General features: G+C 40.7%; 1 protein-coding gene across 1 annotated transcript; it reads right to left on the bottom strand.

The window, feature by feature from the left end:
* Positions 1-33465: 33465 nt before the first annotated feature.
* Positions 33466-179073, bottom strand: LOC136886639 (zinc finger protein 33B-like). The gene is made up of 4 exons (XM_068230867.1): positions 177859-179073; positions 144070-144251; positions 124872-124971; positions 33466-33621 (listed from the first exon to the last, which is right to left on the bottom strand). Exons 1-4 carry the CDS (start codon positions 179071-179073, stop codon positions 33466-33468), a joined length of 1653 nt encoding a protein of 550 aa, XP_068086968.1.
* Between the last annotated feature and the right edge of the window lie 88580 nt (positions 179074-267653).

Raw genomic sequence — 267653 nt, 5'->3', positions numbered from 1 at the left:
CCCACTCAAGGAGGACCATTACTCAGGATATATTCGAGGTGCCCAATACTACTCCTCTCTCAAGGAGGGCCATGACTCAGAATATGTCCGAGGTGCCCAATACTACTCCTGACTCAAGGAGGGCCATGACTCAGAATATGTCCGAGATGCCCAATACTACTCCCGACTCAAGGAGGGCCATGACTCAGAATATGTCCGAGATGCCCAATACTACTCCCGACTCAAGGAGGGCCGTGACTCAGAATATATCCGAGATGCTCAATACTACTCCCGACTCAAGGAGGGCCATGACTCAGATCATGGCCGAGGTGCCCAATACCACTCCCGACTCAAGGAGGGCTATGAATCAGAATATGTCCGAGGTGCCCAATACTACTCCCGACTCAAGGAGGGCCATGACTCAGAATATGTCCGAGATGCTCAATACTACTCCCGACTCAAGGAGGGCCATGACTCAGATCATGGCCGAGGTGCCCAATACTACTCCTCCCTCAAGGAGGGCCATGACTCAGAATATGTCCGAGGTGCCCAATACTACTCCTGACTCAAGGAGGGCCATGACTCAGAATATGTCCGAGATGCGCAATACTACTCCCGACTCAAGGAGGGCTATGAATCAGAATATGTCCGAGGTGATCAATACTACTCTTGACTCAAGGAGGGCCATGACTCAGAATATGTCCGAGGTGCCCAATACTACTCCCCACTCAAGGAGGACCATGACTCAGGATATATCCGAGGTGCCCAATACTACTCCTCTCTCAAGGAGGGCCATGACTCAGAATATGTCCGAGGTGCCCAATACTACTCTTGACTCAAGGAGGGCCATGACTCAGAATATGTCCGAGATGCCCAATACTACTCCCGACTCAAGGAGGGCCATGACTCAGAATATGTCCGAGATGCCCAATACTACTCCCGACTCAAGGAGGACCATGAATGAGAATATGTCCGAGGTGCCCAGTACTACTCCCGACACAAGGAGGACCATGACTCAGAATATGTCCGTGATGCTCAATACTACTCGCGACTCAAGGAGGGCCATGACTCAAAATATGTCCGTGATGCCCAATACTACTCCCGACTCAAGGAGGGCCATGACTCAGAATATGTCCGAGGTGCTCAACACCACTCCCGACTCAAGGAGGGCCATGACTCAGAATATGTCCGTGATGCTCAATACTACTCCCGACTCAAGGAGGACCATGAATCAAAATATGTCCGAGATGCCCAATACTACTCCCGACTCAAGGAGGACCATGAATCAGAATATGTCCGAGGTGCCCAATACTACTCCCGACTCAAGGAGGGCCATGACTCAGAATATGTCCGAGGTGCCCAGTACTACTCCCCACTCAAGGAGGACCATGACTCAGGATATATCCGAGGTGCCCAATACTACTCCTCTCTCAAGGAGGGCCATGACTCAGAATATGTCCGAGGTGCCCAATACTACTCTTGACTCAAGGAGGGCCATGACTCAGAATATGTCCGAGATGCTCAATACTACTCCCGACTCAAGGAGGACCATGACTCAGAATATGTCCGAGATGCTCAATCCTACTCCTCTCTCAAGGAGGGCCATGACTCAGAATATGTCCGAAGTGCCCAATACTACTCCCGACTCAAGGAGGGCCATGACTCAGAATATATCCGAGATGCTCAATACTACTCCCGACTCAAGGAGGGCCATGACTCAGAATATGTCCCAGATGCTCAATACTACTCCCGACTAAAGGAGGGCCATGACTCAGAATATGTCCGAGATGCTCAATACTACTCCTCTCTCAAGGAGGGCCATGACTCAGAATATGTCCGAACTGCCCAATACTACTCCCGACTCAAGGAGGGCCATGACTCAGAATATGTCCGAGATGCTCAATACTACTCCCGACTAAAGGAGGGCCATGACTCAGAATATGTCCGAGATGCTCAATACTACTCCTCTCTCAAGGAGGGCCATCACTCAGAATATGTCCGAGGTGCCCAATACTACTCCCGACTCAAGGAGGGCCATGACTCAGAATATGTCCGAGATGCCCAATACTACTCTTGACTCAAGGAGGGCCATGACTCAGAATATGTCCGAGGTGCCCAATACTACTCCCCACTCAAGGAGGACCATGACTCAGGATATATTCGAGGTGCCCAATACTACTCCTCTCTCAAGGAGGGCCATGACTCAGAATATGTCCGAGGTGCCCAATACTACTCTTGACTCAAGGAGGGCCATGACTCAGAATATGTCCCAGATGCCCAATACTAATCCCGACTCAAGGAGGGCCATGACTCAGAATATGTCCGAGATGCTCAATACTACTCCCGAATCAAGGAGGGCCATGACTCAGATCATGGCCGAGGTGCCCAATACTACTCCTCCCTCAAGGAGGGCCATGACTCAGAATATGTCCGAAGAGCCCAATACTACTCCCGACTCAAGGAGGACCATGACTCAGAATATGTCCGAGATGCTCAATACTACACCCGGCACAAGGAGGACCATGACTCAGAATATGTCCGAGATGCTCAATACTACTCCTGACTCAAGGAAGACCATGACTCACAATATGTCCGAGATGCTCAATACTACTCCCGAATAAAGGAGGGCCATGACTCAGATCATGGCCGAGGTGCCCAGTACTACTCCCAACTCAAGGAGGGCTATGAATCAGATTATGTCCGAGGTGCCCAATACAACTCCCGACTCAAGGAGGGCCATGACTCAGAATATGTCCGAGGTGCCCAATACAACTCCCGACTCAAGGAGGGCCATGACTCAGAATATGCCCGAGGTGCCCAGTACTACTCCCGACTCAAGGAGGGCTATGAATCAGAATATGTCCGAGGTGCCCAATACTAGTCCCGACTCAAGGAGGGACATGACTCAGAATATGTCCGAGGTGCCCAGTACTACTCCCAACTCAAGGAGGGCTATGAATCAGAATATGTCCGAGGTGCCCAATACTACTCTTGACTCCAGGAGGACCATGACTCAGAATATGTCCGAGGTGCCCAATACTACTCCTGACTCAAGGAGGGCCATGACTCAGAATATGTCCGAGATGCTCAATACTACTCCTGACTCAAGGAGGACCATGACTCAGAATATGTCCGAGATGCTCATTACTACTCCCGAATCAAGGAGGGCCATGACTCAGATCATGGCCGAGGTGCCCAATAATACTCCTCCCTCAAGGAGGGCCAGGACTCAGAATATGTCCGAAGTGCCCAATACTACTCCCGACTCAAGGAGGACCATGACTCCGAATATGTCCGAGATGCTCAATACTACTCCCGACTCAAGGAGGACCATGACTCAGAATATGTCCGAGATGCTCAATGCTACTCCTCTCTCAAGGAGGGCCATGACTCAGAATATGTCCGAACTGCCCAATACTACTCCCGACTCAAGGAAGACCAGGACTCAGAATATGTCCGAGATGCTCAATACCACTCCTCTCTCAATGAGGGCCATGACTCAGAATATGTCCGAAGTGCCCAATACTACTCCCGACTCAAGGAGGGCCATGACTCAGCATATATCCGAGATGCTCAATACTACTCCCGACTCAAGGAGGGCCATGACTCAGAATATGTCCCAGATGCTCAATACTACTCCCGACTAAAGGAGGGCCATGACTCAGAATATGTCCGATGTGCCCAATAATACTCCCGACTCAAGGAGGGCCATGACTCAGAATATGTCCGAAGTGCCCAATACTACTCCCGACTCAAGGAGGGCCATGACTCAGAATATGTCCGAGATGCCCAATACTAGTCCCGACTCAACGAGGGCCATGACTCAGAATATGTCCGAGGTGCCCAGTACTACTCCCGACTCAAGGAGGGCTATGAATCAGAATATGGCCGAGGTGCTCAATACTACTCTTGACTCAAGGAGGGCCATGACTCAGAATATGTCCGAGGTGCCCAATACTACTCCCCACTCAAGGAGGACCATTACTCAGGATATATTCGAGGTGCCCAATACTACTCCTCTCTCAAGGAGGGCCATGACTCAGAATATGTCCGAGGTGCCCAATACTACTCCTGACTCAAGGAGGGCCATGACTCAGAATATGTCCGAGATGCCCAATACTACTCCCGACTCAAGGAGGGCCATGACTCAGAATATGTCCGAGATGCCCAATACTACTCCCGACTCAAGGAGGGCCATGACTCAGAATATATCCGAGATGCTCAATACTACTCCCGACTCAAGGAGGGCCATGACTCAGATCATGGCCGAGGTGCCCAATACTACTCCCGACTCAAGGAGGGCTATGAATCAGAATATGTCCGAGGTGCCCAATACTACTCCCGACTCAAGGAGGGCCATGACTCAGAATATGTCCGAGATGCTCAATACTACTCCCGACTCAAGGAGGGCCATGACTCAGATCATGGCCGAGGTGCCCAATACTACTCCTCCCTCAAGGAGGGCCATGACTCAGAATATGTCCGAGGTGCCCAATACTACTCCCGGCACAAGGAGGACCAAGACTCAGAATATGTCCGAGATGCGCAATACTACTCCCGACTCAAGGAGGGCTATGAATCAGAATATGTCCGAGGTGATCAATACTACTCTTGACTCAAGGAGGGCCATGACTCAGAATATGTCCGAGGTGCCCAATACTACTCCCCACTCAAGGAGGACCATGACTCAGGATATATCCGAGGTGCCCAATACTACTCCTCTCTCAAGGAGGGCCATGACTCAGAATATGTCCGAGGTGCCCAATACTACTCTTGACTCAAGGAGGGCCATGACTCAGAATATGTCCGAGATGCCCAATACTACTCCCGACTCAAGGAGGGCCATGACTCAGAATATGTCCGAGATGCCCAATACTACTCCCGACTCAAGGAGGACCATGAATGAGAATATGTCCGAGGTGCCCAGTACTACTCCCGACACAAGGAGGACCATGACTCAGAATATGTCCGTGATGCTCAATACTACTCGCGACTCAAGGAGGGCCATGACTCAAAATATGTCCGTGATGCCCAATACTACTCCCGACTCAAGGAGGGCCATGACTCAGAATATGTCCGAGGTGCTCAACACCACTCCCGACTCAAGGAGGGCCATGACTCAGAATATGTCCGTGATGCTCAATACTACTCCCGACTCAAGGAGGACCATGAATCAAAATATGTCCGAGATGCCCAATACTACTCCCGACTCAAGGAGGACCATGAATCAGAATATGTCCGAGGTGCCCAATACTACTCCCGACTCAAGGAGGGCCATGACTCAGAATATGTCCGAGGTGCCCAGTACTACTCCCCACTCAAGGAGGACCATGACTCAGGATATATCCGAGGTGCCCAATACTACTCCTCTCTCAAGGAGGGCCATGACTCAGAATATGTCCGAGGTGCCCAATACTACTCTTGACTCAAGGAAGACCATGACTCAGAATATGTCCGAGGTGCCCAATACTAGTCCCGACTCAAGGAGGACCATGACTCAGAATATGTCCGAGGTGCCCAGTACTACTCCCCACTCAAGGAGGACCATGACTCAGGATATATCCGAGGTGCCCAATACTTCTCCTCTCTCAAGGAGGGCCATGACTCAGAATATGTCCGAGGTGCCCAATACTACTCTTGACTCAAGGAGGGCCATGACTCAGAATATGTCCGAGATGCTCAATACTACTCCCGACTCAAGGAGGACCATGACTCAGAATATGTCCGAGATGCTCAATCCTACTCCTCTCTCAAGGAGGGCCATGACTCAGAATATGTCCGAACTGCCCAATACTACTCTCGACTCAAGGAAGACCAGGACTCAGAATATGTCCGAGATGCTCAATACCACTCCTCTCTCAATGAGGGCCATGACTCAGAATATGTCCGAAGTGCCCAATACTACTCCCGACTCAAGGAGGGCCATGACTCAGAATATATCCGAGATGCTCAATACTACTCCCGACTCAAGGAGGGCCATGACTCAGAATATGTCCCAGATGCTCAATACTACTCCCGACTAAAGGAGGGCCATGACTCAGAATATGTCCGAGATGCTCAATACTACTCCTCTCTCAAGGAGGGCCATGACTCAGAATATGTCCGAACTGCCCAATACTACTCCTGACTCAAGGAGGGCTATGAATCAGAATATGTCCGAGGTGATCAATACTACTCCCGACTCAAGGAGGGGCATGACTCAGAATATGTCCGAGGTGCCCAATACTACTCCCGACTCAAGGAGGGCCATGACTCAGAATATGTCCGAGGTGCCCAATACTACTCCCGACTCAAGGAAGACCATGACTCAGAATATGTCCGAGGTGCCCAATACTAGTCCCGACTCAAGGAGGGCCATGACTCAGAATATGTCCGAGGTGCCCAATACTACTCCCGACTCAAGGAGGGCCATGACTCAGAATATGTCCGAGGTGCCCAATACTACTCCCGACTCAAGGAAGACCATGACTCAGAATATGTCCGAGGTGCCCAATACTACTCCCGACTCAAGGAGGGCCATGACTCAGAATATGTCCGAGGTGCCCAGTACTACTCCCGACCCAAGGAGGGCCATCACTCAGAATATGTCCGAGGTGCCCAGTACTACTCCCGACTCAAGGAAGACCATGACTCAGAATATGTCCGAGGTGCCCAATACTAGTCCCGACTCAAGGAGGGCCATGACTCAGAATATGTCCGAGGTGCCCAATACTACTCCCGACTCAAGGAGGGCCATGACTCAGAATATGTCCGAGGTGCCCAATACTACTCCCGACTCAAGGAAGACCATGACTCAGAATATGTCCGAGGTGCCCAATACTAGTCCCGACTCAAGGAGGGCCATGACTCAGAATATGTCCGAGGTGCCCAATACTACTCCCGACTCAAGGAGGGCCATGACTCAGAATATGTCCGAGGTGCCCAATACTACTCCCGACTCAAGGAAGACCATGACTCAGAATATGTCCGAGGTGCCCAATACTACTCCCGACTCAAGGAAGACCATGACTCAGAATATGTCCGAGGTGCCCAATACTAGTCCCGACTCAAGGAGGGCCATGACTCAGAATATGTCCGAGGTGCCCAGTACTACTCCCGACTCAAGGAGGGCCATCACTCAGAATATGTCCGAGGTGCCCAATACTACTCCCGACTCAAGGAGGGCCATGACTCAGAATATGTCCGAGATGCCCAATACTAGTCCCGACTCAACGAGGGCCATGACTCAGAATATGTCCGAGGTGCCCAGTACTACTCCCGACTCAAGGAGGGCTATGAATCAGAATATGTCCGAGGTGCTCAATACTACTCTTGACTCAAGGAGGGCCATGACTCAGAATATGTCCGAGGTGCCCAATACTACTCCCCACTCAAGGAGGACCATGACTCAGGATATATTCGAGATGCTCAATACCACTCCTCTCTCAATGAGGGCCATGACTCAGAATATGTCCGAGGTGCCCAATACTACTCCCCACTCAAGGAGGGCCATGACTCAGAATATGTCCGAACTGCCCAATACTACTCTCGACTCAAGGAAGACCAGGACTCAGAATATGTCCGAGATGCTCAATACTACTCCCGACTCAAGGAGGGCTATGAATCAGAATATGTCCGAGATGCCCAATACTACTCCCGACTCAAGGAGGGCCATGACTCAGAATATATCCGAGATGCTCAATACTACTCCCGACTCAAGGAGGGCCATGACTCAGATCATGGCCGAGGTGCCCAATACTACTCCCGACTCAAGGAGGGCTATGAATCAGAATATGTCCGAGGTGCCCAATACTACTCCCGACTCAAGGAGGGCCATGACTCAGAATATGTCCGAGATACTCAATACTACTCCCGACTCAAGGAGGGCCATGACTCAGATCATGGCCGAGGTGCCCAATACTACTCCTCCCTCAAGGAGGGCCATGACTCAGAATATGTCCGAGGTGCCCAATACTACTCCCGGCACAAGGAGGACCATGACTCAGAATATGTCCGAGATGCGCAATACTACTCCCGACTCAAGGAGGGCTATGAATCAGAATATGTCCGAGGTGATCAATACTACTCTTGACTCAAGGAGGGCCATGACTCAGAATATGTCCGAGGTGCCCAATACTACTCCCCACTCAAGGAGGACCATGACTCAGGATATATCCGAGGTGCCCAATACTACTCCTCTCTCAAGGAGGGCCATGACTCAGAATATGTCCGAGGTGCCCAATACTACTCTTGACTCAAGGAGGGCCATGACTCAGAATATGTCCGAGATGCCCAATACTACTCCCGACTCAAGGAGGGCCATGACTCAGAATATGTCCGAGATGCCCAATACTACTCCCGACTCAAGGAGGACCATGAATCAGAATATGTCCGAGGTGCCCAGTACTACTCCCGACACAAGGAGGACCATGACTCAGAATATGTCCGTGATGCTCAATACTACTCGCGACTCAAGGAGGGCCATGACTCAAAATATGTCCGTGATGCCCAATACTACTCCCGACTCAAGGAGGGCCATGACTCAGAATATGTCCGAGGTGCTCAACACCACTCCCGACTCAAGGAGGGCCATGACTCAGAATATGTCCGTGATGCTCAATACTACTCCCGACTCAAGGAGGACCATGAATCAAAATATGTCCGAGATGCCCAATACTACTCCCGACTCAAGGAGGGCCATGACTCAGAATATGTCCGAGGTGCCCAATACTACTCCCCACTCAAGGAGGACCATGACTCAGGATATATCCGAGGTGCCCAATACTACTCCTCTCTCAAGGAGGGCCATGACTCAGAATATGTCCGAGGTGCCCAATACTACTCTTGACTCAAGGAGGGCCATGACTCAGAATATGTCCGAGATGCTCAATACTACTCCCGACTCAAGGAGGACCATGACTCGGAATATGTCCGAGATGCTCAATACTACTCCTCTCTCAAGGAGGGCCATGACTCAGAATATGTCCGAACTGCCCAATACTACTCTCGACTCAAGGAAGACCAGGACTCAGAATATGTCCGAGATGCTCAATACCACTCCTCTCTCAATGAGGGCCATGACTCAGAATATGTCCGAAGTGCCCAATACCACTCCTCTCTCAATGAGGGCCATGACTCAGAATATGTCCGAAGTGCCCAATACTACTCCCGACTCAAGGAGGGCCATGACTCAGAATATGTCCGAGGTGCCCAATACTACTCCCGACTCAAGGAGGGCCATGACTCAGAATATGTCCGGGGTGCCCAATACTACTCCCGACTCAAGGAAGACCATGACTCAGAATATGTCCGAGGTGCCCAATACTAGTCCCGACTCAAGGAGGGCCATGACTCAGAATATGTCCGAGGTGCCCAGTACTACTCCCGACTCAAGGAGGGCCATCACTCAGAATATGTCCGAGGTGCCCAATACTACTCTTGACCCAAGGAGGGCCATGACTCAGAATATGTCCGAGGTGCCCAATACTACTCCCCACTCAAGGAGGACAATGACTCAGGATATATCCGAGGTGCCCAATACTACTGCTCTCTCAAGGTGGGCCATGACTCAGAATATGTCCGAGGTGCCCAATACTACTCTTGACTCAAGGAGGGCCATGACTCAGAATATGTCCGAGATGCCCAATACTACTCCCGACTCAAGGAGGGCCATGACTCAGAATATGTCCGAGATGCCCAATACTACTCCCGACTCAAGGAGGGCCATGACTCAGAATATATCCGAGATGCTCAATACTACTCCCGACTCAAGGAGGGCCATGCCTCAGAATATGTCCGAGGTGCCCAATACTACTCCCGGCACAAGGAGGACCATGACTCAGAATATGTCCGAGATGCGCAATACTACTTCCGACTCAAGGAGGGCTATGAATCAGATCATGGCCGAGGTGCCCAATACTACTCCTCCCTCAAGGAGGGCCATGCCTCAGAATATGTCCGAGGTGCCCAATACTACTCCCGGCACAAGGAGGACCATGACTCAGAATATGTCCGAGATGCGCAATACTACTTCCGACTCAAGGAGGGCTATGAATCAGATTATGTCCGAGGTGCTCAATACTACTCTTGACTCAAGGAGGGCCATGACTCAGAATATGTCCGAGGTGCCCAATACTACTCCCCACTCAAGGAGGACCATGACTCAGGATATATCCGAGGTGCCCAATACTACTCCTCTCTCAAGGAGGGCCATGACTCAGAATATGTCCGAGGTGCCCAATACTACTCTTGACTCAAGGAGGGCCATGACTCAGAATATGTCCGAGATGCCCAATACTACTCCCGACTCAAGGAGGGCCATGACTCAGAATATGTCCGAGATGCCCAATACTACTCCCGACTCAAGGAGGACCATGAATCAGAATATGTCCGAGGTGCCCAGTACTACTCCCGACACAAGGAGGACCATGACTCAGAATATGTCCGTGATGCTCAATACTACTCGCGACTCAAGGAGGGCCATGACTCAAAATATGTCCGTGATGCCCAATACTACTCCCGACTCAAGGAGGGCCATGACTCAGAATATGTCCGAGGTGCTCAACACCACTCCCGACTCAAGGAGGGCCATGACTCAGAATATGTCCGTGATGCTCAATACTACTCCCGACTCAAGGAGGACCATGAATCAAAATATGTCCGAGATGCCCAATACTACTCCCGACTCAAGGAGGGCCATGACTCAGAATATGTCCGAGGTGCCCAATACTACTCCCCACTCAAGGAGGACCATGACTCAGGATATATCCGAGGTGCCCAATACTACTCCTCTCTCAAGGAGGGCCATGACTCAGAATATGTCCGAGGTGCCCAATACTACTCTTGACTCAAGGAGGGCCATGACTCAGAATATGTCCGAGATGCTCAATACTACTCCCGACTCAAGGAGGACCATGACTCAGAATATGTCCGAGATGCTCAATACTACTCCTCTCTCAAGGAGGGCCATGACTCAGAATATGTCCGAACTGCCCAATACTACTCTCGACTCAAGGAAGACCAGGACTCAGAATATGTCCGAGATGCTCAATACCACTCCTCTCTCAATGAGGGCCATGACTCAGAATATGTCCGAGGTGCCCAATACTACTCTTGACTCAAGGAGGGCCATGACTCAGAATATGTCCGAGATGCTCAATACTACTCTCGACTCAAGGAGGGCCATGACTCAGAATATGTCCGAAGTGCCCAATACCACTCCTCTCTCAATGAGGGCCATGACTCAGAATATGTCCGAAGTGCCCAATACTACTCCCGACTCAAGGAGGGCCATGACTCAGAATATGTCCGAGGTGCCCAATACTACTCCCGACTCAAGGAGGGCCATGACTCAGAATATGTCCGAGGTGCCCAATACTACTCCCGACTCAAGGAAGACCATGACTCAGAATATGTCCGAGGTGCCCAATACTAGTCCCGACTCAAGGAGGGCCATGACTCAGAATATGTCCGAGGTGCCCAGTACTACTCCCGACTCAAGGAGGGCCATCACTCAGAATATGTCCGAGGTGCCCAATACTACTCTTGACCCAAGGAGGGCCATGACTCAGAATATGTCCGAGGTGCCCAATACTACTCCCCACTCAAGGAGGACAATGACTCAGGATATATCCGAGGTGCCCAATACTACTGCTCTCTCAAGGTGGGCCATGACTCAGAATATGTCCGAGGTGCCCAATACTACTCTTGACTCAAGGAGGGCCATGACTCAGAATATGTCCGAGATGCCCAATACTACTCCCGACTCAAGGAGGGCCATGACTCAGAATATGTCCGAGATGCCCAATACTACTCCCGACTCAAGGAGGGCCATGACTCAGAATATATCCGAGATGCTCAATACTACTCCCGACTCAAGGAGGGCCATGCCTCAGAATATGTCCGAGGTGCCCAATACTACTCCCGGCACAAGGAGGACCATGACTCAGAATATGTCCGAGATGCGCAATACTACTTCCGACTCAAGGAGGGCTATGAATCAGATCATGGCCGAGGTGCCCAATACTACTCCTCCCTCAAGGAGGGCCATGCCTCAGAATATGTCCGAGGTGCCCAATACTACTCCCGGCACAAGGAGGCCCATGACTCAGAATATGTCCGAGATGCGCAATACTACTTCCGACTCAAGGAGGGCTATGAATCAGATTATGTCCGAGGTGCTCAATACTACTCTTGACTCAAGGAGGGCCATGACTCAGAATATGTCCGAGGTGCCCAATACTACTCCCCACTCAAGGAGGACCATGACTCAGGATATATCCGAGGTGCCCAATACTACTCCTCTCTCAAGGAGGACCATGACTCAGGATATATCCGAGATGCCCAATACTACTCCCGACTCAAGGAGGACCATGAATCAGAATATGTCCGAGGTGCGCAGTACTACTCCCGACACAAGGAGGACCATGACTCAGAATATGTCCGTGATGCTGAATACTACTCGCGACTCAAGGAGGGCCATGACTCAAAATATGTCCGAGATGCCCAATACTACTCCCGACTCAATGAGGGCCATGACATGAATATGTCCGAGGTGCTCAACACCACTCCCGACTCAAGGAGGGCCATGACTCAGAATATGTCCGTGATGCTCAATACTACTCCCGACTCAAGGAGGACCATGACTCAAAATATGTCCGAGATGCCCAATACCACTCCCGACTCAAGGAGGACCATGAATCAGAATATGTCCGAGGTGCCCAATACTACGCCCGACTCAAGGAGGGCCATGACTCAGAATATGTCCGAGGTGCCCAATACTACTCCCCACTCAAGGAGGACCATGACTCAGGATATATCCGAGGTCTCCAATACTACTCCTCTCTCAAGGAGGGCCATGACTCAGAATATGTCCGAGGTGCCCAATACTACTCTTGACTCAAGGAGGGCCATGACTCAGAATATGTCCGAGGTGCCCAATACCACTCCCCACTCAAGGAGGACCATGACTCAGGATATATCCGAGGTGCCAAATACTACTCCTCTCTCAACGAGGGCCATCACTCAGAATATGTCCGAAGTGCCCAATACTACTCCCGACTCAAGGAGGGCCATCACTCAGAATATATCCGAGGTGCCCAATATTACTCCCCACTCAAGGAGGGCCATCACTCAGAATATGTCCGAGGTGCTCAATACTACTCCCGACTCAAGGAGGACCATGAATCAGAATATATCCGAGGTGCCCAATATTACTCCCGACACAAGGAGGGACATGACTCAGAATATGTCCGAGGTGCCCAATACTACTCCCGACTCAAGGAGGGCCATGAGTCCGAGGTGCCCAATATTACTCCCGACACAAGGAGGGCCATCACTCAGAATATGTCCGAGGTGCCCAATACTACTCCCCACTCAAGGAGGACCATGACTCAGGATATATCCGAGGTGCCAAATACTACTCCTCTCTCAACGAGGGCCATCACTCAGAATATGTCCGAAGTGCCCAATACTACTCCCGACTCAAGGAGGGCCATCACTCAGAATATATCCGAGGTGCCCAATATTACTCCCGACTCAAGGAGGGCCATCACTCAGAATATGTCCGAGGTGCTCAATACTACTCCCGACTCAAGGAGGACCATGAATCAGAATATATCCGAGGTGCCCAATATTACTCCCGACACAAGGAGGGACATGACTCAGAATATGTCCGAGGTGCCCAATACTACTCCCGACTCAAGGAGGGCCATGAGTCCGAGGTGCCCAATATTACTCCCGACACAAGGAGGGCCATCACTCAGAATATGTCCGAGGTGCCCAATATTACTCCCGACTCAAGGAGGGCATGACTCAGAATATGTCCGAGATGCTCAATACTACTCCTGACTCAAGGAGGACCATGACTCAGAATATGTCCGAGATGCTCAATACTACTCCCGACTCAAGGAGGACCATGACTCAGAATATGTCCGAGGTGCCCAATATTACTCACGACTCAAGGAGGGCCATGACTCAGAATATGTCCGAGGTGCCCAATACTACTCCCGACACAAGGAGGGCCATCACTCAGAATATGTCCGAGGGTGCCCAGTACTACTCCCGACTCAAGGAGTGCCATGACTCAGAATATGTCCGAGGTGCCCAATACTACTCCCGACTCAAGGAGGGCCATGAGTCCGAGGTGCCCAATATTACTCCCGACACAAGGAGGGCCATCACTCAGAATATGTCCGAGGTGCCCAATACTACTCCCAACTCAAGGAGGGCCATCAGTCAGAATATGTCCGAGGTGCCCAATATTACTCCCGACACAAGGAGGGCCATCACTCAGAATATGTCCGAGGTGCCCAATATTACTCCCGACTCAAGGAGGGCATGACTCAGAATATGTCCGAGATGCTCAATACTACTCCTGACTCAAGGAGGACCATGACTCAGAATATGTCCGAGATGCTCAATACTACTCCCGACTCAAGGAGGACCATGACTCAGAATATGTCCGAGGTGCCCAATATTACTCCCGACTCAAGGAGGGCCATGACTCAGAATATGTCCGAGGTGCCCAATACTACTCCCGACACAAGGAGGGCCATCACTCAGAATATGTCCGAGGGTGCCCAGTACTACTCCCGACTCAAGGAGGGCCATGACTCAGAATATGTCCGAGGTGCCCAATACTACTCCCGACTCAAGGAGGGCCATGAGTCCGAGGTGCCCAATATTACTCCCGACACAAGGAGGGCCATCACTCAGAATATGTCCGAGGTGCCCAATATTACTCCCAACACAAGGAGGACCATGACTCAGAATATGTCCGAGGTGCCCAATACTACTCCCGGCTCAAGGAGGGACATGACTCAGACAATGTCCGAGGTGCCCAATACTACTCCCGACTCAAGGAGGGCCATGAGTCCGAGGTGCCCAATATTACTCCCGACACAAGGAGGGCCATCACTCAGAATATGTCCGAGGTGCCCAATATTACTCCCGACTCAAGGAGGGCCATGACTCAGAATATGTCCGAGGTGCCCAATATTACTCCCGACACAAGGAGGGCCATCACTCAGAATATGTCCGAGGTGCCCAATATTACTCCCGACTCAAGGAGGGCCATCACTCAGAATATGTCCGAGGTGCCCAATACTACTCCCGACTCTCAGTACCACTTACTCGTCCCCTCAGTCGTTGCCCATCGTTCAAGTACTCGGACGTGACTGCAGTCACTCACACGACAACAGTACCCTGGGCTCATGGTTGGACACGAAAGAGGTTCAACAACGAAACAGCCGTCAAAAACGCCTTCGAAATGTTTCTCACCATGAGACGGTCGATCACGTGGGAAACGGGAGGGAATGCTCCTGCATCGCGTAGGGGAAGTGAATTGCATTTAATGATGCACATCCTAATTAATAAAAAATCCTCGTCATGGAGTTCTCGTTGTGAGAAGTGTTACTACCAACTAGCAGGTACAGGGTGTTTCTTGATCACCAACACACTCATGTCGAGAAGAGGACCCACATGTGGGACGATAAGTATTACAGGTAAAGCTCGTAGACAAACAGCCCGAGTGATTAAGAATGTGTCGCTTCCTGTTTAAATGTACTGCCTGTCGTAATATTTTATTATTCTCTTTATAACCCTTCTTTTCACACACACTACCAATCATCAGCAGCTGTCAGCTACTCCGATCTCTATTTATAGCTGACGTCCTGTTTTACCGATTTCTTACTAAACATATCCTTATTTTCTGCGAATCACTTGAAGTAATTCGTGAGGCAGGGCCCAGAAACATGCTTACAATATCCATATTTCAATTTGCACTACTAAAATGTACTTTTCGCTACTCGTTCAGATGGTCTCGAACACAATATTTTTATATATAACAAACGGTTTTGAACGATGACGACCGTACGCAAATGCTGTTTCATTTTCAGGATATATCGCTGTGAATTAGCTAGAAGGATACGCGTACCACCGTTATCACCTTGATTGATATTACTGAGCAGAGCCAGAGCGGGAATGTCTTTACTTTGACACGTGAAAATGTTGGAGGAGCCCTCACAGACTTTAAGAGTTCTAACAGGCAGCAAGCTACAACTTTTTAGATTGCCAGATTACCAGGTCTCATTTACATCAGAGCCAGAACTTCATATTCCTCCAAGATATTGATTTATCTCAGTCTCAAGTGCATAAACGCAGTCCCGTGCTTTGTCGCAGACTTTCTCATTTCTGATTGGTAGAATGTGTGGCCTTGTTCTTACCGTTTGCACTCATAGACGATGATCAATTCCGTTGGTGATAAAACAGCACTTGTCTGGTCATCACATCCTCCTGAGACACACAGCCGGATGGCCTTCCTGATGTGGGGAGAGGTGTTCTCTATTGTGTGAATTGAGAACTTTCTTGTTAGGACAAAACGGAAACCAGATTTTGAGAAGTACCGAATGCATCTCACAGTGGACACAGACCAAGTGTTCGTAAACCTCCGTTGAAAAACTACTTGGTGTGTTTTGTACTTGAGTTTTTCAAATTATTGATGTAAATAATGTAATCACATCTTCAGACCATCGCAATCAGACCTTGTAAATATATGGATCTTTTTGTTCAGCAAATGTCTACAAAGCGGAAAATCTCCGAGGACTGGAGGAAATCCTGAATAAAGACATTATATAAAGGAAAGGACAAGGCGACAACTGAATCGCATACTGAGGGATAGCTCTAGAGAATAATATCAGAAAGACTAACGAACTTCACTGACCATAAAATATAAGAGTACCATTTCAGATTAAGAAGGAAACGATCACCTTCACAGGCTATAAAATGTCTACAAGAAGACATCTGGGCGGCTTAAGACACCCTAAAGGCAAATACTGTACAGTCTTCACATTCGTCATGTTGGACAGGAACAGTATGGACCCCATGACAGAAGACAAGGCAACTGTAATACTCATAGGAAACTCCTACCACAAAGCAATGTAGCGATAAACGACGGGATAAGTATATCAAAAGAAATCCTTCAAACAAATGGAGTACTCCAAGGTGACCCAGTTAGTCCCCTCCTGTTTAACATTGCTACATCTGACGCAGAAAATCCATTGAAAATATGAAATCGGTGTCGCTCTATATGTATCCTCATGACATGGTCCTAGGTTCGTAGACCGATAATGACCTTAAAGAAGCCTTAAAAAACTGAACATTTGAGCTGAAAACAACAAATTCGTCATAAACCAGGTAAAAGTATACATATGGTTTTCCGAAGAGGGGCAGGTCACCGACCGAAGACAAGATGTTACTAGGAACAAGTACTTAGGACTAACTCTAGAGACATGAGGAACGTCATACAGGATCCACATCAGGGAAAGAGCGATAAGAGCTATGACTCTGTTCAGCGCTAAAATAGTACCAATTATCACGTACGACTAGGAACTGATCTGGGAATTTCTAGAGACAATAGAAAAAGTAAAAGCCCACTTCCTAAAATGAGCCCTCGGAATAGCAAGAAAGCGCCCTCAAGGCTTGCGTATGAACCTCCTTCAATGAGGACTTGAGATGTCACTTAATGCTGCCATCAACCAGCCAAGAAAATAATTATTGACCCTCCGACGAGACAAGCGGAAGAATGTAGAAGAGAATTTCTACTCTACAGATGCCATGATTGATAGAGGATGGACAAAAGGAAACCACGACGTGCGTTCTGCACTGACAAGACTGGCGATACGTGGATACCACCACAGAATATGCAAGAATGCGAAATACCATGAACCCAACAAGGACTCTTCGTGTAGTTTGTGTGATAAATGATACTCCTCCTGTTGCATGAATCGCAAGAGAACACTACTGAAGCAGTTTATACTTTCTGGTGCGCTTGAATTTTCATATTTTTTGTGATATTTGAAGCCATCTCCTTCCCGTTTCTTCTCAGTTATAATAAAAGGAAGTGCTCGAATTAGTTGTGAATCTCACTGTGCTCTCTTTTCAGCTTCCTTATTGCAGCTACTACAATTTCCGTTTCTCTTTGAGTCTGCGACTTGCACGTTTCGCATCACTTTATTCCCTGCAGCCACCAACAAGTACGGTCTGACACTATCACTCCACTGGGGGGTGATATTTGCACTGTGCCTTTGTGTGTTTCGTTCATCGCAATTTTGATTCTCATCGCTTCACTTTGGCTGACTTTTGGGTGGTTCACTGGTTTGTATTGACTTTAGATATGTTTGTGTCTGTTATAAAATGTGTACTACGGGTGAGAGATCGGGATGGGCATAGTTTCGTCAATCTCTGATGTTACTCAGTGGAACACAGCAGGGCACGTTACGATATCCAGGTGCTACCAGCACGCCGAGTGCTAGAGATCGGTGGCTGTGAGGATACCTTGGCCAGATCTTTCATGTATTAAATCCCTATATTGTTTGTCATTCACAACGATATTGAAATCATGAGAATGTTTCAACAGTTATAGACAGACGCTCATTTCCACGAAGTGATTGCCTCGTGTGATGATGTACATAGCTACAACGGCACTTCTGTTGCCTTACACAAAGTTACTGATGAAACGGGAATCATTGGCACCAGTTACACATTACAAGATCTCGAACTGTTAAGTGTTAAATACTATCTCTCAGTGAATGGATCATTTGCACTATGCAAACCATGTTATCTCCATAGTATGTATTAAAGACTATTAACATACATACATACATTATCATTATAGACTGTTATGCCTTTCAGCGTTCAGTACTTCTAGGAGTAACAACTATCTGTCTTTTGTTTCATTAACATGTGTGGTTCTTATTTCCAATTACTTTTCATACAGCACTAGTCGTTTATAATGTTGTGAGTTTCTGACAGCACGGCGCGATTCTTACTAAGTGGACATTTTAGGTCAACAGATGTATAACAAGGCAGTGCCACTACATCTTCAGATGACAGTGCTCCAGGCATAGTGGATTTGATCTTGTTTTGAGGAGCATCAGCATGTACTTCAACTTCTTCTCTGGCCTATTCAATCACTCGAACCACTGTGGTACGTTATAGCGACAAGACTTCATCGCCTCTGGGGCAGCTCGGTCAATATTTCATGTCGGCATTTGTTACTTATTAGTATTTTCAATTATTGGGTGGTGGTATGGTGGTATTTGTATTTTATGAGGAACTAAAATTGGGCAGCCATCCACTAATGGAGCAAAATAATGAAAAGGTCTGACACTTCGAGAGATGAAGTTGTCGGCTAAAGAAAGGGAAGGGGGAGATGAAAGTTTCCTCAGGTATCGAAAATGTAATATCGCCGTGGTCGGACAAGAACGAGAGTTAACCAAAGATAGATGAAAGTGAGGAGCCTGACAAAATTATGTGGAAGTAATGCCAGGACTCAGCTAACTTCCCCACGGTCACTAAGTAACGCTTCTAAATGAAGAACTCCTTGGGCGCATTTTGTTATCCTCTTACGATTGGCAGGGAATACCATGGATGTATTCTATGGTCCCTACCCACGGGGTCGTACGTATAGGGAAAATAAAACAACAATGTTGTCGCAACCTCAAAACACACGGATAAGAATTACGAAACTTGAAAATGTTGAAAATATACCGAAAGCGACGACTGTGTCTTATAAGGGACAGACTATTTATTAATAGAATTGTAAGAATAAGTACATCAAATCAGAATAGAAATACCGCGGTGCGTAATGATAGGGAATACAATTCAATATAGAAGAGCGGAACATAATGTGGGAATGCACGTAATAGTGTTCAGGTGCAGGAAGAAGTTGACTGGCAGCACACGGCGTATCGACATGAAGTACCTGCTTCGTAACATCAAAGTTATCGGATTGAAAACTGGAGCACGAGATAACATTCAAGACTTCTTTATAAATTTCCACAAAGTGCTTCAGCTGCCTGTGAAAGGCGTAGATAAAATTTACATCGCTCAAATTCGTGGATCTGTGAACATATTCCGATCTCATTTACACGGACCTGGTTGACTTCATGATAGCAATATGTAATACCAGTTTGACGAACCGCTCACGTGGTAAGTTGTTGCCATCAATAGAAATTATTTTTAGAATAAGATTACTGGTGGCTTAACAGTGCAGTCAAGTAGAACATCAGTGAATATTGTTTTAATAGGAATACCACTGGGAGACCATCCTCTATTAACACCAATCAGAAGCGGTCCGGCACTTCTAAAAATTGAAGGTACCGGAAAGATAGAGAAGCCCCACGACGGTCGTGATTATGAAAGACTCCCAAGGCCGTCGGTGTCGGACTAGAACAAGTGTTGACCCAGAGAGGTCGCACAAGAAAGATAAGAGAGAGGAGCCTGACAAGAATTTAGTGGGGAAAATGCCAGGCTCAGCTAGAGGAACCGTGGTCGTCAAACCACGGTCTCAAGTGAGAGTCAGTGGTTGACCTTTTAGTGTCCTCTTACGGCAAACAGGGGATAACGTGGATGCTCTTCTAACTCCCAAATCCACTGGGGGTCCTGAAGGCTGAGGTTCGAATCCCGCTCTATACTGGGTTGATATTTTCATCCAGAAATGCGCGTGTTGTCAGGAAGTCCATCTGGCCGCAAATCTGAGGCGAAAACCAAAATGAGCCTGGGGTGTTCCAGTGACCTCGGAAATAAATGGGATAATCTGAAGAAAGGTAAAGTGTTATGGATCGAGTGTACGACACTTGTGTCCTGTGTTTCAGGTGAGCCTGCTCTCAGCAGTTGGTGGTGGCCTGGTGCACCGGATAACAGAGCTGGTGATAAGTGCGCCGCTGCTAACAAGATAGGTCTGCTGTGGAACTACAATTGTGCAGAACGCCGGTCCTTCATCTGCGAGATCCCGCTGTGAACAGATCTCATGTACAGTGTTGATATATAATAAATATACTTGTAAATAAGTCGTGACGTTCTTTCTCCTGTTTCAACACTAACTACAGGGAAACTATTCAGAACAGCGAGGTCATCAGTCGTGTATGTTCTACCTTCCCTAAAAACAACAAGGTAATCAGACATCTAATATTCTACCTTTCTTTAAAACATCAAGGTCATCGGACATGTAATGTTCTACATTCCATCAAAAGTAACAAGGTTACCAGACATATAATGTTCTGCCTTCCTTTAAAAACAACAAGGTCATCAGACATGTAATGTTTTACCTTCCCTCAAAAACAACAAGGTCATCGGACATGTAATGATCTACATTCCCTCAAAAGTAACAAGGTCACCAGACATATAATGTTCTGCCTTCCTTTAAAAACAACAAGGTCATCAGACATGTAATGTTTTACCTTCCCTCAAAAACATCAAGGTCACCAGATATATAATGTTCTACCTTCCTTTAAAAACAGCAAGGTCATCAGACACGTAACGTTCAGCTTTCCTTTAAAACAACAAAGTTATGAGACATGTAATGGGTTACCTTCTTTTATAAAATGCAAGGCCATCTGGTATATGTAGTGGGCATTGAGGTTTCACGCCATTGTTGATAGAAGTGTGCAACTGTGGTTTTCTCTACTGTCTCTCGACTCGTTCGACACTTCACTCAGGGACCGTCATCATTCTGGAGCTCAAATGTAGAGCTGATAGTCTACGTACAGCGATGGAACGACTGCGAACAGAGCAGCATTCAGTAAAGATCTCCATGATTTTGAACTTAATACACGAACCGGAAAACGCATGAGGGACATGAAGTCCCCGCAATCCCCTCTGTTTTATGGTGAAAATACCACCAGGTACCGTTCTGAGACATTCCCAGGTAAAAATAAAACACGGCGACTAAGTGCTACTGCCGAGGAGCAGCCTCCTGAATTGTGATCCACGGCAGACCGTCACATACGTCAAGAAACTCGCTCATCGAAGGCCCGCAAAAGTCTTCCATTATCCATCCCTACAGGCAGCTTTCAGAGGCCATTTGTTGGGCATAATCTTTACCTGGCTAGGCAATTGGAATCCCAGTGCCCTTACGCCATATGCTGTTGATCAGTCACTCAAATGGTTATGGATTTTGTACGGCCCAGGAGACGCTTTGCTGCACCCCTCAAGTCCATCTCCATGAAGGGCGCCTGAGATGGTGTGCCACAACCTCGCGCTTCATGGCCAAAACTGAACATACCTGCCGAAAGTGACGGGAGATGGAGATGAGTAGGTGAATTGTGTACTCCGACGATACGCGGGAGTTCTGCCCACACTTGCGATGATGGAGTATGTGCCGTCACGGAAGACACATACTATACCTGCCATCTCGAATCCTTTAGGCCGCAGGTGTTTACTTGCTATATGTCTGGTCATCTGACTAATTGCGAGAGATGCCGGAGGAGGAAACACTTGTTTGTTCTGCCGCAGTCGCAATTCCCAGCGTGGTTTTCAACAGACCCGCAGTCACTTGGCGTTTGGAAAATTACGGCCAGTTTTCCCATGAGGTAGGCCGTGTTTCGGCACTTCGGACTGTCTTTGTTATCGCCATCCATTTGCTATGGTGATGTTATCTGAGTTTGCGTTACATTGAAGAGCTAGAGAAGGAACGCAACTGGAAAGTACTCCAGTGTAACTGCGGGGGATCCAAGAAGACTTACGTACTTCAGGTTTCAAGTCAAAAGTAGCACAACCTAAATTCAGCAAATTGCCTGCATTACTGAAATCTGCAGGACTCCCAAAGTGAGGGCTGGTGCTGTTCAATGATGAAAGAGATGAAATAATTCTACTTTTCTACTTAAAACGAAGTTAGAACTGTTGGTCTTGTCGTTCCGTTTTCCTGCCACTTACTGACTCAGTTGGTTCCATGGAGCCTTGAGGAACCTGAGGAAGCCTTTCCTTGACCTTCAGGTAGACAGTGGTCAGGCGGGAGAATTATATTTCCTTTTTGGGTTGATGTGGTTAGGCTTGAGTAAGCCGGTGCTGAGATTCACAGTTCCACTGACCGAACTCTCGCAATGTTCTCGTTAGAGGAATTTTGGACCGTCTTTGTGACATTGAACATTGCTAGGTTTAGGATGGTTCTCTATCAGTAAGCTAACAGACTTCCACTCTGCAGCTTTCGTACAGCCTCTTGAGCTTCTGTGAGGCAATGTACGTCTGACACTAAAAGGACACTCTTCAATTTTTATTGGTATAGCAATAGTCAAATTGCAGAATTAACGGCCTGGTTGGTTCACACCCCCTGTGGCTGGAAGCGATTGATAACAACCAAGTTAATCCTACCTTTCGTAAGAGACGACTAAAAGGAGCCCTAGAGGTTCTTGATTTGGGATCGCTGGTTGACGACCATTGCACACTTAGCTAAGTTCTAGCACTGCTTCAACTTACTATAGGAAGTCTCCTCCCTTTCGTCTGTCTTACCCGACCTTCCTTGGCCAATACTAGTTCTTTTCTGACCCCTTAGATATTTGGTATCGGGGCCTGCGGTGTCTTTCATTTTCAAGGCTTCGTGGCCCGTGTCTTTCTTTCGCTGATACCTTCTTTTTTCCACATTATCAATTTAACTTCTGTTTAGTGTTAATAGAGGGTGGTTAAATTAAAACCACCTCCACCACCACCACCACCACCACCACGACAACCACAACCACCACCACCACCACAACCACCACCACCACCACCACCACCACCACCACCACCACCCCATGAAGCACAGTTTCCACGCTTAGTACAGATGGTGGATTGTTGTGTGTCGTTATTGTAACAAAAGTAAAACCAACGTCTTCTACTTCAGCACTGACTTTCTGTCGGATTGTCACTGAAGAATTAGTGAACCTGAACGTACAGCCAAATGTTACTTTGCTCTTCTTAAAATGGTTCATCTTGAGCAGATGCCGAAGTAGACCTTTACGGTGGTTTTGGGGGAACTGTGATCAGAGACACATTTCGGACAGAGGTTTAACCAGCCCGAAAACTCGGTTCTGACGGATATTTCACTTTAACTTCTGCTTAACGTGTCCGAAGGCAGTGACTTCTATCTGAAGCATCATTGTTTTCGGAAGCAGTTTCTAATGTATTTACAGTCACGTCGTGGCTTTTCAGTTTCTGGAATGTCCGATTTTGTCCGAGTGTGCAGTTTTCAGCATTCCCAGCAAAGACGACACATCACATGACACAGGTGGTGATATTAGCACTACGCCCTGAACCATTAGTCTCTTGGAAACCGAGGATTTTATTACTCTCAGTGGAACACAGCTGTTTTCTAGCGGGATCGTCTATAATATTGTAGGTCTAGACCCGCCTCCTAGTTGAAGACAAGCAGATGATCTTGCTTTGCCGAGCAACAGGATCATCTTCCGGCCAAGAGCAAACAGCGACCCCAGAAACAACTGCGATATTCTGAAGAGAGGAAAATTGCATGGATCTACTGTGCGACTCATGGTGGCGGCCTGGTGAGCCGGATAACAGAGCAGCTCCTCAGGGCTGCGGTCTCGATCTTTAGAATTCATTTTCGTTTTTCACAAGATAATCTCTGACATCTGGGGTCTTTGTGTCGCTGTGATGAATTGTTACATATTTCTATTTAAATGGAAACAATTAATTTTTATGAATCCAACCTTATCTGCCGCAGTAACAGAGAATGTATAAACAGCAGACAGCTCCTAAATACTTTCAGAGTTGCTTTTTCGCTAAATAGCAAACGGTACTTTCTGCGAGATTCCTCTGCAAGCAACACATCTCCTCAGAACTAATAACAGCTCAGTTTGTAATGAAGTACACATGTCTTGAGCTTTCCGCCTATAAATTGTTTAAAACTGGTGTCACGTTTCTCTGTAGGAACATCAAAGTTTCGCTCTGTACGTCTCTCAATCACGGCCGCCCATCATCGGTCTCGTGACTGACTAAGATCAATGTTCTAGCGGTGAGGCGTTGAACACATGCTCGTAGGCCTGAGAGGAAGGCTGTTATGCTACCGTATTGAGGTGTGGTGTGTAAGGTGTCCGTGTATTGTACGACGTGTGGGCGATAGAGTGGTCCTTAAAACCCCTACTTACCAGTATTGACATTGAGACCTGCACTGTGGATAAGTAACATTGTCCGACCATCCATTCTAATCTTACATCGCAGACTTCGTGTTTGTATGTAAACATTGTCTGGTGATCCATCTTATCTACACATCACAGCCTGTACAATTACTATGTAAGGTTGGCTGGCATCCACCCACACAACCTGCACGGTTACTACGTGACATTTTCTGGCCATCCATCCCAACTTCATGTCACTGCCGGCACATTTGCTAGGTGAGAATTTTTGGTCATCCACCATACTCTACATTACAGGCGGTACAGTTTCTTTGTAACACTCTCTGGCCATCCATTCATACTTCACATCACAGCCTGAAATATCAATAAATGGCACTTTGTGGCATCCATCCGCACATTACAACAGAGCGTTCAAAGTAACCAGATAACTATTTATAGCCATCCAGCAGTTCTACTCGTCACAGCCTCATGTTTACTATGTAACATTTTCCGGCCATCAATCCATACTTCGTATCAAAGCCTGTATACTTAGTAGGTAACATTGACTGACCATCCACCATACTCCATATCAGAGCTTGTACAGTTCCTCTGTAAAACTTTCTGGCCATCCAAACATACTTCACATTTATGAGTCCGCACAGTTTCTAGGTAATATTGTCTGGCCGTCCATCCACATCTTAGCCTGCGCGTTTGCGAGGTAACAATGTGTGGCCGACCATTCAAACTTCATATCAGAGCTTGTACATTTCCTTGGTAGCATATTCCTGCCATCAAACCATACTTCACATCACAGCCCATGCAGTTTCTTGATAACATTGTGTGGCCGTCAACCAATACTTTACATCACAGATTTCATGTTTAGTATTTAATACTTTTCTGGCCATCCACTCAAACTTCAGATCAGAGCCTGCACAGTTACGGGCGATTAACCCATACTTCATATCACAGATTTAATGCTTGGTAGGTAACATCTTCTGCTCATCAATTCTCAGCCTGCACGTTTGTTAGGCAACGCTGTCCAGCCATCCATCCATACTTCATAACACAGCCTGTATTACACTAGGTAACATTTTCTGGCCATCTATCCGTAGTTTACCTCACAGCCTGTACTGTTAATATGTAACATTTCCTGACCTTCTATCCATAGTTCACATCGCAGCCTGCAAAGGTACTATGTAACATTGTCTGGCAAACCAACCATAATTCACATTATAGCCTTCGAGTTTGGTAGGTAATATTTTCTGGCCATCCATCGATACTCCACATCACAGCCTTCACGTTTGGTAGATAATATTTTCTGCCCATACTTCCATAACTAACATCACAGCCTGCACCGTTAGTAGACAACATTGTCTGGCCATCCATCCATACTTCACATCACTGCCTGTAGAGATTCTTGGTAACCTTTTCTGGCCAACCACCCATACTTCACATCACATCCAGCATGGTGGCTACATATTATTGTCTGGCCATCCCCTGTACTTCACATCACGTCCTTAATATTTGCTACGTAACATTTTCTGGCCATCCATTCATCGTAATACCACAGCGTGCACGGTTGTTTGGAAACATTGTCCGGTCATCCACCATACTTCACAACAAAGCCCGTACAATTTCTGGGTAACATTGTCTGGTCATGCATTCATACTTCACGACACAGCCTGCACAGTTACTACTGCATATTGTCTGACCATCCATCCATACCTTGCATCACAGCCTGCAAGTTTGCCATGTAATATTGGATGGTCATCCATCCACACTTCACATTACAGTCTGCGCTGTTCCTTGGTAAAATAGTCTGAGTATCCATCCATACTTCATATCACAGCTTTCATGTCTTGTAGGTAACAATTTCTGGCCATTCGTCCATCCTTCATACCATAGGTTCCACGGTTACCACGTTACATTCTTGGGCCATCAACGCATACTTCACATCACAACCTTCAATTTTGTAGGTAATACTTCCTGGCCATGCATCCATACCTTACATCACAGCCAGAATTGTTACTGGGTAAAATCATCTGGCCATCCAAACATACTTCACATCACAGCCTGCGCAGTTACTGATAACTATGTCTGTCCATCGACCCATAGTTAAAATAACATCCTTATTGTTTGCCAGGTGACATTTTGCGGCCCTCCATCCATACCTTACATCACAGTCTGCACGGTTACTAGGTAACAGTTTATGCCATCAATCCATACCCCACATCACAGCCTGCAAGTTTGCTAGGTAACATTGTCTTGCAATCCATCCGCACTTCACGTTACAGCCTGTACTGTTTCCTGGAAGCATTTCCCGGCCAGCCATCAATACTTCACATCACAGCCTGTACAGTTGCTAGAATTACGCATTTGTCGACTTATTTCTGATGATCTCCGGCCATAAGACTTTTATGTCCAAAGGAAGTACGAATATAATTTTTAAAGGTAAACAACTCCATCTTTAGCTAACACGATACATATGTTTATTATTATCATCTTTATTATTAATACTTGGAATTAACTCTCCTGTGGTCGCGCGAAGGAAAGTAACGTCAGTGGTCGCGCGGATCACAATGGTGATCCATACTTTCTTTGTGATATGAGGCTGTTCTGTGCTACTTATTCAATGAATATGATTGTGCATTGTGAAAAGAACTCTATTTTCTGTACAGTGTAATATTATTATGTGTGCATTTATAAGAGACACCTGAAATATTACTGGCATTGTGATTTGTCTCACTCACTCCCTCCATTACCTTCCTCAATGTCTGGTTCATAGATTTATTTTCTCACAGTCATCCAATTTGCTCCTATATACCAATAAACTCATGACACAGGAACTGAGATTAGACACCGTAATAAGAAACGAACAAAGTCAAAAGAAGTCACGCTAGTGGTCGCACTGATCACAGTTGTGATCCACAAGAATAAGTTGTTTTATAACGCAACAGCCATCAGTTAAGGGTTAGCAGACTCCTGCTTGTCAGAGAGGGGTCGAGGTGTGAGGAAGGTACACAGATGCTCAAGGTCAACAGTCATAACAACAAACAGTAGCGAAAAGAACTAAACGGCTGGATCACCATTGTGATTCACGCGACCACTGGAATGTTAGGTCTTGCAGCATTAATGAAATAATCATCAAATGAACACTATCAAGTCACTGCTACCCATAACCTTCGAACATTCATCTGAAATGAAATATGTTATTTGAATGATATAGCAAAATGCCTACATTCACGCTTAATACTTCATAAGTAATATTTTCTGGCCATCGATCCATGCCTTACGTCAGTGCACGCTCGTTTACCTACTAACTTTGTCTGGCATTCAATACATACTTCACATCACAGCCTGTACAGTTGCTTGAGTTACACAACAGGTTAACGTTATGAGCCCAAAATCAAAGTGAAGTGTAGGCGAACAATCGAACTCCTTGAAAACACAAGTTGGGCTCGTGGCCCGACGATCCACAGGCTAACTACTGAAGTGACTAGCTGGAGAAAATCTTTAGGTCACAGAATTTAAAGATTGAAAAGGTTACATAATTCTAATCACCTCAAAATCAACATGAGAGGGAAGTCGGGAGAGTAACTCATTCTCTATTCCCTAATAAAGTTTAAGTTATATACAGCTGTTAGAAATTACCTGTAGAAGTAGAACTTAACAATTTATGTTACATGGTTAAATTCGGAAACCTTCCCTTCGAGTTAGCTTTCACTTAATACGGATGGACTGTCATTACCTGTAGATGCTCGACGACTGGCGAGGTCCCGCCTCCTTTGTACACACACACACACACACACACACACACACACACTAGACCAGAGCGATTAGCAAGACAAAGTGGCTCGAAAAATGGGTACCTTATACACTCAAGAGGAAGGTTCCCGAAAACACTGGGGTAAAGCCCGACACCCCCCAATTCTTTTTGGATAATTTTCATAGGTACATGAAAATCCCTACTGGTTGAAATAAATATATAAATTTCCTATTGGTCAATATTGGAAGTCGGCGGTCAGAGACAGAAGTGTAGTAAACCATTGAACATAACAACACAAAACATAATCAACTCAGTTTAGGAAACCTAGGAAAAACAAATATCTTCAGAATTTTAGTAGTTCCTCTTTTAATAGAGACATCTATTGGGAGATGTCCAAATTTCTTGCACTAATTGTTGCCATCTTCAATTTAAGATGTCGTTCTACAATGCGCATGATTTAAATGAGCGGAGCAGGTGTACACACCGGTACTCAAATTTCATGATTTTTGTACAAAATATTGTAAATTGAACATTATTACACTTTGTGGACAAGGCGATATTATTCTTAAACTTCAATCATCGGCGAATCACCTAGAATTATACTTCAATGCTACCTTCAGAGCATTAATACACAGAGTGAATGTTGCAGCGAGAGGCCAATATCATTATCAGATCATCGGGGATTCAAAATAGCTTCTGAGGGGATATATGGCTAATTGTCAAACAGTGGCATTCGGAAAGGTCATGAATTCGAAACATGGGAGGTACTTACTTAGCTGCTCTGGTTAACCGTAAATTACAATGAAAACCGTGGACATAAATGGATATTTACAGCGGAAGTCCTTCCTGAAGGTGACCTACCATAGATTAAAATCTCATTATGATCGTATTTTTGTAAGTATTTGTTGTTTAATGTCAATTATTTATTATAGTCTAATATAAGGGACATTTATTTTTTCCAATTACCGCATCATATTATTCGGATTAATGGTTGAGGGTAACATTTGAAAGTTCTTCATAAGGAAATGTAGCCTAATTTTAAATATTAATGAGAATGACATCTAAAATAAACACTTCATAACTTTCACAAACAGCTGTAAAAACTGTATTTACCATTCTTGGTGTACTGAAATATATCTACACCAAGCGATGCGCAAACACAGCAAAATATGGACAGACGCGTACACGAGTAGCGTACAGCGCCAACAGATGAATTCTCAGGAGCAAAAGATAAACAGGTAACAAGAAATGTTCACTTATCATCAGTCGGAAAATACACAATACACTAGGGTCAACAGCAGCTCAATTGGCACTGGTTGTATGTGAGTCTTTTATGATATGCTGCTCCAACAATAATGATCATAATAATAAAGGAATACATAAAAAGCAACACAGGTGAAATTTCACTCCACCTACTAATTTCGGCTTGGTAAAGCACATTATAACTAATGCGCATGCCACATTTGAAGTAAGCGTATAAATAGGAACCGCTGAAGAAAAGAAACATCCTGCTGGTAAAATGTGGTGTGGGAAATTAAGAATTGTTGGTACTGAATTTGGCTTCATTTTAATTCCCACATCAAGAGCTTCGTTATGAAAACATTCCGGTGAGAAATGCTTCGAGCATAATGTTGAATGCTTGCCAGGCAAGAAATTCTCCCTTCTTAATGCAATTACCCATATTCTTCCTTGCCTCATTAGCTTGAAAACTGATATCAATTAAAGCACAATATTCATAATTACAGCACCCGGGAAACTGAAACTGTAACAAAAAAAAAAATTACACGTGATTTTTCGTATTGTACAGACACCTGACAACGACTTTATAAAGCATATAATCCTCTCACACCATCGTAGTTTGTCATTATATACGAAACCACAGATTAATTTAGGTAAATGTTAGCCTTCTGCTCCCATCGAATTGAGCCTCATTTGATCAAAATAAAACTTTATTGAATATAAAAATGTGAATTTTTTCATAAAGCGAAATTCAGTGCTCTTACAGCAGTATTTTGACGAAGACCGCCAAAGAATATCCTTAAGCCACTCAAGTTTCTTAAAATCACGTTCTGTTTGGGGCAATAAAACAATTATCTCGGCGAAAAACAGCTCACCAGTGCGCACTAGATAGCGTAGAAAGTAGGACAACCCACCCAGACGTGTGGGAATTTTCCGCTGGTTGCGAGACAAGGAACCACGGAGCAACGAAGAGAGAAGTTGGAAATACCTTCCTGAAACCCCTAAAAATGAAGTGAAATCGTCCAGACAGACAATCATCAAAATACCTCAGCCAATGAAAATTCGCCATTCTAAGTATTTCAGTGTTAGCGCTCTGTTTTATTAGTCACTATAGGCTATCAATCAGAAGTTACAGATAATTTTGTGGGAATAACACTCCGATTTATAAAGCGTAAATAGTGGAGGAAGAAAATTTATTAGATGTGTGGCCGACAGTTAATAGAGTGAAACACGGGACAATCAGTATTGCCGCCATTTCTCAACCACGTCACTCAGTCCGAAATATTCCAACCCAAGCCGTCAGAATTATTTCAAATTCAGTGATCAACTTTGCAACCACGATACAATAATGGAACCGCTATATTGGAATGTTCCAAGAAAATGTAAAGTTAATAACCCATGATGTAAAATTATAATTTATTATAATGCAATAATTGGTGACACTAATTGTCAGTAATAAACATTTAAATGGTGGTTATTAAACTATTGTAATGCACTTTACATCAATGATGATCGAGATAACAAGTAAGGCATTGTCAAATGTAAGATGAATTAGTAATGTGATAGTTAATTAATTAATTAATTTTATAAAAGTTTATCATCATTTAGAATGATAGTAAACTTCTGGAAATCTTCCAAGCTGGCGTTAGAACAAGATTTCAACACGTTTCCAGCTTGATAGTCTATGTTTATATTGTATTTCATCAGTCAGTAGAAGTAGGGGAGCTGTGGGCGTCAAAATCCACCTCGTCAGCATTATTTTTGCTGAGTCAGCACCGAGGTCATTGACCCTGAGGTCATTGACTCCGGTCACGTGACTATGACGTCATCACCACGTGCTATTGTTAGTAAACAAAGCCACGTGTTCTTGTTTGTAAACAAAGCCACGTGCTTCTTTGACAGCCACGTGCTATTTGATAGCTGTCTTCGACAACAACGCATCGCTAACCTCAGTGCTGCCATCTTAACGGGCCTAAACCTCAGTGCTGCCAACTTAACCTTACTAGCGCAAGATTTGAATCGGTAAACAAATCCACGTGCTTTTTTGACAGCTGTCATCCGCCATCTTGCATCGCTAATCTTTGAAATGTTAAACACCTAAGTGAGAACAAGCTATATACTTGGATGCCAGTGTCTTTAACGGAAACGTTCCTCGAGGTCACATACCTGGATGTTCTATGGTGCTGACTATCCACACTGTTCTCAGCTTGTAGTCCGGCTTCAACCACTTAATTCGACGATACTGTGCAAGTATATTGCTCTACTCAACTCCCAATTAGAGAGCGTCATATGGTCTGCAACCCTTAGTAACAAAGGAGGCAGAGAGCTGCTAATTTAATCACAAGGAAGGTAGTTCTGGGGCCAACACTAACTCATATTTAACAGTTTTATTACATTGAAACAATTTATTTACATTGGTACAAGCCTTAGCACAGAATACCATTCGCTTCCAGGCAACTACACAACACAGAGTTCTTTGTAACCGGCAGGATCCCTCACTGTTGTAACACTGAATCTCGTGAGAGGAGGAAGGGCTCCTTCTCACCTCCAAGGCGCAGGTAGGGATTGTACTACGGATAGAGGGAGACACACTAGATTACTGTTGTGTGTCCAAGTAACTTACTTATTCAATGAGCACTGCTCTAGGAAGCGTACCACCTCATGGCGCCTTCCCCCCTCCGTTTGGCAAGGGTCAGAGCTGTGCAACTATTAGTCTTAGCATTGAGACTAGTGGGGTCTAGTGTGTTGAGGAACTTCACTACTTCAAAGTGACCTCCACGTGCAGCCCAGTGTAATGGTGTGTAACCACCACTATTCTTAACATTGAGACTAGTGTGGTCTAGTGTGGTGAGGTACATCATTACTTCAAGGTGACCTTCACATGCAGCCACATGTAGTGGAGGGTAATCATCAATAGTCTTAACGCTGAGACTAGTGTGGTTTGGTGTGGTGAGATACCTCACTATATCGAGGTGACCCCACTGAGCAGCTTGTACACGAGTAATACCCAGCAACTCTCCAGTAATACCTGCCTCCTCCACCAGGTACATCACCACCTCCACGTGGCCCTCTATGGCTGACAAGGAAAGTGCAGGCACTCCTTGTCTGTGGGTACCAATGTTCACATCAATGTCACTCCTTCCAAAGGAGAGACAGTCCTCTAGACCTCGATTTTCTCCTTTCCTACCAGAGCCTCCACAACATGCAGCTGTCCCCTTCTGGAGCATGGTTCAAATCGGTACGCTTCGAGTCCACACAGGGATTTCTTGCAAGAAGGAAATTCACCACATTGATATATCCCTGATCAGCGGACCAATATAGAATTTGCTGAAGGATTTCGTGACCTGGTTCGTACTGGACGAGCAGTTCCCGCCACTGTGGACCTTCCTCTCTTTTCCGCCAATCCTCTCTCTCTGGAGAGGAAGTTTCTCTCTCATCTCGCACGCCAGCTCTCTCTTCTCAACAACCTTCTCTCCGTCCTTACATGCACTTTCCTTTTCCTCCTCTCTATTCTTATATACTCTCTCCAACTCCTCTTCTCTCTCCTTACGCGCTTTCTCCACATCCTTTGCTTTCTTCTCAAACGCCTCTTCTATCTGTTCTATCACCATCTCCTTTTCAGCACATCTTCCCATGAACTAGCGCTGTTCTCTGTCTCATTAGGGCTTCTCCCCAATTCTTCCACCACTCTAGTATCATCTTTCGGCTGCAACTCCCTCCTCTCCACATGTTCCGCCAGTAACCCATAGAGTGCCGCACACAGTCGCACCGAGTCTGGAACACACAATAACACCACAAATTAACAGATAGTCCTCCTTAGAGCCGGTTTACATGGGATCATGTTAATGAAAGTGGCCACCATGAGAATTACCTGAAAGGAAATTGATTAAGTTACGAAGTGCTGCAGACATGGCAACCCTATTATAATGTTCTAGAAACTTACTTCGTCAGCTGAGTGGCGCTGTAGTCAGGTTGCCAACAAAGAAAGAAAGAATAAATTGCACGCTAAAAGGATGATTTAAACATTGAATCTATTTGCAATGTAGAGCCCTCACCTGCCACACATTTTATATTGAACTACCTGTATTTCTCAATGTTTACGGTTGAATATTTACTTCTAGGATTGTTACGACCTGTCAAATATCTATGATGTGAATTTTTGGAGGTTTCTTTACAGTGAGAGAAATTGATATTCTAAACTTTTTAATTTTAGTTTTAAAGTTAATATATTTTAAATTAAAAATTATGTTATTCTGTGTTAGGTTTTTTTTGGGCAGCTCAGTTTGTCTACGGAATAGTTCATCCTTTCAAAGTAATAGCAACCCTCGATTCCCTATTCAATGAAAGTTAAACAACTATAATTAATGCCAGACTCAGATTGAGGTCCTCTAGCCGCTAATACCACGCTCGGAAGCTAAGAGCTCATAACACCCCTTCTTAGTTTTTTCTTAGAGCAGTATTCCATCACCCTCCTACCTATGTTACATCACTCCACAGAGAGTCGCAAGTTAGGAAGGGCATCCGGTTAGGAGGATAGAACCTCGAATTGGGTGAAATACATGAAAAAAAGCCCTAGCACAGCCTCCACCGAGTTAGTGCCATAAGAGCCCTTGTATACGCGTGCTTCTACTTACTTGTGTCAGGCCACTTACTTTCATCTATCCTATCCGACCTTCCTCGGTTAAATCTTGTTCTTTTCCAACCCCACGCTATTACGTTTACGAGGGCTAAGGAGTCTTTAATTTCCCCGCCTTTCGTAGCTCTTGTCCTTCTTTGTGTGATACCTTGCGCGGTCGCTCCACTCCCCAAGACCCAAGGTCGCTTTTCAGCGTTAAGCCTCAATGAATAAAGCACATTGTGTATTAAGCCCTACACCATCTCCCTAGTACCATGTCAAGTCCTAGGAGTTTAATGCGTGGCCAACGCGACGTTAGGCCTGCATGAGCATCGAACGTGAAGTGTAGGTAGGGATTTTATTCTGTATTCGGGAATTCTGATAATACGCGAAATCCTGCAGAGCTAAATTCCGGCACTACATTATTTTTACCTATTATATTGGGTATTCAATATAAAAATAAGTTAGGTCTTCCTGTGTGATTGTACCTAAGTTGTGAACATGTAGAAAAAATGAACTTTGTATTCCATGGGTCAGCAAACACATCCAAACTAGTCAACTTGCACGAGCAATTATTTTTTTGCTGATATGTGCATCCTAGGTTCAACGTTTCTAGAATTTCCAACATGCTTCCCAATATTACGTCCCCTATGAGTAAAACATTTGTATTACACCATATCCCTAGTCCTATGTGTAGCCATCAGCTCCCACAAATCTCAGGATCAAAGTCGAATCTCAAACTTGAGACTGTAACGCCCTTGTAAAGTTAAGCCTGGCGTCAAACGCATGGGTTAACCTAGCACATTTGACCATAATCACGTCAGCAATTAGGTCTCGAGATGTTAACGCGTGGGTGAGGCGGGTTGATGTACTGGTCATCCTCCTCAGTTGTATTCCCCGACCCCCATAGTCTGTAGCTCCAGGACACTGCCCTTGAGGCGGTAGAGGTATAATCCCTCGGTAAGTCCAATGGAAAAACCGACCCTGGAGGGTAAACAAATAAAGAAGCCGAAGAAGAAGAAGAAAGGTTTAGGGAATTGCCTCTATAAGGTTCTGTGTATGCCTATTTACCCCTGTGTCCTAGCAGAGCGCCCTCCTGAGTTAGTACTCCCTTTTAGTCACCCTTGCGACTGGCAATATACCATTGATGCAATTCTACCCCTCCATCTCACCTCATAAAAAACGGGGATCTGGGTGGAGTGACGTCATCATAGTAGCAAAAGCTGTAGTGACGTCACCGCGAACAAGCTTTGACCTGTAGCTGAAGACTCCAAGTTCTCTCAAGTCATAACACACTGTCGCATTCCTTTACAACGCCAGATAGGAAAAATACAACTTAGCTCGCAAAGTCATTCTTTTTTCTTCTGCTGACATATACACGTCTCCACATTTACTGTAGTCAGTACATCTTCATCGTACACATATTTCAATCAGGGTGAGGATATTTGAAATGCACTTAAGCTCTTTTAGTTTTTGAGTTTATGTCAACTCCACGTTCGAATCCTGAGGAGTGACATTTACTCTGCTCACCTAGGGTTGAAGTGCCCCCTACGAGCGTTAGCCAAGGAGGTTAGATAGACGACAGCTTAACACACAACATGCCTAGACTCAGATACAGATGCCCGCGATTTCGCCAATGCAGACACAACAACAGCACAGGTTGCTCGGCTCCTACCTAAGGCAAGGGTGCCCCTGGATGAGCTTTACTCTTATAGAACCCCACCATATCAGAATGAAGTGTCCTACAAGAGTTGACCCAGGAGGTTAGATAGACAACAGCTTACCACCCAACATGTCTAGACTCAACTAAATACCCCTAGTTCACCAATGCAGACACAACAACGGCACAGGTTGCTCGGCTCTTACTTAAGGCAAGGCTGCCCCTGGAGTAGCTTTACTCTTTTAGAACCCCACAACATCAGAATAAAGTTCCCTACAAGAGTTGGCCAAGGGGGGTTAGATACACAACAACTTAGAATACATCATGCCAAGACTCAGCTAAAGCTCCCAGTTCGCTAACCCATGCTCTCTCAAGACAGGCATCTCTTTTAGTAGCCTCTTTCGACAGTATTCCATAAGATAACGGCATCCTATTGTCTGAAGGTGTAAGAGGACGTAACACGTGTCTAGTATCATAATCTCCAGAAATCCCTTCTGCAGCTGTAGTGTTGTATCCAAGGGACGAGCTAAACCTTGGTATAAAAACTCCTACATTCAGCTCGAAATATATCACAGGCAATGTGCTTCAATGTGGTAGCAAACACTTGTACTGAATTGTGGATTTGTGACAATTAGACCTATATTCTACAGAGTCCTTGCGGTTACCCCGCTAAGTCTTAAACTTATTACCATATTATAAGTTCAATATTAATAGTTCATGGTGTAGGTTTCTGTAGTCACGTACTTCTACAGATGAGTGGTCCTGAGTTCGGGATACAAGTTGTTACAGAATAGGAGTGGCCACCTCAAGTATATTCTGAGTTGTAGCCCTCCCTGTTAAAAGCCACTGCAGTGAGCTCAGAGTTTGATCAACGGCATTCTGTGAGAAAGAATTCCCGAACCACACTATCTTTTCATCGGTCTGTTTTCACATCAACTTTGCTGCATGGGAGTGAAAGCTGGGTGGATGTGGGGGTACATTGTTTATGAGATATGAGTAACAGACCTGAGAGTAGTGAGAATGACTGCTGGTACAATGAGGTGGAAACAATGGCAGGAGGATATTCGGAATGAGGGTAGTTCAATCCCAATTCGTACAGTACAGCTGTTGATTTAATTTGGCTTTGGTGGTGGGGTCATGTTTGGCGAGTGGCGAAGAATAATGTACATTGCAATAGGACCAATACGGCGATAGTTAGACTCAGTTCTTAACGAGATAAAGATTAAAGCTATGAAAATAAATGAACCACAGAGAGTTGCAGACTGAACGCAAAATACGTGACAGTTGTAAATTAAGAAGTACTTATAAGACACACTTTGACAGTAATTTGTGTTTGTATAAAGCCTGTCCTTATTCCTCCTTCCAAGATGCGCAGAGATGAAATGACACCAGACGCCGCTAGCTGCAGGAGAAGATGGCCGATACACAGCTTGGTCACGTGTCAGAGCTTATCGCTTCTCTCAGAATACCTGATGTATTCAAACATGTGGAAAAAACAACTTCAGGAGAAAAGAATTAACAAGTAGATTTTGAGATAAAAGAAACAAGTCAGGGAATAGAGAGTGAGTAACTCTCATGTATTCCCTCTCAAGTTGACATTGAGGTGACCATGATTTTGTAACCGTTAGAATACACCTAGCATTTCTGTAACTTAAATGTTTTCTCCATGTAGTCACCTCTCTAACGTCGGGCCATAAGCCCAAATAGGGTTTTAAGAATTTCATGTAAATATCAAGTAGTGAATGTGTTCGCCTCCTTACCATTTCGATTTTCGGCCAGTAACTTTACCTTTTGTTTTTACCAAAGGTCAGGTAGGATGGGTACTTGTTACCCCTGTTACAGTTAACACCATTCACTTCTTTTTTAGGCAGTTAGACTGTTGAGCAGTTAGGACAGGGAGTACTGTTTCATTTTGTTAAATGTAGGTTGTGCCTGGATAGGCCAGGAACTTGTAAATTTCGAGAATAGTCCACAAAAAGGTGAATTTGTGGAACAAAAATCTCTTCCCCTGATGTAGAAATTGGAAGATCCGTCTCCTTGACAGTTGATTGAAAGGATCAGTAGCGCTGATTTAAAAATTGTAATTAGGGAGCTTCATGCTTATATTGTTAATTTATTGTTATCTAATTTTTCCAACATTGTACCCAAGATAACAAGCCAGATCTGTACCTGAATTGTTATTTGTTTAGCAAAGTGTAAAATTTAATATTTGAAAAGAAACAGTACAAGATAAAGAAATATAGCTCCAATGTTAAAGCAGCTGCCATCGTGTTGTGAGGTGATTGCCGTAATATTTCTGTACTTATCTACGACGAAACACTTCGAGGTACTGTCATGCGCCCCGGATTAACGAGGTGGATATCTGCCAACACTCCTGCGTGACGGTACAAGCTACAGGGATGAATGAACATCTGCCATCCACTCTGAATGTTCATAAGCGAAAAATTTGCATTTATATTTCAGAGAAGGTGCCTCTAGATTACCTTACATTTATACCGTAGGCCCAGTAGGCTTCGAAACACTGTGCCGGCGCAATCAACACATCAAGGCTTCACTGTTTCGAAACATTAAGATCACTTCGTGTGTCGTGTCGCGTGAACAGGAACCATCGATGCTTCGGAACAGCACAGCTTTGAAACAGTGACGGTGCTTTGTTCATCTCCTCGCCTCACTCCCCGTGACATTGCCCTGAAGATAAGCCGAGACCCTTTATATTCCGAATCGTGAGTCAAATGATTAAAGTAACAATGCACTCCAGAATGTAAGGTCTTTCACACGTAAACATTACATTATTGTTCTCAAAGCAGGGTCATATTATAAGAGAAAGTCGCAAATGTTTCTAAAATTAGTTTTAAAAACTTCAATTTGAAGTAAAATTTTAAACTGGAATAGACCAAGTCTGTTACTGTACACATAATACCGATCTTGGGCTCTTCTGAGATTTTATTACTCATTTTATAATTATTCAAGTTGGTCCACTTACTTAGACTACTTTTGCAACTAGATTATGTATACATAGAATAACTATTTTGAAATGTTTTTAAATTTCGTTAATCATTTTATAATTATTCACATTAGTTACTGTTTTAATGTGCATTTAGCGGAAAAATTGATTGCTTTTAGTACCATTGTAAGCGCGTAATGAGGAAGGAAACGCTGTATATTACCGGTCATACACTGACTGACAGTGACAATGCAACACCAAGGAAGAGTGGTTCGAAAGGGATGAAAGTTGGGGAAAAAACAGAGACGGCACGGATGAATAATTGATGTTTATTTCAAACCGATATGCAGGTTACACAATGCGCACGGCATCGACTCAGTAGGATGTAGGACCACCGCGAGCGGCGATGCACGCAGAAACACGTCGAGGTACAGAGTCAATAAGAGTGCGGATGGTGTCCTGAGGGATGGTTCTCCATTCTCTGTCAACCATTTGCCACAGTTGGTCGTCCGTACGAGGCTGGGGCAGAGTTTGCAAACGGCGCCCAATGAGATCCCACACGTGTTCGATTGGTGAGAGATCCGGAGAGTACGCTGGCCACGGAAGCATCTGTACACCTCGTAGAGCCTGTTGGGAGATGCGAGCAGTGTGTGGGCGGGCATTATCCTGCTGAAACAGAGCATTGGGCAGCCCCTGAAGGTACGGGAGTGCCACCGGCCGCAGCACATGCTGCACGTAGCGGTGGGCATTTAACGTGCCTTGAATACGCACTAGAGGTGACGTGGAATCATACGCAATAGCGCCCCAAACCATGATGCCGCGTTGTCTAGCGGTAGGGCGCTCCACAGTTACTGCCGGATTTGACATTTCTCCACGCCGACGCCACACTCGTCTGCGGTGACTATCACTGACAGAACAGAAGCGTGACTCATCGGAGAGCACGACGTTCCGCCATTCCCTCATCCAAGTCGCTCTAGCCCGGCACCATGCCAGGGGTGCACGTCTATGCTGTGGAGTCAATGGTAGTCTTCTGAGCGGACGCCGGGAGTGCAGGCCTCCTTCAACCAATCGACGGGAAATTGTTCTGGTCGATATTGGAACAGCCAGGGTGTCTTGCACATGCTGAAGAGTGGCGGTTGACGTGGCGTGCGGGGCTGCCACCGCTTGGCGGCCGATGCGCCGATCCTCGCGTGCTGACGTCACTCGGGCTGCGCCTGGACCCCTCGCACGTGCCACATGTCCCTGCGCCAACCATCTTCGCCACAGGCGCTGCACCGTGGACACATCCCTATGGGTATCGGCTGCGATTTGACGAAGCGATCAACCTGCCCTTCTCAGCCCGATCACCATACCCCTCGTAAAGTCGTCTGTCTGCTGGAAATGCCTCCGTTGACGGAGGCCTGGCATTCTTAGCTATACACGTGTCCTGTGGCACACGACAACACGTTCTACAATGACTGTAGGCTGAGAAATCACGGTACAAAGTGGGCCATTCGCCAACGCCGTGTCCCATTTATCGTTCGCTACGTACGCAGCACAGCGGCGCATTTCACATCATGAGCATACCTCAGTGACGTCAGTCTACCCTGCAATTGGCATAAAGTTCTGACCACTCCTTCTTGGTGTTGCAGTTGCTCTGTCAGTCAGTGTATATACTGGTACTACAATACTGTGCATCATATATTTATCATACTGTACGTTGTACATTTGCACATTAAATACTTCATGATCCTCATATTTTATCTGTATTAGAACGTCGAACATTTTAGTCCGTGAATTAGACTTAGCTATGAAACGTGGTTCATGTTCCACCACGCCATCGCGAAGCACTGTTTCTCTTGCATTCCGAGACGGAAGTGCGCCGTGTGTCGCTGTGCCGTATGAAACATTCAGCAATGACAGTTAGGCCATGTCTACTATTAAAACAGTATTTAAGCCACACGAGGCGGAATAATTCAGGCTTATTCCATTCTACGATGTACAGATATATTCACAATATAAATCTAGCAATGATTCATCTTCTTGTTCTCTTCTACAATATCCTTATCATATGTCGGCTGTCATCGGGGCGATCTGACCCTTGTCCTCAGCAAGTTGGGGTACCGAGTCCATACCATTCTCGCACAGTCCGTAGCCAAGATTTTCTCCTTCTTCTACTACACCTCTTTCCTTAAAGTATATCTTTGAGATAAGCGGAAGGAGGTCATTTATTTATTTGTGTCAGTCGCATAATTACAAGAGAGATTATACATAGGTGCTGCCTAGTGCCAGATATGAGCACTAGTATCAGGTGGATGTTATTCTTTACGTTGTCGCAATTCGCACTCTCTTTGAAGACTTCCACGTCGTCCAGGGCTCTCCGTAGTTACGGAGCAACTTCTATTCAAGTTTCGCAAGTTTCAGGCGATCTGGATGAGGAGCCCAGCCTGATCATGTCAAAGCATCGTGAGAGAGAAGTTTTGCTTCGGAGTTGGCGCAGTGATACCTGCAAAGTGTGGCCACAGGTACATAGGTGTATCACTGTGTTCCAGTAACTCTGCCATCCACCTGACGTGCAAGTTTCAAGATGCTTCTTCATTCCTCACGTGAAAAGGAAGGATCTGGTTTTAACTTATTATTCTCTAAACGTGTAAACCACTGCAGTACCTCATACTTTCGAATAAGCGACGTAAAGCCCCTAGCAAAAAAAATTCCAATGATATTGATTCTGATATTGTACGTGACCTCCAGCTCGGAGTACTGTAGCCCCACATCTCAAAGGATGGTGTTCAGGCCTCAACAACATTAAGTAAGGCAGGAGATACACAGCACCGAAGTAAACATGGACGGAGAAAATGAAGTCCCTGTTACAGAGAATTTAAATAAATCTCTTGAAGGCAGTCCTTGGCACCCAGTTTCAACAGGACAGCTCAAGCTGTGATCAAGTACGCAGGTGAGAGACCTAAAGTACTGGACTTGCTTTAGGGATGTGCCAGCTACTCTCAAGTTTATAGGTTGAATGACATGTTTTCTTACGATCATTAAGTTAGTATTTTTCGTGTTTAAACGCACAACTCTGTTTGACCACACAGTTCGCTAATATCTGTGGACCTTCAGCACTTATTGCAAACCGAAGGGTATCATCCGCATATGGCAGATTAATTTTCACGATTCCTTTAACAATACTGATATCAGAAAAGCACCCTTTCATAGAAGTTATTGAAGAGGAGTGGAGTTATAACAGAGCCTTGCCTCAACCCTTGCTTTATTTCAATAGCACAGGCGTTGGTGTTATCAACCTTAAGAGATGCGAACTGATGTTAATACAGGTTGGCAACGTTTCGTATATCTTTTCCATCCAGACCAATATCATATAGTATAGTCAATTTACTATGTAACCAAAGAAGTCTCTGGACAACTGGGAATAAAGCAACACCAAGATGAATTAGTCTCTTCTGCAAGGAAACTTCCTGTCTTTCATGAACATATATACCTTGATCATGACAAAGGGTTTCTAGTGTAATGTGGAATCCGAACCAGAGGATGTCTTCATTTTACGAGGCACGCCCAGAAAGTAAGTTCCGTTTCCATTAATCTCCGCTGCAGCGCTGCGATCGCAGGTCCACACATGCACGGTAGACGCTCTGTGCCATTTTGAGATCGCTGTCAGCCACATACGCTTCGTTGTGCTTGTTTACAATGTCGGTGTTGATTGAACATCCCGCCGCTTGTGAAATCAGATCTGTTATTCGTTTTCTGAATGCTAGGAAAGTGAAACCAATTGAAATTTATCGGCAAATTTGCGACGTTTACGGACAAAATGTGATGAGTGATTCAATGGTGAGAAGGTGGGTCCGACAGTTCAATGAAGGACGTACTGACGTGCACGATGAAGAACGAAGTGGGCGTCCATCTTTGGTTACAGAAGAACTGGTTCACACGATTGATGACAAGATCCGGGAAAACCGCAGGTTTACAACTAGTGCTGTTTCCAACTGGTTGAAGACACAGGCGGCAAACTTCTATGAAGAAGGTATACAAAAACGTGTGCCCCGCTATGACAAATGCCTGCAAAATTTCGGCAGTTATGGGGAAAAGTAGTTTAAGAGTTGTGGAATTTTGTGCAATAAATAATTTTTCTGTATCTGTACACAATTTAGTTTTATTACCAAACGGAACTTACTTTCTGGACGTACTTCGTATAACTCCCGAATTCCGTGACCAGAACTCCAACTGCAGCCAGCTCAGCGACAATGATAATAGGCTATCAAGCCCCCTGATCTTTATCGTCAAATTAAGTCAGCAATACCCTTATGATAGGAACATCGGTCCTGGTTGAAATAGGCCTCTACTTTGTGTCAAAATTGGATGTCTTCATTTAAGGCACCATTTCGATGGATTCCGTTCCCGAACCACGCCTGGCTTAGGGTCGGCTGCTAAAACTGAACGCGACATTGCGTTCGAAGGGTGGGAGCGTCGCGGTTCGTGCGGCCACGGCCGCCGCCGCGTCTCCTGAAGAGAGCTTCACCCCGGTGGAGCTAGACCGGTCGACACCACCACTGAGAGTGTGTGAGACGGGAGGGTTGGTCCGCGCAGCGTCTTTGTGTCTGCTGGCGCCGGTTCGCCGCCCTTGCCCCGCGACCAAGCTCGAAAGTGTGTGCTGTGTGTGCAGCGACCGAACATTTTGTGCGACACGCACAAGCCAAACACGACCTCAGAGCAGGCGAGACTACCCGCTGAATTTAAGCATATTATTAAGCGGAGGAAAAGAAACTAACAAGGATTCCCTTAGTAGCGAACAGGGAAGAGCCCAGCACCGAATCTCGCAGGTTCACCCTGCCGGGAAATGTGGTGTTTGGGAGGGTCCACTTAACCGGGAACCTGCGGCGAGTTCAAGTCCTTCTTGAGTGGGGCCACGCTCCGCAGAGGGTGCCAGGCCCGTAGAGACCGCTGCGGCTTCCGGGAGGATCTCTCCTTAGAGTCGGGTTGCTTGAGAATGCAGCCGTAAGTGGGTGGTAAACTCCATCTAAGGCTAAATATGACCACGAGACCGATAGCGAACAAGTACCGTGAGGGAAAGCTGAAAAGAACTTTGAAGAGAGAGTTCAAGAGTACGTGAAACCGTTCGGGGGTAAACGTGAGAAACCCGATAATACCTCAACCGGGGAGATTCAAGCCTTATCCGCGCCTCTTCCCCTGCTTTGGCCAGATGGGTCTGTCCCCCTGCACGGATCAATCCGGCGTCAGGGTGGTAACGGGTTTATACTCGGCCGGGTAGTGGTGGGGAGGTCGGTGGGCCGCACTTCTCCCCTCGTTGGACGTCGCGACCCGTTGGGTGTCGGTCTAAGGCCTGGGTGTGTAGCCTGTTCGTCCGCGTCGCAAGGCGTGTTCGTCGGACAGACCCCCGGTGTTCCGGCCGACGGCTCGACGGTGTGTGTGTGTGCGCGGAGTTGATTCGACGCCCTTCGGGGCAGACGTCCAGCCCCTGACAAGCGAGGGCGCGTGGCATGGACGACGGACGTCCGGCCCGACTCCGGCCCCGCTCAGCTGTTGGTTTGGGGATGCCTCGGACAAAAGAATCTTTTAGACTCGCGTCAGCGGCGCAAAAGCTTCGGGTAATTTCACGACCCGTCTTGAAACACGGACCAAGGAGTCTAACATGTGCGCGAGTCATTGGGTTGACACTAAACCTAAAGGCGCAATGAAAGTGAAGGTCCCGCCTCGTGCGGACCGAGGGAAGATGGACCGCGCTGCTGTGCGGCTCCGCATTCCCGGGGCGTCTCGTTCTCATTGCGAGTTGAGGCGCATCCAGAGCGTACACGTTGGGACCCGAAATATGGTGAACTCTGCCTGGCCAGGACACTAGCAAGGGAGATGTGGAGCTACAGGCAAGAAACCAAGAGAATTTAGAGTTTTGTGTAAATATGTTGGAAGGAAGATATTTTAAGATGTCCTTGGTGATGCGGGCAGTCACTTCACCACTGCCTGCTCCTTAGGCTCCAGAGCTTCCTGATCTCTTTGAGACTCTCGGTTCAGCTTTTCACGGCCGGTGTCCTGGCTGTATGCCGTGGTCGAATTGCGTTAGTAGTTGCCTATGTCCCACCGGAAACTGAGCGGGGCATTCCCAGGAATCCGGTCCGTATGAAGGTCGGTAGAGTACTGAAGGTGTGGCATCCAGTAAATGGAAGAGCAATCCAAAGCGGCAAGAAATTTACCTGAAAGGAAACATAAAACACTTTGTTGGTGTAGCTCTGAAGATGTAGCAAAATGAAACTGCCGTGAAAGTGGGAATCTGGTAACGCTTGTGGCCGTCGAGTGGAATGACGTGTTCCTACAAGCTGTGGCTCAGCTTACCTCGCCTTTCCGTTATGTATAACAGAGGGAGGACTGTTTACTACTCGGCCATCTATACATACTTCAATCTGCACTCAACATACAACAGCCACACCCAGAAATCTCCTGAGCTGTATAGTGATTACCTTCCTCATGACGGAACTGCAACGTGAGTAACAATTAGCCAAGTATACTCCATATCTTCGTGATGTGATGATGATTATTGTTTAAAGAGGCCTAGCATCTAGCTCCTTGGCCCCTAATGATACGAAATGTAAAAACAATTTAAATGTCCAAATATTCAACCTCTGACCGGAATTCATATCTTGATTGTGAATAATGAATGGACTAATACGAAACCAAGATAATCAGCGGATCCAACTCGAATATTAAACATTAAGAAGAATTCCAATAATCAATCCTACGAATACAAATATAAACACGACGATGAACAATTATTATGAACTTAAAACAATCAGCGGATCCGCTCCGAAATGGCGCACCTATCCAGAAGCTAACTTATAACAATGGTATATACTGACCAAGGAGCTGCTTCCAAAGCACATTCTTGAATCGATTATGCTTTGTGTCTAAAGAGGTCGAAAATCTAGGTGAATGGCCCCTCATAAAGATACCTATCGCTAGTAAAGAAGAACCACGGTGTAATGGATTTAAAATTAATCTTCGCGATGATACGATGCATATTGATTATGTGTCCATTTTCTTGTCTGGCCCACCGTGTATTCAAACTTCAGGATTCCATGGACTTTCTCTAATTGGTGATGGTGTGCTATCTAGCGGTCGACTTGAAATTCAAGCAGCGAGGCAGCTAAGTTGTGCTGCTATCTGGGCGCTAGAAGTGAAGCTTTCTCAGTCGTAGTCAGTCGACAATGCAGATAGCAGTTGTTCTGATTTTTGCTTCTTAACCTGAAGACGCTGGAACCTATTCTCTGCTGATTGTGCCTTAAGACGAGTAGAAAATCATGATGCAAGAAGAGGAGATGGTTGAGAAATTAGACCCTGGATGATGGATTGTCCATCTAGGCGATAGGCCTGAACATTTGGTTATCCTTTTAGAATATTTAATATATCTTGTTTCCTTCGACCTCGTAAGTAAGTTGCATCCATCTTCTGTACTGAACTAAGCTACCAAGGAATGGATTAGTTAATAGTGTTAATACGCGGAGATATTTAACCTCAAAATTGAAATTCTGCATGTGGTTTTAAAAGAAATTGACTTCCTAAAACAGGTCCTCATAATAATCTTGTAATATGGTAATATTTTCGGGCTTCAAGTTGTAATGGTCATTATGGCATTTGTTTATCTTCTTGACTTTAGTTAATTAAGGTTTTGTGCACAAAACAAGTTATGTTTATTATTATAATATTTTCAATCAAATGTCGGGCTACTAATAGAGAAACATTGTGCCTTTAATGTAGGGCTTCTAATGACTTCCTCGGTACTTCAAGTGCTTGTTTTGATTTCGCTGCTCGTCATCTGTTACACTCTGTGTAAGAGAATGAAAACATACCGTGGCCATGCTGTGTTGAATTTGACATTTGAGTATCGAATTATTGTTGGTAACTTGATTTTCAGCTGATTTTTGGTGTGGATCTTCGTGCATATGGAAGGTTTTTCTGATGAGTTTGATTAACTCATTTGGTTTAAGCTACCGTACCTTGGAGAATATTAGGGTTATTTATCCTATTTATGGATTTATGTCCATGTTTCGGATGATTTCATGGTGTTAACTGAAGTTATGCTTTTTGGTGGATTTAATTTAATTTTAATGCAGCCCTGGAGTAACCGAGAAATTCATTACGGAAATTTCAGCTTTCTTTCCGTAATAGTTGTCTTAAGATTTTAATCTTCTATTGATCTACGTTTGTTTATTGTTCAAAAAGATTTTCTGCCTCCTGGCAATTTGAGTTAGTGTTAAAATAATTTATTTTCAATTGATATCCTTGATTAATTATTCTGAAAGGTGTTCACGTTCATTGTGCAGTGGTAATTGATTTTTTAAAAAAAATTAGTTTTGAGGTCGAAAATTCATAAATTATTTACCTAATTAAATTTTGTTTGATCAATTTAATTTGAGTGATTTTTTCAGCCAATTAGTTAATTAAGCTTATTTTAGTTGATTCGCTAGGCCTCTTGTGTCCAGAGCTTCCTCAATCAGCGACGGCCTTCTGTTGGGATAATTCGTAAGCCGTCCTTTTGCTTATTTCATCCCTGGTCGTGCTAACACTCTTCACATTTACCTTATGTTGTGAGAACGGTAATTCTAGAAAATAACGTAAACATTCGGTGTTCCACACAAAAGGGCGCAACCCATAGGCAACTCAAACCCATAGTGTTCCCCACATAGTGGGTACTATTCACAGGGACCCGTTCTACCCCGCGGTATTCCTTGACATATTGAATAGTAATCACAGTGACCCGTACTATACCGTGGTGTTACCCACATAGTTGGTACTAATCACCGGGACCCGTATTATCCCGCGGTGTTCCTCACACTCTGGTACTAATGAGAGGTAAAACCCACACACGTGGTGTTCCTCACATAATGGGCATTAATGAGAAGTAAAACCCAGACCCGTAGTGTTCCTCGGAGGCAAACCCAAAATGTACCTCACACAGTTGTACAAATCTCAGGGAACAGTACTATCCGTCGTGTTGTTCACATAGTTGTACGAATGACAGGTAAACCCCAGACCGGTGGTGTTCCTCGAAACACAAACCCATTGTGTTCATCACATAGTGGTACTAATCACAGGACCCCGTACAATCCCGTGGTGTTCCTCATATAGTGGGTACTAATGACAGGTGACCCCCAGACCCATGGTGTTCCTGGGAACGCGAACCCACGGTTATCGTCACATAGTTGTACAAATCTCAGGGACTCGTACTATCGCGTAGTGTTCGTCACATAGTGGGTACTAATGCCAGGTAAATCCCAGACCCGTGATTCTCCATGGTGTTCCTCACATTGTGGTACTAATGACAGGTGAACACGAGACCCGTGGTTTTCCTAGGAACGCAAACCCATGCTATTCATCACATAGTTGTACAAATCTCAGTGACACGAACTATACAGGGGTGTTCCTCACAAAGTGGGTACTAATCACAGGGACCCGTTCTATCCCGGGGTTTTCCTCGGAATGAAAACCCATGGTGTTCCTCACATAGTTGTACAAATCTCAGTGACAGGAACTATACAGGGGTGTTCCTCACAAAGTGGGTACTAATCACAGGTAAATCCTAGACCAGTGTTGTTACATGCAACGCGGACCCATGATGTTCCTTACAAAACGTAACTAATCACAGGGACCCGTACTATACCGTCGTGCTCCTCGGAACGAAGCACATGGTGGGTACTAATTTCAGGTAAATCCTAGACCAGTGGTGTTATATGCAACGCGGACCCACGGTGTTCCTCATATTGTGGTACTAGTGACAGGTAAACGGCAGACCTGCGGTTTTCCTCAAAACGCAAACCACTGGATTTCATCACATAGTGGTACTAATCACATGGACCCATATTATCCGGTGGTGTTCCTCACATAGTGGGTACAAATTTCAGGTGAATCCTAGACCAGTGGTGTTCCATGCAACGCGGACCCATGATGTTCATCACATAGCGTAACTAATCACAGGAACCCGTCCTATCCCATGGTGTTCGTCATATAGTTGTACAAATCTCTGGGACTCGTACTATCCGGTGGAGTTCCTCGGAACGCACACCCATGTTTCCACAACCAGATGCTGAAACACCCGAGCGACGTTAGCTTCTTTTATCTCCCTGGGATCCTCTAACCGAATCTAGGCAAAGGGTTAGCCTCCGTCATAGTGATGGGTACTATACATGGGTACTATAAATACGCAGTGATCCTCTAACAGACCCATGGTATTCCTCAGTTTGTGGTAATAATCACAAGGATAGTGGAACTAAGCGCAAATAATTTGGTTCAAAATTCAGCATCCCTTGGTCTCGTCTTCCACGCACAGAGATCTGTGTGTTTGGTCGGCGAGAGCTATATTATTTCGCTCACGTCGACTGGAAAGCCAGGTAAGAACCCCCTACACGCCACCTGGGACGCAGCACGTGGGAGTAACACCTCTCCCCATGCTACGGCAGCGTAGTATGTTCGTGGATAATCTGCTGTTAGTTGATGTCGTGTGTCCCCTCTCTCTTACCGCTCTTACAACTGCCAATGGCTGCCATACAGAAAAGCCGCATAAGATGACTAGACTCTAATTCTTCTGACCGTAACATTTTGAAGTCTGTTGGTGAGGTTTACCATTTTCCACGAGCTGATGGGCAATCTGTTTAGCTGTAATATTCGCATGACCCTCTGTAACTGGTTGGTTACAACTCAGACGTTTAAGAAACCTCCAGCCTTTCTGGCTATCCTTCCTTAGATCAGTGTCCCCATCGCTCCTGTTATTAGATATCGCTTTTAAGAAATCTTCCCCAGCTTGGACGGTATCGGATCTCAAATGATCGTTGTCAAAGAGATCACGATAGTTTCTCAATATTTCAATAGTTTTTGTATATAGTGTTCACCGTCAGCGAATTGAGATACGAGAAAAATTTCACGATATTTACATAATCATCACATTAAGGAAAATGCTCCATATTTAGAATGTTCTCGTGCAGTGAAATAGTACATTTCCCCCAATCAACCTTCTTAAAATGACATCATCTTCGAAAAGGCACTCAGATTCTAACGATTTAAAGGTAAGATGTTTTGAACTAAGACGAGGCTACAGAACTAGTTGCAAACAGAATTTTGTGGTGGCGTTTTGTAAATTAACAGAGAGTCGCAGACTGAACGATGAAAGGCATAAAAGTCTGTAATGAAGATGTATGTATGAAAAGGAACTGTCTGCGGTCAGATTGCAGCATATATCTAGCATATAACAGGACGATGAGGGATTGTTTGCCCCACTGATTTCGCTGAAAACCGAGATATGTGTTTGCTTACGCAGATACTGTAATTTAATATCTGGATAATATCCATCCTCCATCTCGCACTGTTGAATGATACTGGAAGTTTGTTATCATGCTGTAGAAATAGATTGCACGAATCTGTCCATTCTACGCCAGCTTCTCCTCTTTCTTCGGTACTTGGGTAGCCCCATGTTGTATTATGACTCTTGATGTCACCAACCAAAAAATTCACATGTTGATGCTGGAAGGCTCCACAAATCTAAATACAGTACCTGGTGGCTTATTGATTGAGCTCTACTGTGAGAGTCTCAATGTCTTCACGGGAGATGATCTGGATGTTGGATAGCACTGAGGGTGTTCAACCACTAAACACATCACCTTGATTTTTGGACGACGAAGATTCTAGTCTCGGCGACTTTCCTGAATGCATATTATTAGAGTGTCCAGTAAATTGCAAGGCTATATATTTTGTGTTGTCTTTCAGATTCTTAAAATTAAGTGAATAATAGAAATAAAATAATCAAAGTGCAAAATATTATTATGAAAACTTGCGTAACATAAACCAGTAAACCTGTACATACAGAGGACGAAGTTGAGCAGAAAATGGGAGCTGATAAGAGTTAAATATAGTCTGTGTATTCCAGTAAATTCTACAGTCCGACTCGTTGGCTGCATGGTCGGCGTACTGGCCTTCGGTTCAGAGGCCCCCAGTTCGATTCCCGGCCGGGTCGGGGATTTTAACCTTCATTAGTTAATTCCAATGGCCCGGGGGCTGGGTGTCTGTGCTGTCCCCAATATCCCTGCATCTCACACACCACACATAACACAATAACACGCAGTTCCCTACACGTGGCAGATGCCGCCCACCCTCATCGGAGGGTCTGCCTTACAAGGGCTGCACTCGGCTAGAAATAGCCACACGAAATTATTTTTATAGTAACTTCTACAACGTAGCATGGTGTATTTTGCTATGTTTAGGTCTGATTTGACCTTGTAATATTTTAGTGGAAGTTTATCATAGTTTCAGCTATTAATTTTTGTGCTGAAAAGACACAAGTAGAAATTTACGATACTTGCGTATGGTAGAAGTGTCACTGTGTTATAACCGACATTTATTCATATTTTTTTAAGGATGGGACGTTAGATTGAGTGCATTTCTCATAAAATTTGTTCAAACGTAATGAGGAACATGTTTGCAGTATAGCAGTGAAATTTAGAGGAATTTTAAGTATGTTAATTTGTGAGATTTTATGTCCACAGACGTAGGATCAGTTGAGTATGCAAATTGGAAAGTTCTGGTCAACTTCTAATTTGTAAATGTCATTAATTACAATATTTATTTATTTATTTATTTATTTATTTATTTGGCGTGTGGCTACATCACTAAAACAAATAATATTTACAAATATTATCTTATACTAATAACAATAATTGATTTCATAACGCTAATAAGTTGAAGACAGGGGAGAGTTCGATTTTAATCTATCTCAGCAGTATAACTAAGATATTTAGCATCTGAGTTTGCCTCAAGACACTTTCCGTGAAGCTAGTTAATCATAAATTCATATCAAATGTTCGGCCTTCACAAAAGTTCTCATTATTTTATCCAACAATAGGCAGGAACGAATTCAGTCCCTGGAAAACTTCGTGCAATTGCATCTAAAACGAATCTAAAACTCATATAAGAAAACCCAATACATGGGAGGATCTACTCGATAATTACACAAACAAAATCTGGTAACTCATTATCGCAAAATTACTCAGGTAAATAATTTCAAATACTTGGGGAAATCATCCAACAATCTGCATTAAATCATGAGGAAAACAGAGAGAGATTTCTATATTACAAGTAGGCCATAGAACCACATGGAAACATACGACAAAATATCAGTATCAAGCAACGCTATATTAAAGCATTATAACACCGTAATTAAGCCTCAAACATTACACACGTCAGAAACCTTGATCAGTCGAGAAAGATCATTATCTAAAATGATCGAAAAACAAGATAGGGAAGTCCTCAGGGAAACCATGGCCCAGTATGCATAGGAGTGAGGATGAACAGGAGGTCTCTGGAATTATATCAACATATTGAGGAAATATCAGATACAATCTTTGGAAAAGGTGATTGAAGTTTGATTGCCATATTCAAAGAATAGATGATGAAAGACTCACTAAAAATTTAATAATGCCTCCTCGCTTAAAGTCAGAATAACTGGATAATCGAAATTGAAAAGGATCTTCAAGAAATCAACATACCAGATGAAATTATATGGGACACGCCTAGCTTTAGAACGTTGGTGAACAAACATCATTTTGCTGAGAACCCAAGATGAGAACACAGTTACACAGAAGGAAGAACAGATGATAAACACAAAGAGGGAAGAAACTCTGGCAGGTGAAGAAAGCACAACCATCTGCAAAATAAGTACAATCGCGCTCCTTAGTGGGGCAAAAAATTTTGAAGTAATAATAATAATAAGTAATGGAATGAGTAATAGTTACCATCCATGTGGTATGCTTTTTTGTGAAGTGTCATTCTGCGATACATTTGTCAGGAGGTGATAGCTCGGGGTTCGGTGTATTGAGGTTTGGGGTCTATGTTGAAGTCAGTGTCATATGTGTCTGGAGTATTGTATTTCCTAATGAAGTGAGACACTTCGTAACGGTCCATAACTGTCGGTGGTAGATAAGTTCTATTAGTCCATGTAGTTATGAAACCATGCGACTCAGTTTGTGAGACATGCTCCTAGTAGATACTCCAGAGGTAATGGTGTAGATAATGCCGAGGTTTCTTTGTAAAAATGCTCGAGGGAAAAAATCAGGACAGTGTTTTGAAATATGGTAAGGTCCATGGTTTGAACACAGAACAGGTTCGTATATCCAGAGGGATTCTTTGTTCATCCAATTACTCCATTAGTACCAGTGAAATGCATATCAAATTCTACAGATCCCATTAGACTTGAAATAATTCGTGATGGCAATAATGTTGACCGATATATTGTGATAATACAAGGATTTGGACGAAGATTTGTGCTGTAGTAAAAGGCCATCCGTGGCGAGATCTGTTTGCTCACTTGTGTAAGCCAGTGGAGAGCGGCAGGTATAAACCTGTTTGACGAGATGACTGGTGTTCACATTTATATGCGGCGGAACCTCTTAGGAAATAGAGGCCCGTGGTATAACATTATTGATGTTACAATAAATGGGGAGTAATTTGAATTTCAATTCTACTGCATAGGCAAATGACAAGAGTGGATTCTCAGTAATATTCCCGAACACTTGACTATGTATTCTAGTTTCGATGTTTCCATAACACAGTCATATTTCGTATTGCCACTGAGCGTTTAAATAATTACTTTGGTGTCAGAAGGTTGTCCTTAGATATTAAGATTTCCATTTCTTGATATATTCATAGTGCAGCTAGGTGTTAAGGACTGCCGATGGCGTGTCCTTCAGTGGAAAGCAGGATGGTGGTTGAAGTGCATGGGATTGGGATTGCTCGCCCATGCTAGGATCGTGAAATTACGTAGCTAGCCAACTGCTCCTAGATGACAGGTGAGTATTCTTGTTTGACACAATGAGTCAGTACCACATAGTATTCCATAGGGTGTAGTAGCACCCTGCCATTAGTCCATGGGATACCCATGATTTTTTGCCATGTTGTTCATAAAGGAGTTGTAATATTTTGTGTGTTTATATTTCAGCAGGACTATAAGTGGATGCAGTTGAACTCCGTGACCTAAAATATGTAAGGGTTACACATGAGTCGAGTTTATTTTGGGGTTTGACTGAAGGTTATAACTAAATGTTAACAGAATTTCTTTTCACAGGTTTTCATGAATTTATTCTAATCACTGACTTCAACCTGTTATTTCGGTTCATGAAACATCATTCAGTCAATACAAATAACACTATTTTATGTTGTATAATTTTACGCTATTATTCACTGGCACTTGAAGTCCACTTGTTTTGGAGGGTCACTGTGGTCATCACGCACATTCAATTAACTTCAACGATAGGTCACTTTGGTCCTCAACCTTAAACATTAATATAGTGGGTGACCATGATAGCTCAGTGATGTACATTTCGACGTTTCTCAGATTCCATTGAGGGTCCAGGTATCTCGTCCTATGCTGATGGACAGTCCGTGGACGGCCTAAATTAAAAAGGTATCGAAAACACTTCCTCATATTTAGACGATCGAGAAATCGGAAGCATAACGCACAGTTGTTTATGGAGCTGAGCAGATTGAATCTCATGTTGTTTTCTAGTTAACCATAAACTGGTTTTCTGTGAATAGCCCTTCAGACTTTTTTGTGGTGGATATTAATTTCAACTCGAAATCGTCCAGCCGCAGCGGTATATTAATATCACTGACCGCAGAACACTGTTTATGGCCATATTTGTTAACAAACCCGCCGTCATTATTCATTGTCTTTTATTGAATAAAATAGTTAGATTATGTAGGCTTTTAATTTATGTAGGCCTTCCTTGATACCCCAATAGTCATGTCTGGAAGTGACGAAGAGCCATTAACACCCCCTGAGATACAAGAGTTAACAATTCATGCTGAAGACCTGGAACAGGCAAACACCAGTTTGACATGACGAAAGGGTTCATTACTCACTATGTCTCTTCAACACTTGCAACGTTGAGATATAAGAGATGTTTAGTAACTTCCTTGTGGCCCCGTTAGAGAAAAGAGAGAGGCCAATTAACTGCCCCCAGGAAAACTAAAATGGAGAAAAGTATACTGCAGCTGTCGACATACGAGTCCCTACTTAAAGACGCCCATCGAGAATTACGTGACATTCATGAGTAGCTATGGGCACTGAAGTAGAACTTTCAATTTGCATTCAGAACCGGCTAACAGACACAATATTATCGTACAAGTGCCGAGGGAGCATGTACAGTTTTGAGCTACTGGTCTACTCATAATTAAAAGAAAACACGTTATGTAGGAAACGGGAGCACAGATATGCTCAGGTTTCAGCAACAATTTCTTAAATTGCGTCGTATTATGACTTGATTCGGCACTTGCTAATTCCCTTGAATTGTTTATTCATAAGTCTGAATACTTCTTTCATGCGCTTCTAGTCTTTTACCAGTTTTCTTTGTCATAGGATCCTTCTGTGTTCATCCGAATTAATTCTTATCCTCGTCCTGGACGGCTCCCAAACGATTGTTGGTGAGCACACTTCTACTTTGGTCCGAAAACATAAAAAGGGTCGTCCATGGTTGAGAACAAGCGGTTGTATATATCTGTGGTTGATGAGGAGATAATTCATGAAATGACCTTTGCTCTTTTCGTACACGGACCTAGCATTATGTTACCTGAAGATTTTCTCTCAGAGAAAATGGTACAAAAGGATGGACCGATGCATGTTATGAGGTCGCAGAAAAGGTGCTGTCCTAGCTGAAGAGCTTACTACTTCTCTGTTGTGTGCGATCGCATGCGCATTGCTATATCTCCGGAATTGGAGGTCTTGTGGAACTCCGGACACTTGTGTAGTAGTTAGTGGGACGTTAAGCAAAATAACATTGTTATTAAATCACGTGCGGCTTAATCACGACGTGACGTGACGCTCGTGCGCCGTATCGCCCGTGTGAACCGACAGCGTGGTGCTGCGTGCGAACGATTTGCCAAGAAACACGGTGGAGTGCGGCATCTCACCAGTGTGGTTTACATGTGCGTGGTTAACTTAAATGATTCTCTTAACATTTTATCGCAAGACAGAGTAATCGTGTGTGTTCTGATCTGAAATGTTAAAGGGACCTTCTTCGCTGTATATTTGTCACAGACATAACAGCAGTATAGCTTCTGGCCTGTGTGAGTCCGCATGTGAACTGGTAGGTCGGTTTTCTGGATGAGGGATTTGCAACAGATATTGCGGCAGTGCGCCTTACACCCGTGTGAGTCCGCATACGACGTGCTAGGTGGGATCTCCTTCTGAATACCCTGATTCAAACATTGCATGAGATTGGCTTCTTGCCAGTGCCAGTCAGCATATGAACTACTAGGCTGACTTTGATGCTGAAGAATATGCCACAGATATTGCAGTAATATGGCTTCTCGCCTAAGTGTGTCCGCATGTGATCTCCTAACTCGCGTTTCTGGATGAATGATTTGCCGAACACATTGCAGCAGTGTGGTATATCGCCTGTCAGGGTACGCATGTGACCTGCATAGATGGACTTTCTGGCTGAAGGAATTCCCACAGACGTTCCAGGAGTATGGCCTCACAACTGTGTGTGTCCGTCTGTGACTTGCTTGGACGGATTTACTGCCGAATAACTTGCCACAGACATTGCATGAGTAAGGCTTTTCGTCCGTGTGAGAACGCATGTGACTAGAATGGTTGTCTTCCCTGCTAAAGGATTCACCACAGAAAATCTCGTCTGTAAGGGTCCACATATGATGAGACAGAGTGTCTTTCCGGCTGAATGATTTGCCACAGACTTTGCAACAGTATGACTTCCTGTCTGTGTGTGTCCGCATATGAACAGTTAGTGTGCTGTTCAGGATGAATGATTTGCCACAAACATTGCGGCTGTTTGGCTTCACGCCTGTATGGGTCCGCATATGATCGGTCAGAATGCCTTTCTTTATGTATGATTTGCCACAGTTATTGCAGCTTTAAGGCTTTTCGCCTGTATGGGTACGCATATGATCGGTCAGACTGCCTTTCATCATGAATGATTTGCCACAGACATTGCAACTGTATGGCTTAACACCTCTATGGGTGCGCATATGACCGGTTAGTTTGCATCTCAATATGAATGATTTGGCACAGACATTGCATCTGAATGGCTTATCGCCTGTATGATTCCGCATATGATCGGTTAGATTGCCTCTCTTTATGAATGATTTGCCACAGACACGGCAGCTGTATGGCTTCTCACCTGTATGGGTCCGCATATGTTCGGTCAGACTGCCTTTCTTCCTGAATGATTTGCCACATACATTGCAACTGTATGGCTTCTCAACTGTATGGGTCCGCATATGACCGGTTAGAATGCCTTTCAGAATGAATGATCTGCTACAGACATTGCAGCTGTAAGGCTTCTCGCCTGTATGAGTCCGCATATGATCGGTTAGTTTGCCTCTCTTTATGAATGATTTGCCACAGACACGGCACCTGTATGGCTTCTCACCTGTATGGATCCGCATATGTTCGGTTAGATTGCCTTTCTTCCTGAATGATTTGCCACAGACATTGCACCTGTATGGCTTCTCACCTGTATGAGTCCGCATATGACCGGTTAGAATGCCTTTCAGAATGAATGATCTGCTACAGACATTGCAACTGTAAGGCTTCTCGCCTGTATGGGTCCGCATATGATCGGTTAGTTTGCATCTCTGTATGAATGATTTGCTACAGACATGGCAGCTGTATGGCTTCTCGCCTGTATGGGTCTGCATATGAACGGTCAAACTGCCTTTCTGAATGAATGACTTGCTGCAGACACCGCAATTGAATGGCCTCTCACCTGTATGAATCCGCACATGATAGGTTAGACTGCCTTTCTGTATGAATGATTTGCCACAGACACCGCAGCTGTATGGCTTCTCACCTGTATGGGTCCGCACATGTTTGGTCAGATTGCCTTTCTGTATGTATGATTTGCTACAGATATTGCAACGGTATGACTTTTCGCCTGTGTGAGACCGCATAACGTCCGGCCTTTTCCTGAAATTTTTATGAGATACTGAGCATTCGTTTATAATCGCACCTGTATGCAATCGCGCGTCCCCTGTCAGCATTTTCCTCTTTGTAAAGCATTTATCAGAAAATACGCACACTTGGAGCGGGTGGATCCTGAGGTGTTCCGACAAGCTGCTTCGGCTACATAACACCTTTCCGCAGTGATCGCACTTGAAGGGTCGATCTTCCTTGTGTCTCTTCAGATGTCGCAAGAGGTCCAACTTCCCAGCCAGGATGTCACTGCACACACTACACCTAAAACTAGCTGATCCGCCGTCCGGAGGTTGATGATCTCTATAGCTCACCTCGGGTCTCGATCTACAGTGACAAATTAAAACCATGTGACCAATAGTTCAACAGCCAACTCCACTACAACTCCCACACAGGGGATTTGCTACTGGACATTCCAATCACTGATATCCAGTGCAGAGAGCTCGTTACTCATAAACATTACATTCCTGAGAGTAAACATTATCTGAGGTGAAATTCAAAACCTCTCACTTGTAACGAGAATGTGTTGCGTCCTTTCATAATCACGATATAGGCACAAGAAACTTGTCACGGTTTAGAAATGTACGAGTTAATAGACCTCATTTGAAGAAAGCATGAGAAGTGGTCCAGCCTAAAAGGGTAAATACTCATACAAGCTCTTTAATCCAGCACATATTATTCTACCGAAATCCGTAGTCTGTTCTCCTACATAAAGAACGGCATATGCTTTGGAGTTTTGATCTTGTTGAACCACTCTGCGCTTTGTCGCAGGCAAGTAATAATTTTTGTAAAGGACCTTGTTCTTGAGGTTGTTTGAGAGAATGTCTGTGTTGTAGATAATAATGTTGAGAACGTTTGCCGACATTCACCAAGATCTGTTGAAACATGGCTAATCTTTTATGAGTGTTATTTTGTCACACAAATATACATATTGTATTTATACATTATCATATCACTATAGCATTTTATTATGTCACTGTGTCGCTTTTCCGAAATATGTATCTTTAATATGCAATCAAACATAGCCAACCTATATATAGGACGCTAGGTTTATACAAGGACGTTCATAATTACTCTCATGTACTACATCAGTCTACGTCTTAATTGCTGTATTTAACACGGAAACCACTAATACTGATGAAATCCTGGAAAAGCTGAAATATAACAAATATACAACGGCTCTCTCCCTAGCATTGATACAGTCTTTTCTCCTCAAGACACTGCTGTTATAGACATTATGAAGGCAACACAGAATATGGCTTTGGTGGTAGCGTTTTATTACAATGTTCTAATATCCTGATTTTGAAACCAAACGCAACCTATCATGCCCTTGAATATTTTTACAAGTATTACTTTAAAAATACGGATAGAAGGAGCATGAAAATCAAGGCTTGAGCCAAAATTCGAGATGACAAGACGTTGAATTGCACTGAAGTGGATATTGCTGCTATGTAAAGGAAGGAATGTTATTATATTTATTTCAAAAGATGACGGGCAACGTGATTATTTTTAGTGGATTGATAACATAGTTGGATAGCATCCAATTCTGTGCCTGTCTCCCCACAACAGAGTAGTTCTACATATTCTACGGAAGAAGGGTTAAAGGTGAGATCCGCTTACAACTGCCACATGGGAAAATCGATCACGCAGGCTAAAGTATATCGTAACATGAACAGGTACTTTCCAATTCATACTGTATGAAATGAAATCACATGGCCCAGTCGAATGCATGACTGGCTCACAAGCAAAGTAATGGGAGGCTCGATCATGTATTGTTACTGCACTCTTTGGAGAAAATAAGTGGACAAATGAAAGGGGGACATTGATTCCAGATATGACAGACTAAACCTCTTGATCATCAAACAAGATATTGATGTTGACACCACTAGACAACAGGGGGCAGAAAATACGACACTGGATTGTATGTCATGCGTTCTGTGGCATATCACGCCAAGCAAAGGTGCGAACGTCTGTAACCCTTCTTCTTTACGTGAATACGTGATTCTTGTGATAAGTAATTTATCAGGTTCACAATTTATTTTTCAGTAAAATAATGTTTCATTTTGCATTGATAAAAATTCTATACGTACCAGCTATATTGCCGTAACTCGTGGCGCGTCCCAGGTGACGGATACGGGTTCCCCGCTGGCCTGCCGATGAACTTGAGCAAAATATAAAAGCACTCGCGTACCAAACATGTACAAAGTCTTTAATGGCAACTTTGGCGGAGATGGAGACGTTAAGTAGGTACCAGGTGGCGGAAGAGGTACACTATATTTCTGGAAGTTAATGCAGAAAAGAGGGTAGCGTTTCTTCTCTAGAGGAGTGGCTGCAAAAGGCATCTGTTCTCCATGTCCGGAGCTGCGTTACTCCCTTCTGTCATGAGCTCTAAAATGGTCAAGACAAGCCGGCCGTAAAATAATACAGTTATATCATTACAGAAATATTTCTCATGGTATCGGAGCCAAGGTTAGTGCAGCCCCTGGAAGGGACGCGCATTGGCAGGGCCCAGTCAGCATGAAAAGTATGCTAGGGTTACCGTCGCACGGGCTGTGACGGCTAACCATGCTAGTACCCCCATTTTGTATTCCATCATTGAATTATGCCTGGAAGAAGTAGCGAATAAGCCTCTGCACTTGAGAGAGGGCTTGTAGGCATCTGAGAGGTGCGCAAAAAAGATGGAATGGAGAAAAGTTATGGGAAAAGAGGTGTGGTTACTAACTGGTGTAAAACAGAAACCGAAGGACAGTTCATGGTGTTGACGTCATATCAGCTAAATTTGACGGTTTAGTCTCCGAGGTGCAAAAGTTTGACAATCGCTTGATGTAACTCGTCCGCACTGGAGAAAGAAGGAAATTCCAATTTTTCACAGCAACGCTCCACAAACTGACGTGCTCATGGAAACCAAAGATGCGTTCTGGGCACCGCCTGACAAGAAGACCGCTGACTATCTTATCGCTGCCGCTGATCTGAATGGACGTGTCGGACCGAGGAAAGAACAAACTGTCCATGCCGTTCATGGACTAGTGAAAAGAACCACGAAGCCCAACAAATTCGCGATTATGCAGAAACTGATCATCGCAAACACACGGTTCAAAAAGAGTGATATTCATCTACTCAGTACTACAGTGGCTCCCATCCAATTCGCATTGACTACATCCTTGTGAGAGAGTGAAATCTCGAAGATGTTCTAGAGATAACAGTTGTCCCTTATTAAATCCTTGCGATGCAACAAAGACCAGTCATCTAAGCTGCGGATAAAGTCACCTAGAGCCCAATACTTCGCAGGAAATAGACAAATTGGGATCAAACGGTTGCCCCTGAAGAAGGAGACTAACGTCGTTGCAAAAGTTACAGAGTCACAAATCACCATAGTTGAAGTGAGCCGGACTAAACTGAAAGACGCCTTTCGCTCTATTCCTGGAACAATTAAGTCAGGGCGACGACAACGAAGGATTAAACATGATATGTGGCCAAGGAATGAAGATGTTAAATATGCAGTACGGTTGAAGAAGCAGCTGTACCACAAGTTTCTTGCTCATTGGAATGCCTACGAGGCTGCCACTCGTAAAATGAAGGAGGTATTTGCCGTAACATAATCAAACCGGTAGGCAGGACTATATGTGAAACATGACATGCGCGAATTCGAGCGGAATTTTTAACGGCTAGTCAATCGAGCCATCGCAAAACGTCAGAAGTCAAACGTTTTTACTGCATCAATGAGGAAACAGAAGATTTGCTACTGGACAGGCGGGAAGCGCGAGTACACTGGCGGAACTATTTTGACAACATTTCAATCATGGAATTTCCGTATCTACCAATCCTAATCACCTCCGCTGTTGAAGATCCAACGTAGGAAAATGACGTCACTAAAGTCCAGGCTATGCTGAAGGAAATGAAACCAGGGAAAGCCATCTGCCCCGATTATCCTCCAGCAGAGTTTTGTTTCTCTCAATGGGGGGATGCAGCAGTGTGGCTAAAGCAAGCTTTTCAACCATATCATCAAAGAAGGTCAAAAACAAACAGACTGGCGACGGAGTATCAATTCAGAAATAAGGGAAGCCCTGGCAATTTTTCTAATCACGGCCCGAACATACTTCTGCGCCTCGCAACGAGAGACTTAGAACAAATCTTCGACAAAAGGATTAGCGATTTAACCAAACATACAACAAGCCAAGCTGGATTTGTGTAAAATTGTGGCGCAATAGGAGAAACCCATGCTGCCGGACTGTTACTTGAGAAACACTGTGAAAAGAATAAGAGGCTTCATTACAAATTTCTGGACCCTTAGAAGCCCTTCCATCGGGTAATTCATGACCTAATCAGTCAGCCTACAAGTACATGGCATTCCATAGCACCTTGCTGAGAGGGTATAATTGCTCTACAAAGAACAAATGAGTTGTGTTCAAGCTGCCGCAGGAGCGTCTGATGACTTCCGCATAACTGTAGGAGTCCATCAAGGCCACGGCTTATCACCACTGCAGCTCATTCTTGTGATGGACACAATTACCACAAACCTGCGCAGTCCAATACCATGGACACTTCTCCAAGCAAATGATATCATTTGGCTGAAGAGAATAAGCTAGACCTGCAGCGTCAAACAGAAGACTGGAACAATCGACTAGCGCAATAAGCCCCGCGCCTCAACAAGAACAAGACAGAATACATTGCATTAAATCGTCGAGAAGTTGGAACCATGCATGTTGACGTTGAAGATATAGCACGAGTAGAGATATTTAAGTATATTGGCTCCACAATCTATGATTATGGCCGACTTACTGATGAAGTCAACTTAAGGATATACAAAGCCTGACTGAAGTGGAGAATGACAACAGGCGCCCTTCCGAACTTTGGACGAAGGGCCATCTCTAAACTAAGTTCTACCGAACTGATATCTGTCCTATCGATATCCATCCTGTCGTTTTCTACGGCAACGAATGCTGCCCAGCTCTAGAGGTAGAACGCCAAATAAGCATCATGGATACGAAGTTGCTTAGGTGGAAGGCTGGCATAACGAGACTAGATCACATTTCAAATGATTTTATTAGAAAACGTTTTGGCATTGCACCGATCCAGAAGAAAATTGGGGAAAGGCTTGTGCGCTGGTTTGGGCACGTGTTGCGTGTAGAGGACGATACATTGGGAAAGTCAGAGTATTACACAGAAAGTCGGTGAAAAGAGGCGCTAGGGACGAACCAAACAGCATAGACTGATAGAGTGCACAACGGCCTGAAAGTTGGAAAACATGGCCCGAGACCGAACTAACTGGAGTCAATGAACCACAACACCGGACCCTGCCACCAGATGCAGACTGATGAATATTCTGTTACAAAAATGGAGTGCAAAGGATATTTTACACATAGTAACATTCAAATTAGTTTATTGTATGTTCAAATTTTCTCCCCTAAAGCCTATGTCCGATATCTATAAAAACTTATTTTCACAAAATAGTGTTTGAATGGCTGAACGCTTCTCGATTTCGTGTTTAAGTGACTCCTATAAATGCACTGTGAAGAAAAATTTATAACTCAACAAAATAAAAAATGGGTATATCTGTGTTAAATGGGAAGGACAGTTAGAATATCCGGTGAAATTCTATGAGTACTGTGCCATTACATTGCCAAACACCACAACAACAACCATAACGGCCAGCCCAAGGTATGAACTAGCAGATACACAACTGCACCAGTTCATAAGAAATAAGTGGAAGCTTAATCAGACACTATACACTCCTTCCAACAACAAGAGAACAAGAAAAACTTACCTTAACAAGTAGAGAAGTGTCACAACAAACCATGGATAATTTAAATTAACCTCTGTACTGGACATCAGAACACGAAAAAGTGAAAGAAAGAACAACAACATATCTTTAAGAAGGTAAAAAAATTTAATCTTGATACCCAAAGTAGAACAACCTTTTTTTTAATATAAAAATAAAATTAAATAAAACCCTCCATAGCAGAGAAAAACAAACAATAATATAAGGTAATTAACAACCGAGGAAAACTCCTGAAAAACTGAGGTCGGCCAACCAGAAATAAGTGTAAAAGGTACATGACTACATGATAATTACTTTAAGTGAGTAGTGCCTTTGGGGTGCTTTACAAAGGGTGACCTTCAAAGTACAAGTTTTCTCTTCATTTACTCTTACTTTCATTTAACTTATTATATTCGTCCGGATAGTCTGATCATGGAGCTTTCGCAAGGGGATCAGGGTAATTACGTCTCGAGTGACATAAACACAAATAGAATAAACATATGTTAAGACAGCCGAACAAACACAAACCGGGAAAATATCAAGTCAAGAAAGTTTGGATAAAGTGTTAAAGTCACACAGACACCAAAATAAAATATTTACAAAAGCGACAGAATCCCAAAAACAACCACTACCATCACTACAGAGTAGCCATGGTAACCAACATTCGCCATCAAGAGTTGGCAATGACCAATCACAAAGCATAAGCATAACAATGGTCGAAACATAAGGAACCCGGAAATTCCAAAACTCATTCATTTACATTTTACAAGAAAAAATTAAAAGGAAAAGCAGGAATAAAATTAAAAGTGACCCAAACTAAATTTCTGATACCCTGGAGAAAACTCACATGGTCCTAAAACCTTTCCAAGAGGTAAAGTTTCTTTGAAGTACATATAGAGGAGATACACCTTATCTCCCAAAACTCCACATTAATAATAATCATAACTTTTCATAATTTCCCAAACTAGATGAAACGTAATACACCTTCATACCACACATATCCAGATCATTAGGATATGTATACTATATATATATATATAAATTTTTACAGAGGAAACCCGAGAAACTTGAACAGTTACTGCCTTTTAAATTTTTGAACCAACAACTAGCATTATGGCTTTTTCAAACGTCTTAAACACACGAAAGTTCTAGAAGAGGGCATGTTTTCCAAAACATCATTCCGGTCTCCGGCGACTAAGTTCAATTTAAATGAAGAAGAAACTTACAGTTGCAGAATCAGGCTTGTAGTAACATCAAAGCGTCAGTTGCTCCATACTCACGTAATGATATCACAAAATATTGCATTTACTGCAGAAAGGAGGACGGTCTTCATAATTTAAAAATTAAACCTTTAGAATGGCTGAAAGCCATCGCACTAATATATTATGTCGGATCCATAATGTGCGCTAAGGCCAAAAGCCGGAGCGAGTGAGTAGCATGTCCTTCCTCCATCATGGTCAAGCTTCTTCTCATTTCATAATGGCCGATTACTCCCGCTGGAAGAGAGCAGTTCAACAAGATGGCGAGGAGCTCCCTGATTGGTCGGAGGCGAGGTCACGTTTCGACCACACCATAACAGATGGCAGCACACAGCAGAATGAGAGTTAAGTATCGAGAGCAAGTCCCATAGAATAAATTAATTACTTAAGAAATATGATGGTTTACAAGTAGGAGAAATCCAAGTTGAGAATATAAACGTGACACTGTTTTCTACGGCTAATTGGCCAAATCAAAACCGTTCCTTGGGAAAACAGTTTTAAATCCGTAATAATGTCTCAGTACCTACAAGAGGGGAGTCCGTCAGTGTATTCTAGCCTGAATAGAATTTTGCAATTCATATTTCTGCTTACATACGTCATAGACAGCAGACGATCATATTAATCAGTTTGTTATTTTCACTCCGATCACGCCTATAAATATGAAGACCATGGAGGTGTGGCACAAAGTGGTCAGCTCAGGGCCATGTAACACTCAACGCTCTATAGCTGGAAGGAAGCCACATAACTAAGTGGTTAGTTCAGGACCATGTGTCTCTACACAAACGGAAGTAAGCCTCATCACTAGTTAGCTCAGGACGATGTGTCTCTCCACAAATGGAAGGTAATCTGAACACTAATTGGTAACCTCAGAAATACGTGTATTTCCACAAGTCAGCAATTAGGAAATTTTATGAATCTTAAAATATTTTCTTATGTAATTCAATACCCAACTGGCATGGCAAATATTTTAGACATTTTAAAGGAAGTCATTTAAGTTGCGGCATGATATTAGTAGACTGCTGAAATGAGAGTGAGGAAACAATAGCGCCTGAGGTGAGATATAAAACAAAGTGTGAAGTAGCAGATAAGATCCGGTCGACTGAATCCTTCAGAAGCATCTAAAATCTATGATGTAAAATGGACTAAGCTACGTAGACAATGGACTGTCCTCTGACATATATGCCAAGAAAAAAGAAAACACATAAAATGCATGTCGCTTTGCTGGTCTCTGCACAAAATATGTTTAGAAAGTAGAAAGCTAATTTAGACTCCATCAAAAATAGAAATATGATTTTGTGTGTGAAAAGGATTCATAAGAAACATTTTTACTGGTGGTCATAATACAAGATTGTTCTCTAACATAGCCTATTGTGTACTGTTACATATGAATTACAAAGAAACAGAGAGTGTGAGCTGGTACTGGGTAGTTCTGAGGACCGACATGAATATTTCTTGCCACTAGTTGTGAAAGTACTGTAGGAACAAGTCAGTGCATCACATAAGAGCCGAGAAGACCCTAACCACTCACAAAATTAAAATAAACTATACAGAATTCGTAGTTTCCATCACAAATCTTGTTTGAAGTCAAACCTTAGGCTACGACTAGCCATCGCATGACCTGCTGATACAAGGGCTTGGTTAAGAGCACCAATCCGAGACTATAGAATCATTTCCCAGGGATTATCAAAGATCATTTCACAAAGTAACCAACAAAGGGTTGACAGCAAAAAATTAATTTACAATGTCACAACTACAGTTCAAAAACACTACTGCATTAAATGTTTTAAAACAGGATATACACTTGTGGTACTTTGTAAGGTCAGTGACAATAATTGCAATTTTGAAAGACTATTATATCACTACGTTATTTACCTATTATTATTATTATTATTATTAATATTATTATTAGCATAGGGCAACAGGTTAGACACATATATACAAATATATAGTATTTACAAATATACACAGACAAGAAACATGTTTTATAGCAGAATGTCCAGTTGAGTGATCCACTGTATGGCTTCCTCTGTTGGTTCCAAAAAGTCACTCGGGCTACCTGTGTAGGAACGTCGTGTACATTAACTTACAATATGGGGATCATCTGCCGAGATGCACCAAAGTCGCACTCCGGTGATGAGATATATTTTCACTTATAAAGGGCATCCCTGCATTGTCCATGATTTGTTCTCACCCGATTCAGAGTGGTCCAAATCTTACGCGGTAGATGATGTTCACCAGAAAATATGTTGTGTAAGGAACTGTCTGTGGCAACTTTCCAGCGACTTCTCCATTCTTCTAAAGGGTGAAAATTCCCATCAGCCAATGCAACAGCATCATGCAAAGATGGATGTCGTGACTCGAGCCTCGTTACCTTGAGAACAGGAATATCATCCAAAACAGGTAGTTGAGGGTTCATTTCTATCTTCTTGAACTCTCGGATGGTAGCATTTCATCTTTTTAAAACAGGTGGCATTTTACCTGACTGAATTGGGAGCCAATAAAGGGATGTGGACTGGATAGTACCAGATATTAACCGCAAGCTAGCATTCAGTTGAGTATCAATTAGTCTTGTATATGGGCTATCCAGCCAAACTGGTGCACAGTACTCAGCACATGAGAAAACCAGTCCCAAAGCAGATCATGAAGTCTTTGCTGATGAACCCCACCTTGTGCCATACAATTCCTGAAGGATAATACAACGTGTTTTGAGCTTTCTGGACAGATTCATAAGATGTTGTTGGTAAGATAGTGTGCGATCAAGTGTAATCCCCAAATATTTGGGATAGCTGCTATGCCGAAGTTCTTGGTGACAAAAACGTATGTGAAGTTTAATGCCAGCTTGGCGATTATTCAGGTGAAAACATGACACTTCTGTTTTGTTAGGGTTAGGACACAGTTGCCATTTCTTGAAGTATGTTTCAAGTGAAATCAGGTCTCTTTGTAGCACTTCTTCTGTCACACTAAGGTCTCGAATTTGAGTAGCTAGTGTTATGATATCAGCATAACAAAATGTTTGTGATGATATTTCTGGGAGATCAGAGATATACAAATTGAACAGTAGGGGAGACAGTACCGATCCTTGGGGTAATCCATTTTTGAGCTTCCTTTCTCTACTTATACTATTTCCCATACACACTCGAAATCTTCTGTCATCGAGCATATTGCTTATAACCTGCACGATGGTCCTACAGGGTACAATTCTGAGAAGCTTGAAAATTAATCCTTCCCTCCAGACTGTGTCAAATGCTGCTGTAAGATCAATGAATACAGCTGAGGTCTTGAGTTGTTTCTGGAAACCTGCTTCCATGTGGAATGTCAGTGAAAGCACTTGATCGCAGCAGCTGCGATTTGGCCTGAATCCAGCTTGATCAACTGTAATACGCTGAAAAATAGTTGCGCTGATTCTGTTGTGGAATAGCCTCTCAAAAAGAAGGGCAACTGGTCTATAAATGCTTGGGTCATTGGCAGGCTTACCTGGTTTCAAGATGGAAATCACTTTAGTTCGTTTGAATTCTGCCGGGAGTTGTCTGTTCTGTGGAAGGTCCGTAAAAAACCTTAACAGCCAACTTCTTGCATTCTTCCCTAAATGAATGCGAAATTCTGGATGAATGTCGTCAAAATCTGGAGCTGTACTTGGTTTAACGTCTTTGAGAGCAGCATTGATGTCTTGCACCGTAAGCGGTTGTGAATACCTTGATGTGCGTGGTGTTCTTGATTCCAGAGTTTGGAGCTGGCGCCGTATGTATTTGGTATGTTTCTTATCTGATGGAGTTTGGGAAGTTAATAATAATGTTATTTGCTTTACGTCCCACTAACTACTCTTTTACGGTTTTCGGAGACGGCGAGGTGCCGGAACTTTGTCCCGCGGGAGTTCTTTTACGTGCCAGTAAATCTACCGACACGAGGCTGACGTATTTGAGCACCTTCAAATACCACCGGACTGAGCCAGGATCGAACATGCCAAGTTGGGGTCAGAAGGCCAGCGCCTCAACCGTCTGAGCCACTCACCCCGAAGGAGTTTGGGGAGTTGTGACGATGTGAGATGCTACTTCATCCGGAGTAACTCCAGGCTGTTCCTTCACCAAATGTGTCCTTCCTCCAAGTTTTCTGCGGTGCCCCCAAGATCTTCTACTGGAATGAGTTAGGTCAATATTCTCCACTGTTTCAATCCACCGTTCTCTCCGGGTAGTATCCATGCTGGAAAGAAGTTCATCAGCTATGTCTTCATCACCAGTATGCAGATATTCGTTGTAGAGTGCATCAGTCTCTGCATTCCAACCAGGGATGTATTCTTTTCTATGGCATACTCTTCTTCTTAGCCTCCATCATAACTGCATCTACGAAACGCTTGTAATTGTGCTTGGGAGCAATCCACCGAACACATTTATCCAGTTCAGTGGTGTATGTTGACAAGTTTGTTTTTCTGAAGTTCCTCCGAGCATGTGGTATTGACCGTACAACAGGAATTTTGATGCCAATGTCCACTACAAGGGGGCAATGTTGACTGTGGGGAAAATGCCTTAACACTTTACGACTGGTATGTAAGGGCTGTCCTGCCTCATTGCAGCTAACAAATCACAAGTCAGGATTGAAATCCCTATTTCATGCAGCTCATTGGAAAGTACCAAGATCTTTTGGGTAAAAAATCAGACGGAGATTGTTCATTTCTGTCTATTCTACGAGTTTCTTTCCACATTCATTGTCATCCGAGTACTTCCATAGTTCGTGATGGCTGTTGAAGTCGCCTATATAAACTGCAGGGTGTTGAGCAGTTGGGAGTACGGTACCTGACCACTGTGCGTTTGGGGGTTTATAAATGTTAAAAATAGTAATATGTGCCACACGCACAGCAACACAATGGATGTCTTCGTCTTTGTCTTCGTTTTGAAAGAGCAGTGAGGCATCTTGGATATTATTACGAACATAAGTAGCTATACCATGTGCACTGTGATATGTTGCACCAAGAGCTGTGAAACCATTAATGAGGCCCCTTTTCGGAAACTCTTCTTTATCGGCTGTATGGATTTCATGTATAACCACAACATCTATATTATTATTCAGGATAACTTTGGACAGGTAGTCATATTTTGCTCTGCTGATGCTTTCTACGTTAAGCTCGAAAACATGGATGAAAGGTCCGATGTTTCTTGTCTGGTAGCTCTGAGAAGAGCCATTTCCATGAAATACTTCTGCCATTGCTGGAGTATCTTTAAAAAGATAGGTCCAGCAGCCACAGTTATTGCTTTCTTAGCACCACCCGGGGGTCACGTGTAGGGCACTTTGAGGGTAAACCTACGGACGTGAAGCAATAATGTACCGCCTATTTATCTACTTTTATGAGATAATAAATTCACTTACTTGAAGAATTCTGAATTTTTTTAGGCAACCTGAACAAATTTAAAATTCCACTTGTACCTGTCCATTTTATTAGTTAATACTAATTGTGTAAGTATGTTTGCAATCAAAACACTAGAAGCACCTGACTGACAATGAACACTAAAATGAATCAGAAAGTGTGACCACATCACTGGAATGAACATAAATCAGTAGCACAATTTTTAATGCTTACAACAATGCACAAGTTTTATTTGAAAACTATGATACCGAAGATGTAGCATAACTGACCTCAAAGTTTCATTTCTACAACACATTATCTGCTTTGGCGTCCACAAATGGAGGAATCTGACTTAACACACAAGAGAACAGAAATGATCAGAAAAAAGGAATCTAACCAAATAATTTCAAAATGACATTCTTCGAGTTATCACATTATTGAACTGAGCCATCATTATATTGATTAATGAAACTGATTAGGTTAGTTTGAAATATTTATTGTTTACAATGTACATAAAACTTAACAATTTCGAATTAGAAGATTTAATTTCTAATCTACAAGTATAGCTTTTTCTTTGTCACTGTTGGCATGACGTATAAAAATATGACTCAGAATATCTGGAAGCAATAGTTTCAGATAGCATTTCAGATGATAAGAATGTGATGAACAAATGATGCAGAGAAAGTGAAAGAAAGAACACTTTTTCATGGTTGCTTAAAGGTATTGTAAACAAATACACTTCAAAAATATCTAGCTTTACCAGAGATTCTTTTTGTAGATATATATTGAATAAAACTACAAGTACATGATGGAACATTAAATATGACCTTAAAGTTCCTGAATATTTTAGATAATTTTAACCAATAGAATTTTCAGATATTAGTGTTTAAATATAACCTTGTAAAGACAGGGTTGAACTGATGAACATGGCCACTTTTGGAGATAAACCAACCACTACTGAACACAACTGTGAATAGGTACAACATATTCCATATTGTATAAAACTTGTAGTGTACGTACTTTGTTTCTTCTTTGATGTATGGCAACAGCTTTTCATCAGTTTGTTCCTCTATGAATATTTCCTCCTTAGTATCTTCAGAAGGCTGTCAGTAAGAAATAAGACAAGTAGAATAAAGAAGTAAGGAATAAAAATATATAGGCCTGAAATAAAAACAGCTGAGAAAAAAATTTCATAGTGGCACAAGAAGAGTATAATTAATTTATCCCCCATTTAAAAAATATATAATGGAAAGGAACAATCAAATGAAAATCCCATTAAATGCAAGAGAGGTGTCTACCTTGGTGGCAAATGGTACACAAAAATACATTATTATCAAGCACTAAATTTTAAAAGGATAGAGAAGAAGACAATTTCCTAAAAACAGTATTCTACAATTTTTGCTATTTTTTTTCTATTAAGCATACAGCTCATCCTTAATAAATGTATAGAATTTACAAACTCTTACTCATAATGTTTTCTGTTTTACAAACATAATCAACACACATACCACTTGTGCAACTACTTCAAATAATACTATACAAATTCTATTAGGTTAAAATTTACATTGCATTTACTTATTTAATTTTTTACCCTTTTTGGAACCTAACTTGCACAATGACCTGCTGTGTTTTAACCTGAGTCCCTTTGGCACTGCTTTTCAAACAATTGATGAGATATAAGAACATGAAAAGGAACACACTGTTGGACAGCAGTAAACACAGTAGCATAGAAAGGGAGGAACATTGCAAATTTGTAAATTTAAAATCACCTACATATTTGTGAATATTCAGCAGAGTATATGTACACATACATGTATGGGTGGAGGTACTTCCATGTATGTGAACATGTACAATTTTAGGAAAATAAATAATAGTAAGAAGTATCTCCGAATCACTACCCAATACCATTCCTTGCTTCATTTTTCTCTTTCTGTTGATCCCTAATTCCACAATGACTAGCCATTTTCTTCATCCTCTTATATTCATACTGCCCTGTTCCCATCTTCCTACATATGAGTTGACTTGTCACCTCTTTGTTCATTTCCATGTTCCTATATACTTTCTTTCCAAAAACACTTCACTGTAATATCAAATAATCCCACAGTACTCCTACCACTTTCCCAACAAGTGGACAATGCTTAAATCATAAGCATAGAAATATCCATCATCCCCCCTCTGTACATCACATTAAGACCAAAAGCATAAATCAGTTAATTTCCCAATCAATTAATGAATCAATCAATGAAACAATCAAACAACAGCAATTAGGGCTGTTGGTTGTTTATATAGAAAAAAGATTGTGGAAATATATGAAACATATTATTTCAATCACTAAATCATTTTCCTATAAGTGAACATTTGCCAAAATTTGTCCCCTTGAATTCAAACTTATCTTCATGTTGTGACCTTTCCTACGGTTAAAGAACATGACTTAAATGTATTCATCAACTAATGTCATTCCAAGCCATCTCTCCAATGACATCTCAGAATATACTGCTTAATCAAACAACTTGTCTCCTTTCTCCAAGTCTCCCCAGCTGAAACTTTGCAACATCTCTGTAACACAACTCTTTTGTTAGAAATCACCCGCAAGAAATGGAGATATTTCTGTGGATAATTTCCTGTTCTCTACTCAAGTAATACTGGTGATGGTCTCACACTCTCATTGTGGCTTTGCTGGAGATTTATATGCCCTCTCCTTTACAACCCCTAAATAACCTCATAATCATATTAAGAGATCTGTAAATTTTATTTTCAATATGTTTAAATGATTACCATAATGAAGCTATATCCTTATTATGAATAGCTAGGTACTTACAGAGATCCCCATGAAGAAATTTCACCCATCAATACAATAATAAAACCGGAGAGGACTCTTTCTATATGTGAAACAAAGAAACTGACTTTTCACCATGTTTACAAATATAGCATTGCCCGATGTCCATCTTACAATATTGTCACGGTCTTTTTCAGTTACTCATAATCCTGAAACTTATTTATTACACAGAGCCTCATCACATTTTTCAGTTCATTATTCATATTGTTTAATATATCAGAAAATAAAGGTCTCATAATAATGCCCTGTGGGACCCAATCCCATAATTGTTACAGGATCAAATAAAGCTTCACCTACTCTAATGCTCTGAGTCCTATTTTGTAGAAATACACCAGACGTGGCCAAATTTTAATGGTAAAAGTTATATTTCTACCTTTATGAAAACTATCGACCTTTATAGCCTAATCCTTGAACTTGTTTGGAGGCAAAGTTTCCACTTGCGATATCCTGGTCCACACTATTGTATTTTTTTCATACAGTGGCTACAGTGAGAACCACAATGTAATTTCATTATTCATATGGTTTTGTGTCATTTTTGTTAGTGAGCATGTTCTGTTGTTTATCTTTATTACCTGCATATTGTTGCTGTTTGGAAGTAAATAATGTGACCTATTGTTAAGACTGTGCATTCTGTAAATTACATGTATTATTGATACTATTCAGGAGTTCAGTTGATATTTCTTAAGAGTGGTTCTAGAGAACTGTAAAATTTTGAGGTTATGGGGAGACGAAGAGACCTTTCGCCAAGAAAGGCATTGTCAGAGAGCTACATCTTGAGAAACATCATTCACAACAAGAAATATATTCTAGATTGCAAATACCACAGCAATCTGTAAGTAGAATTTGAAATGTGAAGATAACGGGAAGACAAAATATGATAATGATGATGCTTGTTGTTTTAAGGGGCCTAAAATCGAAAATCATCGGCCCAAGACAAAATGTCAACGTGTTGGAAACTGTGTGCAGAAGAAGAAACCAACCCCAAGGAGGAAGCAAAACTGATTAATTTGTCAGTAAACAACCGCAAGGTTACTAGTTTGGATTTACGTAAGAAATTAGAAGAGTATGGGTCATTTGTATTAGCCAGGACTCTGAGGCGAGAGCTGTTTAATGCTGGAATGAAAGCAAGATGACCTCAAGGCAAAGCGAAGTTTACTCCTGCTATGGCTGTAAAGAGGTTCCAGTGTGCCACGACTCTCCAGAATTGGTCATCTGATGAATGGAAACAGGCAAGTCCATGACAATTACTGTAATTCCTAAATTACCATTCATTATTCCATTATAACCCAATCTATGTGATGTAACCGTACAGCACAGTAAATGTATGAAATTATTCTTTTAAACCATACAGCTTATTGCATTTAATGCTAGGCTTATTTGTTTTATTTATTTCAGGTTTGCTTTAGTGACGAATCGGTATTTCCTGTCATAGAAGAGACAAGTCAATATGTCAGAAGATAAGGAGAAGCATTCCATCCAGATTGAGTGAAGCATCCACCTTTAGTGATGGTCTGCAGTGTGTTTTCTTGGTATGGCTGTGGACGATTATATATTGTAGAAGAACTATGAGACGTGAACAGTATAGTATTAAGAACCCGTTTGGTAGCTCAGGTGCAAGAGTAATTCGGCCAAAGTGAATTTATTTTTATGCAAGAACAAAGCCTAGAAACAGTCCAGACATGAACCCCATAGAATATCCTTAGAAAATAGCAAAGAAAAGTCCAAAAAATTATAACGACAAAAATTGGCTTGATTGAGAAGCTCGGTCAGATCTGGTGTCATGATGACGATTTAAAGAGTCAGTGTAAAATACTGTTTGAGGGTATGCCCAGTCTAATCAAGTCGCTCATGAAAGCTAAGGGGGTGCATAAAAAGTATTAATGTCATCAACTTTAAAATTGGTAACATCTTATCTGTTCAATTCTTGAATTTTTAATGTTTAATAATTAGGCCATATCTTTATAGTCACCCATTTAGCCACTGTTTTATCTATCCCGAACGCACTACTTTTTTGTCAGTAGTTTCCCGAGATCTACCCTAAGAAAATCCTTGGATATGTCAATCGTGATACATTTGACTTCCTGAATCTAATATATCTGCTATATCCTGCTGGAATCCACAAGATGAGCTTCAGTGGAATGATATTTCCTAAACCTGAACTACCTTCTGTCGAGCCAGTTGGTAATTTCTTAAATGTGTATAACATAATCAGAAAGAATGCATTCCAAGAGCTTGCATGCAACACAAGTCAAGACGACTATTGTGTACTTACTAGCCCTAAGTTTAGCACATTTTCTCTATACACAGAGTGCTACTATACTAAGTATTCATTCATCTGGTATAGCTGTTTCATACATACTCTAATCAATATCTCAAAGAACTGACTTTCGTGTATGCCCAGAAATTTTACCCATCTCAGCAGCATTTCTAGTTTAAAATTTTTGTATATTACCTTCAATGTTCCTTATAGTATATATTGTAAAGTAATTTCAAAGGATTAGGTGAAATTGTCAACTGCGTCAGGTACTGCAAAAGGACATGACCAAACCATTGGTGACATATCCTATGCGTCACGAGTGACGGCTGCGATGCCTATTGACTAATGAAGTATACACATTCCCATGTTGTGTAATTGCTACTTCATACCTTTCTTAATCTGTCAACAATCAACACCGTACACAGCAACAAGCCGTATTAACACGGCTGAAAGTAATTCCGGTATCAAGGAAGACAATGTACACTGCCGGCTGGTGCTCTCAGTGCTTTTCAATTAGCATTCTGGCAGTGAAAATTGCATGAGTTGTTCCAACACCCTTAATGAAGATGCATTGGATAGCAATAATGCCGGCGATTTCACCCAGTCAATAATGAAGGCTACTCTAAAAGATCTTCTCATGTACAATTGGGTGCAATTTGGATGGTAATTTGCACATTCTGCTGAATCGTCATTTTGCTCAAAAATAGGCACAAGGATGTTTACAGTCCAATGACTGGGAACAGAGCCAGAGTCAACTCTGGCACTGAATAAGCTTGTCAGTCAGTTGATAATGAGTTCTTTAAACTGCCTCATCTTCCAGAAGTTTGCTGGATGGTCATCCGGTCCTGGCGCTTTTTGGTCCTTCATACTCCTAATGGCACCCTCCACTTCCTTTGATGTGATGCATAAGATGGGACTTACCATCAGGAATAGGGTGATGTGGTAATTCAATGCAGGAAATATCTACAAATGTTGTTGCCAATGATTGAGGATTTATTGTTTGTCCTCTAATCACTGGTCATCTTTGTCTCTAATGCAGACAGTGTGCTCAATACTTGTGTCAATTTTCGTCAGATGGAAAACAGTTCTCTTCTTCTTCCCTTGAGCTCAGAGGTGTACAGAGTTTATCAGGACTACACCGACAAAAATTCAAGAATGCTCTACGTATTATGTTAAGAATAATGGTTCAATCAGACTGGCGGGAAAAATTATATTTTTGAGAAAATGAGGTTAAATTGTTACTTCCTGGTGCGCGATTGAAATTGAAGAGCTGCTGCCGCCTTTCAGGGAAGACAGGGTTAGGGAGGTGTTGTGGAGTGTATGAGCAGACAGAGATAATGCTTCCTCATACAACTTCGAAAGGATTATCTCTAACAGGCAATATCCACAGTCCATTTATCTAATAGCTGTAACTGCACACACAGTTAAAGAACACACTGTATTTAAGACACACATGTTAGTCAAGGAAAGCATCAGATTGTTTCTCCTCTCGTCTGTTTGTCGCAGTAATATTCTATATTAATTAACATGCTCGAAGATTGTGTATTCCTTCCCTCATAATATTGTAAATTCAATGAAATACTGAATGAAGGAATCAACACGCCGAGTGATTTGATTACAGTGTACGTTCAATAAGGCCCCCTCCTCCTTTGGTGTATAGTTCGCTATGGCGTAGTAGTGAGTGACTTTAGACTATATCCAGGATGTGTAGTGTGTGGCGAACGGTTTGGAAAGCTGCCTGTATTCTTGTTACAAGATGACTTCTCTTTCTATAGGGTTCACATAGTAGTCAATTCGTGTAGAACAAACTGTACAGTGCCTACCGGAGTGTGGAAGCGACTATGCGAAAAGAACGAGAAACTTGTGCATTTGCATCGAGAATTACCTATTTCTCCAAATTTCACTTCCCCTGCCTTCTCTTTTCTGACGCACAGCGGCTGACTCTCTGACATAGCAAATAGAGCAAGTTCATCAATCTGAACTGCATGACCGGAAGTAACAAGGTCACTTTAATTTCCTCAAAAGGAAACATTTCCCCGAGAATGTGACTGCACCATCATTCTCAACATTCCACGAAGAGCATCCCTGATTTCTCTGTCAGTATAGTTCTCAGACACCTTGTACACAGGTCATTACAGTGAGTGCGTCTCGATTGAGCGACAGATTTCTTAACCACAGGTTCCTCAAAGACAATTTTTTCCCTGTATTCTGTGGAGTCTTTTGTGAAAGCCAATTTATATACAGGGAAAGAATTGTCTTTGAGGAACCTGTGGCTAAGAAATCTCAATCTGAACTGCATGACCGGAAGTAACAAGGTCACTTTAATTTCCTCAAAAGGAAACATTTCCCCGAGAATCTGACTGCACCATCATTCTCAACATTCCACGAAGAGCATCCCTGATTTCTCTGTCAGTATAGTTCTGATACACCTTGTACACAGGTCATTACAGTGAGTGCGTCTCGATTGAGATTTATATACAGTATGCCTTCGTCTTATCCTACAACTCTTCTTGGACTGCAATCATCCATAGGAATGTTACATATTCAATACAAGAGGAACTAGGTTATATCGTACCCAAGTTTACTGTGACGGTTGCAGAGAAAGATCTGTAGAATGTGTCTACATGTTGTCAAATGCATTAAGATCAACAAGAGGAAAAGTTATGTTGTTGCTAGGGTCTCCTTCTAGTCTTTAAGCTTCCACCACTTGATGTTCTCAGGGGCATAGAGGTCCTTAAATCCGCTATGCCTACCTTATGCAGAGGTGGAATACAGTCAGATGATATGACATTCACATCCTTTCTTCTTCGTAGATCACGGTGCTGAACAACGATAAGGTCAATTTGCTTGCTTCAGTCACCACAAGTGAAACCTCAAATATGAGCTCCATCATCATATCAGGCACCGAAAGTATTACCACTTTGGCAGCTATAAAAATTCTTAGTGACCATCATGCGCATTAAGGTCATCACAGAGAAGTGGAAACTCATCTTCAGGATACGTTGCAACATGACCTCGTAGTTCCTGCCAATGCACTTCCTTATCCAAGTCATCACAGCCAGATTGTGACATAGAAAACACAAGTTCGAGAGGATGCAACGTCAAATGTAATTCACATAAGGCTGTCGGAATAGCACTGAACCTCAGCAACTCAATCTTGCATGCTTGCGCACACAATGAAATCAACACCATTCCTGCTGGATGTAACCTGGCAGATAAGTTCACAGACATGTTTGATGTCATGAGATTTCTGGCCTTTCCAAAGCGAGCAACATAAAATCTAATTACATAGCTACACTTCAATTCTAAACCGGACTTACATTATCCAAATTGCAACAGGTTAACAGGAACAATAGAATGAAAAGATTAAGTAATAATAAAGCAAGAATGATATTTACTAATAAAATAATTATTCTACAATAATTCTAAGCCACATTTAGACGTATCCTAACTACAATAGTTTAACTGAAGCAACAAATATTCCTAAAGTATGAATTTATGGAACTTATGAGAATGTAAATATTCATTGACTATGTACATAAAATTTAGTTTCCTTGATTCATCAAAGAGACAAAAAGGTGAATAGTTTGAATGTAATTATCAGTCAAAGAACAGTGGCCAGTTATAATCATAAATTTAAGCCATATTAATGAAAGTCAATTGAACATAACCTACAGCATATTGTTTATTTGATGGTTTCTACCTTTTCTCTTTCACACCGACACATATAGGTCATATGGCGATGATGAGCTAAAAATGGCTAGGAATGAGAAGGAAGCAATTGTGGCCTTAATTAAGGTACATTCGCATCATTTGTTTGCTGTGAAAATGTGAAACATGCACTTCAGGGCTGTCGACAGTGGGTTCGAGCCCAGCATCTTATAAATGCAGGCCAAGAGCTACATGGCCAGTTATTCAGTACAACAAGGAAGCAATTGCTTGAATTCCTTCTCTTCCAATACTTACTGTGAGAGTATATTAAATGTAATTTCAAACAATACGTTAAAAAGTAAGTTTTTATTTTAGAAATTCAGCTTTCACAGTTCCCCAGATGTACATGCACATTTGGACATAAGTTTTCATATACATGTCCAAAATTTTACGATTTGGAAAAGTAAAGAGTAAAGTAGATTCCCAAAATTCTATGCAGAGCATGCCTTCCTCCCTTAAAGTCAAGATGGGCTGCCTACGTATGCTCGTCGGATCTAGGATCGAGGTGGCCCTTACTTCTTCGCAGCTTCTCTGTATGCCCTTCACCAAGAATCCCTTTAAGAGACTTATCAAGCTTATCGGCATTGTAATTATGTTGGACAATGCTTCCAAATGTATGCTTATATTCTTGCAACACATTCCAAAGTAACCCCATGAAAGAACCTTACTCAGAAGAACAGCCAAAGACATGATTCTTGAGGTGATCCAGCTAATGCAAGTTGAACCTAACAGCACTTCAGTTAGAGTAAAACAATTCACTTCAACTAACATTTCTTGACAATGTGAACATTTGATACCACACGATACAACAAGCAACGTCTCTCACTGAGGGACAAAGAAAAAGAGACAACAATCAAGAAAAAGGTTTATCACAATAGTTCCATGAATTTTGACTGTCCTACATCAACACAGATCTATCCATATTAAGAAACAAAGTACACATATATGTGAAGATAAACTGACGTCCAGAATTATCGCTTGGAATATTTGCAAGAGAAGTGTACGAAAATACTAATAAATTGCAGGGTATATGCTGTAAACGGGAATCATGGATCAAAGGTATCTGGGCATAGAGAAATACTCACAGGTCAATTTATCTCCAAAAGTGAGGAGACAGGGTGGGATCAAACACATTTCCTTGACACTTGGGTGAAATATCAATTAAGAAATAGTAAATGTTATGATTATCATTATTTTATTGTAAAACCAATTATAGTATTAACATTAACAGCTAAAAGATAGCTGGGCATCTCAGAGAAGTTAACTGTTAACAATGTAGAATGACACTACATAAGCAGTGTACAAGTCTATAGAGAGTTTCACCTTAAAGTTCTACACAACACTTTATAGTGCAAATGCACTTTTCACACCACACACAGGATTTCTACACACCAATTTTACTAATTCCGCATCAATATATCGAAATAATACACTTTTAATACTTCTGCATCATTTATACAGCAGTGTATACTGTGGAAAGAAATCCTTCACCTACAACATATTGTAACCGAAAATGGCATAACTGGAGATAAAATTGAGATTGCCGCAAAAGCCTAATTTAATTCGTTCAGTGGGTCATTTACAACAGCTGTGGTGATGGCCAGGATCTGATAACATTGGAGAAATTCGCCTTTAGGCTCATTGCTGCATGGCCGTGTGGCGATCCACTCCTTTTCTCTTATTGGTCAGGAGGTTAGCATGCAACAGATATGAACAGTTAACATTTTCAAGGCTAACACCACCCGGCAAGTTTTCAGAACTCTTCACAAGAACAGTTTTGAATCAAGATACTTTAAGAAGACGTGAATAAAATTATGATTGGTTTTCAACTAATCACACTTTCTAGGCCGAGAACTGATAAAAGCAGTGTGTAATCGACGCTCAACTTACTCAGCTCCTACACTGCTGATTTCATACTGCTCTACTTTAGAGCACAACTTCACTTCGCTTTCCCACGACAATTCTACAAGATATTCTTCTCCAAGAGACGTTTATTAGTCGTGATGTCTCATAAAGGGAACACTTTATTTCGTCTTCTACAAGACATAACCACGACTATATTAATTCCAGAACACGAGTGGTATGCGTAAATCATCTGAACCCGCAAGTTAAGTGCCGACTGACATTTAAATACGCATGATTGGAACACATATCAATGTGCCGCTTCAGTTACACACACAGATAGAGAGAGAGAGAGAGAGAGAGTGTTTGTGTGAGTGTGAGTGTGTGTGTGTGTGTTTGTGAGAGAGATAGAGAGAGGGGAAGCCTACTGTTACGAGAAGCCTGCAAGACAAGGAACAAGGGGAATCATCACGCTGCTTGCAAGAGGAATCTTTACTTTCATCATGGTGCACCTTGCAAGGGATATTCCTTCCGGAATGTCTAACTTAAAGGGGAGATCCCACCAAATCCTAAAGGGTGGTAAAGGGACCAATCGTGAGACGTTGCCAGCCAGGAATAAATCTACTTCAATCATAAAATTTTAAGTAACTTTTTAAAATATTAATTTCATTTCCAGAGGGTCTTCATTCTTGAAATAATATTTTCTATTCCTTTCTGCTGTTGCAGATTCTTATTGCTTCTGATCTACTTATTGATGTTGGTAAATTTTGTGAATGATTGAAATACACTCATGTCCATAAAATCCAGAACACCTCGAAAGACTAGAGATAGGAAGTCTATATTCATAGGATATGTGCATTAGTATGTTCTGAAGAAAGGTCCACATCGATATCTCTGCGCAACACCGACTGGTAAATGTGCCTGCTGTGTTTTTAGTCTTAAGGTCTATAAAATGTGCTTAAATGTAGCTGCGTATGCTTTTATAATATACTTTATATTATGCTTATACCTTGTCAAATTAAGCAATATAGACCTTAAGACTAAAAACAACGCAATATGACAAAGTCATTCTAGGAACTTGTTTTACTCGTAAAACTTGAACGTTAATGATATAATTCAAGGTCATATGTACATAGTAAAGTTTTATCATACGTTGTGATCCTTTTAATGTGTTCAAAAAGTGGTAACTTTTTAATATATAATAGTTTTCTAAACTTAGACATAAAAAACAGTATTATTCACTCTGAAACATATTACCTAATGTCAAATATGAAATGTTTATGGGCAAGGCACAACTATTAAAAAAATGTATTATAATGTGAATGTACATGACAGCTGAGGATGACGTGTGAAGAGTCGAAACAGGTCCTGTTGTTAAGAAGAAAATTTTAATAAATTAGTATTGATTAGGTGGATCTCTTTCTTTCTATGACATATTTAGTTCATCTATATGAGTTGAGAAACTAAACTCTTGGCACTAAGGTGACATAAGTGAAGTGTGCTTTTATGTCTATTTAGGGCTGACTGGACAATGTGAGTTGTAACTTCAAGGAGGGGGAGATTAGGGTGAATGGACTAGCAGGTAGACAGGTTGATGGGATAGGTGGGGAATGGGAAGTGTGGCAAGGGAAAATATTGCTATGGTCAGAGGGATTATGGCTGTTTGTGGTATGCACTGCCAATTGCTAAAATGAAACTAAAACACAGCATGTGACTACACCCTATTAGTGGTCAGCAATTAACATATTTTAGGTAATTAAATTGTCAGTAATAATAATAGTGATAATGTGCAACAGCAGATTAGGCATACAGAATACTCAAGTAGGAGCTTTTTCTACGTAGTGTTGACGTTAGAACTATGTACACGTAATATGGAGGCCTGACTTAAAAGAGAACGAGTTAGGAAAACTTTATTAAAGAGCATGTAGATTGACAGGGGGTAGGATAAGAAGACAGATTAAGTGAATAGATATTTAGACAGATAGATAAATACAGTAAATGGATAGATAGATAGACAAATTTACTTGAAAAAATAAAAAAGCTAGCTCCTCAGCTGTGACTTACGGTAAACGATGGGTTTGGACTCACATAGTCAAGTGATCAAATAGCACTGCAAGAGAAGCTTATGCCATAGGAAGTTCCTTTAACTGACACACTTTTAATTTCATCCCGTCAGCCTTCTTGATTATGATGTATCCTGAGTCAGTCCAAGTGTTTTTAAAACCAAAACACTGGATTGCTGTCGTTATGATGGACATTCTGGTAGCTGTAAGATCTTCACAGATTGTTGTGGATGAGCCTTTCAGTTTCCCTTTCCTAGTGAAGACATTCTGCCATGAGTGATAAGACACAAATTTGAATAGGATAGGTCTTGTTTTCCATGGTGATCAAGGAGCTAGTCTGTGACAACTCTCAATATCATTAAGTGTAACATACGCACCTACTGCTTTGCACACGCTGAGCACTAGTTCATCTCAGTTTTCGTTCAAACATTTGGGGAAGCTGAAAATCTTACATTATGCCTCCTGTTGTATTGCTCCAATGAATAACATTTGGAGTCCATATCCTCCTTCATTTTGTGGATTTCCACCTCCTTTTTATGAAGATTTTCAGTTTACTCTGAAAATGCTTCGACATTAAATATTAAACTTTTTTCAATTTCTCTTATACCATTTCTGTTATGCAGGTCAAAATGGCCTGCACAATTTTTTTAAGGAAGCTGTCCGAGTTAATAAAGTCGTCCAGCGTGCACTTCATGAGGTGGTCTTCGTTGGCATCGATGGTAGTGGCTGGGCCTTTAAGTCTGTTGTTTTGGCGGCCCATTTTGTTTAAAATGCAAATTTGGAAGAAAAAAAAGAACAATACCTAAAAAATGTGTTGGTATGATTCATAAATACAAACGTAACACTGCCACAAGTTTTTATCACTTCCACTGCTGTATAACACCTTCAATCACTTGATTACTGAGGAGCCTCACTCACCCACGTCCGTGACGAACCATTTCATCAGATAGGTTAGAAACTCAACATGGTGCGGCCCGAATAATGTCACGATGCATTACGCATTTACACAAGGTTTACCTACATCAGCACATTTAATAATTGTAATAATAATAATAATAATAATAATAATAATAATAATAATAATCGCAATAGCAATGAGCACTTGAATGAGTATTAAGTTCAAGTGATTTTCACACTTACCTGCATTCAGTCAGTGTTTTTTGTCTCTTTTTACATTTTACGAGGTAGTGACTATCGCACACGTCATTACATAGTAAACAAACAGTGTCATCTGTTGTCTATGTGCATATTTCGCTGTGGAAGCCATATATTTAAGCTATTAGAAAGCTGAAAACGCAATATAGGCCTCTCCATTCAGCAACAACACAGAATATACAATAGTAAGCAAATCAAAACATTGAAAATTGGATCAACCGATCAGAGCGCTATAGGCTACCCATATAGCTACTGAAGCTATTGGTTACTTCACATTCAATATCACACTTGGTTTTGTTTGAATGTTTATTCAGTTTCCTTTACAATTTATTCCTGGCATAAAAGACATAAGCCTACCCAAGATTAGTGTTATAAAAATTAAAAAATGTGCTTCTATTAAGGGATAAATAAGGTATGTCCATTTTATCTGGCCGAAGAACGAATTTCCAGATATTTTCTGAATTCCCTGACATTTCCTGGTTTTCCCGCTATTAATCGAATTCTCTGACATTCCCCGATTTGCGGTTTTCCATGCAGGTGGACACCCTGTTAAACCCTTATTTGGGCCGATGACCTTCGATGTTAGGCCCCTTAAAACAACAAGCAGCATCAAACCCATATTTGTATGGGGAGGCCACTCACTTTTTATTTTCATTGAAGTGAAAAAAGGTTCATGACCGTGTGTTGCTGTGTATGCTTTTACTAGTTGATGTGGTAAACTCCTTTTGTCGAATTAGTCAAGTGGAGACACTCATGCTTGAAGTTGGCTACAGCTTCAATGTTGAAACCGACTACTGAGGGATGTGTAATGGAGAATCAGTAATGAGAGGAGGGTAGAACGATATTTAAGGTCAGAGAAAAAAGGGTTAAATTTTGTGAAAAACACTGTGTATACATTTACCTACACCGTCAACCTTTCTGGTATGAACTAGTTGCCTTTGTAGCGTCAGAACAAATGACATTGTATCTGTGTGGTATTGAGGGAAGGGGGTGTGGCGAAGGAGAGGAGATGGGCAGAGCATTGAGCTTATGCGCTGTTGGCTGTAGGCTGAACATTTACAGCGATAATGGCACAAACTTCTTCAGAGTAGCTAAATAAATCAAGACCTATCTGTAAAACAACCTTCAGAAAACCAACTCTTCACACAACTGCAGGCATGGGACTATGTTTCCTCCTTTTTATAACACACGGTCCTCTATGTAACACTTTGACTAGAGTAATCAGAATCGTGATTTTAATCCCTTAGGCATGAGATCACGGCTGATGATGCACATGCAATGGGCAAAACATGTCCCCTTAAATTAGTATGACAAGATGAAATTCTTAATTTTAAGAACCCAATGTGTATTGAATACGAGGATTTCAATAAACGTTTGTAACCTCGTTGAATTAATGTACATTTCAATATGGACCAGTCATGAGATTTGTAACATATAATTATCTGAGATTGTTGTAAACAACCCACGGAGTGAAATTAAAGTCCACTGTTTGTATCGGAGTTGAACCCTTCACACAAATATTATATTAATGTTGTGCAGGAAACTAACAACTCATATAAAGACTATTAATCCAATCATAGATCAAGAAGGCCATCTTCTTGTCAGTGGATGACTGCACAATACTCCAATACTAGCGGACTGGAAATATTAGAAATTCTGTATCACCTCACAAATATAATTATGATGGCAGAACACCTTGGACAACTATATCCAGGCACTCAACACACTGAGAGATAAGTTTAGGATATCTTCAGAAAGGGGAACAGAAAGACGCCATACACAACTCAGGTGTTACATCGTGTCATACTAATTTATGTTGCCCACTGCATACGCATCATCAGCCGTGATCTCACGCCTGGGGGAATAAAAATCAGGATCCTGATTACTCTATGCAAAGTGTTACATAGAGGAATAATTAATGAGAAATACCAAAATGGTGCCTTTAACCCTGACATACCCCTTCCCTAAAACTAGAACAGACTATGCTGGCCCAAATCTAATAAAAAAATTGTGTGAATTCAAACAAGACCAGACTGCTAGCTAATAAGGCTCTCTACTTAGACATGATACCCGATCTCACCACAACAACATTTCTCTCCGCACTTTATCAACTTAGTTCTCATAGAGGTCAACCCCTAAACATTTACAGCAATAATGGCACAAACTTCAACGGAGCAACTACAGAAATCAAGGCCTTCCTGCAAAATAACCCTCAGAAAACCTACTCTTCGCACAACTGCAGGCATGGGACTGATGTGGCATTTCATCCCTCCTGCAATACCACACTTTGGTGGAATCTAGGAAGCAGCTGTCATGAGTCTGATTTAACGCCCCAGACAAGTGATGGATTCTTATCGCTTCACCAACAAAGAATGTACCATTCTTGAAACACATACATCCACTCACCAAAGCTAAATGATGAACCTTTTGACACTTCTTACCTAACTACAACCAATTTCCTTATAGGAGAGCCAATTACTACACCCTCTGTTCATGATTATACTCCCTCTCTCATCACAACCTTGCCCACATGGCTATATTTTCAGCAGCTAACCCAGATCTCCTGGATGAGATGGTGAAATGACTATCTCAATAAATGGGCAATGAAATACCCCATAGCAACATAGTGATAGTAAAAGAAGATGACACGCATGCTATGAAGTGGACGATGACAGTGATCAAATGTGCATCCTGGTAGTGATGAATTATTCATGTAACAAATGTTCAGGTGAGTAATGGTGAACTTACGAGGTCTATTCACAAACACTATCCCTTACGAAGTATGAAACACAAAGGCAAGATAACTCTTCAATGGCTTATTTATTCATTGCATGTTTAAGTAATATTGTTCCGAGATTATCTGTGGAACGCAGAGAGGTGAAAGAAGGTAGATGGGTCTATCTACGATATCAGATTAATTTAAACTTTAAAACAAAGGTTATATTTCTTTTCAGATCTCAAATTTAACAAAATTCTTCACAAGGTCAAGGAACAAAATATCAGGTACAAAATAGCAAACAAGAATAGAAATCCAAGTGTTGTAAATTACACGTTTTGAGCTTCCAGCTCCAATTTACAAGTTTACAACGTCACAAATGTTGCGTTTGGTTAGATAACGAGAGATATCTCCCAAGACACAGTTCCAGAGCACCTTGCACCAAACGTTACACATACGGCCTTCCAAAGGCCCGACTGAAAATTGCACCAATATCAGACAAGAGTTTACATGCTCTTTAAATTCAACCAAGGATGCTGTGCTCCCAATTCCTTACAGCCTACTCAAGGAAAATTACACAAAACTATACAATTTCTGGCATCTCAAGGCACAACCTACAATTCCTTTACACAGCGGTATCTAGTACCCATACTACTGGGCCTTCATGGAAGAGAACAACATGTTATATTACTGGTCCAAACTCAAAATGTATACAGTCGTAAACTTACACTCCTTGAAAACCAACTTTTGAAACCCTACTTGGGTTTGTGGCCCAATGATGCAGAGGCTAATTCTACACAACTGAGGTGACTCGAATAATGAGTGATTTACAGAAGAAAAAGGTTACAAAATCGTAGTCGCCTCAAGATAAAATGAAGGGAAATTCGAGAGGGTAACACACTCTCTATCCCCAATTTACAGTTTAGGTCTGTATGAAATTTTACATTAGCAGAATGAAAGCTTACATTTTTGAAAACAGATGGTTACATAGTTAAACATTAGAAGCTTCCCCTCCTGTGAGTTTAAGGAGATAGCTACAGATATAGAAAACTGGTGGCCATTACCTGGGCTGAAGTTCTGCCTGCCAAAGAATTAGGCCTCCTGTCTTAACAAACACTCAGAAATTTGACGAGAATAAGACAAGGTAACTAGAAAAAGTCGCGGTTTTTATACCCGACGGGAGAGTTCGAAAAGGCTCTGGGCAAAATCTGACCACACCCTCTCATTTTATTTGATACTCACAAAGTTACAAGAAGCTTATGATTGGCTGAAAAATAAATACAGAAAATTTGTGATTGGCCAGACTTCAAAGCTGGCAGGATGAGAAGGAAGTGTTGCAAAACATTGAATTATCAAAATAAATGAAAGTAAATTTAGTTAAAAAAACTTATAAACCCAAAACTTTTTTAAATCAGTAATTAATCCACCTTGCACCAGAGTGCATGACCGTAGCTTTGTGTGGGGACATCTATGGAGAAAAAATCAAACTTTTTGATGTACACCAAAACAAAACAAAGAAATCCAGTCAGTTTAGGAAACGTTAAAATAACATACTCAGTTATTCAGTAGTGACATCTTCTGATCAATGTCCCAAATTTATGCATTAGTGGTTTCAAGTTTTGTTCGATAGATAGTGTTCCCTAAGGCGTTTCTTGTCTATGTGCGGGGTTGAGGTGCACCTCCCAGTACAAATATTATAAGTCACAATGGACTAGTACCATCACAGACCACATTAGGGAGAAAAAGAATATTTTTCACTTGCCAAGAGATGGCTACAATGTGTGTAGTATACAGGCGAACAATCACAGTAAACAAGCATATCACCTGCAACTTGTATCAATAAATTACTGTATTATTTAGAAAACAATTATTAATATAATCAATAAGATAACAAAGGCGTTTCATTTGGAAACGACTAGTAAAATATTCTGTAACAGTAACAAAAGAATGTACCTTTCAGCTACTTTGTGTTCAAAACTAATTAACAAATTCAAAAGTATTAGTAGGAATGATACCAGCTACCAAATGACATAGAGTAGAGTTCTTTGGAATAATCCTAACTGCTACACAATTCATAACGCAAGATCGTGGAACAACTTGAAGGAAAAGTGAAAACTAGATATGTAAACAGTCAATCTCATAACAAAAGTATATTATCGGTAGGACTATCAATCATGTGCACTAAAAAGATGGATCAAACCCTGGTATCTGTTGAGCTATTTTCTATCCATTTACATTATCTGACGATGGATTATCAAATTATATACATTACATCAAGAGAGTCTTCCTGCGATGACTCTGGCTCGGTTAACTCTGATTTAACTTCTTCTTTCAGAGCTATCACTTCTGATACATGTTCAAAATTTTCCTGTGGAAAATAAGAAATATTAGGTATGCTCATAACACACATCTACAAATACAGTCACCAACAAATGAGCATCTAAATTCATTAATTTCCAGTATTACAGTTACTTTCACAATTTCACTAATGTTTAAGGAAGATTTCTACCAGCAGAGGATTGTTATAACCAAAGGCTGTACTGAGAATGGTGTTACTATTCTTGCACACTCCTTATGTCAGAGAAAGGTTGAGACTGAGAACAAAATATAAAATGCCAAACGTCTTCTAGCCATACCAGAAGATATAATACCAGAGATGGAATGAGGGCTATCTCACACAGAATTTGGAAGGACGCAGCCATAGGCATAAACACTAAATTGTATGAACTGTTTTCATATGATCAATCATATCAATCAAATGATAAAAGTTGTCTGAACCAGTTAGAAGCGTTACATTTCTAAATGATTTTTTGTTCTCAGCATAGAGTTTGTTTATAGACAGATTAAAATTACTTGAAATAATGGAATCACATTCTCTACTATGGTTTTGATGAGATCACAGGGGCTACATAAAACATTAATACAGTTCTGTTTGAAACAGGAAATTTCAATGCTTCCAAGTGTAAAATAAAAAACATAAACATGAAAGAAGCAGACTTATCACAGTCATATAACAGTGAAAGATGTGATGTAACCTAAAGTCAAAGCAGCTAGAAATGAAATATTGCACTACTATAAGCATGTTATCTAGTGTTCTGTGAGGAGCTCAGGGGATGAGGACACCGTCAGTGGAGAATCAGCAGTGTTGGAGTTAATATCTGCAGTTTCAGAAGATCTTTTATGATCTAAAACGGGATATTTAAATTTCACTCTTTGATTCATAAAACCTTGTCAGCATTACAGGGGGGACTGTGATTAAAAGCTTATGTTCTCATGTAAATTAAGTAACTAATAAAAGTGAATTAAAGTAACAAGTTCTAGAATATGCCAACTTAACACATTCAATACAGAAGAGAAGAGTAGCTGAACTAAGGAATGGATGAAAAGGATGCACAAAAAGGACAGGGAAATAATGACAAAGAGGAAAGAAAAAATCTGTTTAATATGCCTTAAGTCCTAAAAGTGTCAGAGCCCACTAAGAAGGGGCAGATAAAAGAAATCATTCTCAGAAATCATACATTCTAGAGCCCTTAGACATGGTTCTCTATATAACATAAAATCTGACCTGTATTTGAGGAATAAAATGAACATTTTTTTTTGTTAGGTGCTTTATGTCGCACCGACACAGATAGGTCTTATGGCGACGATAGGATAGGAAAGGCCTAGGAGTTGGAAGGAAGCAGCCGTGGCCTTAATTAAGGTACAGCCCCAGCATTTGCCTGGTGTGAAAATGGGAAACCACGATAAAATGAACGATTAATTTTCTGTCTTTCTAGAAGAATTCAACATTGAGCAAAATACTTATTTTGAGAGAACGTACATTCAGATTTTGAGCTATTTCATCCCTCGTATGTCATAGGCAAATCTGCTCGTTCCTTAAAACACATAATAATATCTTCCAACACATTGTGGATGTGAGGGTAACCCAGAATAATCACACCTGTGTTGACATTTCGTTTAGCAGACTGGTGTATCCAGGCTCAAAAACACTAATGAAAGATTTGTGATTTAACTTCTTCTACACTAATTATGGTAGGAGTAATAATTTTTTACATGTAGTGCTAATACTGGTGCAGTAGTTTAGGAGGATATTAGTTTTTTAAAGTACAATTGGCCAACCATCCTCTATTTTAATCAGACAGGAAATATAAAAAAGTGCAACCCCTAAACCAAAGTAATTTCTATACTGACAGTAAAAAGTACAGACTAATCCAAGCCCAACCTTAAGTTCCTAAGAGTTGGCAGCTTTGTGTAGTGCGTTGTGGTGTATTCCCAGACAAATAAGCAAAACAGGGTTGTACTACGCATAGATGCTCATTCAGCAATTGGTGACTGCTGGTGTTAATACTGAGGAAGCACATAGAAAATTATGCCCCTGCCAAACTTATTCAGCTATTAAGGGTTAATTTCTGACCTCTATAAAGTTATCTGGAATGAGACATACAAGTGATGCAGTTGTTTTTCCTTCAAGGCAGGCTGGTTCCTCTTCGATTTTTGCTTCCAGGTCCATTTTGCACTGCAAACTGAAGTAGTTAGAAGGTACTGGTATGGTTGATTACTTCCACTGACCATACACTGAAACATAAGCCAGAAAAATATATTACCTTATTGATGTCATTGATACTTATGGTGTTTGTCAACAAACTAAGCAACAATTGTGTCATTTTATATGAACATCAATATTATGATCATACCAAAAAACCCAAAATTTTACATGACAGTTGATATTATGATCATACCTATAGGACCTCAAGTTTTCTATGACTGATACTTCAATCAAAGCTAAGGACCTGCAGTTTTATATCATTTCTAAAACAGTGATCACTTCCATAGGAAATATAATTTAACTTATCTGTCGATATCAAGATCATAGTCAAAGGACCACTGGTATTACATGACCGAGCTTGATAGCTGCACTATAAAGATAATTTAAAAGTCACCACCTTATCAATACAAGATTTATTTACTTCAAAATTGGTAAATTAGGTCAAGACCGGTTTCGACCCCTAAGGGATCATCTTCAGTTGACACATATATAAAAAAAGATATTTACAAAAACATCACGTGTAAAATATTAATCTTTCAGTTAATTCAATGTTGGTGGGTACATCTTAGTTTTGAAAGTATGTGTGTGAGATTTATAGGCTCACTATGTCTAAATTCTTGCATTTATAGGTCCTATACTTCTTTACATACAGTGTCAAAATTATTACATTCAATATAATTTATCTATTTGATGAAAACAATAGCAAATTGCTTTCTAAAATGGTAAAGTGTGTACATTTTTAGTTTAAAAGTACATGTTGTTTTTTACATGTTGTCATGTTACAATTTATATTACAAAGTATAACATAAAATAATTCTTGCATTTGTGCACATTGATAATAGTGAGACTATTGTAGGGTCTTCAAAAATATACCGTTGTTTGAGGTATGTCACTGTATATCTGCTTTTTGAAATGTCAAAGCCTGATTACATTCTTATATATATGTTATGAAGTTTCACATTTTATAGTTCGGTCTAATGGAAGAAACATAGAATAACCTTTTTAATGTAGATTCTTCATGACTAAAATGGTATATAGTACCTTATTAAAATAGATCCTTAATACTAAAATACAAGTATGTGGTACCTTCTGTCCTTGTTTTATATATTAAAATAGGGTTTACATTTATTGACATTAGTTCTATGGTTTGTTACCATTTGTAAATTTAAGGTCTAATATGAAGGCCAGTTGGAAATATTTGAAGTTAGTCTGATGGGAATAGTTCAATCCCTTGTTTACATTGTTCATTTTTGCCGCTTGTTAGGTACAAGCATGGGATAATCTTGTTAAAATGAACTCTTCATAACTAAAATATTGGTATATGGTAGCTTATTAAAATAAATTTTTGCATTAAAAGTGCTAATTTGTAGTGCTATATCTGCACATTTTTGAAACGTAAGAAAGGGTTAACATAGGTTAACAACAGTACTATGGGTTGTTACCGTTTGTGAGATTGTAATCTGATATAACTGGTCAGTTAGAATGTATGAAATGTTTACATAAATAGGACCGGATACATATTTATACTATACTGCTTTGCCTCTTTTTACAAGTGAATTACGTAGTGTAATATAGTATTTGTTGCAATTTTGTAAGCTGCTGCTGTTGTTGGAGTTATCTTGAGATTCTGTATGTCATTAAGAAAACATTTTTCTTCTTTTCGCGTGTCGTTGCCAGTTAAATGGGTGACTCGTGAAATGGAGTACGTTTGAAATGTCGTGCGTCTTGATAGAGTTGCACGTTTGTTGTGCCGTGGAGGCTTCTATGTGTTATAAAATAATGTATGTTAAATGTTGAGACCGTGTACTCTGCGTGGCTGCCTGGGTCTCAACATTTAACATACATTATTTTACAACACATAGAAGCCTCCACGCCACAACAAACGTGCAACTCTATCAAGACGCACGACATTTCAAACGTACTCCATTTCACGATAGTCACCCATTTAACTGGTAACGACACGTGAAAAGAAGAAAAATGTTTTCTTAATGACATACAGAATCTCAAGATAACTCCAACAACAGCAGCAGCTTACAAAATTGCAACAAATAGTATACTACACTACGTAATTCACTTGTAAAAAGAGGCAAAGCAATATAGTATAAATATGTATCCGGTCCTATTTATGTAAACATTTCATACACTCTAACTGACCAGTTATATCAGATTACAATCTCACAAACGGTAACAACCCATAGAACTGTTGTTAACCTATGTTAACCCTTTCTTACGTTTGAAAAATGTTCACATATAGCACTACAAATTAGCACTTTTAATGCAAAAATTTATTTTAATAAGCTACCATATACCAATATTTTAGTTATGAAGAGTTCATTTTAACAAGATTATCCCATGCTTGTACCTAACAAGCTGCAAAAATAAACAATATAAACAAGGGATTGAACTATTCCCATCAGACTAACTTCAAATATTTCCAACTGGCCTTCATATTAGACCATAAATTTACAAATGGTAACAAACCATAGAACTAATGTGAATAAATGTAAACCCTATTTTAATATATAAAACAAGCACAGAAGGTACCACATACTTGTATTTTAGTATTAAAGATCTATTTTAATAAGGTACTATATACCATTTTAGTCATGAAGAATCTACATTAACAAGGTTATTCTATGTTACTTCCATTAGACCGAACTATAAAAAGTGAAATTTCATAACTTATATATAAGAATGTAATCAGGCTATTGACATTTCAAAAAGCAGATATACAGTGACATACCTCAAACAACGGTATATTTTTGAAGACCCTACAATAGTCTCACTATTATCAATGTGCACAAATGCAAGAATTATTTTATTTTATACTTTGTAATATAAATTGTAACATGACAACATGTAAAAAACAACATGTACTTTTAAACTAAAAATGTACACACTTTACCATTTTAGAAAGCAATTTGCTATTGTTTTCATCAAATAGATAAATTATATTGAATGTAATAATTTTGACACTGTATGTAAAGAAGTATAGGACCTATATACGCAATAATTTAGACATAGTGAGCCTATAAATCTCACACACATACTTTCAAAACTAAGATGTACCCACCAACATTGAATTAACTGAAAGATTAATATTTTACATGTGATGTTTTTGTAAATATCTTTTTTATATACGTGTCAACTGAAGATGATCCCTTAGGGGTCGAAACCGGTCTTGACCTAATTTACCAATTTTGAAGTAAATAAATCTTGTATTGATAAGGTGGTGACTTTTAAATTATCTTTATAGTGTGATACCAATCAATACAGAAATGAAGCTTATAGATTATAACTTGATAGCTGCAGTCGCTTAAGTGCGGACAGTATCCAGTATTCGGGAGATAGTGGGTTCGAACCCCACTGTCGGCAGTCCTGAAGATGGTTTTCCGTGGGTTCCCATTTTCACACCAGGCAAATGCTGGGGCTGTACCTTTATTAAGGCCACGGCCGCTTCCTTCCCACTCCCAACCCTTTTCTGTGCCATCGTCGCCATAAGACATATCTGTGTCGGTGCAATGTAAAGCCAATAGCAAAAAAAAGTATTACATGACACCTTATATCGTATTAATAGCTATCTAACATACAGTTTTATATGCAACTGAAACCGCAACAAGATGACCTTTCTTGAAAATTCAGTGACTGTACGGTTTGCATATCACTCTGATCACCGGGGTCCATATACTGGAATCTTCCTACCATTTTTATCCTTTGCAATCGGCTTCAAAACTAACTGAACAAGTTCACAGTTCTTTGAGATGTGTTCTATCAAAATTTTCCTTCCCAGGATCAAATTCTCTCAAACCATTCTCCTCTCATTAAACATATTCACTATCTATTTATTTGAGACATGTTCTATCAAAATGATCTTCAAGAACTTCTGATAACACGGCATTTAAAAGGCTTCAAACTCTGTTTTTCTTGGCACCAGTCATTATCTGTGTTTCACTTACATATGGTGTCATACTCCATATTCAGTGTAAACATAATTTTAAAAGTTTTTAATCTGTTCAACCTAAAGAACGTGACGGAGAACAGATGGGAATTTAGGCTGGATTCAGTGATGATATTTATCGATATTGAGAAGGCATATGTCAGTGTACCATGGCAAGTGGTCTCGGATGCATTGATAAAAAAGAAGGCAGGGAGAGGTGAAGAACATATTATAAAAGCCATGAACGAAAAGTGAGTAAGTAGTATGAATACTAAGATAGGACAAACAAACTGGTTCAAAGTAGAAACAGAACTTCAAAATGGATGTGTTTTATCCCCTCCAATCTTAATTACAATCATTGATGAAATCCATAAGAGTATACAACAACAAAAATGGGAACCAAGGAGGCAAAGGCCTCACTCTTTACAGATAAGACAGTAATATGTGGAGAAGATGAAATGGAAGGACAAGAACAAGATAATGTAAGGAATCAGGAGATGGAGGAATATGGAACGAAAATCAGTGTGGAAAAGAGTACGATAGTAGTGGTGACGAGAGGTAATAGAGAAGGAATTGGGAATATTGAAGTAAATGGAAGACCATTAGAAGTTGTGGAAAGCTTCAAGTATTCAGGGAGAATAATTGAAGAAGATGGAAAAATAAATTAAGAAACTGGATAGAGACTTGAACAAGCCAATGAGTTTTACCAATGTGTGAGATGTATAGTCTGTAACTGGGACATCCAACGGAATGCAAGAAAATTTTGCACCCAATGTATTACACACCATGGACAACAAAAATACATGATGAACGCAGAATGCAAGAGGTCAAGATGAAATTCTTTAGAGAAATAATAGGGAGGGCATAAAGGGATAAAGTCAGAAACATAGAAATGAGGGAGTGAATTGGATTCCCTGAACTGAAAGGCAAGATAGAGACACATAAGCTGAAATGGTATGGACACATGATGAGAATGGAAGAGGGTAGAGTTCCACAGTAAGTATTTACAGAGAAAGTCATAGGAGAATGACATCGGAGAATGCCCAGAAAGGGGTGAATGGATACGGTAAGGAGAGTACAGAGAAGAGTGGAGTAAAATTAGAAAAAAATATTCGAGGAAAGAAAGGAGTGGTGGAGAGAGAAAAACTGAGGAGGTTCTTGATTCACATTTCTACCCAGAAGACTGGAAATGGAAAATGAAGAAAATTCTGTTGAAATGAAGACAAAAGTTTATACAATACTGCTATCAGCTCATTTCATCGAACAATGCCAGCAAACTTTACTTAAGTGCCTTTTCTTTATTTTTCTATGCATGCCATGTCTAATGACACAACCAAGTGGTGTTTAACAGAGAGCCCCTTGTAGGGAGTTCCATGTCAAACGAGTGGTTTAAATGTTAAGCAGTTTTTATTGTTTCGCAAGTGGTACAAAAATTGTCTATGTTGAATACACACAATATTAAACACAAGGAAGGTCCACCTTTCAATACTCCGTTTTAAGTTGAACCAAATAGAGGTTACAACTTGTTCGTTTGGGACCGGTTTCTACACATTTGAAGTGTCATCATCAGCCAATTGGCGAAGCAGTGCAAGAATTAAGTCATAAATGTCTAAAAACAATGAACAAAGTGATCACAACTTAACAACGGAGTATTGAAAGGTGGATCTTTCCTTCTGTTTAATATTGTGTGTTTCTCTATTCAATACGGGAAAATCAAGAATTTTTTTTACCTTATATGTTGAATACCTTGAGTAGTGCCCCAGAGAATTCATTTCACCCAATTGCAGTGTTCATTAGTCACTTTGTGATATTTTTCTGTAAATGTAAACATACTGCACAAACAATGAATACTACAATTTCTCCTACAGGTAATACAAGCTTCGTTCCTGTGGCTAATTTTGTCGATTCTTACACATTGCCAGGGAACAGATTTCTATGTAGGCTATACAGGAAACTATGCTCAAGTGTATTTTGTATATTTTACTATAGGGGACAATACTGAAATGTGCCGTGTTTACTTGTTCTGACTACCGTTTACAGTTTCCACAGCCAGAATGTATTCCTGAAGATTGTTCTTCCATTCCTGCCAGCAGTTTATTGTTGCACTAACAACTCCAAGGTAAAGGGTTAAGATTAGGTATGCAGTGGCATTAATTAAGGTTAATTAATGATAAAATGGGGAAAGCACGGAAACGTTTTTCAGGGCTGCAGATACTAGTATTCGATCCCATGCAATCTCACCACCACTCACTCCTGAAAATCATTTACACAGCAATAAATCAGAGAGACAGCCTACTGTAACCTAAATCATACCAGAAATAGCTGCTGCGGGGTATTGATGTGATACAGAAGAATCTCCATAACAACACTGATAAAACAAGATACAGATATCCTAAATGGAAACCTCTCAAGAATTTGAACCCTACTTCCATATGTCACATCATACAGAGTAATGAACAACTCAACATACACAGCCTCACTATAAAATTGCACACAGAGGTAAATAACACAGCAAAACAATACCGGTAATTAAAATTACACACTAAATATTGCAATTTTTTGTCTAACTACCATCCGCATCTCTTCATCTGCGTTGCTCTTCAGAAAAAAAATCCTCATTCCACCAAATTTAGATACATGATAGATTGCTACTACACACAACTTGCAGGCACTTGCAACGCAAAGGCTGGGAGTTTTCTAAAGCAAGCTAGTTATATGCCTATTCATTTTTAATGCTTAATTAAAAATAAAATTTAAGAAAATTAATAACTTTAAATATTAAAAATATGTAGAATGCTGAAACTGAGAAGAATTAATATTAACTTCTAATATTCTCACTTAAGATCTATGCATTTAGCAAATGTACATTATTGAACTTGAACATTACCGACAATATGTTAGAGGTTGTGGACGCAGTGTAAAAAGACATAAATCACAATTCCTCAATGAAGAAAATCCGTAGCTTCCGTAGCGGAATAAGCTGTAGAATTGGCCTTATACAACAACATGCCAGCCACTTAGAAACAAAACCCGATATTTGAATGTTGTTTAATCACTTAAGACAAACTCTTGAAGAACAAATTTGATTTGTAACAGTCAGTAGAACAGGCTGAATTTAGGAAAGGATGTATTACTTGTGACAACTACAGAGTGTGAGACACTTCTTCCGCTACTTGAAATGTGAATGGGCTTGTTATATCACACAGTTCCAATACTTGTAATAAATCACACTGTAACACTCATATATACTAAAATACACAACTGTGAGGAGAGTTGTAGTTGAACACATTCGTAGTATGAGACACTTACTGAAAAGGGCACTGGCGGCACTGAGTGCAATATCCCGCTCACGGGTGGCCCAGATTGGTTGTGCAGTAGATGTTAGTTTTCCCTCGTCCTGCTCGTGACGTCATCACAGGAGCACCGTGACTGTGTAGCATACAACCGCATGTGTATCTCATTTCATTGTTTATGTATGTCTGTCTTATAAAGAAAGGATTTCCACGTAATAACTATACGTAATTTCTTTCCGTATATTGCTGTTGGTTTATACAGTGGCCTACTGTATTATGCGTAGTGTGTGTGTGTCTTTGTTCGTTTCTGTGAGATCTCGTTAAGTTGCTGTGTTTCGTGCAGTGAGGTACACATATTTTCTTTTCGTTAGTTGCGTGAACAGTGTAATAGTAGCTGGAGTGAAATTTATGTGTTCATTGTACAGAATCATTGCGATAGAAAACTGTGCCGTTAATGATTCACCGACCGAGCTCGATAGGTGCAGTCGCTTAAGTGCGGCCAGTATCCAGTGATTTGGAGATAGTGGGTTCGAACCCCACTGTCGGCAGCCCTGAAGACGGTTTGTCGTGGTTTCCCATTTTCACACCAGGCAAATGCTGGGACTGTACCTTAATTAAGGCCACGGACGCTTCCTTCCCATTCCTAGGCCTTTCCTGTCTCATCGTCGCCATAAGACCTATCTGTGTCGGTGCGACGTAAAGCAAATAGCAAAAAAATAATAAAAATAAAAAATTTTTAGATTCACCGCTATCTACAGCGACACCTGATTGTTCAGCAAAGGGATTTCGGTACCTCGCCGGCTACATCGCCAACCGTGAAAGAAAATATGACAGGTCAATGTGAAGTCCCACTGGGGAAATGCTTTCCATTTCTTCTGGTACAGCTCCTGTGGGATGGATACAAATGTTATCTCGGGGAGGTCTACTCGTTCCATCGTTAGAATGGTAAACCAAATAAAGGAATTTGAGTTAATTTTCAGGGACACTCACGGACGTGCTGAACTATGACACATACCTAATATTATACGCAAAGTGTGTCAAATAATTAGCAGTGAATTCCCCGCTGTACCACCAGAAATATCTATTAAAAATGTAAGTTAGAACGAGAATATTTATACGCATACGACAAATGAACATTCGGACAAGAACTGAAAAATCCATAGCAGCTCACCGGCGAAAGGCACGACAGTGGATTTCATCTTCAAAGGCAACCACTTCATGACATCTAATCTCACAGGTAGGACTGTGTTCTAATGAAGTGCTATCTATGCGGAGCCTCCGTGGCTCAGACGGCAGCGCGTCGGCTTCTCACCAATGGATACCGTGGTTCAAATCCCTGTCACTCCATGTGAGATTTGTGCTGGTCAAAGTGGAGGCGGGACAGGTTTTTCTCCGGGTACTCCGGTTTTCCCTGTCATCCTTCATTCCAGCAACACTTTCCATTATCATTTCATAGCATTGATCAGTCATTAATAAATCACTTTGGGAGTGGCGACCCCATTGTAATAATAGCCTATATGTGGTTCATTCATTACATCCCTGACCCGGTCAAAGACTAGAAAACAGGCTGTAGGTTTTCCAGGACTATCTATGCATGGTTTCGAATATAAACTTACTTCTGCTGCTGTTACAGTATGTGTTAAGCTTTAAACTCCATACCTGCGGAAGTGAGTCAGTATATCGTATGTTAACATACGGTAGTTCATCACGGAATTTCTGCTGTAAAGATTTAATATGACAAAGATTTCATATCTCTAAATATTTATGTTTACAGACTTGAAAGCGCGTAACCTTCCTCAAACTAAGTAGAGGAACTTTGAAATGTTACTAAATTTCAAGCGTTGGTTAGAGTGCCGTCACGTTTACGCCTTATTCGTAATGGAAATCATTAAAAGTTACTATGGTGTACTCGTTTTCTATCTTATAACTGCAGTAATCTTTATGTCTGGTCTGCAATTAGTTCTGAGAAACTGTAATATTAGCTGATATTATGAGATTCTTACTGATTTGCGCGCTCCGGGCTCGGCTGTTCTGCTCCTACTGTGACGTCATTTCGTTAACCAATAGCAGCTCGGTTCGCGTTGGGCCCAACCTTTAGCAGTGTTTAAGAACCTTGTGTCCCGCTAGGTCTGGCTCAAAGAGGATATATAAGTGAGAAGGAACCTCTCCGGGTGAAAGAAAGAGAATACGAAAGCAGGTCCGTAAGTCTAAACGAATGTGGACAGCCATGGAAGGAGGAATCAACTGCCTGAACTTTACGATCCAATTCTTCGTACACTAATGGAAATAAAATCGTACGGCTTTTTATACATATATACATGCATTATCATTATAGTCCGTTATGCCATTCAGCGTTCAGTCTGCAAGCCTCTGTGAATTTACAAAAACGGCACGTCGCGACAATCCTCTATTTGCAATCAGTGCCGTGGCCTCATTTAATTCTATACCTCTTATCATTAAATCGTTAGAAACTGAATCAAACCATTGTCATCTTGGTCTCCCTCTACTCCTCTTACCCACCATAATAAAGACTACTATTTTTCTAGGTAACCTATCCTCCTCCATTCGTCGCACATGTCCCAACCACCGAAGACGGTTTACGCGTGCAGCTTCATCCATCGAGTTCATTCCTAACTTAGACTTTATCTGCTAGTTCCGAGTAGGCCTACCCTCCTGCTATTGTTCCCACCTGTTTTAAAAGCAACAATTTTCGCTACTTTCATGTCTGTTACTTCAAACTTATGAATAATATATCCTGAGCCCACCCAGCTTTCGTTCTCGTAAAGCAAAGATGGTCTGGAAACACACCGATGTAAATACAGTTTCGTCCGGGAGATGACTTCCTTCTTACAGAACAATGTTGATCGCAACTGCCAACTCACTACATTGGTTTTACTAGACCATGATTTAATCTCACTTACTATATTACTATCCTGGGGGAACAACCAACAAAAATACTTAAAATTATCTACCTGTACCATGTTTGTATCACCAATCTGACATTCACTTCTGTTGACTTTCTTACCTACTGACATCAATTTAGTCTTGGAGAGGCTAATTGTTATTCCATACTCACTGCACCTATTTTCAAGTTCCTGGACATTAGACTGCAGGCTTTCGGCACAATCTGCCATTAAGACGAAGTCGTCAGCAGACGCCAGACTGCATACTAAATTTCCACCCGCCTGAATCATTCCTTGCCAATTTATACCTTTCAGCAGATGATCCTCGTAAATTACGAAGAGCAAATGAGAAAGATTACAGCCTTGTCTAACCCCTGTAAGTATCCTGAACCAAGAACCCGTTCTACCATCAATTCTTACTGGAGCCCAATTGTCATCACGAATGCCTTTGATTGATTTTAATAATCTACCCTTAATGTCATTCCCCCCGCAGTATTGTGAACATCATTTCCCTCGGTACCCTGTCAAATGCTTTCTCTGGATATATTAAACCAATACACAGCTGTCTATTCATTTCCTAACATTTTACATTCACCTGGTGCGTACTGAAAATTGGATCTTGACAGACCCTCCGTGCTCTGTAACCACACTGGATTTCATGCAACTTCCTCTCTGATCGCACCCTCTCTTCCGAGATGCCGGTGAATACTTTGCTTGGTATAGTAATCATACAGGGAACGGATTTATATGTACTAATATTTTTTGAAATATGTACATATATATTTAGTTATTTTTATTCAAATATGGAATTATATATGGACTTAAAATTGCACATATAACATTCATTTCTATTTTTATCAAAGTTCAAAGAAGCTAAACAAAGTAGATCTACATGCAACATAATGTTGCACTTCACATTTTAATATATTTGAAGAACACACAATATTTTATTCTCTGTTACCAAAAGAATGGATTACAAAATGTTATTTTAAGTGCTGCAAAGTGAATCTCCATCTATTATCTGTAAGGACAGTTTTATATTGACTGAAACTGCGTTCAACATCGGAAGACGTAATGGGGGCATAATTCAACTTCACAATACCTACTGGCGTTAAATCCAGTGTTAATTTTACACTTAAATCTCCACACAGCATTGCAGCAACCATTGTCCTGGGTTATTTGAAAGCACAGTTTGCTTCATTTGCAGGATTTATTTGTTGCACAGTTTTATTCACAATTTCACAACTTTCAGAAAGTGGGAGATGCGAGTTTTGGAGACTTTTCAGTGTTTGTTTGATGCATAAAAAATTATGCTGAATGTAACATATGTCATTTTTCACATATATGTCGCAAACAACTGTTTTCGCGGCTTCAATTGAAGCTGCATCTTCAGAGTCCATGGTATGCAGAACGTTCTTAATACAGCCTATATATATTCAACATAATATTCAATCGCTTGCAGCCACGTACCCCACCTAGTTAGAATCGGCTTAGGCGGCACTGGAATCTCTGGGTACATTTCTTTCAAAAGATGAACTCTTCTGTGGGCTTCGAGAAAAACTGTTTTCACTGAGGAAATCAATAAATTTACCTTGAGGTAACTGCCTTGTACCACTTCAGCCACACGATGAAAGGCATGTGCTACACATGTTAAATGAGTCATCTTTGGATATACAGCACATAATGCTTCTCTGACGTTCATCATATAAGGTGCAGAATCGCTAATAAAAAGTAACATTTTATTATACCCAACGGCCTGTGGCCAGAGGTTACTCGTAGCCTCACTGAACAGTTTTGCTATAGTTTTGTTATCGCACTTTTCTAGAACATCACAGTGTAAGAGAATCCATTTACAATAATCTTCGCTTAAAAAGCCAATGATTACGTTGCCAATTAGCCTGCCTTCTTTGTCTGTTGTCTCATCCATGGAAACCGAAATTGGACCGTCTTTAATCTCTTGCCTTATCTTCCGAACAGTTTCATCGTATATGGCTGAACAGTACGTTTTTCTGAACGTTGACTCATCCGGGATGGATCGTTTGGTGTATTTCTCGAGGAATTCCATGAAGCGCTGATTATAAGAGAGGTATGTCAGCAGAGATGAGAGCACGGCACTGGAAGTTGCTGGTTGTGTCAGAAACAACTGTCTCTGCTTGGAATCTCCTTGTTTGTTAGCCTGGTGTTTATTGGTTGAAACATGCTGTTGCACTAGGAACATTTGAGTAGATGTCACTGCACAATGACACAAATTACAAAATAATATCTTACTGTCAGTTGCTAAACCATCTGCTTTATATTCTGATACGTAACTTTTCAGTTTTAAACTGGTTGACTGAGCTACTTTAGGCACATTGTAACAATGTTAATGTCTTCAATGCATATCAATATACAACTGTACACACTGAACGTACTAGAACACTATGATCCGTCTCAATGCTAATTCAAACTGTGAAGACAGGTAGTGACCTAGATGGAGTTATGAAGCAATCGACGGCAATGCCCGAATTAACTAATCCGGAAACCACTTCTAAATCCCGTAATGGTCCACATTGTTTATTTTCGTGTTATATTAGTTATATTACTTGATTGTAAGCACTTCTGATACGAATAATAGAAACACTCACTCGGATCATGAACTTAATAGTGGGCACTAGGAAAGTTTTGCAATACGCAGAACCAGTTGGCTGGACACCACATTTATGGTGAGGGATGAAAAGAGGGGTGAAAACCGGTCTAGAAGACAACAAAGCGCGACCTTCACACCATTTGTTATCAAGCAGTGGGATTGATAGCATGTTAAGATGTCAGTGTGGTCTAAGGGTGAATATCGCGCAAATATCCGCTACAATTTTGCTCGTGTATTAACTGTTGACCAGTGCCTAGAGGAAATGCCTCCGGTGCTGGGGAAAGACTGTCCACATCCGACAACAATTTTCCGCTGGTATAAGGAGTTCCAGAGGGGAAATTTTGGGGTTCAAGACGATCCTCATTCTGGGCGACCCTTTGAATCAGTGACTGAGGAAAACATTGAAGCTCTGAGGAAAATGTTGCAGCAAGAGGGGCGTATGACATATCGGCAGGTAGAAGAGACCTTCCAATCCATGCGACAGCTATTCATTCAATTCTACACGACCATCTCCACGTTAAAAAGGTTTGTTCCCTTAGGATGCCCCATTCATTTTCAGAGCAAAGGGCACATCGAGTGAAATGGTACCGAAAAATGCTAAAACAGTTTGAAAATGAGACTTCGCGTAACGCCAATATCATCGTTACAGGTGACGAAACTTGACTCTATTATTACGATGTCCCAACAAAATCCCAGAACAAGGTGTGCCTGTTTGAAGATGAGGGTACTCCTGTGACTGAACAAAAGTCAAGGTCAGTGAAGAAAAGGATGATTGCAGTATTCTTCACTAAAGGGGTCATCCTGACTCGGGTTGTGCTAGAAACACAAAGGGCAGTAACTGCGAAGTGGTACAGTGAGACTTGTCTGCCTCAGGTCACCCAGGCTCTGAAGCAGCTCCGTCCAAGGTCACGGCTCAACACTTGGCTCTTGCATCACGACAATGCTCCAGCACATACAATTTTCCGCTGGTAAAATGAGTTCCAGAGGGGGAATTTTGGGGTTGAAGACGATTCTCATTCTGGACGACCGTCTGAATCAGTGACTGGGGAAAACATTGAAGCTGTGAGGAAAATGTTGCAGCAAGAGGGACATCGTGCTAATGCAACAATGGATTTTCTTGCCAGATCAGTGTTGACTGTCCTTGATCGCCCTCCATACAGTCCTGATCTTGCCCTTGTGACTTTGCACTCTTCCCAGAAGTGAAGATGAAGCTGAAAGGGCGGCGTTTTGCATCCGACGAGGAGCTTCTGGCAGCATGGGATCAAGAGTGTGAAAATGTAATCGAATAAAAGTGGCAGAGTTGGTTCAGTGACTGGTTTCGACGTATGTAGAAGTAAATTGAGTGGGGTGGAAATTATTTTGAAAAAGACTAAAGCGTTCACTCACATTGCAAAACGTTCCTAGTGCCCTTTGTATTGGGCATTTGGAAAGAAATCCTCTAGCGAACACCAATCCATGAGCAAGGGAGATGGAGGGAAGATATTTCGTTGATCAGTCACAGCCAGTGTGTGGGCTGAGAGAACAAGATTGTCAGTATCAGTCAAGTAATTGAACGATAGGGAGAGATAGTTATGCTCATGGCAAAGCACCAGGAGATCGGGAACAGATTGTTACAGAACTGATGACAACCTTCCTCTCTTAACACCAATCGGAGGACAATGAAGCTATCGAAAAAGGAAGGGAAGACACAAAACGAATAGCGTCATAGTCGGAAAAGATTAGGAGTTGACTAAGGAAGATCGGACAGTGAATACGAAAGTTAGGAGGCTCACAAAAATAACTAGATAGTGTGTTAGACTCAGCTACGAGTTTCGTGGTCACCAAGCGTAGAGTCAAGGAGAGGTTACCTCTTCTTTCTCCTACTTAGGATTATGTGATTCAGAGACGGACGATATTTTCTACAGCTGTCCCCTATCAGTTCAACATATCGCATCACAAATCAGATAACTTGGTGGTTACATAGAGTTAGGCACCACTTTAAGTCCTTTCTTACGACCGCGCTCAGGGTGATTCTGTTCAGTCTGGTTGTTTGTATACTACATTTAAAATGATGAGCTTCGTATTGTAGCCAGAGATTGGGTGTTAGGTCAGAGTGGCGACCGTGGAATCACGAGCTGGGTAAGACAATGTTTCCCCTCTCCCTGTCCGATATCTCTTGGTAAAGTCCTGGTCTCTTCCGACGCACAGTGAATCCCTCATTTTCTGTGGATATGTCTTCATTGCATTCTATTTTCTCTTTTGTTTTACCTGCGCGCTGTACCGTCCTGGTCACAATCCATACTTTGTAAGGAGCACGAACACTACATTTATGAAGAAGTCGATTCCAAAATTGGCAAGTTATTGAATTACATGTAAAATACTTTATTTGTAATTTTTTTTCTCGTAACTCACTTCTGAAATTAAAATTGTAATCGTTACATTGTAGTAATCGAGATACATCGCAACAAGAGCTTGGTAACTTTGGAGCCCCAGCACTCGCAGCTTGTTGAGATTTAGGTAATCGTGTACTACATTGTTAAGACGGTGGTGGTGATTATTGTTTTAAGAGGAAGTACAACTGGACAACCATCCTCTATTAACACTAAGCAGAGGGAAAATGGAGGAGATATGACATTTAAAGGTATCGGCAAAAGAAAGAGTGGACTCCATAGGACTCGAGCACCTCAAAAAACCGTGGAAGAGACTCACACAAGACTGAGGTAGCGCAACCGTGGAGGAGCCTCATACAAGAGCCAGCTAGCGGAATCATGGCGGAGCCTCACACAAGACTCAGCTAGCGGAACAGTGGAGGAGCCTCACACAAGAGCCAGCTAGCGGAACCGTAGAGGAGCCTCAAACAAGAGCCAGCTAGCGGAACCGTGGAGGAGCCTCACACATGAGCCAGCTAGCGGAATCGAGGAGGAGCCTCACACAGGACTCAGCTAGCAGAACAGTGGAGGAGCCTCACACAAGAGCCAGCTAGCGGAACTTGGGAGCTACCTCACACAAGACTCAACTAGCGGAACCGTGGATGAGCCTCACACAAGACTCAGCTAGCGGAACAGTGGAGGAGCCTCACACAAGAGCCAGCTAGCGGAACCGTAGAGGAGCCTCAAACAAGAGCCAGCTAGCGGAACCGTGGAGGAGCCTCACACATGAGCCAGCTAGCGGAATCGAGGAGGAGCCTCACACAGGACTCAGCTAGCAGAACAGTGGAGGAGCCTCACACAAGAGCCAGCTAGCGGAACTTGGGAGCTACCTCACACAAGACTCAACTAGCGGAACCGTGGATGAGCCTCACACAAGACTGAGCTAGTGGAATCGTGGAGGAACCTCACACAAGACTCAGATAGCGGAACAGTGGAAGAGCCTCACACAAGACTGAGCTAGCGGAACCGTGGAGGAGCCTCACACAAGACTGAGCTAGCGGAACCGTGGAGGTACCTCACACAAGACTCAGATAGCGGAACCTGGGAGGAGCCTCACACAAGACTGATCTAGTGGAATCGTGGAGGAACCTCACACAAGACTCAGATAGCGGATCAGTTGAAGAGCATCACACAAGACTGAGCTAGCGAAAACGTGGAGGATATTCACACAAGACCGAGCTAGCGGATGCATGGAAGAGCCTCACACAAGACTGAGCTAGCGGAACCGTGGAGGTGTCTCACACCGTTACCGAGGTAACTTTTTTAGCCTTCCCCATTTATGTTTTGGACTGGCTATCGCTGTAGAAATTAGTGTCACATCATGCTCATCTTTCAAACTGGTTTTCTACGACTACTTCTAAGTTACTGGGGGCCATACCCCTAACTTATTATTTCTACTTGCCTAAAACACTCTGTTCTATTTTAATTCAAGAACTGTCTGTTTGTGTTTCGCGTTATTGTGTGCCAGGTATGGACCATTGATGGGCTAATTAATATAAAAATAGGATCAAATAAGTATAAAGTGTGCACTATCGAACAGTTAAATGAACTAATGTGATATGCGGGAGAAATGGTCACAGCATTTTGTAACTTTCTATTGTAGTTTAATTTTAGAGTTATCCTTGTAGTATATCGTAATTTTTAACTTTAACTCTCTATTAGAACGTAGTTAGTAATATAGTTTACTTTTGCTTGCCGTTGTGGTAGATTGGTGTTAGTAGCAGCAGACTTGGTTCAGTGCCTTATTTTTGTCGTGTTTATTTCCACTTACATTATTGACACATTGCCATTATCGTATTGATCGCTGTAAGTTGTTATTTCCATTCCCATTATTGTCATAATCATCTCCAACGCAACTGAGAACAACGTAAGTTACAGTCCCCCTGATGAACTTGAGACAAACGAACAGGCTCCCCTATTCCTTGCAAACAGTCCTCAAAACCTTTCATTTACTCCACCCTCCCCCACTGTCGCTGGAACCAGCTGTGCAGGCAACACACATCTATTGTCATCTGAGCTTTCTTGCCATTCCTAGTCTACAAGGGACATCATTAACCACCAGCTTTCTGCGTACAGTAATGCTTTATATATTTGCAATATAAACGCTCAAAACTTCCTTGCGGAGACACGAATGGATGAAATAAAAGCCCTATTTATGCCTCCCAGTTTCCACGCAATATTAATAACTGAATATTGGTTAAAATCACACCACGCAATAGAAAGACTGCAGCTGGCGGGTTATACATTTCTCAGATCCGACAGATTAAGTAATCCCTCCGGGGGTACTGCCGCATATGTTACGACCAGCTTACGCCCTAAAATAATCTGTAGATCTCCAGGTCCGTACGAGCGAAAACCTGAGTTCATGTTCCTGGAAATAACTGTGAGTGAAGTAAAATGTCTTCTGGGTGTAGCATATAAACCACCGAAAAAGGGGTTTTTTATGCGATCTAGAGACTCAAATACAAGACTGAGTCCCTGATTACTCAAAAATAATTATAACGGTTGACTTCAACATAAACCTTCTTGAACCTAACTCTCCTCATACAACCCACCTATTAATTTCTTTTAAAGCTTGCGATTTAACGTTTCTCCCTCTCAACGCTACACATCACACAGACACATCACACACTTTAATTGATCTCATTACCACTAACCAACCTGAATTAGTTCTTCATCGCGGTCAAATTAGTGCCCCAGGGATATCGTGACATGATGCTATATTTATGGCCTATTCTATTAAAAGTCCCAAGTTCAAACCGAAAATAATTTCATATAGAGATCTACGAAGAATTGATAAGAATAAACTTTTACAAGACACAGTTGCAGTGCCATGGCATGACATATTTAAACTTAAAAACATAAATGACAAAGTGACCCTCTTCAATCAACATATGACTGAACTGTACGATAGATATGCCCATGAAAAAAAGGCTCGAGTTACGCGAAAACCAGCTCCCTGGCTCTCAGATGAGATTAGAGCACTAATGGCTGAACGCGATGCTGCTTATAAACGAGTTAAGAAACATTGCACTCCTGACAATCTACTGAACTATAAGAAACTAAGAAACGCTACGACCCAACAGATTAGAAACGCGAAACTACGACACGCTCACAGTTTAATTTAAACAAATGCTTTAACAGCTGTATTGTGGAAATCCATAAAAAGCTTTGGAATTACCAAAGGACGAGACGACGACGAAAAAAAATACCCTTGGAAAAACTGAACGATTATTTTTCATCTAACTGCACATTAAATGCAGCCCTGAAACAGGAAGTTCTAGGCGCGAATTATGCAAAGACGCGAACAGATAGAGAAAACTTCTACTTCCGTCCAACAACCCACTCACAAGTCAGGTTTGCTATAAATCGGATAACATCAGCGACAAAAAGAAATGACAGTATAGGAATAGAGACGATAAAAATTATTCTGGGTGTGATATTACCTGCACTAATTAACAAATTTAACTCTTCCCTTGTAGAGAGCACATTTCCCGAAATATGGAAAGTGGGCATTATACGTCCTCTAAAATAGTAGCATCCCCTTCTGAACCATCTGACTACAGAGCCATCTGCATACTTTCTGCTTTATCCAATGCGCTAGAGTTCATCGCTCATAGACAAATAACAGACTACATGACGACTTACAACATACTTGATCCACTACAATCTGGTTTTTGTCAAGCACACAGCACTACAACGGCACTACTGAAGGTCACATCGGACATCCGAGAAGCTATGGACAACAAGAAAGTGACAGTTTTAATACTCCTAGATTTGAGCAAAGCTTTTGACTCTGCTGACATTGACATTTTGTTCTCGAAATTGTATTCCCTCCATTTCTCGGACAGCGCCCTTCTTTGGTTGCATTTATAAGGCCGTCGGCAGTGCGTTACAAATCAATTTGGCGGTCTGTGCAGTGTTGTGTACCCCAAGGGTCGGTGTTAGGACCCCTTCCTTTTTCTATTTACATTAATGACGTCTCCCAAATCCTAATACACTGCAAATGCCATATTTATGCTGATGGTGTACAAATGTACCTCCATACATCTCCAAATCTAATATTTTAGGCCGTAGACAAAATCAATCAGGATTTAACATCGTTTTCTTCATAGTCTTTGAGATTTGGTCTTAGGTTAAACCCAGCAAAAACGCAAGCCATCATTTTTGGATACCCGAAAATACTCGCGAAGGTCAATCCACCAGAGATTCCATCTATAAGGTTGTGTAATACTAATATACCATTCATGTCATTAGTAAAAGTCCTATGTGTTACTTTCGATGATGACATGTCACGGAAAACGCATATTACAAACATCACCCAGAAAACATTTTCTGCATTGCACATGCTGCGCGGGTATAAATACTTATTTTCCTGAAAAACTCAAAGAATACTGTTAGAAGCTCTGGTTTTCCCTCATTTCGACTATTGTGACGCGATTTATAGAGACACTCGGAACATGTTATTGAGCAGATTACAACGTGGTAAAAATGCATGTGTGAGATACGTCTGTAACCTACGGTACTATGACCACGTAACTCCTTCATATAACCACCTATCTTGGCCCCGACTAGAAATCCGTCGCACTGTGCATACCCTATGCCATCTCCATAAAATCCTTAATTCTTCAAAGCCACTTTACCTTACTTCATATTTCAAATACCTATCCTCTTATCATACTCTTAACACCAGATCTGCTAATAATTCCATCCTTGCTGTACCTACCCATAGAACTGCCATCTACAATAAATCATTCACAGTAATTGCCTGCCGTGAGTGGAACCTCCTTTCCGAAAGTATCAGGGGATTTAAGCGCTATTCGCACTTTCAAGGAAGCACTTTGGAGACATTTTATGCACTAGTAAGGATCATCTGTAAACTTGATGCTGCTATTTACAACCATTCTCTTGTTATGGATGTCCTGGTAGAGAGTCTAAAATTCTTATCCGATTTGTTTTTAAAATCAAGTTTTATGTACTGCCTCTTTCTTTTACATGTAGAATATTAGTTTGAAGAATTTATCCTTTCATTATATCTGATTTATTTCATCTTAATTTAATCTTAATTTATTTCATCTTAATGTAATCTCACCATCCTTGTATTTTTATTAATTTAATTTGTATGATATCTACTTATTGTGAGTAACACAATGTAATATATGTATATTTCACATCGTCGCCATAAGACCTATCTGTGTCGGTGCGACGTAAAGCCCCTAGCAAAAAAACTGTATATTTCACTTCCTGGTTAGATGGAAGAGGAGGCCTGAGGACCTTATATATCGGTTTTGTTACAATCTGTACCCCTTCTGAATGTTCATTCTTGTTTTCATGGTTTCGCAAGGCTATGATCTTTACCATATTAGATCTTAACCAGGCATATAATAAAATACCTCTGGCAAAAGAATCCAAACACCTGACAGCTTTCGCCACGGACTGGAATCTGTATCAATACTACCGCGCCCCTTCGGGATCCACACGTATGCAGCTGTCCTTACTAGACAGCTGGAGAGGGTCTTCTACGATATAAAATTCGAATATCTGACACATTACCTCGATGATGTCGTCGTGTTTTCAGTGACCTCCGAAGAGCACTTAGATCATCTGACGGAAGTCCTCAATCACCTTCGGAAGCCTGGGTTGACCGTTAAATTATCTAAAGTAACCTCTTCTAATCCTTCTATGTTGTTCTTAGGGCATACTGTGTCGCCCGATGGTGTTTATATTGACCATTCCAGAACACAGGCTATTCGTGACTTCAAGCCTCCGAAGGACATAACGGGAATCGCTAGATTCATAGGCATGGTGATTTTTTCAGGAAATGTATTCCTAAATTTGCTATTAGGGCGGCGCCCTTGAACTTACTTCGCAAGAAAGGTGTAAAATTTGAATGGGGGCCCTCGCAGCCAGCCGCTTTTGAAGACCTTAATTTAGCTCTTTGTAACGTCCCTGTACAAGTCATTCCCGATTTCTCTAAGAAATTCACTGTCCAAAGTGATGCCAGTTCATCTGCTGTGGCTGCTGTCCTTTTTCAGGAAACGGAACTCGGAAGGCGGCATACCTTCTATGCGTCTAGGACCTTATCGGTTCGAGAAGTAAAGTATTCTAGCTATGAATTAGAGGCTTTGGCTGTCTTGTTTGCCCCGGAGAAGTTCCGCCTTTATCTGGAACATGTCAAATTTGAATTGGAAAAACACAAGCAGCCTTAAGGTGGCCTCGTAGAAACGGACGTAACGCCCGTCGGGCTATCAGGATCTCAGCTTTCCTATGTGATGTACGACACATTAGGGGATCAGAAAATGTAGTTGCTGGTGGACTAAGCCACATGTTTTCTAGTGATATTGAGACCAGTGAACAGGAAGTTAGTTCTTCTCTTTCTATGCCCACACCTCCTAGTATTAATGCTATTTTGACTCTGTTTCGTGACACTGAGAATTATCAACCAGAAGATCCCGTGCTGGCTCTGATAATGGAAACCATTTCTTCTGGGGAACATGTTGTCCCTTATGTATTGAGGAACGGGGTTTTGTGTTGCCCTTCGAGACATGATCAGAAAATGAAGGTTGTGGTTCCAACCTTTCTTGTGCTAATGATCTTCAAATACTATCATGAGACCCCATTAGGGATCAAAGGGGAACGGGAATAAATTTATTATTATTGTATGTGTAGACGGCTTCACTAGATTTTCATGGTTGTTTCCCACTAAGCTGACTACCGCTCAGTCTACTATTTCTTGTCTTAATACTATCTGCTTCTTTTGGCCCCTGTCAACTGGATAATGCAAAGGCTTTCATATCTAACTCATTCCGGAAATTGTGTTTCAATCTGTCCATATCCCATGTAACAACTTCCGCTTATTACACTCAATCATCTCCGGCTGAGGGGATCAATCGTAATCTTCGATCCGTGTTGATCGCTTTTCATCATGGAGATCATTCCAAGTGGGATACTTCTCTGCATTGGTTATGTTTTACTTTAAATTCGGCTGTTCATCAGTCCCACAAGTTCACTCCCGCCTCTCTCATGTTTAAATTTATTCCCAACACGCCGCTGTCTAATCTTTGGTCACTCAATGACAGATTACCAGAGACAATAGGTCCTGATAATATCAGAGACCTACGGAAGAAGGCTGAAAGTAATCTGAAGGCTTCTCATGAAATGGTTAGAGAGAGATATGATTGTGGACGTAGGCCCACCAATTTAAAGGTTGGAGATCAAGTTATGGTTAAGAATTTCGTACCTGCAGGAAATCTTGCCCCCAGATTTCATGGGCCATATATAGTTTTTGGACTTCTTTACTCCTGTTATTCTTTTGGTCAGTTACCCAGCCACTGAGAGGATATTTAGAGAACACTTTCGCAGATTAAACCGGCATAATATTTTGTTTTGCAGTATAGGCCAATAAGTCATGGCAGTAAGAAATCAGTTATATTTATTCGGCGTCAGTTCTGTAAATTTTTAAAAAATATCAGCGTGTAAGGTATATAGGGAGGCATTCTGCCCCTCACATATCCACCTGACGGCAGTATCTTGTGCATATACTTAATCCTGTACAACCTTCCCCTCTGGTTATGTTTATTTTATCCCGTTGCCCGCCCCTAAGCCCAAGCCTGCTAGTCACACATGCAGCCGGCCTGATCAGAAACTGCAACTTAGAAAAATACACAACTCTCGCTCCCCACAAAAACAATTTTTGTCGCCAAATAAATGACAGTTTCAGTGCCCTCTCTTTCATCTGCGGCCGTGTCTCAACATCTGGCAATGGATGCCGGCGTGTGGTAACGGCCCACTCTGCTCTGGCCCAGTCTCCTGCATAACGGTGTACTGGAACACCATCCTTTCCGGAGAGGGCTGTGGTGCCTACCCATCTTGCAGCATTATCACTATATTTGGTCTGTGGCGACCATCACCATGGCTACCCCTCTCAAGGTAGCGGGAGAGATGTATCTGAGAGTACTTGGGGGATTCGGGTGACCCAACTTTGGGACCGGCTGCGGCGGCTGCTTTTGCCTTCAAAACTTGAACTGTATATCTTACACTGGTACGGCTGGAAGAAGACTTGAAGACTTGTTTTTAACGTAATTTCTTAAAAATGAACTTTTTCAAGAAAATTTCTCTCTGTAAACTACAACTTGCGAACAGCGAAACAACCAGCGAAATGTCAAACTTTAACTTTGAGGAGAGACTTTAAGGGAAATGAAGCGTCTTGAAGAATGCCATCTGATATGTGAATGTCGCAACTACTAGCGCAAAAAGTTTGGACATTTCTCTACAGATATCTCTGCCCAAAAACTTACGTTATGCATTCTAGTGTGAAGAGGAACTATTCAAATCCTAAAGAAATTTTTATTTTGAGGTTTCTTAAACTGGGTTGATTATGCTTTATTTTGGGTGTATTACAGCTTGCAACACTTCTATCTCTGTCCACTAACTTCAAATATCTACCAATATAAAATTTTGTATTTTTCTTTTTAGCAAATAGGATCCGTCTTGTACCTTTTTGATTATCCAATAAACTTTGGAGGTGTGTTCAGCCTTAGCCCAGAGCTCTCTAGAACCTTTCTCTCGGATATACAATCTGGTACCTTTTCGAGCTACCTTGCCTTATTGATCGTCCGGTCTACTGACTGTGTGTGATTAGATGAGGAGGGAAGTCTCGCCCTTCATCGAGTATTCCAGCAGATTATGGTAATGGCAGCCCTTAATAACTATGTGACAGCCTCTGAAAGCTAACTCGAGGGGAGATTTTCCTATCTTTAATAATGTAACATTAAATTTTCAGTCTTCTAAAATGTAAATATCTACGTATAATGTAAATTTTAAACAAGCCGAAAAGCACTTGGTTAAAATTCGGGAATAGAGTGTGACACCCTTTGAGTTCCCTATCAACTTGACTTAGAGGTGACTATGACTTTGTAACCGTTTTCTGTCTGTAGCTTTCCTAACTTACATTTTCTCCATCTAGTCACCTCAGTAGTATAGGCTCAGCCTCTGTAACTTCGGGCCGAAGTCCAAATAGGGTTTTGATGTTTTGAGTGCAAATTTCAAGGAGTGCAAGTGTCCGCCTCCACATCATTTTGATTTTTGGGTCAGTAACTTTTATCTGTGTGTCTTCTCCCACCAAGTTCCGGTAGAATGGGTATTCCATACTTCTGTAAAATAGATTATTTATGTTAAGATGTTAGACTGTTGAGTGTTTAAGACAGTGAATGCGGTTTGAATTGTAAAATGTCGGTTGTGCCTCGAGAGGCCTGGAAAGTGTTAATTTTATTGAGCAAAGATGCTCTGGTTGTAAATATAAAAGTTGAAGTTTGCCTTGAGAAGACAGTAAGGGTATAAGGTTCGGAGCGCAGCCTCCTAGATAAGTTCATAGAGCATAGTTGCTCTTTCTATTCTTGTAGAGGTGTTAGTGTAAATATTGAATGGTGCCTTTTGGAAGGCGGTAACGTTGTAGAGCAAAAGGTGCTCTCGGAAGATTGTACATATCTAAGCTACCGAGCTACTTCTGTACCTGAAACCTTGCTCCGTTGCTGAGCGACCTTGTTTCCCCTCTGTCTACCACGGTATCCCAGTAACAGGAATAAATGGTGAAAAAATATACTTTATCCATGATGCCCCTCACTTGATTAAATCACTCAAAAACAATCTAAAGAAGTATGATTTAAATGTAGGAGTGGAAATTTTTACCTAGTCTCATACTGAAGAATTTTATAACAAAGATTCAACCATTGTTCCCAGACTAGCCCCAAACTTAACAAGACAATGTATTTCTCTTCCCTCCTTTTCACCAATGAGAGTGTGTTTAGCTGTTCAGATTGTGAGTCAATCTGTTGCTTGTGGCATAAAGGTGCGTGTTCAGTGTAATTCACTGTCACCCTCTGCAGCTATTAGAGCTGATTTAATTGAAATATGTGACATACTATTTGACATCTTCAATTCCTCAAAATGTAGTACCACAGGCCCTAAGCAGTATTGAAAACACCTTTGCAGTAATTATAATAATTTAGGAAAATTGGTATAAATTGAAAATATCTAAGGCAGATCATTGTGTTAAACAGAGGTGGTATCAATGTTGGGTAGATAATGTCACTGCTCTTCAGATTTTTTGGTCAGAATTATTGGAGCAATAGATTTTCAATTTCTATTCAGTAGAAGACAGGCACAGGATTGTCTGGAAAATTAATTTCCCATTGTCAGGGATAAAGAGGGCAATAATATCGCTCCAGATGCATCTAATTTTTATAGTGCATTAAGAACTGTTAGATAAATAACTTACTATCCCCTTCACACGATAGCAATTGTGAGGCTGATGTCGCAGTATCCCTAACCAAACACAATAATTTAAACTAAGTTACACTGTGAATGTAAGATTAAATATTAGTGATAAGAGACCTAATTGTAATGAAGAAAATGAGATCGTTGACAGTAATGAGCAAACCACACAGGCAAAGGCAGACAATTATGTCTTTGGTTGGGCACTCAAGATATCAAAGACAAGTTAGTGAAGACCTTCATCTATATATATAAAATAAGAGTTTTGTCTGTACATTGCTCAGAATTTGAAAATAATGGTATTTCTGTATCGGTCATGTCCACAGTAACAAGAAAATGCACTTTTTACTTTTCCGTAATTTATGTCTGTCTGTCTGTCTGTCTGTCTGTCTGTCTGTCTGTCTGTCTGTCTGTCTGTCTGTCTGTCTGCCTGTCTGTCTGTCTGTCTGTCTGTATGTACACGCATCACGAGAAAACGGTTGAAGAGAATTTAATGAAAATCGGTATGTGAAGTCGGGGGATGAGCCTCTACAATCTAGGCTATAAATAATTTTACTCACGCTGAGTGAAATGGTAGTTTAGGGGAAGGCCTAAAATTGAATTCTCAACTATTTATGTTATTAGTGGTCGTATTTTAAAGAAAATGGGTATGCAAAGTTGGGGAATAAGTTGCTACAATCTAGGCTATCAATAATTGTATTCACGCTGAGAAAAATGGTAGTTTAGTGGAAGGCCTAAAATATAATTCTCAAATATTGTTATTAGTAGTCCTATCTTGATGAAAGTCGGTATGCAAAGTCAGGAAATAAGTCGCTATAGTCTTAGGCTGTAAATTATTTTATTCACGCTGAGTGAAATGGTAATTTAGGGGAAGGCTTAAAATGTAATTCTCACATATTTCTTATTAGAGGTATAATCGATGAATGCTACATAAATAGGGTTATATAGTATTGAATTTTCTATTATTCATGTCTTATACATTGTTACCGTACTGGCTATGATCACAAAGATATTAATGATTTTGGATTTTTGTTACTAAGTCCATATCAGCGCCGAGTAACCAGAAATGGGTAAACAGTATTTAATGAAAATCGATATGTAAAGTCGGAGAATAAGAAACTAGAGTTTATGGTATATTTTACAAATCACAGAGTCGAAAGAAAACTAAATGTGAAGGCCTACAATATAGAAAGCTCATAACATTGATCAACAATAACATTACATTGACCATTGTTTGTCGTGATGTGCTTTGTGTCATCTGTTGCCCTTCATCTCCGGTAGATAGGATTACTGCTGCGTACAGAGTATTTATTTGATTTACGTCGCACCGACATAGATAGGTTTTATGGCGACTATGGGATAGGAAAGGGTTAGGAGTGCCTTAGGCCTTAATTAAGGTACAGGCCCAGCATTTGACTGGTGTGAAAGTGGGAAACAACTGAATACCATCAGCGCTGCCGACAATGGGGTTCGAATCCACTAAGCTCACAGCTGCGCACCGCTAACCACACGGCCAACACGCCCAGTCGTACCGAGTGTAACAGCCTGCCTGAATATTGATGGGAAGTAGCTGGGGAGTTAGATAACTTTCTTCTTTAGCATGACATTCCCCTGATTTATAAATTTTCTGATTCTACTGGTACGTAACACACTGGATCATCACAGCATTCGGGCTATTTAATCCCTACTCTGAGGCACTGATTGGAATGAACAGTGTGTATATTTAGCGGAATAATGGCAGATGAGTGTTCATGGCAATCTGCGGCCTGGTCATCCCAGCTTTGGAACTTTGTACTATTAGATTGGCACCGCAATCTAACCGCAGCACTGTTCGTTAAAAGTGATAAAACGTGCGGCTTTCCATTTGATCGAGTATTTTATATGATAGCATTGCCCTTAATCGCTACATTCATACTTACGTTTTTGTAATGACCTATGTTGATTTCAGGTTAAGAAAACCACAAAGTCAGTCTTTCTGAGAATCCCGTAGCGAAGCACGGGTACATCAGCTAGTGAATTAATATGTTAGTGTAGAAGGTGTTTGTGACAACTGTTATTCCTTGTTGGCCCAAAAATACTTTACAGTTCACAAAAAAGCTTTTGTAAATAAAACGAATGGTTTCTACACATCTCAGTAGATAAAGAAAAATGCCAAATTACAGAAAGTAACGCTTATGTAATTTCATATCCAAGTGCATTGGGATGTATATAAGACAGTATATATATAATTATGGCATTTGCATGGTTGTCAGTATATATAGCTGCCTGGCCTGTAGTTTATGCAAATTGTTGCAGAAATTTGTCATGACTAATCTTCAATTTGTAGAAAATAACTTGAGAACGGGAGGATAATTTATTTTTGAATGAATATGACATGGTATGTAAAAATTGTAGACAGTGGACTATCACATGTAAAATCCAGTAGTTTTGGTCTAGGTGTAGGCCTAAAACGGATGTTACTTTTCATGCCTCAGGGTATTTCGTGACTACTAAAATGTTATAACCGCAGATCAAACATTTTGTACTTAGATAGCTATTCCATAATTTGTCTAAAACTTAAAACCAATATATTTTCGTGTGCAGGTGAAATTTCGAGACGTCTGGTTCAGGTATTATATCATAGCAGGCACAAGGAGCAGTCGACAGCGGTTCGTTTTCACACTGCGAGCAGCTAGATAGTGGTAGTGGCTGCACTTTGGAGAGTGTTTCTGCTATTATCTTTATAACCTACTTGGTATGGCCATGTAATGCGTACAGAGGGCACTTCACATCACACCGTCTGGAAACAGGCCACGTGGTCGGTCCTAGAAACACCTTCAAGAAGACATGAGGGACGTTCATCTTGTTCCAAATGATGCTCTTATAGAACCAAGTGAAGATTGGCGTACAAGAGACAGCAGACCCTGTTCCACTGCAGGACAAGCGCTAACAGGTATTACTTGCCTATGAAGTGCCCTGTAACAATCAGGATGTAACAATACAGTAAGCTGTACTCTGGTCCGACATCAGTACCGTTAACATGTAGTAATACGAGCTTGTGTCATGAGCACGAATATCTTACTTGTAGAGTTGGCAAGTAATTGCATTACTTGTAACGAATATCTTCTTAGTAACTTTTACTTGTGATTTACTTCTGAAAATAAAATTGTAATCGATACATTGTAGTAATCGATGTACATCGCATCGATAGCTTGGTAACTTTGGAGCATCAGCACCCGTTCATTTACACACAACTTGTTGAGATTTAGGTAATCGTGAGACGGTGGTGGTGATTATTGTTCTAAGAGGAAGTACAATTGGGCAACCATCCTCTATTAACAAAAATCAGAGGGAAAATGGAGGAGAAGTGAAGGTATTGGCAAAATAGAGGGATGACTCGGAAACCGTGGATGAGCCTCATACCAGACTCAGCTAGCGGAACCGTGGTCACCAAACGACACTCCCCCAAGTTGACAGTCCTTGGTCTCCCTTAAAGTCGCCTCATACAGCCCCCACGTTCGGGAGAATGGAGCCGGAATAAACACGTGACGGTGAACGGGGTAAGGCATTTCCACTCCCCTATTTGAGTAAGTTACCCTGAAAACTCGAAAGTGACATTCTATTTTTCGCTCGGGAGCTATCATTTTGAATGTCTGTTTAGTCTAACGTGACAATGATAGCCACTTAATGTCCTTGTACTAAAAGGTACAAAACAGACAAATGAATTTCCTTTTGGCATACCCATGTAAAAAACTCAGTGGTTCTCTGAAGACTCGCGTCCTACGATTATTGTAGCTTTACTGATTACATTCAGAAATTAATTTCTGCTCGGGTAATTAATTGAACCCAATCACTTTTATTTTGCACTTTTCCCATCACAGCTTAGTTACAGCATAACTAAAATGTTTCCACAGAGCGAGTGACCACATCACTGTCGGGAGAAAGTGGGATCAAACCCCACCTCAGCAAACTTGAATATTGATATCTGTGGTTTCCAAATCGCACACCAGGCAAACTAAGACCAGAGTAACTTCCTTCCCTGTCTCATTGTCACCGTAAGACCTGTCCACATCAAATAGTGAACCTGCCATCTGGTGACTGCCCTAAATGCAGATCAGTGGCGACTGACTGAAGGTTGCACCCTCCTGTTCCAATACTACGGTTATTCATAAACGCATCAAAGAATCAAATGCGGCATTTCTTGGGGGAAGATTCACAAAGGATTTGTTGGAAGTAAGAGTTAAAATGTTTAGATTGAAATGCATAATATCGCATAGTGCAACTAGTGACCCACTCATGTTTCGTATGGGATCAATATTTTTGTAGCGACAGGCCTCTTATGTCATTGGCCGTTCTCCCTCTGAGCATAGCTCAGTATGACAGCCGTCAGCTCCCTCCTTTCAACCTGTGTTACGTTCAAACCCATTCTGCCATTTCATTGAAACTACGGCAGCATAAAATTTAGCTTGGGTTCAGTGGCGTATACTGAGGGCTACCAAGGCTATCAGTGAAGCCCAAGCCTCAAATGAGAACGATGGAAATGTAAATATTATAATGTAAGCATCTGACACATTCTTCCATTTACACAACGCGAAAGCATTGAGAAAGAACGTCGATCGTATTTCTAAGAGCAAGGCATCGGAGACTAACATCGCAGCCCAGGCCTTCTGCTCACTCCCCTCGACTCGCCGCGCGAGGCTTGCTGACGAATGTCGGAAAGGTGCGGGGAACGAGGGGATACTAACCTTGAGCTGGGCTAGGCTTCGGTCCGTCAAATCGCCGCCGCTAACGAGAGACAGCGGTGGGAAGAGAAGGCCCAAAGACTCGAAGTTCTCCGGAAGTGTCCGAATTGATGGGATTCACCCATGTGCTACTGTATCACGATTTGCTTTTGCATGTGCAGGACATCTTACGGGTTGCTTATAGTTGGAAATTATTGGTATATTTCAGTTGATCTCAGAACAATTTTAGTTTATATGAAGTTATAGTGTTTAACGTGACAGTGACCTTGTGATGTTACTTCTGTGAAATGGCTGAACCGTGTGTAGGCTGTTGGATAAACCATTCTCGCAACTGAAATATGAAGTTAAATTGCTGATAATTAAGAATAAGCCTACCCCACCTCTTACTCGGTTGCAGTGTGAACAGGATGAGAAACACAAGAATCCATACAAACTTCATTGTTGACCATGCTTATTGTTTGCAACTGAGATGATGATGATGATGATGATAATAATAATAATAATAATAATAATAATAATGTCCGCCTCTGTGGTGTAGTGGTTAGTGTGTTAAGCTGCCACCCCCGAGACCCGGGTTCGAATCCCGACTCTGCCACGAAATTTGAAAAGTGGTACGAGGGCTGGAACGGGGTCCACTCAGCCTCAGGAGGTCAACTAAGTAGAGGAGGGTTGGATTCCTACCTCAGCCATCCTCGAAATGGTTTTCCGTGGTTTCCCACTTCTCCTCCAAGCAAATGCCGGGATGGTACCTAACTTAAGGCCACGGCCACTTCCTTCCCTCTTCCTTGTCTATCCCTTACGATCTTCCCATCCCCCACAAGGTCCCTATTCAGCATAGCAGGCAAGGCCGCCTGGACGAGGTACTGGTCCTCCTTCCCAGCTGTATCCCCCGACCCAAAGTCTCACGTTCCAGGACACTGGCCTTGAGTGTAGAGGTACGAGGGGAAAACTAACCCTGGAGGACAAACGAATTAAGAAATAATAATAATAATAATAATAATAATAATAATGCATAGCCTCTGAAAAGGCTTAATGGTGACCTGATGAAGTGAATGCTGAAGACGTCATAAGCACCCAGTCCCCGAGCCAGGGGAATTACGAATACGAGGAGGCTGATGCTTTTGCTACCATCTACAGTAGCAGAGGCTAGGGCTTGTGAACCATCCTTAACACAGCAGGCTACTCCGATGGCTATTAGCTGCAGCTCAAAACCCTTAAGGCTTGACGTTCACTAATCCAACTATCGAAAATGGGTAACCTAACTCTAGTGATAGCCCATGTCTTGATGGCAGCATACGCCACTGTTTGGGTTCGATTCCAGTTAAGTGGTTAAAAAGTTATATGCGGCTCTATTGGGGGTTGCACCTGAAATTAGCTGCACTAATTCAGGGTGAGGACGCGAGTTTACTGAGCCAACAGATTTTCAAACCAAATATTCAATGCAAAATATATTTTTATCGTCATAAGTTAATTGAGATCATTCATTATTATTTTGATAAATACTATGTAATTAATATCAAAATATGGTTTCTAATTTCAAGCCTGATTTTATACCCTAGTAAAATCGCATTTCAAGCACTGGGAAGTGGATCATTAGTCTGCCTTATTCTCCGCTGACACAGCCACTTGCATCGATTCTCACTTTCACCCCTGTTTAAAAAGTAATTCAAATGCTTCTGCAGGGATCAATGCAGGAACTACTGAAAGCGTAAGCGTAATGGTGAGGAGTGAAAACATGAAAATTATAAGATGACTGATGTGCTCGTCATTTGTGATGGGAAAATTACGTACATAACTTCAAGTTTCCCATCTGTGCCATATCTGGAGGCCACCTACCTAAGTGAGATCAAGCTACATATTTCATGCCAGCGTCTTCGACGGTAACGTTCCTCGAGGTCATATACCTGGATGATCTGTGGTGCTGACTATCCACACTGTCCTCAGGCTGTAGAACGGCTTCAACCACTTAATTCGACGATACTGTTTATTACTCTACTCAACTCCCAATTAGAGAGCGGCATATGGTCTGCACCCCTCGGAAACAAACGAGGCAGAGAGCTGCTAATTTAATCACAAGAAAGATGGGGATGGGGCCAGCACTAACTCATATTTAACAGTTTTATTACCTTGAAACAATTTATTTACATTGGTACAAGCCTTAGCATAGAATACCATTCGCTTCCAGGCAACGGCACAACACAGAGTTCTTTGTTACCGGCAGAATCCCTCACTGTTATAGCACTGAACCTCCTGAGAGGAGGAAGGGCTTCTCCTCACCTCCAAGGCGCAGGTAAGGATCGTACTACGGATAGAGGGAGACACACTAGATTACTGTTGTGTGTCCAAGTAACTTACTTATTCAATGAGCACTGCTCTAGGAAGCGTACCACCTCATGGCGCCTTCCCCCCTCCGTTTGGCAAGGGTTAGAGCAGTACAACTATTAGTCTTTGCATTAAAACTAGTGGGTCTTGTGTGGTGAGGTACCTCACTATATCTAGGTGACCCCACTGAGCAGCTTGTACAAGAGTAGTACCCAGCAACTCCCCAGTAACACCTCCCTCCTCCACCAGGTACATCACCACCTCCACGTGGCCCTGTACGGCTGACAAGGAAAGTGCAGGCACTCCTTGTCTGTGGGTACCAATGTTCACATCAATGACACTCCTTCCAAAGGACAGTCCTCTCGACCTCGATTTTCTCCTTTCCTACCAGTGCCTCCACAGCATGCAGCTGTCCCCTTCTTCAGCATGGTTCAAATCGGTACGTTTCCAGTCCACACAGAGATTTCTTTCAAGAAGGAAATTCACCACATTGATATATCCCTGATCAGCGGACCAATATAGAATTTGCTGAAGGATTTCGTGACCTGGTTCGTACTGGACGAGCAGTTCCCGCCACCGTGGACCTTCCTCTCTTTTCCGCCAATCCTCTCTCTCGGGAGAGGAGGTTTCTCTCTCATCTCGCAAGCAAGCTCTCTCTTCTCAACAACCTTCTCTCTGTCCTTATATGCTCTTTCCTTTTCCTCCTCTCTCTTCTTACATTCTCTCCCCAACTCCTCTTCTCTCTCCTTACGCGCTTTCTCCACATCCTTTGCTTTCTTCTCAAATGCCTCCTCCCTCTGTTCTATCACCATCTCCCTCTTTTTCAGCACATCTTCCCATGAACTCGTGCTGTTCTCTGTCTCCCTAGGGGTTCTCACCAATTCTTCCACCACTCTGGTGTCATCTTCCAGCTGCAATTCCCTCATCTCCACATGTTCCGCAGTGACCCATGGAGTGCCGCACACAGTCGCACCGAGTCTGCAAGGCACAATAACACCACAAATTAACAGATAGTCCTCCTTAGAGCCAGTTTACATGGGATCTTGTTAATGAAACTGGCAACCATGAGAATTACCTGAAAGGAAATTGATTAAATTACGAAGTGCGGCAGACATGGCAACCCTATTATAATGTTCAAGAAACCTACATCGTCAGCTGGGTGGCACTATAGTCAGGTTGCCAACAAAGAAAGAAAGAAAAAATTGCACACTAAAAGGTTGATTTAAACACTAAATTTATTTGCAATGTAGATCCCTCACCTGTCATTTTGAATGCCCCACGTTTTATATTGAACTACCTGTATTTCTCAATATTGACGGTTGAATGTTTACTTCTAGGATTGTTACGACCTGTCAATTACCTATGATATGAATTTTTTGAGATTTCTTTGCTGTGAGAGAAATTTATATTCTTCACTTTTTAATTTTAGTTTTAAAGTTAATATACCGGTATATTTAATTAAAAATTCTATTATTCTGTCTTAGGTTTCTTGGCAGCTCAGTTTGTCTACGGAATAGTTAATACTTTCAAAGTAATAGCAACCTCGATTCCCTATTCAAAGAAATGTAAACAACTACAATTAATGCCAGACGCAGCTTGAGGTCCTCTAGCCGCCAATACCACGCTCGGAAGCTAAGAGCTCATAATACCCCTTTTTAGTCGTTTCTTACAGAAGTATTCCACCACTCTCCTACCTATGTTACAACACTCCACCGAGAGTCGCAAGTTAGGAAGGGCATCCGGTTAGAAGGATAGAACCTCGAATTGGGGTAAAACGTGAAAAAAGCCCTAGCACAGCCTCCACCGGGATAGTGTCATAAGAGTCAATGTATTGCACCCTTTAGTCGGTAGAGTTGCGGAACATCTTCTTCTATCTTGCCTCGGCTGCTGTAAATAAAATACTCACCGCATTTTTGAGATTCTGTCTCAGGTGTGCTCAGTCCTTGGTCGCCTGGAGGGTGCCGCTGAGGGATTGCCTAGCTATAGGTTGCTATATGACTACTCACTAAATAACTGTCATCACACAGACTGAATTTAAATAAAATAAATTTTATTACCAAATGCGTAAAATCAATAATCCTGGATCAGGTTTCGACCAACAGTTGAATGTCCAAATTTATATATATATATATGCAAATTCACCATCGTAGATAACCACAATTAATTGTAATTAACTTAAAAAGATTAATTGATTAATTGACTAATTAAATAACTAAAAAAATTATTATGATAAATTTATCCATTATAAATCTTAGTATAATTGTCTGATCATATTTCATCGTCAAGTACTCAAATTGGTTGAATTAAGTATTTATACCACAATGATGTCCAGTACAATCACCTGTTTTATGATAAAAGCAATTAAGTTGTGTGTGTCTGAATTAGAAAATCACACTATAGCAAACAAAGAACTTACGATGTTATTATCAATTTAAACCAACCTTTTATAACATTTAGAACATTCCATCATTTTCTTTCTTTTTGGAAGCATAATCTCCACATTCTATATAAATTATTTGACATTAAAATCTCCTCATTTAAATACTGAGGATCGATGCAATCTTCAACATAAATCACTGTGTAACGTGATGTAATTCGACTCAATAAGTCTGCAAATATAATTTTTGACTCTGGATATTACTGAACTTCAATTAAACCAAGTTTTACTTTTAAACAACACTCAAAATACGTAAACTCTCATTTGACAAAATTATTTCTCTCATAACATTCTCATGACTATTAAACATCACTATCATCGTATTATTTACTGTTGAAATACAATTTAGTAACCAAATTAATCGTTCAGTAATTTCTACAAATTTTGGTTGTGCGATGTTATGTGAGCGTATAATCAAATCTACCACTTCATGTACTTATTTTACGTGAGCTACTGTTCTATTTACAGTTAAATTAACACATTAATTATCACACAAATAGGCTTAGAACTACGGAAAATAGCTATATTACATCGTAGTCACAGAGGAATTACCTAATTCTACTCATAACATGATTAAAATATACCCGTCAGGGTTGAATGCTCTCTAACGCACGAATTGATGTCATATTTACACTATTTATATAACAATTATTCATTCACGCAATTAGCCGTATATAAATCAAACATAATATTATTTAGATTGCATCATTATGGATAATATATTTTCCTACTCAGAGTCCAGTAATTCCAAATCTCTGATTAAGGATATCGTTCTACCATGACCATATTAGCTTCTCATGGCTTCCCTAATTTTATTCATTAATATATATACCGAGGAAGAATTTAGAGTAAAATAATTCAAAATCAGGTGGCGATAAAATTAAGGAAAATGTGATAAAACACTGACTCACATCAAAAAAATTACCAGAATTCCCATTGTAATACGATCTTGGCATGTTAAGTGGGATTTTTGGCTATTCTCATGAGTCATTCACAATGGGTCAATCTGCTATGCTTACATATAATTTTTTAGTATAAGATGGTATGTCATGTTGCCTTCTCATGCATTCATCGTGATAATCGCCATTTTTAATGCACTTCAATTTCATTGCGAGACTGGTCCTCCCGCTCACTTTCATTCCTCGGTTCCTCATGGCCGGCACATATTTCCAACATCGCGATACGAGCTTTCACAGCTTGAATATCATCTCATTTATTTAGCCCCAACGGCTTGTTCATTCATCCTCAGCTCCCCGGCTGATAATATATCAATAACTTCTCATATTTTGAGATAATTGCCAGTAGTGCATATTCAATCATCACATAATATTAACCTCTATCGTCGTGTGAGCATAATGACATAGCATCATTTCTTAGTGGGGTACCAATTCCCCATTATCGAAATATTCAATTATTACCTCCCAATTTAATGCCTCTATCATATCACAACAATATAAAATTATTTCACCAAAATCCATGATGATCAGTTGACAAATAAAATCGATTTTCACCTGTCCATATAATCGTTATTCAGGCGAACTGTATTTAAAACTAACATAAACTATTTCAAAATAACCATGAATAAAATAAATTTACACTCCATTAAAATTCTGTCATGTGACTAAGCGAATCGAACCGTCATAATGTGCAATCTTACAAAAAACAAATAATAATGATCCCTGATATCGTTTAAATGTAGGCCTATTCATTTAAACAAATCAATCGAAATTGATAACAACAATGAAAGAAATATTAATAATAATAATAAGAAGAAGAAAATAAATGAAATTGAACACATCATGCGTGAATAAATCATCGTTATTAAATCTCCTCTGTGCTACACCCTGGGATGAAAATACAATACTTAAACATCTAATTTGTAGCTCACGTAACTATCTAATTAGGTAGTACATTCCATGTTAGAGTCATATATCTGATTGGAATTTACTCACATGTTGCAATGAAGCTTCGCCCGCCATCGGGCGCCCGTCGAGTTGGAATTAGAACATGATCGTATAGATACTATACATCTTCACAAAATCGATGTATCCCTCCATGGTATTTGTTACACTATACACACGCATTTAATATTCTTGCTGCCTTAATTCTAACGCAATGACACTTAAAGATATATACACAAAATGAAGACAATTATTATACACTATTTCTCTTCTCACGGCACACGCGGGCTTGGAGCTTTCTACGAGCTAATTATGTGCGCGCTGGGCTCGCTTCTTCTCAGTGAAAGTACTTCCCCGCACCTGGACTGACATCTCCGAGCTGCTTAAATCCCCTTACGAGTTTCTTGCCCTTGTAGTGGTGTTAATGACCTGTTTGTAGTGGAATTACTCATCCATAGTCTCTCCCTTTACCTTGTATTTATGAATGAATCAAAATAGAAGTACTTCCAGGACAGCCTGTCTTTCATTGAAGGAAGTCCATTCGGTCACCCATGTAATGTTAAAATGTTACTAAGTGTTCTGGATCGCAAATATCAAGTGTGAATAGCTTATTTTCACCAAATTTTAGTATAAGGTTCTCGATGTAATAATGTAGTAAAGTGTACTGTAATGTCTTTCAGTAAACCTGTAAGTTCCTCAGGAGTTTAACTGTTAGCAGATATCTTACATTGTTCAAGTCAGAGAATTTAGATTACACGTCTAAACTTCACAACTGTTGACGAACGAGTGATCTTCTTGTCTGACGGCTTGTGCCTCCTTCGGTGCGTCTGCGGAGTAATACTAACTGATTTCGGGAGCGACTTTTAATTCATGCATCCCTATCTGTAATTTCATTATTGTCCTAATTTATAAATAAACTCCCGGTGGTTCCATTAATACACTGTGATCACGGAATTTATCACACAAATTCAAATAATTTAGATGGCTTCGGTGGGAATATTTTTTCTGTCGTACTACTGCATGTAAGACGGTAATGGCGCGAATATTTCTTCACTCTCGCTCACAGACACGTTTTCACTTAATTCAATATTGCTGCATATTAACACGACATACCTCACTCACTCTTTACGATACACAAATTGGAGTATTACTGCCGTCGAAAAGTTATTAATTACTTTCCGTTTCTGTCAAACGACTGAATATTCAAGAGCGCCCCATTCGAAATATTTCAAATACAGGTTTCTGATTGGATAAGAGGGTTTAAGCGGGGGACGTTGGACTGTTCCCATTTGAATTTTGAGGGGTGTCTGGTAGATGTTTTCTGTCTTACAAACAGCAGAAAAGTACATCGGGATGACCTAAATTCCTAGGTAGCTACGCGTCCTCTCGCTGTATTGTTCGGAGGTAATTACTTTATGGGGGGCAACAAAACGTGACTTAGAGAGGCTTCAGCAGCTTAAGCTTCTATTGTGTGTGGTCTTGCTTCCTGTAGTATTGTGAGAAACAGAGTTTCCACTGTGTGGAAATATTCCACCTATGATATTGACTACAATTTATTAATATAATGCAACTAAGCTCAATTCCATGGGTGCAGTATGCGCGTGCTTCTACTTACTTGTGTTAGGCCACTCACTTTTATCTCTCCTATCCTACCTTCCTCGGTTGACACTTGTTCTTTTCCGACCCCCACGCTATTACGTTTACGAGGGCTAAAGAGTCTTTAATTTCCACGCCTTTCGTAGCTCTTGTCTTTCTTTGGCTGATACCTTGCGCGGTCGCTCCACTCTCCAAGACCTAATGTCGCTTTTCAGCGTTAAGCCTCAATGAATAATGCACATTGTGTATTAAGACTTACACCATCTCCCTGGTACAGTGTCAAGTCCTAGAAGGTTGGCGTGGTCAACGCGACGTTAGGCCTGCAGGAGAATCGAATGTGTAGTGTAGGTAGGGATTTCATTCCATATTCGGGAATTCTGATAATACGCGAAATCCTGCAGAGCTAAATTCCGGCACTACATTAATTTTTACCTATTATATTGGGTATTCAGTACAAAGATAGTTTAGGTCTTCCTGCGTGATTGTACCTAAGTTGCGAACTTGTAGAAAAAATGAACTTTGTATTCCATGTGTCAGCAAATACATCCAAACTAGTCACTTTGCACGAGCAGTTACTGTATTTTTTTGCTGATATGTGCATCCTAGGTTCACCGTTTCTAGAATTTCCAAGATGCTTCCCAATATTACGCCCCCTATGAATAAAACATTTGTGTTACACCATATCCCTAGTCCTATGTGTAGCCACCAGCTTCCACAAATCTCAGCATCAAAGTCGAAGCTCAAACTTGAGAGTGTAAGGCCCTTGTAAAGTTGAGCCTGGCGTCAAACGCATGGGTTAACTTAGCACTTTTGACCCTAATCTCGTCAGCAATTAGGTCTTGGGATGTTAACGCGTGTGTGAGGCGGGGTGATGTACTGGTCATCCTCCTCAGTTGTATCCCCCGACCCCCAGAGTCTGTAGCTCCAGGACACTGCCCTTGAGGCGGTAGAGGTGGGATCCCTCGATAAGTCCAATGGAAAAACCGACCCTGGAGGTAAACAGATAAAGAATAAGAATAAGAAGGAATTAGGGAATTGCCTCTATAAGGCTCTGTGTATGCCTATTTACCCCTGTGTCCTAGCAGAGCTCCCCCCTGAGTTAGCCCTCCCTATTAGTCACCCTTACGACTGGCAGTACACCACTGATGCAATTCTACCCCTCCACCTCACCTCTTAAAACTGAGGATCTGAGTGGAGTGACGTCATCATAGAAGCAAGAGCTGTAGTGACGTCACCGCGAACAAGCTTTGACCTGTAGCTGAAGACTCCAAGTTCTCTCAAGTCAGGTGTCTTGCGTCATAACACACTGTCGCATTCCTTTACAACGCCAGATAGGGAAAGATACAACTTAGCTCGCAAAGTCATTCTTTTTTTTCTGCTGACATGTACACGTCTCCACATTTACTGTAGTCAGTACATCTTCATCGTACACATATTTCAATCAAGGTGAGGATATTTGAAATGCACTTAAGCTCTTTTGGTTTCTGAGTTTATGTCAACTCCACGTTCGAATCCTTAGGAGTGGCATTTACTCTGCTCACCTAGGGCTTAAGTGCACCCTACAAGTGTTAGCCAAGGAGGTTAGATAGACGACAGCTTAGCACACAACATGCCTAGACTCAGATACAGACCCCCCCCCGCGATTTCACCAATGCAGACACAACAACAGCACAGGTTGCTCGGCTCCTACCTAAGGCAAGGGTGCCCCTAGAGGAGCTTTACTCTTATAGAACCCCACCATATCAGAATGAAGTGTCCTACAAGAGTTGGCCCAGGAGGTTAGATAGACAACAGCTTAGCACACAACATGTCTAGATTCAACTAAATACCCCTAGTTCACCAATACAGACACAACAACGGCACAGGTTGCTCGGCTCTTATTAAGGGCAAGGGTGCACCTGGAGTAGCTTTACTCTTTTAGAACCCCACAGCATCAGAATAAAGTGCCCTGCAAGAGTTGGCCAAGGGGGGTTAGATACACAACAACTTAGAATACATCATGCCTAGACTCAGCTAAAACCCCCAGTTCGCTAACCCATGCTCTCTCAAGTCAGGCGCCTCTTTTAGTAGCCTCTTTCGACAGTATTCCATAAGATAACGGCATCGTATTGTCTGAAGGTGTCAGAGGACGTAACGCGTGTCTAGTATCATAATCTCCAGAAATCCCTTCTACAGCTGTAGTATTGTATCCAAGGGACGAGCTAAACCTTGGTATAAAAACTCCTACTTTCAGCTGGAAATATATCACAGGCAATGTGCTTCAATGTGGTAGCAAACACTTGTACTGAATTGTGGATTTGTGACAATTAGGCCTATATTCTACAGAGTCCTCGCGGTTACCCCGATAAGTCTTAAACTTATTACCATATTATAAGTTCAATATTAATATTTCATGGTGCAGGTTACTGTAGTCACGTACTTCAACAGATGAGTGGTCCTGAGTTCGGGATACAAGTTGCTACAGAATAGGTGTGGCCACCTCAAGTATATTCTGAGTTGTAGCCCTCCCTGCGAAAAGCCACCGCAGTGAGTTCAGAGTTTGATCAACGGCATTCTGTGAGAAAGAATTCCCAGACCACACTATATTTTCATCAGTCCGTTTTCACATCAACTTTGCTGCATGGGAGTGAAAGCTGGGTGGATCTGGGGGTACACTGTTTATGAGATATAAGTAACAGACCTGAGAGTAGTGAGAATGATTGCAGGTGGAAACAATGGCAAGGAGGATATTCGAAATGAGGGTAGTTCAATCCCAATTCGTACAGTACAGCTGCTGATTTAATTTGGCTTTGGTGGTGGGGTCATGTTTGGCGAATGGCTAAAAATAATGTATACTGCAACAGAGGGTAAGAGAAGTACAGGGAGGACCAATACGACGATGGTTAGACTCAGTTCTGAAAGAGATAAAGATTAAAGCTATGAAACTAAATGAACCACAGAGGGTTGCAGACTAAACGCATAATACGTGACAGTTGGAAATTAAGAAGTACTTATAAGACACACTTTGACAGTAATTTGTGTTTGTATCAAGCCTGTCCTTATTCCGAATACACTTACTTTATTCCTCCTTCCAAGATGCGCAGGGATGAAATGACGCCAGATGCCACTAGTCGCAGGAAAAGATGGCCGATACACAGCTTGGTCACGTGTCACAGCTTGTCGCTTCCCTCTGAATACCTGATGAATTGAAACATGTGGAAAATAACAACTTCAGGAGAAAAGAACTAACAAATATACTTAGGGGTAAAACCAACAACACTGAAATTACAAACAACTTGTTAACGTCAAAACTATTAATTATAACACGAAACTCTCAAGATTTCACAAATTACCATTACTTCGCCGCCTGCATTGCTGCTAACCTCACTTCGCTTGCTACTACGCTACTGACTTTATACTGCCTCGCCTTACAACTGCTACCTTCGCTGATTTTCCTCACTTCTGCAACCTGGGAACCTCTATGTCACTACAACATCAGCCGTCTGGAATCATCCTATGATAAATGTGTTTTTGAACTTTCTACACTCGCCCTATAACAGATCAGCCTCCGCTTCTACAAATCAGTTCAATTCTGACAGCGGTGTGGTTCTGCTTTCGGTGTATTTAAGTTGACTTAACATCATTGCTATCTGGACTCTTGTTCAGCACGACATGGGTGAGAAAAGGCTTGACATTTATATTTTGTTGTGAGCATTAAGTCCTTCATTTCAGCAGCTCCGTTAGCCAATCATCTACGAGTGTTTATTATGCTATCTCGAAATTTATGGAGTTCCCTGAGAAGCACAGTGATTACAGGTGGTTAATGATCCTTTGCATTATTTTGGTTACGTAACTGCGTGTGGCCTTGTGAAATATTTTTCTTTACTTATGCCATTTTCAACTACGCGGGACGGTTGCTTCGATTCATGTACCTTCCCCGAGTTCCCCTTTTCCTTTTTCCAATGATGGGGGTTCTTCCTTTTTAATGTTCGCCACTTCTTCTTATTGTTTATCTGAGATTTGGTGTCAGGATTATTTCCTTAAGGTAACTTTCACTGTTGTTATCTTTGCGACCATTCAAGTAATATGCGGCCGGTACACTGCGTCTTGGTCAGTGATTCGTTTTATGAATGTTATTCCGTGTTGCTCTCTTAACTTGGTCCTCTGAATTGTGTATTTAATTCTTAGCATTAATACGTGTTGTACGTTGAGTTGTTTGAAATATTTTTCTACTATCGTTTGTCAATAATGTACTTTCCTGCGAAAATTTCTGTTTGCCGAAATGCTTCCACGAACCTAGTTAATTCCTATTATCATTGCTCTTTGTCGGTTGGACATTAGTTTCTGTATTGATGTTCGTGAGTATTATTATCATTACAGCCAACTCGCTTGAGTTAAAGTCAATTTACCACAGTCTATTAAACATTTGATACCTAATCTAACGCATAACAACCAGAACACATATCTGCGTGCTCTGGTACAGCACATGTTCACTTCACAACGGTCCTTTGGAGATTGTTCAGTTCCCCGGATGTCACACCTGTAGATGGCCACATATGGGCATACTGAAAGAATTTGTTTTCCAGTCAAGACGACTCTATCTAGAAATGAACATGAATGAACATGAATTACAAGAAAAAACCCTCTGCTGCAACCAGTTTTTACAAATATGTTCGACGATCTACAGGGATCTTATGATCAATGCATGACGCATTAGGCCACACTTTTGACAGACTTGCACAGCAAAGTGCATACCAGTTCGTGGTAGTGCTTCAAAATTAACACATTGCGCACGGCCTACGCAAACATATAAGGAAACGGAATAAGCGAAGGAGACATCGGCCATTTATCCAACGAACATTTACGGGTGTTTTTACAATTCTCTACATGTCTTTAATGGGAAGCTCTCATAGCCAGGATCTCAACTCCATTTTGCTAATTATCATGCTTCTCAGCGTTGCTGTTAATCTTCATACAGCAACAGCGATTGCACTCAGACCGGCTACTTCATGCCAGGGAAAGGCTGAGCATTGTAAGCTTCAATTTGTACCAATGAAATCATATGATACCTACGGGAGAATTTGAGGCATGTAGAGACAATTGCCCACGGATATCTATGATCCAAAGAGCTCCCTCTGTTTTCCCATGTAAGTTGTCTTGTATATGGCAACTATTTCCAGGTATTGGGGAGACTCACTTCACTTCACAACAAGCGTAATTTCTTATTAAAATCTCTACAATTATCATTATGAGGGATGCAGTCTTGTACCAGTCATGCTTAGGAAGAGTGTTTGCATATAAAACTGAACTTATGGGTACATGTCTGTGAAGGACCATAATTTTAACTACAAATCACACACAAGATATCGCCAGTAGTTTGCTTCATATACACCCGAAATTCACCGTACAAGTGAAATTAACCTTTTAGAACCATAAAACAACAAAGAAAAATTAGTTAGTCAAGTATTTTAACAATTAGCCTACTTTATCCTTTGTATGTAATTTACTTTTTGGGAGTGTAGACAGTTTTTAGGTACCTTTATCTCTGAAACTTATCAATAAAAACCACCATTTTTAACTGTATACAGAGAATGTGTGTGTGCATAAAGTAGACTACTACGGAGAACATGCAGAAAGAAATGAATTAGCAGCATTAATTAAAACTTGGTACATAAAAATACAGCAATTTTTTGTTGGGTGTAGCTGAAGTCAAGTCCTAACTTTTTAAGATAGGTCCATGATTGTAGTCTACTTTTCTTCAATTATCGTACTGATTCTATGCACGAAGTTTCAGCCTTAGAGCTTGAGTAGTTTTTGGTTTATTAAATTAAATATATCAGAAAACTAAACTTTCGGGAAATTGGACTTAAAGTTAACTTTGTTTTTAATGAAAGTTGTGGCGTAACCTGATGTGTTTAATGTATTCCAGCCCCATAATCATCTTGTTTCAGAAGTTCTTCATCCTCTTTTTCCTCCTTGTATTCCTTTTTCTGGTTCTTGCCTCTTTGAAAGTCACCTTGAACATTCCCTCTGCCTCGGCAACTATTCTGTCAATAGCAGTGAGGAGGTAGAGGAAGATCCATAATTGCACAGAAAGTTTGTGTTGCTTTATACCCTTTGCCTATACAGCGCATACCATAGGCTAGTCTTGTGTTCATATTATAAAGCCTCTTGTTATTTACCCCTGAGACCATGACCACAGACACTGCACATAATGATAAGTTTTGAGACTAAACTCTTTCTACTATTTACATCTTCAAGCAGTTCAATACTACTTTCAGTTTCACAATATTTACACTCTAACATTTGTTCAGTAAACTGCACACAACACTCAGTTAAATTATCACAGACCCAGGATTAATGTTTGGAATCTTTTCTTCACGAAAGTTACTGCTGTATGAGTCGTCCAAATATTTCAGTTTATTTTTGAAGCACTTGAATGCACCTTAACCTCACTCTCTCCAGAACCATTACTGGTATTGATTTGTTTTTCTTGCTCCTTAGATGTAAATGTATTTCCGTAGAACTTGCGCCTGCCAGCACCAAATTTCCTTGTCCTCGGCTTATCTATGGAAATATTTGCTACTTATATTTTAAGAAAAACTGTTGTGATCAACACTGTAGTTTATTTATTACTGATGTGGAGAAAGATGAACATCGTGCAGGTTAGCCAACTTTTGGAAGTTAAATTTACTATTTTTGCACAGAAATTACCTTTACTGCCCCGAAGTGACTTGTTCAGGAAATATTATGAAGTTTAAATACATTTGAAATATAAAGGGGCGTGGCAGAGTTCTGCTGATATTTCAGATTAGGGCTGTAAAAGGTCGTAAAACATTAATAATATGTACTTATTGTATATGGTTGGATTCAGGAAAGACTGGGGGATATTATAAGAGCACTTTTTTATTCTATAAGAAATTCTCGTGCATGTTCCCTTAAAATACTAACTATGATTACAAGTAAATAATACATAACAATAGTACGATATGGACAAGGAGAATATTTGAGTGATATATGTAACATAAATATTACATACTTTCGTGATTTGTCTGGTTGTGGCAGTGAGTTTACAGACGAGGAGGTGACAAGAGTAAGTTAATAAACCTAATGAATTATTTTATATTTAATACGAGTTTATTGATTTGAGTTCTAAAAACTGACCACGTACGTCACAAAAAATTACTGTAAATTTATTTATACCTATTCCCTTATTTCAATTGCATTTGTGATACTTCAGGAAGGGTGATATTTAATAGTTACAGTAAATTAAGTGAAAACTATAATCAATTCATTACATGAATTAGAACAAAAGGTAAGTCATACTTCCTGCAGACTTTTACCTTATTTACTGTATCTTAATCTCCCTCATTGAGGCAACTGACAACAGCCCCACATTAACCCTTTAACGCCGACATCCATATATCATATACGACTCCTTTTCTACACACGCTACCGACCTCCATACGAGGTATAGATACCTGCAGGACCAACAGCATTTTGTTGTTGCACCTAAAATAATGAATGTTGTAGAGATGGACATGGTATACTTTTGACAGTAAAGACCACTACCTTCCTTGTATGTATGAATCATCCCAAATCAGTGTTTCTGTCTTTCTATCTGAAGTGTTTGAAATAGTCTGATCCCTATCCGCTTGAGAGCACGAAGTCGAATATAGCAGATGTACGTTTCATTACGGGATGTTTCCTCATGTAGATTGATAGTAGAAATCGCAATCTCTTCACTGATATGAATGTTGACATCATCTGGTGAATTCATATACCGTAATTCTTTCAGTGCCTTGAAATCTGCTATGAACCCTTATTAGTTGAGAAAAAGGATATTGAGATAAACCACCCAATCAATTACAAAGTCAATACGACCAATATGAGCTGATTATCATAATTAATTGACCCGCTGTCAATTTGAAATGACATTTCGTGGAGCAGAAGGATGGCGCGGAGCAGTTTGAATGAAAGGGAAGTAATACAGGTTTAATAAATCAGACGATATCAGCACTACACCAGACTAAACTGAGCGAAGAGAGAATGCACGTATTAACAAAAGAAATGGGAGTACATGGTGCGCAGCAAAGTAACGGACGACGAAACACGCCAAAGTATACGCCCTCTTTCTTATGAACTATTCGACCCATTAGCCTGGGATTGGTGCCAAATAAATCTTCGAACTATTGTTCTCAGATCTTCCACTCAGTTACTGAGACAACGATTACCGTAGTTTCATTGCATTGCGAAACATCCCAGGCAAATACAAGAACGTCACTTTCATTGTGTACAAATGCGGAATGTCCCTTCTCTGTTACTAAACTATCAAGGTAAATACAAAGTTAATGTGAACTACATTATTTTCAGTCTCTTCTGTAAACGTCTGAAATTAATCTGGACTAAACTGTATAAACTTCATGATCTGTATTGTCAGTGCTGAACTGTACAAAGTATAAGTCTTTGTTTTTTCCTCCTATTCAAAACCTTATTCAACCTCCGTATGGGATTACTGAACTGCTGAACTGTGCAAAGTATAAGTCTTTGGTTTTTTCCTCATATTCAAAACCTTATTCAACCTCCGGAGGGGTTACAAATTCATGTCAAGGTTACTTAGAAGAACATGCATGTTTCGCTCATTCTTCATGGGTATTTGAGGTACAGATTGTATTGTTCTAAGTTTGAAATAATCTAGATATACGGAACAGTAGTATAAAAATTCACAATTATGGTACACTACACATAAAAATTCACAAGTTGTGGACCTAACTTTTTTGATAAAACAAAAATTGCGTTTGGATAACAATCGTCTGATGTTGCTAAACTAATGCTAAATTGAGTCTGATACCCATGAACAGATCACACACAACCTTAGCCACATATTAATAATTTACTTACAGGCGGAATCATTATCATTGACAGTGCTCTATTAACTTTGATGAAACCTCCTCCATTATTCTGAGGCTTTTAACAACAGGCAGCCATGAAATAGGTTCACAGCTTCTACGGTCATTAGACAAGAACAGGAGAGAAAAGTTGGAAGCAACAGTGAAAGATATGGACTTTGCAAAATCGAACAGAAAAGCTTGGAGAGTCTTAAATCGACTTACTGGAAAACATTATTCTAAAGAGCAGTGCACTAACTTGAGTCCAGATGCCATTGCAAATAGAATGGTTGAAGTCACCCGAGCCAAGAGAGATAAATGCCATACGAAAACTGTGAAACGTAAGCTCACCGAGTTCAAACATGGAACAAAGAAGAATGGGAACTGTCTAGACCATTCTCTATTCAGGAAGTTGAAGCTGCTATAAAAATGCTGAAAACCGGTAAGGCTGCTGGCCCTGATAATATCTTCAACGAATTCCTTCGAAACATGGGTCCACATAGCATAAAATGGATCACTTCTCTTTTTACTTACATCCTTCAGACTAATAACCTGCCCAAGCAGTTCAAACGGTCAAAGGTGATCGCCCTTCCTAAACCTGGAAAGTCGGAGCAGAGACCTGAAAACTACCGCCTAATAGCACTTTTCAGTTACACTTATAAACACTTTGAGCGTGTCCTCCTCACTAGGATAGCACCACTCATTGACGCTGTAATTCCCCCAGAGCAAGCTGGTTTCAGAAGAAGTCGTAGCTGCACTGATCAAGTTTTGTCTCTTACCACTCACATCGAGGCAGGCTTCCAAAAGAAGTTAAAATCAACAGCTGTCTTTATTGATCCGACAAGTGCATATGATAATGTCAGGCGACATGGACTAATTCTTAAAGTGCTGGGAGTAATTCCCTGCTTGGAAATTGCAAACCTAATTTCCAACATGCTCTGTGAGAGAGAGTTTGTAGTATTCCTATGTGATTCTAAAAGTCGCAAAAGAAAATTAAATAACGGTTTGCCACAGGGATCAGTATTGGCCCCAGTTCTCTTCTACCTATACATCCATGACTTACCACCAACCACAGCTACTAAGTTCATCTATGCAGACGATATTGCATTGGTAGCTCAAAGCAGAAATTTCGAGGATGGAAAAGGCATTCTTTCAGCACAGTTGGTCAAAATGGCAACTGTGTTCAAGTCTTGGCATTTGATCCCTAGTACTTCTAAGACCGAGGTTTCATGTTTTCATCTCAGCCACCGACTCGCAAACCATGAGCCATCTGTCTTATTCCTTGGTGAAAACCTAAAGTACAACCCGTTCCCGAAATATCTAGGAACTCTGAGCTACAAAGAACATCTCACCAAGCTCTCTCACAAATTCGCTACAAGGAATAACATCCTACACAAGCTTTGTGGCAGTTCCTGGGAAGCCTGGGCTGACTGCTTACGATTAACGGGTATCAGTCTTGTCTACTCTGCAGCGGAATACTGTGCCCCAGTATGGCTGGAAAGTGCATATGTGCATAAAGTGGATACTAAGTTGAATGATACCATGCGCTGCATAACTGGTAGTGTAAAGTCAACACCTCGCCACCGATTACCCGTACTTAATTATATCCCACCACCCCACCTGAGGAGAAAGGAAGCTCTGCTGAGAGAAGCAAAGAAGATCTGGTCATCTCCCTCATTACCCATCGCCACGACGACTTCGATCTAGGAGCCCAGCAATTATACTCGCTGGCCGACTCTTGAGGGATAATTTTAATCTAAACGAGACCTGGCGGGATGAGTGGTCAATTTCTACATCTGGAACAAATGCTCATGACCTAAAGCCAACCCCGAAATTGAAGCGATTCGACCTTCCAAGAAAACTACGGTGTCGCCTCAACAGACTGAGGACTGGGAATGGACGCTGCAATTTCTTACACCATGAGTGGGATTGGATGGTTTCTCCAATATGTGAATGCAATGAAGAGGAGCAGACCATGGACCATGTCATACTGCGTTGCCCTCTTCATGACTACTCCGGAAGCCCCGGTGACGTGTTTCATCTATCAGAAAGTGCTGTGACGTGGCTGAAAAACTTGGACCTGGACTTATAAATTTGTAGTTATAATCACCATACGATTAAATAATTAAATAAACCTTCAGAACGAGAATCGAAAATTATCTACAGACACTCAAAAATTTGTTTATCAATAAAATCAAGTATACACGCAGGAGAAGAGAATACTTCTCCTCAAACAACCGTTCTGAACAAACTGAATTTACTCTGAGAATACACAACAATTTAATATGAATTTTGGCATGATGATCATTTGATTTTAATATTTTTAATGGGAACGGATACTCAGTATTTTAACAACAACTTTTACTGAATTGTGAGCTTGTGAAAATTAGGCCTACTTTCTACAGAGTCCTTGCAGTTATCCTACTCTTAAACCTGTTACTATGGTATAAAATTTATATTAATAATAATAGTTCGTGGTGTAGGTTACTGTAGTCAGTTTGTGAATCAGGAACAACAGCTGAATGACCTGGTAAATGGAACTGAGACTCTGGATACCAGTTGCTACAGAATAGGAGTGGACATCTCGAGAAAACTGTGAGTCACGGCCCTGCTTGTGAAAAGTTACTGCAAGTAGCCTGCAGTTGTGAGACAGTATCACTACATCGGTCTGTTTTCAGAGGAACATTGCTGCAAGGGAGTAAAATTATTGGAAGTGGGGTATCTTATTCATGAGTTTTAAGTAACGGACATGAAATGAGTGAGAATGTTTGCTGGTTCAAACAGGTGGAGACAATGGCAGGAGATTATTCAGAATGAAGGGAGATAAAGGCCAAGTTATGAATGAACTCATTCGATAAATGTGTAAACCTGCGTATTTTTGGGATTATGTAAGGCGAATGGAGGATGATGTGTTATCGAGGGGAATAATGGACTCAGCCATAGAGGGTACGTGAAGTAGCAGACTAAGACGACGATGGTTAGACTCAGTTTCTAATGAGGAAAACATTAAAGGTATGGAATTCAATGAGGCCACGAAGCCTTACAGACTTACCTTATCACTCCTTCCAAGTTATACGGAGAAGAGAGAGTGTGACAAGCTGCAGGAAGTGATGGCCAATACACAGCTAGGTCACGTGTTACAGAGCTAATTGCTTCCCTCGCAATAACTGTTGCATTCACACATACGTAGACTTGTGTAAAAAACCCTATAAGATGAACGTGTGGATCAGTCTCCATCACTTGGTAAAAGAACTAACAAATACATTTTGAGTAGAAAGAAACAAATAATGCTGAAATTACAAACAAGCTATGAAGATCAGGTTTGTCATTGTAACATGAAAGGTGTCCACTGGGTCACATGTCTATGTTCTTTGGTACAGCACGTGTTACCTCACAATCGTCCTTTGTTCGGTACTCCGGATCTCACACCTGTAGACACCTGCATATAGGACGTGCTGAAATAATTTGTTTACCAGTCAGACGACTCAGAGTGCATATGAATTACGAGAGAAGACTGTCTGCAGCATCCAGTGTTCATACACATGTTCCACAATCCACAGCAATCTTATGAACAAGGCTGTTGCACATTCTGACGGAGTTGCACAGCGAAGTGTGTATCAGTCCGTGCCAGTGTTCCAAAATGAAGTAACAGCTGTTCAGTGCCTATCCAAACATATGAGGAGGTGGAATAAGCGAAGGAGACTTTCTCGGATACATCAGCGAGTTGTCCAACGAAGAGTTAAGGGTCCTTTTACACTTCTCTACATGCCTTTATTGGAAAGATGCCATAACCAGGGTCTCATCTCTACTTTGCTAATTAACATGTCTCTCAGCATTGCTGTCCATTTCGATACAGCAACAGCAACTGCGCTCAGACCAGCTACACCATGCCATGGAAACTCCAAGCTTTGTATGTTTCAATTTGTACCAATGAAATCATGTGATCGCTATCAGACGAGCAGAGACACAGAGAGACAAAAGCCCGTGGATATCTCTGATCCACCATGATCCTTCTGTTTATCAGTGTAAGCTGTCATGTATAGGGGAACTATTGCCAGCGGAGATCGGTTTCATTAAATAACGAGCTTCACTTCTTCTCAAAATCTCTATGAAGCATGTACACTGGCACGAGTTTGCCGAAGGGAGAGTTTTCACTTATAAAAATGTTAAGTATTGTTACGGGTAAATAACACATAATATTGGTATGATATGGAGAAGGAGGACATTTGAGTGATACATGTTACATATATATTACATACCTTCGTGATTTGTCTTGTTTGTGGCACTGAATCCGTAGACGAGGGTATGGAAATGTAAGTTAAGACACTAAACTTCATGATTTATTGTATTCTACCATACGAGATTATTGAATAGACTTCTAAAAACTCACAATGTATGTCATATTAATTTAAGTTAATTTGTTCATACAGATTTCTTTATTCCAAACACATTTTTGATACTGCGGGAAAGGTTATATTCATTAATTAAACTAAGTTAACGTAGAAATTATAATCAATTCATTTTGAAAATTACAACAAAAGTTGAATCACAACTAAAGTCTTGTTTTCTAAAACAGGATAATTCACAGTTAACTTTCAGGATTCCAAGAGAATAATATGGGGGAAATACAAAGAGTAAGGAGCCAAGCTCAGACAGCCTATGAACAAATGAGCCCTTAAAGCAGCGCTATTCAGTATAACAAACGTAAGTTATAAGCTGTGGTTCAGCTTCTTACTGTGTTGCAAACTTACTAAAGGACAACACTCATTCTGCTCCAACTACATACCATTCATACAAGAACTAAGACGATACGCCATCTGGAGAAACACAATTTATGAAGCAACTTGTGAAAAATTCAAAAGCCAATATTTACTGGTAGGCTGAATGGCATCCTCGATCAATGTTGTGTGAAGAACACTTAAGGAGATCCCGATCATCTTCCTTCCGACGAAAGGCACAGGATAATTTACAACAACAAGATGAATGGGTTTATTTTATACAGCCCAATGAATATATTAAGATGGTTATGTGTAAACACATCTCCATTTCCACCATTCACGAACAGGTACAATATGGCGTGGCTCGAACAGTGGCAAAACAAGGCTGCCAACTTAGGAATCTTTACAAGACCATTTGGCTGGATGGGTTAGGTCCGGCTGGTGAGAAAATCTTAGGGGTGACTGCTCACCAAGGCGGCTTGGGGACGGGGGTGGGGAGTGGGGGCATGCCACAAGTTTAAAACCGCGAAGCTGCCCCCAGGATTCTAGTACCTTACGTTACATCACCACTGGTATGGCTAGTGAAGAGACCAATGGTCTGGATAGTGACAAGACCACTGGTCTGCCTAGTGGCAAGACCACTGGTCTGAATAGTGACAAGACCACGGGTATGCCTAGTGACGAAACCACTAGTCTGGCTAATGACAAGACCACTGGTCTGGATGGGATTCTTGGGATTCTTAAGCATAATATTATAATTTAAACATGTGTTTTTGGCATGAAAGGCATGATGTTACCCATATGTGTCATTGGTCACATAAAGTAGGCACTTTTGACCAGTTTCAGTTATGAATAATATCTGATATTCACTTCATGTTTTCTCTCCCTTTTCAGTCTGACATTGGATGAGGTACTAGATATGTTGGAAGATCTATAGATCTATAGATGATATTACTATGTTTCTACAAAATGACGGGTATATTACAGATGAGAGAAGTGGCGGTGAGGCAATTAATTCTGTCGATCTCAATCCCCTTCCCGGTAGAATGTTGAGATTGACAGTGGAAATAAATATATCAGCAGATGATGGTACGCCGGTACCTTCTAATGAAATGAAGCAGGCGAATGGTTTTTCTGGGGCAAATAAACGAGCACCTTCTAAGGAAAAATACAACAAGCTGTGGGCAGCTACGGAGGAGAATTTTATTTTCCGATTCGGTGAGGGACGGGCATGAGGAACCTTCAGAATATGACGGACCGCGACTGTCTCCAGTTCAGAGTTTTGAGTTACTGTTCATTGCAGAAGAAGAATCTCATTGTGAAAATGTCAAAACTATACGTTGTGCACAGGAACCATATGTTAGACATAAATTCAGATGGCATAAGGTTTTATATCACTGTACTATTTTTGACTGGCAAAACGCATCTGGAAAACATACGAACTTAGCAAGGTACAAAGATACTTCAAATTTCTTAATCAAAACTTAGGGCAGCAATTTGAGGGAATCGGTTCAAGTGATCTTGCAGTGGATGAAGCTGTGGTTTCCTATTACAGCCGTCACAGCACCAAGCAAGGGGAAACCTCTAAGGTTCGGACTTAAACTGTGATCAATTCCTACGCGATTTGCTTACCTCGTAGCCTTTGACCCTTACCAAGGAACTAAACCGGCCCAGCAGTCGCGACAGTCCAATATGCGTTAGGAGTCTCACCGCTCACCACCCTCAAGGACCCCGGTACGACCTAGGGATGTTGAGGTGAATAACCTTACCCACCAGGGTGAGAGAAGAAGAGAGAGGAAAAAGGACAGAGAGAGAGAGGAAGAGAGAGAGAGAGAGGGAGAGAGATAGATAGAGACCCTGGTGAGAAGGTTGCTAGCGTGTCCGCCCAAAAATGGGAGTAATAGCGAACACGAGGGAGAATGATGGGCACAAGAAGAAGGACAACAAAGGTTCAAGCACAATAAAAAAACAAGAAACCATAGAAATAACTTACCGGAAGCAGCGGAGGAAGACGACTTAAGGCCGTGGAAGTTAATGCACAAGAAAATCGGTGGCAGTGCTCCACCGAACGTGGCGAATGAAAACCAACACTTCAATGAAGTTGAAAAATTTTAATTGAAGGGCAAATTGTAGGTAACAAACCAAGTCATTAAGTTGATGAAACCTATGTTTATTTTAAGACGTAAAGCCAAAATGTAAATAAAGTCAACGTAAAGTTGAAAGGTGGAAAAGGTAATTAACAATAAATAAAATAAATCAGAATATACCCAGGTATGGTTTAAAAGAAAAATTAATTCATTACTAATTAACAATTACTGGTAAATAAATACTCTTTAACAGATAATAAATTGAAAATTTTATGAAAACAACAAAGAAAAGAAAAGGATGACCTCCGTACCTAATAAAATGTGATCAGAAAACAACGGAAAACCAATTGACTTCCTTACATAAATACTACCTTGAAATAAAATGTGATCGATCACGGATAGTTAATTAATAAAAAAACTCAGTTAACAATTATTCAATAAAATGGATCTTCAACGCGGCCGCTTCTGATAATTACCAAAATTAAAAACGTTCAGTTTCCACCAAGGACAGTTTCCAAGACATATAGAAATTTACGTAAAAATACTCCTCACCCGGGGAAAGAAAATAGAAACACAACTTTAAAGGGCGGTCAAAATTAATTAATTAACTATAAAACAGAGAACGATACGCTCAACTCAGAAATATATACTCCTAGATGCACACAGGCTCCATACGCTAGACAACATTAAAACCCGACAACAATACACACACCAAACGTTGCCAAGGTAACCACCAAACAAAAGCAACGCCTCCAAATAACGAGGAGGAAAACAGGCAAGAGAAAAAAAATTTAATTCACCCAAAACCCCAGAAGGGGGAGGGGAGAAGAAAACATACCAAACGAATTAGAAAACAAAACACAGGGAAGCAAACAGAAAGCCGGAGAAAGTAAAGCTCGCTACCTTGGAGACTGTACCTTGGTTCACAAGGAAAGTAACAATTTAAAGTGCCAAAAAGAAACCTTTTAAATTTTAAATTAATAATCCCAATTCAGTTCACTGTGAACCTTCCACATTACTGTGATTAGTTGCCGAAACTGTTTTTCAGATTTTCAATACCACACACGCAAATAGGAATTAATTTAACGACGAAGTCCAAATATTTATTATTATTATTATTATTATTATTATTATTATTATTATTATTATTATTATTATTATTATTTTTCCTGAAATCTTCGAAAATATCAAAATCCTCTTCTGGACGACGTTTAAAATGATTCAAACACTCGTACATACCTTTGGTGATGAAGAAATGAGAGGAATTTAAACCTGACCATTGTTGACGAAGAATACAGTCACACGACCGGCATCCAGACCTCGTTGGGAAGTATCCAGACGAAAAATAAATCCAAAGATATGATCAGAAGAAATGGCAGGAGGTCTCCAACTAGATCACCTGGGGAAAATCCCCGTTAATGGAGGTATCACGGGGGTTTTCTGGAAATCCACCTCTCCATGGCGTAGCTCTCAAACACACAAGCGCACATGATGGCTGACTGAAGCGAACTGAGTCTCGCGTCGGCAAGCGAGGAGGAGGCAAGTCTGCCTGGTAGTAGGCCGGCGCATGCGCAGTTATGCGCAACCAAACAGAGCTAGGAGAAACGGCGCGCGGCCTACATTAGCTTAAAACGGTATGTCGAGAAGTCAATTGACACAGATATTCTAGGGCGCAAAGGCCAGTTCAAAATGTTTATAAAGGGGCAGCTCACACAATTTAATATTGTCTCAGCCCTCCCGCCCCGAAACGACGACAAAATCACATGCATATGCCATCAATGATGTGGTGGTTACACATATACTAAATTTGGGCGAAGTAGTCCAACAGAAAACGACCACCAAGATTAACTAATTTTAGTTAGGAGTTCACATGACCAGGTTAATAGTCCAAGACACAGTTCCATATCACATAGTTTTTAGAAATAATTGGCGGGGTGCGATCAACATCAGTGTCCAGAAACGTTAACCGAGCACTCGGAAAATCACCAGAGTAATGTTTGTCATCCAATAGAGAGCACAATGACCAGAGTTCACCAAATATTCAGGTTCACCCAATACACATTGTTTCAATGCATCACACAATGATATAGTTTATGACACATGACGCAGTTCACCTTGAGGTTTGGCAACTCTCACACTAATCACAGATATACTGACCAAAATTAAACGAAAACCACATGATCATAAGTCCACGCATCCAGGTTATTTTCTCAAGCACGGTGGTAATTTAATTTTTAATGCACGAATACCTTTACAAGTCTCCTTTGATATTAAGGAAATGCATGATCTCGTGTTGCAAAAATGTGACAACAGGGGAAATGAAACGCACCGGAAAACCCGAATGGGGGCAAAACCACAAGAGGGAGGAAAAAAGAACAAACCAGGAAATTTAAAGTAGGTGAGTATTCAGTTACAGGATCCATAGATCCGCCAATTAACTTTACATAAGCTAGTTACCAACAAACTAGCTGAAGCCCAGAGCTCTCCACTTGGTCCGATATAGTACCGAAGGAAAAGAAGGGTCCATACAACGACAATTAAGAAATCAAAGGGAAACTACATAAAATATACCATGTTACTCTGCCACGAAGGACACTTAGCCATGACACGTGGAGAAACAATTAACAAGAACACATAGAAACATAGGGTACAATCCAACACATAATACCAACTAGGACTAAGACAGATATCCCGAAGGATCATGAACATAACGGAAGGGAAAGCAGTAATATTACTCAAGCACAAATCACCCACAAGAAAAATATATAAATAAAGGTACAGGACCACTCCAAAGAATAGTCGTCCTTGGAACATATGGTTTAGAATAGTAGGAGTTAAACTAAGAGGACACATGAATGACCTATCAAATTACACTTTTAGATATTGGAGTGACACACACACAACCACAGAGTGGCGAACTCGTCAATCGGTCCAAGGGTCAAGAACGAGGGGTTGAGCAAAATACAAACGACACTGGGATCGGCAACTTATCCTAGTTCACCAACAAAACACAGGTAAGGACTCAAGTATAGAAAACTAATTTTTGAACAGACCAACGGAAAACCATCAGAGAGAAGGGACGCAGAAACCACACGAGTTACAGAGAGGTAAGACAGGCAACAGTAGCATCGATGGGCAATCAGGAGACTCCTATAGGTTACCAGATGGAAAAATCGCGATCAGTCAGTCATCCATAACGGCCACATCAAGGTACAACTACCAAAAATAAATGCACGGGGCAACGTGGTACAGAATAGTAACCACAAACCTAATTCTGCGTGAGGAAGAACAAGTCAAAAATCCCAGAGCCAACAGATAACTAAGAATTGCCCACCCGAAGGTGTACTTCCTCGGAGTAGTGGATACCAACCCAACAGCCAAATCTACCGTGACACAGAGGTAAATTAAAGGACAAATCACATCCCAACCAAGGTGTCTTGACAGCCAAACAACGTAATCCCAAACACGATTACCTACATAATGACAAGCTAGCAACACGGGTTATTCATAGAGAGATAAAGGATAGCTATCCTCAACGCGTGCTCACAGACCACAACCCAACAGCACAATACGAAGCAGAAATTACAACAGCAAACACTGTACAGATTAAGGACTAGGTCCATCCCACAGAAGCGCCAAAGGAGAAATATCCTCAGGAAGGAAGTCCGACAGTACCACCGAAAACTCCACACGCCAACCGGTAGATAAGGAAAATTACACTACGTTACTAACGGTCCACAATTCAAAAGAATCCAATCGACTCACAACAACATTACCAAGTTACAACACAGGAGATACCACCATAATGCTGGCAGGAGTGCACCAACCGAACGCCCACAGAAAAAATCGGAGACAGATTTTCTACATAACCCCAAAACGACCCCCAAAATCAAAAGGTTAGGAAGATAAATTCAGCCCAAAAACCCATTACAGGAAAAATAATATAGAGGGTTCACGCATAGAAAACCACTTTTAGAACAGCCGCGAAGAGTGCCCAAAAGGAGGAGTGTCAGATCACTCAATCATGGATGAATACAAACATCAGTATCCGGAACAGAAACACCTTTAAGACACGCGGTCCATGCAGAAGGCAAGCAGGGAACTTGTCCGACACCGATAGATGGAAACACACCACAATCAGAAATCGTACAATACTAAAATGGCACAAATAGCAACCCAATCATGACTAAGCACCACACATCTTCAGGCACACGCACACAATGAAAGGATGACCAAATGGTAAACACTGAGGCACCAGACACACTCCCTTACATTCCATCCCAAGTACACCATAGCTCAGCAATGATTAAGTCACAAGATGATCGAAGGGTTCAGCGGAAGGAATCCGATGCGGAGCCACAGAAGAAACAAGTCTTTGAAATTACATACTAAAAGCCTAGAGAAAACAGAGGGACAACAAAGCACAATTTAAGTTAGATGTCATTAGATTTCCCTAATGGAACTTCGGTAGCGCACTACATAAGCATAAGGTTAGATAACGAGGATATCTATTCCAAGGTATTAATACCACCATCACAAGACAATTAAGGAAAGACAATTTCTAACTACAAGGAACCACACCTAGAAACAGTAACATGCAAGGAGTACTAAATTAGAGTCACCAACACGAGGCACAGAAAGGACCAGATTGACTCGCTCGCCATCCCACAGTATGTGTGCTAAATTCCCTAACGATACAGGTCAGTTACCAAAGGTGCATCCATCCAGCGAAGATGCGGTACAATTTGCCAGATCAACCAGGTTTAATTTGAGAAACATGAACGCGCCTAATACGTTTTGCTACAGGGTCACTTACCGAAATAGAAACGGGAGACAAGAACTCCAACACCGTGCACGGTCCTTGGTACCTAGGGGCAAGTTTTGCCGAAAACTTATTCACGGCCTTACTCATTGGGTAGCACTTAACATACACGAGATCACCAACATTGAATTTTGACGGTTTCCTACCTTTATCGTACTGCCTTTTGACCTTTTCGTATGACACAGCTAGATTCCTTTTTGCTTCGTTCCAGATCTTTTGAACATCATTAGGCCTAGATAGGTCTGGGAGAAGATCCTCAATACATAGCAGGTTAGACATAGGGGAGTACGGAGTATAGCCAAACATTAAAGACATAGGCGTCTTACCATGGGACTCATGAGTAGCGGAATTGAAAGCATGGGCCAACCAATGCGGACAGGAGTCCCATTTGGACTGGTTGTCATGATGATACGCTACCAACGCAGATTTTAAGTTCCGATTCAACCTCTCTGCATAAGAAGGATTTGGATAGTATGGAATAGTGGTGACATGTGAAATGCCCAACTCAAACAGATACCTTTTGAAGGAGTTACTGGTGAAAGAACTAGCGTTGTCAGATACTAAGAACTTAGGTGGGCCAAAGGATGCAAAGATGGAATTTAGACAGGAGATAGAGGTACGTGAATTAGTGGACCTGGTGGGAAAGATCCAACAGAACCGGGAGAAGGCATCTATACAGACAAAAATGTGGGTGTTTCCCAAGGAAGATCTGGGGAGGGGTCCTACGAAATCGATGAACAGTCGCTCCATGGGGCGCGACGCTTGTGATGAAGACAATAATCCCACCCGATTATTCAAATTAGGTTTGCTGATGGCGCAAGATTTACAAGATTTGACCATGTTCCTGATATCACTATCCATTTTCTTCCAAACAAAGAATTGCCTGATTTTCAAACGAGTTTTGAAATTTCCTAGATGACCGCCAAGGGGTGAACAGTGGTAATACTTGAAAATGACAGGTACCAGAACTTTGGGAACGACAATTTTGGAATTATGGTCCTTGCGACCCTTACAACAGAGAACACCCTTAGATAAGGAGTAAGGTTTCACTTCGATCCCGCTACTGATTGTATCAATGATCCTTTTCAGATCCGGATCAGTTTTTTGAAGATCTCCAATTTCTTGATACAGCAACGGGGAATCGGTGAGGATGGCAATAACTCCAACCGTATTGACAGCAAGCTCATCGACACACGGGTTGGCTTCCGCACAAGGATTACCTTCAAACATCCTGCTCAAGCCATCGGCAATGACGTTCTCAGACCCACGAATGTGGCGAACATTAAAATTAAAGGATGAGATCCGTAATGCCCATCTAGTTATCCTACCGGTCCTTTTTGGTCGGTTATACACCCAAGAAAGAGCCTGATTATCGGTTTCCAGATCAAAGTTGACGTGTTCAATGAAAGATCGAAATTTCTCCAGAGCAAACAGCACAGCTAGACACTCTAGTTCATAAATGGAGTACTTAGACTCCAGATCATTGAGGACCCTGGATACGTAGGCCACGGGCCTACGCCCATCTTCATGTTCTTGTAACAGAACGCCAGCAGTAGCACGCCCGGAGGCATCAGTTTGGACAATGAAACGTTTCTCAAAATCAGGAATAGCTAACAAAGGTGCATTAATCAGTGCGACCTTCAATGAATTGAAAGCTTCCTCCTGGGCTTTACCCCAAGTAAATTTTACATTCTTTCTCCTAAGGTCGTTCAACGGGGCAGCCACTTCAGCAAAGTTAGGGATGAATTTTCTAAAGAAATTAACCATACCAATGAATCGAGCAACGCCCTTGACATCTTTGGGAGGTGGAAAATCCCTAATGGCTTGAGTTCTGGAATGATCTATGGAAACGCCTTCAGAAGAGACTACATGTCCCAAGAAAGACATGCTGGGTCTGGCGAAAGCTACCTTTGATAACTTCACTGTAAGGCCGGCTTTCCTTAACCGTATCAATACTTCCCTAACGTGCACCATATGTTCCTCGAAGGTATCCGAATAAATTAATAAATCGTCCAGGTAATTAAAGACATAGCTGAACTTAATGTCAGAGAGAATGGAATTTAACAACCTCGACAACACAGCTGCTCCACAGCTGAGCCCGAACGGAAGTCTGAGGAACTCATACAAGTTCCAGTCGGTGATGAAAGCAGTGAGGGGAATTGATCTCTTCGATAAAGGCATTTGGTAATAAGCCTGGTTCAAATCCAGGACAGTGAAAAATTTCGCACTTGAGAACCATCCAAAACAAGTATGAAGGTCGGGTAGAGGAATAGATTGGAGTACAATCTTACTATTTAGGGCCCTATAGTCAATCACAGCACGATAACCACCAGAAGGTTTGGGTACCAAGAACACAGGGGACGCATACGGGGAAGTCGAAGGTCTGATCACTCCGTCTCTCTCCATTTGCTCAATGATTTTCTTTAGTTCCAACATACGGGGTGGGGAAAGGCGGTAAGGAGGGGATCGAACAGGCTGCAAGTCAGACAACTCAATGTCATACTCGAGTACGTCGGTCAAGCCTAACTTGCTAGTGAACACATCGGGAAATTCCTTGCAAAGATCACGAACTTGCCGTGCTTCGGCATCTCCTAAATGATTCAGGTCAAGCCGATCGATGTCACTAGACTCATCTGACTCAGGGTAACCCGCACACAAAACTTTAGGCATTTTCAAGGGAACGTTAATCAATTCAAATTTCAGGTCAGGAGAAAATTTAAAAAAGAAATTTCGACACTGAGGATCCAAAACGACACCGGCCCAAGATAGAAAATTGGTACCCAGAATAATGTTACATGATAAATTGGATGTCACCAAGCACTTGATCTTCCAAGTGAAATTCCCAATCCTCAACTTGACCTTCACAGTCCCCAAAATATTTAAAAACTGACAATTAGCCGAAACGCATCTTAGATTAGTGGGTTTTATTTCCGGAAGTTTACACGAGGATTTCTTTTGACAATACCAGGCATAATTCATCAAGCATACTACGCTTCCAGTTTCAAGAAGGGCATCTACGGGTTCATTGTTGACCTCGACAAATGTGCACGTGCCAGAGGAGGGGGCATGAGCAGAAATACTATTGCACCTTGGGGGACACACCGGTCTTTTACGAGATTCAGGGTTTACCAACTTAGTATGGGCAGACCTTGCCCTTTCCCTTTCTAGTCATTGAGTACCATTTCTGTCTACCAAGGGGCAATTTCTTTTAACATGCTGCCTAGAGCCACAGGAATAGCAAGCGCCTGGACCACGTCTAACGTCAGGGCAGGAATTTCTTAGATGATTTCGGGACCCACAGTTGTAACATTTACGGGCATTCACTACTTTAGGTGTTGACGGAAGGACGGGACAATTGGTAGTAGTAGGGGGAGGGAAATTCACAGGTCTGGAGGCATCCCCATGTTTGACATCTTCAGCAAAGGAACAGGCCTCTTCCAATTCTTGAAAGGTAGTAGGGCAACGGGTTAAGGAAAGATAGGAGCGGTAAGCAGGAGATATTCCTTTTAAAATTCTAGAGACCATTTCACATTCTGGCACAGAAATTCTAAAAACCTTGCAAAAGAATCGCAGATCCAGCACATAAGTTAGCAAGTTCTCATGCAGGAACTGGGTCCGGAAACAGTGTTGGGGCACAAGACTTTGGAGAGCAAGAGAGGGAATAAATTTGGAAAGGACAAGTTCATGAAAGGTACTAATCGATAAATTTTTAGAGATAGCTTCAGAAATTTCTCTCTTTAGAATCCCTTCACAATGAGGGAAGAGGGCGCGGAAAATCCCCAAATCATCGACTGAGTACACATTACCAGTCTCCGTCAACTCCACCAGAAACCGTAGGAATCGAATACACTCATCGATAGAATTTACAGAAAAGGACTTCACTCCCCGAAAAACTTCCTTTAAACAGTTAGGCGATGACGCCGAATTTAGCTTAGAGACTAAGGTTTCCAGTAAAGGAGCAGTCACACAACACGGACCTTGGGCATGGGTCGAGGACGCAATTTGGTGGGAAGGGACACTCGGGGTAGGTACAGTAGGGTTAAGTCCAGTAGAAATAGAACAATTCTCCATATCTCTGTTAATTAACAGCAAATCTAAATCAGAGGTGATGCCAGAAACCACCGTTAACAATCTAGCACATTCTGACACAAAAACAGAATCAGGCTTAATGGATAATATATCCTGAATTCGGCCCGAGTAGTGGTCAGCTCTGGCCCTCAGCCGGTTGACTTGGGCCTTGGACGGAGGCAACTCAATAAATTCTTCACGAATAATGTTAATTTCGTTAAGATTGTCACAGATTAGGTTAAGGTACTCACCCACTCGACACCTGTCAATAGAAAATACATTAATGGGGACCTGGGAGTTGGCTGATAGCAAGGCAGCGCACTCAGCGACAGTACGGGCAGGTTCAAGGCCACGAATGGATAACTCGTACTCCAATTCGGCACGACGCAAGAAGGAGGGGTTCGTAACAGCACGCGCCATGGTAGCAAACATGGAACAAAATAATCAAAAAAGTTACACAAGATCCTTGCACTCCCTTTTACAATAGTTATTGACAAAAACACTTTTAGATTTTTAGTTTTTGATTTCCATCCGCCAACATTCGCCACAGCACTGCACCAAGCACGGGTAGGAGGGGAGGAAAGTTAGGTTGCACAAGGCAGAAACAACTGAGATTAGGCAGCAGAGCAACAACAACGACAACAACAACAACAGGTCTGCTACCACTCAAATCGGGTTCAGAACAACAGTGGAACAACAAACAACCACCGCTCTGATACCACTCTCACCGCTCACCACCCTCTAGGACCCCGGTACGACCTAGGGATGATGAGGTGAATAACCTTACCCACCAGGGTGAGAGAAGAAGAGAGAGGAAAAAGGACAGAGAGAGAGAGGAAGAGAGAGAGAGAGGGAGAGAGATAGATAGAGTCCCTGGTGAGAAGGTTGCTAGCGTGTCCGCCCAAAAATGGGAGTAATAGCGAACACGAGGGAGAATGATGGGCACAAGAAGAAGGACAACAAAGGATCAAGCACAATAAAAAAACAAGAAACCATAGAAATAACTTACCGGAAGCAGCGGAGGAAGACGACTTAAGGCCGTGGAAGTTAATGCACAAGAAAATCGGTGGCAGTGCTCCACCGAACGTGGCGAATGAAAACCAACACTTCAATGAAGTTGAAAAATTTTAATTGAAGGGCAAATTGTAGGTAACAAACCAAGTCATTAAGTTGATAAAACCTATGTTTATTTTAAGACGTAAAGCCAAAATGTAAATAAAGTCAACGTAAAGTTGAAAGGTGGAAAAGGTAATTAACAATAAATAAAATAAATCAGAATATACCCAGGTATGGTTTAAAAGAAAAATTAATTCATTACTAATTAACAATTAATGGTAAATAAATACTCTTTAACAGATAATAAATTGAAAATTTTATGAAAACAACAAAGAAAAGAAAAGGATGACCTCCGTACCTAATAAAATGTGATCAGAAAACAACGGAAAACCAATTGACTTCCTTACATAAATACTACCTTGAAATAAAATGTGATCGATCACGGATAGTTAATTAATAAAAAAAACTCAGTTAACAATTATTCAATAAAATGGATCTTCAACGCGGCCGCTTCTGATAATTACCAAAATTAGAAACGTTCAGTTTCCACCAAGGACAGTTTCCAAGACATATAGAAATTTACGTAAAAATACTCCTCACCCGGGGAAAGAAAATAGAAACACAACTTTAAAGGGCGGTCAAAATTAATTAATTAACTATAAAACAGAGAACGATACGCTCAACTCAGAAATATATACTCCTAGATGCACACAGGCTCCATACGCTAGACAACATTAAAACCCGACAACAATACACACACCAAACGTTGCCAAGGTAACCACCAAACAAAAGCAACGCCTCCAAATAACGAGGAGGAAAACAGGCAAGAGAAAAAAATTTAATTCACCCAAAACCCCAGAAGGGGGAGGGGAGAAGAAAACATACCAAACGAATTAGAAAACAAAACACAGGGAAGCAAACAGAAAGCCGGAGAAGGTAAAGCTCGCTACCTTGGAGACTGTACCTTGGTTCACAAGGAAAGTAACAATTTAAAGTGCCAAAAAGAAACCTTTTAAATTTTAAATTAATAATCCCAATTCAGTTCACTGTGAACCTTCCACATTACTGTGATTAGTTGCCGAAACTGTTTTTCAGATTTTCAATACCACACACGCAAATAGGAATTAATTTAACGACGAAGTCCAAATATTTATTATTATTATTATTATTATTATTTTTCCTGAAATCTTCGAAAATATCAAAATCCTCTTCTGGACGACGTTTAAAATGATTCAAGCACTCGTACATACCTTTGGTGATGAAGAAATGAGAGGAATTTAAACCTGACCATTGTTGACGAAGAATGCAGTCACACGACCGGCATCCAGACCTCGTTGGGAAGTATCCAGACGAAAAATAAATCCAAAGATATGATCAGAAGAAATGGCAGGAGGTCTCCAACTAGATCACCTGGGGAAAATCCCCGTTAATGGAGGTATCACGGGGGTTTTCTGGAAATCCACCTCTCCATGGCGTAGCTCTCAAACACACAAGCGCACATGATGGCTGACTGAAGCGAACTGAGTCTCGCGTCGGCAAGCGAGGAGGAGGCAAGTCTGCCTGGTAGTAGGCCGGCGCATGCGCAGTTATGCGCAACCAAACAGAGCTAGGAGAAACGGCGCGCGGCCTACATTAGCTTAAAACGGTATGTCGAGCAGTCAATTGACACAGATATTCTAGGGCGCAAAGGCCAGTTCAAAATGTTTATAAAGGGGCGGCTCACACAATTTAATATTGTCTCAGAAGCAGCAGCTGTCTTCGCAATTGAAAGTAGGCTACCAACAGGCTGCAAACTGTAACTATACTGACCAATGTAATCTACAGGTGGCATCCCTGTATTTCTTTTTTTTGTGGAACACTTTTCCTCTAGATTTTTAGTTTTGCTTTGTTTTTAGTAATGTAGCTAACATAATCTAAAATGAAATACATAGATCAATTTCGTACATTGTGTGGGCATTGGCAGTTTAAACTGGTGTGTGTGTGTGTGGTAACCATCGCAGACATGCTTAGCAGATGAAGATAAAGAAATCTTGGCCGTAATCAACCCTTTTGGACTATTTCAATTCAACTACATGCCGTATGGTCTTAAAAGAAATCACATTTATTGTAATGTTTTGAGAGGATTGAGAACGAATATGGTTGGGATGATGTAACAATAAGGGAGTGTTTTGGTTTAAAATATTACTTTAACAATTCAGAATATTTTTTCTGGAATCCTTCTTTGAGACTATAAAATATATTTATTTTGCATAACACGATTGCGATGCAGAGTGCCAAAGCAGTTACCATACCCAATGCACTACAACATTCTGAATCAGCTGTTTCAGAAATAAGAGAAAATAATGAAAGGTATCGGATAGATGATGATGAATGTTCTACTCCAGCAACAAAAATCTCTAAACACAATTCTGGTTTAAATCTGATTGTAGATGCCCACGAAGTGTGGGATATAGTGATCAACCAAGTGATAGACCGATTACCACAGTCTCATACATTAAGTAGTTCCGAAAATTTGTTCCCAAAAGTTTGCTACGTTCAGAGAAATTTTCCCAACGAATTTAGTCAATACTTTTTCATTAAGTTTCATTTCATTTATCTACCAAGATAAATTGAGAAATGAACTTTCAGTGATTTACGGCAATTATAATTTAAGGATATTTCCTTCTGCCTGTGATTCGTTCACAATCTTCATTAAGCATTCCTCCGAAGAATCGTTCTCTGAGGAACACAAAACTCTACAAATTGCACTAACTACGCCAGTTTCAGCAGCGAAATCAGAGCGAAGTTTCAAAGCAGACTGAATTCACTCACTGTTTGTTCAATTCATTAGGAGAACACCGGTAAAATGCCCAACTTCAACAACAGAGTCATTGAAATGTTAGCCAGTGCTCAACCACTGTATAAGTAATGTGCCATTTGGTGAGTTCACTTCTATGTCTTCATTATTAACTATTTAGTGTATATATTTAGGCCGATATATTTTGCTACACGTACTCTCCTTTGGAGTTTTTGTGGTACGGTATAGATACCCGTGTTTCAGAAATACCTGCCGCAATCCCATTTCCATGGCCGAAAACTTTATATCGGGCCCCACTGGCGGAACTGATCCCGAGCCGCTACTGTATGCATTCAGGTCTTATAATATTGCAATTGGACTTGGTTCACGATCGGTGACTGGGTGTTTGTGTTTGTCGCAGAATTTTCCTCTTCATATTTACGCAACACTACCAACACACAGTAGGGATTACCGGTACATTCCATCGCGTAGCCTTGGTCTCGGGAAGAGCATCAGATCGCGAACAAGAGTCAAATCCACATGTACGACACATCTCGCACCCACTGCTGTGGTAGAATATAACAGATCCATGCCATAGTTACTGTACCAGAGGTATGCCCGACTCGTGCATTTAAAACTAGTGACTTGTAGAAGTCCATGAAGATCATGAAATCTGAAACCCATTTTGGAAATAGTGTGAACCTTTCTCGACATATGTCACTACTATCGACTTATGTTGTGCCCTCTGGGGTGAAGATGAACTATTAAAATTCAGGATAAATTTTGTGCGTTAAGGTTTCCTAAACTGGAATATTGAATATTTGTTTTAGATGTTCAAAGGTTATCAACACTGCTATCTCTTCCCACACGCTTAAAGCGTTGGCCGCTGAAAAATGTTGTATATTACTTTATCGACAAATCAAAAATTTTCTGATATATATTAAATTAACCAATAAGAATTTGGGGTGTGTCAGGGCCTTGGTCCAGAATTTTCTGGATTTTCCTCTCCGCTATAAAAGCCGAGGGCTGATGAGCCATGATGTCCTTTGTGATCGCTCCATTCTAGAGCGTTTACGTAAAGGAGGCTCCCTCGTCCATCTTCTGGAGGTCCACAAGCTCGAGATAATGGCAGTTTCGTCTTAACAATGTGATAGTTTTGAGAGCTAGCTTGAGAGGAAAGTTTCAAACGTCTAGTGATGTAACTTTTATTTTGTCTAATGTATATTTCAAACTTTAATTGTAAAATTCAAACAAGTCAAAAGAACTGAACCATAATCAGGGAATAGAGAGTGAGTAACTCTCATGTATTCCCTCTCAAGTTGACATTGAGGTGACCATGATTTTGTAACCGTTAAAATCCACCTAGCATTTCTGTAATTAAATATTTTCTCCATGTAGTCACCTCTCTAACGTCGGACCATAAGCCCAAATAGGGTCTTAAGAATTTCATGTAAGTATCAAGTAGTGAATGTGTCTGCCTCCTTACCATTTTGATTTTCGGCCAGTAACTTTACCTTTTGCTTTTATTAAAAGCCAGGTAGAATGGGCACTTGTTACCCCTGTTACAGTTAACATCATTCACTTCATTTTTAGGCAATTAGACTGTTGAGCAGTTAGGGCAGTGAGTACTGTTTCAATTTGTTAAATGTAGGTTGCGCCTGGATAGGCCAGGAACTTGTAAATTTCGAGAATAGTCTACAAAAACGTGAATTTGTAGAACAAAAAGCTCTTCCCCTGATGTAGAAACTAGAAGATCCGTCTCCTTGACAATTAAACGAAAGGATCAGTAGCGCTGATTTAAAAATTGTAATTAGGGAGCCGAGTCTCTTTATATTCCGAATCGCGATTTAAGTTATTAAATTAACAATGCACTCCACAATGTAAGGTCTTTCACACGGAAACATTACATTATTGTTCTGAAAGCAGGGTCACATTATAAGAGAAAGTCGCAAATGTTTCTAAAATTATTTTTTAAAACTTAAATTTGAAGTAAAATTTTAAAATGGAATAGACCAAGTCTGCTACTATACACATAATACCGATCTTGGGCTCTTCTGAGATTTTACTACTCATTTTATAATTATTCAAGTTCGTCCACTTACTTAGACTACTTTTGCAACTGGATTACGTATACACATAATAACTATTTTGAACTGTTTTTAAATTTCGTTAATCATTTTATAAATATTCACATTAGTTACTGTTTTAATGTGCATTTAACGGAAAAATTGATTGCTTTTAGTACCATTGTAAGCGCGTAATGAGGGAGGAAACGCTGTATATTACCGGTACTATATACTGGTACTACAATACTGTGTATCATATATTTATCATACTGTACGTTGTACATTTGCTCATTACATACTTCATGATCCTCATATTTTATCTGTATTAGAACGTCGAACAATTTAGTCCGTGAATTAGACTTAGCTATGAAACGTGGTTGATGGATTTGGTTTTAACTTATAATTCTCTAAACGTATAAACCACTGCACTACCTCATAATTTCGAATGATATTGTACGTGAACTCCAGCTCGGAGTACTGTAGCCCCTCATCTCAAAGGATGGTGTTCAGGCCTCAACAACATTAAGTAAGGCAGGAGATACACAACACCGAAGTAAACATGGACGGAGAAAATGAAGTCCCTGTTACAGAGGATTTAAATAATTCTCTTGAAGGCAGTCTTTGGGACCCAGTTTCAACAGGACTGCTCAAGCTGTGATCAAGTACGCAGGTGAGAGACCTAAAGTACTGGACTTGCTTTAGGGATGTGCCAGCTACTGTGTGGAGATGAGAAGAATGCACGAATGAGGAATGTGGTCTGCAAGCACGAACTTCCTGTTCTGCCCAGACAGATCGGCTCTTATTTGCTCTTATCTGCTACACGAAAACACTGGCTCACACTTTGCAGTTTGCTGGATTACAACTAACAAGAGCGAAGAGCTACTAGTAGAAGATAATGTAAAGTCGCCTGGGTAGTAGCGGAGTTACTATGGTAACCATTGCGTCACGGGCTCTGCTGGTGAAAACCCCTTCGCCCCGTGCCTCACCGGGCATGTGCATTCTTCTGATCTCCCAACAATACTCTCAACTTTATAGGTTGAATGACATGTTTTCTTACGATCATTAAGTTAGTATTTTTCGTGTTTAAACGCACAACTCTGTTTGACCACACAGCTCGCTAATATCTGTGCACCTTCAGCACTTATTGCAAACCGAAGGGTATCATCCGCATATGGCAGATTATTTTTCACGATTCCCTTAATAATACTGATATCAGAAAAGCACCCTTTCATAGAAGTTATTGAAGAGGAGTGGAGTTATAACAGAGCCTTGCCTCATCCCTTGCTTTATTTCAATAGCACAGGCTTTGGTGTTATCAACCTTAAGAGATGAGAACTTATGTTAATACAGGTTGGCAACGTTTTGTATATCTTTTCCATCCAGACCAATATCATATAGTATAGTCAATTTACCATGTAACCAAAGAAGTCTCTGGACAACTGGGAATAAAGCAACACCAAGATGAATTAGTCTCTTCTGCAAGGAAACTTCCTGTCTTTCATGAACATATATACCTTGATCATGACCAAGGGTTTCTAGTGTAATGTGGAATCCGAACCAGGGGATGTCTTCATTTTACGAGGCACGTCCAGAAAGTAAGTTCCGTTTCAATTTATCTCCGCTGCAGCGCTGCGATCGCAGGTCCGAAAATGCACGGTAGACGCTCTGTATCAAGGAGAAGAAGCGTGTGCCATTTTGAGATCGCTGTCAGCCACGTACGCTTTGTTGTGCTTGTTTACAATGTCGGTGTTGATTGAACATCCCGCCACTTGTGAAATCAGATCTGTGATTCGTTTTCTGAATGCTAGGAAAGTGAAACCAATTGAAATTTATCGGCAAATTTGCGACGTTTACGGACAAAATGCGATGAGTGATTCAGTGGTGAGAAGGTGGGTCCGACAGTTCAATGAAGGACGTAGTGACGTGCACGATGAAGAACGAAGTGGGCGTCCATCTTTGGTTACAGAAGAACTGCTTCACGCGATTGATGACAAGATCCGGGAAAACCGCAGGTTTACAATTAGTGCTGAAAGAAAATGTTTCCAACTGGTTGAAGACACAGGCGGTAAACTTCTATGAAGAAGGTATACAAAAACGTGTGCCCCGCTATGACAAATGCCTGCAAAATTTCGGCACTTAAGTGGAAAGTAGTTTAAGAGTTGTAGAATTTTGTGCAATAAATAATGTTTCTGTATCTGTACACAATTTAGTTTTATTACCAAACGGAACTTACTTTCTGGACGTACTTCGTGTAACTCCCGAATTCCGTGGCCAGAACTCCAACAGCAGCCAGCTCAGTGACAATGATAATAGGCTATCAAGCCCCCTGATCTTTATCGTCAAATTAAGTCAGCAATACCCTTATGATAGGAACAGCGGTCCTGGTTGAAATGGGCCTCTGCTTTGTGTCAAAATTGGATGTCTTCATTTAAGGCACCACTTCGATGGATTCCGTTCCCGGACCACGCCTGGCTGAGGGTCGGTTGCTAAAACTGAACGCGACATTGTGTTCGAAGGGTGGGAGCGTCGCGGTTCGTGCGGCCACGGCCGCCGCTGCGTCTCCTCACCCCGGTAGAGCTGGACCGGTCGACACCACCACTGAGAGTGTGTGAGACTGGAGGGTTGGTCCGCGCAGCGTCTTTGTGTCTCCTGGCGCCGGTTCGCCGCCCTTGCCCCGCGACAAAGCTCGAAAGTGTGTGCTGTGTGTGCAGCGACCGAACATTTTGTTCGACACGCACAAGCCAAACACGACCTCAGAGCAGGCGAGACTACCCGCTGAATTTAAGCATATTATTAAGCGGAGGAAAAGAAACTAACAAGGATTCCCTTAGTAGCGGCGAGCGAACAGGGAAGAGCCCAGCACCGAATCTCGCAGGTTCACCCTGCCGGGAAATGTGCTGTTTGGGAGGGTCCACTTATCCCGGGAACCTGCGGCGAGTTCAAGTCCTTCTTGAATGGGGCCACGCTCCGCAGAGGGTGCCAGGCCCGTAGAGACCGCTGCGGCTTCCGGGAGGATCTCTCCTTAGTGTGGGATTGCTTGAGAAGGCAGCCGAAAGTGGGTGGTAAACTCCATCTAAGGCTAAATATGACCACGAGACCGATAGCGAACAAGTACCGCGAGGGAAAGTTCAAACGAACTTTGAAGAGAGAGTTCAAAAGTACGTGAAACCGTTGGGGGGTAAACGTGAGAAACCCGAAAATACCTCAACCGGGGAGATTCAAGCCTTATCCGCGCCTCTTCCCCTGCTTTGGCCAGATGGGTCCGTCCCCCTGCACGGAGCAATCCGGCGTCAGAGTGGTAACGGGTTTCTACTCGGCCGGGTAGTGGTGGGGAGGTCGGTGGGCCGCACTTCTCCCCTCGTTGGACGTCGCGACCCGTTGGGTGTCGGTCTAATGCCTGGGTGTGTAGCCTGTTCGTCCGCGTCGCAAGGCGTGTTCGTCGGACAGACCCCCGGTGTTCCGGCCGACGGCTCGACGGTGTGTGTGTGCGCGCGCGGAGTTGATTCGCCGCCCTTCGGGGCAGACGTCCAGCCCCTGACAAGCGAGGGCGCGTGGCATGGAAGACGAACCTCCGGCCCGGCTCCGGCCCCGCTCAGCTGTTGGTTTGGCGATGCCTCGGACAGAAGAATCTTGTAGACTCCCGTCAGCGGCGCAAAAGCTTCGGGTAATTTCACGACCCGTCTTGAAACACGGACCAAGGAGTCTAACATGTGCGCGAGTCATTGGGTAGACACTAAACCTAAAGGCGCAATGAAAGTGAAGGTCCCGCCTCGTGCTGACCGAGGGAAGATGGGCCGCGCTGCTGTGCGGCTCCACATTCCCGGGGCGTCTCGTTCTCATTGCGAGTTGAGGCGCACCCAGAGCGTACACGTTGGGACCCGAAAGATGGTGAACTCTGCCTGGCTAGGACACTAGCAAGGGTGATGTGGAGCTACAGGCAAGAAACCAAGAGAATTTAGAGTTTTGTGTAAATATGTTGGAAGGAAGATGTTTTAAGATGTCCTTGGTGATGCGGGCAGTCACTTCACCACTGCCTGCTCCTTAGGCTCCAGTGCTTCCTGATCTCTTTGAGACTCTCTCGGTTCAGCTTTTCACGGCCGGTGTCCTGGCTGTATGCCGTGGTCGAATATCGTTAGTAGTTGCCTATGTCCCACCGGAAACTGAGCGGGGCATTCCCAGGAATCCGGTCCGTGTGAAGGTCGGTAGAGTACTGAAGGTGTGGCATCCAGTAAATGGAAGAGCAATCCGAAGCGGCAAGAAATTTACCTGAAAGGAAACATAAAACACTTTGTTGGTGTAGCTCTGAAGATGTAGCAAAATGAAACTGCCGTGAAAGTGGGAATCTGGTAACGCTTGTGGCCGTCGAGTGGAATGACGTGTTCCTACAAGCTGTGGCTCAGCTTACCTCGCCTTTCCGTTATGTATAACAGAGGGAGGACTGTTTACTACTCGGCCATCTATACAAACTTCAATCTGCACTCAACATACAACAGCCACACCCAGAAATCTCCTGAGCTGTATAGTGATTACCTTCCTCATGACGGAACTGCAACGTGAGTAACAATTAGGCAAGTATACTCCATATCTTCGTGATGTGATGATGATTATTGTTTAAAGAGGCCTAGCATCTAGCTCCTTGGCCCCTAATAATACGAAATGTAAAAACAAGTTAAATGTACAAATATTCAACCTCTGACCGGAATTCATATCTTGATTGTGAATAATGAATGGACTAATACGAAACCAAGATAATCAGCTGATCCAACTCGAATATTAAACATTAAGAAGAATTCCAATAATCAATCCTACGAATACAAAAATAAACACGACGATGAACAATTATCATGAACTTAAAACAATCAGCGGATCCGCTCCGAAATGGCGCACCTATCCAGAAGCTAACTTATAACAATGGTATATACTGACCAAGGAGCTGCTTCCAAAGCACATCCTTGAATCGATTATGCTTTGTGTCTAAAGAGGTCGAAAATCTAGGTGAATGGCCCCTCATAAAGGTACCTATCGCTAGTAAAGAAGAACCACGGTGTAATGGATTTAAAATTAATCTTCGCGATGATACGATGCATATTGATTATGTGTCCATTTTCTTGTCTGGCCCACCGTGTATTCAAACTTCAGGATTCCATGGACTTTCTCTAATTGGTGATGGTGTGCTATCTAGCGGTCGACTTGGAATTTAAGCAGCGAGGTAGCTAAGTTGTGCTGCTATCTGGGCGCTAGAAGTGAAGCTTTCTCAGTCGTAGTCAGTCGACAATGCAGATAGCAGTTGTTCTGATTTATGCTTCTTAACCTGAAGACGCTGGAACCTATTCTCTGCTGATTGTGCGTTAAGAAGAGTAGAAAATCATGATGCAAGAAGAGGAGATGGTTGAGAAATTAGACCCTGGATGATGGATTGTCCATCTAGGCGATAGACCTGAACATTTGGTTATCCTTTTAGAATATTTAATATATCTTGTTTCCTTCGACCTCGTAAGTAAGTTGCATCCATTTTCTGTACTGAACTAAGCTACCAAGGAATGGATTAGTTAATAGTGTTAATACGCGGAGATATTTAACCTCAAAATTTAAATTCTGTATGTGGTTTTAAAAGAAATTGACTTCCTAAAACAGGTCCTCATAATAATCTTGTAATATGGTAATATTTTCGGGCTTCAAGTTGTAATGGTCATTATGGCATTTGTTTATCTTCTTGACTTTAGTTAATTAAGGTTTTGTGCACAAAACAAGTTATGTTTATTATTATAATATTTTCAATCAAATGTCGGGCTACTAATAGAGAAACATTGTGCCTTTAATGTAGGGCTTCTAATGACTTCCTCGGTACTTCAAGTGCTTGTTTTGATTTCGGTGCTCGTCATCTGTTACACTCTGTGTAACAGAATGAAAACATACCGTGGCCATGCTGTGTTGAATTTGACATTTGAGTATCGAATTATTGTTGGTAACTTGATTTTCAGCTGATTTTTGGTGTGGATCTTCGTGCATATGGAAGGTTTTTCTGATGAGTTTGATTAACTCATTTGGTTTAAGCTACCGTACCTTGGAGAATATTAGGGTTATTTATCCTATTTATGGATTTATGTCCATGTTTCGGATGATTTCATGGTGTTAACTGAAGTTATGCTTTTTGGAGGATTTAATTTAATTTTAATGCAGCCCTGGAGTAACCGAGAAATTCATTAGGGAAATTTCAGCTTTCTTTCAGTAATAGTTGTCTTAAGATTTTAATCTTCTATTGATCTACGTTTGTTTATTGTTCAAAAAGATTTTCTGCCTCCTGGCAATTTGAGTTAGTGTTAAAATAATTTATTTTCAATTGATATCCTTGATTAATTATTCTGAAAGGTGTTCACGTTCATTGTGCAGTGGTAATTGATTTTATAAAAAAATTAGTTTTGAGGTCGAAAATTCTTAAATTATTTACCTAATTAAATTTTGTTTGATCAATTTAATTTGAGTTATTATTTCAGCCAATTAGTTAATTAAGCTTATTTTAGTTGATTCGCTAGGCCTCTTGTGTCCAGAGCTTCCTCAATCAGCGACGGACTTCTGTTGGGATAATTCGTAAGTCGTCCTTTTGCTTATTTTATCCCTGGTCGTGCTAACACTCTTGACATTTACCTTATGTTGTGAGAACGGTATTTCTAGAAAATAACGTAAACATTCGGTGTTCCACACAAAAGGGTGCAACCTATAGGCAACTCAAACCCATAGTGTTCCCCACATAGTGGGTACTATTCACAGGGACCCGTTCTACCCCGCGGTATTCCTTGACATATTGAATAGTAATCACAGTGACCCGTACTATACCGTGGTGTTACCCACATAGTTGGTACTAATCACCGGGACCCGTATTATCCCGCGGGGTTCCTCACACTGTGGTATTAATGAGAGGTAAAACCCACACACTTGGTGTTCCTCACATAATGGGCATTAATGAGAAGTAAAACCCAGACCCGTAGTGTTCCTCGGAGGCAAACCCAAAATGTACCTCACACAGTTATACAAATCTCAGGGAACAGTACTATCCGTCCGGATGTTCACATAGTTGTTCGAATGACAGGTAAACCCCAGACCCGTGGTGTTCCTCGAAACACAAACCCATTGTGTTCATCACATAGTGGTACTAATCACAGGACCCCGTACAATCCCGTGGTGTTCCTCATATAGTGGGTACTAATGACAGGTGACCCCCAGACCCATGGTGTTCCTGGGAACGCGAACCCACGGTGATCGTCACATAGTTGTACAAATCTCAGGGACTCGTACTATCGCGTAGTGTTCGTCACATAGTGGGTACTAATGCCAGGTAAATCCCAGACCCATGATTCTCCATGGTGTTCCTCACATTGTGGTACTAATGACAGGTGAACACGAGACCCGTGGTTTTCTTAGGAACGCAAACCCATGGTATTCATCGCATAGTTGTACAAATCTCAGTGACACGAACTATACAGGGGTCTTCCTCACAAAGTGGGTACTAATCACAGGTAAATCCTAGATCAGTGGTGTTACATGCAACGCGGACCCATGATGTTCCTCACAAATAGTAACTAATCACAGGGACCCGTACTATACCGTCGTGCTCCTCGGAACGAAGCACATGGTGTCCCTCACATAGTGGGTACTAATTTCAGGTAAATCCTAGACCAGTGGTGTTATATGCAACGCGGACCCATGGTGTTCCTCATATTGTGGTACTAATGACAGGTAAACGGCAGACCTGTGGTTTTCCTCAAAACGCAAACCCCTGGAATTCATCACATAGTGGTACTAATCACATGGACCCGTATTATCCGGTGGTGTTCCTCACATAGTGGGTACTAATTTCAGGTGAATCCTAGACCAGTGGTGTTCCATGCAACGCGGACCCATGATGTTCATCACATAGCGTAACTAATCACAGGAACCCGTACTATACCGTGATGCTCCTCGGAACGAAGCACATGGTCTTCCTCACATAGTTGTTCAAATCTCAGGGACCCGTACTATCCCGTGGTGTTCCTCCCATAGTGGTACTAATCACAGGGACCCGTACTATACCCTGGTGTTCCTCATATAGCGGTACTAATAATAGGGAGCCGTATTATACCGTGGTGCTCCTCACACATTTGTACTATTCACAGGGATCCGTAGTATCCCGTAATGTTCATCACAGAGTGCGAACTAATTACGGGGACCCGTACCATCCCATGGTATTCCTCACATTGTGTTACTAATCAGAGGGACCCGTACTATCCCATGGTGTTCATCACATATTGGTACTAATCACAGGGACCTGTACTGGTGTTCCTCATATAGTGCGTACTAATGACAAGTAAAACACAGACCAGTGGTGATCCTGAGAACGCGAGCCCATGGTGTTCGTCACATAGTTGTACAAGTGTCAGGGACCCGTACTATCCCGTGGTGTTCCTCACAGAGTGGGAACTAATCACAGGGACCCGTCCTATCCCATGGTGTTCCTCACAGAGTGAGAACTAATCACAGGGACCCGTACTATACTGTGGTGTTTCTGACAGTGCGTACTTATCACAGGTACATCCCAGACCCATGCTGTTCGTCACATAGTTTCCGAAGTCTCAGGGACCCGTTCTATCCCGTGGTCGTCCCCACATAGTGGGTAAGAATGTCAGGAAAATCCCAGACCCGTGCTGTTCCTCGGAACGCAATCCCATGCTGTTCGTCACATAGTTTCAGAAGTCTCAGGGACCCGTTCTATCCCGTGGTCTTCCCCACATAGTGGGTAAGAATGTCAGGAAAATCCCAGACCCGTGCTGTTCCTCGGAACGCAATCCCATGGTGTTCGTCACATAGTTGTGCAAATCTGAGGGACCCGTACATTCCCGTTGTTTTCCTCACACAGTGGGTACTAATGACATATAAAACCTAGACTTCAGATGTTCCTTGGATCGCAACCCATGGTGTTCGTCATATAGTTGTACAAATCTCTGGGACTCGTACTATCCGGTGGTGTTCCTCGGAACGCACACCCATGTTTCCACAACCAGATGCTGAAACACCCGAGCGACGTTAGCTTCTTTTATCTCCCTTGGATCCTCTAACCGAATCTAGGCAAAGGGTTAGCCTCCGTCATAGTGATGGGTACTATACATGGGTACTATAAATACACAGTGATCCTCTAACAGACCCATGGTATTCCTCAGTTTGTGGTACTAATCGCAAGGATAGTGGAACTAAGCACAAGTAATTTGGTTCAAAATTCAGCATCCCTTGGTCTCGTCTTCCACGCACAGAGATCTGTGTGTTTGGTCCGCGAGAGCTATATTATTTCGCTCACGTCGACGGGAAAGCCAGGTAAGAACCCCCTACACGCCACCTGGGACGCAGCTCGTGGGAGTAACACCTCTCCCCATGCTACGGCAGCGTAGTAGGTTCGTGGATAATCTGCTGTTACTTGATGTCGTGTGTCCCCACTCTCTTACCGCTCTTACAACTGCCAATGGCTGCCATACAGAAAAGCCACATAAGATGACTAGACTCTAATTCTTCTGACCGTAACATTTTGAAGTCTGTTGGTGAGGTTTACCATTTTCCACGAGCTGGTGGGCAATCTGTTTAGCTGTAACATTCGCATGACCCTCTGTAACTGGTTGGTTACAACTCAGACGTTTAAGAAACCTCCAGCCTTTCTGGCTATCCTTGATTAGATCAGTGTCCCCATCGCTCCTGTTATTAGATATCGCTTTTAAGAAATCTTCCCCAGCTTGGACGGTATCGGATCTCAAATGATCGTTGTCAAAGAGATCACGATAGTTTCTCAATATTTCAATAGTTTTTGTATATAGTGTTCACCGTCAGCGAATTGAGATACGAGAAAAATTTCACGATATTTACAAAATCATCACATTAAGGAAAATGCTCCATATTCAGAATGTTCTCGTGCAGTGAAATAATACATTTCTCCCAATCAGCCTTCTTAAAATGACATCATCTTCGAAAAGGCACTCAGATTCTAACGATTTAAAGGTAAGATGTATTGAACTAAGACGAGGCCACAGAACTAGTTGCAAACAGAATTTTGTGGTGGCGTTTTGTAAATTCACAGAGAGTCGCAGACTGAACGATGAAAGGCATAAAAGTCTGTAATGAAGATGTATGTATGAAAAGGAACTGTCTGCGGTCAGATTGCAGCATATATCTGGCATATAACAGGACGATGAGGGATTGTTTGCCCCACTGATTTCGCTGAAAACCGAGATATATGTTTGCTTACGCAGATACTGTAATTTAATATCTGGATAATATCCATCCTCCATCTCGCACTGTTGAATGATACTGGAAGTTTTTTATCATGCTGTAGAAATAGATTGCACGAATCTGTCCATTCTACGCCAGCTTCTCCTCTTTCTTCGGTACCTGGGTAGCCCCATGTTGTATTATGACTCTTGATGTCACCAACCAGAAAATTCACATGTTGATGCTGGAAGGCTCCACAAATCTAAATGCAGTAACTAGTGGCTTATTGATTGAGCTCTACTGTGAGAGTCTCAATGTCATCACGGGAGATGATCTGGATGTTGGATAGCACTGAGGGTGTTCAACCACTAAACACATGACCTTGATTTTTGGACGGCGAAGATTCTAGTCTCGGCGACTTTCCTGAATGCATATTATTAGAGTGTCCAGTAAATTGCAAGGCTATATATTTTGTGTTGTCTTTCAGATTCTTAAAATTAAGTGAATAATAGAAATAATATAATCAAAGAGCAAAATATTATTATGAAAACTTGCGTAACATAAACCAGTAAACCTGTACATACAGAGGACGAAGTTGAGCAGAAAATGGGAGCTGATAAGAGTTAAATATAGTCTGTGTATTCCAGTAAATTCTACAGTCCGACTCGTTGGCTGAATGGTCAACGTACTGGCCTTCGGTTCAGAGGGCCCCAGGTTCGATTCCCGGCCGGGTCGGGGATTTTAACCTTCATTAGTTAATTCCAATGGCCCGGGCACTGGGTGTCTGTGCTGTCCCCAGTATCCTTGCATCTCACACACCACACATAACACAATAACACGCAGTTCCCTACACGTGGCAGATGTCGCCCACCCTCATCGGAGGGTCTGCCTTACAAGGGCTGCACTCGGCTAGAAATAGCCACACGAAATTATTTTTATAGTAACTTCTACAACGTAGCATGGTGTATTTTGCTATGTGTAGGTCTGATTTGACCTTGTAATATTTTAGTGGATGTTTATCACAGTTTCAGCTATTAATTTTTGTGCTGAAAAGACACAAGTAGAAATTTACGATGCTTGCGTATGGTAGAAGTGTCACTGTGTTATAACCGACATTTATTCATATTTTTTTAAAGAATGGGACGTTAGATTGAGTGCATTTCTCATAAAATTTGATCAGACGTAATGAGGAACGTGTTTGCAGTATAGCAGTGAAATTTAGAGGAATTTTAAGTATGTTAATTTGTGGGATTTTATGTCCACAGACGTAGGATCAGTTGAGTATGCAAATTGGAAAGTTCTGGTCAACTTCTAATTTGTACATGTCAGTAATTCCAATATTTATTTATTTATTTATTTATTTATTTATTTATTTATTTGGCGTGTGGCTACATCACTAAAACAAATAATATTTACAAATATTATCTCATACTAATAACAATAATTGATTTCATAACGCTAATAAGTTGAAGACAGGGGAGAGTGCGATTTTAATCTATCTCAGCAGTATAACTAAGATATTTAGCATCTGAGGTGTCCTCAAGACACTTTCCGTGAAGCTAGTTATTCATAAAATTCATATCAAATGTTCGGCCTTCACAAAAGGTCTCATTATTTTATCCAACAATAGGCAGGGACGAATTCATTCCCTGGAAAACTTCGTGCAATTGCATCTAAAACGAATCTAAAACTCATATAAGAAAACCCAATACATGGGAGGATCTACTCGATAATTACACAAACAAAATCTGGTAACTCATTTTCGCAAAATTACTCAGGTAAATAATTTTAAATACTTGGGGAAATCATCCAACAATCTGCATTAAATCATGTGGAAAACAGAGAGAGATTTCTATATTACAAGTAGGCCATAGAACCACATGGAAAAGTACGACAAAATATCAGTATCAAGCAACGCTATATTAAAGCATTATAACACCGTAATTAAGCCTCAAACATTACACACGTCAGAAACCTTGATCAGTCGAGAAAGATCATTATCTAAAATGATCGAAAAACAAGATAGGAAAGTCCTCAGGGAAACCATGGCCCAGTATGTATAGGAGTGTGGATGAATAGGAGGTCTCCGGAATTATATCAACATATTGAGGAAATATCAGATACAATCTTTGGAAAAGGTGATTGAAGTTTGATTGCCATATTCAAAGAATAGATGATGAAAGACTCACTAAAGAATTTAATAATGCCTCCTCGCTTGAAGTCAGAATAACTGGATAATCGAAATTGAAAAGGACCTTCAAGAAATCAACATCCCAGATGAAATTATATGGGACACGCCTAGCTTTAGAACGTTGGTGAACAAACATCATTTTGCTGAGAACCCAAGATGAGTACACAGTTACACAGAAGGAAGAACAGATAATAAAGAACAAAGAGGGAAGAAACTCTGGCAAGAGAAGAAAGCACAACCATCTGCAAAATAAGTACAATCGCGCTCCTTAGTGGGGCAAAACATTTTGAAGTAATAATAATAATAATAATAATAATAATAATAATAATAATAATAATAAGTAATGGAATGAGAAATAGTTACCATCCATGTGGTATGCTTTTTTGTGAAGTGTCAGTCTGCGATACATTTTTCAGGAGGTGATAGCTCGGGGTTCGGTGTATTGAGGTTTGGGGTCTATGTTGAAGTCAGTGTCATATGCGTCTGGACTATTGTATTTCCAAGTGAAGTGAGAAACTTCGTAACTGTCCATAACTGTCGGTGGTAGATAAGTTCTATTTGTCCATGTAGTTATGAAACCATGCGACTCAGTTTGTGAGACATGCTCCTAGTAGATTCTCCAGAGGTAATGGTGTAGATAATGCCGAGGTTTCTTTGTAAAAATGCTCGAGGGAAAAATCAGGACAGAGTGTTTTGAAATATGGTAAGGTCCATGGTTTGAACACAGAACAGGTTCGTATATCCAGAGGGATTCTTTGTTCATCCAATTACTCCATTAGTACCAGTGAAATGCATATCAAATTCTACAGATCCCATTAGACTTGAAATTATTCGTGATGGTAATAATGTTGACCGATATATTGTGATAATACAAGGATTTGGACGATGATTTGTGCTGTAGTAAAAGGCCATCCGTGGCGAGATCGGTTTGCTCACTTGTGTAAGCCAGTGGAGAGCGGCAGGTATAAACCTGTTTGACGAGATAACAGGTGTTCACATTTATATGCGGCGGAACCTCTAGGAAATAGAGGCCCGTGTTATAACATTATTTATGTTACAATAAATGGGGAGTAATTTGAATTTCAATTCTACTGCATAGGCAAATGACAAGAGTGGATTCTCAGTAACATTCCCGAACACTTGTCTATGTATTCTAGTTTCGATGTTTCCATAACACAGTCATAGTTCGTATTGCCACTGAGCGTTTAAATAATTATTTTGGTGTCAGAAGGTTGTCCTTAGATATTAAGATTTCCATTTCTTTATATATTCATAGTGCAGCTAGGTGTTAAGGACTGCTGATGGCGTGTCCTTCAGTGGAAAGCAGGATGGTGGTTGAAGTGCATGGAAGGGATTCTTGGGATTGCTCTCCCATGCTAGGATCGTGAAATTACGTAGCTAGCCAACTGCTCCTAGATGACAGGTTTGTTTGACACAATGAGTCAGTACCACATAGTATTCCATAGGGTGTAGTAGCACCCTGCCATTAGTCCATGGGATACCCATGATTTTTGCCATGTTGTTTATAAAGGAGTTGTAATATTTTGTGTGTTTATATTTTAGCAGGACTATAAGTGGATGCAGTTGAACTCCGTGACCTAAAATATGTAAGGGTTACACATGAGTCGAGTTTATTTTGGGGTTTGACTGAAGGTTATAACTAAATGTTAACATAATTTCTTTTCACAGGTTTTCATGAATTTATTCCAATCGCTGACTTCAACCTGTTATTTCGGTTCATGAAACATCATTCAGTCAATACAAATAACACTATTTTATGTTGGATAATTTTACGCTATTATTCACTGGCACTTGAAGTCCACTTGTTTTGAGGGTCACTGTGGTCATCACACACATTCCATTAACTTCAACGATAGGTCACTTTGGTCCTCAACCTTAAACATTAATATAGTGGGTGACCATGATAGCTCAGTGATGTACATTTCGACGTTTCTCAGACTCCATTGAGGGTCCAGGTATCTCGTCCTATGCTGATGTACAGTCAGTGGATGGCCTAAATTAAAAAGGTATTGAAAACACTTCCTCATATTTATACGATCGAGAAATCGGATGCATAACGCACAGTTGTTTATGGAGCTGAGCAGATTGAATCTCATGTTGTTTTCCAGTTAACCATAAACTGGTTTTCTGTGAATAGCCCTTCAGACTTTTTTGTGGTGGATATTAATTTCAACTCGAAATCGTCCAGCCGCAGCGTTATATTAATATCACTGACCGCAGAACACTGTTTATGGCCATATTTGTTAACAAACCCGCCATCAATTTTCATTGTATTTTATTGAATAAAATAGTTAGATTATGTAGGCTTTTAATTTATGTGGGCCTTCCTTGATACCCCAATAGTCATGTCTGGAAGTGACGAAGAGCCATTAACACCCACTGAGATACAAGAGTTAACAATTCATGCTGAAGACCTGGAACAGGCAAACACCAGTTTGACATGACGAAAAGGGTTCATTACTCACTATGTCTCTTCAACACTTGCAACGTTGAGATATAAGAGATATTTAGTAACTTCCTTGTGGCCCCGTTAGAGAAAAGAGAGAGGCCAATTAACTGCCCCCAGGTAAACTAAAATGGAGAAAAGTATACTGCAGCTGTCAACATACGAGTCCCTACTTAAAGACGCCCCTCGAGAATTACGTGACATTCATGAATAGCTATGGGAACTGAAGTTGAACTTTCAATTTGCATTCAGAACCGGCTAACAGACACAATATTATCGTACAAGTGCCGAGGGAGCATGTACAGTTTTGAGCTACTGGTCTACTCATAATTAAAAGAAAACACGACATGTAGGAAACGGGAGCACAGATATGCTCAGGTTTCAGCAACAATTTCTTAAATTACGTCGTATTATGACTTGATTCGGCGCTTGCTAATTCCCTTGAATTGTTTATTCATAAGTCTGAATACTTCTATCATGAGCTTCTAGTCTTTTACCAGTTTTCTTTGTCATAGGATCCTTCCGTGTTCATCCGAATTAATTTCTGGACGGCTACCAAACGACTGTTGATGAGCACACTTCTACTTTGGTCCGAAAACATAAAAAGGGTCGTCCATGGTTGAGAACAAGCGGTTGTATATATCTGTGGTTGATGAGGAGATAATTCATGAAATGACCTTTGCTCTTTTCGTACACGGACCTAGCATTATGTTAACTGAAGATTTTCTCTCAGAGAAAATGGTACAAAAGGATGGACCGCTCCCCGATGTATGTTATGAGGTCGCAGCAAAGGTGCTGTTCTAGCTGAAGAGCTTACTACTTCTCTGCTGTGTGCGATCGCATGCGCCTTGCTACATCTCCGGAATTAGAGGTCTTGTGGAACTCCGGACACTTGTGTAGTAGTTAGTGGGACGTTAAGCAAAATAACATTGTTATTAAATCACGTGCGGCTTAATCACGACGTGACGTGACGCTAGTGCGCCGTATCACCCGTGTGAACCGACAGCGTGGTGCTGCGTGAGAACGATTTGCCAAGAAACACGGTGAAGTGCGGCATCTTACCAGTGTGGTTTATATGTGCGTGGTTAACTTAAATGATTCTCTTAACATTTTATCGCAAATCAGAGCACTCGTGAGTGTTCTGATCTGAAATGTTAAATGGACCTTCTTGGCTGTATATTTGTCACAGACATAACACCAGTATAGCTTCTGGCCTGTGTGAGTCCGCATGTGATCTGGTAGGTCGGTTTTCTGGATGAGGGATTTGCAACAGATTTTGCGCCAGTGCGCCTTACACCCGTGTGAGTCCGCATACGACGTGCTAGGTGGGATCTCCTGCTGAACACCCTGATTCAATCATTGCATGGGATTGGCTTCTTGCCTTGTGCCAGTCAGCATATGAACTACTAGGCTGACTTTGATGCTGAAGAAAATGCCACAGATATTGCAGCAATATGGCTTCTCGCCTAAGTGTGTCCGCATGTGATCTCCTAACTCGCGTTTCTGGATGAATGATTTGCCGAACACATAGCAGCTGTGTGGTATATCGCCTGTGAGGGTCGCATGTGACCTGCATAGATGGACTTTCTGGCTGAAGAAATTCCCACAGACGTTGCAGGAGTATGGCCTCTCAACTGTGTGTGTCCGTCTATGACTTACATTGACGGATTCACTGCTGAATTACTTGCCACAGACGTTACATTAATATTACTTCTCATCTATGTGTGAGCGCAAGTGAATAGCATGGACGGATTTACTGCCGAATAACTTGCCACAGATATTGCAAGAGTAAGGCTTTTCGTCCGTGTGAGAACGCATGTGAATAGCATGGTTGTCTTCCCTGCTAAAGGATTCGCCACCAAAAGTCTCGTCTGTATGGGTCCACATATGATGAGATAGAGTGTCTTTCCGGCTGAATGATTTGCCACAGACTTTGCAACAGTATGACTTCTTTTCTGTGTGTGTGTCCGCATATGAACAGTGAGTGTGCTGTTATGGATGAATGATGTGCTACAAACATTGCAGCTGTTTGGCTTCACGTCTGTATGGGTCCGCACATGATCGGTCAGACTGCCTTTCATTATGTATGAGTTGCCACAGATATTGCAGCTCTAAGGCTTTTCGCCTGTATGGTCCGCATATGATCGGTTAATTTGTATCTCATTATGAATGATTTGGCACAGACATTGCAGCTGTATGGCTTCTCGCCTGTATGGGTCCGCATATGACCGGTTAGTTTGCTTCTCATTATGACTGATTTGGCATAGACATTGAACCTGTATGGCTTCTCGCCTGTAGTGGTCCACATTAGACCGATTAGAATGCTTTTCTACAGACATTGCCACTGTATGGCTTCTCGCCTGTATGGGTCCGCATATGTACGGTGAGCCTGCCTTTCTTTCTGAATGATTTGCCACAGACATTGCAACAGAAAGGCTTCTCGCCTGTATGGGTACGCATATGTTCGGTCAGACTGCCTTTCTTTCTGAATGATTTGCCACAGACATTGCACCTGAAAGGCTTCTCGCCTGTATGGGTCCCTATATGACACGTTAGAATGTCTTTCAGTATGAATGATTTGCTACACACATTGCATTTGTACGGCTTCTCGCCTGTATGAGTCCGCATATGATCGTTGAGTTTGCCTTTCTGTATGAAGGATTTGCCACAGACACCGCAAGTGTATGGCTTCTCGCCTGTATGGGTCCGCATATGTACGGTTAGACTGCCTCTCAGTATGAATGATTTGCCACAGACATTGCAACTGAAACGCTTCTCGCCTGTATGGATCCGCATATGAACTGTTAGAATGCCTTTCAGAGTGAATGATTTGTTACAGACATTGCAATTGTTCGGCTTCTCGCCTGTATGAGTCCTCATATGATCGGTTAGTTTGACTCTCTTCATGAATGATTTGCCACAGACATGGCAGCTATATGGCTTCTCACCTGTATGGGTCCGCATATGTTCGGTCAGACTGCCTTTCTGTCTGAATGATTTTCCACAGACACTGCAACTGAAAGGCGTCTCGCCTGTATGGGTCCGTATATGACACGTTAGAATGTCTTTCATTATGAATGATTTGCTACAGACATTGCATTTGTACGGCTTCTCGCCTGTATGAGTCCGCATATGATCGGTTAGTTTGCCTCTCTTTATGAATGATTTGCCACAGACACGGCAAATATATGGCTTCTCACCTGTATGGGTCCGCATATGTTCTGTTAGACCGCCTTTCTTCATGAATGATTTGCCACAGACATTGCAACTGTATGCCTTCTCACCTGTATGGATCCGCATATGACCCGTTAGAATGCCTTTCAGAGTGAATGATCTGCTACAGACATTGCACCTGTATGGCCTCTCGCCTGTATGAGTCCGCATGTGATCGGTCAGTTTGCCTCTCTTTATGAATGATTTGCCACAGATATTGCAACTATATGGCTTCTCGCCTGTATGGGTCCGCATATGACTGGTTAGAATGCCTTTCGTTGCGAATGATTTACCACAGATATTGCAGCTGTGAGGTTTCTCTCCTGTATGGGTCCGCATATGATCGGTTAGTTTGCCTTTCTGTATGAAGGATTTGCCACAGACACCGCAACTGTATGGTCTCTCACCTGTATGGGTCCGCAGATGTTCGGTGAGATTGCCTTTCTGTATGAATGATTTGCTACAGACATGGCAAGTGAATGGCCTCTCGCCTGTATGGGTCCGCATATGGTCGGCCAGACTGCCTTTCTTTATGAATAACTTGCCACAGACACCGCATCTGTATTGCTTATCACCTGTATGGGTCCGCATATGTTTGGTGAAATTGCCTGTCAGTATGAATGATTTGCTACAGACATTGCAGCGGTATGGCTTATCGCCTGTGTGAGACTGCATACCATCCGGCCTTTTCCTGAAAGTTTTATGAGATACTGAGCATTCGTTTATAATCGCACCTGTATGCAATCGCGTGTTCTCTGTCAGCATTTTCCTCTTTGAAAAGCATTTTTCAGAAAATACGCACACTTGGAGCATGTGGATCCTGAGGTGTTCCGCCAAGCTGCTTCGGCTACATAACACCTTTCTGCAGTGATCGCACTTGAAGGGTCGATCTTCCTTGTGTCTCTTCAGATGTCGCAAGAGGTCCAACTTCCCAGCCAGGATATCACTGCACACACTACAACTAAAACTAGCTGATCCGCTGTCCGGAGCTTGATGATCTCTATAGCTCACCTCGGGTCTCGATCTACAGTGACAAATTAAAACCATGTGACCAATAGTTCAACAGCCAACTCCACTACAACTATCACACAGGGGATTTGCTACTGGACATTCCAATCACTGATATCCAGTGCAGAGAGCTCGTTACTGATAAACATTACATTCCTGAGAGTAAACATTATCTGAGGTTAAAATTCAAAACCTCTCACTTGTAACGAGAATGTGTTGCGTCTTTTCTTAATCACGATATCACGCGCAAGAAGCTTGTCACGGTTTAGAAATGTACGAGTTAATAGACCTCATTTGAAGAAAGTATGAGAAGTGGTCCAGCCTAAAAATGTAAATACTCATACAAGCTCTTTAATCCAGCACATATTATTCTATCGAAATCCGTAGTCTGTTCTCCTACATAAAGAACGGCATATGCTTTGGAGTTTTGATCTTGTTGAACCACTCTGCGCTTTGTCGCAGGCAAGTAATAATTTTTGTAAAGGACCTTGTTCTTGAGGCTGTTTGAGAGAATGTCTGTGTTGTAGATATTAATAAAGGTGAGAACGTTTGCCGACATTCAGCAAGATCTGTTGAAACATGGCTAATCTTTTATTAATGTTATTTTGTCACACAAATATACATATTGTATTTGTACATTGTTATCATATCACTATAGCATTTTATTATGTCACTGTGTCGCTTTTCCGAAATATGTATCTTTGATGTGCAATCAAACATAGCCAACCTATATATAGGACGGTAGGTTTATACAAGGACGTTCATAATTACTACCATGTACTACATCACTCTACGTCTTAATTGCTGTATTTAACACGGAAACCACTAATACTGATGAAATCCTGGAAAAGCTGAAATATAACAAGTATACGACGGCTCTCTCCCTAGCATTGATACTGTCTTTCCTCCTCAAGACACTGCTGTTATAGACATTATGAAGGCAACACAGAATATGGCTTTTGTGGTAGCGTTTTATTACAATGTTCTAATATCCTGATTTTGAATCCAAACGCAACCTATCATGCCCTTGAATATTCTTACAAGTATTACTTTAACAATACGGATAGAAGGAGCATGAAAATCAAGGCTTGAGCCAAAATTCGAGATGACAAGACGTTGAATTGCACTGTAGTGGATATTGCTGCTATGTAAAGGAAGGAATGTTATTCTATTTATTTCAAAAGATCACGGGCAACGTGATTATTTTTAGTGGATTGAAAACATAGTTGGACAGCATCCAATTCTGTGCCTGTCTCCCCACCACAGAGTAGTTCTACATATTCTACGGAAGAACGGTTATAGGTGAGATTCGCTTACAACTGCCACATGGGAGAATCGATCACGCAGGCTAAAATATATCGTAACATGAACAGGTACTTTCCAATTCATGCTGTATGAAATGAATTCACTTGCCCCAGTCGAATGCATGACTGGCTCACAAGCATAGTAATGGGAGGCTCGACCATGTATTGTTACTGCACTCTTTGGAGAAAATAAGTGGACAAATGAAAGGGGGACATTGATTCCAGATATGACAGATTAAATCTCTTGATCATCAAACAAGATATTGATGTTGACACCACTAGACAACAGGGGGCAGAAAATACGACACTGGATTGTATGTCATGCGTTCTGTGGCATATCACGCCAAGCAAAGGTGCAAACGTCTGTAACCCTTCTTCCTTACGTGAATACGTGATTCTTGTGACAAGTAATTTATCAGGTTCACAATTAGTTTTCAGTAAAATAATGTTTCATTTCGCATTGATAAATATTCTATACGAACCAGCTATATTGCTGTAACTCGTGGCACGTCCCAGGTGACGGATACGGGTTCGCCGCTGGCCTGCCGATGAACTTGAGCAAAATATAAAAGCTCTCGCGTACCAAACATGTACAAAGTCTTTAATGGCAACTTTGGCGGAGATGGAGACGTTCAGTAGGGACCAGGTGGCGGAAGAGGTACACTAAATTTCTGGAAGTTAATGCAGAAAAGAGGGTAGCGTTTCTTCTCTAGAGGAGTGGCTGCAAAAGGCATCTGTTCTCCATGTCCGGAGCTGCGTTACTCCCTTCTGTCATGAGCTCTAAAATGCTCAAGACAAGCCGGCCGTAAAATAATACCGTTATATCATTACAGAAATATTTCTCATGGTATCGGAGCCAAGGTTAATGCAGCCCCTGGAATGAACGCGCATTGGCAGGGCCCAGTTAGCATGAAAAGAATGCTAGGGTTACCGACCCACGGGCTGTGACGGCTAACCATGCTAGTACCCCCATTTTGTATCCCATCATTGAATTATGCCTGGATGAAGTGGCGAATAAGCCTCTGCACTTGAGAGAAGGCTTGTAGGCATCTGAGAGGTGCGGAAAAAAGATGGAATGGAGAAAAGTCATGGGAAAAGAGGTGTGGTTACTAACTGGTGTACAACAGAAACCGAAGGACAGTTCATGGTGTTGACATTGTCACATCAGCTAAATTTGACGGTTCAGTCTCCGAGGTGCAAAAGTTTGACAATCGCTTGATGTAACTCGTCCGCACTGGGGAAAGAAGCAAATTCCAATTTTTCACAGCAACGCTCCACAAACTGACGTGCTCATGGAAACCAAAGATGCGTTCTGGGCACCGCCAGAAAAGAAGACCGCTGACTATCTTATCGCTGCCGCTGATCTGAATGGACGTGTCGGACCGAGGAAAGAAGAACAAACAGTCCATACCGTTCATGGACTAGCGAAAAGAACGAAGATGCCCAACAAATTCGCGATTATGCAGAAACTGATCATCGCAAACACACGGTTCAAAAAGAGTGATATTCATCTACTCAGTACTACAGTGGCTCCCATCCAATTCGCATTGACTACATCCTTGTGAGAGAGCGAAATCTCGAAGATGTTCTAGAGATAACAGTTGTCCCTTATTAAATCCTTGCGATGCAACAAAGACCAATCATCTAAGCTGCGGAAAAAGTCACCAAGAGCCCAATACTTCGCAGGAAATAGACAAATTGGGATCAAATGGTTGCCCCTGAAGAAGGAGACTAACGTCGTTGCAGAAGTTACAGAATCACAAATCACCATAGTTGAAGTGAGCCGGACTAAACTGAAAGACGCCTTTCGCTCTATTCCTGGAACAATTAAGTCAGGGCGACGGCAACGAAGGATTAAACATGACATATGGCTAAGGAATGAAGATGTTAAATATGCAGTACGGTTGAAGAAGCAGCTGTACCACAAGTTTCTTGCTCGTTGGAATGCCTACGAGGCTGCCACTCGTAAAATGAAGGAGGTATTTGCCGTAACAAAATCAAACCGGTAGGCAGGTCTATATGTGAAACATGACATGCGCGATTTCGAGCGGAATTTTTAACGGCTAGTCCAATCGATCCAACGCAAAACGTCAGAAGTCCAAAGTTTTTACGGCATCAATGAGGAAACAGACGATTTGCTACTGGACAGGCGGGAAGCGCGAGTACACTGGCGAAACTATTTTGACAACATTTCAATCATGGAATTTCCGTATCTACCAATCCTAATCACCTCCGCTGGGAAGGTCCAACGTAGGAAAATGACGTCACTAAAGTCCAGACTATGCGGAAGGAAATGAAATCAGGGAAAGCCATCTGCCCCGATTATCTTCCAGCAGAGTTTTGTTTCTCTCAATGGGGGGATGCAGCAGTGTGGCTAAAGCAAGCTTTTCAGCCATATCATCAAAGAAGGTCATAAACAAACAGACTGGCGACGGAGTATCAATTCAGAAATAAGGGAAGCCCTGGCGATTTTTCTAATCACGGCCCGAACATACTTCTGAGCCTCGCAACGAGAGACTTAGAACAAATCTTCGACAAAAGGATTAGCGATTTAGCCAAACATACAACAAGCCAAGCTGGATTTGTGTAAAATTGTGGCGCAATAGGAGAAACCCATGTTGCCGGACTGTTACTTGAGAAACACCGTGAAAAGAATAAGAGGCTTCATCAAAAATTTCTGGACCCTTAAAAGGCCATCCATCGGGTACTTCATGACCAAATCAGTCAGCCCTACAAGTACATGGCATTCCAGAGCACCTTGCTGAGAGGGTATAATTGCTCTACAAAGAACAAATGAGTTGTGTTCAAGCTGCCGCAGGAGCGTCTGATGACTTCCGCATAACTGTAGGAGTCCATCAAGGCCCCGGCTTATCACCACTGCAGCTTATTCTTGTGATGGACATAATTACCACAAACCTGCGCAGTCCAATACCATGGACACTTCTCTAAGCAAATGATATCATTTGGCTGAAGAGAATAAGCTAGACCTGCAGCGTCAAACAGAAGACTGGAACAATCGACTAGCGCAATAAGCCCCGCGCCTCAACAAGAATAAGACAGAATACATTGCATTAAATCGTCGAGACGTTGGAACCATGCATGTTGACGTTGAAGATATAGGACGAGTAGAGATATTTAAGTATATTGGCTCCTCAATCTATGATTATGGCCAAGTTACTGATGAATTCAACTTAAGGATAAACAACGCCTGACTGAAGTGGAGAATGACAACAGGCGCCCTTCCGAACTTTGGACGAAGGGCCATCTCTAAACTGAGTTCTACCGAACTGATATCTGTCCTACCGATATCCATCCTGTCGTTTTCTACGGCAACGAATGCTGCCCAGCTCTAGAGGTACAACGCCAAATAAGCATCATGGATACGAAGTTGCTTAGGTGGAAGGCTGGCATAACTAGACTAGATCACATTTCAAATGATGTTATTAGAAAACGTTTTGGCATTGCAGCGATCCAGAAGAAAATTGGGGAAAGGCGTGTGCGCTGGTTTGGGCAACTGTTGCGTGTAGAGGACGATACATTGGGAAAGTCAGAGTATTACACAGAAAGTCGGTGAAAAGAGGCGCTAGGGACGAACCAAGCAGCATAGACTGATAAAGTGCACAACGGCCTGAAAGTTGGAAGACTACATGCAGACATGGCCCGAGACCGAACTAACTGGAGTCAATGAACCACAACACCGGACCCTGCCACCAGATGCAGACTGATGAATACTCTGTTACAAAAATGGAGTGCAAAGGATATTTTACACATCCTAACATTCAAATTAGTTTACTGTATGTTCAAATTTTCTCCCCTAAAGCATATGTCCGATATCTATAAAAACTTATTTTCACAAAATAGTGTTTGAATGGCTGAAAACTTCTCGATTTCATGTTTAAGTGACTCCTATAAATGCATTGTGAAGAAAAATTTATAACTCGACAAAATAAAAAATGGGTATTGCACCCGTCCACCTCCCGAGTCCCAGAGTAGCATTTATCTCAGGGGTGTCGGTTCATTATTTAAGTCATCAAATATATATATAACGGCATAATAGAACACGGGGATGAACGGAGCAATTAAAATTAAAATAGGGAAGGCTCGATTGTAAACTTGAATTTAAGGACTCCATGATAGGACTAGGAAGTGACTGTTACTTTAAAAAGGGCATCATCTAACTACAATAAAAAGATTATGAGAGTGGTTTCCTTTGAAATAATTTGCCAGAAGGGGCGGTTTATTACGCCATCTGACGTATGAAACTTTGATACATTTGGCAACGACATTTAAATTTCCACACATGTTACATACACAAATCACTTGCCATACCGCAAGTGGTATCAATATCTTGCTGGGTTGCTTCTGAAATAAAATGACATTTTGGAGGTATAATTTACGGATCGATTCCATTTGAATCGAACCGTTGTTCAAAGATATAGCTTCCTTCTATCGGGAGCCCGAGCATAACCCATGTTACGGTCGGCTTCCCGATTTAACTAAGATGACGTACTCCGGCTATATACATTTTTCCGAGACCGGTGCTCGGACTGGGTAATGTTTCTCGTGAAATGCGAAAACTGGATTCCACGGACAGTTCCTATCTTACGATATCCAGCTGATGCCATACCATTGAATCAGCATTTATATTTTATTTACATGTGATTTGAAATGTTGCAAAGTAGCCTCAACAGACTACTGACACAGATGAGATAACGAGAAGCGGTTGGGAAATACCGTGGCAATGGCCCCCCTCGCATCGCGAGCGAAGTAAACAAACACGCCAAGTATTACTGTCACATCGTCCCATGCGGAAACCGTACGATAACGAGGTACCAAATGACTCTAATATTATCATTCTCATTATTCAACATACGAATAGAGGGATGTTGTCACCAAACAATTTAATCCACGATCGTCAGAATATTCATGAAATTATTATTATTATTATTATTATGATTATTATTATCGACGGTTCCTGGCACTGTCACGTTTGATTAATATCGTCATTATTATGCGGGACGCAAACACAAATGGTTATTACTGTTATTATTAGTATATCCCTCTCGTGGTTATTATTATTATTATTAATGAATAGGTGACTCAAGATTTTATTATTATTATTCACGTCACTTAAGAGGTTATTATTATTAATGGACCGGTCACTTCCGCCAAAATATATACAGATATCGGTCGCAATTACAAATATTTCACTGATCAACCAACGACATCATTACTGTTATTATTATGACAATTATTATTAATCTGACCGCGATGATTTAACATCGTCCTTACACTATTATTATTATTATTATTATTATTATTATTATTATTATTATTATCATTATTATTATTATTATTATTATTATTATTATTATTATTATCGGTTGCATATTATCATTTAGATTCCCGTTTAACATCTTTATCAACGCTCATTTAATTAAGGCGGTCCAATCCTTTATCTGCAATATTTATTATTATTATCACGACATCATGATTGTCATCGCTCGTCATTACAATGAATACAATATACGACCATTTATGTGGAATCTGAACTCTCATTATCCTTAGATCCGTTGTATCTCAACGAATAGCTGTGCAGTCTATTTATTTCGTACATGCTGTCACGGGTTCGAATTCTCCCCGCTACGTAACTCAGTATTTCTCTGTGACACTGCCCGTACATTTTACACTCATTTCAATATCCTAAGTGTCTCTCGTACGGAATTTATTTTCCTTCCTATCTCAATATTCCTTGATTCGTTTATTTCTCACAGAATTATCAACTGACTTATTTATTCATTTCTGACATCGTACGACCTTTTATTATCTGACAGCAGATTCTCTCACATTTTCTATCTCATTTTGATCTACGCCTTAGTTCATTCTCCACAAATAATCGTAACATCTTGAAATTATATTTACCAAAATTTGACAATCATGGTTTCGTAATATTAGTCCTACGTGTTCCGGCTAATGAATCGCAACTTTAAGACACGACATTTATACGTAAAAAAATATTGGACCGTAATTTAAACCACACGTTCATAACATGTACGGATTATTATCACCGATCTACATTTCAATATTATTAATTGATCAAATTAAATTACCACGCACTTTAATTCCGAATAAAAAACGACCTCCCGTCATTAAATGATTCCCAATAAACTCAACACCTGATCACATAAATTTATTATTACGCACTGCTCACTAAATATTCCAATATCACATGAATTATTATTATATCCAAATTATATTTAAAAAAATATCTTCTTCAAAAAAATAGTTATATTATTTATTTATTATTATTAATTAAAAAAATAATTTTCGCCTGTTACACGGTAGTCCACTCCTAATATGTTTAACGCATAACCCCTTTCACAAACTCGATTTATTCTGGCACTAATCACTCCAGATATGATTTACTTGGAAATTATTATTATAATCGCTTCTCACAAATTTAACAACTTCACTTTGAAAATATGACCATATTAATTACAACAAAACACAACTGGTATGGCGAAGCTGGATTTTCCTTCCATTTCATTACATAGCTCGTTAAAATGACAAAACAGAAAACACATATCGGGTCTTATTTACCTATCATAACCAAATTCAAATGTAAAGAAAATTATTGACTACAAAGAAATATGAATGCATGCATGACTTAACGTACTACCCTATATATACAAATTTACATCTCCAACAAACTGAATACATAAAAGACCCGATTATTTACCTTGTTATTATTTAATACTGTCCGTGCTACAAATTTAGGATGGGGTCGTTAAGCGACTCATCTTGTTACAGAAGGTAACCAAGTATAATCAAGTTATTCCCATTTTTCCCATCACGATAACATTTCCCAAATATTATTTACAATTTAGTACTCATCTTAGTTATCGGTATTCCATTACAGCTTTGCGGATGAGAGGCTCCATCCGGCCCCTCTCTGCGTTTTACTCCTCCATTCTTGATGGAGTAGTTCCACAAAAGATTTCCTGGCACATTACCATTTTACACGAATATCTTAATTACCACAAACCTTCACCATTTACAACGTTAACACTGAATACTCTAACTTGGATACAACAAATTACTATCCTAGACCCAAGAATTTAATATTTACACTATTTAATCTTCGTCCAACTACCGCACAATGGACCTGGACACGTACGACGAGGTGTCAACTTTTACGCCCGTCGCGATACGCTTGTTTCGTACGGCACTCTTGACGTGTTCATGATATCGGTTCGATATAGCAAAGTACAGGCTACTACTTCCTTAAAGTACTGTTCGTCACACAGTCTGTTATGTACGTACTTATGGTGATATAATTTATACTACTCCCTTGCAGTGCAATTACTTTACATCACTGATATTTATAAATGACAAACACTGTCCTACGTTAACTATTTCTAGTTCATGTTGCTTGAGCGCGATCACATTTTACGAACACTGGCGGATGCTCGCGCCACTAAATGACTGTACGTCCGTAGAATTCTAAGTTAGCGGCGACCAACAGTTCAGCTCCCGGTATTCAATTCAAGTGTACCGCGACCGTCAATTCAGCTCCCGAGATTCATTTCAAGTGTACCGCGACCGTCAATTCAGCTCCCGAGATTCACTTCAAGTGTCCTGACGAGGATCCCTTGCCCCGTATATATGGATGAAGCCTTTTTCCCGCGGATTCATTGACGTCATACCCCTGAGGGAGGGGGTGGATTTTTAATATCGGTACTTGCACTCCGAATTGGAAGTTAAAATTTACATCAAATTAATCCACTCCGCTAGCATATCTGCTGGATAAAATATGAACTCCTGGTGATCACAGATTTAGGAGATACGGGTGGATTTAGCTCCTCACATTTCGCGCCTTCGTAAGCGTCCCTTACAACGTGGTCTTCTTTCAGCCAATGAGATTCAAGCTGTCTGGTTTCCAAGAAATCCAGCCTTCAATTTATTTAATTTGCCAATAATTATTGATTATTTTTCCATGCGTGACCTCTAATAACTTCATTACATCCATCCGTGTACTCATAATAATTTATTACTGATTACTTTTGTAGTTACGAAAATATCTCATCCATCATTCCTTAAGATGGTATCCCTGAGCCTTCCATTAAATTTTTACGATTGGCCGGCAAGCGGTCACGTGATTTAACTCTCCACCTGCTCGAACTTAGGCCAGCGAATGTACACGCAGCCGCTGTAATTTTCCACGAGCTCACGGAATTTCCGTCCTGCCAAAATATCCCAAGGTATTACTCATGTTGTGGGTTTCCTTTGTATGACTCTCCCCCTTCTCTTTCTGACCATGACTTATTTGTGGACTCTGTATTTCCTTGCTCGCCAACTAATGATATTCCCTGCTGTGAAGTAGCTAAAAGTTGTCGTGTTGAGCTAATCCGTCAGGCTCCAGTCTGTCGTCCTTCCTTCGCTCTGATTTCGACATTACATAAACGAAATATTTTCAACTCCACTTCTGTATTCCAATAAATGTACCATCTATTATTTTATCAATCAAATCATGACTGACTATGGGCCTAAGTCACTCGGGTTCAGTATATCTGTGTTAAATGGGAAGGACAGTTTGAATATCCGGTGAAATTCTATGAGTACTGTGCCATTACATTGCCAAACACCACAACAACAACCATAACGGCCAGCCCAAGGTATGAACTAGCAGTTACACAACTGCACCAGTTCGTAAGAAATAAGTGGAAGCTTACTCAGACACTATACACTCCTTCCAACAACAAGAGAACAAGAAAAACTTTACCTTAACAAGTGGAGAAGTGTCACAACAAACCGTGGATAATTTAAATTAACCCCTGTACTGGACATCACAACACCAAAAAGTGAAAGAAAGAACAACAACATACCTTTAAGAAGGTAAAATAATTTAATCTTGATACCCAAAGTAGAACAACCTTTTCTAATATAAAAATAAAATTAAATAAAACCGTCCATAGAAGAGAAAAACAAACAAAAATATAAGGTAATTAACAACTGAGGAAAACTCCTGAAAAACTGAGGTCGGCCAACCAGAAATAAATGTAAAAGGTACATGACTACATGATAATTACTTTAAGTGAGTAGTGCCGCTGGGGTGCTTTACAAAGGGTGACCTTCAAAATACAAGTTTTCTCTTCATTTACTCTTACTTTCATTTAACTTATTATATTCGTCCGGATAGTGTGATCATGGAGCTTTCGCAAGGGGATCAGGGTAATTACGTCGCGAGTGACATAAACACAAGTAGAATAAACAGACGTTAAGACAGCCGATCAAACACAAACGGGAAAATATCAACTCAAGAAAGTTTGGATAAAGTGTTAAAGTCACACAGACACCAAAATAAAATATTTACAAAAGCGACAGAATCCCAAAAACAACCACTACCATCACTACAGAGTAGCTATTGTAACCGACATTCGCCATCAAGAGTTGGCAATGACCAATCACAAAGCATAAGCATAACAATGGTCGAAACATAAGGAACCCGGAAATTCCAAAACTCATTCATTTACATTTTACAAGAAAAAAATAAAAGGAAAAGCAGGAATAAAATTAAAAGAGACCCAAACTAAATTTCTGATACCCTGGAGAAAACTCACATGGTCCTAAAACCTTTCCAAGAGGTAGAGTTCCTTTGAAGTACATATAGAGGAGATACACCTTATCTCCCAAAACTCCACATTAATAATAATCATAACTTTTCATAATTTCCCAAACTAGATGAAACGTAATACATCTTCATACCACACATATCCAGATCATTAGGATATGTATACTATATATATATATATATATATATATATATATATATATATATATATATATATATAAATTTTTTACAGAGGAAAACCGAAAAACTTGAACAGTTACTGCCTTTTAAATTTTTGAACCAACAACTAGCATTATGGCTTTTTCAAAGGTCTTAAACACACGAAAGTTCTAGAAGAGGGCATGTTTTCCAAAACATCATTCCGGTCTCCGGCGACTAAGTTCAATTTAAATGAAGAAGAAACTTACAGTTGCAGAATCAGGCTTGTAGTAACATCAAAGCGTCAGTTGCTCCATACTCACGTAATGATATCACAAAATATTGCATTTACTGCAGAAAGGAGGACGGTCTTCAAAATTTAAAAATTAAACCTTTAGAATGGCTGAAAGCCATCGCACTAATATATTATGTCGGATCCATAATGTGCGCTAAGGCCAAAAGCCGGAGCGAGTGAGTAGCATGTCCTTCCTCCATCATGGTCAAGCTTCTTCTCATTTCATAATGGCCGATTACTCCCGCTGGAAGAGAGCAGTTCAAAAAGATGGCGAGGAGCTCCCTGATTGGTCGGAGGCGAGGTCACGTTTCGACCACACCATAACAGATGGCAGCACACAGCAGAATGAGAGTTAAGTATCGAAAGCAAATCCCAGAGAATAAATTAATTACTTAAGAAATATGATAGTTTACAAGTAGGAGAAATCCAAGTTGAGAATATAAACGTGACACTGTTTTCTACGGCTAATTGGCCAAATCAAAACCGTTCCTTGCGAAAGCAGTTTTAAATCCGTAATACTGTCTCAGTTCCTACAACAGGGGAGTCCGTCAGTGCATTCTAGCCTGAATAGAATTTTGCAATTCATATTTCTGCCTACATACGTCATAGACAGCAGACGATCATATTAATCAGTTTGTTATTTTCACTCCGATCACGCCTATAAGTATGAAGACCATGGGGGTGTGGCACAAAGTGGTCAGCTCAGGGCTATGTGACACTCAACGCTCTAAAGCTGGAAGGAAGCCACATAACTAAGTGGTTAGTTCAGGACCATGTGTCTCTACACAAACGGAAGTAAGCCTCATCACTAGTTAGCTCAGGACGATGTGTCTCTCCACAAATGGAAGGTAATCTCAACACTAACTGGTAACCTCAGAAATACGTGTATTTCCACAAGTAAGCAATTAGGAAATCTTATGAATCTTAAAATCTGTTCTTATGTAATTCAATACCCAACTGGCATGACAAATACTTTAGACATTTTAAAGGAAGTCATTTAAGTTGCGGCATGATATTTGTAGACTGCTGAAATGAGAGTGAGGAAACAACAGCGCCTGAGGTGAGATATAAAACAATGTGGGAAGTAGCAGATAAGATCCGGTCGACTGAATCCTTCAGAAGCATCTAAAATCTATGATGTAAAATGGACTAAGCTACGTAGACAATGGACTGTCCTCTGACATATATGCCAAGAAAAAAGAAGACACATAAAATGCATGTCGCTTTGCTGGTCTCTGCACAAAATATGTTTATAAAGTAGAAAGCTAATTTAGACTCCTTCAAAAATAGAAATATGATTTTGTGTGTGAAAAGGATTCATAAACGACATTTTTACTGGTGGTCATAATACAAGATTGTTCTCTAACGTAGCCTATTGTGTCTTGTTACATATGAATTACAAAGAAACAGAGAGTGTGAGCTGGTACTGGGTAGTTCTGAGGAACGACATGAATATTTCTTGCCACTAGTTGTGAAAGTACAGTAGGAACAAGTCAGTGCATCACATAAGAGCCGAGAAGACCCTAACCACTCACAAAATCAAATAAACCATACAGAATTCGTAGTTTCCATCACAAATCTTGTTTGAAGTCAAACCTTAGGCTACGACTAGCCATCGCATGACCTGCTGATACAAGGGCTTGGTTAAGAGCACCAATCCGAGACTATAGAATCATTTCCCAGGGATTATCAAAGATCATTTCACACAGTAACCAACAAAGGTGTGACAGCAAAAAATTAATTAGCAATGTCGCAACTACAGTTCAAAAACACTACTGCATTAAATGTTTTAAAACAGGACATACACTTGTGGTACTTTGTAAGGTCAGTGACAATAATTACAATTTTGAAAGAATATTATATCACTACGTTATTTACCTATTATTATTATTATTATTATTATTATTATTATTAGCATAGGGCAACAAGTATATATACAAATATATAGTATTTACAAATATACACAAACAAGAAACATGTTTTATAGCAGAATGTCCAGTTGAGTGATCCACTGTATGGCTTCCTCTGTTGGTTCCAAAAAGTCACTCGGGCTACCTGTGTAGGAACGTCGTGTACATTCACTTACAATATGGGGATCATCTGTCGAGATGCACCACAGTCGCACTCTGGTGATGAGATATATTTCCACTTATAAAGGGCATCCCTGCATCGTCCATGATTTGTTCTCACCCGATTCAGAGTGGTCCAAATCTTACGCGGTAGATGATGTTCACCAGAAAAGATGTTGTGTAAGGAACTGTCTGTGGCAACTTTCCAGCGACTTCTCCATTCTTCTAAAGGGTGAAAATTCCCATCAGCCAATGCGACAGAATCATGCAAAGATGGATATCGTGACTTGAACCTTGTTACCTTGAGAACAGGAATATCATCCAAAACATACAGTTGAGGGTTCATTTCTATCTTCTTGAACTCTCGGATGGGAGCATTTGATCTTTTTAAAACAGGTGGCATTATACCTGACAGAATTGGGAGCCAATAAAGGGATGTGGACTGGACAGTACCAGATATTAACCGCAAGCTAGCATTCAGTTGAGTATCAATTAGTCTTGTATATGGGCTATCCAGCCAAACTGGTGCACAGTACTCAGCACACGAGAAAACCAGTCCCAAAGCAGAATATCATGAAGTCTTTGCTGATGAACACCAACTTTAGCCATACAATTCCTGAAGGATAATATTACGTGTTTTGAGCTTTCTGGACAGATTCATAAAATGTTGTTTGTAAGATAGTGTGCGATCAAGTGTAATCCCCAAATATTTGGGATAGCTGCTATGCCGAAGTTCTTGGTGACAAAAACGTATGTGAAGTTTAATGCCAGCTTGGCGATTATTCAGGTGAAAACATGACACTTCTGTTTTGTTAGGGTTAGGACACAGTTGCCATTTCTTGAAGTATGTTTCAAGTGAAATCATGTCTCTTTGTAGCACTTCTTTTGTCACACTAAGGTCTCGATGTTGAGTGGCTAGTGTTATGATATCAGCATAACAAAATGTTTGTGCTGATGTGTCTGGGAGATCGGAGATGTACAAATTGAACAGTAGGGGAGACAGTACCGATCCTTCGGGTAATCAATTTTATAGCTTCCTTTCTGTACTCATACTATTTCCCATACACACTCGAAATCTTCTGTCATTGAGCATATTGCTTATAACCTCCACGATGGTCCTACAGGGTACAATTCGGAGAAGCTTGTAAATTAATCCCTCCCTCCAGACTGCGTCAAATGCTGCTGTAAGATCAATGAATACAGCTGAGGTCTTGAGTTGTTTCTGAAAACCTGCTTCCATGTGGAATGTCAGTGAAAGCACTTGATCGCAGCAGCTGCGATTTGGCCTGAATCCAGCTTGATCAACTGTAATACGCAGAAAAATAGTTGCGCTGGTTCTGTTGTGGAATAGCCTCTCAAAAAGAAGGGCAACTGGTCTATAACTGCTTGGGTCATTGGCAGGCTTACCTGGTTTCAAGATGGAAATCACTTTCGTTCGTTTGAATTCTGCCGGAAGTTGTCTGTTCTGTAGAAGGTCGGTAAAAAACCTTAACAGCCAACTTCTTGCATTCTTTCCTAAATGCGAAATACTGGATGAATGTCGTCAAAATCTGGAGCTGTACTTGGTTTAACGTCTTTGAGAGCAGCACTGATGTCTTGCACCGTAAGCGGTTGTGAATACCTTGATGTGCGTGGTGTTCTTGATTCCAGAGTTTGGAGCTGGCGACGTATGTATTTGGTATGTTTCTTATCTGATGGAGTTTGGGAAGTTGTGACGATGTGAGATGCTACTTGATCCGGAGTAACTCCAGGCTGTTGCTTCACCAAAGGTGTCCTTCCTCCAAGTTTTCTGCGGTGCCCCCAAGATCTTCTACTGGAATGAGTTAGGTCGATATTCTCCACTGTTTCAATCCACCGTTCTCTCCGTGTAGTATCCATGCTGGAAAGAAGATCATCAGCTATGTCTTCATCACCAGTATGCAGATATTCGTTATAGAGTGCATCAGTCTCTGCATTCCAACCAGGGATGTAATCTTGTCTATGGCATACTCTTCTTAGCCGCCATCATAACTGCATCTACGAAACGCTTGTAATTGTGCTTGGGAGCAATCCACCGAACACATTTATCCAGTTCAGTGGTGAGTGTTGACCAATTTGCTTTTCTGAAGTTCCTCCGAGCATGTGGTATTGACCGTACAACAGGAATTTTGATGCCAATGTCCACTACAATGGGGCCATGTTGACTGTGGGGAAAATGTCTTAACACTTTACGACTGGTATGTAAGGGCCGTCCTGCCTCATTGCAGCTAACAAATCACAAGTCAGGATTGAAATCCCTATTTCATGCAGCTCATTGGAAAGTACCAAGATCTTTTGGGTAAAAAATCAGATGGAGATTGTTCATTTCTGTCCATTCTACGAGTTTCTTTCCACATTAATTGTTATTCGAGTACTTCCATAGTTCCTGATGGCTGTTGAAGTCGCCTATATAAACTGCAGGGTGTTGAGCAGTCGGGAGTACGGTACCTGACCACTGTGCGTTTGGGGGTTTATAAATGTTAAAAATAGTAACATGTGCCACACGCACAGCAACACAATGGATGTCTTCGTCTTCGTTTTGAAAGAGCAGTCAGGCATCTTGGATATTATTACGAACATAAGTAGCTATACCATGTGCACTGTGATATGTTGCACCAAGAGCTGTGAAACCATCAATGAGGCCCCTTTTCCGAAACTCTTCTTCATTGGCTGTATGGATTTCATGTATAACCACAACATCTATATTATTATTCAGGATAACTTTGGATAGGTAGTCACATTTTGCTCTGCTGATGCTTTCTACGTTAAGCTCGAAAACATGGATGAAAGGTCCGATGTTTCTTGTCTGGTAGCTCTGAGAAGAGACATTTCCATGAAATACTTCTGCCATTGCTGGAGGATCTTTATAAAGATAGGTCCAGCAGCCACAGATATTGCTTTCTTAGCACCACACGGGGGTCACGTGTAGGGCACTTTGAGGGTAAACCTACGGACGTGAAGCAATAATGTACCGCCTATTTATCTACTTTTATGAGAAAATAAATTCATTTACTTGAAGAATTCTGAGTTTTTTTAGGCAACCTGCACAAATTTAAAACTCCACTTGTACCTGTCCATTTTATTAGTTAATACTAATTGTGTAAGTATGTTTGCAATCAACACACTAGAAGCACCTGACTGACAATTAACACTAAAATGAATCCGAAAGTGTGACCACATCACTGGAATGAACATAAATTCAATAGCACAATTTATGTTCTTACAACAATGCACAAGTTTTATTTGAAAACTATGATACCGAAGATGTAGCATAACTGACTTCAAAGTTTCATTTCTACAACACATTATCTGCTTTGGCGTCCACAAATGGAGGAATCTGACTTAACACACAAGAGAACAAAAATGATCAGAAAAAAGGAATCTAACCAAATAATTTCAAAATGACATTCTTCGAGTTATCACATTATTGAACTCAGCCATCATTATATTGATTAATGAAACTGATTATGTTAGTTTGAAATATTTATTGTTTACAATGTACATAAAACTTAACAATTTCGAATTAGTAGATTTAATTTTTAATCTACAAATATCGCTTTTTCTGTGTGTCACTGTTGGCATGAACGTACAAAAATATTACTCAGAATATCTGGAAGCAAGAGTTTCAGATAGCATTTCAGATGATAAGAATGTGATGAACAAATGATGCAGAGAAAGTGAAAGAAAGAACACTTTTTCATGGTAGCTTAAAGGTATTGTAAACAAATACACTTCAAAAATATCTAGCTTTACCAGAGATTCTTTTTTTAGATATATATTGAATAAAACTACGAGTACATGATGGAACATTAAATATGACCTTAATGTTCCTGAATATTTTAGATAATTTTAACCAATAGAATTTTCAGATATTAGTTTTAAATGTAACCTTGTAAAGACAGGGTCGAACTGATGAAAATGGCCACTTTTGGAGATAAACCAACCACTACTGAACACAACTGTGAATAGGTACAACATATTCCATATTGTATAGGACTTGTAGTGTACGTACTTTGTTTCTTCTTTGATGTATGGCAACACCTGATCATCAGTTTGTTCCTCTATGAATACTTCCTCCTTAGTATCTTCGGAAGGCTGTCAGTAAGAAATAAGAAAAGTAGAATAAAGAAGTAAGGAATAAAAATATATAGGCCTAAAATAGAAACAGCTGAGAAAATAAATTTCATAGTGGCACAAGAAGAGTATAATTAATTTATCTCCCATTTAAAAAATATATAATGGAAAGGAACAATCAAATGAAAATCCCATTAAATGCAAGAGAGGTGTCTACCTTGGTGGCAAATGGTACACAAAAATACATTATTATCAAGCACTAAATTTTAAAAGAACAGAGAAGAAGACGATTTCCTAAAAAGAGTATTCTACAATTTTTGCTATTTTTTTTTCTATTAAGCACACAGCTCATCCTTAATAAATGTATAGAATTTACAAACTCTTACTCATAATATTTTCTGTTTTACAAACATAATCAACGGACATACCACTTGTGCAACTAGTTCAAATAATACTATACAAATTCCATTCGGTTAAAATTTACATTGCATTTACTTATTTTATTTTTTACCCTTTTTGGAACCTAACTTGCACAATGACCTGCTGTGTTTTAACCTGAGTCCCTTTTGCCACTGCTTTTCAAACAATTGATGAGATATAAGAACATGAAAAGGAACACACTGTTGGAGAGCAGTAGACACAGAAGCTCAGAAAGGGAGGAACATTGCAAATTTGTAAATTTAAAATCACCTACATAGTTGTGAATATTCAGCATAGTATATGTACACATACATGTATGGGTGGAGGTACTTCCATGTATGTGAACATGTACAATTTTAGGGAAATAAATAATAGTAAGCAGTATCTCCAAATCATTACCCAATACCATTCCTTGCTTCTGTTTCTCTTTCTGTTGATCCCTAATTCCACAATGATTAGCCATATTCTTCATCCTCTTATATTCATATTCCCCTGCTCCCATCTTCCTACATATGACTTAACTTGTCACCTCTTTGTTCATTTCCATGTTCCTATATACTTTCTTTCCAAAAACACTTCACTGTAATATCAAATAATCCCACAGTACTCCCATCACTTTCCCAACAAGTGGACAATGATTAAATCATAAGCATAGAAATATCCATCATCCCCCCTCTGTACATCACATTAAGACCAAAAGCATAAATCAGTTAATGTCCCAATCAATGAATGAATCAATCAAACCACAGCAATTAGGGCTGTTGGTTGTTTATATAGAAAAAAGATTGAGGAAATATATGAAACATATTATTTCAATCACTAAATCATTTTCCTATAAGTGAACATTTGCCAAAATTTGTCCCCTTGAATTCAAACTTATCTTCATGTTGTGACCTTTCCTACACATAAGAACATGACTTAAATGTATTCATCAAATAATGTCATTCCAAGCCGTCTCTCCAATGACATCTCAGAATATACTGCTTAATCAAACAACTTGTTTCCTTTCACCAAGTCTCCCCAGCTGAAACTTTGCAACATCTCTGTAACACAACTCTTTTGTTAGAAATCACCTGCAAGAAATGAAGCTATTTCGGTGGATTATTTCCTGTTCTCTAGAGATTTATATGCCCTCTTCTTTACAACCCCCAAAATAACCTCATAATCATATTAAGGGATCTGTAAATTTCATTTTCAATATGTTTAAATAATTACAATAATGAAGCTATATCCTTATTATGAATAGCTAGGCACTTACAGAGATCCTCATGAAGAAATTTCACCCATCAATACAATAATAAAACCGGAGGGGACTCTTTCTATTTGTGAAATAAAGAAAGTGACTTTTCACCACGTTTACAAATATAGCATTGCACGATGTCCAACTTACAATATTGTCAAGGTCTTTTTCAGTTACTCATAATCCTGAAACTTATTTATTGCAAAGAGCCTCATCACTTATTTCAGTTCATTATTCATATTGTTTATATATATATCAGAGAATAAAGGTCTCATAATAATGCCCTGTGGGACCCAATCCCATAATTGTTATAGGATCAAATAAAGCTTCACCTACTCTTATGCTCTGAGTTCTATTTTCTAGAAATACACCAGACGAGGCCAAATTTCAATGGTAAAAGGTATATTTCTACCTTTATGTAAACTATCGACCTTTATAGCCTAATCCTTGAACTTGTTTGGAGGCAAAGTTTCCACTTGGGATATCCTGGTCCACACTATTGTGTTTTTTTCATACAGTGGCTAAAGTGAGAACCACAATGTAATTTCATTAACACATGGTTTTGTGTCATTTTTGTTAGTGAGCATATTCTGTTGTTTATCTTTATTACCTGCATATTGTTGCTGTTTGGAAGTAAATAATGTGACCTATTGTTAAGACTGTGCATTCTGTAAATTACATGTATTATTGATCTTCAGGAGTTCAATTGATATTTCTTAAGAGAGGTTCTAGAGAACTCTCAAATTTTAAGGTTATGGGGAGACGAAGAGACCTTTCGCCAAGAAAGGCACTGACAGAGAGCTACTTCTTGAGAAACGTCATTCACAACAAGAAATAGATCATAGATTGCAAATACCACAGCAACCTGTAAGTAGAATTTTAAAATGTGAAGATAACGGGAAGACAATATGTGATGATGATGATGATGATGAAGCTTGTTGTTTTAAGGGGCTAACATCGAAGGTCATCGGCCCAAGACAAAATGTCAACGACGTGTTGGAAACTGTGGGCAGAAGAAGAAACCAACCCCAAGGAGGAAGCAAAACTGATTAATTTGTCAGTAAACAACTGCAAGGTTACTAGTTTGGATTTACGTAAGAAATTAGAAGAGTATGGGTCATTTGTATTAGCCAGGACTCTGAGGCGAGAGCTGTTTAATACTGGAATGAAAGCAAGATGACCTCACTGCAAGGTTACTAGTTTGGATTTACGTAAGAAATTAGAAGAGTATGGGTCATTTGTATTAGCCAGGACTCTGAGGCGAGAGCTGTTTAATACTGGAATGAAAGCAAGATGACCTCAAGGCAAAGCGAAGTTTACTCCTGCTATGGCTGTAAACAGGTTCCAGTGTGCCAAGACTCTCCAGAATTGGTCATCTGATGAATGGAAACAGGCAAGTCCATGACAATTACTGTAATTCCTAAATCATCATTCATTATTCCATTATAACCCAATCCAAGTGATGTAACCGTACAGCACAGTAAATGTATGAAATTCTTCTTTTAAACCATAGAGCTTATTGCATTTAATGCTAGGCTTATTTGTTTTATTTATTTCAGGTTTGCTTTAGTGACGAATCGGTATTTCCTGTCGAAGAAGAGACAAGTCAATATGTCAGAAGATAAGGAGAAGCATTCCATCCAGATTGAGTGAAGCATCCAACTTCAGTGATGGTCTGGAGTGTGTTTTCTTGGTATGGCTGTGGACGATTATATATTGTAGAAGGAACTATGAGACGTGAACAGGATAGTATTAAGAACCCGTTTGGTAGCTCAGGTGCAAGAGTAGTTTGGCCAAAGTGAATTTACTTTTATGCAAGATAAGATTTTTATGCAAGAACAAAGCCCAGAAACAGTCCAGACATGAACCCCATAGAAAATCCTTAGAAAATAGCAAAGAAAAGTCCAAAAAATTATAACAACAAAAATTGGCTTGATTGAGAAGGTCGGTCAGATCTGGTGTCATGATGACGATTTAAAGAGTCAGTGTAAAATACTGTTTGAGGTATGCCCAGTCTAAGCAAGTCGCTCATGAAAGCTAAGGGGGTGCATACCAAGTACTAATGTCATCAACTTAAAAATTGGTAACATCTTATCTGTTCAATTCTCGAATTTTTAATGTTTAATAATTTGGCCATATTTTTATAGTCACCCATTTAGCCACTGTTTTATCTATCCCAAACGCACTAATTTTTTGTCAGTAGTTTCCCGAGATCTACCCTATGACAATCCTTGGATATGTCAATCGTGATACATCTGACTTCCTGAATCTAATATATCTGCTATATCCTGCTGGAATCCATAAGATGAGGTTCAGTGGAATAATGTTTCCTAAATCTGAACTACCTTCTATCGAGCCAGTTGGTAATTTCTTAAATGTGTATAACATAATCAGAAAGAATGCATTCCAAGAGCTTGCATGCAACACAAGTCAAGACGACTATTGTGTAATTACTAGCCTTAAGTTTAGCACATTTTCTCTATACACAGAGTGCTACTACATTAAGTATTCATTCATCTGGTATAGCTGTTTCATACATACTCTAATCAATATCTCAAAGAACTGACTTTCGTATATGCCCAGAAATTTTACCCATCCCAGAAGCATTTCTAGTTTTAAATTTTGTATATTACATTCAATGTTCCTTATAGTGGATAATGTAAAGTAATTTCAAAGGATTATGTGAAATTGTCAACTGCGTCAGGTACTGAAAAAGGACATGATCATACCATTGGTGACATATCCTATGCGTCACGAGTGACGGCTGCTATGCCCATCGACTAATGAAGTATACACATTCACATGCTGTGTAATTGCTACTTCATACCTTTCTAAATCTGTCAACATTCAACACCGTGCACAGCAACAAGCCGTAGTAACACGGCTGAAAGTAATTCCAGTATCAAGGAAGACAATGTACACTGCCGGCTGGTGCTCTCGGTGCTTTTCAATTAGCATTCTGGCAGTGAAAATTGCATGAGTTGTTCCAACACCCTTAATGAAGATGCACTGGATAGCAATAACGCCAGCGATTTCACCCAGTCAATAATGAAGGCTACTCTAAAAGATCTTCTCATGTACAATTGGGTGCAATTTGGATGGTAATTTGCACATTCTGCTGAATCGTCATTTTGCTCAAAAATAGGCACAAGGATGTTTACAGTCCAATGACTGGGAACAGAGCCAGAGTCAACTCTGGCACTGAATAAGCTTGTCAGCCAGTTCTTTAAACTGCCTCATCTTCCAGAAGTTTGCTGGATGGTCATCCGGTCCTGGCACTTTTTGGTCCTTCACACTCCTAATGGCACCCTCCACTTCCTTTGATGTGATGCATAAGATGGGACTTACCATCAGGAATAAGGTGGTGTGCTAATTCAATGCAGGAAATATCTACAAATGTTGTTGCCAATGATTGAGGATTTCTTGTTTGTCCTCTAATCACTGGTCATCTTTGTCTCTAATGCAGACGTGTGCTCAATACTTGTGTCAATTTTCGTCAGATGGAAAACAGTTCTCTTCTTCTTCCCTTGAGCTCAGAGGTGTACAGAGTTTATCAGGACTACACCGACAAAAATTCAAGAATGCTCTTCGTATTATGTTAAGAACAATGATTCAATCAGACTGGTGGGAAAAATTATATTTTTGAGAAAATGAGGTTAAATTGTTACTTCCTGGTGCGCGATCGAAATTGAAGAGCTGCTGCCGCCTTTCAGGGAAGATAAGGGTAGGGAGGTGTTGTGGAGTGTATGAGCAGACAGAGATAATGCTTCCTCATACAACTTCGAAAGGATTGTCTCTAACAGGCAACATCCACAGTCCATTTATCAAATAGCCGTAACTACACACACACAGTTAAAGAACACACTGTATTTAAGACACACTTGTCAGTCAAGGAAAGCACCAGATTGTTTCTCCTCTCGTCTGTTTGTCGCAGTAACATTCTATATTAATTAACATGCTCGAAGAGCATAATATTGTAAACTCAATGAAATACTCAATGAAGGAATCAACACGCCGAATGATTTGATTCAGTGTATGTTCAATAAGGCCCCCCCCTACTTTAGTGTATAGTTCACTATGGCGTAGTAGTGAGTGACTATGGACTATGTCCAGGATGTGTAGTGTGTGGCGAGCGGTTTGGAAAGCTGCCTGATTTCTTGTTACAAGATGTCTTCTCTTTCTATAGGGTTCACATAGTAGTCAATTCGTGTAGAACAAACTGTACAGTGCCTACAGGAGTGTGGAAGCGACTATGCGAAAAGAACGAGAAACTTGTGCATTCGCATCGAGAATTACCTATTTCTCCAAATTTCACTTCCCCTGCCTTCTCTTTTCTGACGCACAGCGGCTGACTCTCTGACATAGCAAATAGAGCAAGTACATCAATCTGAACTGCATGACCGGAAGTAACAAGGTCACTTTAATTTCCTCAAAAGGAAACATTTCCCCGAGAATCTGACTGCAGCATCATTCTCAACATTACACGAACAGCATCCCTGATTTCTGTGTCAGTATAGTTCTCAGACACCTTGTACACAGGTCATTACAGTGAGTGCGTCTCGATTCAGCGACAGATTTCTTAGCCACAGGTTCCTCAAAGACAATTCTTTCCCTGTGTTCTGGAGTCTTTTGTGAAAGCCAATTTATATACAGTATGCCTTCGTCTTATCCTACAACTATTCTTGGACTGCAATCATCCATAAGAACGTTAGATATTGAATACAAGAGGAGCTAGGTTATATCGTACCCAAGTTTACTGTGACGGTTGCAGTGAAAGATCTGTAGAATGTGTCTACATGTTGTCAAATGCATTAAGATCAACAAGAGGAAAATTTCTGTTGTTGCTAGGGTCTCCTTCTAGTCTTTAAGCTTCCACCACTTGATGTTCTCATGGGCATAGAGGTCCTTAAATCCGCTATGCCTACCTTATGCAGAGGTGGAATACAGTCAGATGATATGACATTCACATCCTTTCTTCGTCGTAGATCACGGTGCTGAACAACGGTAAGGTCAATTTGCTTGCTGCAGTCACCACAAGTGAAACCTCAAATATGAGCTCCATCATCATATCAGGTACCGAAAGTATTACCACCATGGCAGCTATAAAAATTATTAGTGACCATCATGCGCATTAAGGTCATCACAGAGAAGTGGAAACTCATCTTCAGGATACGCTGCAACATGACCTCGTAGCTCCTGCCAATGCTCTTCCTTATCCAGGTCATCACAGCCGGATTGTGACATAGAAAACACAAGTTCGAGATAATGCAACGTCGAATGTAATTCACATAAGGCTGTCGGAATAGCGCTGAACCTCAGCAACTCAATCTTGCATGCTTGCGCACACAATGAAATCAACACCATTCCTGCTGGATGTAACCTGGCAGATAAGTTCACAGACATCTTTGATGTCATGAGATTTCTGGCCTTTAAAAAGCGAGCAACATAAAATCTAATTACATAGCTACACTTCAATTCTAAACCGGACTTACATTATCCAAATTGCAACAGGTTTACAGGAACAATAGAATGAAAAGATTAAGTAATAATAAAGCAAGAATGATATTTACTAATAAAATAACTATTCTACAATAATTAATAATTATAAGCCACACTTATATGTATCCTAACTACAATAGTTTAACTAAAGCAACAAATATTCCTAAAGTATGAATCTATGGAACTTACGAGAATGTAAATATTAATTGACTATGTACATACAATTTAGTTTCCTTGATTTATCAAAGAGACAAAAAGGTGAATAGTTTGAATGTAATTATCAGTCAAGGAACAGTGGCCAGTTATAATCATAAATTTAAGCCATATTAATGAAAGTTAATTGAACAAAACCTACGGCATATTGTTTATTTGATGGTTTCTACCATTTCTCTTTCACACCGACACAGATAGGTCATATGGCGATGATGAGCTAAAATGGTTAGGAATGAGAAGGAAGCAATTGTGGCCTTAATTAAGGTACATTTGCACCATTTGTTTGCTGTGAAAATGTGAAACATGCACTTCAGGGCTGTCGACAGTGGGTTCGAGCCCAGCATCTTATAAATGCAGACCTAGAGCTACATGGCCAGTTATTCAGTACAACAAGGAAGCAATTGCTTGAATTCCTTCTCTTCCAATACTTTTTTGAGAGTATCATAATATGTAATTTCAAACAATACGTTAAAAAGTAAGTTTTTATTTTAAAAGTTCAGCTTTCACAGTTCCCCAGATGTACATGCACATTTGGACATAAGTTTTCATATACATGTCCAAAATAATACGATACATGGGGTTACTTTGGAAAAGTAAAGAGTAAAGTGGAATCCCAAAATTCTATGCAGAGCATGCTTTCCTCCCTTGAAGTCAAGATGAGCTGCCTACGTATGCTCTTCGGATCTAGGATCGAGGTGGCCCTTACTTCTTCGCAGCTTCTCTGTATGCCCTTCACCAAGAATCCCTTTAAGAGACTTATCAAGCCTATCGGCATTGTAATTACGATAGACCATGCTTCCAAATTTATGCTTATATTCTTGCAACACATTCCGAAGTAACCCCATGAAAGACCTCCTGCTCAGAAGAACAGCCAAAGACATGATTCTTGAGGTGATCAAGCTAATGCAAGTTGAACCTAACAGAACTTCAGTTAGAGTAGAACAATTCACTTCAACTAACATTTCTTGACAATGAGAACATTCGGTACCACACGATACAACAAGCAAAGTCTCTCACTGAGGGACAAAGGAAAAGAGACAACAATCAAGAAAAAGGTTTATCACAATAGTTCTATGAACTTTGACTGTCCTACATCAACACAGATCTATCCATATTAAGAAACAAAGTACAAATTTATGTGAAGATAAACCGACGTCCAGAATTATCGCATGGAATATTTGGAAGCTAATACTCAGAGAAGTGTACGAAAATACCAGTAAATTGCAGGGTATATGCTGTAAACGGGAATCATGCATCAAAGGTATCTGGGCATAGAGAAATAATCACGGGTCAATTTATCTCCAAAATGAGGAGACAGGGTTGGATCAAACACATTTCAATGACACATGGGTGAAATATCAATTAAGAAATAGTAAATGTAATGATTATCATTATTTTACTGTAAAAACTTATAGTATTAACATTAACAGCTAAACGATAGCTGGGCATCTCAGAGAAGTTAACTGTTAATAATGTACAATGACACTGCGTAAGCACTGTACAAGTCTACAGATAATTTCACCTTAAAGTTCTACACAACAATCTATACTGAAAATGCGATTTTCACACCACACACAGGATTTCTGCAAACGAATTTTACTAATTCAACAAGGCATCAATAAATCAAAATAATGCACTTTTAATACTTCTGTATAATTAATACAGCAGTATATACTGTGGAAATAAATCTTTCATCTACAACACACTGCACCCGAAAATGGCATAATTGGAGTTAAAATTGAGATTGCCGCAAAAGCTTAATTTAATTCGGTCAATGGGTCATTTATAACAGCTCTGGTGAAGGCCAAGATCTGATAACCTTGGAGAAATTCGCCTTTAAGCTCATAGCTGCATGGTCGTGTGGCGACCCGTCCCTATTTTCTTATTGGTCAGGAGGTTAACATGCGACAGATATGAACAGTTAAAATTTTCAAGGCTAACACCGCCCGGCAAGTTTTCAGAATTCTTCACAAGACCAGTTTCGAACCATGATACTATAAGAAGACGTGAAGAAATGTATGATTGGTTTCCTACTAATCAAACCTTCTAGACTGAGGACTGATAAAATCAGTGTGAAACCGACGCTCAACTTACTCAGATTTTACTCTACTGTTTTCATACTGCTCTACTTTAAAGCACAACTTCACTTCGCTTTCCCACTATAATTCGACAAGATATTCAATGCCAAACGTCGTTTATTAGCCGTGATGTCTTACAAAGGGAACACATTATTTCGTCTTCTGCGCGGCATAACCACTACAATATTCATTCCAGAACACGTGTGGTGTGCAAATCATCTGAACCCGCAAGTTATGTGTCGACTGACATTTAAATAGGCATGGTTGGAACACATATTAATGTGCCATTTTAGTTTCAGTATGTGTCAGTATGTGTATATGTGTGTGAGTGGAAGCCTACTGTAACAAGAAGCCTGCAAGACAATGAACAAGGGGAATCATCATGCTGCTTGCAAGAGGAATCTCTACTTTCATCATGGTGCACCTTGCAAGGGATATTACTTCCGGAATGTGCCACTAAAAGGGGAGATCCCACAACACCCTAAAGGGTGCTAAAGGGACCAATCGTGAGACGTTGCCAGCCAGGACTTAATCAACTTCCATCATAAAAGGTAGAGAACCTTTTTAATATTAATTTCCTTTTCAGAAGGACTTCATTCTTGAAATAATATCTTCTATTATTTTGTGTTGTTACAGATTCTTACCGCTTCTCATCTACTTACTGGTGTTGGTAAATTTTGTGAATGATTGAAATACACTCATGTCCATAAAATCCAGAGCACCTTGAAAGACTAGGAATAGGAAGTTCATATTCACAGGACATATGCATTAGTATGTTCTGCAGAAACGATTAGCATTTGAAACATGCCGATCCTCAGGTTCAAGGTCCACATCGATATCCCTGCGCACAACCACGGACTCGTAAATTGTGCCTGCGGCTCTCGTTGTCACTATAAACCAAAGGTAATGGATCAGCGTGACTTGAGCAGACGTGCCTGATGCCTCGCAGACGTATGCAAGAAAAGTATTGTCAAGTTAGTGAGTTTGAAAGAAGGCGAATTATTGGCATGAGAGAACGTGATACATCTATCTGGTAAACTGCAGCTTGTGTGCGAAGTGTGTCGGCAGTGCAGCTGTTGTGTACAGAACGTTCATAGAAGGCCGTAGATCACAACGAGATGGGTCCGGTCACACCAACCAGAGAAGATCGACACCTCATCCGGATGGCATTGCAGAACAGATTTGCGCCTTCCCCGGCTCTGGCACAACAGTGGAACAGTGGAACACATCGTTCACTACCAGGAGTGACAATCCGTCCCCGTTGATTACGATATGGGTTACCAGCGCGTCTTCCACTTCTCCGCCTAACTTTGACCAATGTGCATAAACATGCTAGTCTGCAATGATGTATGAAACGACGTCACTGGGGACAGGAATGGCAGCAGATAGTGTTTTCGGACGCATCCAGGTCCTTTCTGTTTGAAAATGATGGCCGCATTTTGGGTCCCCGCAGACAGGGGGAGAGGCATCACACTGACTGCTTTCACACAAGACATACAGCGCCAACTACAGGCGTTATGGTGTGGGGTGCTATTGGGTACAACCACAAATCAGAGTTGGTGTGTGTCCACGTCAATGTTACCAGTTTGACCTACGTGAATGGCATCCTGCGAATTTAGCCACACCCTTTCTGCACAACACCCCAGACGCCTTGTTTCAGCAGGTAAATGCGCGACCACATGTCGCTGCATGAACACGTGCTTTCTTGTTGTCACAGAATGTCAGACGGTTGCCCTGGCCCACCTGATCATCGGATTTGGCGCTAATTGAAAATGTGTGAGATATGATGAAAGGACGGGTGTGGAGCTCTGACCCAATGCCAACCACCAAAGATGAACTGTGGAGCCAGGTGAATTCAGCATGGATGACTATAACCCAGGACCCCATCTGTGCCTTATACGTGTTGATGCCATCACACATGGAATAAGTTATCAGTGCCCCTGGAGGACTCAGCGCCTACGAGGCAACGCGGCACATGCCGAACCTGGAGTATTGAAATGCTAATCGTTTCTGCAGAAAATACTAATGAACATGTCCTGTGAATATGAACTTCCTACCTCTAGACTTTCAAGGTATTCTGTTGTTTATGAAGATGAGTGTACTTCTAAGAGTTGAAATGTGTTGATATTGTAATAGGTCTATTATTTGAATTTCATTAACAACGTAGTGCACTAACAATTAAGTGTTAAAAATCACAGACCAATTTGTTTAACTTAGAACCTAAAACACTAACAGGGATGGATACGGTGCATTCCTTTGTGAATTTTTTACATAATATTACACCTCATCTTGCATAATTTCATCAATGAAGTATAAATTGTCACCCAAATGTTACTTATGTACATTAGGAACTAAACTTATGATATAAAGGTAAGTTATGTTAAAAGTAATGAACGTGGATGTAAATGAAGGAGTGTTAATAATAGGCTTTAATAACATACGATGCTCTATTTAAGAAGGCGGTTAGTGCTCAATGGAAATAGCTTAGCCTTCTTAAGTGACAGAATGGAATGATAGCTCATATTTATGAACAGTGAGGAAGTAGCAACCAATATTGCATTATGGAGAGTATATTATTGAGCATATGAAGCGAACAGCACAGTTTAAGGTAATAAATCACTCTCTGTGCTCACTCAACAACACCAAGCTTGTCTAATTAAGGAAACGTATCTAATTAATGCAAATATTAAACCATTATTAGGCTATCTTCTATAATGTGGGAAGATAGATTGACAAATCATCTTAATGTGCTAAAGTGATCAATCTTCTAGTTATTCAATCATGATTCTTATAGCGAGAGTGACATAAGTTCTCGAAAGTTCAATAAATGATGAAGAACACACGTAATGTAATAATCATGCCTAATTAAAATGATTAACCTCACATGACCTAACTTTTGGAGGGTGGGGGTATTTGAAAAGGAGGGCTTAGCCAAGAATGCAAACGTAACCTAACATGCATGGATTCGACTCGAGGCCTAATATCACAGGCCATGGACTCAACACTAGGCTTAACCTTACAAGGTCATTAGCTTTACAGACTCAAGTTTGATGTCCAAGAGTGCTGGCTTAAGCTATCAAGCACGGATTTGCTGCCCGGCTTAACCTTACAAGGGCGTTACAGACTCGAGTTTGACATTCAACCCCAGGCTTAACGTAACTAGACAAGATGAGACATGGTGCATGGGCTTTAGGAGCTGAGCTTCGTAGTGCATGGCGGCCATTCACATTATTTTAATAAGACAAGACAGATGGTGTAAAGCTTAATACATGTGCTTTATTCATGGGGGCATAACGCGGAAAGGTGACATCAGGTCATGCAGTTGAGTGACTGCAAAAGGCCAAAAGGGCTACAAACTAAAGGGCAAAAGGGAATGAGGTATGGTCTAGGGCTCAGATCTGAATGTGGAACAAGATGAACGTATGGGACTGTGGAGATGGAGAAAGGTTCAACACATGTGCACTATTCATAGGGACATACCTCTATGAAGCTATTTCAAGGTCCTCAAGCTGAGCGGCTGCAGAGTCACAGATGTTGTTGCGTAATGTACTGCTGGTTTTTAGTGTTTGGAACTCTAAATGTTTATTGTAACAATTCGAGCTCAGAAATTAGAATTTTAGAATTATTCTAGAATTCTTTTTTTTTTGCTAGTTGTTTTACGTCGCACCGACACAAATAGGTCTTATGGCGACAATGGGACAGGAAAGAGCTAGGAGTGGGAAGGAAGCGGCCGTGGCCTTTATTAAGGTACAGCCCCAGCATTTGCCTGGTGTGAAAATGGGAAACCACGGAAAACCATTTTCTAGAATTCTAGAAATATAATACTGTTGATATCACTTAAGAGATTAAAACTTAAGCGTAACTAAATTATTGTGTGTTAAGTTCAGAAACACCCAACTTTTGAGCTACAAGAAATGAAAATTTCGCCGACCCGATTAGGATTTGAACCCGGGACTCATTTAGTTGGGAAGCAAACAACCATGCTAACTAAATGACTGTACATTAACAGCTTATGTATTTCACTGAAGCACCTAGTTTAGCGTTACAAGATTCAAAGGAAAAATCACTAGCAATACTAGGATTTGAACATGGAGCACGCTTGGACCCAAAGCTGAAGTGCTATTCAAATATCTAACTCCAAAAATTCAAACCTCTAACTCTGAGCAAAGAAAACAATCGCTGATTTGGGTTCTCAAACCTGGAGCTAACTTCGACTCAGAACGAAAGGTCTTAAGTTCATAAGAAGAAAAAATGTTGAAAGACCTCGACCTGACCCGGAGTCGATGACAAGCTTTTCTTTCACTGAAGACTAAGTGTGCACGATTGGCACAAACTATGTTAACTGAATGTGGAAAGAGAATGCAACAAATTTTGTATTAAGTAAGGTCGTGACACATGTACGTCTCAGCAAAAATGAAATTGATTGTAGGAACATTCTGATTAGACTTGGAAATATTTGCTGTGACATGAAATACAAAGTTCATTGTTTTTGCAATTAGCCTAATATGCACATCTCAGAAAAAGAACATTGGCGGTACGAGCAAGTTGACCAGACTTGGAGGTAACTTAACTGCTAAGACAGGGAATACAAAAATTATTGTTAGCGCATCGAACTGTGGGCTGCAGATTTGAAACCTGCTGAAATGTTTACATCACATGGTACCTAACATTAGAGCAGGGAGCAATTAAAAAATCCCCAGGCCACCTGGTAATCAAATTCAGCAAACTTTCTCTTGGACTGTTGACTATCATAATAGCTAAAGGATTCAATACACACAACCATCGAGCTAAAATAAATTAAAAATCACCGACCAGACTAGGAATCGAACCAGTGGCTTCTTTACATTGGCAAGAAACAAGAATGCTAACTAAAGGACTGTACATTAAAAGCTTGTTTGTTTAATTGAAACACATCAAATTCGAGTTCCTTTCACGGGGGTGGGGGGGGGCGCAATAATAATATTCTCTTTACGTCTTACTAACTACACTCGAAAGTTTGAAAAGTTTGCAATAATAATTTTGAAGAACACAACTGCTTTCATGATGAATACTCAACGTTCACGCACAATAAGAAACATAAGGCCAGCATTTTAACCTCTTGAGCTACTCAGCTCCGCAATGAATTTGCTAAGTGCAGAAATTTCAATCCCCGCTTTAAAAATTTTTCAAGATGCCAATGTGCCAGAATTTAGTCCTGCAAGCTTTCCTTCATGTGCCAGTAAATCTAACGAAACAAGGCGGACGTATTTGAACACTAGCGCCTTAACCTTTTGAGCTACTCAGCTCTGCTATTCAATTATTAAGTACCATAAAAACACACACTAATAATGATGATAATAATAATAATAATCATAATTTGGAGAATCCAACCCACAAACAAATGTTACAGTTTTCGTGTCTTTATTGTTGGCGAAAAACATTTCAAAATGAGGATCGTGATAAGGTTAACTATGCAGGGAGCCACAGCTGAGTACTCTCTAACACTACTGATGAATGATATAAGGAGAAGAAGAAGAGGAGGAGGAAAGGCCAGGATGAGGAGAAGAAGGTGAATAAGAAGAAATCTGTCGCTCTACAAGCTCGTTTCATAGAGATATTTTTAGCACATACTTTTAAATCTTCCTCGGTTTGATATCCCTCTGACCTCCTGCAGAAGGAATTTCCATTCACGGCTGGCCACAACAGTGAAGGAATTATTGTAGGTAAATGATTTTTGCTTAGGAATAGCGAGAGCAATGTCGAGCTCAGCGCTCTGGTGTTTTTATCATGGTGTTCAGAAAGGCTATGAAATCGTTCATACAAGTAAGATGGGGATTGTAAGGTAAGGATTTGATGCAATGAAGTTAGGGTATGCAGCTTGCGTATGTCTTCAAGGCGTAGCCATCCGAGGTCGACATAAGACTGGGTAAAATTATCTGAAAATTTCAGATTAAATATAAATCTTACACAGGCATTCTGTGCACATCGTAGTTTATCCCGAAGCTCGGTTTTCATGCCTTTGTAAACTACGTCACAATAATCGAATATTGGAAGAACGAGGGTTTCAACTAGTTTCTTCCTTAAACTGAATGGGGAAAGTAAATTTGAAATTGTTCAATAGGTGCAGCATCGCGAAAAATCGTCTACTCACAGATATTGTCTGATCCGTCCGCGAGAAGTGCTGTTCAATGACCATTCCGAGACTTTTTAGAGTAAAGCTTGCTTTTGAAGTCTTACCTGAGGAGTGGACATGCAGTAATTAGTGGAAATAAGTCTTGAGTGGGCAACTGCTATGGTTTGGGATGTTTCGGGTTTAAAATAAGTCCATGCTGGGAAGATCATTAGCTTATGGCTTCTAGTGTGCCGTATTCATGTGTGACATATGCTACAGCGCAAACAAAACCAACTAGCACGAGGTCCGGAAACATGGCGCCGGAGCAGTTTAGACGAGGACTGGTTTATAAATGTCGAATACGCAATGAAGTGATTGTGAAGAAAGGACTTTACCTTCATCTCTAAGCGGAGAAAACGTGTATATATGTGTAAATATTGTTAGAATTAAATCAAATGCAAAATGTAGAATGTATGAAAACAAGACGAAACCAAAGATTGAACACATAGGGTAATGTTACGGAGTATAAAATATCGATATTTGTTAATAAGAACGGTAGCGACATCTAGGTGTCAGTTGATGTAAGTAAACACCTAAGATAGAGTTCCACATCTAGTATCTAATTTTGTTATTCTATGACTAGTATAAAACGTTAAAAGTATTCTTGTTCATTGTTAATGTCAATGTGATGGTAGTATGGAAATGATACGTAAAAATTAGAAATTGTTTGCAAAAGGAAGTTATCAGGGGATATGTAAATGCAGTTAAGCGAATGCACCTGGCCTAAAATAACGGTGATATGCTTATGATTGTATAAAGGCCAAGCCATTACAGAAGGAGCAATACGATATATAATAGAGATTGTCCGTATCGTAGATAACTTCATATAATCAGAAGTGTATGCGTAATTGATTTACTAGTGGCTCTGTGTATTGTTAAAGAAATAATATTAACCATTTTCAGGTGTAATCTGCATGAGTCTAAAATGATGTTGTCAGAAATGTATTCAAGAAGTACTAATTCACAGGAGAATATGGAGTGCTAAATCATGTACGAGTAGGTCCAGCTGAGATGATGGAGTGGTTACCGGGATGGATAACCTAAGCCAGTGATTCATATAACCCTGGCCATTCAAGTCAGTAACTGCTTTCCATTATAATGATGTCTTTTTACTGTGTGCACTTTATTTGATGCAACATGCATCTATATTTTATTTTAGTTACTAGTTTCTTTAATGTAGGTAGTAATGTATATGTAGTACATGTTCTGAAGTAGTTCGCCAAAACGTAATAGTAATTACACCTCGAGCGGCGTGATAATATGTTATTTGGTATATAGGAATTCTCATATGCGTTTGGCGACTCGGCATTCGAAATGATACGATACCATGCGAGTGAATGAATGGTTATGTTAGTGGATGACTTCGACATCGCTTATATTATGTTGTAGTGCCGTAATTACTGGAAGACACGAGCCTATGTATACATATGTAACAACATTAACATAGAATCAGCATATTTATCGCGAAGCTAACCTTGGTAATGCAGGTAAGTGACACAAATGTAGTAATGTTGTGAGTAATGACACTAGTGTGAATCAACGTGAGATAATAATAATAATGACAATGATGATGGTGTGAGTGTCAAATATATTAAGTACCTGCGATGATGGTGGTCATTGTGTTGATGAATAATTCAAGTGTATTAAGTGCTTGTGGTGGTAATAGTTATTATGATGATGAATAATAAAACATGGGGATGATATCGTGATATACCACTGATGTGTGGGTTAGCTTACATAAAATTTAGTGGTTGAAATAATGAAAAGTGCTGTGCTGTGTGGATTATTTAATAAGATGGAACGTGACAATGAAAATTTATCTTGATGTCGCTACATAGAACGTATTATTTAATTGCGTTATGCCAGTGTGAAGTTAGATAAAGCAAAAGGAGGTGTAACACTCGTATATAAGCTAATGCTAAAATTGTAATGCCCTGGTATAAGATGTTGTTAAGGTTACAATACTCTTACATGATTGAATGCTGGGATCGTAATGTTGATATGTAAGTGTAGGCTAAGATGGTAAGGCAGATAATTATTAATTGCGATGAGATGTCGGTCACAATTGTCCTATCGATTATCGTTACGTTTCGGATGTCATATTCAAAATTTATGTCAATCATTAGGGTTTTTATTCAGTATGACGGCGACGTGTTTGAGGCGTGCATAAGGCTTACCACGCGTACGGCTTCGAGGATATATGACGTGATATTAATAAGTTAGATGTTTACTTCATGGACATGGTAGTTTAGTAGATGTAGTAGAGATGTCGTATGTGGTTTTATTAACATTTGAGTGTATATATTCTTGTCCTTATGTATATTATCTTTGATTATTTATTTTATGCATTAGCATTAAGGTAACATGATCCTCGAAGGTATGCGCGAGGATGGACGTGTAATTATTGTCGCGTTGAGGCGAACCTCATCAGGACGTACGAGTTAGTTAAGGTGGTGATGATTATTTATTTTAATTAGGTTAGGCATCACATATAAAAAGACATTATTATCAGCTGAATTTGATATGAACGAGATTCTCCTATTGAAAATCAGACATCAAATCAAAACTGAAGGAATAAGAATACCTAGAACTTGGGGAGTAAAAGAAACAACACGGTCATAATGGTAATTTTCCAGGTTTAGGCATGTTATTGAATTAATATAGATTTAGGTTTGGAATTTCAAATAGCTATTATAAAATGAGGAATGATCAATTTGAAATCACTGCATTATGTTGAATCGGGTATAAATTAATTAAATTACGACAGCCGTTTTATGTCATTACAAATTTGTTTTTCGGTAATATTTGAAATCTGGGTTATACTTTGGTTTCGTCTTAACTAGTAGGATCATTTATATTAATAAATATAATTCGATCCAGAATATCTCCATCTTTTCATTATAAAATAGATATACATGGCCTTACTTATGAAATTAATTCAAATTCCAAGATCATATTTGGTATAATCAATTTTAATTCAAGACAAGGTCTCGATTGTTACAAGCATGTCATAAATTATGAAAATAGGTGATGCAAACATAACGGCGGTTGGCTTAGAAACTTTAATATAGAAATTTGATAATAAGCCGCCCGATAGGATTCCGAATCCAATTTTCCACCGTTGATGCGATTTCTATTCACCGGAACATATTAGCTAGCTGAGGCACATACAAAGTCCTGTGATCCTATGAAACAGCCCCACAACAATAAAAGAACCCGTCAAGACCCTGGGTGTAGAGTGCTCCCAATGCTAACCTATGGGGCAATGCCACGAGGAGGGCGTACTAGATCATGCTAATTTCCTCGATTGCTTCCGAAACGTCTGTTGGTTTTGCATGGATATACAATTGTACGTTGCCAGCAAAAATGTGACATTTACAATGAGTCAGCTGTTTAGCTAAGTCATTGATATAGACAGAAAGTGGCAAGGGAGCTAGGGTTGACCCTTGTGTTACACCTGTTTTTACATATTGCCACGAAGAAAAGGTACCCTGATTGACGACACTTTGGTGACGTTCGCGTAAATAGGCTCCCATCCATTTCAGAGTACTGTACGAGAACCCTAGGCGATAAAGTTTGGAGAGGAGCAACTCATGGTCTACAGAGTCAAATGCTTTGCTGAAGTGCAACAATACTAGAATTGTCAGCTTTTGCTCATCAGTAGCCTCACCACTCACGCTTAGTAAGGTAGTACATGTACTGTGATTTCGTCGGAAAGCTGACTAGTGTGGGTCTAGTATGTCGTGGTCGTTGAGATAGTTCGTGATTTGATTATGCACAATGTGTTCGAGTCCTTTGGCTGTTATAGACAGTATATTAATAGGTCTGTAGTCACTGTTTAGTCTAGGAGATTTTGTTTTTTGTAAAGGATGTACCAGGGTCATTTTACAGACAGTTGGAAATACACAGTTTTGAAGGAAGAAGTTGTATATGAATGTCAATACTGGAATAATGGTGTCGATAATTTTCTTTATCATTATAATGCATATGTTGTCCACCCCTGTGGATTTAGTTTTAATTTGCACGAAAAGCGCTTTCACTTGCAGAGGTGAGACATAACTACAATAAAATTTGTCTCTGCCTATGCGTAGTGGGTTGTAATTTGCACTCAAAAGATTTTCTTTTGCTTCTTCGTTTAACTGAACATGGGAAGACATTAAGTGATTATTGAATTCATCAACAGAAAACTCCAAATCGTCTACCTTGTTCGGTTTATTTAGTCCGAATTGTCGGATTAACTTCCATAAGGTACCGGGTCTTACGTGAGGTTTTATAAGGTCATGGGCGTACGATAGTCGAGCGTTTCTTACTGTATCAGCCATTTTAATACATAGTCATTTGTAATAAAGTTTTCCTCTGTCGGGTAATGTTTATATTTCCTATGAGCTGCATCCCGCTTGGCCATCATTACTTCTAATATATTTTATCCACGGAGGAGTCTTTTAAAGATGCGTGCTGTTCATAGAGGGGCGTGTTTGTCAAAAATGTGAAATATCATGTTATTGAAAGGGTTGACCATGTTGTCAATGTTAGTTGTATGAGTTATCTCCTGCCACAGCATCGAAATAGCGTCTTTCAATAATTTTTCGATGTCAATATGGCTATAGTCTCTGTACGTCACATATTTAGGTTTATGTTTGGGGTATTGCAGTGCGTAAGACATAAAGATAATGCCATGGGCTGACAGTCCGGGAGGAGATATCTGGCCATGATGTAATACTCTGTCAGGGTTGTTCGTTACTATTACGTTCAGTAGTGTGTGTGAAGTTTTAGTGTGGTGAGTGGGAGAAAGTAGGAGCATCGCCATACCGCATGCCGGAAACATGTTCAATAGATGGGTGGTTTTGGAAGGATCTGAATCTAGAAGGTTTGTATTGAAGTCTCCCGTCATTATAACATGTTTGTACATAGGTTCTGTTAAGATCTGTCTCTAAGTCATTCAAACGGTGAGCTTTAGGTGGCTTGTATACAGCACCTACTAAGCATTTCACAGTAGAGACCTGTATCTCTATGAACATGTACTCAGGTTTTCGCTCATACGGTTGAGGAGACTGACAGATAATTTGAGGTATCAAGCACGAAGAGACAAAGCACAGACCCCACCTCTCCCTTTGCCAAGTCTCTCATTCCTCAGAAGGCAGTAGCCAGGTAATTCCAGATTCTTCGCCTGCTGTTTGACTTTGAACCAACTTTCACTGCATAAGATTATATCAAAGGACAGTAGTATGAAAATCGCTTTTAGTTCATGTATACGAGCTTGAGAAACTAAACTCTTTGCATTAAGGTGACATGTGAAGTGCGCTTTTATGTCTATTTAGGGCTGACTGGAGAATGTGTGTTGCAGCTTCAAGGAGTGGGGATTGGGTCAATGGACTAGCAGGTAGACAGGTTGAAGGGATGGATTGGGAAGGGGAAGTGTGACAAGGGAAAGTATTGCTATGGTCATAGGAAATACGGCTGTGGTATGCATTGCCAATTAGTAAAATAAAATTAACTAGAACACAGCATGCAACTATATCCTATGAATGGTCAGCAATTAACATATTTTACATAGTGAAATTGTCCGTAGTAGCAATAATAATAATAATAATAATAATAATAATAATAATAATAATAATAATAATAATAATAATAATAATGTGCAACAGCAGATTAGGCATACAGAATACACAAGTAGGAGCTTATTGTACGTTGTGTTGGTGTGAGATCTATGTGGACGTAATATGGTGGCCTAACTTAAGTTAGAACCAGTTAGGAAAATTAATAAAAAGGGTAAGTAGATGGACAGGTGGTAGGATCAGAAGGGAGATAAGCAAATAGATATTTAGATAAATAGATAAATAAATACAGTAAATGGATAGATAAGTAGAGAGCTAGATACATAGATAAAGCTACTTGAAAAAACTAGGTTCTCAGCTGTGACATGTTGAAAGATGGGAGTGGACTCACATTGCCAAGTGATAAGGCAGCACTGCAACAGAAGCTTATGCCATAGAAAGTTCCATTAACTGGCACACTCTTAATTTCATCCCGTTGGCATTTTTGATTACGATGTCTTCTGAGTAAGTCAAAGTGTTTGTACAACCAAAATGCAGAATTGCCATTTTCAAGATGGACATTCTGATAGCCATTAGATCTTCATGGATTTTCGTGGATGAGCCTTTCAGTTTCCTTTTCCTAGTGAAGATATCCTGACATGGGCGATAGGACAAAAATTTCACTAGGATAGGTCTCATTTTCCCTGGTGATCGAGGTCCTGCTCTGTGACACCTATCAATGTCATTAAGTCTAACATCTACACCTACTGCTTTGCACACGTTCAGCACTGGTTCATCACAGCTTTCGTTCGAACATTCAGGGATGCCGAAAATTCTTACATTACTTCTGCTGTATTGCTCCAATGAATCACACTTGGCATCCCTATCCTTTTTCAGTTTGTGGATTTCTGTCTCCTTCTTATCAAGTTTTTTAGGTAACTCTGAAAGTGTTCTGATATTAAATTTTAAACTTTTTTCAAGTTCTTTTATGACCACTTCTGTTATGCAGGTCAAAATGGCCTGCACAATTTTTTCAAGGAAGCTGTCCGAATTATTGAAGACGTCCACACACACTTCATGAGGCAGCGTATGTTGGCAGCACTGGTAGTGGCTGGGCTTCCAACTCCATTGTTTCGGTGGGCCATTTTCTTTACAATGAAAATTTGGAACAAAAAGAAGATCAATACCGACAAAACATGTGGGTGTATACAAATGTAACATTTCTGCAAGTTTTTATCACTTCCACTGCTGTATAACACCTTCAAATCACTTGATTACTGTGGAGCCTCATTCACTCACGTCCGTCACCAAGCATTTCAACAGATAGGTTAGAAACTATACATGGTGCGGCCTGAACGGTGTCCTGATGCATTATACATTTACACAAGATTTACCTACATCAGTACGTTTAATAATTGTAATAATAATAATAATAATAATAATAATAATAATAATAATAATAATAATAATAATAATGAGCACTAGAATGAGTATTAAGTTTCAGCAAATTTCACACTTTCCTGCATTCTTGTTGTTGTTGATGCTTGTTGTTTTAAGCGGCCTAACATCGAAGGTCATCGGGCCATTTCCTGCATTCAGTCAGTGTTTTTTGTCAGTATACACATTTTACGAGGTAGTGACTATCGCACATGTCATTTCAAAGTAAACAAACAGTCATCCGTTGGGTTGTGGTATTTTGTCTATACGCAAATTTTGTTGTGGAAGCAATGTATTTAAGCGATTAGAAAATTGAGAATGCAATGTAGGCCTTGCCATTCCCCAACAACACAGAATATACAATAGTAAGCAGATCAAAACATTGAAAATTCGATCGATCAGTCGATCAATCATAGTCGATACTGCTTGCTATAGCCTATCCATATAGCTACTGATGCTATTGGTTACTTCACATTCAAGATCACACTTGTTTTCTTTAATGTTTATTCAGATTTATTTACAATTTATTCCTGGCATAAAAGACATACCCAAGATTAATGTTATAAAAATTGAAACATGTGCTTCTATTAATGGATAAACATGGTATGACCATTTCATCTGGTAGAAGAACGAATTTCGAGACTTTTTTTCTGAATTCCCTGTTATTTCCTGGATTAACTGCTATTTATTGAATTCCCTGATATTCCCCGGTTTCCCGTATGGGCGAAACTCTGTTAAACCTGTATTTGGATGGTGAGGCCAGTCTTCTTTTTTTTTTTTTTTTTGTAGAAGTGAAAAGATGTTCATGGATGTGTGTTAATGTGTATGTCTTTACTAGCTGATGTGATAACCTCCTCCTGTCTTATTAGTCAAATGGGGACGCTCATGCTTGAAGTTGGCTACAGCTTCAATGTTGAAATCTACTATTGAGGGATGTGTGGTAAAGAATCTGTAACGAGAGGAGGGTAGGAAGATATTCAAGATTAGGAAATAAAGGTTAAATTTGACAAAAAACGCTGTGTATACATTTACTTACCCCCTCGACCTTTCTGGTGTTAACTAGTTGCCTTTGCAGCATCAGAACAAATGACACTTGCACATCTTGTATTGTATCTGTGTGTCATTTAGGGAACGGAGTGTGGCGGAGGAGAGGAGATGGGCGGAGCATTGAGCTTATGCAGTGTTGGCTGTAGGCTGAACATTTACACCGATAATGGCAAAACTTCTTCGGAGCAGCTAAAGAAATCAAGGCTTTCTCGCAAAACAACCCTCAGAAAACCAACTCTTCACACAACTGCAGGCATGAGACTGACATGGCATTTCATCCCTCCTGCAGCAACACACTTTGGTGGAATCCGGGAAGCAGCTGTCAAGAGTCTGATATATCACCTCAGAAGAGTGATGGATTCTTATCGCTTCACCAACAAAGAATGGACCACTCTCATAACACATACATCCTTTCACCAAACATCTTTTAGACGTGCCTTAATTGTGTAAATTGGAATTTGTGAATTTAGACATGTCTTAATTGTGCAAACTGTCATTTGTGAAATGACAACAAGTCTCCTCATATTTATAACACACGTTCCTCTATGTAACACTTTGACTAGAGTGATCAGGATTGTGATTTTTATCCCTTAGGAATGAGATCATGGCTGATGATGCCCATGCAATGGGCAAAACATGTCTCCTTAAATTAGTATGACAAGATCAAAATCTTAATATTAAGAACCCAACGTGTACTGAATACATGGATTTCAATAAACTTTTGTAACATTGTTGAATTAATGTACATTTTAATATGGACCAGTCACGAGATTTGTGACACATAATTATCTGAGATTGTTGTAAACAACCCACGGAGTGAAATTAAAGTCCACTGTTTGCATCGGAGATGAACCCTGTATACAAATGTTAGACTAATGTTGTGTAGGAAACTATCAACTCATATAAAGACTATACATCCAATCATACATAAGGAAGGCCATCTTCTTGTTGGTGGAAGACTGCACAATACTCCAATACTAGTGGACTGGAAGAATTAGAAATTCTGCTTCATCTCACAAATATAGTTATGATGGCAGAACACCTTCATCTACTTCATAATGGCACTCAACACACTGACAGAAAAGTTTAGGATCTCATCAGCAAAGGGGACTGAAAGAAGCCACACTCATACACATCTCAAGTGTTCTAAGTTGAATGCAGGTAACTCAGAACAATTAATGCAAAATACACAAAGGGTGCCTCTAACCCTGACATACCCATTTGTTATAACTAGCATAGAGTATGCCTGCCCAATTCTAGTAAAAAATCGTGTGAAATCGAACAAGACCAGACCGCCTATCTACCAAGGCTGTCTAAATAGACATGATACCTGATCTCACCACAACATTTCTCTCCGCACTTTATCAACTTAGTTCTCATAGAGGTCAACTCCTGAATATTTACAGCAATAATGGAACAAACTTCTTTGGAGCAGCTACAGAAATCAAGGCCTTTCTACAAAACAACCCTCAGAAAACCTACTTTTCACACAACTGCAGGCATGGGACTCAAGTGGCATTTCATCCCTTCTGCAGCACCACACTGGTGGAATCTGGGAAGCAGTTGTCAAGAGTCTGATATATCAGCTCAGATGAGTGATGGGTTCTTATCGCTCCACCAACAAAGAAGGGACCATTATTACAACACATACTAACATCCCCTCACCAAAGCTAAATGATGACCCTTTTGACACTTCCTACCTAACAACATCCCATTTCCTTATAGGAGAGTCAATTACTTCACTCTCTGATCATGATTATACAACCTTGCCCACAAGGCTATACTTTCAGCAGCTAACCCAGAACTCCCAGAAGAGGTGTTGAAATGAATATCTCAATAAATGGGCAATGAAATACCCCATAGCAACATAGTCAAACTGAAAGAAGATGACACAAATGCTATGAAGTGGGCGATGACAGTGATCTAATGTGTATCCTGGTAATACCAATATAAATGGTCCATTATTGGACATTTGGACGGACCATTTATATTGGTATTATAAATTTACTCATTTGGAACAAATGTTTGAGGTTCCCTATGGGCATCAACAATCAACATATCCTGGTAATGACGAATTCATTCACGTAATGAAAGTTCAGGTGAGTAACGGTGAACTTACTAGCCCTATGTACAAACATTATCCCTTACGAACTACGAAACATAAAGGCAAGATAACTCTTGAATCGCTTATCTATTCCTTGCATGTTGAAGTAATATTGTTCCGGGATTATCTGTGGAATGCAGAGAGGTGAAAAAAGGTGTCGGCTTTGATTGGGTCTATCTACGATATCAAAGATTAATTTAAACATTAAAATAAAGGTTATATTTCTTTTCAGATCTCAAACTTAAGAAAAATTTTCACTAGGTGAAGGAACAAAATGTCAGACACAAAATAGCAAACAAAAATAGAAATGCAAGGGTTGGAAATTACAAGTTTTGAGCTTCCAGCTCCAATTTACAAGTTTACAACTTCACAAATGTTGTGTTTGTTTAGATAACGAGAGATATCTCCCAAGACACAGTTCAAGAGCACCTTACTCGAAAGGTTACACGTACAGCCTTCCGAAGGCCCCCTCGATATTACACCAATATCACAAAAGAGTTTACATGCTCCTTAAATTCAACCAAGGAGGCTATGCTCAAACCTTACAATTTCTTGCCTCTTCAAGCACAACATACAATTTACAATTCCTTTACACTGGGGTATCTATTACCCATACTACCGGGCCTTTGTGGAAAAGAGGAACAGGATAAAATACTGGCCCAAACTCAAAATGTATGGAGCCGTACACTTGCGCTCCTTTAAAACCAAGATTTAATACCCTATTTGGGCTTGTGGCCCGATGATGCAGAGGCTAGGGAATCCCACACTACTGAGGTGACTCGTAAAAGAAGTTAATGAGTGATTTACAGGAGGATAAAAAGTTACAAAATCGTAGTCACCTCAAGATAAATTGAAGGGGAATTCGAGATGGTAAAGAATTCTCTATTCACAGATTTACAGTTTAAGTCTGTATGAAATTTTACATTAGCAGAAAGAAAGTTTACGTTATAGTAAACAGATGGTTACATAGTTAAATATAAGAACCTACCCCTCGGGTGAGTTTGTGGAGATAGATACAGAGATAGAAAACTGGTGGCTTTTACCTGGGCTGATGTACTTCCTGCCGAACAATTAGGCACACCGCCTCCTCTATTAACACATACATTCAGATATTTGACGAGTTTAGACGAGGTAACTAGAAAAAGCCGCGGCATTTATACCCGAGGGGAGGGTTCGAGAAGGCATCGGACTAAATCCGACCACACCCTCTCAATCTATTGGATAATCAAGTAGATACAAGAAGCTTATGATTGGCCAAAAAATAAATACAGAAAATTTGTGACTGGCCAGACTCCAAAGCTGGCAGGATGAGAAGGAAGTGTTGCAAACCATGAACTATCAAAATACATGAAAGTCAATTTAGATGAGAAAACTTATAAACACAAGACTTCTTTAAATCACTAATTATTACACCCTGCACCACAGTGCATGACTTCAGTTTTTTGTACGGACATCTATGGAGAAAAGTTCAAACTTCTAGATGTACACCAAAACAAAACAAAGAAATCCAGTCAGTTTAAGTAACTTTAAAATAAAATATTACTCAGTTATTCAGTAGTGACATCTTCTGATTACTACTTTATGCATTAGCAGTTTCAAGTTTTGTTCAATAGATAGTGTTCCTTAAGGCACTTCTATTAAATGTGCAGGGTTGAGGTGTACTTTCTGGTACAAATATTATAAGTCAAAATGGACTAGTAACACCACAGACCACATTAGGGAGAATAACAATATTTTTCACTTCCCAAGAGATGGCCGCAATGTGTGTGGTATACAAGCGAATGCTGACAGTAAACAAGCACATCAACTACAACTTGTATGAACAAATTACTGCATTATCTAGAAATCAATAATTAATATAATCTTTAAGATAACAAAGGTGTTTCATTTGGAAACAACTAGTAAAATATCCTGTAACAGTAACAAAACAATGTGTCTTTTAGCTACTTTGTGTTCAAAACTATTTACAAATTCAAAAGTATTAGTAGGAATGATACCAGATCCCAAATAACATAGAATAGAGGTCTTTGGAATAATCCTAACTGCTGCACAAATCATAACGCAAGATGGTGGAACAACTTGAAGGAAAAGTGAAAACTAGGTAAGTAAACAGTCAATCTCATAAAAAAGTATATTTTCTGTAGGACTATCACTCATGTACCCTGAAATGAAGGATCAAACCCTGGTATCTGTTGAGTAATTTTCTACTCAGTTCCATTTCCTGATGATGGCTTATCAAATTATGTACATTACCTCATGAAAGTTTTCCTGCGATGACCCTGGCTCTGCTAACTCTGATTTAACTTCTTCTTTCAGAGCTATCACTTCTGATACGTGTTCAAAATTTTCCTGTGGAAAATAAGTTATATTAGGTATGCTCATAACACACATCTACAAATACTGTCACTAACAAATGAGCATGTTAATTCATTGATTTCCAGTATTACAGTTACTTTCAGAATTTCACTGATGTTTAGAGATGATTTCTACCAGCAAAGAACTGTTATAACCAAAGGTTGTACTGAGAATGGTGTTACTATTCTTGCCCACTCCTTATGTCAGAGAAAGGATGAGATGGAGAACAAAATATAAAATGCAAAATATTTTCTAGCCATATCAGAAGATATAATACCAGGGATGGAATTGGGGCCATCTCACACAGAATTTGGGAGTAAGCATCGATAGGCATAAACACTAAATTGTATGAACTGTTTTCATATGTACAATCATATCAATCAAATCATAAAAGTTGTGTGAACCAATTAGAAGCGTTACAACTGTTCTAAATAATTTTTTGTTCTCAGCATACAGTTTGTTTATAGACAGATTAAAATACCTTGAAATAATGGAATAATATTCTCTACTCTGGTTTTGCTGAGATCACGGGGGCTACATAAACCATTAAGGCAGTTCTGTTTCAAACAGCATATATCAATGCTTCCACGTTTAAAATGAAAAAAAATAAACATGAATGAAGCAGACTTATCACAGTCATATACCAGCAAAATATGTGATGTAGCCCAAAGGAAAAGCAACTAGAAATGAAATATTTTACTACTATAAGCATGTTATGTAGTGTTCTGTGAGGAGCTGAGGGGATGAGAACACCGTCAGTGGAGAATCAGCAGTGTTGGAGTGTATATCTGCAGTTTCAGAAGATCCCTTATGATCTACGACAAAACATTTAAATTTTTCACTTGGATTCATAAAACCTTGTCAACAGTAAAGGGGGGGAAGGGACTGTGAATAAAAGCTCATGTTTTAATATAAGTTAACCTACTACTAAAAGTGAATTTAAGTATCAAGTTCTACAATATACCAACTTAACGCATTCAATATAGAAGAGAACAGTAGCTGAACTAAGGAATGGATGAAAAGGATGAACAAAAAGGACAGGGAAATAATGAAAAAGAGGAAAGAAAAACTCTGTTTAATGTGCCTTAAGAGCCTTAAGATATTATTCTCAGAAATCCTGCATTCTAGAGCCCTTAGACATGGTTCTCTATATAACATAGGCTGACCTGCATTTGAGGACTAAAATGAGCTAATCACTACTCAGCCTTTTTGAATGAATTCAATGCCTGAGAAAAATACTTATTTTGAGATAAGTATATTCAGATTTTGAGCTATTTTATCCCTCACATGTCATAGACAAATCTGCTCTTTCTTCAACACACATAATATCTTCCAGCACATTGTGGATGTGAGGGTAACCCAGAATAATCACACCTGTGTTGACTTTGTTTAGCAGACTGGCGTATCGTCTCAAAAACACTAACGAATGATTTGTGATTTAATTTCTTCTACACTAATTATGGTAGGAGTAATAATTTTTAACATGTGGTGCTAATGGTGGTGCAGTACTGTTGGAGAATATTAGTTTTAAAATCAATACAATGGGCCAACCATCCTCTATTATAATCGGAGGGGGAAAATAGAAGAGGTGCATTCCCTACAGGAAAGTTATTTAGATACTGACAGTAAAAAGTACAGACTAATCCAACCACAACCTTAAGTTCCTAAGATTTGGCAGCTTTGTGTAGCATGTTGTGGTGTATTCCAAGACAAAGAAACAGAACAGAGTCGTACTATGCTTAGATGCCCATGCAGCAAATTGTGACTGCTGGTGTTAATATTGGGGAAGCACACAGTAAATTATACCCCTGTCAAACTTATTGAACTGCAAAGAGTAAAATTCTATAACGTTATCTGGAATGAGACTTACAAGAGATGCATTTGTTGTTCCTTCAAGCCCGGCTGGTTCCTCTTTGATCTTTATTTCCAGGTCCATTTCGTACTGCAACTGAAGTAGAAGGTACTGGGATCGTTGATTACTTCCAATGACCTTACACTGAAACATAAGCCGGAAAAATATATTACCTTGTTGATGTCATTGCTACATATGTTGTTTGTCAACAGACTAAGCAACAAGCTTGTAATTTTACATGACCATCATATTATGATCATAATGAAGAACTCAAAATTTGATATGCCTGTTGATATTGTGATCATAGCTAAGGACCTCAAGTTTTCTATGACTGATACTTCGATCATAGCTAAAGGTGTCTAGTTTTACATGACTTCTAAAACAGTGATCACTTCCATAGGAAATATAAGTTAACATATCTGTCAATATCAAGATCATAGTCAAAGGACCCCTAGTATTATATGACACCATATATCATACAGTTTTATATGGAACTGAAACCGCAACAAAATTACCTTTCTTATTAAAAATCCAATGTGAATCGCTTGTGATCGAAATGCACAAAACGTCTTGAAAATTCAGTGACTATTCCGTTTGCATATCACTCTGATCACCTGGGTCCATATCTTAAAATCTTCCTACAATTTATGAAAACCTATAACTTGTTTTCCGGTCATTGACCAGGTCAGGAATGGAATGAATGAAGAAGATAAAGGCTATTAGTATGATAGGGTCGCCACTCCCAAAGTGATTTATTAATGACTGATAGTTGCTATGAAATGAGAATGGAGTGTGTTGCTGGAATGAAAGATGACAGGGAAAACCGGAGTACCCGGAGAAAAACCTGTCCCGCCTCCAATTTGTCCGGCACAAATCTCACATGGAGTGACCGGGATTTGAACCACGGTATCCAGCGGTGAGAGGCCGACGCGCTGCCGTGTCTGAGCCACGGAGACTCCCTTCCTACAATTTATATCCTTTACAATTAGCTTCAAAACTAACTGAACAAGATGACAACTCTTTGAGATTTGTTCTATCAAAATTTTCCTTCTCAGGATCAAATTCTCTCAAAACATTCTCCCCTCATCCAGCTGATTCACTATTTCTTTATTTGAGACATTTTCTATCAATCTGATAATCAAGAACTTCTGATATCATGGCCATTCAAAGGATTCAACTCTGTGTTTTCGGCACCAGTTATTATCCGTGTTTCAATTCCATATGGTGTCGTACTCCATATTCAGTGTAAACATAATTTTAAAATTTTTCAATCTGTGAACCTAACGAATGTGATGGAGAACAGATGGAAATTTAGGCTGGATTCAGTGATGATATTTATCAATATTTACAAGGCATGTGTTAGTGTACCATGGCACGTGATCTCCGATGCATTGATAAAAAAAGGGCAGGGAGAGGAGAACCAATTATAAAAGCCATGAAAGACAAGTGAGTAAGTAGTATGAATACTACGAAGGGACAAACTATCTGGTTCAAAGTAGAAACAGGACTTCAAAAAGGATGTGTTTTATCCCCTCCAATCTTCACTACAGTCATGGAAGAAATCCACAAAAGTATACAAACAATGGGAACCAAGAAGGCATCTCTGCAGATGACACAGTAATATGTGGAGAAGATGAAATGGAAGCACAAGAACAAGACACTGTATGGAATTAGGAGATAGAGGAATATGGAATGAAAAAAGTATGGAAAAGTGTATGATAGTAGTGGTGTCGAGAGGTAATAGAGAAGGAAGTGGGAATATTGAAGTAAATGGAAGACCATTAGAAGTTGTGGAAAAAGCTTCAAGTATTTGGGGAGAATAATTGCAGAAGATGGGAAAATAAATTAAGAAATTGGAAAGAGAATTGAACAAGCCAATGAGTTTTACTAATGTGTGAGATATATAGTCTGTACTGGGACGTCCGAAAGATATATGAGAAAATTCTGCACCCAATGTATTACAAAACAATTTTGACATATGCATCAGGCACATGGACAACAATGAAACATGATGAAAGCAGAATGCAAGAGGCCAAGATGAAATTCCTTAAGAGAAATAATAGGGAGGGCAAGAAGGGATAAAGTCAGAAACATAGACATCAGGGAGAGGATTGGATTCCCTGAACTAAAAGGTAAGATTGAGTCCCGTAAGCTAAAATGGTATGGACACATGATGAGAATGGAAGAGGATAGAGTACCAAAGTAAGTATTTACAGAGAAAGTCATAAGAGAAAGACATCGGGGAATGCCCAGAAAAGGGTGAATGGATATGGAAAGGAGAGTACAGAGAAGAATGGAGTAAATGTAGAAAAAATATTCGAGGAAGGAAGGGAGTGGTAGAGAAAAACTGAGGAGGTACTTGATTCACATTTCAATGCAAAAGACTGGAAATGGAAAATGAAGAAAATTCTACTGATATGAAGACAAAAATTTATACAATTGTCTTATCAGCTCATTGCATTGAGCAATGCCATCAACAATTACTTAAGTGTCCTTTCTTTATTTTTCTGTGCAGGTCACGTCTAATGACACAACCGAGTGGTGTTTACCAGAGCGCCCCTTGTAGGGAGTTCCATGTCAAACAATTGGTTTAAATGTATAGCAGTTTCAATCAATCAATACTGATCTGTATTTAGGGCAGTCACCCAGGTGGCAGATTCCCTATCTGTTGTTTTACTAATATTTTCTTAAATGATTTCAAAGAAACTGGAAATATGTTGAACATCTCCCTTGGTAAGTTATTCCAATCCCTAACTCCCCTTCCTATAAATGAAAATTTGCCCCAGTCTGTACTCTTGAATTCCAACTTTATCTTCATATTGAGATCTTTCCTACTTTTAAAGATGCCACTCAAACTTCTTCGTCTACTAATGTCATTCCATTCCATCTCACCGCTAACAGCTCCGAACGTACCACTTGTTACAAACCATCACTCTCATTTTGGTTCCATATTGAAAACAGCAAGCACACTTAGTTTACAAAAGGAGTATATTTATTGCCCCGTCAATTCAATACAATTAATACCACGTTATGTGGTTAAATAAACATAGATGTTCAAAATTTTAAGGGGACATGTTCTGCCCTTTCCTTATTTGGCATCATCAGCCTTATTTAATCTTAAAACAAACATTATTTAGAGGACAATAATATTTATGTTTTCCAAAATTTGAACTGTGATGTCTTAAGGTTAAAAACACTAAGGAATAGTAGGTACAATGTATGATGTTGAGACATGACATTACAGTACATGTTAAAATCATTGTAAACAATTTTAAAATCTTTGTCCAAAAGCAAATTTGTGTCATATAAAATTCTAAAAACAACTCTTGTCTGGAACTGAAGTGGATCCTCTTCATAAGAAAATTCGAGCATTTGTTAGCTTGAGGCAATTGTCAATACAAGTCTTCAATTGAGTAGCTGGTTGAAACGTTGAGGCTGGATTTTGTTTATTTTTGCGAAGAGGAGCTAAAGAATATTGACCAGGAGAAGAGGCGAATGTTTCAAATTATCTTATTAAGTTGATTGATCCATAAATTATCGTAATATATAGTAATATAACCAATACAAGGAAAGATGTTATTGTGCTGGTTGAAGCTGCTTTTGAAACAAGTATATCTGGTATTTGACAGGTATGTTTGAATTTCTCGTGAAAGTGTATTCCCTCTAGAAGATGTAGACCATCGTGGAAAAGGATGTGCATATACTGTAATGAAACAAAGAAGAAAGACGTGTAACGCGGTGTGTGTTTTACCTTCCCCTCAACATTCCGATCCTCCTCTACCACATCGATACAACACGAGGAGTAGGAACTCCAGACAGAACAACGCTGCTAATACACAAAGATATACATAGTTACGGCGAATGAGTAAGTACCCGTTTTACATAAGACATAACTCTTGGATATTAACATACCATTAAAACACACACCGTCATACACGCCTTTTTTGTTTGTTTGTTTCATTACAGTATTACCACATCCTTTTCCACGATTCTCTACATCTTCTAGAGGGACTACACATTCACGAGAATTTCAAACATACCTGTCAAATACCAGATATACTCGTCTCAAAAGCAGCATCAACCAGCATATCAACATATTTTTTGCATTGGTTATATTACGATAATTTATGGATCAACGAACTTAATAAGGTAATTTAAAACATTTGCCTTTCCTCCTGGCCAATATTCCTAGGCTACTGTTCACAAAAGGATACAAAATCCAACCTCAACGTTTCAACCAATCTAGTCTATTGAAGACTTGTATTGACAACTGCCTCAAGCTAACATATGCTCGAATTTTCTTACGAAGAAGATCCACTTCAGTGCCAGACTAGAGTTGTTTTTAGAATTTTATATGAAACAGATTTTCTTTTGGGCAAATATTTTAAAATTGTTTACAATGATTTTAACATATGCTGTATATGCCATGTCTCAACATCATATATTATAACTACTATTCCCTAGTTTGTTTAACCTTAAGAAAACACAGTTCAATTTTTATAAATCATAAATGTCAATGTCCTCTAAATAATGTTTGTTTTAAGATTAAATAAGGCTGAAGATGCCCTATAAAAGAAGGCGAAACATCTCACCTTAAAATTATGAATTTGTGTTTATTTAACCACATAACATAGTGTAATGGATGTAGAGTCCGCCATGCTAACTCGCTACGGCCGGGGCGTCACCCATCGCCCCATCCCCTTTACGCTCGAGCGCGCCAATCCGCGAGCAACACTCAAGCGCTGGGCCAGCCCTTCTCACTTCTATCCGTGGTCGCGCCGCAGCGAACTACGGAAACGACTGGAAGATTAATCTGGAGTCTTCTATTTTGCGAGGTTCCTCGATCCATCGAACATCAAGACTATTCCAGAAGAGCTGGCGCAGGTATAAAAGAGCAGTTACTTGCCTACAGTCAGTTAGTGAGAATTGGAGAGTGACAGTTAGTTAGTGAGTGAGTGGGAGCGAGATTGAGTTCGCTGGAGAGCAGTCAGTGATAGCCTGACAGAGTGCAGCCTGATCGAGTATCTGTCTGTCGGAGCCGACGACTCGTTCCTGTCTTCCTGATATCGTGTGTGTGTGTGTGTGTGTGTCCCTTGAGACTGGCTGCTAGAGGAGAACCTGGAGTGTTCTGGAGCGGCGAAGAAGGGAACACTAGGAGACGACGTGTGAAGACTGCGGAGTTCAACGGGTTGAGTGAACAGCGGATACTATCCCGACCTGCGAGGCTGACGACCGTGACAGCGCTAACGAGTGTGACTGAGTGGCTGAGAGAGTGTACTGTAAATAATCGATGACTCTGTGCGTGTGTGTGTGTCATTGTACATGGAACCTAAGAGAAACTAAGAGAGAGAGCGCGCGAACCGTAAATGTACTTGTGTAACTTGTAAGCTCGGCTATCGTCTGTGTGTGTGTGTAAATCTGCAATTATAGTGCTTAGTTAATAAGAAATAGGTTGCTACCAGGTGCTGTACGCATTTATTTACTTAGTTACCCCGCCAAAACGTTACAACTGGCGTCAGAAGTGGAATGGACAAGTGTGATACACTAGTGGATAAACTCTTACGTAAAAGCTGGTGTCAGAATCGAGTACCTGGTAGCTTATTTTGTAGCTGGTAGAAATGAATTCCGAACAGCTTCAGATTTTTCTAAGCAAGTTTAGTGAACTTGAAAATAAAATTTTATCTGGTTATGGCGAACTCATTAGTGAACTGAGATCTGAGCGGAGGTCAAACCCGGACCAGCTGAAAACCGATTTGAGTGAACGGAAGAGTGAGGACGAAGTGTGCTCTCTCGAAACCGAGGCCGACGTTGACGATGTGCGGGATGGCAACGAACTGGACGAAAAGGGATCCGAAGAGATGCTCGCTGTTGTGGAGTCCGAAGTTCGAGGCCCAGAGGTGGAAGTGAGTGCCCTGCGTGCGGAAACGATGGCTGTGGAGACGCGAATGAATCCTGCTAGCAGCGACGGCGACTCCAGCATCGTGAAGTTGGAAAACCTACGGGACGACGGGATTACTTCCAAGAGAACATGCCGGACCCAGTTCAAGACCGGACGTCCAAGAAGAGTGATCCGATCGCCGGGCCACGTGTACAACGCAGCCCCCAGCCAAGTTCGACCTACGAGGAGGTTATGGGATTGCTCGACGTACGCTGCGGGGTCCACCAACAGAGAGCCACCTACCGAGTCCAGTCGCAGGGGAGGACTCAGCGCACAGATATAACGCCCCGGATAATCGACGCCGAGATCGAGCGACTAGGCGACGTGACTGTGGAAGAGTTATCGCGAGGTGACACCAAGCTCGAGGCGGCTGACGCCTGTGAGAAACTACGTGGCGCTGAGATCCGTCCAGGGAGGACGATCGCAAAGAAACAGAACTAGGAAGAGGCTCTGATGATGGCCCACGAGACAGCGGCAGCGACTGCAACGGCACGGCTGGAGGGACCCCTACTAGGAGAGGGAGCAGCAAAGGAAGACGAACCGATGACCAACGAACAAGGATGCTACCTGACTAGGACACTTGTTCCGGCACGAAGCTGCGTGTCGGTACGAACACCAAATTCCGCACCCCGGAAGAAGAGGAAATCCAGCAGGCCTAAATCTGGGACGAGGAAACCAGTCCCCGGCATCGCACTAGAGAACTACGAAGGCGCTCAAGCCCTGAAAATAGACGCGGAAGTGGACGAAAAGAAAACCACCAAAGATCCGGCTGCCACGCGAGGACTTGCTGATCGTTACCAACGGGAACGAGGACACCGTCGACCGGACCCAGCGGATCCCCAATGGGAAGGTGGTGGCCAACCGAACAAACTGTATTGCAGCGAAACGTGGAGGGGGCAATGTAATGGTTGTAGAGGCCGCCATGCTAACTCGCTACGCCCCGGGGCGTCACCCATCGCCCCACCCCCTTTACGCTCGAGCGCGTCAATCCGCGAGCAACACTCAAGCGCTGGGTCGGCCCATCTCACTTCTATCCGTGGTCGCGCTGTAGCGAACTACGGAAACGACTGGAAGATTAATCTGGAGTCTTCTATTTCGCGAGGTTCCTCGATCCATCGAACATCCGGACTATTCCAGAAGGGTTGGCGCAGGTATAAAAGAGCAGTTACTTGCCTACAGTCAGTTAGTCAATGAGAATTGGAGAGTGACAGTTAGTTAGTGAGTGAGTGGGAGCGAGATTGAGTTCGCTGGAGAGCAGTCAGTGATAGCCTGACAGAGTGCAGCCTGATCGAGTATCTGTCTGTCAGAGCCGACGACTCGTTCCTGTCTTCCTGATATCGTGTGTGTGTGTGTGTCCCTTGAGACTGGCTGCTGGAGGAGAACCTGGAGTGTTCTGGAGCGGCGAAGAAGGGAACACTAGGAGACGACGTGTGAAGACTGCGGAGTTCAACGGGTTGAGTGAACAGCGGATACTATCCCGACGTGCGAGGCTGACGACCGTGACAGCGCTAACGAGTGTGACTGAGTGGCTGAGAGAGTGTACTGTAAATAATCGATGACTCTGTGCGTGTGTGTGTCATTGTAGATGGAACCTAAGAGAAACTAAGAGAGAGAGCGCGCGAGCCGTAAATGTACTTGTGTAACTTGTAAGCTCGGCTATCGTCTGTGTGTGTGTGTAAATCTGCAATTATAGTGCTTAGTTAATAAATCTTAGAAATAGGTTGCTACCAGGTGCTGTATGCATTTATTTACTTAGTTACCCCGCCAACACGTTACAATAGTATTAATTGTATTTCATATGTGGGGTAATAAATATACTCCTTTTGTAAACTAAGTGACATACCACTTAGCCGAGCAGCTCGTCTTCTTTCTCCCAATTCTTCCCAGCCCAAACTTTGCAACATTTTTGTAATGCTACTCTTTTGCCGGAAATCAACCAGAACAAATCGATGAGCTGCTTTCCTGTGGATTTTCATTCCATGAATCAGATAATGCTGGTGAGGGTCCCATACACTGGAACCATACTCTAGTTGGGGTCTTACCAGAGAATTAAATGCCCTCTTCTTTATATCCTTACTACAACCCCTAAACACCCTCATAACCATGTGCAGAGATCTGTACCCTTTATTTACAATCGCATTTATGTGATTACCCCAATGAAGATCTTTCCCTACATTAACACCTAGATGCTTACAATGTTCCCTAAAAGGAACATTCACCCCATCAATGCAATAATTACAACTGAGAGGACTTTTCCTATTTGTGAAACTTACAACCTGACTTTTAACCCCGTTTATCAACATACCATTGCCTGCTGTCCATTTCACAACATTATCGACGACACTTTGCAGTTGCTCACAATCTTTTAACTTATTTATTACTCTATACAGAATAACATCATCCACAAAAAGCCTTACCTCTGATTCCACTTGTTTACTCATATCATTTATATACAAGAAAACATTAAGGTCCAATAACACCGAATTGAGGAATTCTCCTCTTAATTATTACAGGGTCAGGTAAAGCTTCTCTGAGATCTATTTTCTAGAAATATAGCAACCAATTCAGCCATTCTGTTGTCTAGTCCAATTGCACTCATTTTTGCAGTAGTCTCCCATGATCCACCCTATCAAATGCTTTAGACAGGTCAATCACAGTACAGTCCATATGACCTTCTGAATCCAAGATATCTGCTATATCTTGCTGGAATCCTACAAGTTGAGCTTCAGTGGAATAATCTTTCCTAAAACCGAACTGCCTTCTATCGAACCAGTTATTAATTTCACAAACATATCTAATATAATCAGAAAGAATGTCTTCCCATAGCATACATACAATGCATGTCAAACTTACTGGCCTGTAATTTTCAACTTTATGTCTATCACCCTTTCCTTTATACACAGGGGCTACTATAGCAACTGTCCATTCATTTGGTATAGCTCCTTCAAGCAAACAATAATCAAATAAGTACTTCAGATATGGTACTCTATCCCATCCCATTGTCTTTAGCCGTATATCCCCAGAAATCTTATCAATCCTAGCCGCTTTTCTAGTTTTCAACTTTTGTATCTTATTGTAAATGTCATTGTTATCATATGTAAATTTGAATACTCTTGAGCATTAGTCTCCTCCTCTATCTGGACATTATCCTTGTATCCAACAACTGTTTATTGTTCCCCAGGTGGTACAAAAATTGTTTATGTTGAATACCTCGAGTAGTGCCTCAGGGAATTCATTTCACCCAATAGCAGTGTTTTTAGTCACTTTGTGATACTTCACTGTAAATGTAAACTTACTGCACTAACAATGAATACTACAATTTCTCCTACAGGTAATATATAAACTTTGTTACTGTGGCTAATTGAGTCGATTCTTACACATTGCCGGGGAACAGATTTCTATCTAAACACATATCTATTCAGGAAACTATGCTCAACAGTATTTTGTATATTTCAATGTAGGGGACACTACTGAAATGTGCTGTGTTTACTTGTTCTGGCCATCACAGGTTATTCTATTAATATGTTATTAGCTTTACTTTCAAGCAACTACTTTTACAGCTTCCAGAGTCAGAATGTATTCCTGAGGATTGTTCTTCCATTCCTGCTAGCAGTTTAAAGTTGCACTAACAACTCCAAGGGAAAGGGATTAGATTAGGTACGCAGCAGCTTTTATTAAGGTTAATTAATGATAAAATGGGGAACACGGAAACGTTTTCCAGGGCTGCAGATCCTAGGTTTCGACACCATGCAAACTCACCGCCACTCGCTCCTGATAATCTTCTACACACCAATAAATCAGAGAGGCAGCCAACTGTTACCTACATCATCACGAATAAAAACCGGATGTAGCTGCTGTGGGATAATGATGTCATACTGAAGAATCTCCATAACAACACTGATATAACAAGATACAGATATCCTAAATGGAAACATTTCAAGATTTGGAACCCTACTGCCATATGTCGCAACCTGTAGTGTAAAGAAAACAATAATTAAAATTACACACTACATACTGAATTTCTTTCTGAAACTACCATCCGCAATCCTCATCAGCGTAGCTCTTCAGAATAAGATCGTCATTTCACTAAATTGAGATATATTGCTGCTACACACATCTTGCAGGTACTTGCAACGCACAGGCTGGGAGTTGTTTAAAAAGCAAGCTAGATATATGCGTATTCATTTTGAATGCTTAATTAAAAATAAAATTTAAGAAAATTAAATAGTAAAAATTAGGAGAATGCTGAAACTGAGAAAGATTAATATTAACTTCTAATATTCTGAACTGAGATCTATATATTTAGCAAAAGTATATGACTGAACTTACCGACAATATGTTACTGGTTGTGAACACAGTGTAGAATAATACAAATCACAATTCCTCAAAGAAGAAAATCCGTAAATCACTTAACGGAATAAGCTGTAGAATTGGCTATTACGCGCCTTATATAACAACATATCAGCCACTTCGAAACAAAACCGGATATTTGAATGTTGATAAATCACCTACAACAAACTCTTGAAGAACAAATTTGATTTGTAACAGTCAGTAGATCAGGCTGAATTTAGGAAAGGATGTATTACTAATGACCACTGCAGAGTATGCGACACTTCTTCTGCTTCTGAATCTGCTTGAAATGTGAATGGGCTTGTTATATAAACCCAGTTCCAATACTTGTAATAAATCACACTGTAACACTCATATGCAGCATACCAAAATACACAACTGTGGGGAGAGTTGTAGTTTAACATATTCGTAATGTCTACAATTGCAGTATGCGACACTGGGTGCAATGTCCCGCTAAGTCTGGCTCAAGGAGGATATGTAAGAGAGAAGGAACCTCTCCGGGTGAAAAAGGGAATACCAAAGCAGGTCCAAAAGTCTTAACGAGTGTTATGCCATGGAAGGAGGGATCAACTGACTGAATTTTACGATCCAATTCTTCGTACACTAGGGGAAATAAAATCGTCCGGCTTTTGTACATATATACATGCATTTTCATTATAGTCCGTTATGCATTCCAGCGTTCAGTCTGCAAGCCTCTGTGAATTTATTATACGTCGCGACAATCCTCTATTTGCAACTAGTGCCGTGACCTCATTTAATTCTATACCTCTTATCTTTAAATCGTTAGAAACTGAGTAAAACCACTATCATCTTGGTCTCCCTCTACTCCTCTTACCCTCCATAATAGCGACTATTATTCTCCTAGGTAACCTATCCTGCTCCATTCGTCGCACATGTCCCCTCCACCAAAGACGATTTACGCGTACAGTTTCATTCATCGAGTTCATTCCTAAATTAGCCGTTATCTGCTTGTTCCGTGTACTCTCCTGCCATTGTTCCCAACTGTTTGTAAAATCAATAACTCTCGCTACTTTCATGTCTTGTACTTCTAACTTATAAATAAGATATCCTGAGTCCACCCAACTTTCGCTCTCGTAAAGCAAAGATGGTCTGGAAACACACCGATGTAAAGACAGATTCGTCCAGGAGCTAACTTCCTTTTTACAGAACACTGTTGATCGCAACAGCCAGCTCACTGCATTAACTTTACTACACCTTCATTCAATCTCACTTACTATATTACCATCCTGGGGGAACACAAAAAAAACTTAAAATTATCTACCTCTTCCAGCTTCGTATCACCAATCTGACATTCAATTCTGTTGACTTTCTTACCTACTGACATCAATTTAGACGTGGAGAGGCTAATTGTCATACCATACTCATTGCACATATTTTCAAGTTCCAACACTTTAGACTGCAGGCTTTCGGCACAATCGGCCTTTAAGACGAAGACGTCAGTAGAGGCCAGGCTGCTTACTACATTTCCACCTGCCTGAATCTCTCCCTGCCAATTTATACCTTTCAGCAGATGATACACGTAAATTACGAAGAGCTAATGAGAAAGATTACAGCCTTGTCTAACCCCTGTAAGCATCCATTCTACCATCAATTCTCACTGCAGCCCAATTGTTATCATAAATGCCTTTGATTGATTCTAATAATCTACCCTTAATTCCATAGCCCCTCAGTATGGTGAACATCTTTTCCCACGTTACCCTCTCATATACTTTCGCTAGATCTACGAAACATAAGCACAACTGTCTATTCATCTCGTAACATTTTTCAATTACCAGGCGCACACCGTACTGTAAGTCGGATCCTGACAGCTCCTCTGTGGTCTGTAACCACACTGGTTTTCATCCAACTTCCTCTCAACAATTGATCACAACCTCCCTTCCAAGATGCCAGTGAAAAACTTTGACTGGTATAGTAATCAATAAGATACCTCGATAGTTGTTGCAATTCTTCCTGTTCCCTTGCTTATAGATAGGTGCAATTAATGCATGTGCCCAAACTCAAGGTACCTCACCAACACTCGGTTCTAACCTTAGGTACTACCGGCATTCTATGAAGCAATTTCATCCCTGCCTTGCCGCTATACTTCACTACATCAGGTCTAATTTCACCTATCCCTGCTGCTTTATGACAATGGAGTTTATTTACCTCCTTTCCACTTCCTCAAGCGTAATTTCACCACATCATTTTCTTCCTCCCCATGAGCTTGGTTGTTCGCGACACCACCAGGAAGATTTCCTTTTACGTTGAGACGATTTTCAAAATATTCCCTTCACCTGTCCTGTGGTTCCCTGGGATCTATTATGAGTTCACCTGAATTAACCAAAACACTGCTCATTTCCTTTTCCCTTCATTTCCCAAGATTATGTATTTCTGACCAGAAAGGTTTCTCTGATGCTTTAAATAGCCTTTCTAGGTGATTACCAAAATCTTCCCACGACTTCATTTTGGATTCAACGACTATTTCTTTCGCTCTGTTTCATTCTTCTGCGTACAATTCAATGTCTGCATTGGCCCTTTCTTGGAGCCTTTTCTGATTAGCCTTCTTTTTACGTTTAGAAGCTGCTGTCACCTCAACATTCCACCAAGATGTTCGCCTTTGCCCATCTTTACACACAGTCGTTCCTAGTCATTCCCTTAATGTTTCTACTACAGCATCCCTGTATACCACATATTCTCTTTCTATATCAGTAACCTGCTTACTGTCCACTGTTCGAACCTTGTCACTAATAATATCCATGTAGGCCTACTTCTGTCTAAATTCCTCGTCCTGGAGATTTTCTGCACTTATCCCTTTGCAGACAGATTTCACTTTCTCTGTCCTAGGCCGTTGAAATACTCATACTTCGTTCACTACAGATCAGACCGTGCTCTGTATAACAGAAAAGTCACCGAAAAACTCGTGCATTCCTAACAGACTTCCTGAATTTGAAGTCGGTTAATATATAGTCTACTCTATGGAACTGGTACCCCTAGCATTCCACGTGTAGCGGTGAGTAGCCTTATGCTTGAAGAATGTAGTCGTAACTGCTAAACACATACCAGCACAGAAGTCCAGCAAACGCTTCCCTTTCTCATTAGCTTCCATGTCTTCCCCATATTTACCAATCGCCCCTTCGAATACTTCAGTTCTCTTTCCAACTCTCGCATTGGTATCGCCCATTAGCACTATCCTATCTTTGCTGTTGACCCTGACTGCGATGTCACTCAATGTTTCATAAAACTTGTCAACTTCATCCTCATCTCCACCCTCACATGGTGAATAAATTGAGACAATTCTCGTCCTAATTCCTCCAACTGCCTCATCTACCCACAACGTTCACTCATTTACGTGCCTAACGGAAACTACGCTGCGTACAATAGTATTCCTGATAAACTGTCCTGCCCCATACTCTGACTTTCACCTTTTTAACACAAATCAAGTATACTTTATAATCTCCTCGTTATTTCTTCTTACCCTTAATTTCACTTACACCTAGTACATCCAGATGCATCCTCTTTTCTGACTCAGCCTGTTCTACTTTCTTTTTTCCGTAGCTCCCCATCGAATTCCATTTCTTTACAAAGTTGTTTCCAAGGAGAACCTCGCCTGTCAAGTGAGAGTGGGTCACCATTACTCCCATAGGTCCGAGGCTTTCTTAAAACGTACTGAACTTGGTAAATCCATGAAGCAGGATGTCACCCTACTTACACATAGTCCTGGTGAGCATTTTTCCTCTAACGGGTTAGGGACCACCGGTGGATTGTGTAGTCCTAGCCGCATGAGCGAATGAAGGGCCATTATACAGAATATCTCTGAGGACCCACTCCTGTTCCGTAGCAACTGGTATCCCGACACTCAGGACCACTTATTAGGCCACTCAGCTGTTGCCCTTGGTTCACGAACTAGAACGTGACTACAGCAACGTACACCACGAACCATCTAATATTATTATTCCGGAAATATCGTGCATCACAGAGGTGTAAGAAGGTGTTGTGCTGAATGGATGGACAAGGAATTGACAAGAGCATAATTTAATGCCCAAAATTTTGAAATTGTATTCCTTCCGTCTTGTTCTCTTATTTAAAATTTGGTAAATAGAAGAGCTAAAAAAAGCAATAACAATATAAAAATGAACTCGTTAGTTCCAACAACAACGACATAAAGTCCAAAATCAGGTACAAAAGTAGAGAGAATTATCAGGATGATAATATACGATGGATGAGTATTATTAGCTCTGAAACAGTTATACTATTTTATAAGAGAAGGTTTGCTCCATTAACTTCCATAGCCTAAGAGTCTGAGCTCCAAACTCAGAGGCATAACTTTCTTGGAGTGCACAAGGTTATATAATGGCAATCTTCAAATCAGGTATTTACAGTCACTTCTGCTCTATTGTTTTTTTTTTCTTTTTTCGGAAACGTAAACAGGGGCGATGAGTGCCCATAATAAATGGCTATGATATAAAAAGGTAAAGGTTGATATAGATTGGGGGAAAACAAAATCCATGAGAGTGAAAAACCTGCGCTCCTTGTAGAAAACTCTTAAAACCTTAAGTGGGCTTATGGCCCCAACATACAGAGGCTAAGCGTATTGTGCGCCGGGGAGACTAAATGATAAACATTAAATACCAAAATCTGTTAATAATTTTAGAGGATAAGAAACTTTAGTCACCCCATACCGAGATGAACGGTAGTCAACAGAGGGTAATCACTCTTGTCCCCTTACATTATGTATTTCCCAGTAGGGAATAAAACAGATTACTTAGACTGGCGAAATTTTTTACATTTAAACAGCAGAGTTTAGTAATGTACATGAAATAGAAGAGTTTTGAATCATTTCATATGTTAAGAAAATTCTTCCATTACCTTGAGTTGCTGGGCCTTTGAACGCCGACTGCGTCCTCTGCCACTTTAGTATACGCCGCACATAATAAACTGGAGCCATGATCATGACAATACGGCCTTAAAGCGCTCAGCTTTTATAGTATCTGGAGGGGAAGTTCCAGAACTCTTTACAGATAGGCTGGATGCTTGTACACACCCCAAAACAAAATTTATTTGGCTAGAGAAAGTATACACAAATTATCCTTAATCCCGGCGGAGAGGACAATTAGGCCGATGGTAGAGACATCTAATAGATGAAAATCCAAGTGTATTGCATAACATTAATTCAAGTTCAATTACATAGATATCCTTACAGAAGGCAAGCAGTCTGACTGCACGGAGAAGGTGCACCCCGGTACAGACCGCCACTCCCTAAGGTTTTGCCACGGTATGAACAGCTTTGAAATCTTGAATCTTGCCGTACATAATTTTTGATAAAACATGTATAAGTTGGATTATCACTTGATAGATTGGCCTTTCATGTTTAGTTGTTGAAGTAAAGTAGTTTAGATAGTGTTTGCGAAGTACTAGAAGGTCGGGGTGTTGCGCCCAGAGTCGACAGCAAGAGCGGCCACCGATGACGATGTCAGGATGTGGTCGCCCGGGCCTCCAAGGTACCCTCAGATATCATCCTCCCGTATATTTTGAGGAGCAACCAAGGCGATGGTCACAAAGTACCAAGTAGTATTGTTCGGGCCAAGGATAGAGTGGGCGGTTGGAGTTCAGCATCAAAGCCACTCCAGAGGATGATATTCCCAAAGGAGTCAGTTTGGACGGAGTCTCGGCCGGAACGAGGCGGGTCCATAACCCGCGCCGGCATCTATCGCTCATCGACACGACGTGACCTCAGGTGAAAATATGGCACGGTAGTATTGATTTTTGGGGCAACTGTAACTTACAGAGAGTGTTACATGTGGTGCAGGTACGGTTGGCGACTTTGGAGGAATAGTGTACGGAGTTTCTGACACAGGTTTGGAGGCAGGGTCCTTAGTGGCAGAATAATAATGAGATCATTGAAGGGAAGGTTTAAAAAAAGGATTTAAACAAAAAAATGAAATTTAAGTTATGATGCTACTTAAATACATACAATATTTCACAGCCAACAGGGGCAGCAAGACTCCTTATTCTAACTTGATTATATAAAACTTAAACTAATAAGATGCTAAGGAAGGAAATATAATTAAATCAACAACATCATCCCTTGGTGGCATATACTGAAGAAGCAAATGCCTTTACACAGGTTTTACTTGACACAGGTGTAGCTCAAAAATCTTTTCATTTCTTTGACTGGAGTAATGAAATCAAGCCTAATCCATGGTTAATGAAATCTGAGGGCAAGCTTGCCCACGGAAACAAAGTTTTTAACCATTACCTGATCTCGAATTTTTTTAATTGGTGGGTCTTTGTCCACGGTCATACCTCATTTTTACTCTCCGGTGAGAGGCCTTAAGATTATTTCTAGCTTTTCCCCATAAATCTCGGATATTCTCTGGATCTGTTGTCTGTGGCAAAATCTCATTGGTCGACTACGAATTTGACAAATGAGTATTTGGGACAAACTTAAACATGAGAGAAATTGGAGAAACTTGTGCTACTTATGAATGGCCGAATTAAATGCTAATGATTACCAGTGTAAGGAAGTGTCCCTTTGGGAATGATCTTCGTGGTGAAAAGCAATAAGGGCAGGTCGAGGATTATGATTAACCCGCTCAGCTAGGGATGGTTGTGGGTGGTGCGCAGATGTCGTGATATGCCAGATAGAGAGATCGAAACAGAACATACGAAATGAATTACAGGGGAACGGCTTAGCGTTATCAGGAACAACATATTGACAGGGTCCAAAAGACGAAAAAACAGAACTGAGACAAGAAATAGTAAACTGAGTAGTGGCAAGCCTAGTCGTAAACAGCCATAAAAACCGAGTAAAACCACCCACAACACACAAGAATGAATTTATTCCCATTCCCTTTATATTGGGGAAGGGTGTGACGTAATCCATGTACAATCGCTCCATAGGGCGAGATGCTTGGTGTGAGGACAATAGTCTTTAATTAGCTGACAACGTGGGCTTGCTAATCAAACAAGACTTACATGCCTTAACCAGTTCCCTAATCTCGCCATCCATACTCTTCCAGATAAACGTCCCTCTTATCTTCTCTCTGGTTTTATAGATGAATAGATTTCCCCTAATGCGATCTCATGGTAATACTTCAAAATCATAGGTACTAGCACTGCTGGAACGACAATTCTTGTCTTCTGATCGTGCCTCGAAGGGCCACACAGATCTCCATTCCTCAAAACATAAGAGACGACATGTTCCCCAGAAGAAAGGGTTTCCATAATAGGAGCATGCACCGTGTCTCCACGCTGGCATTTGGCTATATCGTCAAATAACAAAGAGGCATTAGTCAAAAGTGCACTTATGCAATTGGTTTGAAAATAGAAGGGGAACGTCTTTCCTCCGGATCAACAGAATTAGAATCGCCGGAAAACATTCGGCTTAAGCCACTGCGACTTCGTTCTCCGACACTCGAATGTGTCGCACGTCAAACTGAAAAGCTGAAACCCTAGTCGCCCAACAGGTGATGCGTCCGGTACAACGGGGCCTAGGAAAAATCCAGCTCAGAGCCTGATCGTCGGTCTCCAATTAAAATTTAACATGCTCAAGGTAGAGGCGGAATATTTCGAAGGCAAATCAGACGGCCAGTCTTTTCAACTCATATATAGAGTACTTGGTCTCTTGAGTTGACAATGTTCCAGGCGCATTGTTAGTTGGGCGCTTTCCGATTTCATATTCCTGAAGAAGAACCGCCGCACCGCAGATAAAGCGGTGTCTGCCTGTAAAGTTAACTTTTTGGAGAAATCTGGCATTGCCGAGACCGGGGCGTTACACAGAGCTGATTTCAGATCCTCAAACGCAGCTTGCTCTGATGTCCCCAATTCGAACTGGGCACCTTTCCTGCGGAGAAAGTTTAGGGGTGCCTTCCTACTAGCAACGATTAGGAATTCACCATGCTGATGAATCTGGCAACACCTTTAGCATTTTAGGAGGCTCGCATCTACGGATTGCGTGAGTTATGAAATGATCGACCGAAACTCCAGAAGGTGACACAGTATGGCCCAAGAAGGACATGGATGGTTTAGCAAAAGGTACCTTTGACAACTTGATTGTCAATACAGCTTTACGCAAGTGTTTAGAGCTTTCTCTAGACGAGCGAAGTGTTCTTCAAAGGTCTCGGAGAAAACAACATCATCCAGATAATGGTACAGATAATTAAATTTAATATTGGAGAAGATGCTAACTAGCAGCCTATTAAAAACCGCCACGTCCCCAGGGAGCCTGAAAGGCATCCCGTTGTATTCATACAAGTTCCATTCACTAGAGAAACCAGTCAGATATTTCGATTCTTCCACCAGAGGTATCTGGTTATAGGTTTGGTTAAGATCTAATATGGTGAAGAACATGGCCTTACGTTTGAAAATATAAGAACAGTCACGTCCGTAGGGAGCCAGAAAGGCACCCGGTTGTATTCATGCAGGTACAATTCACTAGCGATAGCAGTCAGATATTTCGATTCTTCCACCAGAGGTATCTGGTTTTAGGCTTGGTTAAGATCTAAGATGGTGAAGAACATAGCCTTACGAAACCAAGAAAGACACGAATGCAAGTCGGGAAGGGGTGCTGATTATAGAATTATCTTACGATTTAATGTCCTCTAATCAAGCCGCCTTGAGGTTTCTGAACCAGAAAAATGGGTGAATAATACGCCTACTTGGATGGTCGAATGATACCATACCTCAGCATTTGGTCAATGATTTCCTTGAGGGACTTTGTTTCAGGTGGAGATAGCCTGTACAGAGGAAATCTTAGACGAACCGAATCCGGAAACTCGATTTTGTATTCAAGTAAGTCAGTCACACTAAGATTTTCCGAAAGACGTCGGAAAATGACTGACATAATTTACGAATGCAATTAGCCTGTTCCTCAGGTAGATGGCTAACGTCTAACGACATCTCACTCCCGGTAGACGAAATAACAGATGATGATACAGAATTACATTTTAAGTGAGGTATATGGAATTTAATCCTAAATTTGAATGTGCAGGAGTTACTTTGAAAATCGAGCACGATACCGGAATATGACATGAAATCTACACCTAATATCACAGGCCATGACAAATTTTTACCAACAAATAACATAAAATTAGATGTAAATTTAGAAGTTTCATCTGAGTAAATCTTAAAATTTCTAGTGGGCAAGAGTTAGCGAAAACACATCTTACAGAAGGAGAAACTTATTCAGGAAATTTACAACTAAGCTTTAATTTTGAATACCATTCTTCCGAAACAATAGAATGAACACCTCCGGAATCTAAGAGGGCAGTAACATGTTCATTGCTTATTTCAATTTTAAGGAATGGAACAAAATCTGAAGTATCGGAGGCAATCTTGAGGCACTCTTTTGGACCTTCAAAGATGGTCTTAGGCGTTCTTCCCTCTTTAGAAGATATGATTTCCGATTTAAACTGGGCTGGGCCTCGAGGTGCAGATAGTGGCGCGGACTCAGCCGAGCACCCTAGTCATTTTCTATTGTTGTGGTTAGCAAAGGTAAAACCAGAAGTAGGACAAGAAGATATACTATTTGACAAGTTACAGTTCTTAGCCTGGTGTGTGAATGGCCCGCATTTGGAACAACCTTGAGAAGACGATCCTCTTCCGTACTGACTTTTAATGGGAGAGCATAGTCCCCATTTCTACCCGCAGACCCTGACATTAATTTATTAACTTTATTAGACAGTTCATAAATATGTTGAGCCAAGGAGTTTGGCATATTTAAGTGCTCATATCTGATTTTAAGAGGAAATAGATCCCCTACATTATTACACAAATTAAAGAGTACGGTATAGCCTGAACACGTTTAAGCTGGTTTACTTTCCGGGTTGAACCGTGTTGTCGTTTTTTGTACATTACATACAGTTTGCTGACGTTCCGAATACATCGCAGTATTCTTTGTCAGGGCGACTGAAATACCCCTACTCGATCCGAGGTAACCAGTCTCCCAGGCAGCAATCCCACTACAAAGGGTGGTTCCTGACCTTGATCTATATATCCTAGCCTTTCTGGCTGACGTAAGCAGTGAAAAAAAGAGATCTACATCATTCGGAATTATTTCATCCGCACGAAGAAAATGCTTTCGAGAGCGGATATGAACTCATCATCATCATCAACATCCTAAACCATCTCCAGTTTCCCGGGTGTGGTATATGTACCATGTGCCTTGTACCATTCCTCCTCCACCAACTTGTTGCAATCATGACCTCTCAGCAATACATCGTTCTTAACTGAATCTATCCATTTCCTTCGTGGCCTTCCCACGGGTCGTCTTCCTTACTTTTCTGTCAAATTCCTTCCTTGCAGTTCTGTTAACTGGCATCCTTTTCTTGTGGCCAAACCACTTCAGTCTTGATATCTGAATGTTATTGAGGAGAAAATCGTCTATTCCTACTTCTTCTCGAATTTTCTCATTCCTAACCTTGTCTTTCCTGGTTTTATGGATCACAGTGCGTAGAAATTTCATTTCAGCTGCCTGGAGTTTGTAATTATCTCTATTGGTCAGTGTTGTGGTTTCGAGACTGCATGTAAGAATTGGTGTATAATAGGACTTGTACAACGTCATTTTTGTTTTCATAGGTATTTGCTCATCCCACAGCATGTGTCTTACCTGGTGGAAAAATTGTGTTGCCTTATTGTTTCGATTGTTCACCTCATGTTTTGCTAGGTTGTCCTTTGATAGAACGCTACCCAAAAAGAGCGGAACTGAACTAAGCTAACTAATTAAGGAATATTACAATGTAATTAACATGCAGATAATTATGATAACCACACCTGATGATTTATTGTTTGTATAAAAGTTCTAGTCTTCTCTCTTTAGCTCTTGTGTACTGCTCTGTTTCTTTCTTATTAAACTCCGGGATGTTTCCCAAGGCTGAACAGAGCCATCTTCTCATAGTGTTTCTCAGAAAAATGTCAACCCCATTTTGAGTCGAAGAACGACGTTAACTTTCAACAGTTGGCATGTGTATGGTGACGGTTTTATTCACAGCATTGACGCATTACCAGAAAGTTATTCCGAATGAAGAAGCCTTAACAACGTTTTAGCACCGGCAGCCACTCGCAGACCTGGTCTTGAATATAGAACTTGCAATTCTGTTTTCAGTTTTTGTTCATTCTGCGATTATATGCCGATCCTGCCTCGTTCCTACATCTTTGTTTGTTAAACGGTTCACTTGCAGTCTCGTCGTATTTATAATCTCTGTGCATTGCTCTTTGTGTCGAGATATCGATTATAGGAAATACCTTAGCATTGTTGATTTTACAGCGGTGTGAAAATTATTAGAAAAATTTGAAAATTTTGAATAAAATCACTTTTATTCAATGATATTTTTCTTCCAATTGAAGTTAATCACATATTTAGTATTTGGTATGCATTCGCTTTGATTATATGGCAGATTCAGTGCGATATGGCATGCTTTCTACATTTTTTTTTTTTTGCAGGAATCTTTGATTTGCTTATCTTAGTGCCATTTATTAATAAGTGTCTCTATGATATTTATCTTAGTTGTAATGCTGTTTTTCTTCAGTTTTCATTTCACAATGGCGCAGAGATTCCTAATGGGGTTTACATCTGGACTACTGCAGGCCAAGAAAGTGCTTTTACTTTGTTTCCACTTAAAAGCTTCGTCACAGACTTCGCTTTATTGCAAGGAGCAACATCGTGTATGAATACAAAGTCACCATTGGGAATCCACTCTCTCATTTGCGTCAATAATCTTCTTTCAAGTACTGTTCTGTATTGCGGCTGGTTCATCATACCCACTACAATATACAGACGTCCTATACCATGAACTGACGTAACACTCCAGACCATAACCTGGATGGGATGCTTGACAGTTTGTGCAATTAATTGGGGCAAGAACTCTTCATCAGTGCTTCTCCTCACGTACTCACTACTTTCGCCTGTTATTGCAAACACTGGTTCGTCGGAAAAACATGCCTGGAAAATTAAAAACATATCTAATACCATACACACATCAGTATAATGAAAATTAAATGAATAAGTTTCTTGCAAGGGGAATTTCATTCATTTGTGTTAAATTTGGAATTTTCTTACTTCAGAATATCGTATCATAATTCAGGTTCATTGATTGGTATTATTATAAGTAACCAATTATAATTTTATAATACCTTGCTCCAGTCATCTCCGAATCGTTCACTCACGTCTTTTGCCCACGCTTCATCCAGGTGTCAGCGCAAGACACACACAAGCCAGTAACGGGAACATCTGATTCAGTTGTTTCCAAATCACTGTTTAGGTTCACAGCTTCCTGCACTGATGATGTCAGATTATCCTCACATTACTTCTCTTTGTATGAGTCTACCTTGCAGCTGGGGGTGGCATGTTCATAATTCCACAAAACAAGCTGGTATCTTCCCTTCCAATACCTGAACATCTCATTCCATAGCACAATCTCAGGTTGCTTCATAAGTCCAGTTATTCACTTCAGACGTACTAGAAGCAATATAAAACTGACAGCTGTCACAATACAAATATAACGCACAGACTACACCAACCCTCTCTTCGTCATCATATAACTTCAAATCTCGCGCACAACAGTTAGCACATGCACAAGCTGAACGAATAACTTCTCGCAGAATCCTCAAATCTATGAACCTAAACCCACTTGAGGATTTATCTTCCATCTTGTATTCATCGAACGAAATGCCTCAATCAATATTCGTCTCAGCAGCACTGGATATCTTGAACGAAGTACTGCGGATACTGGTATCCTGTTCTGTGCCTTGCCCTCATACATTCGATTTCTTTTTCGTAAACCGAGAAGAACTGTCCTTTTTTTACGTTCTTCAAAACTCTACGTTCACCTCAAGGCATACTGTTACTTTGAATAACACACAACTAACAAAATTAGCAATTGGTAAATCGGATATGAAACCACAGCAACACATATAGATAAATACGCTGTCAACAAAGGAACCTGTAGAATGCGGCGGCCATACTTTTCCACAGCTTTATCGATGACAGGTTTCCATGGAAGAAAGACAAACACGTGGAAATTCTCCGTAAGAGTAATGAAAAAACTCGTCCTACAGAGTTGGGCGTGGCAGTATACAAGCAGTTACAGATACTCATTTTTCTCATATTTACAGATGGCATTGACCTGTAATATTTTTTATTAAAATCCTGACATGTTAAGGTATATTATGAGCAAATAAAATTGGCTATTTTTACTCATTTTTACGTATGTTCCCCCTTAAAAGGTGTTTTATGGGCATCATAGCTAGTTTAAGACATATAGTACATCATCTGTGTCAAGACACATACAAAATATAGTTACTAAGGAGATACTCTAATATTAAAATAAAGCTACACTAGAGGGTTCGGTCAAAGCTTTAAGAGTATTATGTCAGCAGATTGGAAAAATGGAACAATACCCACTGGCTGGAAACGATCCATCATCTACGTTCCTATACCAAAAAAGGCGATCTGTTGGACTGCACAAACTACAGTACGCTTGTCCTAATATCACATGCTAGTAAGGTGTTGCTAAAGATCACGCAACGAAGATTAGAACCTTAATTGTCTAAACCTCGAGCTCGTTTTAGGATAGATATCATTAATAATATGCGTTGGATGGTAGACGGAGCACAGGAGTTGGTCATCAGAAGGCCTTTTATAGTGTAAATGACAGGACCATGAGGGATGTCCTTAGACGGATTAATATCTCTCTGTTTTGGATCCCAACTACCGATTTAAATTCACACTCTTGACTTAGTTTTATGGTTCTCCGAGTACTGATATACATTTTACCTGGACTTTTTCTGACCGTAATTTGGCAGGTGCGATCCTAGCTCAGTCAGGTGGTATTTGAAGGTGTTCAAATACGGCACCTCGGCGTCTTCGAAAACTGTACAAGTAGAGTAGTTAGTGGTACGTAAAGCCAATAACAAAAATATTCAATACTATTGTTGAAATTGTACTTTTTCTGTTCTTCTGGGTTTATTTTATCTTACTGTATATTATTTACTTCTCATTGGCAACGGTCAGGTTTGGATTCGTGGTTCCTTCTTATAGTTAACCCCAGGAATACTAACGGGGGGTACATTGTACCCACCACCTAATATTGATTGCTCTGTTTCTTTTGACATTTGATATTAAAAGGCTGTAAAATGTATTCATTGTTACCAACTCCGAATGGTGTATTTGGTTTGCTCATTTTTACCGTCTGAAGGCGGCGCAGTCATTCAAACATGAGTGAGCAAGAAGTAACCCCTTCACTTAATTAGTATTGGCAGGATTTATAGCGTTGTTGGCCACTCACAGTAAAACTGAAATAGTTTCTTTCTTGACTGCTACTAGACATTACTAACTGGATAGTTCTGTGTGTACTCCAAGAGCATTGCACCTGATGGATGGTTGCTGGAATACTCTCCGAGATAGCTAATTCGTCTGAAGATGACGACATTGATATTACTGTTAGTGAAAACGAAGAAGGAACTGAGAATATATATAAAAAGCGAGCTGGATTACCATCATGAGAGAGATACACAGATAAACCCAGTTTCAAAACTGTTATCCGCCAGACGCGTAGAAATGATTCATCAGACTGAATGTAGAACATTGAAAATATTTGCACTTTAACAATAGCTCAGTCAGCTGTTTATTTATGGGGTTGACAGCTGATAATGTTACCAAGTTGAAATATATTTCTTTAGTTGATTGTAAGGAATGTGAAATAAGTTGGTAAATATCTCCAATAATAAACATCAGAGATTCACAGGAACTTGACTTTAAGTGCTCGTCACAAAGCGCACTCCCGTTGGTATACAACGACATTAAAAATAGGGTTGATATTCCTAGGGTTAAAATTGAAAGTCACGCAGATAACAATAGAACAACAGTGGAAGCTATTGGATGAGGGTGATAGTGGGTTGAGTGAGAAGACGTATGCATAGAGCGGAACTTTCTTTCACACATCACAGGAAAACTAGAATCCAGCTTTGAATTGTTGATGCTAGTAAAATAAATTTTAATTTATCTTCTGGGAAAATAAATTGTTAGATGATGCAAATATCTGTGAGTTTTCCGCAAATGTGTAGTAAAGCTGGAAATATGGTCATAATAATTATAACGCCAGCTGCGCGGCGGAAATACTTGATGCGAGTCCCTCGACCTCTTGACGCGAGTGTAACGTCCAGCCGTCAGAGCAAATGAACACTATGACTATCTCGAGGAAGAACATCTTTACTATACACTCTTATGCCTTTCAGCGTTCCGTCTGCAAGACTTGTGAAGTTACTAAACGCCTCAAGAATAATCTATATTCAACTATCCCTGAGACCTCGTTTATTTCCATATTCCTATCTTTAAAACTGATTCTGACCATCGTCTTCTGTGTTTCCCTCTACGTCACTTACCATCCACAACTACTTCATTATTCTCCTAGACAACCTACCTTCCTCCGCTCGCTTCACATGACCTCTCCACAGAAGCCGGTTCACGTGTACCGCTTCATTTATCGTGTTCATTCGTAACTCAGTCTTAGTACCTTCCTGCCATTGTTCCCACGTGTTTGTAGCAGCTATTTCTAACAGCAAACAGACTGGTACACAGATAGACTTCTTTCTTACAGAACACTCTGGCTGCGCGGTTAGAGTCACGCACCTGTCAACACCACTGTCGGCAGCCCTGAAGTCGGTTTTCCGTGGTTTCCCATTTTGATACCAGGCAAATGCTGGGGCGCTTCCTTCCCACTGCTGTCCCGTCGTCATAAGACTTATCTGTGTCGTAAAGCAAATTGTAAAATAAATAAAACACACACTGCGAGCTTCACACTTACTGTGCTACCATCCTGGGAGAATACACATCCTAAATAGCTGAAGTGATCTACCTGTTCCAGATTTGTATCACCAACTCCAGATTACATTCTCTTAGGTTTCTGGATACTCACTGCATTAGCTTTGCTGTACCAATCACACTTACTGTGCTACCATCCTGGGAGAATACACATCCTAAATAGCTGAAGTGATCTACCTGTTCCAGATTTGTATCACCAACTTCAGATTACATTCTCTTAGGTTTCTGGATACTCACTGCATTAGCTCTGCTGTACCAATCACACTTACTGTGCTACCATCCTGGAGAATACACATCCTAAATAGCTGAAGTGATCTACCTGTTCCAGATTTGCATCACCAACTTCGGATTCAAAAATTCTCTAAGGTTTCTGGATACTCACTGCATTAGCTCTGCTGTACCAATCACACTTACTGTGCTACCATCCTGGGAGAATACACATCCTAAATAGCTGAAATGATCTACCTGTTCCAGATTTGTATCACCAACTTCAGATTCAAAAATTCTCTAAGGTTTCTGGATACTCACTGCATCTATTTTCAAATTACTACTAGGCCACCATATCTCAGTGTTAGAGCAACCAACGCGAAGTTTCTAGATCCCGGGCTTCAGCAGAGTCTGCCAAACTGCTTACTGAATCCCTCCCTGTCACTTTTTACTTTCCAGTAGTTTATCCATTAAAAGTAGGAATAACAAACAGCTTTGTCTAATTCCTGTAACTCCTTGAACAAAGAACTCATTTCGCTCTCCGCTCTCCAACTGTTATCATAAATGCCTTTGATTGCTCAATTATAGTATATATATTATTTGCTTTACGCCGCACATAAACTCAGATAAGTCTTATGGCTTCGCTGCGATAGGAGAGGCCTACGAGAAGGAAGGAATCTTCCGTGGCCTTCATTAAGGTACAGCCATCTTTAGGGCTGCCAACAGTGGGGTTCGAACCCACTATCTTCCGGATGCAAGCTCACAGCTGCGCTCCCCTAACCATACAGCCAACTCACCCGACAATTATAGCATATTATATTATGTTATATTATAAGAATAATTTAGTGTGGCTATATCTAGCCTGGTGCAACCCTTGTAAGGCAGACCCTCCGATGAAGGTGGATGGCATCTGCCATATGTAGACTACTGCATTATATTGTGGTGGAGGATAGTGTTAGGTGTAGTGTGTGAGTTGCAGGGATGTTGGGGAGAGCACAAACACCAGCCCCGTGTCACTGGAATTAACCAATGAAGGTTAAAATCTCGACCCGGCCGGGAATCGAGCCCGGGACCCTCTGAACCGAAAACCAGTATGCTGACCATTCAGCCAACGAGTCGGATATTATATTATATTATATTATATTATATTATATTATATTATATTATATTATATTATATTATATTATATTATATTGTAATAGTGGTTGCAGAGACCATAGGCCTTCGAGTAGGAGCAGATGCATAAAACAGCGAAATTTTATTTTCACTCGGCGACAAATTCTTTCTTTCTTAATGAGTTTACCCCACAGGGTTGGTTTATTCCTCGGACTCAGCGAAGGATCCCACATCTACCGCTTCAAGAGCAGTGTCCTGGATCGTGAGACTTTGGGTCAAGGATAAACTGGGAAAGAGGACAATACCAAGTCCAGGTTGCCTCACAAAAGTTCAAATAAAGCGTATAGGAATGTTTTGAGATATTAGAGAGCTATCGGCTGTCCTGAAAATACTTTACTGCAGTTTCCTATTTTACTTGCAGGCAAACAGCCGATTCCTTCCAACTCCTCACCCAGTTCCATTTCATCTTCATTTTTCTAGAAAAATGTTCAAATGTTGAGGATTTTTCCTTCATTAAAAATAGTTTACACCTGTTCAAGCAATTTTGCTAATTGGGCCTTATTTTTTCAAAATTTAACGATTAAAATCTCTCATACGTTTGTAGTCACATTCGCGCAGATACTTGTGGCTTGTAGTCGCTACGCATTCACGTTTGGAGCTGAAGGTTTCAGCACTGTTTTCTTTTACTAATGCATCTATTTTATTTTATTTTCTCAATAATTATTTTTTTGTTGTGTTCTCTTTTGTTTTAGAGCTATCTGCAGTATTTTGAACCATTGTTACTCCTTGTTGCTTGACGTAAGTCTCGTCTTATTCGTTAGAATTTAAATGCAGCGCTGCGCTACGTTCATTCGCACTGCAACAACGCACTTTGCTCCACAGTCAAGCTAAATTCTCTGATTCATCAGCAACTTTCATTTAATCCTATTGTAGGCATGATAATGTATTGTCCACAGCGTCTACAGAAAGACAGTAGTGTAAGAGAAAATGGGGGAAAACCGTTCGTTTTTTCCTATAAACACCCAGTCTATTCAAAGATTTTAAAAATGATATGCATATCAAAACCTTCCTGCGGATGTGTATACACTAAATATGAGGCTTGGTCGAGATCCATCCAGCCGTTTCGCCGTGATGATGGAACAGACAGATAAACGGACACGAAAAATAAAAAAAAAACACCGGATCTGTATTGAGTTGACCTAAAAAGGATAAATATCTGAAAATTTGGCAAAACAAATGAAATTACAGACAACGGACCGCCTACAACTTTATTTATATAGATAAGCATGGACACGTCCAGAAGTGCAGACCTTTATTTCGAGAGTCGCTGCTTTGAAACTGTACGATATATCTACAAACGGACCTCACCATCAGACGTCTCGTTAAGTGTTTACATGGTTGGTCCTACGACATATTCTCGTACCTCCTATATTTATGGGTTAGATTGAGTTAGAGTCATTGAATTGAGTAACATTTTGTACAGTTTTATCACTCATGTGACAGCTAGAATCACAAAATTTGGCTATCATATGGCAACTGGTCATGTCAACATGCGAGCTGAATGTCGTCACTATATTATGTATCTATAAGTGTGCGAAGCGAAAACATAATCGTGTAAGAAGTACAAAATTAACTTGAAATCGAGAAATACATCTCTATTTAACGTACAGGGGATAGAAATACGATAGAATGCAAATGATTGTGCTTTCTGTTTTGTGAGATGACTTACCGCATAGCCACCAATGATCCCGAAACGAAGGTCTGCACCGTCGTTAAAATTTCATCCCTATTCCGATATTTTCCGGCGCCAAAATTTATACATTTGCATAGCTTAGAATATTTCCTCAAAGAAAGAGTGTCCAGGCTTCGCGATTAGCATTCGCATATGTATGGAGGAAGAAAATAATACAGTTAAGAAAGTTGAAATTAATAGAAAATAGGTCAATAATTGAGGACAGTCGGATAGGACAATAATACGTTAACACCAAGTGAATGTATTGGAAAATCAGATGCTGCTCAATAAATTATGCTGATATGAGTTAAGGATATAAGAAAGCGGTAACAGATGGGAAATTTAGGCGCAGGGATTCTTAGGTAAACATATGAGAAGATGACTAATGGTGTTATTACTTAAGCTATTCGATGACGGTTATAACCTCCAACGATATTCTACCAATATCCCGCAGAATGGCTGATTGATGTCTCTCTTGCTTTCTACCCAAGGGACAACCACGAATTTACAGGAAAGATGACGAAAATGGCAATACGCTACTTCCTTGCTGGCAAGCAGTCAGAGAAGTTGCCATGGTAACCTGTAGGTTCGTTGTCGGTCTGTCGGTCACTCAATGCAGAGCATGATACCCGCAGAAATTAGTAATTTTCTCCGTCATTTGAAGAGCAAGGTCAATTATGAACATACTATAAGTTGTTTATAATGAAGAGATATTTCACATACAGACCACGACGTTTACAGAAAGACAGTAGTATAACAGAAAATGGGGGAAAACTGTTTGGGTTTTCCTATAAACACCCTGTCTATTCAAAGATTTTAAAATGGTACGCATATCAAAACCTTCCCCGGGATGTGTATATACCAAATATGACGTTTGTTTAAGATCTATCCAGGCGTTTCACCGTGATGGTGGTACAAACAAACAGACAGCAAACAGACAAACGGACAAATAGATACGAAAAATAAAAAAAACACCGATTCGGTATTGAGTTGACATAAAACGGATAAATATCTGAAAAATAGGCAAAACAAACGATATTTCAGACAGCAGACCCCTACAATTGTATTTATATAAATAACAGATAACATTTATGAAGCTAAGTGAGAATATTTGCATGGTAAAATTTGCTATTAATTTGAGGTAATAACGTTTAAATGAGGTACCTCGATTATTTAACTTAAATATACTAAGTCCTTACAACCAATAATTAATTATTTAATATATCTTGAAGGAATCTGATTACTGCCAAATGGGTTAGAGCTCAAATTCTGGAATCCCCAAATTACAACTGTTTGATCAATCAATCAATCAATCAATCAATCAATCAATCAATCAATCAATCAATCAATCAATCAATCAATCAATCAATCAATCAATCAATCAATCAATCCTGATCTGCATTTAGGACAGTCGCCCAGGTGGCAGATTCCCTACCTGTTGCTTTTATAGCCTAACCCTAAATGAGTATTTGCCCCAGTTTGTCCTCTTGAATTCCAATTTTATCTTCATATTGTCATCTTTCCTACTTTTATACACGCCACTCAGACTTATTCGTCTACTAATGTCATTCCACGCCATCTCTCCGCTGACAGCTCGGAACATACCACTTAGTCGAGCAGCTCCTCTTCTTTCTCTCAATTCTTCTCAACTCAAACTTTGCAGCATTTTTGTAACGCTACTCTTTTGTCGGAAGTCACCCAGAACAAAACGAGCTGCTTTTCTTTGGATTTTTTCAGTTCCTGAATCAGGTAATCCTGGTGAGGGTCGTATACACTGGAACCATACTCTAGTTGAGGTCTTACCAGAGACTTATATGCCCTCTCCTTTACATCCTTACTACAACCCCTAAACAACCTCATAACCATGTGCAGAGATCTGTACCCTTTATTTACAATCCCATTTATGTGCTTACCCCAATGAAGATCTTTCCTTATATTAACACCTAGATACTTACAATGATCCCCAAAAGGAACTTTCACCCCATCAACGCAGTAATTAAAACTGAGGGGATTTTTCCTATTTGTGAAACTCACGACCTGACTTTTAACCCCGTTTATCAACATACCGTTGCCTGCTGTCCATCTCACAACATTTTCGAGGTCACGTTGCAGTTGCTCACAATCTTGTAACTTATTTATCACTCTATAGAGAATAACATCATCCGCAAAAAACCTTACCTCCTATTCCACTCCTTTACTCATATCATTTATATATATATAAGAAAATATAAAGGTCCGATAATACTGCCTTGAGGAATTCCCCTCTTAATTATTACAGGGTCAGATAAAGCTTCAACTACTCTAATTCTCTGAGATCTATTTTCTAGAAATATAGCAACCCATTCAGTCACTCTTTTGTCTAGTCCAATTGCACTCATTTTTTCCAGTAGTCTCCCATGATCTACCCTATCAAATGCTTTAGACAGGTCAATCGCGATACAGTCCATTTGACATCCTGAATCCAAGATATCTGCTATATCTTGCTGGAATCCTAGATGTTGAACTTCAGTGGAATAACCTTTCCTAAAACCGAACTGCCTTCTATCGAACCAGTTATTAATTTCACAAACATGTCTAATATAATCAGAAAGAATGCCTTCCCAAAGCTTACATACAATGCATGTCAAACTGACTGGCCTGTAATTTTCAGCTTTATGTCTATCACCCTTTCCTTTATACACAGGGGCTACAATAGCAACTCTCCATTCATCTGGTATAGCTCCTCCGACCAAACAATAATCAAATAAGTACTTGAGATATGGTACTATATACCAACCCATTGTCTTTAGTAGATCCCCAGAAATCTGATCAATTCCAGCTGCTTTTCTAGTTTTCAACTTTCGTATCTTATTGTAAATATCATTGTTATCATATGTAAATTTTATTACTTCTTTGGCCTTACTCTCCACCTCTATCTCGATATTATCCTTGTAACCAACAATCTTTACATACTGCTGACTAAATACTTCTGCCTTTTGAAGATCCTCACATACACCCTCCCCTTGTTCATTAATTATTCCAGAGATGTCCTTCTTGGAACCTGTTTCTGCCTTAAAGTACCTATACATACCCTTCCATTTTTCACTAAAATTTGTATGACTGCCAATTATGCTTGCCATCATGTTATCCTTAGCTGCCTTCTTTGCTAGATTCAATTTTCTAGTAGGTTCCTTCAATTTCTCCTTACTTCCACAGCCATTTCTAACTCTATTTCTTTCCAGTCTGCACCTCCTTCTTAGCCTCGTTATTTCTCTATTATAATAAGGCGGGTCTTTACCATTCCTTACCACCCTAAAAGGTACAGACCTGTTTTCGCATTCCTCAACTATTTCTTTAAACCCATCCCAGAGTCTGTTTACATTATTATTTACCGGTTGCCACCGATCATAGTTACTTTTTAGAAACTTCCTCATGCCTGCTTTATCAGCCATATGGTACTGCCTAATAGTCCTACTTTTAAGACCTTCCTTTCTATCACATTTATTTTAACTACCACAAAACAGCTTCATGTTCACTAATACCATCTATTACTTCAGTTTCCCTATAGAGCTCATCTGGTTTTCTCAGCACCACATCCAAGATATTTTTCTCTCTGGTTGGTTCCATCACATTCTGAATCAGCTGTCCTTCCCATATTAACTTATTTGCCATTTGTTGGTCATGCTTCCTGTCGTTCGCATTTCCTTCCCAATTGACATCTGGCAAATTCAGATCTCCCGCTACAATCACATTTCTTTCCATGTCAATTCCCACACAGCTGACTATCCTATGAAATAATTCCAAATCCGCGTCAGTGCTACCATTTCCCGATCTGTACACTCCAAATATATCAAGCTGCCTATTATCTTTAGAAATGAGCCTTAAACCTATAATTTCATGTGTTTCATCTTTATCTTTTTCGTAGCTTACAAATTCTTCTTTTACCAGAATGAACACTCCCCCTCCCACCATTCCTACCCCATCTCTACGATACACACTCCAGTGCCGTGAGAAAATTTCTCCATCCATTATATAATTTCTCAGCCATGATTCAACTCCTATTACAATATCTGGTAAATATATATCTATTAAATTTCTTAATTCTATTCCTTTCTTTACAATACTTCTACAATTCAACACTAACAATTTTATGTCATCCCTACTTGATTTCCAGTTCCGTGTTCCCTTACCACCGCTCCCTAGGCCACCCTGTTTACCTGAATGTACCTCCCTATTACCCTTCCAAACAAATTTCCTAACTTATACGTACCACTGCGGTTTAAATGAAGGCCATCTGAGCGCAGATCCCTATCTCCTACCCACCCATTAGGATCTAGAAATTTCACTCCCAGTTTCCCACATACCCACTCCATAGTCTCATTTAAATCCCCAATCACCCTCCAGTCAGTATCCCTCCTACACACTATTGCACTAATAACAATCTCCGCTTTGTTAAACTTCACCCGTGCTGCATTTAAAAGATCCCACACATCTCCAACTATGGTACTTATATCATCTTGCCTTACGTTGTTGGTGCCAACATGGAACACTACCACTTTCTCCTTCCCCTCCTCCCTCTCTTCTACTTTCTTCAACACCTGCCTCAACCTAATTCCTGGATAACATTCTACCCTGGTTCCCTTTCCTCCACACACTTTCCCCACGTGTCTAACGATGGAATCCCCCATGACCAGAGCCTCAACCCTACCCACCTCATTTGATCCACTCCCCTCCTGGTCAGCCCTATCTTTCCTGATAGCTGCAGAAGCTACTTCCTCCTCCCTTTTCTCCTTCCCATGACCCTGTTCCACCTGTCTTTTCATATCCTCTACTCTACATTTCCCTTTCCTACCTTTTCCCTTCCTCCTACTTCCACACATCTCACCAACAGTTCCCTGTCCGTCATCTTCCCTCTGTTGTTCTACCTGGAGTGCCTCGTACCGATTTCGCATAGACACCTGTCCTGAATTCTGATCCTGAATAGAGCCCTTAGCCTTCAATCTCCTTCCCCTTAGAACATTAGACCACCTGTCTTCTACAACTCCCCCTCTCATTCCCCTCCTTCTTGTACACCTACTGTAACCTGTACATTGTTTGAGGGAGTCCTATATTCCTTCCTGTCTTCTGTGAGAATCCTAATTATCTCCCTCAAACTTTACAACTCCTCCCTCATACCCCTCAATGCCTCGCCACACCCACAGTTCGTATACTCGGGCTCCTTAGCCATTATTTACGGGGAAAATGAAATTAAAAATAAAATAATTTAAAAAATAAATGAACGGAGGGATATACTGTCTGGGATAGTACTCAAAGATCACACAACAATAGGGTAATTAATCTACGACTTCACAACAATACTACTCTATTTTTTATCCTACAACCTGTAACAGGATAAAAACTGCTGTTAATTACTGAATATCGAAAGTAATACACAAGAACTACACAATTCCAAACTGCAATTAAGCCTATTATAATTACAACAACAGAATTTTTAATAAAAGTTTCTACGGATACTTCTACTACACCAGTACTACACAAATATTTTACAATAATAAAATAAGCACACTAAATTCTAATAGAATATTACTCGTATACTACTGTACAGTACACTACAGTAATTTTTAAACTACTTTCAGACGTATCCTAATTTCAGTACCGGTACCGTATGTCACTACTAAGCACAAACAGATATGAACTTTGCAAGAACTACTGTACTCAAAGATTACCAACAAAGCTAAATGCTTAGACAAATTATTATTAGTATTACGGTCTAATAGATACACACGAAAGATAACACACCAATATAGCAGGCAAGATACGGCACTATCTAAATGTACTGTACTATACTACAATGTATCTACACTACACTACACTACGTTTGGTTAAATTCTTAAGTATCGAAAGGATTGCCGTACACGAAGAAAAACACGAATATAACTGGCAAGATATTATCTAATATATTATACCTTATCTTCACTACAATTCTACTGAAATGTGGTTACGTGATTATTACAGCTGGTGGATTACTATTATTTTCCCTACTCCACGTGACTGAGAGTAAAAGTGTCCTTAATTAGGCCTAATGAAAAATACGAGGTTGCCTACAATAATTTCTCAAATATTTCTATCAAAACTACTCCTACTACTCCAAGGACTCTAACTGCAATTAGGCCTACTGGGATATATGAAATTTATTGTTATTAGCTAACCGCTCATAAATACTGAAAGATCGAGGGAGTGAAGTATAAATTACGGATACTTTTACCTACTCAGAAGTACAAATGACTGGAATACAAGGCCAGCTGATTTATATTTATATTTATATTTACTTGACTACACTACTCCCTTTGTTCACGACTGTAGTCAACAATGCAATATTTGAATATGAGGAGCGACAATAATCAATAACAATACAACGACTGTTAACTACTACCGAGTAATCTCTTTAACTACTTTTTAAATGGAAGACAGGCGTATCGTCGTTTTAAATGTAGTAAATTATTACCTTCGCGATAGTTCGGACGGATATCTATACGAAATACCGGAGGAATTTCGGCGGAAGTTACGGTACTATTCCTTATGATAAGCTGCATTTGTATGTATTATACCAACGAAACTACAGATATTCACAAATATTTTAAAAGTTAATATTATTACCTAAAAGTTAATATTATTACCTAAAGTATTTACTAAACCTAAATTCGAAACAAGGTACACCTAGCTAGCCTACTTAACCTAGAAAACGTAAATTACTGAAGACCAACTGAATTACTTGTTATAAAATTTAAATAAATATCACTACCAACAAGCACTGAACACCACTATATAAATAGCACTAAATGGATCACAAATACAAAACATTAAGCTATTTCAATAGATTTTAACTACTTTATCACTACAATAATGCAAGAGCTCTCTCAACAGCCAACCGTTCTCAAGCGCATCCAACAATGCGAGGCCAGATCAGGAAATAATTAAATCTCAACTTTTACGATTAACGTATTGAGGTGATAATTAATAAATAGATAAACTAGCATCAAATCAATTACTATTTAGGACACAACAAGCGTGAAGAATGTATGTTATAGTCATGTGGTAATGATCAGCACATCAGTTGTCTTTCATTATTTTTTATAAACAAGAGAAAGGGCAAAAAAGTATTCATTATCAAAATAAATGCCATTATAAGGCAACAAACCTGAACAATAGACAAGGCATAATATAACGTACTGTAACCTAGTCTTAACCCTAGAACACTAACCCTTCGTAAATTTTACGACAGTAGGTAGCAGAACGGTATAGTTTAATGGCTTCCGCGCGTGCGTGCGTGCCGCTATTTTGTGTAGCTGATTTTTTCGAGCAGTTATTGACTGTGGCATGTGCGATTGTTGATATCTTTGCTCATTCTTGTAATAATTGGGTGGGTGTCGTCATATTCACGAACGGTTAGTGATAGTGTGAACTTATAAGTATAATGTTTCGTCATGCCTTTTTTACATTTATACTTATTTAATTTATTTTCTTGGTAGTTTTGGTTTCTTTGCGATGTAAATAACCTACATTCATAATTTAAGGGTTTATTTTAATATGTTGTGTTATAAAATTTTTTTTTATAAAACGTGTTCATTTAATACTTTTTGTGCGCCAAGTTTTCTACATTTAATAAATAATCACATAAAATTGTTTAATATCTACGTATTTTGATTCATGTTAAGTTCACGACACTATAGGAACTCTTAATAACCAAATTCTTGCCAAATATAAGCTGTTCCGTAGAAAATATAACAATTATAAATTGGAGTAGTCAAATTTACGAAGGTTTTGTAATAATGTGTGGCGAAATAATAATTTTGAGGCTTCGTTTACATCAGTAGAAAAGAATGTGACGATATATTATTAGGCCCATCCTCGCATATAAGAAACTTCGATAGACCTTGAATAAACTTTATGCAAGAATCAGATTAGAAATTATGTTAACAGAAGAAAAATTTGGTCCGAACGGTTATTAAGGATTCCCAATTTTATAATTATGAGATCGAACTATAGCTATTTTACCTGCTTATAAAATCGATACAGGAAACTTCTATAAATAAACTCTTTATTTAAAGCATGCCAATAACAATATTAGATCATTAAGTTTAAGGTTCCGGAATCAGCACATACTTAGTTAAGCTGATTATACATAATGAAATCAAACTGTTACAAGGGCATAAGAAAACATAATTGCCCAAAGTTAAATCAAAATGGAATAAAACATTTTGACGCCTAGCGCCGATGAAAAGTATTTTTCTAGCCTGAAACCAACAGATATATTTAGCCAGGAACATAATCCAATCCTCTGAACAGCGTCTTTCGCCAGGAACACGAATATCCGCCTGCTGTCTACTCCATCGTACTCCAGACTACATGGGTCATTAGTATTTTGTTTGTATCAGATCATTTGCCACGTTGTCGCAATTATGAATAGCGGCCACCAACTTTAGTAAATAGTCACGCCAACAGGTAGCGTTCAAATGCACACCAGCTGCACAACTTTCCGAATAGTTCCTAAGGTTATCAAGTTCCGTATTAACGTTACAAACAATATTCCTACAATAATAGGACATTCATTCAGAAAATGTATTTGTGAAGCACGTTCGATATTTTCTGTTTATTTGTGATAACTTTTGATAGCTCTGTTCATAAGACATTCTTTCGAAATATGTGTTTATGAATCAAGTTCTTTTTCTGTTTATTTATGAAGATTATGAAAACTAACGAATCTCATTTTCAGTGTCTGTGTCGTTCGTCTTCCCTCTTTTACATCCTGCCAGTTTTTCCTGAGCCCGTCGAGCAGCGCTTTCTTCCACTCCTGTGGTAAAGGGCCTGTCTGTCTTCTGGGTGCTGTCTCCGCCATAAAACCCTGATAGCTTTTCGTCATACTTCTGAAACAACCCGTCATTGATTTCATCCTCACCGAGCTGAGTGGCTCAGACGGTTGAGGCGCTGGCTTTCAGACATCAACTTGGCTGGTTCGAACTTGGCTCAGTTCGGTGGTATTTTAACGTGCTCAAATACATAAGCACCTTGTCAGTAGATTTAATAGCACGTGAAAGAAATTCTGGGGACTAAATTCCCGGACCTCGGCAAATCCCAAATCCGTAAAAGTAGTTAGTGGGACGTAAAGCCAATAACATTATTATATCAATTTAGGAAGGCTCGGAACATAATGGGCTGACTGCAAGGGGTCACACTCTTGATTATGAAACTATGGGGACATATATTAACAAATATTTACAACAGAAATAATTACAATATATACATTTACTAGCGCTTTCCCCGCGACTTCGCTCGCGTCATAGTTGAGTTATGTCCCATTATATTATTTTATTTCCCATTTTCTTTTGAAGTCCACTGAACCAACCTTACGCGTTCATCGACTTTTGTACGAAATGTAAGACATGAACGTAAAATGATGTGATTTCCCGTCCCGGCTTCGGCCGGAATCGAAAAGTTTTACGCGTGTTCCGAGTTCGCTGTTAAATGAAATTCTCTTGTAATAACAGTAGCTTCTATTATTTTTTAACCCCGTCACACGTAATCTAGTGCCATTGCACAACTTAGGTGGTTTGAGGTTACGTAACAACATTACAGGTGCTCCTACTTTCAAACGAAGTTTGTGAGATGGGAATCCTGGAGGATTACGGTAAGGTAAGGGTTGTTCTGCCCGAAGGCAGGTCCGAACCCCCGCAGAGGTGTCCTGAGCCGGAGTTTACGTGCGGTAGGGTGGCCGGTTCCTTTCCGCTCCTCCATTCCCTTACCCCCACCAACAGAGCGTGACAACTCATCCACTTCTCGACCACGCCCAATGTTGCTTAACTTCGGAGATCTCACGGGATCCGGTATTTCAACACGGCTACGGCCGTTGGCGGAGGATTAAGAGTATTTAGGAATTCTACTGGATAACTGAGAGCATCGTCCGTTTGTAATACCGTGACGACCGATTTAGACTCTTTTTTTCTGCATCAAAATATGTAAGCAATGCTTCATTTAATCCAGGGACTCTCAAACGCCCAAAATCTCACGCGTGCAAATCGAGGCGCAGGAGCTCCGTGCACTGTGCATCCGTCCCGCTCGACTCGGCTCGCACCAACGCCTCGTCTCTGGGCTACTCGGCTAAGCTCGGCTCAACTCGGCTCGGATTTGGAGCGCTACGGAGCAAGTGAGGAAGAGGGAGACAGGGGGAGCGAGCGAGACAGGCGTGGGGAAAGAGAGAGAGAGAGACAGCGCTATTGCTCCAAATCGAGGAGTGGGGGTCTGCACTCTGGTCATCGAAGCGAAGTCGTCTTTTGCACCGTGCACAGTGCATACACCAGGCGCATGCACCCTGAGAGGCCCTGATTTAATTCATTAGCCGTCTCATTAAAGTAAACCTGCAAAAATCCAGGATCTTGATGAGCATTTGGCAATAGACTGCCAATGGAATGCTAAACTTGACCTTGTATTTTGAAAGTAGGCATAAAGCCGGGTTGGATGACTTGCTTAGCACCAAAAGATGTCATTTGAAAACAGCTGCTACGTTTTCTAATTCGATCAAAAAAATTACCATGATCTGGATGGGCACCCATTAGTAACTCTACAATGCTTCAGGTGCAGATTTGAGTGGTGGCAGCAGAAACTTGCCAGAATCGCAACACATGCCTGGTATTTCAACTTTCCACTTGAGAGCATTGCAGAATTGGCATTTATGGATGATTGTACCAATGGTTATCAAGCTGTTATCTTCGTAATCAATTTCAGGATCGTAAGACATCCCGGAACGAATCTTAATTTTACATGGACGCAGTCGCCTTTCTTTTCGGACCCCTGGGTGGTGTTGCTCATATCGCATTTGAATTGTCCTGTGATATTCGCGATTATTTTGCTGGCGTGTAGCTGCCGCTGCTCTATGAAACTCGGGATTATTTTTCTGGAGTAGTATAATTGGACAGTTCTGCCGCCACCGCCACCGCGGGGTCCCAGAGGCCACCTCCACCGCCACCACAGCCAGAGGCCTCCCAGATGCCTCCTCCACCACCACCACAGCCAGAGGCCTCCCAGAGGTCTTCTCCAGCACCCGCGGGAAATTTGAATTTGTAAACAAAGCCACGTGCTTTTTGACAGCTGTCATCGACAACAACGCATCGCTAACCTCAGTACTGCCATCTTGACGGGCCTAAACCTCAGTGGTACTAACTTAACCTAACTAGCGCGAGGTAAACAAATCCACGTGTTTTTTGACAGCCACGTGCTTTTTGACAGACAACAACGCATCGCTAACCTCAGTACTGCCATCTTGACGGGCCTAACCCTCAGTAGTACCAACTTAACCTACCTAGCGCGTAGTAAACAAAGCCATGTGCTTTTTTGACAGCTGTCATCCGCCATCTTTAAACTACAGAGCACTGTGCTGCCCTCTTTATCGCAGTAGCTGCAAATTCGTCACCTGTCATCGGCAGTGCTACCATCTTGGCGGGCCTAAACCTTAGTGCTACCAACTTAACCTCACTAGCGCGAGATTTGATCGGTAAACAAATCCACGTG

This window comes from Anabrus simplex, chromosome X, assembly GCF_040414725.1.
Source record: "Anabrus simplex isolate iqAnaSimp1 chromosome X, ASM4041472v1, whole genome shotgun sequence".
NCBI classification, from domain to species: domain Eukaryota; kingdom Metazoa; phylum Arthropoda; class Insecta; order Orthoptera; family Tettigoniidae; genus Anabrus; species Anabrus simplex.
The sequence above is the reverse complement of the archived record's forward strand: the minus strand, read 5'-3'. Positions and strand labels throughout refer to the sequence as shown.

Bases quoted from the DNA above. Each gene is read 5' to 3' on its own strand.
- LOC136886639 (XM_068230867.1), bottom strand. From the start codon at position 179,073: ATGCGGACCCATACAGGTGATAAGCAATACAGATGCGGTGTCTGTGGC. The intron at 144,252-177,858 runs GTGTGTAGCAAA...ATTATGCTTAAG, and splicing joins AGAAGCCGTACAAATGCAAT to AATCCCAAGAATCCCATCCA. The intron at 124,972-144,069 runs GTAAGGTACTAG...TGTGCCTTGCAG, and splicing joins CATACCAGTGGTGATGTAAC to ACTCGGTGCGACTGTGTGCG.